General features: G+C 36.7%; 1 protein-coding gene across 5 annotated transcripts; it reads right to left on the reverse strand.

Moving 5' to 3' along the window:
* Positions 1–544: 544 nt before the first annotated feature.
* ADAMTS20 (ADAM metallopeptidase with thrombospondin type 1 motif 20) lies at positions 545–233,292 on the reverse strand. 5 transcript variants are annotated; one of them, XM_082349310.1, is made up of 40 exons: positions 225,496–233,292; positions 199,687–201,079; positions 198,743–199,104; positions 181,218–181,380; positions 142,103–142,362; positions 127,341–127,424; positions 126,693–126,817; positions 125,323–125,363; positions 111,702–111,807; positions 109,704–109,850; positions 107,705–107,846; positions 106,009–106,113; positions 101,277–101,422; positions 99,963–100,081; positions 99,665–99,801; positions 97,456–97,573; positions 95,031–95,126; positions 92,134–92,300; positions 91,851–91,980; positions 87,004–87,130; positions 84,931–85,141; positions 84,631–84,795; positions 83,970–84,134; positions 82,862–82,981; positions 82,016–82,123; positions 80,797–80,961; positions 80,411–80,701; positions 79,401–79,562; positions 77,777–77,953; positions 52,248–52,415; positions 42,510–42,683; positions 42,264–42,434; positions 34,947–35,147; positions 34,119–34,248; positions 33,812–33,906; positions 33,630–33,724; positions 32,954–33,087; positions 27,021–27,112; positions 5,232–5,336; positions 545–2,824 (listed from the first exon to the last, which is right to left on the reverse strand). In XM_082349310.1, exons 2-40 carry the CDS (start codon positions 199,775–199,777, stop codon positions 2,735–2,737), a joined length of 5,685 nt encoding a protein of 1,894 aa, XP_082205436.1. In that variant the 5' UTR covers positions 199,778–201,079; positions 225,496–233,292; the 3' UTR covers positions 545–2,734. The 5 variants fall into 5 exon arrangements, with proteins under 5 accessions (XP_082205436.1, XP_082205437.1, XP_082205439.1 ...); XM_082349311.1 differs by lacking the exons at positions 181,218–181,380; positions 198,743–199,104; positions 199,687–201,079; positions 225,496–233,292 and having other exon boundaries at positions 99,900–100,081; positions 142,103–143,555; XM_082349313.1 differs by lacking the exons at positions 125,323–125,363; positions 126,693–126,817; positions 127,341–127,424; ... (3 more) ...; positions 199,687–201,079; positions 225,496–233,292 and adding an exon at positions 111,400–111,532 and having other exon boundaries at positions 99,900–100,081; positions 111,702–113,000.
* Positions 233,293–288,358: the final 55,066 nt, after the last annotated feature.

Below are 288,358 nucleotides of genomic sequence, written 5' to 3' on the forward strand. Positions count from 1 at the left end.
TCAACACTCTGTTAAGTAGCTGTGAGGGATTCAGAAGAGAATAAACATAGTTTCTGTTCTTAAGCAAAGAATACAGTAGAATAAAAAGAAAGGTTTTGTGTCGAGAGTGAATAGGGGTGGCAGAGGAGGACATATTTTTGTTTTATAAGAGAGGTGAACACGGTTTTTGGCTGAAAAAAAGGAGTCAGTAGAGAGAGAAAGGAAAAAGAGAGAGAATAATCTGCTGAGAAAGGTCCTGGGTAATTCAGAGTGGGAGGAAATCAAGAGCAGAGATGGGCAGATTGGCCTTTGATATGATCAGGGAAATCTTTTCCCCTTAAGGAGTAGGAAAAATAGACAAAATAGATGTAGAGAGTGCTTCACTTTAAATGATAAACAGGTATAGAAAATCACTATACACTGCATAGTAATATTTGTAACTAAGGTACAGTGCAAAAAGCATGCTTTGTGATAAGAGATTCTCAAATGTTTTAAATCACATTCACATAAAACTGCTTGACTCCCTTATATGTTTGTTTCTTTCCTTTTTTATTTTTTTTTATTGGGGGGTGGAGTTTAGAGGGTGGGGAAAGGCAGGAAAGGTGGAGGACGGAGAGGTAAAACAAAAAATAAATAAGCAATTCTCAGAAAAAGGAACCTAATAGCAAAAAATATATGAAAGGATCTTCATCCAACCTAGTAATTAAATAAATATAAATTCAAACAATGAAATACTATGCTCTGCCCCATAAGATCAGAAAAAAATTTCACATGTCACTGAGGATGTGGATACTCTAAAATTTTTACACCCTGCCAGTGGTAATTTAAATTGATTTAACCCCTTTAGAAAGTAGTAATTTGGCAATTTCTAGGGAAGTTTAAGATGGATGGATGTAACATATTATTGTTCAAAAGGATCTACTCCCTCCCTTGGGAGAGGATTGTGAGTCCTCACTCATTTCCATATGTCTGGCCATCCTGCATTGTAGAGGTAGTATATTTCCCTGCCCCATTGACTAGGATTTGGTCATGTGATTTAATTTGACCAATTGAATATGAGTATACATGGGTACCCCTTCTATGAACAGAAGCTTTTGAAGTCATTGCAAATTTTTGTCAGCCTCCTGCCCATATTTCCATGAGAAGGGTATACACTGGACAGGAGCTGTTTCCATCCCAGCTGCAACAATTTGAATAAAATCTTTTTAGAATTTCTGAAGTGATTTTAGAGTTATAGACCTTTTGGTGAAGAATCCTTTTTTTTTTTTTTTAACCTGTAAGGAAAATGAAAACAAAGTCCTAATGTATCACACAAATATGTTTATTACTTAAATGTTTATAAATTATAAGATTTTACTTATGAATAAAAACATTTCTAGAAAATGTTACACAGTTTGTAATAATGTTTGTAACTGGTTTCAGGCACATAGTGCAAAATACTTCTTTTCTGATACAGAGATCCCTAAATGTTTATCTAACCACATTGGCACAAAATTGCTTTAGTACCTTATATGGTACAATATACCCCTAATAAATCTTTGAAAAAGAAAAACTCTGTGGGTAAAACTAGTACACTACTATTTACTGGCAAAAATCTATTAGTAGATTCAGTTTTCTTGGTTTATAAAGTAGGTTGCCATAGAAAAATATTATTTGTCTATGATTCTTTTAAAATCACATTATTATATAATACACAAATTATTCACCTGAAAAAAATCTCTTAATACCTGAGAATTTGTCCATGAATAGTTAATTTTTATACTATCTTTTATGTTCTGGCTTTGAGACACCTCAGATATGAAATAACTTGAACATCTCTAATAAAAATTTTGCAAATGTAAACATAATTTTATGTTTACCAAAATAGTATCTTCAACATGTCAATAATTCTTACTTTTCTACTTGATTAGTAAAATACAGTACTTAACTGTGAGAAAATTAATTTTTTAAGAGTAGACATATACATATATAAGATCTATAAAGACATGATAGAATATAAACATTATAAAAACAATGTATTGCTCTTATAAGTACAATCAAATTAGAGGTAGGTGTTTTAAGTCAAATTCTACTATATCATATCTTCTTCTGTATTATTCCCACAAAATTTCATATTTAGTATTTAACCAAAGCATATATTTTAAATACAAAATTATACCATAATTTAGGATGATTTTTTTCAAGCACCATAATGCACAATTAAAAATTAAAGGAAACATAAAACAAGGTATCTAAGCTGTATCAGTAGAAAGTATAATGGCTATGTACTTTTTTGATGTGACTATTGATTTGCTATTCACCTGACAGATTCAATATGTTTATGGCAGTTTTAAATAAGTTCATTTTCCTAATTTTTACTTGCTCCATTTTAACAAGTAGAATAAACATTCATTGTACAGTAGGATACCAGAGCAGAGATTTACATGTGTGTTTATAGGCATAACGTAATTGTGGTCCAGTCCAAGCTGTTAACAGCAATATTATCTTGGTATAATTCAAGCATCCCTGTATACCCTACCATAAATTACTATATCCTTTTAAGGATCCAGATTAGAATCACATATCGTTCAGTTTATTTTGAAGGCCTTGAAAAATTAAGCAGTGATGTGACTCCCTGATGAGCGCCCTGAAAAAAAGGCACAGACATTTTAGACATGGAAATCTCAGGAAGGGAAGAGTAAAGAAACAAGCACCAGCTATTTGCAGGTTCCAGAAAATGTCTCCTCTTTGGGACACACTTCCCACTTCTGAATGTTCATATTACTTGAATTGGGAGACCAGTAGTCATGTGAGGAATACACTTTCCACAGAACCCTCCACATCTACCGTAGACTTTGGTTCCATCCTGAAAATAGGAAGAGGCAGAGATACAGGAGAATCTGTTACAAGCTAGTATCTGCGTGCACAAAGCAGAAAAAGCAAATGCTTTGAATCATGAGGTTGAAATAATTAGCCAAGGTTTCATACAACAATTACACTTGAGGTCAAAGATCATGCCATTTCAGGATTAGTTGAAATTTGTGGTCATGGGAATTAGATAATGTGAGATTCATATTATCTACTTAATGATTATAAACCACACTCTAATTTAGACAATTCATCTCAACCCACTTATTTTTCAACAAGATATCTATTTGCTTCAGTGAGTTTATTAAAACCTCTCCCAATCTGTTGTCTAGCATTGCCATGATTTTATATAAGATTCTCACAGACTAAATAAAAGAAAGATATTATGCAAACTTGACCTTAACTGAATCCAAGCCATATTAACCTCAAATATCTCCTGGAAGCATTAGAAACACAGCCTGAAGAAAATATTTAGAAGGTGATAAAATGGGGGGGCGGGTAATAAAACTGGACTGAAAGCAGGAATTATAATTAGACAAGGACTAAAAAGGGAGATTCTTCTTTTTTTAGGAAATCAGAGCTGCTCATTGAGGAATGGGTGGGCAGAGGCTGGTGAAGGAGGTGGTCAGGACATGCTAGATTTTCTTTCCAAACTGTCTTCCATCTTTAGGTCCAAAAGTCAAAAGGCATTTTAATAAGATAAAGCAAAAATAGCTTGAACTCCTGTAGTTTCTAGAAAAGGTAAGTTTTGCTTTGTTTTTGTTTTTTTAATCTAAGGAGGGAGAGTAGAGAAGGAAACTTTGGGTTCCTGGAACTTTTGAGGATGAAGAATGTTTTGAAATCAGGGGCTTTTGAAGTTGCCTCTCCTTTCAGAAGCTTTCTAAACTCTAGAGAGTCTGAGTAAACAGAGAAAGGAATGGCAGTAAAAATTCCAATTTATATACATTCCTGTTCGCAAACGGATTGTATAAGTAAACCCTTAATCTTGCTTAAATTTACTGGGAAATGAAAATATGCGTGCATTTCCATAAGTACATTCGGGTTTCACAAGTCTCAGTTTCACACCAGGCAACAGATCTCAGGAAATACCTTCATGTGCAAAATTTTTGATTGAGGGAGAAATTCTCAATTAAATAAACAAATAATCTTTAGAATAGAACTTAAATAGAAGCAAAAGGAATGACTGTACTAAATATTCATTTTTACTGCTGCCCTCAGCCAGATCTCATTTAACCAAAAGATACCTAAAAGCTGGATAAAATCAGAATATCTCATTGCACTCTCTAAATTTTCTACTTGCTCAGAATATACTTTAACTAGGTAATTAATTTATTTCCATTCTTCTACCAAGAGGGATTAGACCAAAATTTGCCAAATAAATATTTAGAAATAGCCATTTTTAAAAAGCCTACTGCTTGCCCATATGATAGCAATAATAAAAATTTAAATTCTTTAATTATAAATTGAAACACAATTGCATAATATTCAGAAATATAATGTTTTAGTCTCTGATTATTAGAAAATTGAATTTCATTTACAAGTAGTATTCATATAAATAGGAGTGTAACAGAAGTCACTTTTATCAAAAGAAAGAAAAATTATAAAACCTTAGAGTGGGCAGGGGGTTGTTGATGGTGCTGATTTATGTGCAATATAGGTGAGGACACTTATAATGTAGATCCTGATTTACTATAGATAGAATAATGCTATCTAAGATGTGGTAACTCCAAGTACTAGGAGACATCTCATAAAGAGTATGTGCTAGTACACCATACCAGCATCAAAATTAAATGGATTCTACTTTAGATAATACATATTCTATAGGTAAAAACCAAATACCAATGTTCTCTAGATAAAGGTAGACAGAGGAAAATATGCATACAGCCATAAAAAATGTTCCTAATTCTTGAAGAACCTATGAAGGATATTTGTTAAATGACAAATGGCTCCAACCTCAGCTCTATCACTAAATCAAAGTAGTGAGGTAAATAAACCAAAAAGTTACCTCTCACTTTGAAATATTAAAACCTACAAACCTTTAATAATTAGAGTATAGCTAAAAGCACTACCTCTTTTTGAAGTACCTGCATTTCAAGCCATCAACCCCAAACTTGAGCTACTTCAATCTATATGCTCTGGCATTTGATTTCATGTTCAGATATCTATAGGCTAAACATGAATGTGTATGTATATAAAACCTGCATAAGCACATGAATAAAAATGAACCCAATTCCATAATTTCATAAATTAATGTTATATTTCATTATATGTAATATAGCCCATCATATGCAATAACGCATTAGTCATTAACTTCATATAACTCTAAATTTAAAGTAGAGGACCTTTAATGCTAGTTCACAGCACAGAAGTATTTCAGACAGGTTTTTTGGTCCAGCAGGACTTACTTGTGATCTGTGAATGATGACAGAGGCATAACTGCCCTGAGCAAGCCACTTTGCTGTACTGGATATCTTCATCCCAGTTCCAGCCAAATTAATGCTGAATTGTCCCTGGATTGAAAACAAAACAAAATAAAAATAGATAGAATTCATAAAATATTTAAGCATGCACTTGGCTGGAAACACCTGAATTGGAATTATATAAGAAAGGACTCGAATTGATTTTCAAGATTCTTTCTTTAGAAAATGAAAGAATATTGATACAATCTTACACTAAAGAAAATGAATAGGCTAAAGACTTTTTAAATTGATTACAAATAAGTCTTCTCAATTACAAGAGACAACTGAAATAATACCAGATAATGTTATTTGTGCAAAAGTAATTCTGTCCAACACTAGGACTCTAGGGTTGACAGTTAGAGCTTATGCTCCTGTAGCAACAGCAAGTCCAGTCAGAAGGGGTGTTCACAGGGATTGATACCAACCAGACTTAACATTTCTCCAGTTTCAATTTTTGACCCCTCGTTGCTAATTTCCCTAAGTTACACCTGTTTAATGTATTTCCTAGAATCTTCTGTTACTGTGCCCTTACCTTTTGTGTTAAGAATGTTACTTTTTAACCTACCACACAAAACTACTGAATGTGATATTATTGCCCCAGTTATCATGTGCTTTTAAGTACCCAGAAGTACTTATGTGGCCGTCTGATGCCACATGATTTACACACATGGTATGTGAGCCCCCTAGTGGCTTTATGATCTAATTATTTTCAAGACACAAGAACCAGTTTCATGTCAAAATAGTCCAGACTATCTCTGCTAAAAATTAAACTTTAGGGCTTCCCTGGTGGCGCAGTGGTTGAGAATCCGCCTGCCAATGCAGGGGACACGGGTTCAATCCCTGGTCCGGGAAGATCCCACATGCCACGGAGCAACTAAGCCCGTGTGCCACAACTACTGAGCCCGCACGCCTAGAGCCCGTGCACTGCAGCAAGAGAAGCCACTACAATGAGAAGCCCGTATGCAGCAACGAAGACCCAACACAGCCAAAAATAAATAAATTAAGTAAATAAATTTATTTAAAAAAAAATAAACTTTAAATATCTGTTAATTAAGAAAGTGCCTGACTAAAATTGGTAAAATTTGTGGCACATGTATATGATCTTGCAGTACAGAATTATACACTGAAAAGCTGAAGTACTTAATGAAAGCTAATTAAACCTACTGCCAATATTTAATATACATACAGATTTAGAGTGATATTAGGACAATCTTATATCACATCACAATATCCTATGGCCTAAGACTCAGGAATCTTGAGCAAGACTGTGATAAAACATTAAAGATTATGTTATGTCAATGAAAATATTATCTTGTCATGAAAGCAAAGGCTAAATAGATTTCGAATATATTTATAATATGAATTATTACAACTGCTAAAAAATTATGTATCAGTTTAGTTTATTAAGTTAGATTTCTTAGCAATCTTATATACTTCTTATTTAAAATCAAAATAGAGATTCAAATACATTTATAATACAATGATAATATATGGAGAATTTTCCCCAAAACAGAAATAATTTGTTTTAGATAAATTTCAAAGAAAATTAATTGCTATAGACATCATTTGGTTATGAAATTTAGAATATGACCTGTATGTTTGCTTCATTGTTGTATTCCTAGAGTCCAAAAGAAGGCCTAGGCACTCAGTAAATGTTTTTAAATGGGTGAATTAAGTGCAACATTATAAATATTAAATTTTAACATTGTAAAAGTTAATACACAAATACAGCTAAACCCTTCATGCTCGTGATAATGAATGACACTAATGCTAGACACATCAGAATTTTTTTTTTTTTTTAAAGCTTGATGGTATTCACATTGCTTAATTTGTGTCATGCTTTATTTATTTATTTATTTTATTTATTTATGACTGTGTTGGGTCTTCGTTTCTGTGCGAGGGCTTTCTCTAGTTGTGGCAAGCGGGGGCCACTCTTCATCGCGGCGCCCGGGCCTCTCACTATCTTGGCCTCTCTTGTTGTGGAGCACAGGCACCAGATGCGCAGGCTCAGTAATTGTGGCTCACGGGCCCAGCTGCTCCGCGGCATGTGGGATCCTCCCAGACCAGGGCTCGAAGCCGTGTCCCCTGCATTGGCAGGCAGATTCTCAACCATTGCGCCACCAGGGAAGCCCAGAATTTTATATTAGTAAATATTTGAATGAGAAGGAGTAATTCTAAGGATATATTCTACTGGTTAATACTTAGTCATCTGATACAGGTTTTGCACTGAATACCTTCATCCCACATTAACTCATAAATAGGCTTCTCACCAAATAAAAGAAATGGAACTATATTCTGTGGTGTAGGTTTCCTGTGACTAGCCACTTATTGAGTGCCCCAGTTGGGGGAATGCAATGTTTTCACAAGCTAATAGTCTACACTTCCATTTATTCTTTACCTCCCTGCTCAAGGTTGCTTGCAAGCATTCAGCTGGAAAGGAAAGACAAAAATCCAACTGACTACAGTACTGAGAGACTTAGGTGGTCATTAACAATGAGTTGGGTCTAGAAATATCTGCTGCTTCATTTCTCCAGACTAATTTTCATGAGCTTTGCTTACATCTTTAGTCCTTGTTCAAAAGCTACATAATACAATCTCAAAGAAATGGCAAAACAATTCAACTGAGATCTGGGATGATATTGACAGAGGTAAAAATACACTTCACTCATTTGTTCGAAATTAACTGAGTGGCAGACTTGGTATGAAGCACTACTGCAATACAGAGAGAGGTCTTGCTCCAGGTTTGAGAAGTGAAGCACAGATTGGTGGTTGCCAGAGGTAGGAGTTGGAGGGGGAAATGGGTGAGGGTGTTACAAGATAAATAAATCTGGGGATTAATGTGCAATATGGTAACTATAGTTAAGTATACTGTATTGTATATTTGAAAGTTGCTAAGAGAGTAGATCTTAAAAGTTCTCATCACAAGAAAGAAAAAATTGTAACTATGTGAGGTGATGGATGTTAACTAAAACCATTGTGGTGATAACTTTTCAATATATACATAGTCAAATAATTATGTTGTACACCTTTAATACAATGTTTAATGACAATTCTATTTTAATAAAATGGAGGAAACTAAATCTGATATACACATAAATAAATGTGATGCAATGTAGAGAATTATAGGTGCCATAAGAAAGGTACTGGTACATTCCTATGGAACTTTAGAAGTAATAAATGACTGAATAATTGTATTAATTACTTATTTCAAATCCATTACTTTATTTAAGATTAAAATTTAAACCTCTTTAAACCTAATGTTTAACTTGAAAAATTAGTTCAACATAGTAGAAACTAAAAAATATGGTTTTTTGAAGTAGTATGAAGTGTATCTCCTCTTGTACTCTCGACATTTTTTTAGAAGAGGCCATCATAAGAAGTAAAATTCTAACAGCCAAATCACAAGTGGAAGGTAAAGTGATTCAAAAGACCTAAGAATTCAACAAATTCGAATGTTTGCCCTTGAGTAATTAGCTTCATCAAAGGAAAAAGTAGTTATGGATACAAGACAGAGGGAAAGCACAGAAATAGATGCAAGTTTTAATGTTCCACTTCTTTGATTGACTGGTTGGTTCATATGTGCCCATTATATCATTAGGTTTTACAATTTTAAAATTTGTTCCACATATTTTATTATGAATGGGATCTATAGATCTAATGCAATTCCAATAAGAGAACTGATTCTAAAATTTATATCAAAAGACAAAGAAATTAAAATAATTAAAACAAGTTTGAAAAAAAATAAATTTGAAGGACCCACACTACCTTGTTTTAGCACTTATTATAATAAAGCTATCATAACCAAGACAGTGCTGTGTTGGTGAAGAGAGAGACATGTAGATCAACAGAACAGAAGACAGAGTCAGAAATAGACCCACATAAATATGTGCTATATATATATATATTTTTTTTTGGCCTCACCACGTGGCATATGGGATCTTAGTTCCCCGACCAGGAATTGAAACCATGCCCCTGCATTGGAAGTGTAGATTCTTAACCACTGGACCACCAGAAAAGTCCCCTCCAATTGATTTTTGACAAAGGCGGAAAGGCAATTTACTGGAGAAATCACTGTCGTTTCAACAAATGGTGTTAGGACAACTGGATGTCTATAGGCAAAACCCTTCCGACTTCATAAAAAATTAGTTCAAAATCAGTCATAGGTCTAGATGTAAAGCGTAGAACTATAAAAAAAAATTTAAGAACACATAGAAGAAAATCTTTGTAACCTGGAGTAAGTCAAAGGTTCTTAAATATGACACTAAATGTACAACCCACAAAGGAAAAAAAATGATAAATTTGACTTCATTAAAATTTAAAACTTCCACTCTGTGTAAGACAATTAAGAGAAAGAAAAGATAAGGTCCAGACCAGGAGAAAAAGACTTGGAAATGTTATATACAGCAAAAGACTTGTATCCAGACTATATAAAGAACTCTCAAAACTAAACAGTAAGGAACAATAAGGAAACAAACAACTTAATTTTAAAAATGAGCAAAAGACTTGGGCATACACTTCACCAAACAGTATATACAGATGGCAAATAAGCACATGAAAGATGCTTAACATTATTATCCATTAGTGAAATGTAAATTAAAACTACATTGAGCTACCACAGAAGATGGGAAAACAAACAAAAAACTTGACAATGCTAAGTGCTGACAAGGAAGCTAATCAACTAGAAATTTAATCTTTGCTGGTGGGAATAAAAAACGGTACAGCCACTGTATCAAACAGTTTAGCAGTTTCCTATAAAGTTAAACATACACATATCATGTGACCCTACAATCTCACTCATAGGCATTTATCCCAGAGAAATGAAAATGTACGTTCACACAAAAACCTGTACGCAAATGTGCATCTCAGCTCATTCATAATCTCCAAAAACTATAAACAACTCATTTTCTTCCAACAAATGAACAAACTGTAGGACAACTGTATGACATCCATTTGATGGAATAATGCTCAGCAATAAGGAAGAACAAATTATTGACACATGCAAAAACACAGATGGACCTCAAAGGCATTATGTTGAGTGAAGGAAGTCAATCTCAAAAGGTTACATATTGTGTGATTCCACTTATACCACATTTCTATGTCATCCCAGAAAATGCAAAACTAAAGCAACAGAAAAAAGATCAGTGTGTCCCAGGAGTTAGGTGGGAGGGAGGAATTGACTCCATGGAGGAAGTGTGAGGGAGCTGTTCTATATTCAGATCATGGTAATAGTAACATGAATCTGTATGTATGTTAAAACTGTATACTAATAAAGGCAATTTTATTGTTTTTTTTAACTTAAGATGTGAATGAATATAACACCTAGTTAAAGAAAAAAATTTCCAATTGACTTGCAAACAAAACCCAAGTACATGCTATATGTAAGAGACACACTTAAAGTGACTCATAAAGGCCAAAATTAAAAGCATGTGCAAGAGTATACCAGGAAAATGGACATAAAAAGAGAAAAGGGGTAGCAAATCCTGATAAGGTAGAGTAGAATTCAAGTACGAAATCAGGAAAACATGACAAAGAAGTGCTAAAAACCATAATCCACAATGAAGACATAACATGTGAGTATTATGCATCAAATAACACAGCAACTTTTATGAAACAAAACTACAGGAGATGAAAGGGGACATAGGTAGAAACACCCTAATAATAGGAAATTTTAATATACCACTTTTAATAACAAAATAGATCAAGCAGGCAAAAATAAGGAGAGAGATGATCTAAACAATATAAATAAAAGGGTAGATCTTATGCATATATATCAAACTCTACACTCTGATAATAAAGAATACACTTTCAAAATATTTTAAAACTGGCTCTGAATACTCAAAATGGATGCTGGCCATGATCCTCTGGCATTGGTTATTTCTCTTGCTCTCATGTAATCAATATTAATTATGAAACAGCTAAAGAGATACACATTGTGATTTTTTTTTTATGGCTCTGTGAAAAGTACCAAAAATTTTACTTCACTTTTGATATATATATATATATATACATATATATACATATATATATACATATGTGTATATATATATTCTAAAGTCACATCACACTCCTTAACTTCATCTTATATTACAATGTGGCAAAGTTTATTTTCCCTAGAGAGTGCCATATGTGTCCATTCTCTTTTTAGCATTCATGTCCCGGGGTGTCCTGTCATATGCAAACACAGAGGATATGGTTTTGAGGAATCCCAAACAACAGAATAAGTTCTTTCTGTGACATTAAACATCTGGAGAGTATTCATGCAAATCTTGTATAACTTAACACAGAATCTGGTTTATATATTTGACAGAATAGCTTCAAGAATACTGGGAAGTTTGTATTTTTGGTAACAGTAACCTCAGGCACTTGAATACAGACTGAAAAAAATGGGCATACCTTTTTTTGACAGCACATACCTATGCCCAATAACATCTAATTTTGGAAATAGAGCTTTGCATTCCAGAAATGCCACCTAAGTGGGGGAGCCATTTCACCTTGACTAGCAGAGAGGAGCATTTTATTACTACACTGGGGCTACCTCTGACTTCCTCAAGGATCTTGTACAGGTTGTTGACACAGAGTGTCTGTTTCTCCAACTGTAAACTGGGGTTACCCAGTTTATAACTATGTAACTTTCTCAAGATATTGTAGGGAAAAATGGCGTTACATAAAAATTGGAGTAATGGAGTTAGAAATTAATGAAAATATTTGTTTTATCATTTAAAAACTTGATTGTTCTAAGATCTCTTATTCTGATTTCATGCTCATTGAGAAATATACTGTTTATAATAATTTGCTGTTAAGGTATTTTCTACAAGGAAAGTTTACTAATGAGATAAAAGGAGTTTTGATTCCACTTGACATATTACTTATTTGTATATCAGTCTCCTGTGAACTTTGTTGATGTCTCATTGACCAGATTTATTCAATTCAACATGTAATGAAAAGGACCAGATTCCCAGCATTTCATGACCTTTCCAAGGTAATGGTACCTTGTAGCACACTCTTCACATCTCTAGGTGGCATCCTCAATTTACTTCTTTCTAATCATATCAAGTATATGACCAGAAGGCATTTATTAGAAGGAATATGGATTGTTGGACAAAGTTGACCAGTCTTGACGTGGGTTGGTCATTGGAGACTGAATAGTCTCCATTTAAAAGGGTCAAAATGGAAAAGTTATTTTAAATATCCATATGTGAAAGAAAAGATTGTTTAAAGTGCTAAAAGTTTTAGATTACATATCCTTGACCTTAGAACAAGTGTTCAAAGAGACACAGTGTAAGACTTCAGAAGGGGGAGTTCATCAGGAAAAGCACAGTCCTGGGAAGAGAACTAAATAAAAGATGTAGGTCAGAGAGTCACCATTTTGGAGGGAAACCAATCATCTGGTAGGCCAACATGAGTGAAGCAGGGAAGGAGAAGAATGGACATGAATAGAGCTAACCAGGCTCAAAGATTGAATGAGAACCTGAGATTCCTCTGCAAAGCTATGTACCTTAAAAAATATAGCCAATAGAGGGAGCACATTTGGAATGGCTTTTGAGGAGACCTGTGGACTCTTTCTTCAGTGAAACAATAGAGAAAAATAGGAATAGAGAGGAACTTCCTCAACTTGATAAAGAACACTTACCAAAAATCTATAGCTAACATTAGAGTTAATGGTGAAAGACTGAATGCTTTCCCCCTAAGATCAGAAGCAATTAAAGCATGTCCACTATCACCACTCTTCAAAATAATGCTAGAAGTTCTAGACATACGTACTAGTATGATTCCACCTATGTAACATCTTTAAAAAGACAAAAATTATGGAAATGAAGCCTAGATTAGTGGTTGCTAGGGGATAAGGTGAGGCTGGTGGTAGGAGGGAAGTAGTTGTCATTATAAAAGTTCTTGTGGGGCTTCCCTGATGGCACAGTGGTTAAGAATCCACCTGCCAGTGCAGGGGACACGGGTTCGATCCCTGGTCCGGGAAGATCGCACATGCCGTGGAGCAACTAAGCCCATGCGCCACAACTACTGAGCCTGTGCTCTAGAGCCTGCGAGCCACAACTACGGAGCTGCATGCCACAATTACTGAAGCCTGTGTGCCTAGAGCCTGTGCTCCGCAACAAGAGAAGCCACCACAATGAGAAGCCTGTGCAACGCAATGAAGAATAGCCCCCACTTGCCGCAACTAGAGAAAGCCTGCACACAGCAACGAAGACCCAACACAGCCAAAAATTAAATTAAATTAAATTTTAAAAAATAAAGTTCTTGTGGTGATAAAAATGTTCTGTATATTGATGTAGAGATGTCAATATCCTAGTTGCGATATTATACTATAATCATGCAAGATGTTACCATTTGGGGAAACTGGGTACATGGGATCTCTGTATTATTTCTTAGAACTACATGTCAGTCAACAGTTACCTCAAAATAAAATGTTTAATTTCAAATATAAAAAAATATAAAATACAAAACCATTTCAAGTCTCTTGAAATTGTCCTAAGGCTATACAAAAAAATGGAGAAACATTTATTCAGGAAAATCTATGAAATCTAGGTAAGAACAGTAAGCATCTGTGACATCTGAACCATGACCTGTCCTCTCTTCCCCCACCTCAGCAAGATGATAGTTCTACTCTTCGTGGGTGCAGCTACGAACACAGGACTATATTTCCCCCAGCTCTCTGCTAGGGCTAAGCTTCCTCCTAGGGTGTGTGGGGGGCAGCGGGGGGCAGGGGACACCAGCACTCCTCATCTCACCCAGCTCTGTGTTGCTGAAGCTGTCTTAGAGGCAAGAATGGCAGAGAGTCTGAAGCTCCCTTCCACCACTCAGTCCCTACTCATAGATCAGAAGATCTGCCCCAGGCATGGCAGGCCAAGAACACAAGGCCTAAATCAGTCTCACTCAAAATCACTGGTAGGACAGAAGTTCCATGCTGAGCAAGGCAAGACAAGAAGACCAGGGGATGTTGCCATTACCCAGCATTCTGCTTATAGACTGGGGATGTTACTCTGCAAAGTGGGTTCTACCCACTCAATCCACAGAATTGGTGCAAAGGTTCTTCCTTGGGGGAAAATCAAGCTATAAGAACAGAAAGTTCCATAGCTTTTCCTAAGGAGACTGAGCTTATTTGGGACCAAACATGGGGAAATTTAAGCCTAAAGGGTGCATTGAAAATAAGATTTTAGTGCTGTGCAGTTAAGAGGAGGATGGGGGGGTAACTGGATGAGAGCAACAAGCCAAATCGTAGGTCAAAGCTCAGTTTAACAGAGAAAAGCAGGGAAAGAGACAGCCAAGAAGGGCTCCTCTTGAAGTCTGACCTGACCTCAAAGACTGACCTATAAGACTACCCTGGCCAAGGGGCCTGAGTTTAATTGGATCAGACCATGTAGTAATTTATGCCTCCAGGATGTTATTGAAAGAAAAGAGTGATCATATATTAATTAGTGGAGGCTAAGAGCTGAGTGTGATATCAGTAGAGGCAGACCATCTAGACACTTCATCAAAGACAGGCCAACTAAAAACACAGTCATTCCGGGAAGATTGGGGTGACAGTGTACATGTCCAAGGCTGAGCTCTCTGAGGAGTGACATTAAAGGCTGCACACCACAGGGGAAATAGATGTCCCTGAAATAGCCCAGCCAAAGAGCTAAACAAATAAATAAGCAAGCAAACAACAAGTCCTAGAGGGAAGGGGAAACTTAGTATCCACAGTTGCTAAAATATCTTATCTAAAATGCCCGGTTTTCAACAAAAAATTGTGAAACATGCAAAGAAACTGGAAAGGATGACTCATATACAGGGGAAAAGGCAACAGAAACTGCCTTTGAGAGGTTTCAGATGTCAGGCTAAGCAGATAAAGACTTCAAAGTACCTATTATAAATATGCCCAAAGAACTACAGAAAACTGTGTTTAAAAAATAAAGGAAGGTATGATAATAATGTCTCATCAAATAGAGACTGTCAATAAAGAAATAAAAATTATATTCATAAAAAGAGCCAAAGGACAATTTCAGGAGTTGAAAAGTACAATAACCAAAATAATAAATTCACTAGAGCAGATCAACCAGTAGATTTGACCTGGCAGAAGAATCAGCAAACTTGAAAAGATATCAATAGTGATGAAACAATCTGAAAGATAGAAAAAAGAATGAAGAACAAATGAATAAAGCCTAAGAGAAATAAAGGGACGCCATTAAGTGCACCAACATATGCATGATGGAAGTACCAAATAGAGCAGAGAATATATTTGAAGAAATAATGGCTGAAAACTGTCTAAATTTCATGAAATGCATTAATCTACACAATTAAGAAGCTCAATAGACTCCAAGTTGAGTAGACACAAAGAGATCTACATCCAGATATGTCACAGTAAAGACGTTGAAAGTCAAAAAAAAACAAAATCTGAAAGCATCAAGAGAAAAATGACCACATACGTGGGAATCCCAGTAAGATAAATAGCTGAGTTCTAGAAGCCAGAGGACAGTGGGATGGCATGTTTAAAGTGCTGAAAAATAAAAACTGTAAAACAATAATTTCCTAGGAAATCAATCTTTCAAGAATGAATGCAAAATAAGAACATTCCCAGATAAACAAAACTGAGAGGATTTGTTATTAGCAGACATGCTAGTTATTATTAGACATACTAAAGGAAGTTTTTCAGGCTGAAGTCAAGTGACATCAGACAATACAAAACAACCAAAGTGTACTAGTAGAGTTGATTGTAGTAATTATAAAAGACACTATAATTGCATATTTCTTTTTCTTTATTCTCTTGTTTAAAAAGCAATTGTATAAACCAATATGTATGTAATTATACTACTGACCAGTATAATATAGAAATGTAGTATATTTGATAAAAATGCCACAAATAAAGCAGATGGAAGCAAAGCTGTTTTGCAGTAATTAAATAACAGCAGCTAATAACTCAGAACCACAGGAAGAAATGAAGAGAACCAGAAATGCTAAATAAAAAGGCTCATGTAAAAAACTCAATGAAATATAAGTTCTCTTATTTCTTATCTGTAAAAGATATAAAATTCTATAAAGTAACACTATAAAAATGTATTGTGGTTTGTTACACAGGTAGGTATATGGATAACAAATATAACAACAAAAAAAGGGAAGAAGAAAAAGAGTATATATAGGAGTAATGTTTCTATATGTCACTTCAATTAGGTAGTATAATTCTGGAGAAGATTCTGGAGTAGAGTTAATATATACATTGTAAGCCCTAGAGCGACCATTAAGAAAGCAATTAAAAATATAGTGAGAAAATTATTAAGGAAATTAAAATGTTACACTAGAAAACGTTCACTGAATAAAAAAACCAGTAAAGAAGAGACAAAAACAATATAAGACATATAAAACAAAAAGTAAAATGGAAAAGATAAATCCAGACATGTCAATTATAACATTAAGCAATCCACTCAAAAGGCAGAGATTCAACAAAGTGCTCCCTGTAGGAGACACTTTTAAGATCCAAAAATACATATCGGTTAAAAGCAAATGGGATGAAAACATATATACCATGTACTATAAGCAGCCTGAGTAGCCATTCTAATATCAGATAAATTAGACCTTAAAACAAAACAAAAAAAAAATGGTACTACAGATAAAGAAGAACATTTTATAATGATATAAGGGTCACTATATCAGGATATTATGACAATTACAAGCATACAGTCATGTACAACAAAATCACAAGGTAAATAAATCTAATACAAAGTAAATGAAACAAAAGGATTGAAGTGAGAAGAAGACAATTCAACAATAATAGCTGCAAAGTTTCAGTAGATAGAATAACTAGGCAGAAGATCAACAAGGAAATGGAAGAGTTGAACAATACTTTCAATCAACAAGGCCACAGACATCTACAGAACACTTCACCCAACAACAGAACACACATTCTTTCCAAGCACATATTGAACATTTTCCAGGATAGCCATATGCTATGTATAAAACAAGCCTCAATAAATTTTAAAAGATTGAATAATACAAAGTGTGTTTTCCAACCACAATGGAATGAAAGTAGAAATCAATAACAGAAGGAAATGTGGGAAATTCACAAATACATGGGACTTAAACACCACACTCCTAAATAACCAGTGAGTCAAATGAGACACCACAAGTGATAATAGAAAATACTTTAAGATGAATGAAAATGAATGCACAACATACCAAAACTTCAGGGATGCTGCAAAAGAAGTGCTTAAAGGAAAATTTACAGCTGCAAATGCCTATATTAAAAGAGATAAAAGATCTCATACCAATGACCTAACCTTCCACCTTAAGCACTGAAAAAAAGGAGAGCAAATTAAATCTAAAGCAAGCAGAAGGAAAGAAATGATAATGAATAGAGTGGAAATTGATGAAACAAAGAAGAGAAAAATAACAGAAAATCAACAAAATCAAAAGTTGGATTTTTGAAAAGAACAAAATTGACAAACCAAGAAAAGAGAGAGGAGACTCAAAGCTCTGAAATCAGGAATGAAAGAGGGGACATGATTGTGAATCTCACAGGAATATAAAGGATTATATGGAATATTACAAACAATTACATGCCAACCAATTAGATAACTTTGGTGAAATGGACAAATTCCTAAAAGCAAAAACAAAAAACATAAGCTTACCAAAACAGACTCAAGAAGAACTAGAAAATCTGAAAAGATCTACAGTAAGTAAAGAGATTGAATTAGTAAATAAAACAACTTTCACAAAGAAAAGCCTGAGTTCAGATGGCTTTGCTGATGAATCCTACCAAATATTAATTTTTCACAAACTCTTCCAAAAAAGGAGAAGAGGAGGGAACACTTCCCAATTTATTCTATGGAGCCAGTACTTCCCTGATACCAAAACCAGACAAGGACATCACAAAAAAAGAAAATAATAGGCCAATATCTCTTCTGAATACAGATGAAAATCTAGCAACATATAAAAAGGATTAGACCTCATGACCAAGTGCGATTTCCCCAGGAATGCAAGATTGTTTCAACATACAAAAATCAATGAGTGTGATATACCATATCACTATGGTAATGGACAAGAACCACAGGATCATCTCAACAGATGTAGAAGGAGCATTTGACAAAATCCAACAGTCATGATAAAACCACTTCAATTAGGAATAGAAGGGCACTTCCTCAATCTGATCAAAGGCATCTACAAAACTCATAGCTAACACATTCAGTGATGAAGGACTGAATGCTTTCCCTCTGAAATCAAGAATAGGACAAGGATGTCCACTCTTGTCACTTCTACTCAACACTATCCTGGAAGTTTTATCTAGTGTAATGAGGTAAGGTAAAGAAATAAAGGGCATCCAGAATGCAAAGGAAGAAGTAAAATTATTTGTGTGTGACATTATTATGTATATAGAATATCCCGGGGAATCCGTTAAAAAACTATTACAACTAATAAATTAATTCAGCAAGGTTGCAGAATACAAGATCAATTTACAAAAATATTGGCAAAAATTAGTGATTTATTGAGGCTTTGGATTTTTTTTGGGGGGGTGGTCTCTTTATTGGGCAACTCTCCTTGTCAAAAGTCTTCTTTATCTTGAGCTGGAATCTTCTGCCCCATTAATGTCTCCTTGAGTAACACATACTGATGTCACTCCTCTTTCATGGAGCTCCTTACATATTTAATAGTAGTTATCATAACCTCCCACTATTTTCCTGGCTACCTTCTTCATTTTCCTAACATAACGAAATTTAAACCTTCCTTTTTTTCCTGATTGTCACCTTCTACTCCTAGATAGATTAAAAATTTATCATTCCCAGACAGAAATTTTTAAATAAGTATAATATTCCAGTGTCAAGTACAAATAAAACTTTTGGTCTCGATATTGTGTTTTGGTACCTTATGATTATACTGGGCCATTTAGAAATTACTGCTTGGGGATTTGGGAACCAAGATGGTGGAGTAGAAGGATGTGCTCTCACTCCCTCTTGCGAGAGCACCAGGATCACAAATAGCTGCTGGACAATCATCGACAGGAAGACACTGGAACTCACCAAAAAAGATACCCCACATCCAAGGACAAAGGAGAAGCCACAGTGAGATGGTAGGAGGGGTGCAATCACAGTAAAATCAAGTCCCATAACTGCTGGATGGGTGACTCACAGACTGGAGAACACTTATACCACAGAAGTTCGCCCACTGGAGTGAAGGTTCTGAGACCCATGTCAGGCTTCCCAACCGGGGGATCCGGCAACGGGAGGAGGAATTCATAGAGAATCAGACTTTGAAGGCTACTGGGATTTGATTGCAGGACTCTGACAGGACTGGGGGAAACAGAGACTCCACTCGTGGAGGGCAGACACAAAGTGGTGTGTGCATCGGGACCCAGGGGAAAGAGCAGTGACCCCAGGGGAGACTGAACCAGACCTACCTGCTAGTGTTGGAGGGTCTCCTGCGGAGGTGAGGGGTGGTTGTGGCTCACTGTGGGGACAAGGACACCGGCAGTGGAAGTTCTGGGAAGTACTCCTTGGCATGAGCCCTCCCAGAGTCCGCCATTAGCCCCACCAAATAGCCCAGGTAGGCTCCATTGTTGGGTTGCCTCAGGCCAAACAAGCAACAGGGAGGGAACACAGCCTCACCCATCAGCAGTCAAGTGGATTAAAGTTTTACTGAGCTCCACCCACAGGGGAAGAGTCAGGTCTACCCACCAACAGTCCCTCCCATCAGGAAACTTGCAAAAGTCTCTTAGATAGACTCATCCACTAGAGGGCAAAGAACAGGAACAAGAAGAACTACAATCCTGCAGCCTGTGGAACAAAAACCACATTCACAGAAAGATAGACAAGATGAAAAGGCAGAGGGCTATGTACCAGATGAAGGAACAAGATAAAACCCCAGAAAAACAACTAAGTGAAGTGGACATAGGCAACCTTCCAGAAAATGAATTCAGAATAATGATAGTGAAGATGATCCAGGACCTCGGAAAAAGAATGGAGGCAAACATCGAGACAATGCAAGAAATGTTTAACAAAGACCTAGAAGAATTAAAGAACAAACAAACAGAGATGACCAATACAATAACTGAAATGAAAACTACACTAGAAGGAATCAATAGCAGAATAACTGAGGCAGAAGAACGGATAAGTGGTCTGGAAGACAGAATGGTGGAATTCACTGCTGTGGAACAGACTAAAGAAAAAAGAATGAAAAGAAATGAAGACAGCATAAGAGACCTCTGAGATAACATTAAACACAACAACATTCACATTATAGGGGTCCCAGAAGGAGAAGAGAGAGAGAAAGGACCCGAGAAAATATTTGAAGACTTTATAGTCAATAACTTCCCTAACATGGGAAAGGAAATAGCCACGCAAGTCCAAGAACCGCAGAGAGTTCCATACAGGATAAACCCAAGGAGAAACACGCTGAGACACATAGTAATTAAATTGGCAAAAATTAAAGACAAAGAAAAATTATTAAAAGTAGCAAGGGAAAAATGAAAAATAACATACAAGGGAACTTCCATAAGGTTAACAGCTGATTTCTCAGCACAAGCTCTACAAGCCAGAAGGTAGTGGCATGATATACTTAAAGTGATGAAAGGGAAAAATCTACAACCAAGATTACTCTACCCGGTAAGGATCTCATTCAGATTCGATGGAGAAATCAAAAGCTTTACAGGCGAGCAAAAGCTAAGAGAATTCAGCACGACCAATCCAGCTCTACAACAAATGCTAAAGGAACTTCTCTCAGTGGGAAACACAAGAGAAGAAAAGGACCTATGAAAACAAACCCATAACAATTAAGAAAATGGTAATAGGAACATACATATCGATAATTACCCTAAATGTGAACGGATTAAATGCTCCAACCAAAAGACACAAGTTTGCTGAAGGGATACAAAAACAAGATCCATCTATATGCTGTCTACAAGAGGCCCACTTCAGACCTAGGGACACATTCAGACTGAAAGTGAGGGGATGGAAAAAGATATTCCATGCAAATGGAAATCAAAAGAAAGCTGGAGTAGCAATACTCATATCAGATAAAATAGACTTTAAAATACAGAATGTTACAAGAGACAAGGAAGGACATTACAAAATGATCAGAGGATAAATCCAAGAAGAAGATGCAACAATTATAAATATATATGCACCCAACAAAGGAGCACCTCAATACACAAGGCAACTGCTAACAGCTATAAAAGGGGAAATCGACAGTAACACAATAATAGTGGGGGACTTTAAACCTCACTTACACCAATTGACAGATCATCCAAAATGAAAATAAATAAGGAAACAGAAGCTTTAAATGACACAATAGACCAGATAGATTTAATTGATATTTATAGGACATTCCATCCAAAAACAGCAGATTACACTTTCAAGTGTGCACAGAACATTCTCCAGGATAGATCACATATTGGGTCACAAATCAAGCCTCAGTAAATTTAAGAAAATTGAAATCATATCAAGCATCTTTTCTGACCACAATGCTATGAGATTAGAAATGAATTACAGGGAAAAAAACGTAAAAAACACAAACACATGGAGGGCTAAACAATACATTACTAAATAACCAAGAGATCACTGAAGAAATCAAAGAGGAAATCAAAAAATACCTAGAGACAAATGACAATGAAAACACGACGATCCAAAATCTATGGGATGCAGCAAAAGCAGTTCTAAGAGGGAAGTTTATAGCTATACAAGCCTAACTCAAGAAACAAGAAAAATCTCAAATAAACAATCTAACCTTACACCTAAAGGAACTACAGAAAGAAGAACAAACAAAACCCAAAGTTAGTAGAAGCAAGGAAGTCATAAAGATCAGAGCAGAAATAAATGAAATAGAAACAAACTATAGCAAAGATCAATAAAACTAAAAGTTGATTCTTTGAGAAGATAAACAAAATTGATAAACCATTAGCCAGACTCATCAAGAAAAAGACGGAGAGGACTCAAATCAATAAAATTAGAAATGAAAAAGGAGAAGTTACAACAGACACTGCAGAAATACAAAGCATCCTAAGAGACTACTACAAGCAACTCTATGCCAATAAAATGGACAACCTGGAAGAAATGGACAAATTCTGAGAAAGGTATAACCTTCCAAGACTGAACCAGGAAAAAAAAGAAAATATGAACAGACCAATCACAAGCAATGAAACTGAAACTGTGATTTAAAATCTTCCAACAAACAAAAGTGCAGGACCAGATGGCTTCACAGGTGAATTCTATCAAACATTTAGAGAAGAGCTAACACCCATCCTTCTCAAACTCTTGAAAAAAATTGCAGAGGAAGGGACACTCCCAAACTCATTCTATGAGGCCACTGTCACCCTGATACCAAAACCAGACAAAGATACTACAAAAAAAGAAAATTACAGACCAATATCACTGATGAATATAGATGCAAAAATCCTCAACAAAATACTAGCCAACGGAATCCAACAACACATTAAAAGGATCATACACCATGATCAAGTGGGATTTATCCCAGGGATGAAAGGATTCTTCAATATAAGCAAACCAATCAATGTGATACACCATATTAACAAATTGAAGAAGAAAAACCATATGATCTCTCAATAGATGCAGAAAAAGCTTATGAAAAAATTCAACACCCATTTATGATAAAACTCTCCAGAAAGTGGGTATAGAGGGAACCTACCTCAACATAATAAAGGCCATATATGACAAACCCACAGCCAACATCATTCTCAATGGTGAAAAACTGAAAGCATTTCCTCTAAGATCAGGAACAAGGCAAGGATATCCACTCTCGCCACTATTATTCAACATAGTTTTGGAAGTCCTAGCCACAGCAATCAGAGAAGAAAAAGAAATAAAAGGAATACAAAGTAAAAAAGAAGAAGTAAAACAGTCACTGTTTGCAGATGACATGATACTATACATAGAGAATCCTAAAGATGCCACCAGAAAACTACTAAAGCTAACGAATGAATTCGGTAAAGTTGCAGGATACAAAATTAATGCACAGAAATCTCTTGCATTCCTATACACTAATGTTGAAAAATCTGAAAGAGAAATTAAGGAAACACTCTCATTTACCACTGTGACAAAAAGAATAAAATACCTAGGAATAAACCTACCTAGGGAGAAAAAAGACCTGTATGCAGAAAACAATAAGACACTGATGAAAGAAATTAAAGATGATACCAACAGATGCAGAGATACACCATGTTCTTGGATTGGAAGAATCAATATTGTGAAAATGACTATATTACCCAAAGCAATCTACAGATTCAATGCAATCCCTATCAAATTACCAATGGCATTTTTTACGGAAATAGAACTAAAAATCTTAAAATTTGTATGGAGACAAAAAAGACCCCGAATAGCCAAAGCAGTCTTGAGGGAAAAAAACGGAGCTGGAGGAATCAGACTCCCTGACTTCAGACTATACTACAAAGCTACACTAATCAAGACAATATGGTACTGGCAACAAACAGAAACATAGATCAATGGAACAAGATAGAAAGCCCAGAGGTAAACCCACGCACCTATGGTCAACTAATCTATGACAAAGGAGGCAAGGATATACAGTGAAGAAAAGACAGTCTCTTCTATAAGTGGAGCTGGGAAAACTGGACAGCTACATGTAAAAGAATGAAATTAGAACACTCCCTAACACCATACACAAAAATAAACTCAAAATGGATTAGAGACCTAAATGTAAGACTGGACACTCTAAAACTCTTAGAGGAAAACATAGGAAGGACACTCTTTGACATAAATCACAGCAAGATCTTTTTTGATCCACCTCCTAGAGTAATGGAAATAAAAACAAAAATAAACAAATGGGACCTAATGAAACTTCAAAGCTTTTGCACAGCAAAGGAAACCATAAACAAGACAAAAAGACAACCCTCAGAATGGGAGAAAATACTTGCAAACGAATCAATGGACAAAGGATTAATCTCCAAAATATATAAACAGCTCATTCAGCTCAATATTAAAAAAACAAACAACCCAATCCAAAAATGGGCAGAAGACCTAAATAGACATTTCTCCAAAGAAGACATACAGATGGCCAAGAAGCACATGAAAAGCTGCTCAACACCACTAATTATTAGAGAAAGGCAAATCAAAACTACAATGAGGTATCACCTCACACCAGTCAGAATGGGCATCATCAGAAAATCTACAAGCAACAAATGCTGGAGAGGGTGTGGAGAAAAGGGAACCCTCTTGCACTGTTGGTGGGAATGTAAATTGATATAGCCACTATGGAGAACAGTATGGAGGTTCCTTAAAAAACTAAAAATAGAATTACCATATGACCCAGCAATCCCACTACTGGGCATATACCCTGAGAAAATCATGATTCAAAAAGACACATGCATCCCAATGTTCATTGCAGCACTATTTACAATAGCCAGGTCATGGAAGCAACCTAAATGCCCATCGACAGACGAATGGATAAAGAAGTTGTGGTACATATATACAATGGAATATTACTCAGCCATAAAAAGGAACGAAATTGGGTCATTTGTTGAGACGTGGATGGATCTAGAGACTGTCATACAGAGTGAAGTAAGTCAGAAAGAGAAAAATATCGTATATTAACGCATATATGTGGGACCTAGAAAAATGGTACAGATGAACCGGTTTGCAGGGCAGAAATTGAGACACAGATGTAGAGGACAAATGTATGGACACCAAGGGGGGAAAGCGGCGGGGGGTGGGGGTGGTGGTGTGATGAACTGGGCGATTGGGATTGACATGTATACACTGATGTGTATAAAATTGATGACTAATAAGAACCTGCTGTTTAAAAATATATATATTTATATTATTCAAGTCATCCAATGATGGAATGACCCAGTTGATTGTATGACTGATTTGACCAATAACAGAGTGATCTGAGTAACAAAACAGACAAACAAACAAAAAAAAAAACAATTGATTTGCTTGGTTTGTTTATGGCTTACGAATAAGAAGTGCTACCTAAGTAACTAGATAGGTAGATGGAGAAATAGATGGTCGGTAGATAGATCATTTCCCCCCAAAACATTAATGAGTGTACTATTTAGGATCTCTATCTTCAAAATTCCAATAAATCTCTTATGGCCCCCCCACACACACCCAACCCAACATATTCTTTTTTTTAATTTACATGTCTTATCTTCTCTCCTAGAGTAAAAGCTCATTGAGAGTTCAAACACTGAATAAATATTTACTATTTAGTCAGTAAATACATCAGGCATTGAAGATATACCTAGGAACCAGTTTCACCAGATGCTTACAGACTAGTGGAGGGAAATGACAAGTAAGCAGATGATTATAATAAGCTTATTATAGATATGATAGATATTGGATGGATAAATAGATGAGAAAGAATGAATGGACACATTTCCCCAATTTGGTAGTTTTAATTTCTAAATCAAGTCCAACCATGGGCTGAACAATCCCGAGGCATCTCCAATTCAGTGGCAGCTGGCAGAGAAGAAAGCAAAATATCAGGCAGGAACTAAAAGCCCTTAATAGGATTTGTCCTGAAAACCTGGCATTTCATAAAGTAACAAAGTAAAAGCATTCTACCCTCTGCTCAAGTGGAGCACAGACAATATCTTTCCAATGCATCATATGAACTATAATGTCTTTGTTGTTCTTTAGCCTTAATTTAATTGTAAAGAAATGTGGTATCACATTTTGTTCCATTAAGAGGAAAATAATCCATGTATTATGCCAGCCAATAAAAACAACTCAATATGAAAAAAAAAAAGAAAAAGAAAAAGAAATTACTACTTGGTCTACACGAATTATATTGAACTCATGGTGGTTGAATAAAACACCTAGGTCTTTTTATATGACATTGCCAGGTTCTAGTTGCATTTCTGGACTTAAGATTTATATATTTATTCCAGTTAACTTTTTTCATATTCATTTCAGCCTGTAGTTCTAGTGTCTTTTGAACTCCTTTAAGTGCCCTTCTCTAATACAGAAAATACCCTCTCTTTTTAGCATAAGCATACTTTCTATGTCATAGGATGAAAACTGTGAATGAGAAATTCTTAGAAGAGAGGGCTTTGACAAACCCTTTAGCTAGTTCTCTTTAAAATGAAATCGTTATTATAATTACTATCTCCTGGGCAGGATTTTCATTAATCTATAAATCTACCTAATAATGGTACATTCACCTAACTTATGTCTCTGTATCTTATCATAAAAAATGTTATTCACACAGACTTTATAAAATCCTATGTTAAAAAAATGAGATAGCAAACTTCTTCTAGGAAGCACACTTTGTACTGGAAAGCTCAAAGATGACAAAAAAGGGTGTGCAAAGAGAACTCTGCAAAAGAAAGGATAAAAACAAGAATAAAGACATGGAAATGTATTATTTCACAAGTAATAGAAAGTTATTCTGAGAATGTTACAGTCCCAGACAGCTAATATAACTGATGTTAGCAGCAGGGTATGAAAGTCACATGTTTGTGATCCATTCCTTTACCTTGTAACTTATGTCCATTCATTTCTATGGACTAAGTTGAAAGATTGAAAGTGATAAAGCATCATGGAAGGAGAAACAGGATCTAAACAATTTAAAATTCTTATTATTACACCCTTCAAACAAACCCAGTACTGGCAAAAATGCTTTTCCTCCAAAGTTTATCTATAACCTTTGAAATAAATTTCATGTCAGAAGTTTGCATTTTCTATTTACTTATGTTTCTTGCAGTATTTTGGTCAAGAAAGTGAATGAAGAGAAACAGTATTAACTTTACTCAGTGAGAAAAAATAATCAACTATGAAATACCTGTGGGCATCTGGCAGCACTATAGCAATCTCCAGCTGTGGCAAATGGAACTGCGTTTCCAAATATTGTCTGGGCAAAAAGAAGGTCTGTAGCTAGAAAATAATAAATGAAACTCTTTAGCACTGAGACATTGTATGTTTTCACATCTTCATTGCAAAACACGCAGTCTTCATATTACATTCTTAAATACATTCATATAACTAATCCAAAATTTTAAGCAAAAATGTTACACAATTGTAGTACATAATATAGATCAGGGTCTCAAATTTTTATTTAATATAAAAATGTTCACCTCATAAATTGCCCTAAAATATGACAGGGACATCTGTAACTAATCCAGATGTTTTAAAAACTAAATAAATGCTCTATCATATTTTACATCATAGTGAATATCTAAAATAGATAAAGTGGCATCAAGGAGCAAAATTACAGAGGAAAAAACATTATTTAAAGATAAATTATGATAAAGCAACATATACATGCTTATAGAGAGTATGCATATCAATTCATTCAGAGAATTCAAAAACACGAAGGTAAAAAGTGTGCCATTTTCCTTGATTTCTTATATTACTATTTCATTCTTTCTAATCTTACTTTTGCTAACGTTGTTAGCAAAATTTCTTGACTGGCAACAATGCTGGGGATTCCATATGAAGTATAAGAAAGAAAGAGTCATTGGCTCAAAAATAGGTTGGGAGGAACCCTAAAGGTTAGCTGGTCCAATCACTTATTCATGCTTGAATCATTTAAATAACATCCCAACTAATGCTCATGCAGTCGGTGGCTCTCACCTCTGCTAATGTTGTTTCAAATATCTTTCAGGAGGACTGCAAGATCACTGCATGCCCCCATGATGACGCCAGTCCCCTAGAGGGAATCCCCAAAGGTAGCATTTCTGGAAATATTTATCATATCTCTAAGGGCAGTTTCCAAAGCCAGCAGGCCTTCCGTGGTGTGCCAGAGTCAGCTTGTACCAAATCATGAGAGCCAATTGTGTGTGTCTCTTCCCAACTCCATGCATAATGAGCTCATGTTGGTAGCTTAAAATTGGCCATGGTGGGAATATATACCCCATGGAAACTGGCAAAACCTACAAATCAAGCTTTTTTTCCCTGATTGTTAAGAGCTGGTTGTTAAACATTTATCCACACACCATTGCTTATGCATGGTACTTAGGGTTAGGCTGGGAAAACTGACACAATTTTCAAATTAGCCTTTGCTACTATCTCCTCCATCATTCCCTGGATAACCCACAGAGAGCTCTCGCTTAACATGTCCAAAGCTAAATGCATTATCTTTTTCTCCAAGCATATTCCCCCTGCTATATTTCTCATCTCATTGAACTATATCAGCATCTACCCAGTTATTTTGGAACTCTTTCTAAATATTCCATGCCACAAATCCCCATATTCCATCTGTTGGAAAATCATAGAGTGTACCTCTTTAATATTTCTCTCAGGCTCTCTATTCTGAACTAAGTCCCTAATTTAGGTCCTTATCACCTTCTATCTGAACTATTATATTAGCTTCCTAAATATCTTCATGGATACAATTTGTTCTCTCTCCAACTGAGCCTGTTCCCTCCCCTGCTTATACTTTTACCCCAAAGGTCCCCATAACTTAAAAGATAAATTCAGTTGTATAGTTTAGTACACGTTGTTCTTCATGATCTGCTTTCTGGGAACTTCTCTAATAAGCTGCTATCCCCCAACCTCCATTCAATTTATGCTTAGACAAAACTGGACTACTCCTTATTCTCTAGCAGAACCAAAATGCTTCACCATTTCATGCTGTGTTCACGATGTCTCCTCCTGAAACTCCTTCTCCTCACTTTGGTTAATTCAAATTTGTCTTCAAGATTCCCTTAAGATAGCTTCTTGAAGGAAGTTGACTTTTATTCAGCAAATATTTCTTTAGAACCTATTGCGTATTGGGCATTATTATAAGTACTGTAAGAGCATAGTAGTGGATGACATAGGGGCCGATGGGACCTGAGTGCTACCAGAGAGAAACAAGTAATAGAGTAGATGCTATCATATATTATAGGTGATCATTGCTATAGAAAAAAATAAAAAATAAAGCAGGAAAAGAATGAGAAGAAAGGGAGTTTAGGAGTGGAGAGGGTCCAGGATGAACTTATTGGGAAGGTGTATTTAAGCAGAGACCAGAAAGAAACTGAGAGGTACACCCGACAGACAATCGTTCTAGGCAGATAGAACAGAAAGTGCAAAGGCCTTAAGAAGGGGTGGAGGGCACGCTTGATGTATTCAAGAAACAGCAAAGGGACAAATGTGTCTGAACCAGATGGTGCAAGGGAGGAGTGTGGAGGGAAGGAGTAGAAAGGTAATGGAGGTGGGAAGGTCTTATTGAGTTTTACTGACCATCGGCAGGATTTTTAATTCTGTTACGAGTTAGATGGGAGATGTTTGGAGAGTTTTGAGCAGAGGTTGGGGTTATTAAAAAGAAATGAGATAATGTATAAGACAAGACATGGCTTATGTTTTAAGGGATCACTCTGGATTCTCTATTGATAAGAGAATCTAGGTCAGGAGTTGGGGGGAAAGGTGAAAAGAAACCTGAGTGCTACCAGAGTAAACAGGAATACCAGTCAGTAAGCATAAGAATCCAGGTGAAAAAATGATATGGACTTGGCCCACGGTGATAGCAAATGAGATAATGTCAAAGTGGGATTTGGCATGTGTCTTAGCTCAAGCTGCCCTAACAAACTATCACAGATTGGGGGGCTTAAACAAAAGAAGTGCAGGTGCAAACACGGTCAAGTTCTGGTGAGAGCCCCCCTTCCTGGTTTGGAGATCGTCTTCTTGCTGTGTCCTCACATGGCAGAGAAAGAGAGTTCTGGTGTCTTTTCCTCTTTTTTTTATAAGGGCATTCATCTTACAATTATGGCCCCACCCTCATGAACTAATCTAGACCTAATTATCTCCCCAGGACCAAACACTATCACATTGGGGATTAGGGCTTCATCATATGAATTATGCAGGACACAATACAGTGCATAGCAACATGTATGTTAAAGATTCACCTGACAGAATTTGATGATGGATGGCATGTAGGTGTGAGATAAAGGGAGGAGTTAAAGACATTGCTATGTTTTAGCAAGAGTAACTAGAAGTTGATAGTTGTCATTTACTGAAATGGTAAAAATTCGGGTAGAAGGACTGGTTCCTTTGTAGAGATGTGAATGGACCTAGAATCTGTCATACAGAGTGAAGTAAGTCAGAAAGAGAAAAACAAATATCATATATTAACACATATATGTAGAATCTAGAAAAAGGGTACAGATGAACCTATTTCCAGGGCAGGAATAGAGACGCAGATGTAGAGAATGAACATGTGGATGCAGTGGGGGAAGGGGAGGGTGGGACAAATTGTGGGATTAGGAATGACATATATACACTACCATGTGTAAAATAGATAGCTAGTGGGAACCTGCTGTATAGCACAGGAAGCTCAGCTCAGTGCTCTGTGGTGACCTAGATGGGTGGAATGGGGGGGTGGGAGGGAGGTCCAAGAGGGAGGGGATATATGTATACATATCGCTGACTCACTTCATTATACGGCAGAAACTAACACAACATTGCAAAACAATTATACTCCAATAAAAAAAAAAGGAAAGTTTAGTCTTGGATACATTGTCAGACGCATATTAGACATTCATGTGGATATGCGGAGTAGGGAGTTGAATCTTGGAATTCAGGGCAGCAGTCTGAATTAGAGAATACATTTGGGACTGTCATTTAATAGATGGTATTTGAAATCTATAAGTTGAAAGAGATCCTTAAGGGAATGACTGAGTCCTGAAGTTCTTCAATACTCAGTGTTGTATAAGATGAAGAGTAACTAGCCAAGTTGAGAAACAGTGAGAAAGACGGGAGAAAGAGTGACCAAGAGAGGAGCCAAATGATGAGAGTGAGAAGTCCTGGAAACCAAAGACTGCTGATGGATCAAGTGAAATGAAAATCAAGAATTTGTCATTGGCGTTAAAGAAATGGAAGAAGAATTGGTGATGTAAGAGAAAAAAGGAAAGTTTGCTGAAATAATGTTCCTGAGTTGGTACAAAGCAAGGAGCTCAGAGCACAAGTAGAAGGGGTTGCCTCAGATGGCAGCAGAAATAGTTCATCCACAGTGACCAGGAGAGAAGGCAAAGTCTATAGGTCAAGGTTTAGGTAGGTTAGATGGGGCGGTGGTAGTTTGTGGAAATTCCCTTCTGGTTGTTTTTATTTTCTCGGTGAGCTAGGAAGCAAGATCATCAGCAATGAGTGACTGGAGTGGAGGTATTAGAAAATTTAGAAGTTTGAAGCCAGAGGAGAAGCTGTGAGTCAGACATTGAGAAGAGTTGGGGAGGCATGGACCAGGGTCCGTGCAAGCTCAGGAGTCATGCATTTAAAGTAAGATCAGTCAGGAGGGCTGTGTATTACTTGCCACATGCAAGATTCATGGTGCAAGTGCAGAGTAGGTGAAAGGCTTAATTTAATCAAGACTGGGGTTTTGGCACACAAGTATGAGGAAGGAAAAGAGAGAGCAAGTGGAAAATGTATACATTTAACATTGTATCTTCAGTGCCCACTCCAATGCCTGGCAAAATGGCAGGTTTGATAAATTAATGAAAGATAAAAGCTTACTAAACAGCAAATAAGTTCCCAAATGCCCATTATGCACTCAGCAATGCTGACACAACATATATTATTAAATAATAACCATTGTTTATAGAACACCTACTACTTGCAAGGCATTTACTAGATATGTTACAAGTATTATCTCTTAATCCTAACCAAAAAAAAAAAAAAAAGAAAAGAAAGCAGAAAAAAAGAAAGAAAAAAACCTGAGAGGCATCTTATTCTAGAGATGAGGGAATTTAGGCTTGAAGAGAGAGATGCCCAAGGTCACATGACTGGTAATTGGATGCAGAGAATTTACACCCAGCAATCTAACTCCAGAGTCTATGATCATAACCAAAGCAGTATAATACTTCCCCACTGCAGTAATTGTGGGTGTTCAGTAAATGGTAGCCACTATTACTGACAATAATAGTTTACCATCATATGACTGATTTAGAGATTATGTATTCATGCATTCACTTTCTCAACAAACATTGTTTTGTTTCTTTTTGTGGTTTAGGTACTGTGCTAGGCACTGGTGATTCAATTGTGATTTAGAGTTTCTGCTTCTGAAATGAGCTTCTTTGCCTTTTCATGTCACTATGTAATTTTCAGGAGGGCAGACTGCCTGATGCTCAGTGTATGTTAGGTTTCATAAAGTATATTTACTTTAACTTGACTGTACTATAAATTACTTCCTAGAAAGGCAGCAGGTCCATAATCTGGGATCTGTGAGTGGGACTTTATCTCCCTACAATGCCAGTTACTAACTGTATGAATTGGGCCAATCACTTAATTCTATAAGTGCATCTTAATTTCATCACTTGCAACAATGTGATGAAATTTTGCCTTATCTAGTATAGGGTTGTTAAAAAGATCAAATGAGATACAGTGTAAGAAAATACTAGACAAACTGTCACCTGAAACTAATGTTAATTATTACTTTAAGCCCTTGCAAAAAAGCTTATACAACTACATTGAGGATATTAACTTCCTTATTTTTAATGTAATTGAGGATTTTAAGGTAGAGGGTTATATCTTGGAAGGGCAGTATCTTTACTATGACAGTATCCTTACTGTCTTTACTAATGACAGTGTCATTACCACTACATTTTTATTAAGGGTTCCCATGGTCCGTGTCATTGCACTGGAACTATGTAGCTAATAACATTTTTTAAAAAATTCTAAGTAATTATTGTACAATGCTAGGCCCTTCTCTATACCCTAGCTACCACATATACCATATAGTATATTGTTAGACTTGCATTAGCAAACAGATACTTTTCATTTTGCAAATAGAGATTCAGCACTTACTTTTAATTTGCATGGAATTAAGATCAATTCTTATTTTGCTGAAAACAGTGTGTCCAGCGGCCAAGTAGTCATTTTTACACTCACAGTCTTGCCTCCTGCTTCCATTAAAAGGACATTCATATGGATTTTGCAGTCTGTAACAACATTAAAATATTTTAGTATTAGATACCGTTATTAGACCATAATGCAGATAAATGGTAAACTTTGCAAGTGGGAAGGTAAAAGACACACTCTTCAATATTTTAACAAGTTAAATGTGAAAGAAGTAAAAATCACTCAACAACTTAAATGTCAAAGAAATAAAAAATGATCAATGGGAAATTCAAGACCAGTTTGTGGAAAAATAATTCAGCTGTAGTTCTCCTAGCTTTTGTTACTGGAATTAATTTGATTTCTATGAAAATACACACAGGTCTTAAATTCTTCCCTCCCCTGTTGTCTCACTGCTCACCCATAGTATCCTTCTTAGTCAGTCTCTCTGTGAGTACATGTTAATGCCCAAATCTTTTTTATTGAACAGGCATGGACAACATCTGGCTTAGGTCCTAATATGTCCACGTGTTCCTAAATTACTTGTCCCACTGGGAGCTATTCAAGTACCACTCTGAACCCTGGAACTTCTAATTCTCTTGAAGGACCATAAAAATGCACAGATAAGGCAAAACACAGCATATACCTAAAGCCATACACTTCAGAAAAGTTGTCTTCTTCACCTTTGACCAATGTTATATATTCCTTGGGGTTCTGCAAGTGCATGCCAGCACAATAGATCTAAAGAGGAAATGCAAAGATCTAGAAAAGCTTTTTTCAAAGTCAACAGTCAATGTTAAAATCAAATAGGAACTGTCTTCATAATACCTTTATTATTCTTCCTTTAATGTTAAGGTAATAGTCACCATCCTTGGTAACGTTGTTTTTCACTTGGATTTCTTTACAGCTGGTAAATATTTTACCTTCAAGGACAAGTGAGTACAACTTATCAACAATGAACAAATTACAGACACAACATGAATTTAACTCACTGACACCACTATTGTTATAGTCTGAAAAAAAACAGACCTTTCATTTTGTGGAGTGTATGACTACTCTAAATATTTATTTTCAGATTTTAATTAAAACTTCTTAGGAATGCTTAGGTTCTAGATTTTTGAAGTCTAGTACTTACAGTCATGGACATAACATTTCTTTTGAGCATCTGGTTTTAAACTCTTTAAACATAAGTCACTGGACCAACCATTGTCAGTTAGGCATTCCACTCTTCTCTCCATTATCCCAACTCCACAAGTCACAGAGCACTGTGAACAGAGTAAAATTTGAAGGTAAAGTATATAATGGATAATAAGGCCAGTAAATACATATCTCCTCTTTTCAAACTAGGTCCTTTTGGAACAAACTGATGATCAATAATGGCTAGAATTACTGCAGACACAAAAATATCCTGGAGGCTAGAGAGTCACAGGTGGGGCTAATCCTTAAGAAACTGAATCTATTCTTTCTCAGTTACTGGCTTCTTTCCATTTATTTTGTAAAGTTAGCTCAGCAGTATATTGTAAATACTTGATAAATATTAATTAATGACAGTTATTCAGACTACTGAGTTTTTACTCATTACTGTATGCTAAGTTTGCAAAGCAATATTTACTTGCTTTCTATCAATTAAATTGGAAATGGAATATGGTGCAAATAACCTGTATTACTCATACATTAGATTTATTTACTTTTTCACTTAACTAATAAGTATTGCTTAAGCATCTATTCAAAATGCAAGCCACTGTGCCAGGCTCTCTGAGGAACAGAAACGAGTATTAGTTATGGTCTCTGCTTAAGGCAGGTTATAGCAAACATAGAAAAAGAGATGATAACTGATAAATAAAGTGACAGACAATAGGGGTATGAGACAACTCTGATATCTAGTTAGACGTGCAGAATACTAGGCATCCCACAACTAGAAAGTCTCATTCAGAAGATTTTAAATACATAATTATATACTGACCTTGCTCCATTTTCCAACTTTCCAAGTGGCCATATGCAAACAGGTTCTAAAATTGCATTTGTAAACCTGAGGGGAAGGCAGCACAGGGCATTCTTGATAGTCTATAGGCCACAGCTCATGAAGCTTGTATTTCTCAGTAGATCGGATCCCAATGCAATATGTAATCCTTTGTTGGTAACTAAATCCACAGTTACCTGCACACTGAAAAATACAATGTTATGAAGGGAGAAGAAGATGCCCTTAAACTTAACCTGGGTTAAGCACCACTACTTTCCAGGTGCTTAATATATACTATGTTATGGTATCCCCACAACAATCCTATTTATTAGCCTCATTTACAGATGGGTAAACAAAGTTCAGAGGTATGAGGCAACTTTCGCAGAGTTGTACCAGTATGGAAAGGATCCAGATTCAGGATAGATTGTCTATTTGTAGTGCCTATGTTTTTTCTGTTTGTTCATTGGTTTGTTTTCTTGGTCACACTACAAAGAATAGCTTAACTGAATGAAAATTTATCTCCTGATAAGCACAGCTTTAGAGAAATGAAACATATCAAGGGTTCTTACCTGAAATAAAGGACATTTATTAGTCTTAATGTACTTGTAACTCTATATAAGTTTAGCATATATTTATCTCTATACATACAATGTGATGTGTACTACCATTTGACTAGAATAGGTAAGTGATTTAGATATAAATTAACGATCCAGAGAAAAAAAATGGGCAAATAGATTTCTGACTTCAGCAAAAAGGAGTGACAAGGAATAGAGTTACCATCTGACCTAAAACAACAAAAACACCTGAACAAAATATGTATTGATAAAACAATGGTTCTTAAGACACTGGACATTAGGCAATAAAGGACAGTGATCCCTGGGAGATGGAAACAAACAAAGTGACCCTATAATTGCTCCAGCTTAATGTTTTGAGAGAGTTTCCAGGTTTTGAAACAAGGAAAGGGATCTCAAGGGGACAGCAGAGTTCTGACCAGTGCCAACATGTGAGAACACCAACTGAGGCCAACGGATGAACCGATTAAAAGACATATGGGGACGTCCCTGGTGGTCCAGTAGGTAAGACTCCGTGCTCCCATGCAGGGGGCCTGGGTTCGATCCCTGGTCGGGGAACTAGATCTCACATGCATGCTACAACTGAAAGTCCACATGCCGCAACTAAGAAGTCCGCATGCCACTACTGAAAGATCCCATATGCCACAACTAAAGATCCCGCATGCCACAACAAAGATATCATGTGCCTCAACTAAGACCTGGTGCAACATAAATAAATAAATAAATAAATAAATAAATATTTTTAAATAAATAAATGACATATGAATCACTGTATCTGGCACACACACAGGACAAAATATAGTGTCTGTTCCCTTCATTCAGACTGGAAAACCTTGTATACATGCAGCAATAGATAGAGTACTCAAAAGGTACTCTTGCCACAGTAGAGAGGAATAGCTAACCCTAGACTAAACAATGAACTGGTCTCCCATAAAAAAATCTTAAGAGCAAGACAAGATCACACTTCTTACCGACAAAATAACTGCATTCTGGACAAAGCTCAAAATATACATCTAGGAATAAAAACTATCCAGTAGCCAACAAAGTAAAATTCATAATGCCTGGCATGCAATAAAAAATTAACTGGCATGCAAAGAGGCAGGAAAATATAACCTATGATGAGGAGAAATATCTATCTATCAAAGCAGACCCCAAGGGGTGAGTGACATCGGTGAAAACAGTAGAGCAAGGACATCTGAAAATGTTCTCTTCTATAAAGGCAATGAGAAAACTGACAAAACTTGTGAAAATCAACTTTTTCAGAGCTCTGTAAATTAACGAAAGGCTTGCAGCAATCCAGGAAGCATTTATTAAAGAAATAAGGCTAAATCTCAGTAAGAAGAGTGAGCTTTGTGTGTTTTAGTTTGCCCTATTCCCATTCTCCCTCTTCAGCTCTATGGGGGGCTTGAAAATCAATAGCCCTGTAAACATAGTGAAAAACAAAAGTGTGGAAGCCACCAGAAGGATTGGACATCTGTCTAAGCCTCATTTCCAGAGAACTGTCATTATTTGAACTGTTTTGTGGTTTTCTGAAAGACCTCACTTGCAATTCTCTATTTGACTTTACCCAGCGCTTGCCCAGTGCTAAAAGCCTTCTCCTTGGAGGCATTTTTGAACACAATTAAAGGCTACTGTTTAACTTTGCAGCTTCCAGAGGAAGTGGATAACAGTCAGGCAAGCAATGGGCTACCAAAAAAAGCTTAAAAGGAAAAGCTGGGAAAGGAGATGTCCACAGGGGCTTTAAAAGCTCCAACAGAGTCATAGATAACTAGAAGGCCATGGACATACATAAGGTTGTGCACATGTCTAGGGCTGTGTGCAAGCTTAGGAAATATCTGAGAAGTACCAACACTCTCATTTCTGGCTGATGTCAAGGCTCTACTCAAGCAGGAAGTTAAGGTTAAGGAAGAGTTGTCAACTGCCTCATCTAGTGTTGAAGAGCCCACACATGCCAACAGAGCCCCTTGGCAAAGACTGGAGATTACTGGTTCCAAGTATCTCAGGAAATCACTATCCAGTCATTAGTTGAAAACTAATCAAATAGAGACTTTAGTGACCACATGAGACAAAGAATACAGACTTTACAGTTAGTTCAGAAAAGTCACTGACCAAACAAACAAACAACAACAAACAGCAGTAACAACAAACTCTGGGAAGACGGGAGAACCTGTGTAGAAATCTGTGTGTAGAAATCTGTGTAGACCTATAACAAGTAAAGAGATTGAATTAATTAACAAAAACTTCACACAAATAAAAACCCAGGACCAGAGCCTTCATTGGTGAATTCCCCCAAAAGTTTAAAGAAGAATTATCACCCTCCCCCTCCAAAACACTTCCAAAAGATAGAATAGAAAAGAACACTTCCTAATTTGTCATATGAGGCCAGTATTTCCCTCATACCAAAACTAGGCAGACATAACAAGGAACGAAAACTACAGACCAATATCTCTTATGAATATAGATGCAAAAATCCTCAACAAAACACTAGCAAAACAATCCCAGAAGCATCTAAAAAGGATCATACACCATGACAAAGTAAGATGTATCCCAGGAATGTAACATTGTTTCAACATGTGAAATCAATCAATGGAATACATCATACAAATAGACTCATAAAGACCACATGAGCATCTCAATAGATGCAAAAGAAGCATTTGACAAATTCTAACACATTTTCATGATACAAACACCAAGCAAACTAAGAATAGGAGGGTATGATAAAGAGAATCTACAAAAAAATCCATAGCTAACCTATTCAATTATGAAAATTGAAAGTTTTCCTCTAAAGAGAAGGATATCTGTTTTTACCACTTCTACTCAACATTGTTTTGGTGTTTCTAGCCAGGGAAACTAGGCAAGAAAAAGAAATAAAAGGCACCCAGATTTAAAGGAAGAAATAAAACTACCTGGATTTGCAAATGATATACTTCTGTATATAGAAAACGCTAAGTAATCCACATAAAAAAAGAACTGGGCTCAGTAAATGTGTTTAACATACAAAAATCAATTCTATCTCTACACATTATGAATGGACAAGCAGAAAATGAAATTAAGAGTATAATTCCATTTTCAGGAGCATAAAAAATTAATAAAATTTTTAGGAACAAAATTAACCAAAAAAGTGTAAGATTTGTACAATGAAAACTATAAACTATAAAGCATCCTTGAAAGAAATTAATAAGACCTAAATAAATGGAAAGACATGTCAATTCATGGATTGCAAGACACTATTAAGATGGCAACATTCCCCAAACTGATCAAGATTCAATGTAATCTCTAACAAAACCCTAGCTGGAGTTAACACAGAATATGACAAGTTGATCCTAAAATTTATATAGGAATGTAAGGGACACAGCATAAGCAAATAATCTTGAAAAGGAAAAACAAAATCGGTTCTCTCACACTTCCTGATTTCAAAACTTACTATAAAACTACCTTACTATAAGACCAAGACTATGTGGTACCGATATAAGGATAGGCACATAGATCAGGGAACTGAATTCAGAGTTCAAAAATAACTCTTCAGTAATAGATAATTCAATGAGGAAAGAACAGTTTTTTCCAAAAATTGTGTTGGAACATCTGGATAGCCACATGCAAAAGGATAAAGTTGGACCCTTCACATCATATACAAAAACTAATACAAAGTGGATTACAGACCTAAACGTATCAGCTAAAATTATAAAGTTCTTAGAACAAAATATAAGTGTGAAACTTTGTAACCTTGGATGGGCAATAATTTCTTAGAAATGATACCTAAAGTACAAGTGAACAAAAAAAATAAATTTGACCTCATCAAAATTAAATACATCTGTGCACAAAAGACACTATCAAGAAAGTGAAAATGCAAAAGAAAAAGTTACAACTGACACTACAGAAATACAAGGATCATAAAAGATTACTGCAAACAATTAGATAACTACGCCAACTAATTAGATAACCTAGAAGACATGGATAAATTTCTAGATATGTTCAATCTCCCAAGACTGAACCAGGAAGAAATAGAAGATATGAACAGCCCAATCACATGCACTGAAATTGAAACTGTGATTTAAAAACTCCCAACAAACAAAAGTCCAGGACCTGATGGCTTCACAGGCGAGTTCTGTCAAAAATTTAGAGAAAAGTTAACACCTATCGTTCTCAAAATATTCCAAAAAATTGCCAATGAAGGAACACTTCCAAATTCATTCTACAAGGCCAGCATTACCCTGATACCAAAACTAGACAAAGATATCACACACACACACACACAAACACACACACACACAAATACAGGTCAATATCACTGATGAACATAGATGCAAAAATCCTCAACAAAATATTAGCAAACCAAATTTAAGTGGGATTTAGTCCAGGGATGCAAGGATGGTTCAATATCCACAAATCAATCAACATGATATACCACATTAAGAAAATGAAGGATAAAAATCATATGATTATTTCAATTGTACAGGGAACATACCTCAATATAATAAAGGTTATATATGACAAACCCACAGCTAACATCACACTCAGTGGTGACAAGTTGAAAGCTTTTCCTCTAAGCCTTCCTCTAAGATCAAGAACAAGTCAAAGATCCCACTCTCACCACTTTTATTCACCATAGTTTTGGAAGTTCTAGCTACAGCAGTCAGACAAGAAAAAGAGATAAAAGACATTCAAATTGGAAAGGAAGAAGCAAAACTGTAACCATTTGCAGATTACAGGATATTATATATAGAAAACCCTAAAGACTCCACCAAAAAACTATTGAAACTAACGAATGAATTCACTAAAGTTGTAGGATACAAAATCAATACACAGAAATCTGTTGCATTTCTATACACTAACAACAAACTATCAGAAAGAAAAATGTTAAAAAACATTCCATTTACAATTGCATCAAAAGGAATAAAATACCTAGGAATAAATTTAACCAAGGAGGTGAAAGACCTGTACTCTGCAAACTATAAGACATTGATGAAAGAATTGAAGATGACACAAGTAAATGGAAAGATACATCATGCTCATGGATTGGAAGAATTAATATTGTTAAAATGTCTACACTACCCAAAGCAATCTATAGATTTAATGCAACCTATCAAAACACCAATGGCATTTTTCACAGAACTAGAACAAAGAATCCAAAAATTTGAATGGAACCACAAAAGGCCTGGAATAGCCAAAGCAATCTTAAGAAAACAAACAAACAAAAAAAGCCCCCAAAAAACCCAAAGCTGGAGTTACCATGCTCTTGGATTTCAAACTGTATTATAAATCTATAGTAATCAAAACTGTATGATACTGGCACAAAAACAGACACATAGCTGAATGGTACAGAACAGAGATCCCAGAAATAAACCCACGCTTATATGGTCAATTAATCTACAACACAAAGCTAGGAATATACAATGGGGAAAAGAGAGTCTCATTGCTAAATGGCATTCGGAAAACTCGACAGCTACGTGCTAAAGAATAAAACTGGATGATTTCCTTACACCATACACAAAAATAAACTCAAAATGGCTAAAGATTTAAATGTAAGATCTGAAACCCTAAAACTCCTGGAAGAAAACATAAGTAATATGCTCTTTCACACCAATCTTAGCAGTATTTTCTAGTATACATCTCCTCAGGCAAGGGCAACAAAAGCGAAAACAAACAAATGGGACCACATCACAATAAAAACCTTTGGCACAGCAAAGGAAACTATCAAAAAAGTGAAAAGACAGCCTACTGAATGGGACAATATATTTGCAATGATATATCGGATAAGGGGTTAATATCCAAAATATATAAAGAACTCACACATCTGAATATCAAAAAAAAGCAAACAATTCAGTTTAAAAATGGGCAGAGGATCTGAATAGATATTTTTCCGAGGAAGACATACAGATGGCCAACAGACACATGTAAAAATGCTCAACATTACTAATCATCAAGGAATTTCAAATAAAAACTGTGATATCACCTCATACCTGTCAGAATGGCTATAATCAAAAAGACAATAAACAAACAAGTGCTGGCAAGGATATGGAGAAAAGGGAACCCTCCTGCACTGCTGGTGGGTGTATAAATTGGTACAGCCACTATGGAAAATATTATAGCATTTCCTCAAAAAATTGTGAATGGGAATTACCATATGATCCAGCAAAATTCCACTTCTGGATATTTTCCTGAAGAAAACAAAAACACTAACTCAAAAAGATATATGCACGCCAATATTTATTGCAGCATTGATTACAACATTCAAGATATGGAAGCAACCTAAGTTTCCATAAATAGATGAATAAAGAAGCGATAGATAGATGATTGATTGATAGATGATAGATTAGATAGATAGATAGATAGATAGATAGATGATAGATATAGATAGACAGATAGATAGATAGATGGATGATAGACAGAGATAGATATATGCTGTACCCCTTAAACTTATACAGGGCTGTGCGTCAATTATATCTCAATAAAACCAGAAGAGAAAATTTTTTTAAAGCAGCCAACTATGCAGGGACAGATGCCAAACCTTTCCTGGTAGTAGGTTTCAAAGTTGTCACCGCTTCAGAACTGCACCAGAGTTTAACATACATGTCGCTATTACTGTATTTGCACCATCCAACTGCCAGCAATTTTATCCCTTAGATTGATATGCACACCATCATCTGCTCCCATGTTCAAATTTAGACCCAGTTTCAACTGGGTCAAATTTGAAACTCAGTTGTGTTTTCCAGGAGGGAAAATTCTCAGCTTCCTTCCTTTGCCTTACCTGTGATGAGTCTCCCGTTACCACAATATACTTGCAGGGAGGGTTTCTGCACTTTCTGATTGCAAGAGGTCTGGTTGAAGGATCGCAGAAACTTTCATTCACTTGCATGTTTTGTGCACCCATGCACTTCACTTGCCGATGTGTCTCTCTTTTCTTACATGACGTTGAACACTAGAAATACAATGACGAAATGAAGAGCACATTCTTTCACTGAACGGCTGTCAAAGTTTACTTGACAATACTCACATCCAGCCACTCTCCCGCCACCCAATGGTACTGTATGCAGTCCTGACGCCAACATTGTCTCTGAAAAGAAGGCCGCGTGGACTGATCACACTTTTCTTCCACCACCCGACCAACGCCTCGCAGTCTGCAGTACACATCCCTTTGCTGAACTCCAGAGCCACAGGTCACAGAGCACTACGAAGAAGCCCAAACGATTGGAATAATTAACTAACAAATATCAGATTATGTAAAAATCGCAAAGTAGAGCAAAATTATACCATGCATTAGATAGAAAATACACGCAAGAAGTATTGCAATACCTATTCAAGTCTTGTAGAAACTATGACCAGATACTCCATCCGAATTGATAGCTCTCTCTTCTGATTTAAACATACTTAATATCTATAAAATTTACCACACAAACTGTTCTACTACTACATTGGTTTTGAACATTATTTAAATATTGAAATTACGCTGTATGCATAATCTCCCTCAAAGCAACAATAATTTCCAAGTTTGGGTTCTATCCATCTTTATACCTGCCGTCCCTACTACAGCTTGGGGATCCAAACATTTGCTGATTTGTTGACTCGTGATTATATTTCAGTGGAGAGGTGTTTTGGGAAACTGACCGTGTAAGCTTACAGTTTACTTAGACAACCTTGTTTTAGCCTCTCCTCTCACTTGTCTTATCTGTACAAGGAAGATTTTGTGTTATTTGTAAAGTTTCACAGAACATGTCCCACACATTTATTCCTCGCAACAGCTCTACAAAGGAGGCACCAGGGCTAAGGGCCCAGGACTTAGCTAAGAGATGCTAAGTCATTTGCCTGAGCTGCTACGCGAAGTCAGTGGCGAAGCAGGTTTAAGTCCGCTTCTTTCTGACTGCAGCCTTTGAGCTCTCCCCGTGCTGCCTCCACGGGATGGAGAAGGACTTGGCAACTTCTCAGGGCTTTCTCAACACCGCAAGGCCAAACCATAAAACAGCAGGGCCTGACCACAACCAAGAGCTGGGATGCCAACATTAATAAAGTGGGGAGAACATCTAAGGGTATTTATTTAATTTGTGAGCTTGGTTTTTATACTCTTTGTTATTCCAGAAGGGATTGGAGGTCACATTGAGTGTTACATGGGGCCTCATGGCTGTTCGCAACTGTGACAGTGTACGGGTAAAAATTCAGGTTTTTCATTAAGGTCTCTATTTCTGCAGGATTCACAGAGTCAGTGGTTGCTTTTTTCTCTAACAGTAAATATGTCTCTGCAGAATATGGTTTCATCATGAATTTTAAAACACTTAAAGCCCACAAAAGCTAAGAACATAATTCACCTGTTAGAGTCAAGTTCCTCTTATAAACTCTTGCAACAATTTTACTCTAGTGGCACCTTTAAATTTAGTTTTCTGTCTTGTGTGTATAAGCGGCAACCACTGACTTAAAAGAGGATTTTTATATTTTTTTAACTTACAAAGAACATTATGCATATCTACATCACTTACTTATATTGACCCTCATTTTATGCTTTAGCAGTTGAATTTTGACAGCTCATTGAACGTTTTCACAAAAAAGACATGGCTCTTTTGTATGGAGATAATAATAACTTAATGTGTATTTTGCGCAGGGCACAATATTAAGCAGACTAAGATGTCAGGATGTAGCTTAACTTATCTGAACCTCTGCTGAAAATGTTTAGTCTATAAAATAAGGCTCCTGCAAACATTTTCCAGTGATAATTTCACAAATATAAACCATATTCGGAAAACTTCCTACTTCTAAACCTGAAAAAAAATTCCTGAAAACAAATTTCACGAAGCACAATTTAGCAAGAAGTTCTTTCAGATAAATATCGTTTTCTACAGTTAAATAATCCACAGTGGCTGACTGATCCTTTGACCACAGCATGCATTCAGAAGAATTCACTGACACCATAGCGAGCTACTATAATGGACCTCACCCTCAAAGGAAAAAAAAAACTGGACTACTGCTTGGAAGGACACAAGTAACTTTTGTTTTTCAGCATTTTTTAGAGATAAGAGTACAAAAAACTAAACTGATGTGATTTTAGATTTGAATAGAGGAGAGAATTCATTGCTCAAATGAAGTATTTCTTAGCCTCATGTCATCGATACTAACTGCCAAGTCCAAGAGATACTTTTCAAGTCTTTTCTTAGTTAATCTCACTGACACCTTCAGCACCAGTGACCACATTCTGTTGAGCCTTTCTGGCCTCTGTGATTGAAATCCCCTCTGGTTCCAGGTACTCTCCTCTTGGAGTCCTTAACTGACTCTATTTTCTCTGTTTAGCCTTTGAATGTTAGCATCTCCCAGGGTTCTCTTTATAACTTGCTTCTCTTTATACCCTCTGAGCTCTCTCTGAGCAATTTCTTGTATGTCCCAATAATTTCTAAATCTGTTCTCTCCAGCCTTGATCATAATTCTGAGCTCTCCATTTATATTTTCATGTATTTACAAGGAATTTTTCATGTATTGACAAGAATTTTCATGTATTTTCTACATAGATATGTCAAAGGCACCTCAAATCCAACGTTTCCAAAGCCTAATTTATCACCTTTGCCCATCAGCTTCTCTTCCGGGCTGCGGATGCTGTGAAGATATGATAACTCGCTCTTACGTCCAGCGACTTATTAGAATGACCTCCCAAGGTACAGCTGTAACTCCAGAGTAGTCATCCTTATTCAACAGCTTTATTGAACCACATTTTTATAAGCATGTTAAATTTTATCTTTCTTTAAAAATCCAAGTAACTCATATGAAGGCAATGCGAGTCTATCATTATGAGTATGACACAAATAATTGATTGGAAGGCACTAACTGACCGCCACTGCATAATTTAACTCAGAGAGGAAAAATCAGCCAAATTTCCTATTCATGCGTACATGTACTACAACACTGCATAGCCTGGTGCTTTAAAGACTTGACAGTGGAAGTGGAGAAGGTAAGTTTTAGCCAGTCCACAGGTACTGTAGTTGTTTTAGCTACTGTAGAGCAGAGATGAAGAAATGTTAGAACATGCATTGCCAAAATGGGTTCATTAAGGCTAACTCACTCTGTTATTTAATAAACAATTATTTAAAATGTAATAGTAAAGTCCTTTCTTGATGCATTATTTATAATTTCTTGTTAATGGATTAAGGTTTTGATTTTATTATAGTCAGTTATTTGTAACTGTAGTTTATTTCAAATGAATCAATACTGTAGCAGTAGTATTAGCAGTAGTACAGGATTTTGAGTTAGAAAAGACTCTAGGAATATCTAATTCCAATTCCTCTTCCATCCTGAAATCTATTTTACAGCAGTAGTGAATGAATGAATATCAAACCTACCCATACTTCCATAGCCTCAGTATGAGTAAGTCCACTATATCCTGAAAGCAATCATTTCATTTTTGGGTGACTCTGCAGTTTTAGCAAATACTCTCCTATATTGAGCTGAAATATTCTTCCATAAACTTTACCCACTGTCTAGAACCTGTCCTCCTTATCAGCATAGAACAAATACATACTTACTTTCATGTGAGAAAGTATAAAGGTGTGAGGCCTGGAAAGGGAGCAGCTATTTTATGACCATTAGGAGTTGATCAACAGAATCACAGAAATGCCAATCCAGCACCCTGCCATTGTGGAGCTACTGAATCAAACTTAAATCTAGTGACCTTCTGGTCTTGTTAAGTAAAGAATAAATGACTTTGAGTTCAAGCCACTAATAATTAGTGCTTTTCCTACTTGCAACAGAACACAGTGGAACTGATACAGAATAGTTATAACAATTCGACTGTGCTTCTCTGGGGATTTGATAATTTGTCAAGACTTTTCTTACAGTGTGGGTCTCAGAATAGGTACTGCTCCAAAAATCTGACCAGAATTTATTAGTGCAAAGTTTTGAACACTCTTCATGTATTAATGTAGCCTAATATGTTGCTAGTGATTTAAGCAACTACACCATAGTCAATACATAATCAATTAAACCCTCAGTTATTTTCCTAAGATATGTAAAATCCATATATATCTTAAGTTTATGCAACAGACTTTTTACATATAAATAAGCCTGTAATGAACTCAACACAACATAGAAATTACGTTTCTGTTGAATGCATTGTTAATGTGTCATCCAGTGACATTCTGCAATTGTTGACTTCAGGTGCCTTGTAAGAGGGGAGATACATTGCTAAGGAAGTAAAAGACATTGCTAAGGAAGTATAAAGATGAGCTCAGGTAAAATGATAATTATAAAATAATTATGACAGCAACTACAGTAGGTAAGACTCAGACAAGTGTTCAAAGGCTCACCGCCCCCCCACCCCCATCACTTCCTGGCCTGTGACCTGCACAAGCTATTCAGTACTTAACTCCTATAAGCCATTGTTTCCTCGTCTGCATAATGAATAATACCTACAGTTGGGAAGAATACAGAAGTCTCTCAGCAGTGTCAGGAAGTGACTGTCCCTTGCTGCTTCCTTCCTATTCCCATTTTATTCACTTTTCTTACAGAGATACAAATATTTTTGCCTTGAAAAGTTTCTCAACACATGCCTCAAACCAAAGAGTATTAGTCGTCTCAGCCCACTCAAAGATAGACCATCTTAAGTATCAAGAAAGATGATAAAGGAAGAGAGTTAACAGGCAGCATAGAAATTCGAAAACAGAATTGATGGCACTAGCTAGAAAAGATTGAGAAGCATAGTTCACCCAGCCCCAGAACAAAAAGACATCCTCTCTGGCCTTGGCCTCAGCCTGTCTTCCTGGAAGAAAACTCACTTAACCTGGGTGTAAAGATGAAGAGGCTCTGCATTCTTGGTCAGGGGCTGTGGGGACTTAAGATTTACCATCTTTTTAGATTATAAAAGATATATATGTATACATTACAATTTTTTCAAATATGACTATATTTGAAATCAAATATGATTTATATATGTATTTTGGAAATATAGAAAATATGGAATTACAGAAATACAAAATCACTTAACCATGTCAGCATTTAGCAAATAGTTTCCAAAAAAATATTTTTTCAGATTAGATGTTTTGGGAAAGGGGGGCACTAACCGGTAGACTTGTGAGATTTTGGAACTCATATTACATTTGGTTCCAGCTCTGATCTTAAAATACTACAAAGAAAATAACGGGTCCCTGAAAAGAGGGACCAAGTAAGTGGCTGCCATCACGAGGCTCTAGATTCAATAGGGTTGCCTGAGATTCTTCAAGTATCTTTCTAAGCTGTCCGGCAGGTTTGCCATGATCAAGGGGAGGTGAGAATTCTGGATGATTTTTTTTTTTTTTTCTGAGTATAAAAACTACGTTTGGGGGCTTCCCTGGTGGCGCAATGGTTGGGAATCCGCCTGCTGATGCAGGGGACACGGGTTCGAGCCCTGGTCTGGGAGGATCCCGCGTGCCGCGGAGCAACTGGGCCCGTGAGCCACAACTACTGAGCCTGCACGTCTGGAGCCTGTGCTCCGCAACGGGAGAGGCCGCGGTGGTGGGAGGCCCGCGCGCCGCGATGAAGGGTGGCCCCCTCTTGCCGGGACTGGGGAGGGCCCTAGCGCGGAAGCGAAGACCCAGCATAGCAATCAATCAGTCAATGGATAAATAAATGAATCAAAAAAAAAAAAAAAAAAGTAAGCAGAAACCCACAGGTTTAAAAAAAAAAAAAAAAAAAAAGCAGCCCAAATCCCAGTCTACTAGAGGGCACCCTTCCATTTATATATATATAAAAAAAAAAACTACGTTTGGATGGCACTGAACTAAGCATGAGACCATGAGGATACTAACACCCCATGCTAGCCTTAAAAACTTGAATTTACAAGTGAAGCTGGTATTCCCAAATGGGTAAAATTAGGTGAAAACAAAAACAAAAAGCCTGGTTCCAGAAATAAGAGGATGAGGCTTTTTTCTTTTTAAATGATTCCAGTATTTATTTTGCCTCTAAACGTATACCTCTGGACCCTAGGGACAAAGGAATCTATATAGCAATGTTTGTTCCTGTTTGGCTGCAGTCATTAAAATGCATTACTAAATCCTTTCATTAAAAAAAATGATATCAAATACCAAATGAAGAGTGTTAACTTCAAAACTCATTTGAGCACCTCTGTGGTCACAGTTTGCCAAATAAGTCTTTCCATTAGAGGTACAATGTAAAATAGTAATAAAATGAAATTATAGTGAGGGATTCTAGTAAAGCAATGTTACAATTTATGCAGTTGGAACAAAGTAGCAACCAGTGATTATCTTGTAACTACCTCTGAAATTACACTTGTGTTGAATATATTATTATATGCAGCTCACTGACAGTCTGCAATTGTTAACTTCATGTGGGTACTTTTTATAGAATAAATCAAAGCCAGCGACTTCACTAGTGGTCATTTGCTTCTGGCAGAGTTTTGGGGACTGTGTGGGTGTATGAAGCTAATTTCTATGACAAGGAAAACCAATTCAAAGAAGAAAAGCTGACTCTGTACAAAAGCATCTGTGCTTTTTATCGTCTTTACATATTCATATCTGTATCTTAGAAACCCCTGAAATACATTCCTTTAGTGAATCTTATATAATTTCAGAGTTGGTGGCAAGCCAAGGACAAGTTGTTAGCACCGATGATTGATTCACTGTTGTGGAGCTGGAGGTCAAGGGTCAGGAAGTGTCCCTCATGAATAGCAACCGCAGCAGCTGCAGCAGCTGCAAGGCAGCAAAAGAATCCTGGGGATCAACAGGGATGCTGGTGGCCGAAAAGCAGAGTCTCTCCCACTTCCACCAGCGGCTCCTGCCTGTTGTCAGGTTTAGAAGGTATCTGCCATGTGCTGGATGCAGTGCCTTTAGAGTGTTTCCCGCTCCCAGGGAAAGCTACTTTGCTGTTATTCTGTCATATCTTGGTCCGGATAAACTAAGGCAAACTCCCACTTTAAGCAAAACCGCAATATGACAAATATATAAATTAAGAGACAGCAGGGTTTTTTTTCAACTAAATTACAGTATTCAAAATAAGAAGTATTTAGCCAGATACCAAGCTGGGTGCTTAGTGAACAAGATATCCATTGTATCTAAGATTCTGTGGCCTGAGATAATGCTGAAGAAATAGACATGGTTAGGCTTTAGACTTACCTCCTAAACACAACGGTAAGTCGTAGAAGAATTAAGAGACACGATAATATGAGTTCTTCTAGAGCTCACACTAAATGTAAGCAAATAATGGCAAATATATATGTTGGGAGGTCATCATACACCTGGAAACAGATGATGATGAACTAGACTGGGATGATTGCCATGGAGATTCAAGAGTTACTTTTTTTTTTTTTTAACATCTTTATTGGAGTATAATTGCTTTACAATGGTGTGTTACTTTCTGCTTTATAACAAAGTAAATCAGTTATATATATATATATGTTCCCATATCTCTTCTCTCTTGCATCTCACTCCCTCCCACCCTCCCTATCCCACCCCTCTAGGTGGTCACAAAGCACCAAGCTGATCTCCCTGTGCTATGCGGCTGCTTCCCACTAGCTATCTATTTTACATTTGGTAGTGTATATATGTCCATGCCACTCTCTCACCCTGTCACATCTTACCCCTCCCCCTCCCCATATCCTCAAGTCCATTCTCTAGTAGGTCTGTGTCTTTATTCCCGTCTTGCCACTAGGTTCTTCATGACCTTTTTTTTTTTCCCCCTTAGATTCCATATATATGTGTTAGCATACTGTATTTGTTTTTCTCTTTCTGACTTACTTCACTCTGTATGACAGACTCTAACTCCATCCACCTCACTACAAATACCTCCATTTCGTTTCTTTTTATGGCTGAGTAATATTCCATTGTATATATGTGCCACATCTTCTTTATCCATTCATCCGATGATGGACACTTAGGTTGCTTCCATGTCCTGGCTATTGTAAATAGAGCTGCAATGAACATTTTGGTGCATGACTCTTTTTGAATTATGGTTTTCTCAGGGTATACGCCCAGTAGTGGGATTGCTGGGTCATATGGTAGTTCTATTTTTAGTTTTTTAAGGAACCTCCATACTGTTCTCCATAGTGGCTGTATCAATTTACATTCCCACCAACAGTGCAAGAGGGTTCCCTTTTCTCCACACCCTCTCCAGCACTTACTGTTTCTAGATTTTTTGATGATGGCCATTCTGACTGGTGTGAGATGATATCTCATTGTAGTTTTGATTTGCATTTCTCTAATGATTAATGATGTTGAGCATTCTTTCATGTGTTTATTGGCAATCTGTATATCTTCTTTGGAGAAATGTCTATTTAGGTCTTCTGCCCACTTTTGGATTGGGTTGTTTGTTTTTTTGTTATTGAGCTGCATGAGCTGCTCAAGAGTTACTTTGATGGGAGAATTGAGAGAAGCTAGGGAATAACTAACTGAGGGGTCAAGGGAGACGGGATGGACCCAGTGTTTCTTTTATGAACGACTTAGTAGGTAGTAGTGGCATTCACTAAATAAAACAGGTTAATGGGATATCTTTTAAATAATGGCCTCTGCTAAACCACAAAATTAATTTTATTTACTGTACCAAAATTCAGGGTAGAAGTAAGTGCCCAGATATATATTTTTTTTGTTTTGAGAAGAAAAACAGAGACATGTTTGCCCCTAGTTTTCAGTCAAAGATGAACCACAATTCTCAGCACCCTAACACTTGACAGAGGCCAACTCTTCCACACAGAAACCTGAGAAGCTCACTCAATTTGGGAGCTTTTTATTCAAAAATAATGATGCGTTGACACCGTCACTTTAAAAGCTGGTGCTCTGCCACCAAGGATCTGATCTCACAGAGTGAAGGATGAAAACTTAGAGGCCCAGGGAAACCCCACTTCTAGCTCCTGTCTGAACCCCTATCTTCCTAACATAGCTCCAACATCAGACAGAGACAAGGAAGTTCCATCAGCAGATGAGGTTATTTTTCCCATCGTAGGACTAGCTCCTCTAAGACATGGATAAGTATCCTGAGATACTGCTGAGAGCAGCCAGATAGCTTTGCTGAAAGCCTAGCCCCACTGAAATCAGGCCTCAGGAAATTATTCTAGTTAACATTTCTGGCTTCATTTATGGCTTTTTCCTCTTTAACATTTCCCAGGCTGGTCTTTGCTGGACAACCACATTCAAATATATGGCTTTCCCAGTTTAGATCTGGAGCTTACTTCCCTGAGTGTGCCAGAGCAAGTATCCATCACCCTTCTTTTATAAACTGAGTTTTCAGCCTTGGTCACATCTCCGCATCAGCTTCATTTTTGCTGAGTCTTTCCAAGTGTGTCCGCTCTGGCCTTAGACCAGCTGGGCTCCCTAGTTCTGTCATGTCCTTGACTCTTAAACCATCTCCAATTATGATCCATCTGGAACTTACCAGTCCCTTTTCCAAGTTGCAAACTCATCTCAAATCCAAGACTTTAGTGTGGAAACAAGGCAGTTACTAAACATCTCATCATGTATATTTTACTGTTAGGCCACCTGGAATAATATTATAATCATCAGTAGCCTCCCTACTATTCAGTAACAGAATTTCTTGTAAAGTTTACGACCACAAAAAAAAAAAAAATCAAAAGACTAATTTGTTATTAAGCTATGAACTTAGCAAACGTGTTAACACTGTGCAATATTAATTCAGAGCATAGTGCAAAAAAAATTGTGTAATAGAATAAAACACATTTAGTGGAGTAAAACTTTCAAGGTTATTGAAAGCATACAGAATGAATTAAGATTTCCTTTGTAAATGCAAAAATACATAGATAATCATAAAACATCTTACATACCTCCTTCCATCTTTTGGCTTTCCATGAAGGGCATCTGGCAGATCTACAAGCTTTATGAGTTCGAGGTTTCTGTAGATGACTGCAATATTTTTCTTCTAATTTCCCGTGGAATTGGTCAACGCAAATCACCTCACGGTACTTTAAACCTTTACCACAAGGAGCTGAGCACTGGAAAATAAATATGAAAGCACTTGATTCATTTTATCTTTACTAATTTAAGTTTATCTGCAAGAAGTGTAAAATGAAGCAATCAAAACATTTGATATTTCATCAAGATATACTTTGATATTTCTAATGAGAGAATTTAAAATTTGCCAGTCTGCCCTCGACCATCACTGATATTGATATTATAAGGTATCCATTTATTCTTCAAAAGAGTATTGATTGTCTACCATATACTAAGCACTCTTCTGGCACATAAATGCTTTAGATCTTTTGAGGTTAAAGACTATCTGCACCTAACTCCTGTTATCACACATTTTTCAATAAAACTTGCTTTCAATTTTGTATGGTCATCACCTATTCAATTTTTAACCCCATATGTCTTGCCACAGTGCAAACTATGCTTTGGATGTCAAAAACAAAACAAAAATCTCTCAATGTAGGAAACTATGAGAAAGCAGAAAATTTATTTTTTTAAGCGCAATTCAGTTCAGGTTTGTTTTTCGCATCCATCTGGCAACTGTATGTCCCCATCATCAACCCTCCAAAATATTTAGTGAAAAACAAATTACCTAAAATCTCTGTAAGGATATATGTAAAACAATGATCGGACTTCGTTTTTCAGCCAGTTGCCATTTTATGAGCAAGGCCAGTGCAGAGGAGAGGAAGGGCTTGGGCTCTGGCATTGAATACCAGCTCTGCCACTTACTATTTGGGTGACTTTAAGCATATTTCATGCCCTGGCCAAGCCTCGGTTTCTTCATTATAAAATAATGATAATGACCCCAATATTAGTGGTTTATTATGAAGATTAACATGAGATAAAGAATATGAGATATCTAATCCAGTCCTTTTACACAGGGTACATCTTCGGTGAATATTAGCTTCCTCTTCTACCATTTTCCTTCATATACTCTGAGGATGTTGACAATTTTCAGCATGATATATGTACCAGCGAAAAGTTAAGCAAAGAAGACACGGATTCCAGATAACTCCTCTCATTCCTCTGAGACAGCTGGTTACATATGGTTTCATTTAGAAACATATACTGAGTTCTGAGAACATTAGATAATATATTATGCATTTTATGTATATTATGAGTTCAAAGACTGACTAATATAGACTAATAGATGCTTAAAATATTTTAAATTAAAAAAATGAATAGTTTGGGGATAATTTACCTTTATATGTTATCTGCAATACTATATCCCATTTGTGTAGGCAATTAATTTAACTTGGTGTCTTGATTATTAACACATTACCATATCTCAGATGTTCTCTTCCCGTTAACACCTACAGCTTTACATACCACTTAGAACACACTTTAATTCGGTGTGAATCACTAACGGGTCTTGATAAACTGTATTAGATGTACATTCTTTCCTGCTATTTTTTTTTTATTCTTTATTTTTGTATTGAAGTGTAGTTGATTTACAACACTGTGTTAGTTTCAGGTGTATAGCACAGCAATTCAGATATAGATATAGATATAGATACAGATATAGATATAGATATAGATAGATATAGATATAGATATAGATGATATACACACACATATATGTATGTATATATATTTTCTTTTTCAGATTCTTTTCCCTTATAGGATATTACGAAATATTGAGTATAATTCCCTGTGCTATACAGTCCTGTTGGTTATCTATGTTATATATAGTAGCATGTATACATTAATCGCAACCTCCTAATTTATCCCTCCCCCCACTTCCCCCTTTGGTAACCATAAATTTGTTTTCTATGTCTGTGAGTCTATTTCTTTTTGGAAATAAGTTCATTTGTATCTTTTTTTTTTTCAGATTCCACATATAAGCAATATCATATGATATTTGTCTTTGTCTGGCTTACTTCACTTAATATGATAATCTCTAGGTCCATCCATGTTGCTGCAAATGGCATTGTTTCATTCTGAATGTGCCTGATCTCATCTTTCCTATTACTGACCTTCTCTTTCAGATCTACCTTTATGCTCTACTCCTCTTGGCCGCTTATCTTGGGCACTTCCCTGCCTGTTTCTTGACTACATTGTTTATTTTTCAAAGAGTATAACATAGTTTATACTAAAAACATCACATACTATGGAGTACCAGGTGTATATTATCTGGGAGTATACATACATGTTCACACATACAAGAATGTTTTTCTCCTTGGTTGTGTATTATTTTTTCTAACTTTTAAACTGTGACTTTTTGAACAAAGGAGGATTTTTTACTTTCCCTGATAGTCCCTTGTAAAAAGTAATCATTATTGTGAATACTCATGATATGAGCCCAGTAGTACTTATGGAAGATGGAAAAATATTTACTATTTTATTCACTCTATGAATATTATTGAGTTTCTGCCGTATACCAAGAGTAGCATATAAATATAGATTCATTAACCATCTTTTACCTTGACTTATCCTCAAAGTGCTTATAATCTAAATGACACCATCTATTAAATGAATAATGCCAGAGTACATCTTAAATAATATTAAATTCAATAAAGATCAGAATAAAAATACTACAAGACAGTAAAAACCATTAAGATAATACAATAAAAATATTATTGTATTAAGAAAATAGTGAAAAATAGTCATTTCTTTATGGGATATTTGGTGAGCACTCAGGGAGAGGTGATATTTAAACTCAGTCTTGAAGATGTAGGTTTGTTGATGGACAAAGACAGATGGTCTTGTATATTTGTCTGATGTGCCTTACCTAGTGCCCATGTGTCTCTGTTTTGCAAAATTCTCATAGTTCTTTTATCAGTGCCAAGAATCCAAGAATCACGCAGTAAACATGCAGTAAATTGTTGATATTTCTGATAAGAATGACCAATTCATTTACGAAACTAAGTAACACAAGAAGTGACATTAAAGATTCTACTTTAGAATTGAACAATGCATTTCCTCTATAAGCAGCATTTGTGAGTGGAATGTAAACTGGGACATTACAGTTCACTACCAAAGTGAGGACTGTTTCTCACAAAACTGAATAGCCTCTCCTCATCTAACTGGAAGTCACCTTTTATTCTTTCTCTTCTTTGTTATTCTAATCTGTAACCAAGACTAGTGTTAAACATAATTTTAAACATATTGCTTCTTTATTTTTTTCAAGAACTGATTATGAATCTCTGTTGTCTTTAATACAGTACAAAACCAAACCCCTTCCCTGCTTTCTTGATCCACCAAATTTCAGTCAACATCCCTTTCCAGCATGATATTCTGTTTCTTTTCAACACGCAACCTTTGCTCTACTTACGTATAACATAATTACTTTCTCTTTAAGGTGACATCTTCACTCACCACAGTGCCTGATTCCTATTATTTCCTTTTACTTCGACTAATCACTTGCCCTGGTGCTTTCTAAATAGTACTTATCCTTAAAGCTCTAAGTCCACCCCATGTCTAAGGTGAACACATATCAATCTTTCACTTCTCTGAACTCTTCTGTCTCTGTTTTTGGCACTTCATCATTTTCTATTTTTGCCACATACTTTATCCAAACTTCTAGAGGTAAAGGACCTTTTAGATCACCCACATCGCCCACAAAGTGGAAGGTACGATAAATATCAGCTGATTAATTGATGTTGACCCTTGGTGAAAGCAGTTATTCGTTTTTATTAAACTCTAAAATAATTTATTAAAACAGTTTACTTTTCCATGAAATATATTTATTGGATATTAAACTCAAAGTCCTCTAGGAAAGATAGACAAAATGTATAAAATCAAAGAATTGCAAAGTAAATTATGCTTTCATTACACTTTTAAAGTAGCGCTCTCTTTCCCCAAGATCTGAAAAGGAATAAGTACATTATTTTATCATGTCTGATGAATTCCATGTGGGGATTTAAGTAAAAAAGAACACATTATGCAAAGAATTATGTTTTGGTTGGAACGAAGCAGTCATAGAGTAAATAACTAGTGAAATGTTACCTTCCTTCTCTCAAACTACAATACATTCTGAGTTGTAAAGTTTCCACAAAATAGCTTATTTGGTAGAAAAACCCAAACATGGTCATTCTTTGCTCTGGGACCCCAGTAATTCTTTTCATTTTTGTTTTTCTCTATTTTATATCCCTGATACCATCCTATTCCCTTGAGGTTTTATTAACTGTATAATTTTTTTTGAACTTTATTTTATTTTTTACACAGCAGGTCCTTATTAATCTGTTTTATACATAGTAGTGTATATATGTCAATCTCAATCTCCCAATTCATCCCACCACCACCACCACCCCACCCCTCTTTCCCCCCTTGGTGTCCATACATTTGTTCGCTATATCTGTGTCTCTATTTCTGCCTTGCAAACCGGTTCATCTGTACCATTTTTTGATTAACTGTATAATTTATTTCCAGCATTCTCATCAAAAATTTTTTTTCTTTAAAATCATCTCTGTCATCCGTAGTTGACAGTCTTACTAACTAACTCTTTCTGAGATTTTTCCATGAATACTAAGGAGCAATAGCTATAGGAAGTGGTGACATTAAATGTAAGTAATCTGAATTGACTATTCTTATAAATTAGGTGAAGACACGTGCCTATTTAAGGAAAACAGGGCATTCAAAGCAAATGTAGAATTTGCAAGCCCTAAAAATAAAACAGAATATCCAGACTTGTGCAGGTTGACTGGCACATTCAGTCTCAAGATGGACAGTTGGAATTAATGAGTCCATTTTCACATGATTAACTTTGGAACAAGTCTATTCTTGTTTTTCAAATGAAGTTGTACATAATTACAGAATGATTACTTCTGATATTGGAAGTGTGGATTATTGCTTTGTTTTCATATTAGGATACTATAGAAGAATGAATGAATTGACAATTTGTGAGAAACTTGTTGTTAATTTAATTCTAGAAACTTAAATTGCAAGACAAAATAAAACAAGGAAATGAAGTTTACCTAGCTCCAGTTCTAGGAAATGGAAAACTGCGGGGTGTGTGTGTGTGTGTGTGTATTAGACTTTCATAAACTGTAATGGTGATTGGGTCTCTATCCTCTCTGAAAGTAGTGGGAAACATACTGATATTGGGAGAATTAGTATGTACCCTAATTAACAATAAAATAGACCTGAAAAGTAACTGTTACACTATACCCTTGTCATGTATAAACTGCCTTTTACTGACAACAAACTGGGTAACTGTATGTAATTTCTTTAATCTCACTCAACCTCTACTTTTCATATGTAATATTAGTAAAATAATAACTATTTCATATAAATGTCTGAGTAAAGGTAAGGAGAAAGGAATTTTTTAAACGAGAGAAGGGGCCAAACTTAAAAAACTCTAAAGAATTTATAATGCTATAGCAAAATGTAAAAAAAATTACGATTAATAAAGAATAAAAAGAATCCTGCAAAACTTAATGTTAATTATATGAAGGACAATCTTGAAAATGTCTCCCATAATGTAAAAGCGAATGGGAAGATGACATAGAGAGAGAATATTGTTTCCTGGAAAACACTCTGCTTATTCCCAGCTCGCGACATTTGCACATGCCACGTCCTCCAGTCCCAGCACCCTTCTCCCATTTCAATCCCTACATATTTTTCAGTGCTGAGTTTTAAATCTCATTCCCTCTGCAAAGCCTCCTTTGGCTGCTGGAGGATATCAGTCCAGGCTAGATTAGATGTGGCTCTTACAGAGATTTTATACCTCAATACCTGGTTACCTCTTCCCCTCTTATCTCTGCTAGACTATAAATTCTACTGGGAACTGACTTATTGCAGGAAATCATGAAAAGTAGAAAGAACCCCAGAATCGCTTGTTCCTAATTTAATGTGTTATGAACCATTCTTCTTCTCAAAAGAAGAAATAATTCCATTGTACCATGAACCATAGTTCTCCTAAAATAATAACTATTCCACTGGTGTTACCTTAGCTGACTTTAGATGGTATGTTTTAAATTTAATGTTTAAATCACATAGTAATGGTCAGCCTCAATTTTAGCTATAAAGATCCCTTAGCTAGCTCTTTGAAAACCAGAGAAAAAAAGAAAAAAGAAAAAGAAAATAACCTAAAGTTTGGTCTACTGAAAAACAAGTGAAGTCAAAGTTAAGAGTAAAAATTAATTATTCATGGGATCTATTTTAATTAAGTTTGACTAGAAAAGTAGCTAGGCAAAAAAAAAGTAGCTGAACTAGAAATTTGGCTAGAAATGTCTATTTCACTTGCCACTGCATAGTGTCATCTATGGATGAAGGAGTATATTTTTGTTTCTATGTTCCTCAAGTAAACTTTAGCTAAATAACTCTAAGAATAAGTACTAAAACTAATATTTGACATTTTATATTAGAAAATTATTATTAGAAACACTTAATATTAGAAAAGAGCTATAACATCAACTATAAGTTCTACATTAAATATTTTTAATGATTATCAAGATAAGCAACCAATCAGTGAAAGCACAGGTTTTACAGAAAAACTTAGCAATTCACATAGGTTCTCGGTTTGTCATTTAAAATTTCCTAATTAATTCAATATATAGCCTAAATAATTTCTAGTTCTCTAAATGGATTTCAATCAGTAAATTTGGCAATGACCCCATTGTTTAAAGTGAGCAGGGTCAGTTAGTAGTTCAAAGTCAATTAGTCAGAACTAGAAGTATCTTGTAACAATAAAACTACAGCTTCCTTAACATTCCTCTTCATTTGCTGATAAGGAAAATATTTAACATTAAACAAGTATTATCAAAATTTGATAATACTATTGTAAACATTTTATTCTATATTACGGTTTATCACAAACCATTTCAGGGATAGTTAAAAATAATGACATTTAGTTTTTCAGCTATAAGAAATAGCATAATTTGACTTAATTTTAGTTTTCCAATGTTGTTATTATGCAAAAAATGACTAACAAGAAAATACAAAACTGAATAAAAATGAGTTACTATTAATCAATTTCACTTTGCTTTTCAGAATCTTTGGAATTTTCTGGTTGTTTTTCAAAACATAATCGTTAAGTCATCAAACAATCTAATGAAGAAACGAATTTTTACTTTATTTCTAGATGTCACATTATCTCTGTTTCCTGACAGCAAGGTCCACAGTCATCTGTTGAAAATGTAAAAGCTCACAACTGGATGGCTGGGAGTCATGTCTATCCTATTGCTTACTGTATGACAGGTATTAGCTAAGACAACCAAGGAAAACTTGCTACCAAGTGACAAAGGGGTTCACACAGTCTTTTTGTTTTAGGAGAGCTAAACTCATAGAAATGCAATCATTACACATTATAAATCTAAGTCCAAATATACCTTCTCACTACAAACCAGAAATGCTTTCCATCAAGACAGGTGCAACTGAATAAGAAGCATAAATTTACAATGAATAAAATGGAGAGGTTTTGATTTAAACACAAATGTATCATAGTAGCTAAAACATAATCAGGTATTTGAAGTGTCTCTGTGGAAATAATTTGAGAGGATTAGTTGTGGTTTTCTTTGTCTTTATGGCAATTCCAAAGGTATCAATGAATTTCTCACTATAGGAACATGTATTACTTATCTTTGTTTTGAACTTTTCAAAACTAAACAATTGTATGCTTCTATAGTAAAGTGAAATTTTAAATTTTTCAAGGAAAATTTTTGATCATAGCTATTTTGCCAGAGAATTTTTTTAAACGACGTTTCGGTGATTATGTTAAATGTCTTTACAACACTCTTATGAAACAAAAAAAATGTCTATTAAATGACATATTACAAAGGGAAATGATAGAGTTTCAGGCCAAAACAGTCCAGAAATTAGATAGTCTATGGAATAAAACACTATTGTGTGTATGCATCCATGGATATATATGTTTCATTTTTTCTTTCTGATTTTTAAGAAGCCTATTATAACATTCTTTAAATAAAATAATGAGGCTAATCAAACAAACAGGCCACATCTAAACCCCAGGAACAGCATGGATTTTTAAATTTCAGGAAGACAACAATAACTTTCTATCTAAGAGAAAAGCCCCACTATAGAAAAATCTTAGCTATGAGTTTTATACAACTATTAATACTTTGTAATTAAGGGCATTCCTTACAATGGTGGAATACTATTTTAAATTGAGCTCCAAAATTATTAGAGAGGTAAAACATTAAAGTAGTTAGAGCAAAACAGCCAGAGTATAGTAGAGTAGGGTATCTCTCTGTTTAAAGAGAAGCAAAAAAATGACAAAAATATGCATATTAAGAGTAGAGTGTCAATTCTGTAAATATAGTACTGCTACTGTTCCTTTAATTCAATGCATATGTGCAGTAAGGAGTAAGATACTAAATCTTATCAACAGGGACCCCATTCATAGTATTTCCTGAAAGATTATACTTAGAGTTTTAAAGTTCAATGGAGTTTGAATATTTCCTTTTTAACCTGTTACAGATACCCTTTGACTATGCAGCTTTAATAATCCAAGACAGCATTTGGTTTTTAAAATATGTACTACTGAAATATTTCATTCAGTTGCATTGTATCTGATTATATTTAAAATCTGCAAATTTAGACATTTAAAATTTTTCATGTCAGATTCATTTGCAAAGATGTTTGAGTCTCAACTTAAAGGACAAAGAAATATATGCTTAATAACAAACATATCCAGTAAACTTTCACTACATTTATATTATTGTAAAAATTATAATATTTTAATTTCTATTTCATGTTCTAAAATTTTTTTGGGGGGTATATATGTATATATTTACATACACACACAAAATGGATTTACAGTTCTAAGCTAATCAATGCAACACAATTATCTCATGTATAATTTATCTGGCTAATTCAATTGCAAGTAACATTTAAAGATAATTTACTATAATATAATTATGGCTATGGAAAAATTTTGTGATTATTTTCACTTTCAAATATAAAACCTGAAGCAAAATTGCAATAACTCATGCAAGTACTTTATACAGAAAATTTCACTTACCATATACTGTTTTCCACACATCAATATTAGGAAATTGGGATAAAAATTACCCCAGTATATGATAACTAAAATACTCAATTATTGGATTCATTTTCTTCAATAATAAGATTTGATAAACGATCCTTATAAACCTGCAAACATGAGTTACTAAACTCAGGTTTATTTTGCTAGAAGCAACAGTAAATGTAATTCTAATTCAAAATGTAAGCATTATTTGTAGTAAATAAAATTACTCAGGAAAAACTGGCATTAGTTTAAAGCTTGTAGATTATTCTTTTAACTTTCTGTCTAATAGTATAGTGTGTGTGCATTACAAAGGAGTAATGAACATTTCAGACTCCTCTGTAAAATCTCATCTAAAGAGTTCCTGTTCAGAGATTTTATTGACTCACTAACACAAATCTTGACAATTACATGGTATCAGGAAAAAAATTGTTACTATCAATATAAGAATAATATAACTCTTGTCTAATTTTAACAATTCTTTAGGGGCCATTATTGTGCATTTACTTTTTCTTGATGCCTTTATACAAATCACAACAACTGGGACGTTACTTTTGTTAGACGGTATGGCACGTTCCGTGATAAAAACCCACATTTTAACCCCTGGGAGCTGCATTCAGAACCATGAGCATCTGCTTTCCTGGATGGAACAAAGCAGAAAACTATTCAGTGTGGGTAGACCATAAAAAGGTAAAGAGATCAGAAAAATAACTAAAGCATACCTTTAAAAAAATAGATTGACTTTCAAGGCATTACTTACTATGGTAACATTTACAAAATTCTTAAAATCAAGTGCCAACAGAATAGCAGGATTTACCATTTCAAGTTTCTACAAATGTTTTCATGCTAGCTGTGGGAGTTAACAGAAGTAAAGCCAAGAAGTTTGCTTTCAAGTAGGGTTATAAATATCTGAAAAGGAATATGCACAGAGAACTCTCAGATGAGAAATAAAAAATGAGCTCTATGAAGGCTTTGATAAGGGAAAAGTCAGAGTTGAAATTAAAGGAGCGATACCCACTGCACCTATTTATGTCTATTTATCATATGCAATAAAAGTTGTGAGGCAAAAATGTTTTCGGGATTAATCTTTCAGTGAACTTAAGCTAATTTTAAAATTATATTAATCAGATAAAGATTATTTATGTTAAAATTTAAGGCAGGGTTTTATAGTTTTTACTACTGGGGAGTGGAAGATAGAATAATAAAAGGGGCTTGGGATTTGGAATCAGAGACCTACACTTGAACCTCAATTGTCAGCAGTTGAACAGCCTTGGGCTAGATGCTTAACCTTCCTGGTCTTCAGTTTTCTCATCATAAAGTGGCAATGATAACACCTACACCTCAGGGTAGTTGTGAGATTAAAGGTGATAATGGATGAATGAACCTAAACCAGTGCTTGACACAATACTCTAAAGTCATATTAAACCTCCGTTCCCCTGTCTTTTTCTTCCTTTCCCAAATCCTCAGGAAATAAAAAAGAAAGGTAGTGAAAATACAATCCATGGTGTGGGTTTCTCTATTAAACACTTGAATGGAACAGGAGCATGGTTCAACACTCATACATTTGTAGCTCATTTGTGGTGAGAGAAGGAGGGTAACCACCTCAAGGGAATTCAGGTAAGACCCTATGTTGTTCCCCCTGTAAAAAACTTCTGTTTACCAAGATGCTGAAAAACACATCAGACAGACCTCAAGTTATTTCAGAGTGGAGAGAAGGAAGAGAGTAGAATAGGAGGTGAATAGACAGATGGTCAAAACAACAACAACAACAACAAAAACCTAACCAGTTTCAGTTAAAAATGATGGAGTGACCATATGTGTTCATTTCCCCCTCCCTCCTTGATTTTTTTTTCAACCCACAAAGTCAAAGCAAATAAAACAGACTGGAAGATGCAAAGAAGAGAAAAGACCAATGTGAAGCAAGACAACCTTGTACCTACAAGACCTCTGAGACACTTAGCACCTGGATGCAACAAGAAGGGCTATGGCTCCTCAACTCCTCTTTAGGCAGATGAGGGGTTTATCCTTTGGAGAAATTAAATTGCGGGAGTTCCAGAGTTGGGGATGCTGTAGGAAGAATAAGGGAATTCTACACATTGAACTCTTGACCCTTAGTCTCTCTGCCCAGAGTACTCTTGCTCACTGGCAGGGCATTCAAGGGTCCTTCTCTGAGAAACAGGGTCTCCAAGAGAAAAGACCTTAAACTATTGACTTACAGGGAATATCATCAGCCACTAGAAGCTATCCAAATGCAGTTTCATATCAATTCTCTAGTGCCTTACTCTTAAATATGAATGAGCTGCAGAAAATTATCAACTTTTGAAAAAAAAGACTTCCATAGGAAAACCAGAAAACCATTCCCACCCTTACCCAAAGAAAGGGTCCAAAGGATAAGGAGACCATCAAGAGAGAATCTCCCCTCAAAAAACAGTAATGAATATGAGAGAGAGAGAGAGACTAGATGTTGTATGGACAAAAGAAGAATAGACTACTATGACCCCAAGGCAATTAGAATGCAAGAAAAGGCTTTGGATAATTAAATATGTAATAACATAAATAATTCAAAAGATGGTTTATACACTGACAAAGTTTCCCATCAAGTAAAACCAAATGACAGAGACAGAACATAAGAGAATAAAAACAAGAGAATTAGAGGATCAATTCAAGAATTCTAATATTCAACTAGAAAGAGTTCAAGAGAGAACAATGAAAATAGTTGCATAGATATTATCCAAGAAATAATAAAATTGATTTTCTCAGCACAAGTCTCCTTAATGAAAGGGCCTATAGAATGCCTAACTGAATTTTAAACACACACAAACACTAAGTCACTTTATCATGCAATATCAGAACAACAGGGACAAGGATACCAAAAGCTTCAGTGGCATAGACATGGAGACAAAGACACCTACAACAAATCAGGATTCAGAATCACCAGACATCTCAGAATGCTAGAGGATAAGGTAATCCCTTAAAAATTCTGAGGGAAATTATTTTCAAGCCAGAATTCTAAAACCAGCCAAATTATCAATGAAATATGAGGACTGACCAAAGACATTTTCAGATTTGCACAAAAGGAAAAATGTATCTCCCATTTTTCATCTTTCCAGAATATACAGGGAAAAGTGTTTTCATATGCAAGAGTAAATTTAAAAAAAAAAACATGTGATGCAAGAAAAAGTCATCAAAATCGAAATTGAGTGAAAAGACTTCACAGGATTAGAGAATGGTCAGCAAGGTTGTTTGTCCTGGCCAGATCAGAGGAGGACGAATGGGGGTCAAGGGGCTCTGGGAGGAGTCTAGGAAAGAGAAATATCTGAGCATTTAGAAAAAAACATTCATAGAGATTTTATATACCTGTTCAAGCACTTGAGAGAAAAAATAATAATTGGAACATTCAAAGAAAAACTAAGCAAATTTTTAAAGGAAGCAATTATTAACTCTAGGAAAATCAAAGAGTTGTGCAAGAAAGGAGTAGTGCTTAGGGACTTCCCTGGTGGCACAGTGGTTAAGAATCCGCCTGCCAATGCAGGGGACACAGGTTCGAGCCCTGGTCCAGAAAGATCCCACATGCTGCAAAGCAACTAAGCCCCGTGCGCAACAACTACTGAGCCCGCGCGCCTAAAGCCTGTGCTCTGCAGCAAGAGAAGCCACCGCAAGGAGAAGCCCACGCACCACAATGAAGAGTAGCCCCCGTTCACTGCAACTAGAGAAAGCCCGCGCGCAGCAACGAAGACCCAACGCAGGCAAAAAATAAATTAATTAATTAATTTTTAAAAAAGGAGCAGTGCTTCAAAGTACACTACTTGGCTTCACACTGACGTAAGGAACACTAACTGTTGACTGAATCAAGATTTATTTTGAAGATAGGATTGTAGAATTAGCAGTCCATTTAGGAATTAAATAGTCAACCTCTATAAAAGGAAGTCAATAGGTAATTTTTTTTTTTTGATGCATCAAGAAATAGCAGAGTAAGCCTGTTTGGAAATAAGGAAGTACATATCAGAAGACATAGATAAAAGGATTTAAAGATTAATTCTGGGTTAGGAAAGACTGCAACAGGAGACCGCTTTTTTTCTTTATCAGCATTTTAGCACCACTTATTTTTTTAACTATGTACATGTATTACATTAATAAGACTATATTCAAAACTGTAATCGATGATATTTAGTTCATTGATGGAGATCAGTGCCAAACTGGGTGAGCTCTCTCTAGAGGTATGTGCTTGAGCTCTGGATCCACCTGGGTATGGAGGAGACTATTAATTACTTTATGAAGACATGAAATGCATGCTTCCCAATTTACTTGTGACATAAAGTTGGAAGGATTTATTTAAAAGTCAAATATGAGAATTTAAATAAAAACTATATGAATGCAAACTATTAGAGAAAAAAATAGAAGTTCTATACTTTTACTTAAAAATATCTACTGCTAAGGAAAATTAAAATGATTAATAACAGTATCATATACTATACATATTAGGCTTATACTGATGTAAGATCAGTATAAAAAAACTAGGTGACCACTAGGAACTGAAATTTGATGCAATATTGATTATATTGGGCTCAGTGTTCGTATCAAGGGTGGCAATATTCTTTTTACAGTTAGACCATTTTTGCTAATGAATGAAATTCTAGATGTTAGATTTTGAGAGAGAAGTAAAAAAAGGCGATTGCGATGATTAAAGAGTTGAACAAATATATTTAACCAGGAAAACAGAAAAATAGCTGCCTTCAAGTATTTGCCCTGTAGAGGAGGAATTTGATGTATTCCTACTTCAGGGTGCAGAATGAGAGTTACAGAGGAATATTCCATATATATCAATTTTACCTCAAAATACAGAAGAGCAATCATATAATTTTCCTAAAAAGAAGTGGATTATGTTGTGTTATGTATGGTCTCCAACTTTAGAAAGGTTCATCAACATAGAAACTGTGCATAATTCAGATGAGAAACTTAGTAAATAATGTTTGCTTTGTGTAGAAGGATAGGAAAGAGGAAATTGAAAGTCTCTCCCAATTTTAAAGGTATAATACCAAAAACTGTAAGAAAACAGTATTTTTAAAACATTTCAAGAATCACAATAATTTAACTTTTTAGATATATATTTATGGGTTTATTTTTAAAGTTGTATTATTTACTCAAATGAGAAAATGCAAATTTCTGCACACCTGAGTTATGGGACATCCATTGGTAGGAGAATATGCCATCCTTTGCTTCTTAAGAAATTTCAAATAAATCTTATAGTTTTATATTGCCTCATTTACTATGACATAGCTATCTGAATGAAATCATGAAGTTATTCCCAGACTTTTAAATTTTAGTTTCTGATAAAATAGTTTTCAAAAAAAGAATCTGCTTTTTATTATCATAGCCACAAGCTAAAATCTTTCCAACTAATTTCTCTTTTAAAAACTTCTCTAGAGTTTTCCTAAGCATTAAAATATATATACATGGAAACATTTTCCCAGTCGATAAGGAAGTGAGTTTTATTTACAAGTTTTCTCCATATTTTGACTTAAAAATAACTGTAAAAAATCCTCATAGTTTGAGAGTGACACAGGCATAAAAACTTGAAGACAATGTTTAATTTCATAAAATACAAAAAATGTCTCCAAAGCTCTCCTCAATATAAACCATAATCTTAAATGGCCTATTTAATTATATCTAAATAAATACCATATCCTTGTTAACATAATATAAATTTGGATATTAGGATGATTTTCATGTATAAATTTTTCATCAACAAAAATAACTAGACTTTCTACCAAAATATGCCCACACATTAAAGATGCTGAAATAAAAAATAAATGGGAATTCTAAACTTAATAAGGCCAGAAACCACATCTATAAATGTTTACTGAATAAATGAATGAAAAAATGCTATATAGAAAAAAAATGAGCAAATACATACAAACAAACATCACTTAAATACGCAGTTTATGTTATCTGAATGAGGTAGAGTTGAATGGCCTTTAATTCTACAAAAATTACACAGAAAAGAAAGCTTCACGTAATTTAGATCTCTTTCTCCAAGACTTTTGTTGTTGTTTTACTGATTCTATGGGGTGCCTTGTGGATCAGCAGAGATGAGAAGTGTCTCCTGGTTTCATCTAAAATTAAGATCTTGCCAATTTTAGCAACGAAATGCTGACTTGGAGACTGGAGCCCATATGAGCTCCTACTGTTCTTTTGAGCCTGGATGCTGAAGAAATGTCCACTGATGTGAGAGGAGCCAGGCCTGATTATCTTCCCTATTCCTAGATCTGAAAATGTTCCTAAGGCCCATGAATAAACAGTAAAAAAGCTTCCCTCAAATGGAAGGATGCAAACTCTGGTGGTAGAACATGGAGTCATTTTTTATTAGTGTGGCAGTAAAAAGTTCCCTTTATTCTTTCATATAGAATAATATTCTTTTATTTTCTTTTATTTTTTCTTTTATTTCTTTTATTTCTTTTTATATAAAGAATATTTTCTCACAGAGCACACATCACCATTTACACGGTACAATTTGCACATTTTAATTCTCACACTGTATTTAATGATATCCCAGAGTGATTAATCTTTAATCACACAAAATGCTTTCTGGTTCTACCTATTGAATATTATTATATTTGCATTTGTTTATGATGGGTACAGTCTACTATAAGAAAAAAAAAAAACTTTTGTGAATATGTTTATACCCTGAAAAAATTACAGGCTAGAAATAAAAATGGCTCTACTTTGGGCAAGCCTTTTTCTGACAATTTTAATAATTTCACCAAAGTTCTTCCCCAGAAGTCTGACTGCTTGCCACAGTATTTCAATTCTGTTTTTATTTATATTTTGGAACTAGGTTAGAGTCATATTTCCTGCTATTAATAAATATCACATTAAAAGAAATGTTTGTCTCAAAAATTATGATAGTCATCTCTTTAAACGTATTAACTTGTTGTTGCTTTAGTCTTTTTTTATCCAGCTGTAATATGTAACATCTTCTATCTCCTGATACCTTCGTGTTTTTATCCTCCACACCTAGTACTATGCAACCATCATTAACACACACTAACTGCTACGTAAATATCTACTGAATGAATAACTTAAGAGAAATCCATGAAGCCCATCCATAAATTGGAATTAAGAGAAATCCAATTTATAAGATTATAAATTTTAAAGTCTGATAATATCAAGTGTTGAGAAGGATGTGGAGCAACTGTAATTCCCATACAACCCTTCAGAAAACTGTCTGTCAGTATTTACTAAACCAGAACCTAAGTATTAACCAAGATTCAACTCCTGTCTACCTACCCAACAGATGTGCATATACATGTTTACCAAAAACATGTGTGAGAGATGTTCATAACAGCATTATTTGTAAATCCCAAATTAAAAACAACTCCAATTGCTTGTCAACTGGAGAATATTCATATAAATTCATTAATTTATTCACACAACAAATTTATTCATACAATACTAGAATGTAATAAGAAACTACAATTACGTGCAACATGAATGAATCACACAAATGTAATATTGTGACTCTCACAAACAAATTCTCTAAGTTCCATTTATATAAAGTCCAAAGACAGGCAGACTTATCAGTGATATTTGATGTCAGAATAGGGGTAGCTTTGGGGGGTATAGTGATTGCAAGGGGTATGTGGGGAAATTTCTGGGGTGCTGTTCTTGGTCTGGGTGCTGGCTACTCAGGTGTGTTCACTAAAATTCACTGAATTGTACCTTTATGATTGAAAGTATTGCTGAATGTCACATTTCCTAAAAGTTTGAAGAAGAAGCCAAACTCTAGTCTGAATTGATTTCTTTCTTACATTATTTTTGCTTCAGTAGATCTTGTTTCAGATTGTTCAATGTGTTATACTTATCTACTGCATTTGGATTTTTAGCTTTTTGAGGAAAGAGAATTAGTACTTATTATTGGATAAGTGATAATAAAAAGCAAAATACATTGAGTCTTTAAGTAAAAGGCCCTATGCTAATCACTTTACCCATTGTCCATTTAATACTAAAAAGTGTCCTCTTTTGGCAGGCACTATTATTATAGTCTACGAAACAAAATCTTCGAAATGTTCAGTAACTTTCCAAAAGTCACTCAGTTAAATAATAGCAGTTTTAACTCAAACATAGGCATTCTAACACCACAACTCTTAATCACAAGATCTAGAATAGACTTACTATTAAAAGTTTCAGTAGGCTTAGGAATAATGGTATTGCTTCAAACTCTTTTGGTAAATGAAAATTTACATTTCTCTTGGTGAAGTCAAGATTATCTTCTTTTACGTGAAACTAATACAAAGCCAAGTTATACACCATCAAACGGGCCGCTCAATGTGCAGTTTGCAATCATAGTAAATTCTTGACTCATTGCCCAAACTTTTTACTCTCTTCAAGCCCAAACTTATCTCAAAATTATCCAACATGACTTTTCTCAACTTTATTATCTTGACAATACAGCACTTCACAAGATGTTCTCTTACACATCTTTTCCTCCCATTTGCAAAAAATAGTCCCATGAATCTCTCCTCTACCAGCTTCTTCTACTCCACTACAATTTGAGTGTTGTGAGTAATCCATAAATACGTGATGAGTAACTGAACGGTCCCTAAATCATCACTCTAAACTTTTAGAAGAGTCCCCTCTTGGACTTCTCATCTCCAGTCTCTCATATTTTCAATGTGTTTATACTTTATGATGAGAATTGCCTATTAATCTTCCTAAAACACTGCTGTGTTCCCACTCCAAAAAATTCAATGTTTTTTAATAAACTTAAAGAATTTTTCCATTTTTAAATTCTCTTAAGCATGATACTTATTGGTCCTCCTTGCTATGGCCCAATTCATATTTCATCTTTCTAACTTTATTCTTGCCCCTTGTCTCTCACAAACCAACCTACACTAGTCAAATAACTACTTTTTCTGGCCTCTGGTTTTGCTCAGGGTGGTCTCCAACCTGGTTCCTCCTTCCCCACTCAAATCTTAGCTACCCATCAAGGCTTATGCCTTCTTCATAAAACCTTACGTTCCTCCAACTGGATGCACATTTTCTGACTTTCCATGACATCCATTTCTGCCTTGTTATTTGTGTATATATTTATTTTTCCCTGGATTGTGAGTCCTTTGAGTACAGTATGTCATTCTTATTCATCTTTAGCTTTCTTAGCCCAGTGCCTGTTACAGATGGGCTCTTAATAATCTTGAATGGATTGATGGGGATTAATTTTTGGCAGCTCAGTGGCCACCATTCCCTTCATAGTTACCTCCAAAGTCTCTGAGTTTCCCTGGGTCACAACTGCAAAATGTCAAAAGTTCAGGGAGATTGAAAATAGCTCAGAGCTGTCTTAGAGGATCACCTTAGAGCTCAGTTACAACTGACAGAGAAGAATTTGTTATGTGATCTGCCAAAAGCTTTGTAATATATCATTTAACTTTCACAAATATATGAATGTCATATGATGTATATTATATGATACCAGGGTTTTAGTACAAAGGTCATATCACAATAGACATGATAGAGTACCTTCCTAGATATAGCCTACTAGATTTAGGTACATTGGTGAGTTTAAGTTTACCCAATCATGTGGGTAGGGGAGTACAACCAGGAAGCAGATGATGGTGTCTATGAAAACAAATTACATAATTCCAATCTTTACTGTGTAACATACAAGGTTTTAGAGATGTTACTGAACCTTTAAGTCTCAAGTATATCTCAGAGGCAAGGTGATTCAATGGAGTACCAAAAACATTTTTTAATAGTCTCTGTTCACATTTGTTTTAATCTAAAGTAAGAAAATAAGCTTTACTATATGGGGTTATATGTCAGCCTGATATGTAATGCATATAATACATTAGGTATCCTGGCAGGGAGATCATCACTTGCCATTCACTTTCAGTGTGCCCACCACACTTCACACACACCCACTTAGGAAGATGAACAGATTATAGTACATGTATAAACTCATACTCTAATCAGACGAGTGCCATGACACACTGCTCCTGTTGGTTTTTCAGTTTTAAGCCACAGAGTTTTGCAGATCGTGTTCAAATTACCAAATGGGATTGTGAAGATGAATTACTAATTTTTCTATTATGAAAAGAGGCTTGTTCCAAATTTGCTGATTTTTTCTATGATAAGGATTAAAGTGTTATACCTGTCACTTAAACAAATAGACTTATAATCTCTCCTTTAAGATAAAGGAGACATTTAAGATTGAATGAGAAAGCAACTGCTTTTGGAAAATCCTTCTAAGGAGAGAACATTTTGAAATGTTTGGAGGTGTTTCTAGTGTTACGGGACTTTGTTACCATAAGTATGCCAACGATAAAAATTCTCCAGTGTATTTTTAAAACTTTGGAGCAAGATTTTCTAGTATGTTTAACTTGCTTCCAAATCTTTCAAAGTTTCACTGTTTTAACAGTATTTGTTAAAATATAAAGATATAACCCCTTCCAGTACTTTTCAAGAGGCAAATGACAGAATGGAAAATGGAAATTTGTCAATTTTCAATAAAATTTTTTAAAATAACTGGTATGATCCAATGATTTAAAATCAATGACTAGTTTATAACAGGAACATCCAGTGATAAACTTTGCTATATGGAGGTATGCATTTAGCAAAGTAATTTTTTCAGCTATGGAAGCTACTTAAATCACATATTGGAATAAACCAGACTTCTGAATTCCTCTAACAGTACTGAAACAAGATTTTCAAACTAATGAAACATTCTCCCACTTTTTAAAAATGAGATGAGTACAATAATAGTTCACTGAGAGAAAAATTTTATTATCCATAAAATTAAAAATATATTTAATATTAAATATTCATCTTATCCTTTTAAATGTATATGTTCTATAAATCACATTTATATATTAGTTTATGTTTGCAATGTATAGATATATAATAATATATAAGGGTATGTGATCAAAATATTTTACTGAGAAATGCACGTATGATTAAAAATTAGAAATTAATTGTCTAGAAAATGTCAAATAGACTCTGTAAAGTGTTAATGTTTGATTCTGTTGTAATTATATAGGAACTAAATTCTGATTCTCAGTCTACCGCAAGTTGACACAAAATTATAACAAAAAATTAGGGATCTAATAAATGCACTAATATTAACAATGCCTATATATCTCATACAGCACATAGATATTGTAGAATACTGAGACTGTTCTTCTAAAACATCTAAAAATCTATTTCCAGAAATTCTTAAACATTCTGAAGCATTATGCCTGGGAAAATAGAATTACAATGGAAACATGACCATCCATTTTCTTCATATAAAGAAAAATATAGCATTATCACCATTTCACGTTGACATGTTTTTTAGAGTTATTTTAAACTCTACATTCTAACTTCACTCAACCAAACACACTTACAAGTATCTTTTTTTACATTCTCATCATTAGATTATCTCCTTAAATTTTTCCTAAGAAGTCACACATTTCAAACCTGCAAGGTCCATTTGTATCTCCAAAATTATTTTCAAAGCATCATATCTAGGGCAAACTATAAATCAGTCTATATTCTCCCTTTCAGTGATTCATGAAATCTATGCCCACACACAGACAAAAGAAAAAGATGCTGCGATTAGGCAAAAACTAAGCTATTCTTCTAGCACAGAGACTTGGACGCCACTCATCTCTAGCCAGGTTATAATGGAATACCTCCTGCTAGTTAAGGCTTTCTAGAAGGATCTACTGGAATAATTACTATGTTGTCAAATACAATCCTTATTACCAATTCTTGGATAATTATAATCTATTGAGCCCCCAATATTATGAGCCTTCAATATTATAAATCACAAAGTTGTTACTGAAATAAGATAGGAATCCCATTCTACTTCTGATCATCTGTTTATCTGGTACATTCACCACTAAACTGCAAACTCCTTGTACACAGGGGTTGTGCCTGATTTACCTCTAGTGACTAACACAATGCCGAACATGTAGGGGACGCTCATAATTTGGGGGAGAGTTGATGAATGTACCATAGAATGATATGGCAATATAATAAATGGAAACGTTATTTCAACAGATTTCTATGATAAATTGGAAATAAAATAGATTTCCAGTCTGTTGCTATACTTGCGTGTGTCTTTTCCAAATTTACGAAAATAACCGATTACTATAAATTGTTTTACTGAGCACTCCACTTCACAAAGAATTGACAGTTTCTTGAAACCATTTCCCCACACATTACCTTGTTCCCCTGGCTGATTCTGGTCTTAGGAGCACTGGAGCCAGTAACAAGTTCCTTCCCGAGTACATTCCACCTTGAGTGGGAGCTACAGTTTAAGAGGCTGCCCGACCCCTCTGCTCAGTCCCTCAGTGTTCTTTTGTTACACAAAACTGTTAAATTGACAAACTGCAGATTTACTAGGTGTGTATGGCTACCCCATGCTCATTTCTGAAAGTGCCTCTATTTGTCACATTCCATTGTATCATATTAGAAATTTAGTGCTCTCTCTCCATATATATACACATATATACATTTTTTAACACAATGCTACAGGAGGGTATTATTTTAAAAAGAGACACTTGGGGAAAAGGACTAGCATCAAGAGGGTTCAAGTATCAAGCTTTCCTTTTTTAAAAATAATTTTCTCATTTTTAGAGGAAAAAACAATCTTGAATGGGAAAAATACTCTCTTTACCTCTGTGTGATCATTATTAACCCCGGAACACAATGGAATACACATTATTTTCTTACCAAACATGAATTCATTTTATGTAGGGAATAAAAAAATATTCATTTTATGTAGGAATACTCTAGGAAAATAAGTCACTTAAATGAGGTTTAGGGGGAAATAAAGATAAGTTAATACAAATTTATTTAAAGAGCATTTGCTAGAATAGTTTATGTTACATGTAGTGTCCCTTACAATATAAAGGAAAAATAAAACTTTTATTCATCTTTTAAAGACTGCCCTGGGCATGAGCACATCTATTGTTAACTTACTAAATAAATTTGCTTACATCACAAATTTTTATTCATTATTTATAATATATGAAAAGAATATTAAAATTTCTAGTATTTAAAAATTGATAGCCAACAATAAATCTTATTTTTAAATACCAATGTTAGTTTCTAATAGGATTATCTGAAAAATAGCAGTAGCTTATACATATACTCAGTAAAGTTATGAAAACATATACTATTCAACAATTAAACGTTTAATAAGAAAAATTAACAATTTGTTATTTAAGAAAAATACATCAAAAGAAAATAGGCATTCATTACAATACAGGATCTGTTCAGTGACTTAAAACATTTTAGGTATTGATCCAAGGAATAAAAATATAACATACATGTGAATTATGCAAAGCACAAAGCCACAACACATCATTAATAAGCAAGGGTTAAAATACAATCATTTCACATTGACTCAGCACAAAAATGCAGTCATTAAATTAACAGACATACGTTAAGATTTATTTATTCCTTTCTTTAATCATGCTTATAAATTATTACAACACAAGGTTTCCAACATGGAGAAAATTTAAATGTATATTTACAACTTTTTTCCTAGTTACATTTTAATGATTTAGCACTTGGTATTTTAATTTTGCTTTAAAATGAAAAGTGTTTAAGATTTCATGTCATTCATATATGTGTGTGTATATATATATATATATATATATATATATACACACATGTATATATATACATACACATACATTTCTTAATTTTCTAACCTAGTAAATAGGATCTGAAATTAAAGTTATACATGAAAGGATATCAACCTGATATGTTAATTAGAGGTATTCTGAAATTTGGCTAATATGTAACAACACTGAAAGAGGTAAAGGGTTATATCTGGTTTTAACAACAAAACTTCAGATCCCTTAAACCCTTTTAATATAAAAGGCTAATTTAAAGAATAAAATTCTTCATATAATAAGAAATCCAGGCACTCTAATGATATATATTTACTTTATACCTATAAAAAGTTAATAAATAAAGTTTATAAAAATTCTGATATATACATCTACTGTGATTTTTAAATTTTTATCTTCAATTTATCAAAAAAATTATATTTCTTTCCTAGTGCAAAGACTGAATTAGTCAATGAACTCCTTTGTGGAACAGACACGTATTAAACAATTGAAGACTTTTATATTTCTGTCTTACTATTTTATAATTTGTGGTTATTGTTTTCTTGGTCATTTGTTTTTTGTGAGGTTGAAAAAAGTTACCTCTACACAGGGTCTTTAATGAACATTCAGGTTTTTCACTCATGACATAATTTACATACAAAAAAATAACATGACACAAACATATTGGAATGTAGTATTAGATATATTCCAATACAAGAAACATTGTGTGATGTTGTACACGTTAAACTTATACAATATGATCATATACATCTCAATAAACTGGGGAAAAATTATGTGAATACTACAGTGAATATGTAGAGAAGATTGATAAACATTAAGATATTTAAAAATGTTAAACAAAGGATCAAAAACATCTAAAACCAAATGAATATTTGGTTTTAGACATCTATTGACCCCAAATGAATATTTGCAATTCTAATATGCTATAACTTTAAGTACATTTTACATTAAATTTAAAAAGTTTTATAATGTTATTAAATAGAACAGGAGTCAACAAGCTTTCCCCAGAAAGGACCAAATAGTAAATATTTCAGGCTTTGAGGGCCAGTCTCTATTGCAACTAATCAACTCTGCTTTGTAGTGCAAAAGCAGCCCTAGATAATACATAAAAAATTGTGCATGACTGTGTTCCAATAAAACTTATTTACAAAAATAGGCAATGGGCCAGATTTCATAGTTTGCTGACCTCTGAAATAGAAAATCTGATTCAAAAGCACTTAATTTTAGGAACTTCAATATCTAGCACAAAGCAGGAGACATAAGTAAATGTCTAATGCTTCGTGAATTAATGAATTCATGAACGAGTGGGGAAAATAAAACCTTTGCGTCTGCTTTCCTAATTGAGGCAAAATTCCAAGAAGGCAATCTATGGATTAAGTCTTATTAAGAACTAGGCTTGCAAATTAAACTAATAAAATGAAAGAAAATGTAACAGAGATATAGTAAGGAGAAAGTAAATTTCCAATCTAAAATGACTAACAAAAAATACCTTTATAGTGAGTTCCTACAGTATTTCACATCTCTCCAACTAAACTGTAAACTCCATAGGGGTAAGAAATATGTCTTTATTATTACTGTAGCACAGTACCTAGGATATAGCAGATGGTCAGTGAACATTTTATTAAGTAAATATGTGAATGCTTTCCATAGCAAAATATGTTTTTTGTTAGTTCCTGAAAAGTAATGGCTCTCTACTTCTAATGTAGCAATTTAACTTTAAGATCCTCCTATAAAGTTAAAATGTTCTTTTTTTTTATCAGTCACACTGACTCTAAAGATGAATTTCAGCCTGAACTGGAACTTGACCTGTTCTTCAAATAGCATGAATTGAAACAGGTTTACATTTCATCATAAAGCTTTGAATTGGGTGAAGTAAAACAAGTGTACACATCAGGGTTGGATATAAAACCAGAGTTATAATTATTTTCCAAATAAAGAACTGTTTAACTTTATAAATTTAATTATAAATAGATTATAGACTCCAATCAGTTTTTCACCTGAGAGAAGTATACTTAGTTGTTCATGGTTTAAAATATCAAAAGTGACCAAAATGCTAATTTCAATATATTTATATATTAATTATTCTTCAAAGCCTGGGTATTTGAAAAATACTAGAGGAAATTAATCATTCATAAATATTTATGAACTTTGTCTATGGCTCCAAAAAAAAAAAAAAATTAAAACAGCTCAAAACACAGTAACTCCACACAGTGGAAGAAATGAATATTCTCATAAACTACTATATAAATCATACTTTTCCATGATGTATGTGACAAACTGTAAACAATTAATTTACTTTGTGTAAGTAAATTTCTCTATATTTTTTAATACAATATTTTCACATTTCCAAACAAAATACTAAGTTTAACAATGATAAAAACAAGAATGTTATTTGCTTTTAGATCAGTTATTGGACATTGACAGACAAAAGCCACAAACAGTTATATACTCAAACAAGACACAGCCTTAACTCGCCATTGTTATAAGCACAATGTTAACATTATGTACAAATGTAAATAATAAAACATTTCCAATTAATTTGTGGGCAAGCCAAAGATGTACTGGAGAAAGATACTTCCATTAGAATAGTGCTACGGTTCAAAATTCACTTATAAAAAAATAAATACATATAAAACTATTTTATATATATATGTATATATTACAGTACTTGAAATTGAATGATTCTTCTTTCAAACTATCAAGCCAAGAGGGCCAATGGTCTGCTTTAAAAAAAATCAGAAGATAAAATGTGTGCATCACAATTTATGAAGAGAGGAAATTAAAGTAAAAGGAACATAGAAAAACAAAACAAAACAGAAGGATAAAAATAAGAATACTATCGTACCGATTTCCATGGTCCCCGATGCCATGATACATCATCAGGGCAAGCATGCACATGACATTGTACCACACTAGGTGGCTTGTTTAAGATTTCACAGTTTTGCTCTCGTGACATTTGGCCATTGGGAAATTGACATATTACGAATCGTGATTTTATTCCTCCTCCACATGTTTGTGTACACTAAAAATAAGAAGAAAAATCAAAACTATGTGGCTTCAAAAAGAATATTATATTGCTTTATTCAATGTTGAGTACATAATCAGTATTGCTAGAGTTTAAAGTTATCCTTTCTTATAATCTTATAAGAAATATATAAGAATCCTTATAATTCTCAACATTTCTTCCTGGGTAAAAAATAAATCAAAGTTTTAGTTCTATAATTTTTTTTAAAAAGACAAAGTTTTGAGAATTGGTACTGTAATAGGTATTAACTACATAATGTATGGTATCCTATCAAAAGATGTAGCCATGAAAGCTAATAAGGGAGATCTAAATTTATAAACATAGAAAGATGTTCAGTATATATATATTACATGAAAACAGCAGATGGCAAAGTGGCATGTATAGTATGAACCTATTTCTGGAACCCACAAAGAAAAAAAAGTCTGGCAGGAAATGTATCAAATGTTAAAAGTTCTTATCTTTTCACAATCTTTCATTTTATTTGAATTTTCACGATGAGATTTAACTCAGAAATGAAAAAGTTACTTTCATTTTGGAAAATAGTAAAAGTACATTTTAAAGAGGTACTTGCTATTTATTAGCACCTGGTCAGAGTGTATCTTTAAACAATGATGTCCAAACTCCTTATGGAGAGAAAATATGTACTAAAATCATTCAGCAAAAATATTTGACTAATGAAAAACTCTAATGAAAAACTGATGAACTCATAAAAGTGCTAACAAAAGATCAAGATGAAAAGAAAAATTAATTACATGGGACTGAGTGAACTGATGAGGATGATTATAATTTTTGTGACCTTCTGTTTGAATTAAAAAAAAAAAAATACCCCCCCCCAAAAAAAATTTGACTAATTAAATTAGGTGGTTTGTTTTATTCATCCAAAGCCAATGTAAGTCTTTCTTCTTTCTCATGCATAATATAGGTGGAATTAGTATTCATTATAACCATTTTTAAAACTATCTTCATAATCCCAGTGCCTAAAAGAATGCCAGGACATGAAGAAAGCACTCAATAATTGACAGCGCTCCATTTAAAAGATTCACCAAATGAATGGTTCAGCCTTCATTTGATATGGATATAAGGATAGAAACATGCCTATATATCACTCTAATTTTCTATCTTTATATCAGTCTAATTTTCTAAGAAATTAAAACAATAATATACTAGTTTTTGAGAGGTTTTAGTAGGTCACAGACCTACTGGCTAGCACAAAGGATTCTGTTAAAAATCTGGAGTATATATTTCCTATCATGAATGAGTGATTTATGCCATGACACAATGTCTATTAAAAGAACATATTTTTACTGACTCAATTTAAAAAAAAAAATCTTTTCTCTGTAGTACAGTGAAGTAAGATTATCCAATGGTAACAATATGAAGTGCTTAACTTTCAGTCTTGGGAGATGTCATAATCTCCACAAGTTTAGGAGATCGTATGACTTACTTCTCCCCAGCTTCCGTAGCTCCACCGTGGACAAGGCCCCGAATCACAGTGCTTTGACTCTGGGGGTTTGGAGGCTGCATCGCAGTAACCGGCACTTTGTCCATTTTCATCCTGGCAAACCACAACTCTACGCTGAATACCTCCAGCACAACTGCTAGAGCACTGAAAAGGATGGAACACAGGAACACACAAACTGCAGATCCCATGGCACGAAATTACATCAAAATAAACCCCACAAAAATCAAACAGTACTTTGACTCAAATTCAAGCTCTCCACGTTAAAACCCCCCTCATTGGAATCATAATTTGAATCGAGAATATCTGTCAAAAAACACATGGGTGTCTTTCTTTTTTTAATACATAATGTGTTTTATTTAACCCAACATAACCAACACTTGGGTTTTAACTAGGGGTTTCATTAGAATTTGTTGATGGAAAGGTGAAGTTTTAAAGCTTGCAAAAGGAAATTCACCCTTGTCCTAAGTGTGAAGTAAAAAGGAATTAAAGTTTTCAGGTCTCACTAGGAAGGAAAAAAACCAAAAGATAATGTTAAGTTACTAAACTGTCACATTGTTTTTCTTTATTTGGTATCTTTACCCTCATATAAAGTATGAACCACAGTTGTACCTTTTCTAGTAATCATGATTTTATTCCAGCTTACTGCACTGCTATCAGAGTAATTTCAGGGTTTTTTGGTTTTCTTTCTTCATAAACACTGGTAGTCTTAACACTTAAAAGATTTTCTTTTATTTTTACTATAATAAACTCTGAGATTGTTTTCAAGTGCATTCCTCTGTCATCATAATATCACATTACTGTATAATTCAATAAGAACTCTGGGGATTTGTAATCTGCATCAAAAATTGCTTAATCCTTTTAAGATTTAAACTACTGATCTTCAGAAAAATTTAGCATTAAAAGCATTTGATGTCATTACATACCTATCTGTTAAAAGGCCCTATAACATAACAAAATTACAGAATTAGTATAACTCAATAAAGAGGGCTTACTGATCCCCATGGTCCTGTTCTCCACTGGTTTCCTCTGATGGATGGATGGACCCCCTGATTTTGATTATCTTCTGGTTTGTGAGTTAATGGAAAATTCCTGCCTGGAAAATGGCTTGGCTGCTCAGAGGAACTCGGAAAGTGGCTGTATGTGGGAGGGCAGGCTGCCAGGTTACATTCTTGTTCTGTCACAGGGCGGACTTCAGGGTCACAGTAATTCTCATTAACTGGCTGATGATAGTTGATGCATAAAACTTGTCGAGTTGTTTTTCCATGGCCACAGGAAGCTGAGCACTGATCACAAATTCAGCCCATAAACTACATTATCTTAAATAGCAAGTATTATATTTAAATTTTTCATTTCATTTTCTTCACATACAAATACTTACAGGTGCCCAATTCCCTGTTTGCCACTCTCCACAAGGGCTAAAACAGACAGCTATTTCAGCTGGTCGGGGTAAGTGGGCACAATATGATTCATCTGCTATTCCATCGTGAGCATCACGACAGCTCACATAGCGGGCTTGATTCCCTCTTCCACAAGACACAGAGCACTAAAAAAATTGAATAATACCAAGGAGTTATACAGGACATTTCCACATCCCTTACACTTGGCTGTTGCTCAAATTTCTAAACCTCAAGTTTACTGAAAAAAGTTAAATTATAAATACTATCACCTGGCATCAGTTCTGAGTCAAAGACAGGGCAGTGAATATCCCAATGAGTTTAGAAAATAAATTTCACAAATCAGATATTTGTGATAATGAAACAAAACACTCAACTTTTTGGAATATTGATTAGTTGATTGCCAAAATTTAAAAAAGAAAAGAAAATATTTTATATAAGAGAATCTTAAGATATCATTTAAGATAACTTTTAAAGACCTAGGTAATAGAGTAGATAGGCTCTCATAATTAAAATATTCAGAGAATATATGAAATTTAAAAATATATCTTTCATATATTTTCATATATCTTTCATATATTTATTATATATTTTCATAATACTAAAGCAAGTATATACTCCAAATAGATTAAAGCCTTCAGTTTAGAAAAACAACATGAATATGTGGTAGTTTAAATAAAGGCTGATAAAAAGCCTATCACATCTGCTTCTCATAACTACCTGGGACATAAATATTATCATCCCCTGAACTGGTTTGCAAGGCAGAAATAGAGACACAGATGTAGAGAACAAACGTATGGACACCAAGGGGGGAAAGTGAGGGGGTGGTGGTGGGATGAACTGGGAGATTGGGATTGACATGTATACGCTCATATGTATAAAATAGATAACTAATAAGAACCTGCTGTAAAAAAATAAATAAATAAAATAAAAGTTAAAAAAATAATCAATAAATATTATCATCCCCATTTGGTAGATCAGAAAAATAGAGCTAGAAAACTTAAATTTCTTCCCAGAGACACAGAGCTCTTGAAAGGCAGAATAGGATTTAGTCATTAAATTATCTAATTCTAAACCTTATATTCATCAAAATACCTGAGAATGAATGCATACATTAATTTGGCAAATCTGTAGCAACTATTTTGTGGATGTCTGAAAAGCTGCATAGTAGAAACACTGTACCTCTTAAAGGAATTCACTTACTGGGGTCCAAGAACCGTATCGCCATTGTGCTATCTTTCCCATGGGAAGAGCTGGTAATGAAGTGGCCCCAATTTTAGGGATAATTGGGCAAGGTGTAACAATACAGTCCTGTCCAGAAGAAAAATGGGTCTCACAAAACATCAATGAATTAATTAACATTTTGCTTTACACTAAATCCTATACTTCATTTCATCCTCCACATATATAAGTAAAGAACATTTGCATACTAAACTACTAAGAAGTGATGTAAAGGTTTATATTTTTCAAAAGTACAAAATACTATCAAGGGCTAGAAGTGGATAGTATGACTCTGAAGGCTAAAGTTTGGATCATGCCTGATAGTTGAAAAGAAAAGAGTAATAGTCCTTCAAAAATACCACTAAGCTGAAACCTCCTGAATGAACACAGGATGCTACCTTAAGCAGTACGACACGCTTTGGAGGTTCAGCCTTCTGCAGTTCAAAGGACGGAAATGTAAGTTAAATGAGTGATCCAATGGCAGATAAAGAGTAAAAAAAATGCATCAATAAAGCTGGCAAAACCAAGAACAATATACTTTCTGATGCCCACATACCTTTTTAAAAAAATATTTATTTATTTATTTGGCTGCACCAGGTCTTAGTTGCAGCATGAGGGATCTAGTTCCCTAACCAGGGATGGAACCCAGGCCCCCTGCATTGGGAACGTGGAGCCTTTGCCACTGGACCACCAGGGAAGTCCCCCACATACATTTTTAAGGCATAGAAGTTTAAGTGGAAAAAATACATATGGAAATAATTTTAACATATCAATAATCCTCCTGTATCAAACATTTTTGTTTATAACCCATGAAGAGGTGTCCTTTACCTGCCTGTCACTTGGGCGACTAGCTCCATGGCACAGTCTATCATCTAGCACCGCACTAAGTAGTTCATTGACACATTTCACAGCACGCATCTGGTACCCCTGTCCACACGTGGCTGTGCACTGAAAGAATATAAGCAGATACCAAACACCATTGTTCAAAAATTCCATAAACTTTATTTTCTTAGTGCATAGACAGTTAAGAATATACTTTCAGTAGATATTCTTATTAGTCCTTTATACCAGATTCTAGACTTAAAATGAGCAAATTGAATCAACATACATCTTTATTCAAATTTATGGAGATACTAATAAAATAGTGAAGTTAAAATGGACAGTTATTATATCTTTAAAAAGTTATCATGTAAAAATATCAATAGAAGCCTGGTATTTTGGAGGCAGAGTCAATACAGTTTAGAGAAACTAAATACTTTTCAAAATCGACCTGGTGTATGCATGTCATTTAATATGCTAAGTAAATTTCAAAGAGATAAAGAAGGAAGGGCATAGGACAGAGTTAAAGGGCAGATGAGAGAAGGTTTCCCAGCAACTGTGGCAACCTGCGTAGGATAATAAGCTGCCCACTCTCATCCAGCAGATTCCTAGCCGCCTGTTTGGCAAAACTTCCCAACAATGCCTACTCTAAATACAGTAAAGATAATAATTTAGACACCGAACATGAAAATGTCTATAGTTTAAATAAAGCTGATGAAAGCATAAAAAAATTTTTATTGAAGTAGAGTTGATTTACAACGTTATGTTAGTTTCTGGTGTATAGCAAAGTGATTCAGTTATTTATATATATATATTCTTTTTCATATTATTTTCCATTACGATTTATTACAGGATATTGAATATGGTTCCTCGTGAAAGCATAAAATTTGTAGCATTTTGCTTAACAAAACTGAATTAAAAAGCAAAGCTAGAATATTTACCACAGCAACATTAGCAGTACTGACAAAATTGTGCAGGTAGGGATTTACATTTCAGGAATCTTTTTCCAAAAAAACACCCAAATTTAGATGCAGCCACTAAAGAGTGAATACACCACAACTTCTGTGTTATTCTGTAATGATGGATTAGAGCAGAAAAACCCTTATCATATACTCACAGAACCCCATGGTCCTACTTGCCAGGAAGCACATGCATGAAGCTCACATGGTCTCAGAGACTCAGGTTTGGTGCTTGGATCACAAAAGCCATCACTCAAGTGATCTTCATTCAGTTGACACCACACCTGCCGCTGCCTTGTTCCTTTTCCACATGTAACAAGACACTGTAAGAATACAACTGACCATTATTTTCAGTATTAGCAACTATACCTACAAAATATATAATGAATGATCAACTTGCATATTCAAATACAGTTGAAAGACCATTCCTAAGGACATTTTCCCTTCACTCCTCAAAAAAATCAGACATATTCACGGGGTAAAATCAGCCATCCCAAACTTCTGCTGCCCAAATCCCAGTGCAATGTCCATTTGTTCCAGAAACAAAGGTACAAAACTAACCTTAGAACAAGTGTATATCTCAGCCTACTGTGGACACTATGAAAGTGGTTATAGATTAAACACCAGTATGTCATTGTTGGCCAGATATTGTAAACAGTTAAAGAACAAACCATTTTTTAATGTTTTACTACCTTGATAAAGTTATTTACCACATGATAAAATAAATTGAAATTATTTTTTTGAATTATATAGCCTTCGATTGCAAAGCTCTCCTACACAATGTTATAACAGTTCTAAGCCTCATGGGTTTAATGTTACCTCACTCCACTCACTAGTGGCCCAACTGGGACAGGAAAATTCATTGCAATTCTCAGTTGTCACTCGGGGAAGTTCCTGGCATTCTCTGTCAGCAAGACGGTGGCCAAAGTTATTTACACAATAAGATTCTCGAGACCTCTCCCCTCCTCCACAACTCCTGGAACACTGATTAAAAAAAGAAAAGTGGTGACAAATAGACACAAAATAAAAATTTTAACAAAACTCTAGAGTGACAAATATTTAATTAGAGGTAAAAAAAAAAAAGGAGCAACTTTTCTTAAGCAATCTTTTTCTTTGTACCTGGGACCATTCTGAATAATGCCACCTTGTTAAGACACAGTCACCATGGCAGGGTTCTCGGGTCGGAGGTTTAAGCTGGTCACCACAGTAGTGGTCATCTACTGGAACAGTATGTCCTTTATGAATGGAATACTTCATACAGTGGATGTCCAATGACTTATATCCTTGACCACAAAGGGATGAACATTCACTTTTGCCAATGATGTGCCACCTTCAAAAAATGAGGTTATTACACTTAGGAGGTGTGCCAATGAACACAATTTAAAAAACGGATTCAGAGAAACTCATGCGTATCATTCATCTTTAAAATTTTGTTGCAATTAATGGACAAGCCACCTAAAAATATTTGATGTATCATTGATTTAGGGATGAAAACTTCTTAGACATCACAGGGCCCAAACTTTCATTTTATAGATGAGAAAATGAAGACCAGAGGTGCTGTACATTCAAATGGTATGAACGCCTGACTTGTCAGAAATCTTACTTTTTTCCAAATAAAATCTAACTTGGACTCCAAATACATAAACATGGAGTGTCTGGTTAAAGATGGAGGTAGGGAACCAGCTATACAGGCACTTGGAGGCAACTTTGGAGGTCCTAGGAACCCCAAGCCTCCCACTAGACCTTTGAAAACAACTAGTTGAGATCAAGATTGCTCAATTATGTAGTGGAAGATTTAAGACTAGAACTGAATATTATTTGACTCATCATCAGGGAGTGCCTCCCTATGCAACCTTTATTTGACTGAGGATCAGGGAATATCTGGGAATATGACTACATCAATAAAGATAAAGCCTTTACAAGTTGGTAAACTTGGTTTTTGTAAGGCATATCACATTTTCTCATTAATTCAAGTAATCTATTTTTAGACATGTTTCCAGGGAAAACATTTTTTTTCCCACAAGTAAAATCTGCCAGTTTGAGCCACATTATCCCAATTACAGTCTAGCAATCTCTCAGACAATATGAGTGCCCTAGTACAGCAGAGCAGAGGATTCATGGAGTTCCTTTTCATCCCACCTGCATCTCAAGGGTTTCACTGTGCTTCACTCTACTGCAATGTAGAGGATGCACCTTGTACAGGCTGTTCTGTCATTAGCCTTTCACTATAGGCCTTCAAACAACACCGTAAATATATAAAAATTCTCATGCTTGCTGAGTGAAAGAGGCTCTGGCCATCTCTGAAAGTTGACTGTCACCTGCTACATGGGGGTTATTGCTCTTAGCGTCACTCTAAGACCCATCACAGATAATCAAATAACAAGAATTTTAGAAGAACAAACTTTCCTGCCATGATCTAGGATCATGTTCCTAATGTTTAATGGACAAAATACTGATAAGATATAGAAATCAATTTATTGATTCTCTAATCCTCAAACTTTAAAAGTTTATTGGTTCATGAGTTCAATGGGAATTATAGGATAGTGCTACAAAATGTATTGTTTCAGATCTTTAAACCATAGGTTTTCAGATTAGAGTTTTCCTGTATTTATTTTACAGACAAATTTTATTCAATTTCTTACGCAAAATATTGAGGCCTCTATTCTGGAATTCAGCAAATACTATGAATAAAAAACTCAAACCGGGGCTTCCCTTGTGGCGCAGTGGTTGAGAATCTGCCTGCCAACGCAGGGGACACGGGTTCGAGCCCTGGTCTGGGAAGATCCCACATACCGCGGAGCAACTAGACCCGTGAGCCACAACTACTGAGCCTGCGCGTCTGGAGCCTGTGCTCCGCAACAAGAGAGGCCGCAATAATGAGAGGCCCGCGCACCGCGATGAAGAGTGGCCCCCGCTTGCCGCAACTAGAGAAAGCCCTCGCACAGAAACGAAGACCCAACACAGACATAAATAAATTAAAAAAAAATTAAACTTTAAAAAAAAAAAAAAACTCAAACCAATTGCCGAGTTTCATAATAAGTTAATGAGTCTAAAGTTTTTTAACTGAAGGGTCAAAGGATAGACATTAATTACATGCCCACTCTGTGATAGGCACTGCACTAGATGTTTACATCTTACCTCACTTACTGATTTTAATCTGGTTACATTATACATTATTTCTCTTTTACTTACCTTAGTTCACAGTCTGTATTGCACCTTTCAGTCACCAACAATGGAAGTGGTAAGTGGTCACATCTTTGATCAGACACTACCATATGATCACTTTTACGTACACAGGTAATTTTTCTTCTATGAAGACCTTGGCCAAAGCCAAATGAAAATTTAAAATTAAAGGAAAATTCACATAAGGAGATGTTGCATAATCATTTACTTCTGCTAATAGCCTGAAGGATTAAGCTAAGAAAGAAAAAAAAAACAAAATTCCAACATAGCATACAAATAGGCTAGCATATTGATCTAGTCAGGAATGACTTTCTGCAATAAGCAAGCTGAACCCTGAAACACTGAGGAGTTTGCTTAGTAGAGAGACATAAGGGAAGGTGGGACAGGTGTGGAGTAGAAAGAAATTTATTACAGTTGTATAGAAGGGTTGCTAGCAGAGAACTGAGTGGCCAGGGTCAGTGCTGACGACACATTATACAGGATACACAATACACGATACACTACACCCCCCGTTCCCCATTATTTGCTTCCCTTTTCCCTGTAACAAAATTATACATCTCCACTTGCTACAGTGTTACTATAACTTCCTATAGGAGGAGCAGACTTATGCCAACCACCTGTAAGGAGATGTGACCTATTCCAGTTCCAAGCAGAAGCTCTAAAAGCCACTGTATGCTTCTGCCAACTCTCCTTCCCTTTTCCCTCTGTCTCTAAAACAGCTTTTCCCAGATGGGGCTGATCTTTCAGCCTGGAATCATGAATGATAAAGGCAGCACGGACAGACTTTAGTTAATAATAATGGATCAATTGTAATAAATGTGCCACACAAATGCAAGATGACAAGAATAGGGGAATGGGGGAGGGAGGGTATGGAAGAAGGGGCAATATGAAAATTTTCTGTACTTTCTGTTAACTTTTCTATAAACCTAAAACTGCTTTAAAAAAATAAAGTCTATTAATTTTTTTGAAAAATGACATGGATGCAGATACCAAGCTGGAGAAGAGTCAGAGCCAATTAGCAGCCAACACATAGTATGAGTGAGAAATAAACCTTTGTTGTTCTAAGTCATTGAGATTTGGTGGGGGTTTGTATGGGGAATAACCACAGCAAAAGCAAACTAAGAGAAGCCACAGGGGCCAGAGTAGACTGAACTTTGCACTTTCTGCAATGAGGAGACAGGAAAAAGTTTAAGCCATCAGTGCCATGATCAAATTTCTGTTTTATCCAAGTTCAACTGTATACTTTCAGTTAGTTAAACATGAACATGCATGTTTATCTCTGCTCCTTCCTAAATACCATCTGAGGTAACTATAAAGAATTTTGACAAGGCAAAAACCTGAAGGAACAAAAAGAATAAAGAAGGAAACACAGTAGGCAAGAAAAGGAAATTCTGAATATGAAAAGAAGATGGAAATAACTATTTTAATAGAGCCAAGGAAGCTGAAATCTAAGGCCGTGGAGGAAGAAAGTAAGAAACAAACCATTCATGCCACAGAATCCAAGCAAAGTCCAGGAATCAAAAACACCAGGTGTCTCTAAAGAGGTAAATGTGTGAGGGGTAGGCCTGAAAAAATGGAGAAGTGACTGAATACTATTTATGAAGATCAGTCAGACTCCTACCTTCTCGTTGAGAGCAACACTGTCCAATAAAAACATAACGTGAACCACATGTAATTTTACATTGTCTCGTAGTGACATTAAGAAGTAAAAAGATAGAAGAATCCAAAATATCCAAATATCCAAATAGGATCATTTCCACCTGATAGCAATATAAACATTATTGATGATGTATTTTACATTCTTTTTTTCATACTAAGTCTATAGAATTCATTGTGCATTTCACACTTCTACCACATTTCAATGGGCTAGCCACATGTGGCTAGTGGCTACCATATTGGACAGCAAAGCTCTAGAGAGGGTGAACTTGAGGGCACAGACACAGCAGCTGAGGGAAGTTAGGGAGTTGTACTAAAAAGGGAAGTTGTACTAAAAATAGGGGTATTCAGTAAAAGTCCCATACTGAATGATGAGACCCAAGCCCACTGGGCTCTCCCTCCATTTCCCTCTGGCTCCAAGCCAATTTTTATGGTTTCTCCCGTCCCCTAACTGACCATCAGAAGATGGGAGAATTCCTCTCTTGGAAAACTCTTCAGCCCAAGAAAAAAGGTCAAATGACAATGACTTCTGGGGCTTCTCCCCCAGTGACACAAGAAAGGGCTACTTAGAGATCCAATTATTCTATAATGAGGGTTGACTTATCTAACCCACACAGGACTTTCAGTTAGCATTTTAGTCTTTAAATATGAACAAACAGCAAAGGATGAGCAGACACTTTAGGAAAGTCACTCACACAAAAGAGACCAAAAGAAGCAGAAGCAAAATAGAACTAAGATGAAATAGATATGTCAGGGAGCAGAAGAAACTTACAAGACTAAGATTAATACTCTCAAGGACATGGGGGTTGCATCCATGAAACAAAAGCAAGCTGTTGAGAAGAAACATTAAGAAAACAATGTACATTTGGAGAGGAAATTAGGAGATAAGAGATCAAGTCCAGGAGGTTGGATATCCAGACAATACAAATTTTACAAAGATAGAAGAGAAAATTTAGCGTGAAGAAATTATCAAAGAAATCATGAACAAAACTTCTCAAGTCAAAGAATCTATGTCCCAATTGGAATGCATCCTAATTACCTAGGAAAATAGACGAATAAAAAAGCCGCACCAATGCACATGGTCCTGATATTCCACACCACCAGAATTAAGGTGGGGAGAAACAAAACTTCCACACCAGGAAGTGTCATATCCAAGCACGGGAAATCGGAAAATGAGCCAGAAAACAAGATTTTCAACATTCTAAAGGAAAGTAATCTAGTTTAGAATTTTATATGAGCCAAGCTATCAATCCAATGCACGAATAGAATAATGCTATTTTCAGAGAGACAACAATTTCAAAAACCTGCCTCTCTTTCTCAGGAAAGTACTGACAGATATGTTCCCCGCAATGGAGGAAATAAAAAGAGGAATTCATAGGATTTAGAACGCAGGGAATCAAATACATAAAAAAGGGTAAGTGCATGATGACAGCCATGTAACAGGCCTGAAAAGCAACACAGCCAAGTTACAGCAGGAGAGAAGAGGGCCACAGGAGCAACAGATGAGGAAAAATAAAGGAAAATTGAAACTGATACATTGAATAATGTGCTTCAAAATATTAAGACAAAATTTATAGCACTCACAAAAAGTTGGGGGACTGATCATTTTCAGTACACAGGGAAACAAGTAAACAAAACTGAAGAAACTTCACTTTAAAGAAACCCCAAAGTTACACACACACATCAAAGGAACTATAATCATAGTATACGTTGTGGCAATTGAATTAATAGTGCCTTTCCTCCTGCACACAAGAGAGCTCTCCTGGTTCAGACTTCCAAACTATCTCAAAATGCCTCGTCCCACCTTTCATTTGGATCTTGTTATTTTTTATTTGCTGTGTTCCCCACATTGTAGAATGTTCTTTCACTCAACTGTTACTTAGATTTCTTCTAGCTCCCCATATCCACTGCCACAGACCAGCTTACCCAGTTATGCTGGAATGCTTGTCCCAGCTCCCCAAACCGAAATTCTCTTCTATAAAGCATAACCTGGGTCTTTCGTCAAAATGAATTCCTCCATCTTCTGTGTTACCAAAGCTTTGTTCCTACTTCTAGCGCTGTCCCAGTCAGCCTGGCATCATTTACTTCAGTCTCCCTCCCCGGAGACACTGCTCAAACAGGAATGCCTGTTTCCACGCTATCATCTGGGCACCCCTGTCCCGACACCACAGGACCAAGTCTGTGCCTTTTTCTGAACGGGATACCACAATTTCTTTGGCACCTTGAGGTCAGTTTGTTAAAATGTCCCACGTGTTCCCATCATCTGTGATCACTGCCTCTGGCCACCTACCTTCTCTCAGCTCTTTTCCATACTGCTCTGATCTGCCTCTCTTCTGACTCACTGCTCCCCTAATTGCCAAAACTTGTCTCTAGTCCCCATCGGAACTACCTTTCCATTCTACACAAACTTCCCTATATCTTCCCGTTTCACCTCCTCAAACTGCCCCCTCCATCTTTCCTGGGGTCTTCTCTGTGCATACCTGTAGCATTGCATTTACCATTTAAAACTAAGATGACCTACGCATGCCTCTGTTTCATCCATATGACTTTAAAGCTTTAATGCAAAATCAGGGTCCTAATAATCCAAAACAAAGTAGCCCCTCAATAAACATTTACTGATTTGCACAAATGTAGCATCACACAACTAGGTATTCGTAATTACAGATTGCCCAAAGACACAACCAGTCTCTTCATTTGCTTTCTCTACTACAAATTTCGTTGTTTTTCCATCTCCCTCTGTATTCCTTTCAGTTATCCATCCATCAGTACAAACACATTTCCTTGTGGTCAGGGAAGGGAAATAAGAGAATGAGAGAATGTTGACACCCCAACACTAAAAGAGGGAGATGGGTGGCTGGGAAAGTGTGTTGAGGGGAAAGGACAAGAGGGCGGGTATTTCACTGGGAAACAGAGTCCCAGTTAGAGAACCCTTCTGTGATGGCGAGAAAGAGAACGAGGATGAGATAGGGAAGAAGCAGTGATGGAGAACGTTGAAAAGGGTAGAGATAAGGGAGGCTGTTAAGTATAAGAACCAAAGAATAAGTGGGGAGAAAAGCAGGGAGAGAAAAAAGACAGAAAACCTCTGTATGTCTGTGTGGTGTACATGCGTGGATTCCACAGGCAGCCAGACTCAAGAGTACCCCAAATCATACCAGCATGCAGAACTGAACTTTTGTCTCTTTCATTTAATACCAGTGTACCTTGACACATTTTTGTACAGTCTTGCCATGGTCCATATGGGTCCCATGTGAACAGATCGCTCTTCTCTTCCATGGGGATATTGAAGGAATAACGTACATCAGGGTTGTACAAATTACCCACACATAAAACCTCAATAAAAATACAAAGGAGCACACCATTAATTCATAAAAGATATATTCTTAAAAGATCATTTTTGTGTTTAATAATAAATGCAAAGCACTTAAGCATCATACTTTACTAACATGATTAAAACTGTCTTATTAACAACTACTGAGAATTTACCTGCAAAACAAGTTCTTCTTCCAGCCGATCAGTACTATTAATTCTTTCAATCGAGTTGTTTGAACCACTGTATTCAAAAATAGCTCCTTGTACGTTGATTTCCTTTTTGGACATACTTACAACAAAATTCCCATTCAAAAGAAAATTCCCTTGAGTGTCCGATAATGCTGTAAAAGGATAGTGCTCATGAAATAGCAAAACCAGTCAATGGTACAGAAACATTTTTAACTTTTACAATTCACATGCTTTTTTTGAAATTAGAGAATATAAACGTAAATTAAGATGGAGGAAACAAACTTTATTTTACTGTAAAGTGGTATCTAAGCCATAAGCAGGGAAACTTCAGCACATCAGCCAAAGGCATGAAAATAAATTCACCCTATAATTTTTCTTTCTGAGAAGATCATCTTCCACAAGGCGTGCAGCTCTGGGAGAGACACACAAGAAGCGGGAAAAACAGAAAGAAGTCATGCACGGGCCTGCAGACAGATCAGCTAAATCAATCCTGGTCATCCATGGTGAGGAAAGAAAGGGCAGCCAGACTGCATTCCGTTAATGCTTATCTTGGAAAAAATGTACAAAGCTTCAACACTCTAGGGTCAATGTTCTAAAAGGCCATGCCTCTCCACTCTTCTCTCTGTAAACATCTGGATCTTCTTCATGGCAAAGCACTCATCACTGCTCACGCATACGTGAGTGACTGCTTTTCAGAATCCTCCTATCTCCCTCTCTGTTCTTACCCCTTCTTATTCTCTCTTTTTCCCCAGTGACAGGTATTAATATCAGCCTATCAAATATGTATCTGTATGTCTATCTATATACTAATATTTACATATGTATATAATAGAGTATGTAACAGAATGTATTCACGATTTGTTACTTTTTAAATGCAAAAAATACATGGTGTCCACAGTGGTGTGGTAGTAAAAAGACCACAGAATTTGGTATTACAACAACTGGTTTAAATTCAAGTTGTTCCAATTAATTACTATGTGATCTTGGATAAACTACTTGCTTCCTAATTGAATAACAGGAATAATAAAACTTCTTACCTCACAGGCTTTTAATCGGAATCAAATTTGGAAAGTGTTTGTAAAAGTGTATAAACTATAAAAAAGCACTGTGCTTTTTTTTTAACTTTCAAGAGGATATATGATATTTTAAATTTTGCACTAATAAAAACTCCATATTAATAAAATATATTTTTTGTTGCTTTACTTCTCAGTGGAATAACTGTTTTGGAAAACATTTGTTTGGTCTTCCAGGGAACCCCACCCAAAGCATACAAATTACCTATGATTAAACTTACTAAATACTACACACCTCAAAGCAACCATGAAGGGATTACTGCCAAAGACATTTGGTGTTTCTGTGTCTGTATGGACTATTGTGATTGTCTTTATACATTACACTGAATTCAATGAAGAACCAATAAAGTTCCATATTTATCCTATAAAATGAAAATCTGGACATTATCAGAAGTGGATAGGCCTATTTAAGGGACTACCAGTTACATTAAAATTAAGGGAAATAAATAAAACTTTACTGAGAAAAATTGTATACATTTCATTATTTTTAGTTACCAAAGCAAATTTCATAAATATAAATATTTTACAAGTCCTTTCTAATGACTTCACATGTTTACTTTGCTCACTCCAATTTAGATTTTGATATTTCCATTAGTAGTTCTTTTACAAAGTATAGTGATACTTTATTGGTGAACATTTCCAATTTTTAAACTTGGGCAGAACCAAATATCTATATTTGGATCCTAAGAGTGACGTATTAAGTTATCTACAATACGGTAGCATATACCTATGTATATGCAAAAGAAAAAGAATTGCAACTAAATGTAAAAAGTTAAAACATTTACATTTGATTTTCTTTGGGAAATTTTTTGCATTTTTTATAGAGGTGAAATTGACATAACATAGAATTAACCATTTTAAACTGCAGAATTTGATAGTACTTAGTACATTCACAATGTTGTATAACCACCACCTCTACTTAGTACTAAAACTTTTTCATCATCCCAAAAGGAAAACCTGCATCCATTCAGCAGTCGTTCTCTTTACAATTGACTCTATAATGCCAAATATAATTCTTGAGATAAATTGTTCATCATATATTCAGATTCCAAGTTAGAAGCGTTGATTACTTGAGCCAATATTTCACATTTCATTAATGTGAAGCAGGTACTTTCTCATTATCAGCTTTGCATCACCAGTTTGGTGAATTATGAATTAGTCAATATTAAGGTATTTATCAGACACAAAGAAAAGGTTTGTAAAGCATTCTTTTCATCTCTGGGCCTAAGTGAAATTCTTTGACCCTAAAAGCTAATTTCCAAAAATAAACAACAACTGAAATTTATACTCTAGAATTAGCTAAAGGACAATACACTATGACTATGCTCATTAACATCTAAAAATATGAAACCATAGTTCTCTTTCTGCCTTTCTGTAACATAAGAGCTTTGTAAAAGTTGTATTTAAAGACTTTTGCTACATGGTAAAGACATTTAAGAAAATTCTTTAAAACATTTAACCCCGAAGAGGTCTATAATTAATTTTAGATAAAGATAGAAGAGGATTTTATTCTAAATACACACACAACTTTAACTGAATATAACCTCTGGTTTTCTAAAACACCCTCATGGGAAAAAAAGTTTAATTTACTTTCCAGAATTTAGCTCAGGATTTTTAAAATAGGATATGGTGTGTAGCTCAAAAAGAAATCACGCATAGGGAGTCAGATGACTTAAGCTCAGTGTGAACTGAAATTGCATGTTTCTTCAAGGGGCTCTTCTTGCCTTCCAAGAATTTACAACACCCACAGACCTCCGTGAAATTGCACACGAACCACATACTGGCTGCTGTTTAACTAAAAATGTTTACCCAGGTAATTGTCATCTTCTGGTTTTCCAGAATAGCTGTGCTGAAGAATATCAATGTTTGTTGCTCCTGGGGGAATCTTTACAACGACATTATAACCTGCAATAGAAGTTTACACATGTTAACTTTCACAAAAAGCAGAACGGCCAGGAGGCTAGTACTGCTGAAAGAAAAATCTGAATAGCATAGCAGACTTAATTTCATTTTATCTTTGAAAGATGATATCATGCTTATTCTTTTTGAATCAATGCCTTATATAAATTACTAAGGATTAAGAAAAAGTGGTTGTTGTCTAGAAATACACAGCCTGGGATTCTTAAAGTGCATTTCTTAATTTCTCTTACTTCTAAAATTCTGAATATAGAATAAGAATGAAACTAGTATTTTAGCTCCTGAACTATTTAGTACACATATTCATTTTAAAATTTGACCAATACTTTTATATCTTATACTTCCTAATGGGGAAAAAAATTCTAAATGCTATTCACAAGTCCAGGAGATATAAAAATAGTTGGTCATTGCTATATGTGTACACAGACTCAGTGAACAGCAAAATAATGAAAGTTGAAGAGAAACATTTTTCTTAAGCTTTTAGGTTCTAGTGTAAGCAAGAATCCCTATAGCTAACCCCCAAATTTTACATTATTTTGTAAAGTCTACTAACAAATTATCAAGAGAAAAGTAAAAAGCTTACTCAAGAGAAATGAAAATATTTCTGTTTTATGAGACCAAATTCAACAACACTGGCACTTCTCAAAAGATGAGGAAACACTACATCAAATATACATTAAACAAGAAGCAACGTTTCCTGCACTAAAACCACTCATGTCAGTTTTCCAAATACTCTCAGGTTTTAAGTCAACAATTAATTTTGCTCTAGTGATATTATTCTAAGTTTTTCCTTTCCCTTTTTAGGATTTTCCTCTTTTATTTAATACATAAACAAAAGGAGATAGAATTTTTCGTATGTACTGACTTGATAAATATAGAATGAACTTAAGAAAAGGAAGTTTTAAAAGAGCTTACGTTTGAAACCATGATATGAGATTACCTTGCATGTTTTTAGAGCAGCCTTATTTATTTATATCTCTTTAAGATATCACATTTAAAGTAACGAATGGTCTGATGATTCTGTATACACCATATGCATATTGGGTGTAGGTTATAAGCCTACAAAAATAATTTTGACTCATGATTTTTTCACTATAAAATACCCCTACCAGCTCCACTATTTATGTCTTTGCTATTTTTTCAAGAAAGCATTCCTAGGCATTGCAAATGTGACAAAATGAAGGCTACCACCAGGGGGCAGTAATGTGACAAACGCTATTCAGACCCTACACCTGAGTTTAAGATCTTTTTCCGTTTGCAAACTGATTAATTCATAGTACAATTTTGTCAAGGTTAAATATATGATCCTAATTTGGCGCATGTGGTTTTACAAAGAAAAAAAAAGTTTTTCAGTGAATACAGACCAGACTTTGATAAATGTGTGCCATTGGTTATAAAAGGGGATCAAATATTTACGGCTCCCGTGAAATAATGAATCATAATAACTAGAAAAATAATGTCAAATTATCTAGTAACTCAGATTCATAAGCACGACCAGAGTATGAAATGTACTATGCTTCTCATATAGATAAAAATATAAATTGTGTTTTAAACTATACTGCTTTAATTGAAGCAATTCTTACTTAAACTACTTTCAAAAATAGGTGAATGCAATTTAAAGCTGAACAATAAAGCTGTAATAAAAAATACATTTTTACTTTGCAAGAAAAGTTTAAAAAGGCTGCTTTTTATTACCATAAAAAGAAAAAATGTTTTCTCAGAAAGTTTAACGGAAAATGTCTGACATATTGTATTCTCATAATAATTCTGAAGAAAAATGAAACCATGGCCAAACATCAATTATATCTGTAATCCAGATACTTCCCGAAAAATCAAATGTAACACTAATTCCAAATTAGCATTGAAGTTAATGGTTTCATCCTTCACCTTCAATCCGTTTCAATATATCATCAATATGAAACACAATAGATAGGCCAGGTCATGCACGAAAAAATGTGGTTCAAATGATTAAAAATAATTGAAATCGAATTTCCTGGAAAAAATATAAATAAATACAATACAAATTACAGGAAGAGCAGTAAAAACATTGCTTTAACTGGGGGACTATTCACACACCATTGTCAAACTGCACCACATTTACTCTAATAAATGCACCTAACAAATTTTTAAGGATCAGATTTGTCTTAAAGCAGGTAAATTCATTAATTCAATGATACATCTGGTATAAGATTTAATTAATCATTATGAACTAAGGTACAGAATAGACAAAACAATAACAAGCCATTACTATTATTCCTTCATTATATACTCCACTATTATACCCAAAGAGAAAATTAGAAAGAACTACACAGCTCACCATAATGGGCACTGTTGAAGGCGCCTGCCATTGTCCTGCATGAGGAGTTATCCCCACCACACACTCCACATCTGTCTCTCCTGGCCTTGGAGTTTAATACGTGATCACAGCCAGCTTGCTTCAAAATACAATAATTACAATGAACATCATAAAAAGGACTAATGAAAAGCATGGTGCTTTAAAAACAAAGTTCTTTTCAAAAATATTCTTTCAGTTAATAGGAGATTCAATACAACAGGGTTTTTTCAGAATACTGATCTTGTTTGTACACCAGTATTTTCACACATCTGTTCACATGGTTGAAAAAGCAGTGTTTTTTAAAGGGTCATCCACATACTTCCTGCATCAAAATCACATGGCGTGGGATTTAAAAAGACAGATTTCCAGATTTTCTGAATTAAAATCCTTGGAGGTAAAAACCTAGGGATCCACATTGTAACAAACACCGACAGTGATTCAGACATCCGTCATTTGAAAATCACTCTTTAAATACACGTAATTCAAAAGGGACAAAAAGTAACCCATTACAATAACTCCAAAAAGATGTCTTTCATGATTCACTTTTTTCAGTCATGACCTTAGAACTCCGGGAATTAAATGAGCACGTTTGAAAGAAACAATTTACTTCTTTAAAATTAATACCTAGCATAATAAACAGTGATTATGAAAAAGAATGAATAAATAAATAAAGGTGAAAGTATACATGGTTTGTTCTAGGGCTTTGAAAGAACAAGTGAAGCCCTTCTCCACACAGATGGTGTCTTCTGCACACATTGCAGTAACGTTTAGTTCTTTGGAATATTCCTTTAAATTTAGTGATTAGGAAAGTAAGAAAAATTCATAAGCCTCATGACTTTTTATTCACAAGGCAAATATTTCCAAAATGAGAATTTCATCCAGATATTTTCTGAAAGTAACATGCATCTTTATGTTCAGATACTTGTCATATTTTTTCATGGTATCTGACTTCCTGCTGTTAATTTAGATAAAACAAGTTTTTCAGGCCACCAAGTACCCTTTTTCTAGTATTTAGTCTATTCCCAAAGTGTAATTTAAGTTTCTCTGAACATCTCATTAGCCGTTTAGGTGCAAGGCCTTTCTCACCTAGGTAACTGGTAATAGATGTTTGGTTATAGGGAGAAGAAATTGGTCCTATTAAGTTCCACTTAATGAAAGGAATGAGTTCACAAGATGACATTTGTATTCTTTAAACAGCATTCACTATCCTAGTTCTCAAACTCACCATCCATTTTTAAGATCACCATCTGCAATTTGCATGCTTTAATTCAGGGGCTCATCTGCTCTCACCTAGAATCCTGCTAAATGGCCTACCTAACTCCAATTTCCTAACAACCCAGTATATTCTGATGATTCTGACATGCAAATAGAATCACATCTCTTGCTTAACTCTAAATCCTTGGATTTCCAAGGACTTCAGGAAAAAATTTCATATAACAACCATCAGCTGGTAGCTACCTCCAACCCTGGCCCCTTACTTCTTCACCTTTCTAAACCTACTTACCCTGATAATTAGCTCCAGACTCACACCCTCCAAGAGCATTCCCCAAATCCTTTACCCACTTCCCCACAGAACAAGACACTCCTCCTACATCGTCCCCATGCCACCTTGCAGATGAGCCCATAGCACTGCATTCTAATTGTGTGTGTGCCTATCTCCCCCACAAATCTGTGTCCACGTTGGCGGTAGGTGCTCTGTTCCATTCTTTCATCTTGGTGACTAGAACGGTATGTGACATCTAGCAGGTATTCGGTAAAAGTTTGCTGAATGTGCGTAAGAAGTAAGAGAATGGAGAGAGGGAGGGAGGATATCACTGCTTCTAACACTGAGGGGAAAAATGTCACCACAGAAGGGTTACGCTCGAAGTAGCAAAAGGACTTTACAACCCTTGGGTCCTAATACGTTCTATCTTTTTAGGAAGCTGACCTCATCTTTCATCTTGATTTTAAGTGCCATAGGCAAAACAAAATCAGCAAACTCATCTTACTGCTTCGTGAGTCACTCCTAATGACGGAGAATGGCCTAGTAACAGCCTCCTAACCATGTTCCTATAGACAGCCCGGTAGCACCCAAGGATGCTGCACTGAATTCGCAAGAATGTATCTGAAGTCATAGAAGTAATATTTGGTTAAACTTACAGAAGGAAAATAGTACTCTGAAAGTCATTTTAAATGTAGTAAGTTTACTTACCCGACACAGACCTTGAACACAAATGTCATTTGTTTCAGTTCCACAAGGAGTACCGTCGGCAACCCTGTCCTTCAACTGGTAGAAGTTAGTGGTTCCAGCCACCCGACAATACAGTTTACAACGATCTTTCATGGCAACTGTAAGAAAAAGTCAAATTCTGGGTGTACGATAACACAGCTATGTGTTCCTATGTCTCAAAATTTTTTACATTAAAAAAAATATTCTAATTACTTACTCCCACTATACTTTGGAAGCCACCTCACATTAGGGGACAGACCATGGATGTTGAAATGTTTACCATCAAAATCAGAGCACTGCTTCTCACGAAAGTCCTGCTTGCCTTTTGGACATGAATCAGTGTTACATGATCGAAATTTCATCCTGCGGCCCACACAGTACTTTCCTCCGTTTCTTGGCCTAGTCAAATTCATTACATTGTAAAGCACATCAGTACAAGATTATTTCTGCCATTTACTTCTAAAACTCTTCCATTCCTTTCCAGGATCTGGAAAACCACTGATGTCCCACTAACACTTTTCATTTTTAACAGAAGTATGTAACATGGTTGTGAAGCAATTCTGTGGCTAATGAACTGTAGAAAATACATTTTAACATGGACACTGTGGCCTGGAGGGCAGAAATGATGTCTTATTCACGACTAGATTAACTAACAAGGACCTAACTAATGATGGGGATTTGTTTTAAAACCTCAAAAAAGGGTTTCTTCATTTTGGAGGTGGGGGGACACATAGAGTGAGCCAAAGACGATCAGAAAGGAAGATGATAACATGTTAAATTTTAAAAGAAGTATATATGCCTCTTTGTTGTGTATATCCTACTTATCACTCAGTTCAAAGAGTTTCATGGTATCAATCTATAGCCATCTATCTCTATGTCAACTTATGCTGGAACGTAAAAACTCTTTTGTCAGTGTTTTTCTTTTAATATGAAGACTTTCAGCATAATTTAGCTTTTCAAAAATTCAAATAAACTAAGTCAGATTTTATTCAAAGTATGTCACATTTCTGCATTAAAAAGTCTTTATATATATAACATACAACAACAAAACATTATTTTAAAATTTTTATGGAATCCCTAAATTCTTTTAAATAGTTTGGTGAGCAGCACCTATGCTTCAGTACTTATTCAAACTAAAGACACTGAAGCATCTATAACATGAAAAGAAGAGAAAGAAAATATGACATGACATTATACCAAACAGTAAAAATATGGTAACAAAACTACATATTTTATCCAGGAAAGCCAAAACATAGTTGAAAGGGGCCAGGATCTTTCAATAGAAGCACAGTAAAAGTAAAAATGCCATTATATTACCATCATTATTGACAACTATTTCTCAAATTTACACCAAATCAGAAAAGAAAGAAAATGGCTTGGTCTTGATTCAAATTCTCAAGACTTTTAATTTACTTTTTTGTTTAAGGTCTGAATCTACCAAGATATAAAGTAACATGGCTTAAAGTACTCCAGAAGTTTTCTGAATCTCAGAAACTTACAGACTGACCTCCAGTTTTAGAAGTGAATGAAATTGATGTTTACTTTCTGGTGCCTTGAGATAATCTTAATTTACAGTGACATAAAAAAGACATACTCGGGCCGATTACAGAGCCTGGTTGTGCTTTTGATTCCACCTCCACATGTTCTTGAACAAGAACTGTAAGGTCCCCACGGTCCCCAATCGCCATCTACAGGACGTGTGTCCATTTCTTTGTTTACACATAGCCCATGGTGGCAATGCTATAAAAATAAAACAAAAAAATGATTCATGCATTATCTAATTAGGACATCGCAATAATAATAACAATATCACAAAGATCAGTAGAAAAAAAGGTACACAATTTTAAGCAAAATGTTATCAATTCAGAAATGAGATTACATGTGACACCACTTTGTGAATATTTCCTGAGTAACTACTGAGCAACTGTAAAATGATCGACAGAAGGCAAAAAAAGAATAGGAAATTTACCTTGCCTATGAGATCTAGAGTCTCATTGGAGAGGGAAGACCTACACATATGGGGAAAACTTAAATAGTATAATGAAAAATATTTTTGAAAAAGAAGCAAACAAATATTTGTTAATATGGTATTTGTCCACGCTTCTATTTTTTATGCAAAGATATCTATCGCTCTCCCATGCCTTAAGCTAACTTTCTGCTCTATCTCATTCAAAGTCTCAAAGATCACTCCATCCCTTGCTTTCATCAAGAAAGTGGAAATGTACAAAAGAACCTGCCCAAAATCTCCCACCATCCCTTCTACCCACCCTTTGTGCCCTCCATTGGAACAAATCATTCAATATGAGAAAGCCATTATAAAAGTGAACAAAAACAAACTCTCAGAATAGAATATACTACGTGCATGTAAATTTTGTGGGCATCTTCCAGAAACATTTAAAGATTCCTTGTATGTTCCTTATTTATTTATGTATTTCTAAGACATCAAAGCATGAAAAAGAATGTTATACTATTCACCATGTAGTAAAATTAACTCATCATCAGATGGGTTCAGCATGTCTTCATGCAAATAGATTTACTACCAAAAGCATTTAACAGACATCTCACATGTAAGATAGTCCCAAGATAAAGGAACTAGAGGAGAGTGTTAAGGCCAAATTATAGGATATTTGTTTAAATTTTCCTTTAATAACAGGTCCATTTAATACTGAAAATGGCTAATGCATAGGGGCTCACTATTTTTAATTGATTTTTTTAAAAAGGGAATTTATACCTATCATGAACCACGTTTTATCCCAAATGCCACCTCTACCTTTAATCTACATGGGCTTTATAGTAGGTTTCAGTATCTCATCATATTTACCTGAATTCCAGCAAACCCATGCCCTCCATACCATATCACCGGGGGAATATTTAAGTGGCTAATAAGCAAATGAAAAGATGCTCAAAATTGATAATAATCAGGATAAGGCAAGTTAAAATCACAATGAAATTCTATTTTGCACCCATCTAGAATGCCTAAAATTTTGTTAAGGCTAACACTATCAAAAATGGGCAAGGAATGCAAAGCGACTCAAACTTTCATATTTACATTGCTTGGTAAGTCTAAAATGGTTCACATATTTTGGAAAATTGTTTGGTACTTTCTTATGAAGTTAAACACACTCCTACCCTATGACCCAGAAATTCTACTCTAGGTATTTACTCAAGAGAAATGCAAACATATGTTCACAAGAAGACTTATACAAGGATGCTTACAGCAGCTTTATTCATAAAAGCTAAAAACTGGTAATGACCCAAATATCCATCAACAGGAAAATGGCAAACAAATTATGGTGCAGCTGAATTACACTGCAACATAAAGGAATGAAGTACTGATGCACACAACAATTTGAATGAAACTCCAAAACATTATGTTGAAAAAAAGCAGCTTGACCCACTCGCTCCTTGCCAAGACAGAGTATACTGTATAGTTTCATTTACTTAAAATCAAGAACACACAGGAGATGGGGCAAAGATGGTAGACCCTGGGCTCACCTCCTTCCATGGGCACACAAAAATTGCAACTATTTACAGAGCAACTATCAATGAGAATGACCTGAAGACTAGCAGAAAAGATCTATAACTACAGATATAAAGAAGGAACCACAACGAGATGGGTAGGAGAGAACATAGTACAGTTAAGACCCACACCCCTGGGTAGGCAACCCACAATCAAGAGGATAATTACAATTGCAGAGGTTCTCCCCAAGGACCCAGAAGTCCAAAACCCACATCAGGCTCCCCAGACTGGGAGTCCTGCACTGGGCAGACGAGCCCCACAATGTCTGGCTTTGAAGGCCAGTAAGGCTTACTTGCAGGAGAGCCAGAGGGCTGTAGGAAACAGAGACGCCACTCTTAAAAGGCACACAAAAAATCTCATATGCTCCAAGACCCAGGGAAGAAGCAGGAATTTGAAAGAAGCCTGGGTCAGACCCACTTGCTGACCTTGGAGAGCCTCCCAGAGAGGGAGAAAGCAACTGGGACTCACCCTGGAAACACAGACTCTGGCAGGAGACATTTTAGGGAGCTCATCCTACCACAAGGACACTGGTACTGGCAAGCACCATTTTTAATCCTCCTGCTAGATTATTAGCATCAGGACCTGGCCCCACTCACCAGGCTGCTGGCACCAGTCCTGGAACGCCCAGTCCCTAGATACCCAGAGACTTGCAGCCAGCCACCAGACAGAGCTCCACCCACCAGGGGGTGGGAATCAGCCCTGGAACCCCCTGGGCCCTGGCCCCACCACCGGCTGGCCTACATGGACTCTGGGACGAACAGGGCCCTGCAGCCATGGACCTGGACCAGATTCAGCACACCAGTGGACCAGCACTAACCCTGAGACGTCCTGGGCCTTAGCCCACCTACCAGCAAACTGACCAGCTCTAGGACCCCCAGGCCCCACAGTTAGAGACCCCAGAACCCAGCTCCACCCACCATGGGCCACCACTAGCCCTGGGACCAGATTCACCCACTAAGGGGCAGGTACCAGTGCCTGGACTCCCTGGACCCCATGGACACCATCCCTGGGAAGCACCATGGCCCCACAGCTGTCCTGGGATCCAGGCCCACCCACCAGTGAGCTAGCACCAGGAACAAGTCTCTCCTAACCATGCAGCCAGCCGCACCAGGACCCAGCCATACCCACAAGTGGCCAGCAGCCTCCACACAAGGCAGAACCTGGTAACCAACAAGACCAAGAAGACTGAAATCATATCAAGCATCTTTTCTGACCACAATCCTATGAGACCTGAAATCAACTACAAGAAAAATATTGTAAAATACACAAACATGTGGAGGCTAAACAACATGCTACTAAACAACCAATGGGTCACTGAAGAAATAAAAAGTACCTAGAGACAAATGAAAATAAAAACACAACAATCCAAAATCTATGGAATGTAGCAAATGCAGTTCTAAGGGGAATGTTTGTAGCGACACAAGCCTACCTCAGGAAACAAGGAAAATCTCAAGTAAACAACTTAACCTTATACCTAAAGGAACTAGGGTAAAAAGAACAAACAAAACTCAATGTTAATAGAAGGAAAGAAATCATAAAGGCCAGAGAAGAAATTAATAAAATAGTTACAAAAAAATAATAGAAAAGATGAATGAAACTAAGAGCTGGTTCTTTGAAAAGATAAACAAAATTGATTTATTCAGACCCATCAAGAAAAAAAAGAGAAAGGGCTAAAATCAATAAAATCAGAAATGAAAAAGGAGAAGTTACAACTGACACCACAGAAACACAAGGGATCCTAAGAAATTACTATAAATGATTATATGCCAATAAAATGGACAACCTAGAAGAAATGGACAAATTCCTAGAAATATACAATCTCTCAAGACTAAATCCCAGGATGAAAAATAAAATATAAAAACACCAGTTCATGAAGTTCACTAGTAATGAAATTGAATCAGTAATTTAAAAAACTCCCAACTAATGAAAGTCCAGGGCCAGAGGGCTTCACAAATGAATTCTACCAAACATTTAGAGAAGAGTTAACACTTATTCTTCTCACACTATTCCAAAAATTTACAGAGGAAGGAATGCTTCCGAATTCATTCTACAAGGCCAGCATCACACTGATACCAAAACCAGACAAAGATATCACAAAAAAAGAATTACAGACCAGTATCACTGATGAACATAGATGCAAAAATCTTCAACAAAATATTAGCAAACTGAATTCAACAATACATTAAAAGGATCATACACCATGATCAAGTGGGATTTATCCCAAGGATTCAATCGTTCAATATCTGCAAATCAATCAATGTAATATACCACATTTCATTATCTTGGTGAACCCTATCACTTGACATCATGTTGGCAGATTTAGATAAGTTCATGACTGATGCTAGAATGGCAAAGATGTAGTATGGTAGGCAGTTTATCTCGCAGTACAATGTATTTTAAACATTAACACCAATAAAGATCTGAAGAAGCCACTTAAAACTTTCAATTATACTTATCTGAATTTTTAGGATAAAACGTATACAATGGTAACATCCTTGAATTTGGGGGATTTGCTGTAATATCTATGGCTAGACTCATTTTTAATAACAAGACTATAATATACTTAGATAACTAAATATCCATGTTATTATGTAACTATAATATCCATCTGCTAGATCTTGAAAAAAAGGGTAAAATTAACATTTTAATTCACTTGACAACATACTACATCAAACAAATATGGCAAAAACATTAATTCAACTTGCAGAACAAAAGTTGACAGCGAAAAGGAAGAATGCTGAAACGCAGAGCAATCGCATCCTTGGATAATCTCTTGATACAAGACTCACCCTTCGAGAAAACCTACCATCCCAGGACCACAGTTTGTTCCATCTGCCAGTGGCATGTGTTGAGTGCGACAGCCCTTGTGAACTCCTTCTGCACTCGTGCACCAGAGACGCCTGCATTGTTTCTGCAGAGTAAGAAAAGGCAGGCAAGCAAGAGTGAAAATAACATTGTAACCACGGAATCAATTCAGTATCATGCATTGGTTTATAAGCTGATCTTAGGTACTTCCTGGTTTCATGGTCAGAGCGGGAAATAATCAGTAAACAAATCTTTGCTAAGTCAGTCCTAGTCATCGATTTTCCTCTAAACACATAAAATGGCAACATTTCATGTTTTAAAACTTTTGGATTATCATCAAACACTGAACAATGGAAGAGATGTCTTGAAGTAGAAGTATTCAAAATTATGTGAGACATTTTTCTCTCTTTGCAAGACATTTTTCTAAAGGACTTTTTGTTGTTAAATGTTATTCACAAGGAGTTTCCAAAAGTCCCTTTTGATCCAACAGTGGAATGTATGAATAATGTGCACAGAAATATTGTATAATGTATACTGGTTTCCTATTTTGTGAATATAATGCATACTTTCAACTTTTGAACAAAGAGTTCTGAAGTTTTCACAAGATAGGAAAATTCACAGAGGCTCACAGGAGCTATACCCAAGATAATCTCTTTCTGTTTCTGAATTTAAATTCAAAGTTCATTCAGTACCTAAGTCAGGCAGGAAAGAAATGTATCTTTTATAACAAAAAATTAAGGTAAATCTTCCCCCCTCCAAAGTAGATGTTTAAAAGCTTATAAAATTTGTGATTATAAATTTAAGATTTTAGGAATAATATTCACTGTACGGAACATGCTTTGTATGTCCCTGTGCTCACTGTTAAGTAACTTTCATTCATTCATTTATTCATACATTCCTTCATTCATTCACACATTCATTTATTCATTCATTCAACATGCAGTAAGCATTTATTTTCTGGTGCCTATTATGTGGCAGACCCTGAACTGCACCCTGGGGATATTTAAATGAATAAATAAGGCTGGATTCCTGGTCCAATGATCCTCACTATCGAGTAGTATAGTAAGCAATTTAGCAAAGTTTTATACAGTAATGAAGAAAATGGAATGAGTATTCTGCTTGGAAAAGTAAGGCATGGATTCACCAAAGTAGTGACATTTATTCAAACTAAATCTTAAATTTAATTTACCCTCAAAATAAGGTAAAATCTTGGTTATAGATTCAGTAAAAATGTTAACTCAGCTATTTCGGTGGAAATTTAAAGCATCTAACCTGTGAAAAATCCTCAAAATAAATTATAGAGTAATGGTTTAATGAAAACTAAACAAGACTCAAATTTCATTCCTTTGGATTCAAATCTGTATAAATTAAAATGTAGTCTCTGAGATTCCTGGGGCCTTTAATACAATTCATTATCAAAACACTTATATTTTCTTCTCCCACCCGCAAAACAACATCATTTGAAAATAACTATTTGAATGCTTTTAATTTTCAGTAACCTCTCTGTGACTCTGTTTTCTGACTGGGGATACTTTTTTAAACCTCTTCCTGACAAATACTAAATTTTTCTAATACTTAAAAATTTTTAAGATATATTCAGCACACTGCCTGTCCAAGAGAATAAATGTACATTTCGAAATGTAGTCAAACTACAACTTTATGGTAGTTTTCAAACAAAAGGACATAATTTTTCTTACCAAATAGGGACACACTTGTGATCCAGGACCAAACATAAGTTCACATTGCTTGTTTACATCATACACTGATCCAGGAAGTTGTGAAGACAGATCGTATATTCTTCCATTTGGTTTGTCAAGGAGGCATTCCCCATGACCAGTACTGTAACAATGACAGAAAACAAAGTATTGTGAATACATATGGATGCATTTCAGTATAAGATGCTTTATCACATTTTCTATAGCTCTGCACTTTCAAAGAGACTATCAGTATTTTTTCATAATTTAAAAACCAACTCACATGAAAGTCAGTGTGAAAACCTCAGTTTATAAAGGACATTTTATGTGTTTGTTCTCATTTGATCCCCACAACTGCCTTAAAGGTAAACATTTTTTAAAAAGAATAACAAATAAACAAAAATTCATCACAATATCATGTTTGAAACATACATTCCTATTTTGATCAGACTACACTTTTGGTCTGCTTTGCTATCCAATAGCAATGCCCTATATCTAATGTCCAAATTGTCAAAATGTAAAAAGTAAAGTTTTCAGATCATCTGAGAAAGAACATTGATAGCTCTAAGTGACAACAAAACAAAGGAATATCCAAAAGTGTTATGTGGTCTCCATCTCAAAGAGGTTTTTTTAGGAAAAGAATGTAAAGCAGAGTCAATAATGTCAGCTTTGGGAGTTTGCATTTGGGTCTCATCATTTCCCATAATGCATGGTGTGAACAAGTTATTTAGTCTCCCTGAGCCTAAGTCTCCTCATCTGTAAATTGAGAGTGGTAGTGTCTACCTTGCAAATTGCTATTAAAGTATATGATATAACATCTTTAAGGAGTTAGAAAAGTGGTAGATAGTGGTGAAAATGTGTATTTGCTATTCCTAGTTTGTCACACGATAGATAGTCTGCAGAAAACTTTGTGAAAATGTTCAGCCATTCTAATTGGGTTAAAAGCAGCAATTTATTCAATTGAAATAATTAGAAGAAATATCTTGGGGGGGATTTTTTACGGCTAGAGGGCATATTAAATTTTGTCCCAAAAATGAACATGTAATTTTTAAAATACCCATTGGCTAGAATCATATTACCCCCTTCCAAAAATAAGCACACCCACTGGTATTTTTAATCAATACCTCAGTCAGCAATTGAACAAAGCTATATGCTATCATGTATAGATCAGCAACTGTGTATTGTGTTTTCAAATCAAGTTCCCATACAAGGATAAATAATCACTGCTGATTATAATTAAGGGGTATATTTATACACATATATTCCAAAACATGGTTTCATTTATTCCTGTAGTTCTCGTAAAGATAGGTAACTAAAACCGCACGAATTGGTGATTAGAATATGTAGTAGAAAAAAATCAAACAGTATTGTGTTTATAAGAGCTTGGCCTTGCCTTTTGAACAAGTTTCAGTAAGTAGGACAGAAACACCATTTGGATAAGAAGTTGGGAAGCAGAGAAACCTGGTAGGAGTTGAAGAGGCAAGGCAAGAACAATCTGGATCTGCCTCCTGTCTTCAGAGCTGGGAAGAGCCTCCAAAGAACAGGTAAACCTAGAGATTCCATATCCCTTCAGAGAACTATATGTAATATTCATAGTTTGAATTTAGCTATTCTCTGCCCTTCAAGGGCACCTTAAACTTGAGCTAAACTCCTCTTAAACTATTACCTAGTAGCGTCTGAAAAAAGTCAAACACACACAAGGAAGCTTTGATTCCCATTGACTCCCCCTAAAAGAAGTTTTTCCCATAACAGAGAGCCCAAATAATAAAAAAAAAATGATAGCTAGATCTGAACTGCCCCCCCACACACCAAAAATATTAGTTAAGAATGAAATAATAAAATTCTTTTCTTGTTTTTAAACATCCATTTGTACAGTGAAAGTAAGCTTAAACAATCAAAAACTCAACAGAGATTGAACCACTCTAAAAGAACATACAAGTTTCAAATTTCATAATCTAATAAATGTTCAATTATTTAACTAAAGTAACACAAAATCACTTACTCTAGGAATTCAGTGATATATTTCTGACTACATTTTGACCAGGTCCAAGGACTTGTGTGGTAATTTAAAGTTGGAGCCATTACATGATATTGATGTTTAATTCCAGTTTCCTTACATTTAAAACTATCATCGTGTGGAACATTAAATCTAAAAATAAAAATAAACACTTAAAAAAGAACACTAAAATATGTATACAACATTAGAAACAGATCTCTTATATTTAAAGTATAATCTAAAATGCAGATAAATCTGATTACATCAGGATTTGTACTCTTGACCTCTCCATAAAGTATTGTAATGCTAGGGTTACCTTCATGTTTAGAAGCACATGATGTCTGAGAAACAGTAGATTATAACTTTGATCAGTAGCACAGTCTGTTGATTTGGTATTTGAATTTAAACAATCAAAATATTTGGATTCTGGCTCACTTCATCACAATATGTACTTAGCATTAACATAAAAACAACTGTAGTTTCCAACACACATACCCTAGGAGATGTGTGTGGAAAGATTAGGTGAAGGCTCTACCACACTAAATTCCAGACCATTGACTATCGCTACAGTATCAAAAAAAAAAAAAAAAAAAAAAAAAAAAACCACAAAAAACACTTCTTTAATTTTGTATCACTCTATATTTTCCATCTATTTCATATGAAACAGCCTAAGTGCTCGTTCTGGTTTATAATCAATAAGTGATGATTTGATTGAACTGGAATAATAAAAATATTCCTAAAGGGCAACCAAATCTTCACAACAAGAGCAATGATATTAAATGATTAGCTGGTCAGCAACAAATCCTACACATTCTTTTGAGGACCCCAGTAAAAACTCACATTTAGAAGAAACCACTTGATTCAGATCCTTGCCTGTCGAAATTTGTACTTAAATCAGTATTTTAATTAAACTACTTACCTATATTCTAAAGACACGTAAAGAGTTTCTCAGGAAGAAAATAAATGTCTAAGATGGTACCCTCTGCAAGAACACTCTTCTCCTAGTTAGCACCAGTAGTAACCAGAAATCAGTGCTTTCCAGATGTTGCAATGCATGAGGTACCTCAGGCAGGTTCCTGATCTGCCCCCACTTCAACAAACAATATAAAAATCTGAGTGTGCATCTTGTGGATGGTCATGAGATATAACCATGCTAAAGGGAACTGAAGAGGCACTAGTTTAATAAAAATGATCTCCACTTGAAATTATTCCAGCTGAATACTCTAATGACGTTAAGCCATGACCAGGAAAAGAAAATGTAGTCAAGAGAGGCAACTCTAGCCTCAATTCCTTATTAGCAGATAACCAAGAAATCAAAGGAGTACTGGGGGTACATTTGGGGTCATTTTTCCGGGGATGAGTTTCAGAGGGGTTTCTGATTTTCTCTGGGAGCTCCAAGGGTATCATGGGAAATCACGGCCTCCACATTCTTAGAGCATAAAACCCCAGTAGAATTTTTAATAATGCAGGAACAGATAGGAGAATCTCAAATTTAAAAAAACAAAAAAACAAAAGATTATGGAACTGGGAGGAAATTTTTTTTTTAATCTTTTAGTAATTAAGAAATTCCCACAGGCCACATCTTCTGCTGGGGCTCTGAGCTATAAAAGCAAGAAATGAATTGGTACTACAAATATTTTGGGGAGTTCCCCAGAACCAGGGGCCCCTGCAGGCCCTCCCATAAGATGGTAGAGCACAGTACCTGGTCATGTATAGGATAACAAGGGATAGAGGCCAGAAGTGCTTGTCATGTAATCCAATACAGTAAATGAAATAAAAGAATTCCCAAGCTCTAGTTCTTTGCTTAGTCTGTTGATCTGTGCAGCCTGTCTGACCTAACATAGATCACAAAAGAGCCAGAGTTAGAATTTCAGGGGTGAAAATTAAACTACTAATACTTTATAAAGATATAAAGGTGCTAATTACTCAATTGAAGATGGAATTTTAGACATTTGTGCAATGGTATATAGAAGGCACGTTACTGAGGTGACAGAAGGTACTTACACATGCCCAAGCTCGTGGGCTATGGTAAAGGCAGCACTGAGTCCATTTTCTTCACTAATAGAGCAGCTCCGTAAAGGATCACACAGGGTACCTAATTCTGCTAAACCTGAAAAATTTCACGTTTGTATTTCAACAAAATGGGAAATACCAGAATCATAAAGAAAGCACTAAAGCATTTATCATTGGTATTACTACTTAGAAATGAATGCAGTTGACTGTTAATATTGCATGAACGTTTTGTAGGGTGAAGAAAAAAGAACAGAATGATTTGTCTGTAGTTGAAATCTTTTTAGCAAATTCTTGGATTCTTTTACTAAAGAAAATAATCCAAAATATGGGATAGGCAAACAATTTTTTAAAAAACAGAAAAATGAAAAGAACATTTATTACAGGAAGAATGAAGTTTTAGGCCACATTAGTGTACGTAATAGGAAAGGTAATAAATGTTTAAATTGGTAATAGCAATAATAAAGAAAATAGCACAGAAAAATATAAATTATAAATTTTCTTTTATTTTTTAAAGTTTTGAAGCAGCATACAATTATTCAATTACCATATGATAATTAAATGAGTAAAAATATGTTAAAAGCTTAGAATAGTGCCTGAATTTAATATGTGTTAAATAAAACATGATAATGATATAATCACTGGAAGCACTTGATTTTGTAACCACTTCAGCAATGGGAAATGTATCACATGTCAAGATCTAGTCACTCATTTAAATAACAACGTGCAACTCTGCAACTCGAATTGCTGCTGAAAGAAGAAGACAGCATGAACTGGTTGGACACCAAAGACAGCAATAGTTACAGTTGATATAGTCTTTTAGTCTAGAAAAAGAAATTCAAAATAAATGTTCATTATAATAATCCTACTCCACCATCAACCAAGTTAGCATTTCATTTTACTTTTTAACATAATACAATGGTTTTTGCTATTGCTAGCCTTCAATATTTGCCTGCAAATTTATCTGCTCTCCTACAATGATTCCTTTCATTAAAAAAAGGTTATCATATATAAATAATCAGTTTCTTTTTTTTTTTTTAATTTAATTTTATTTATTTATTTATTTATTTATGGCTGTGTTGGGTCTTCGTTTCTGTGCGAGGGCTTTCTCCAGTTGTGGCAAGTGGGGGCCACTCTTCATCGCGGTGTGTGGGCCTCTCACTATCGCGGCCTCTCCTGTTGCGGAGCACAGGCTCCAGACGTGCAGGCTCAGTAATTGTGGCTCACGGGCCTAGTTGCTCCGCGGCATGTGGGATCTTCCCAAACCAGGGCTCGAACCCGTGTGCCCTGCATCGGCAGGCAGACTCTCAACCACTGTGCCACCAGGGAAGCCCAATCAGTTTCTTACTGTAAAGTTTTGCATTTAGAAATTTCTTAATATAAAATAAATATTTATATTACCTACTGTGTTTTAGCTCCCTCTTCCTATGTATTCTTTTAGTCATAAATGTTTAGTCATAAATGTCCGAATAAACTGAACACATTTCTTTCATGAATATGCTGGTGTTCCCTTGCCTTCATTAGTATTTTCAATTTGCCTAGTGGCTCAATTCCAGTGTATTCATTTTCAGGGCTGTGTATTTGGAACACAATATTGACTCCATTACCACGTAAACTTTATGTTACATGCTTAAAGATAGATATATTCTAAAGTGAACATTTTAGTCACATGACATATCTGTAAAAATATGCATTGCATATGATTAGAGACCATGATCAAATATCTCCATAGGCAAGACCAACAAAAATCAAAGTGAATGTATAGCCTTATGGTACCAAGCAGCCGGCTGAGGGTTTGTGCCTAGATTCACTCATGTTGATTAAGGGTTCTCTAAAACTGGGCAGAGATAGAATAAAGTAGCAGAGGCCCAAATATGACACAGATTCCCCATGTTTGGAAGTGCAAGAAGCTACACAGAGTCACCAATCCGTCATGTTAAAGAATAAAAACCATTTTTTAACATACTTTATAAAACATGCTCAGAGACTAAGGCAACAGTACTTGCAAAAGGATATACAAGCAAGAAACCTAGTAATTATTACCAACATCTTGTATTTGGCATTAAGAGCTATCCTTAGGGTGTGTTCAATGGAGGAGTTAAGAATAAAGGAGCAGCAGCTACTCAGGGGAGGAATTTTGGGGCAATGGGAGAAGTATAAGGAAGCAAATCCAACTCCAAGAAAACACTAAATCCTCTCCTATGTCGTGTTCTGCAAGTTCCCAAATAGAGGCACTTTTTGGACTCAGAACCCATTGTCTAAAATCCTGGCCGAATCCCTAGGTGGAGAAAGACCCTGTAAAACATCCATGTGGCTGACAGGGACTTGGTGCTCCAGCCTGGGGTCAGGGCTGAGCCTCTGATGTGCAAGAGCCGAGTTCAGGACACTGGACCACCAGAGACCACCTGGCCCCATGTAATATCAATCAGTGAGAGCTCTCCCAGATATCTCCATCTCAACGCTAAGACCCAGCTCCACCCAACAGCCAGCAAGCTCCAGTGATGGAGGCCCCATGCCAATCAATTAGCAAGACAGGAACACAACCCCACCCATTAGCAAAGAGGCTGCCTAAAATCATACTAAGTTCACAGACACCCCCAAACACACCACCAGACGTGGACCTGCCCACCAGAAAGAAAACATCCAGCCCCACCCACCAGAACACAGGCACCAGTCCTCTCCACCAAGCCTACACAAGCCACTGAACCAACCCCACCCACTGGGGGCAGATACCAAAAACAACAGGAACTACGAACCTGTAGCCTGCGAAAAGGAGACCCCAAACACAGTAAGTTAAACAAAATGAGAAGACAGAGAAATATGCAGCAGATGAAGGAGCAAGGTAAAAACCCACTAGACCAAACAAATGAAGAGGAAATAAGCAGTCTACCTGAAAAAGAATTCAGGATAATGATAGTAAGGATGATCCAAAATCTTGGAAATAGAATGGAGAAAATACAAGAAACATTTAAAAAGGACCTAGAAGAACTAAAGAGCAAACAAACAATGATGAACAACACAATAAATGAAATTAAAAATTCTCTAGAAGGAATCACTAGCAGAATAACTGAGGCAGAAGAACGGATAAGTGACCTGGAAGATAAAACAGTGGAAATAACTACCACAGAGAAGAATAAAGAAAAAAGAATGAAAAGAATTGAGGACAGTCTCAGAGACCTCTGGGACAATATTAAATGCACCAACATTCGAATTATAGGGGTCCCGGAAGAAGAAGAGAAAAAGAAAGGGTCTGAGGAAATATTTGAAGAGATTATAGTTGAAAACTTCCCTAACATGGGAAAGAAAATAGTCAATCAAGTCCTGGAAGCACAGAGAGTCCCATAAAGGATAAATCCAAGGAGAAACATGCCAAGACACATATTAATCAAACTATCAAAAATTAAATAGAAAGAAAAAATATTAAAAGCAGCAAGGGAAAAGCAACTAATAACATACAAGGGAATCCCCATAAGGTTAAGAGCTGATCTTTCAGCAGAAACTCTGCAAACCAGAAGGGAGTGGCAGGACATATCTAAAGTGATGAAAGGGAAAAAACTAAAACCAAGATTACTCTACCCAGCAAGGTTCTTATTCAGATTCGATGGAGAAATTAAAACCTTTAGAGACAAGCAAAAGTTAAGAGAATTCAGCACCCCCAAACCAGCTTTATACCAAATGCTATAGGAACTTCTCTAGGCAGGAAACGCAAGAGAAGGAAAACACCTACAAAAACAAACCCAAAACAATTAAGAAAATGGTAATAGGAACGTATATATTAATAATTACCTTAAATGTAAATGGATTAAATGCTCCAACCAAAGACATAGACTGGCTGAATAGATACAAAAACAAGACCCATATATATGCTGCCTACAACAGACCCACTTCAGACCTAGGGACTCATATAGACTGAAAGTGAGGGGATGGAAAAATATATTCCATGCAAATTGAAATCAAAAGAAAGCGTGAGTAGCAATTCTCATATCAGACAAAGTCAACTTTAAAGTAAAGACTATAATAAGAGACAAAGAAGGACACTACATAATGATCAAGGGATCAATCCAAGAGAAGATATAACAATTGTAAATATTTATGCACTCAACATAGGAGCACCTCAATACATAAGGCAAATGCTAACAGCCATAAAAGAGGAAATCGACAGTAACACAATAATAGTAGGGGACTTTAACACCCCATTTTCACCAAGGACAGATCATCCAAAAGGAAAATAAATAAGGAAACACAAGCTTTAAATGACACATTAAACAAGATGGGCTTAATTGATATTAATAGGACATTCCATCCAAAAACAACAGAATACACTTTCTACTCAAGTGCTTATGGAACATTCTCCAGGATAGATCATATCCTGGGTCACAAATCAAGCCTTGATAAATTTTAAAGAACTGAAATCGTACCAACTACCTTTTCCAACCACAACACTATGAGACTAGATATTAATCACAGGAAAAAAACTGTAAAAAACACAAACACATGGAGGCTAAATATGCTACTAAATAACCAAGAGATCACTGAAGAAATCAAAGAGGAAATCAAAAAATACCTAGAAACAAATGACAATGAAAACACGAGGACCCAAAACCTATAGGATGCAGCAAAAGCAGTTCTAAGAGGGAAGTTTATAGAAATACAATCGTACTTCAAGAAACAAGAAAAATCTCAAATAAACAACCTAACCTTACACCTAAAGCAATTAGAGAAAGAAGAACAAAAAACCCCCCAAAGTTAGCACAAGGAAAGAAATCATAAAGATCAGATCAGAAATAAATGAAAAAGAAATGAAGGAAACAATAGCAAAGATCAATAAAACTAAAAGCTGGTTCTTTGAGAAGATAAACAAACTTGATAAACCATTAGCCAGACTCATCAAGAAAAAAAGGGAGAAGACTCAAATGAACAGAATTAGAAATGAAAAAGAAGTAGCAGCTGACACTGCACAAATACAAAGGATCATGAGAAATTACCACCAGCAACTATATGCCAATAAAATGGACAACCTGGAAGAAACAGACAAATCCTTAGAAAAGCACAACCTTCTGAGACTGAACCAGGAAGAAATAGAAACTATAACGAGACCAATCACAAGCACTGAAATTGAAACTGTGATTAAAAATCTTCCAACAAACAAAAGCCCAGGACCAGATGGCTTCACAGGTGAATTCTATCAAACATTTAGAGAAGAGCTAACACCTATCATTCTCAATCTCTTCCAAAATATAGCAGAGTAAGGAACACTCCCAAACTCATTCTACAAGGCCAACATCATCCTGATATCAAAACCAGACAAAGATGTCACAAAAAAAGAAAACTACAGGCCAATATCACTGACGAACATAGATGCAAAAATTCTCAACAAAATACTAGCAAACAGAATCTAACAGCACATTAAAAGGATCATACATAATGATCAAGTGGGGTTTATCCCAGGAATGCAAGGATTCTTCAATATACGCAAATCAATCAATGTGATACACCATATTGACAAATTGAAGGATAAAAACCATAAAAGAAAATAACACACAATTGTAAAGCAATTACACTCCAATAAAGATGCTAAAAAATATATGATAATCTCAATAGATGCAGAAAAAGCTTTTGACAAAATTCAACAACCATTTATGATAAAAACTCTCCAGAAAGTAGGCATAGAGGGAACCCACCTCAACATAATAAAGGCCATATATGACAAACCCACAGCCAACATTGTTCACAATGGTGAAAAACTGAAACCATTTCCTCTAAGATCAGCAACAAAACTAGGTTGCCCACTCTCAGCAATATTATTCAACATAGTTTTGGAAGTTTTAGCAGCAGCAATCAGAGAAGAAAAATAAAAGGAATCCAAATTGGAAAAGAAGAAGTAAAACTGTCACTGTTTGCAAATGACATGATACTATACATAGAGAATCCTAAAGATGCTACCAGAAAACTACTAGAGCTAATCAATGAATTTGGTAAAGTAGCAGGATACAAAATTAATGTACAGAAATCTCTTGCATTCCTATACACTAATGATGAAAAATCTGAAAGAGAAATTAAGGGAACACTCCCATTTACCACTGCAACAAAAGAATAAAATACCTAGAAATAAACCTACCTAAGGAGACAAAAGACCTGTATGCAGAAAACTATAAGACACTGAAGAAAGAAATTAAACACGATACAAACAGATGGAGAGATATACCATGTTCTTGGATTGGAAGAATCAACATTGTGAAAATGACTACAGTACCCATAGCAATCTACAGATTCAACTCAATCCCTATCAAACTACCAATGGCATTTTTCACAGAACTAGAACAATAAATTTCACAATTTGTATGAAAACACAAAAGACTGCGAATAGCCAAAGCAATCTTGAGAAAGAAAAACGGAGCAGGAGGATTCAGGCTCCCTGACTTCAGACTATACTACAAAGAGACAGTAATCAAGACAGTATGGTACCAGCACAAAAATAGAAATATAGATCAATGGAACAGGATAGAAAGCCCAGAGATAACCCCATGCACATATGGTCACCTTATCTTTGATAAAGGAGGCAAGAATATACAGTGGAGAAAAGATAGCCTCTTCAATACATGGTGCTGGGAAAACTGGACAGCTACATGTAAAAGAATGAAATTAGAACACTCCCTAACACCATATACAAAAATAAACTCAAAATGGATTAAAGACCTAAATGTAAGGCCAGACACTATCAAACTCTTAGAGGAAACACAGGCAGAACACTCTATGACATAAATCACAGCAAGATTCTTTTTGACCCACCTCCTAGAGAAATGGAAATAAAAACAAAAATAAACAAATGGGACCTAATGAAACTTAAAAGTTTTGCACAGGGCTTCCCTGGTGGCTCAGTGGTTGAGAATCTGCCTGCCAATGCAGGGGACGCGGGTTTGAGCCCTGGTCTGGGAGGATCCCACATGTCGCGGAGCAACTCGGCCCGTGAGCCACAATTACTGAGCCTGCGCGTCTGGAGCCTGTGCTCTGCAACGAGAGGCCGCGATAGTGAGAGGCCCGCGCACTGCGATGAAGAGTGGCCCCCGCTTGCCGCAACTGGAGAGAGCCCTCGCACAGAAACAAAGACCCAACACAGCCATACATACATACATACATACATACATAAATTAAAAAAAAGAATGTAAGCAGACAAGAATCTCATTAAAATATTAAAAAAAAAAAAAGTTTTCCACAGCAAAGGAAACCATAAAAAAGACCAAAAGACAAATCTCAGAATGGGAGAAAATATTTGGAAATGAAGCAACTGACAAAGGATTAATCTCCAAAATATACAAGCAGCTCATGCAGCTCAATATCAAAAAAACAAACACAATCCAAAATGGGCAGAAGACCTAAATATACATTTCCCCAAAGAAGATATACAGATTGCCAACAAACACATGAAAAGATGCTCAACATCACTAATCATTAGAGAAATGCAAATCAAAACTACAATGAGGTATCACCTCACACTGGTCAGAATGGCCATTATCAAAAAATCTACAAACAATAAATACTGCAGAGGGTGTGGAGAAAAGGCAACCCTCTTGTACTGTTGGTAGGAATGTAAATTGATACAGCCACTATGGAGAACAGTATGGAGGTTCCTTAAAAAACTAAAAATAGAATTACCATATGACCCAGCAATCCCACTACTGGGCACATACCCTGAGAAAACCATAATTCAAAAAGAGACATGTACCCCAATGTTCATTGAAGCACTATCTACAATAGCCAATACATGGAAGCAACCTGAGTGTCCATCGACAGATGAATGGATAAAGAAGATGCAGCACATATTCACAATGGAATATTACTCAGCCATAAAAGAAACGAAATTGAGTTATTTGTAGTGAGGTGGATGGACCTAGAGTCTGTCATACAGAGTGAAGTAAGTCAGAAAGAGAAAAACAAATACCATATGCTAACACATATATATGGAATCTAAAAAAAAAAAAAAATGGTTCTGATGTACCTACAGGCAGGACAGGCATAAAGATGCAGACGTAGAGAATGGACTTGAGGACACAGCGAGTGGGTAGGGTAAGCTGGGATGAAGTGAGAGAGTAGCAATGACATATATACACTACCCAATGTAAAATAGATAGCTAGTGGGAAGCAGCTGCATTGCACAGGGAGATCAGCTCGATGTTTTGTGACCACCTGGTGGGGTGGGATAGGGAGGGTGGGAGAGAGATGCAAGAAGGAGGGGAAATGGGGATATATGTATACATATAGCTGATTCACTTTGTTATACAGCAGAAACTAACACAACATTGTAAAGAAATTATATTACAATAAAGATGTTAAAAAAAAACTATTCTTAGTTTGTTATTTTTTTCCACATATTTTAGATAGGAAAATAAAATACTAAATCTTGTATTAATACACGCTATGTAGCCTTGGGCAAATTATTTATCCTCATTTATAAAATTGAAATTATAGGTCTTACTTCATAGGTTTGTTGTGAAGATTAAGTAAGTCCAATAATGTTAACCTTAATATAGTATATGATACATAGTAGGCACTCAAATATATCAGCTATCATTATCATCACCATTACTCTTGACTTAAAGGATAATAGGAATACTTTTATTTTCACAGTCTATGTTTCTAGATATCACTATGATTTATGTGCACAGGAGTGGCTGAAAACTGCAAAAAAAGAATGGGGACCAGGAGACCACCCACTTCTACATGAATAGCCCCGAATATCTAGCATTAAATCATTACAAAATAGTAAGATATGGCTGACATATTCATACTTAACTTTTAGTATAAAGATGTGACAACAAGGCATAGATAATGTAAGAAATATAACATATTCAGTGGATTCTCCTTAGATGATTGACTCATAAAATATGTCTACAAAGTCAGAGAATAGTTTGCAAGGAGAAGAGAATGGAGTCTGTTGTAAAAATTAGAGTAGCAGGTGTCTGTTTCCACATTTGTGGAAGATTAGAGTTTCTAGACAGTCCTCCTACCACAAAGAAACTAGACCAGTATTAAAAAGTACTTTTTTAATGAATACTGACCTCACAGTGTACAAGAACTATCAAATCCCCACACCTCCAAAACCTAACATATATTCTCTTCCTGCCCATCTCATACCTATGCATGCATGCACGCATACATATAAACATTTATACCATGGGCTAAATTCTAATTGGTAAGCAATGAATAGTAGGGATAGGAATTACTCTGAGGGAAAATACTGATAAAAGCAATATGATCCAGAGCTTCCTATACGAAGTTTCAAGGTAGAGGATCTGATTCTGAATTCTCTGCCTTAAGTCAGGGACCTTGGTTAGTAACACCCTTTGGATTACAGCAAAAACAACTGAAAATTCTCTCTAGAGGAAAGAACACACTTTTTAAGTGGTCCACCACTAATCTTATGGATTAATATTAAGTAAACATGAGCTTATGATCAGAGATCACCAAACACACAAACCAACAAGTCAGCATATGAGAAAGTTAGCAGAAACCACATATTTGGCTATCAAATATTTAGGATATGGGAAGTGTCAAAGATGATATATAAAATTACTCCAAATGAAATGTGTCAGTAAACATGAAAGGCAATTACAAATATAAGCAAATATAAAAAGAATGTAAACAAAATGAACACACAGATTTTGAATAAGAACTAACTAGGATATTTTAAATTGAAAAACATATGTTGAACTGGAAAATTCAGAGGACAGGTGAAATATCAGATTAGATGCAGCCAAAGAGAAAAATAATAAAATGCATGTTAGAGCTGCTTGAATAAAGCATGAAGATAAAAAGAAATAAAAGCATGGAAAACAATTATAATAAATGTACATGGACTAACTTTGGTAGTTAAACAGAGATTACTATGGATGTTACTTTTAAAATCCAATTATATGTTCTTTCCAATAAAAACACCTGAAGTAACAGGACATTGGAAAATTGAAGGAAAAGATATCCAGCAAATACTAAACAAGAAAAAGCTGGGCTAGCTATAGTATTGCCAGACACAGTACTTTAAACATAAAGCTATACTGACTTTATTTTCTTTAAAAAGCATTATTAGAGATAAAAAAAAGTCACTACACAATTGTAAAAGGTTCAATTCAAACTTATATATGCCTAATAAGTTAGACTGAAAATAGATGAAACAAAAAATTTGAATACTGTAATTGTAAAAATTATAATGTAAAATTGAAAATGGAGAGAGTGACAGAGATATATTCATGTTTCAAGTAAGTGACCTAGTAAGCAAAAAATTAGTAAATATATAGTTGATTTGAGCAACATAATTGGCAAGTTTGATTTAACAGGCATATAGAAACCTGTATACCATAGTTAATGAATATACATTCTGTTTAAACATACATGAAACATTTTTTTTAACATAATAGACCATACAGGTAATACCAAAAGATTTCAAAGAATGGGTATCATATAGATCATGTTCTCCAACTACAGTGAAATTAAATTAGAATTTAATAAACAAAAAACATTAAGTCTCAATATATTCATAAAATTTTAAATGCATTTCTAAATTAATAAGTCAAAAAAGAAATCATGATGAATTTATACATACTTAGAATTTAGAATTTTAAATGACATGAAAAATAACTATCAAAATTTGTGGGACACAATAAAATGATACCTTGAAGTAAATCAATAGTCTTAAACAATAAAATTAGAAAAGAAAAAATCCTGGATGTTATTGAGCTAGCAGTCAGTTTACATTATAAATAGAACAGCATGAGTAAATTGGAAAGAAAAGGAGAGAGAGAGCAGAAATTAATGAAATAAAAATGAGATTGAAAGCAAAGAGTTGATCCTTTAAAAAGACAAATGCAATAGACAATATTCCAGTGAAACTGGGCAATTATAAAGAAGTGCAAATAGATAATATCAGAAATAAAACAAGGCAGAAGTATAGCTATTGACAGAACTTAAAAGAAAATGCTATGAGAATAATTTAAGCTAATTAATTTTACTACTACTAAAAGAAATGGTCAGATATCTAGAGAAACACACTTTTTAAAATACCTTCAAAAAGATTTTTTTAAAAGTCTGATTACCGTTGGAAAAATTAAATAGTTAAATATCTTTCCACAAAGGAAAGATGAAACCCAGATGTTTTTCTAGGTGGCATCTCCCATGCTTTCAAGATATAGATCATTCCAACATTATATAAAATCTTCCAGAGAATGGGAAAAGAAATAATACACTTCCAACAGGTGAATAAAACCTTGGTATCAAAATTAGACAAATATAATCAAAGGAAGATCATTTCACTCTTGAAAATATATGCATGGAATGGAATCTAGCAGTGTGTTTAAAAAAAAAAAGGAAAAACCTTGATCAAGTTTGGTTTAGTGTTACAAAACTCATAAAAGGAATTCACAGGATTAAATTAATCGTATGATCATTTCAATATCCGCAAAATTTTTTAAATAAAAAAGCATACATTTTTTAAGTCTCAGAAAACTATGATGATAAGTTTATCTGCCAAGAATCTATGTCAAATATTATTCCTAATGGTGAAACTGCACAAGTATTCCTTTTAAAATCCAGGAAAAAAGGCTACCATCATCATTTCTATTCAACATTCAACAAGGTTTTTGTCTTGCTTTAAGACAAAAGAAAGAAAAAGAGAAAAATGAAAGAAAGTTATAAGGATTGAAGAAGAGGAAGAATAATAGCCATAATTCACAAGTGATATAAACATCCACAGGTAGATTATAAGGATTAATTAGAGTAATGAATCAGGTGGCTAGATTTAAAATCAATAATCCAAATAATCTAATGCACTTCTATCAATCAACATCACAGACCATACACTAATAAAAGAGGTAAATGAAAGTTGTGCATGACCAGCTTTGAAAGAAAATATTATATACTACTGAAAGAAATTTTAAAAAGACCTTCATAAATAGACAGATAATTGTTTTATAATGACTTGACATGCTGGTCTAAAATTTTTATGGAAGAGCAAAGGTCCAAGAATAGCCAAAATACTCTTGAAGAAAATTGGATGGAGTTATATATCCTATGAATTATGATGATTTATTATATAGCTATAAAATTTGAACTAATATGAAATTGGTACATGGACTAAATAAAAAGTATTGATTAATGAAGCAGCGGGATGATTTGCACGTGTCAGTGCAAACAGAAACTTTATATATGGCATTGCAGATTCTAATGAAAGGAGGTGAACTAGTCAATGTGTGATCTGAGGAAACTGGACATCCAGAGAAAAGGAACTTACAAAACTAGACCCCTATTTGATACCACATCAAAAAAATTGTGCCAAATGGTTTAGAGATTTAAATGTGAAAAGACAAATTTTTAAATATTTACAAGAAAACAGGATAATACACTCAGACTTTTGAGCTACAGAAGGCTCAGAAGGCTATAATTTCTTTAATAAGATACAAAATTGCTAAACCTAAAATTATAAACTCAGCTACAGCATACATTTTCACACACACAAAACAATTAACACTAAGGAACAAATTATTAACAGATATTTACAATACATATAAACCAAAAAGGGTTTGGTTTCAAGAAGTTATAAGAACACTAAAAGGCAGTAAGAAAATGAAAAATACCACAGCAGAAAAATAGGCAATGTTTTTTTCATTTATTTCATTCCTCTCCAAAAAGGAAATATAAATGGCCAGTAAATATATAAAAAGATGTCCAAACTCATTAGTGACCAGGGAACTGAAAATTATTGCTATAATGAAATATATTAAATTTAATTTGGCAAAAATGAGAAATTTGAAGATCCTGGTATTAATAGTGATATAATCAAAATGAATGCTTATACACTATTGATGAAAGGTATAAATTGGTACCACTTTAGAAAATAATTTGGTATATCTTATAAAGTTAAACATGGGCACATGTAATGGCATGCAATTCTAACCGTAGGAATATACCTTAGCTCTTATAATAAAGTTCATAATAGAAAACAGCTGGAATCAGCCCAAATATTCACTGACAGGATATAGATATGTGAACTGTGGATGAAATATTGTACAGCAGTGAAAATGCATGAACTAAAGCTCAAAAATAAGCATAATCAAGCAATTTCTTTTAGGAATATATACATATACAATAAAACTATTTTTCAAAAGATGGAAGGAACTGCCACATACAAAATTTATGCTATTGGTTACCTCTTGGGGAAGTGCAAGGGAGAGAATAAGGACTTAGCACAGGCCATAGAACAGTACCGATAAATTTCTAATTCTTAAATCTGGTGATGGATTCGTGACTACTCTTTTTTTTTTTTTTTTTGCTTTAAATTTGCATGTAAGTTTTTATGTACTATTTTGTATGGATCAAATATTACACAATAAAACACTTTAAATATGTCAAGCTCTGCATAGCACTTGATATTTAGAAATTAATTGGTACATAAATATTAGTTCTTATTATTCTTTAAAACTTACAGCAGAATCAAATAATACTGACACTACCCATTAATTAATAATCAAAATGATTAATGTGTAAATTAAAAGGAAGATAATCAAAACATCATTTTAAATAATTCAATAAACAATTATATAAGCTATATTTTATTTACCAAATAACTTACCTAATGTGTCACATTTCTCTCTAGCTCCACAAATGTCTTCCCTTAAAACAAAAGATTTTGAAGCATTTTCAGAAAATATTTTTGCAACATGCAAAACAGAGATAAAGAAGCTTTAACTATGACATGACTATTACCCTAAACCTAGAGTAATGCACCATTTTTGCATATCAATAAGCAATAGGTGCTATATAAAAGTGATTGCTGTGAACAGCTGAAGCTTAACCAAGTTCAATGAAAAGCTTTCTAAGTGTATTTTTCTCCTCTCTGCCTTTATTTATGCAGTAGTATATGTAATATACTCTTGATGTTTCAATGCCTTTATGAACTTCAGCTATTATTCTCAGCTGCAAAATAATGATGTTCTCAGATGTTACCAAGTTGCTTAAATTTTTTCCTTCTTAAATTACTTAGTCCCTAAACATTCATTATGACAGTTCTCTAGTCTCCTTCCTCATGGTCTCCTCTTACAGCCCTTTTCCTCCCTCCCATCATTTATCTGTTATCTTCAGTCTTTGCTGCTTGGCCTCTAACCCAGGGCAGAACCGTGGATTGGTAATAGAATACTCTGTATAAATTTGAGTCAATTCTGTTTTAGTTTAGAAAAGAAATAAAGCACATGGACAAAACGTCAGCTGTTTTACATGGACTAAAGGTTTTCATTTCAGGGTTCTAGAAAGCCAAAATTTCTCTGAGTCTGACCCTCAAGCAAAAGATTTTTCCCCCTTGGCCAAGCAACCAACCAAAACAAACAACGAACTCAGGATCTAAATATTCTGGTAGCATGACTGTTGCTGAAACAAAGATGTGAATTAACAATGTATAGTGGTACATGTAAAATGGATACTCATTTTATAATAGCAGCAGCTGCATATAAATAAATAGGTTTGAGAAAAACCCTAGCAAAAGCAGCCCAGTAATCAAGTCATGCATTTAGCATCAAAACAAGGAGCAGATAGATATTTTTAAGTATAGCGAGTCCAAAATAAATTCAAAGGCTTTCTTTTCCAAGCGATTGAAAGGTCAAGTTAGGGAAGAAACAAAACGTGTTCTCAGTTCCATAACTATATTAATTTCCAAGTAATTTTCCTAATTCTTACTCTGTCACTAATATAATAAGGAAATTATCTTGTTTATGTCAAACCATTACTTAGCAACCTAACGTTGCTAATTTCCTAAGGAATCAGGCCAGTGTTCTGGTCTGAAGAAAACAGAAGAATGCTTTCATTCAATGGTATCTTTTGTAATACAAGTTCTCATAGAACGTCTCTATGTATTATTGATAAAGAATTAATGTAAGAAGAAGTACTGGTGATCACGCAGGAGATAAAGGGTAAACAATTGCATTGCAAGGGTTATTTCTAGAACTGTACCTAGTGACAAGAACAGCAGTATCATGGTGGGATGGGTGGGCATCGTCAAGAACATTCTGAGTTTGCTGCCATAAACAGAAGTTGCGTAACGTGGTAGCTGCATTAAAACTGATGACTGGTCCTTCCTACACACAAAAAATCAGCAATTCAACATTACGTCAAAACATTCATGGCCGTTTTCCTTCCAAGCCTGTCAGTGTTTATGCAATTCATTAAATAGCATTTTCACAGGCAAATGAAGAAGTGGTATCATCTCTCCCTCATATCTAAAACATATTTCAGCAATACTTAAAACACTGTGATCAAAACAGAATCAAATTAGACCTTCCAATATTTGGGATTGAAAAACTAACTTCTGAAAATTACTATAGTTTAAATCTTTCAACAGCAGGATTATAAAAGTGAATACCTGAATGTTTTCAACCTTAAATTTTTTAATTGTTTATTAATTTTTGTTACTTCCTCTGTTGTCATTCCATTTTGTTTCTGTCATAACAGAAAAAGTTAACCTCACTCTTTTTCAAATCAAGTTTTGTAATATACATTTTTAAAATATCTCATTTCTAATAAGAGTTTCATGATCTCTCTCTATATTCCCGCTAAGAACCTACTACAGCTAGGATTACTACTTTTAGAACTGTTTCTTACCTGTTCATCATGAATTATAACTAATTTTACAATTACTATGTTTATAAGATTTCCAATACTTGAGTCCTTGTAGATTGCTGCAACCTGCAAGGAAAAAAAATATAAGATTAGATGCCTAAAATGAATACCTTTTCTCAAAAGTAAATTGAAACCAGTCTGAGCCAGAGCATCAATTCTCCAATTTAGCTGCACACTAGAATCTCTTAGGGAGCTTTTCACAAATCCCTAAGCTCAGGCCACATCACTTATCAATTAAATCAGAATCTTAAGGGTTGAGACCCAGGCATCAGCATCTTTTAAAATTCCCTGGCTTTATAATGATTCCAATGTGAAGCCAAGTTTGAGAAACAGTATCCTAAATCTTGCTACTGAGATTCACTCATTCATCAGCAGCATCCGTATCACCTAGAGCTGATTAGAAATAAGGAATCTCAGGCCCCATCCTGGACAGGTGAGTCAGAATCTATATTTTAACAAGATCCTCAAGTGATCTGAACATGCATTAGAGCTTGGAAAATACTGTTCTAGATGATTCAGCAAAAAATTCACTACATTCTGTGTCACAATCCACAATTTATGTGTCCACAATACACCATAAAAATAAATATATAAGGTTTACCTGTTCTTTTCTGGCAGTTTTACCTAATCTTTCTGCCATGATTGCATATTTTCAACTCTGAATATGCTTATGGTTTTTAATTGTTTAGCACACTAGAATCCATGGAGACAAATTCATCCAGAATCACACAAAGAGCCGTAGGAGAGGTCATGCTTCACAATCTGGTCTTTCATTCTCCAAAACTGGAGAATGCAATTCTAGGAGGTACTCTGCAGGGGCTTATAATGAAGGTGCCATCCAATTCACTAATTCATATCCTCATCTTGTAGCCACCATAGAGGCTTCCAGACAACAGGAGTGTATTCCATGGCCAACACCTCTGTCTTGCACTCCTTATTATATCCTTTAGATATAACCTTCTGGACCTGGGCCACCTGTGCCATGAAAATTGCTTCTGAAATGTGGATCACCATCTCCTGAACCACTGCCCAAACCAAGAGAGCAGAATTGGAGGTGCTACTTCTCTTGTTTATTTAAAGAATGTTCAGCAACTATTCCTTCCTTCGCTGGCTATAGACCCAGAGATAGGGAAGAGGACATGGTCCCTGACCTTGTGGAGCTTAACAGTTTCCTAGAAGTACCAGTAGTGGAGCCCTCACCCTATCAGCCAAGGTTGCTTCAACACAATGAATAATATGACTGCTACTGTTGCTTCTAATGCCACATGGAGAAGCACCAGAACCAGAGCCAAAAGCATCTCTGACCCTATAGGGTCAGCGTGAACTTAAATACACATTCCAGCACCTTTCCTATTGTTTTAGCTGTGCAGCCACAAATACAGGTTTGCTGTCTTTATCTGCAGTGATGCCTTTGGTTCTAGCATTTTTTGGCAAGAGTGATGGTCACCACAGTGGAGTTGAGAGTAAGTACAGTTAAGACAGGGACAGGCAGATGACTGGCCATTTCAAGCTGGTCTGCCAGCACTGCAGTATTGCTCACTTTAAAATCGGAGCTGTGGAAATCTATGGCTGAATTGATTAATATGTATTTTAAAAGTTGCATGGAAAATGAATATATATTGTAGAAAACAAAGTATACCCATATTTGTGACTTCAGAGTTATCCTCTGATCATGTGAAGTTAACAGTAGATGCTTTAACCAAGTCAAATTACAAGGTAAACAAAGTACCTCAAAGGTATGCACAAAGGCTCTTTTCCTCTATGAATGAAAACCAGTTGTGAAGACTTGTCACAGGCCATCATGCATTGTCAGTAGCTCAGAGAAAAGAGCTTGGGTGCTGTAAAGTATCTAAATGGCTAACTTCTCTACTCATTGCCTGAAATATGTTGACTACAAATGACAATCTGTATATTGTAATATTAGCTATAAAATATATAACCACAAAAATGTTTTCAGTTTCAGAAGGAAACAGACGTGGCACCTTTATTGAAAAGTGACCAACCTACCAGCTGGAATTTGGAAACATATCCTCCCAGTGTTCTGACAGTATGTTTTTAAATATATTACTACAACAAAATTTCTTTAAAATGTAACATTAGGGAAAAGATAATTCAAATTATTATGTAAGATGGGCAATGTTATGAAGCAGAGTCCTTCAAATTAAACAGGCCCAGGTTCAAATTCTAACTGCCACTTGTTGATAACACCTACTTACCAAGCTGCTATAAAGATTAAATGAGATGGTGTACAAAAAGCATTTAGATCAGGGCCTGGGTCATAGTGATCTATGATAGCTATTATTACTACTTTCAGAAGAAAAGGCATATGTTATATATAATGCTAATTCTAGTTCATTTGTTTGAAATTTCAGTAGTTATCATAGAATGGCAAACTGAAAGCAAAGGATCCAAGAACACAGTTTCATTCTTTCTTTCAATATTTATTGAATTATCTGTTGCCTGTCAAATACTGTGTTGCTTGCCTAATACCCAAATGAACAAAGCATCATCTCTACCCTTAAAAAATTCAGTCTTTCAGGGGTAAAAGGTATAAAAACAGATGGTTCAGTTTAAATAATTATTCATATACACCCAAAAAAACCCCTCAGGTTGGTATTTTGCTTTTACACTAAAATGGCATGTGTCTTCAAGAAGGTCACCTTGCTCATTTAATTGTATGCACCTCCTATTGTTTTATGTATTGACCTTTATAATCTATGTGCTCACACTCTATACATACATACCTTTTACAATATTTGGATATTTAGAGGTGCTTTTATTGAATAACTATTCAATTAAGCTGAATTGTGAATCAGGCAGATGAATGACCAGAAGGCCTACCTGTTACTTCAGAGGCTTTCCCAATTAGCATGCCCAACATGCTTCTCTTATCCCTAAAACTACCACCCCATATTAGGTCACCATAATGGTAGGGTATCCATGTTTGCTACTTCCTCATAAATACATAACTAGAAATAATATTTATTGAATGTTTACTATGTGTGTGATGTGATCTAAGTTTAAATGTATTAATTCATTTAGTAATTCTCACAACAAATCCTATGAGCTAGAAACTATTGTATCCATTTTACGGATGAGAAAACTAAGGTACAGAGAAGTTAAGTAATGCGCTCAAGGTTAGGTGGCTGGTAAGCAACGGAACAATTTCCATCCAAGGCAGTCTAGCTTCAGCTCTGACTACTTTATCTGATCTTGTAGAACTTCAGCATTCTACCCTAAGTATTTCCTAATTAGCTCTTGGCACAAAAGTTATTTCAGAACCCTGATGTGGTTCATGCCCTAGCCCCTGACACTGTCCTGCTATAGTCACTTGAGCATGGCCTCAGAAGTCCTACACAGTCAGGAGACCTGGGTTTTAGTTCTAGCTCTTACTAGTTACAAGCCAGTTGTCTAACTCTACAAATGGATATATCTACTTTTTGTCTCAATACCACAACTACACTGAGGCATTGAGCACCCTTGGTCACAGTGCCCTGGTGTGCTGGATTAGTATTTACCAGATGCTGTTGGGGAAGGGGTGTGAGAACATTGGTTTTAAAGAACAAAATCATTCCACAGTTTGAGAAAAGTTGAGTAAAAAAAATTAAACAGATGCCTTCATGGAGTCTTGAATAGGCTAACATATACGCACAAATATTAAATCTACAAGAGAGGTATTACATGCAGCATCTCACACAACTACTTGGCCAAGTCCTCTTTTCCCCTTCATGGAACATGCCAAGGGACGAGTATCCCAACCCAGACTACACTGTAGGAACTGCTAGATTAGATTTCTAAGGTACCTTTTCTGCTTTATAAAACCATGTAATGTTAAATATTACTGTAATCACTCCACTTTAGAGTGCTATATATTAGAACTTTTATTGATCCAGTTAAAATGTATTCAATCTTTTATTCTTTTTTTATCTTTTTTAAAAACTTTATTTATTTTTTATACAGCAGGTTCTTATTAGTTATCCATTTTATACATATTAGTGTATATATGTCAATCCCAATCTCCCAATTCATCCCACCACCACCCCCACCACCACTTTCCCCCCTTGGTGTCCATACGTTTGTTCTCTACATCTGTGTCTCTATTTCTGTCCTGCAAACCAGTTCATCTGTACCATTTTTCTAGGTTCCACATATATGCATTAATATACGATATTTGTTTTTCTCTTTCTGACTTACTTCACTCTGTATGATAGTCTCTATATCCATCCACGTCTCTACAAATGACCCAGTTTCATTCTGTTTTTTTTGGCTGAGTAATATTCCATTGTATATATGTACCACATCTTCTTTATCCATTCATCTGTCGATGGACACTTAGGTTGCTTCCATGACCTGGCTATTGTCAATAGTGCTGCAATGAACATTGAGGTACATGACTCTTTTTGAATTATGGTTTTTTCTGGGTATATGCCCAGTAGTGGGATTGCTGGGTCATATGGTAATTCTATTTTTAGTTTTTTAAGGAACTTCCATACTGTTCTCCATAGTGGCTGTATCAATTTACATTCTCACCAACAGTGCAAGAGGGTTCCCTTTTCCCCACACCCTCTCCAGCATTTGTTGTTTGTAGATTTTCTGATGATGCCCATTCTAACTGGTGTGAGGTGATACCTCATTGTAGTTTTGATTTGCATTTCTCTAATAATTAGTGATGTTGAGCAGGTTTTCATGTGCTTCTTGGCAATCTGTATGTCTTCTTTGGAGAAATGTCTATTTATGTCTTCTGCCCATTTTTTGATTGGGTTGTTTGAACTGCATGAGCTGTTTATATATTTTGTCTGTTGATTCGTCTGCAAATATTTTCTCCCATTCTGAGCATTGTCTTTTCGTCTTGTTTATGGTTTCCTTTGCTGTGTAAAAGCTTTTAAGTATCATTAGATCCCATTTGTTTATTTTTGCTTTTATTTCCATTACTCTAGCTGGTGGATCAAAAAAAGATCTTGCTGTGATTTATGTCAAAGAGTGTTCTTCCTACGTTTTCCTCTAAGAGTTTTATACTGTCCATTCTTACATTTAGGTCTCTAATCCATTTTGAGTTTATTTTTGTGTATGGTGTTAGGGAGTGTCCTAATTTCATTCTTTTACATGTAGCTGTCCAAATTTCCCAGCACCACATATTGAAGAGACTGTCATTTCTCCATCCTTCCCTGCTTTGTCATAGATTAGTTGACCACAGGTGTGTGGGTTTATCTCTGGCCTTTCTATCCTGTTCCATTGATCTATATTTCTATTTTTGTGCCAGTACCATATTGTCTTGATTACTGTAGCTTTGTAGTATAGTCTGAATTCAGGGAGTCTGATTCCTCCAGCTCCGTTTTTTTCCCTCAAGACTGCTTTGGCTATTTGGGGTCTTTTGTGTCTCCATACAAATTTTAAGATTTTTTGTTCTAGTTCTGTGAAAATTGCCATTGGTAGTTTGATAGGGATTGCACTGAATCTGTAGATTGCTTTGGGTAGTATAGTCATTTTCATAATATTGATTCTACCAATCCAAGAACACGGTATTTCTCTCCATCTATTTGTATCATCTTTAATTTCTTTCAGCAGTGTCTTATAGTTTTCTGCATACAGGTCTTTTGTCTCTGTAGGTAGGTTTATTCCTAGGTATTTTATTCTTTTTGTTGCAATGGTAAATGGGAGTGTTTCCTTAATTTCTCTTTCAGATTTTTCACCATTTGTGTATAGGAATGCAAGAGATTTCTGTGCATTAATTTTGTATCCTGCAACTTTACCAAATTCATTGATTAGCTCTAGGAGTTTTCTGCTGGCATCTTTAGGATTCTCTATGTATAGTATCATGTCATTTGCAAACAGTGACAGTTTTACTTCTTCTTTTCCAATTTGTATTCCTTTTATTTATTTTTCTTCTCTGATTGCCATGGCTAAAACTTCCAAAACTATATTGAATAATACTGGTGAGAGTGGGCACCTTTGTCTTGTTACTGATCTTTGAGGAAATGCTTTCAGTTTTTCACCATTGAGAATGATGTTGGCTGTGGGTTTGTCGTACATGGCCTTTAATATGTTGAGGTAACTTCCCTCTATGTCTACTTTCTGGAGGGTTTTTATCATAAATGGGTGTTGAATTTTGTCCAAAGCTTTTTCTGCATCTATTGAGATGATCATGTTTTTTATTCTTCTGTTTGTTAATATGGTGTATCACAATGATTGATTTGCATATATTGAAGAATCCTTGCATTCCTGGGGTAAACCCCACTTGATCATGGTATGTGATCCGTTTTTTTTTTTTTAATTAATTAATTTATTTATTTTTATTTTTGGTTGTGTTGGGTCCTCATTTCTGTGCGAGGGCTTTCTCTAGTTGCAGCGAGCGGGGGGCCACTCTTCATCGCGGTGCGCGGGCCTCTCACTGTCGCGGCCTCTCTTGTTGCGGAGCACAGGCTCCAGACGCACAGGCTTAGTAGTTGTGGCTCACGGGCCCAGTTGCTCCACGGCATGTGGGATCTTCCCAGACCAGGGCTCAAACCTATGTCCCCTGCACTGACAGGCAGATTCTTAACCACTGCGCCACCAGGGAAGCCCAGTATGTGATCCTTTTAATGTGCTGTTGTATTCTGTTTGCTAGTATTTTGTTGAGGATTTTTGCATCTATGTTCATCAGTGATGTTGGCCTGTAGTTTTCTTTCTTTGTGACATCTTTGTCTGGTTTTGGTATCAGGGTGGCCTCGTAGAATGAGTTTGGGAGTGTTCCTCCCTCTGTTATATTTTGGAAGAGTTTGAGAAAGATAGGTGTTAGCTCTTCTCTAAATGTTTAATAGAAGTCACCTGTGAAGTCAACTGGTCCTGGACTTTTGTTTGTTGGAAGATTTTTAATCACAGTTTCAATTTCATTACTGGTGATTGGTCTGTTCATATTTTCTATTTCTTCCTGGTTCAGTCTTGGAAGGTTATACCCCTCTAAGAATTTGTCCATTTCTTCCAGGTTGTCCATTTTATTGGCATAAAGTTGCTTGTAGTAGTCTCAGGATGGTTTGCATTTCTGCGGTGTCTGTAGTAACTTCTCTTTTTTCATTTCTAATTTTATTGATTTGAGTCCTCTCCCTCTTTTTCTTGATGAGTCTGGCTAAGGGTTTATCAATTTTGCTTATCTTCTCCAGGAACAAGCTTTTAGTTTTATTGATCTATTGTTTTCTTTGTTTCTATTCCATTTATTTCTGCTCTGATCTTTATGATTTCTTTCCTTCAGCTAACTTTGGGTTTTGTTTGTTCTTCTTTCTCTAGTTCCCTTAGGTGTAAGGTTAGATTGTTTGAGATTTTTCTTGTTTCTTGAGGTAGGCTTCTATTGCTATAAACTTCCCTCTTAGAACTGTTTTTGCTGCATCCCATAGGTTTTGGATCATCGTGTTTTCATTGTAATTTGTCTCCAGGTATTTTTTGATTTCCTCTTTGATTTCTTCAGTGAGCTTGGGTATTTAGTAACGTATTGTTTAGCCTCCATGTCTTTATGCTTTTTTACATTTTTTTCCCTGTAATTCATTTCTAATCTCATAGTGTTGTGGTCAGAAAAGATGCTTGATATGATTTCAATTTTCTTAATTTACTGAGGTTTGATTTGTGATCCGAGATGTGATCTATCCTGGAGAATGTTCCATGTGTACTTGAAAAGAAAATGTAATCTGCTGTTTTTGGATGGAATGTCCTATAAATATCAATTACATCTAGCTGATCTACTGTGTCATTTAAAGCTTGTGTTTCCTTATTAATTTTCTGTTTGGATGATCTGTCCACTGGTGTAAGTGAGGTGTTAAAGTCCCCCACTATTATTGTGTTACTGTTGATTTCCTCTTTTATAGCTGTTAGCAGTTGCCTTATGTATTGAGGTGCTCCTATGTTGGGTGCATATATATTTATAATTGTTATATCTTCTTCTTGGATTGATCCCTTGGTCATTATGTAGTGTCCTTCCTTGTCTCTTGTAACATTCTTTATTTTAAAGTCGATTTTATCTGATATGAGTATTGCTACTCCAGGTTTCTTTTGATTTCCATTGCATGGAATATGTTTTTCCATCCCCTCACTTTCAGTCTGTATGCGTCCCTAGGTCTGAAGTGGGTCTCCTGTAGACAGCATATATATGGGTCTTGTTTTTGTATCCATTCAGCAAGCCTGTGTCTTTTGGTTGGAGCATTTAATCCATTCATGTTTAAGGTAATTATCAATATGTATGTTCCTATTACAATTTTCTTAATTGTTATGGGTTTGCTTTTGTAGGTCCTTTTCTTCTCTTGTGTTTCCCACTTAGAGAAGTTCCTTTAGCATTTGTTGTAGAGCTGGTTTGGTGGTGCTGAATTCTCTTAGCTTTTGCTTGTCTGTAAAGCTTTTGATTTCTCTGTCGAATCTGAATGAGGTCCTTGCCAGGTAGAGTAACCTCGGTTGTACGTTCTTCCCTTTCATCATTTTAAATATATCATGCCACTCCCTTCTGGCTTGTAGAGTTTCTGCTGAGAAATCAGCTGTTAATTTTATAGGAGTTGCCTTGTATGTTATTTGTCATTTTTCCCTTGTTGCTTTGAATAATTTTTCTTTGTCTTTAATTTCTGTCAATTTGATTACTATGTGTCCCCATGTGTTTCTCCTTGGCTTTATCCTGCCTGGGACTCTCTGCACTTCCTGGACTTGGGTGGCTATTTCCTTTGTCATGTTAGGGAAGTTTTCAACTATAATCTCTTCAAATATTTTCTCGGGTCCTTTCTCTCTCTCTCTTCTCCTTCTGGGACCCCTATAATGCGAATGTTGTTGCGTTTAATGTTGTCCCAAAGGTCTCTTAGGCTGTCTTCATTTCTTTTCATTCTTTTTTCCTTATTCTGTTCTGCGGCAGTGAATTCCACCATTTTGCCTTCCAGGTCACTTCTCCGTTCTTCTGCCTCAGTTACTCTGCTATTGATTCCTTCTAGTGTAGTTTTCATTTCAGTTATTGTATTGTTCATCTCTGTTTGTTTCTTCTTTAATTCTTCTAGGTGTTTGTTCTTTAATTCTTCTAGGTCTTTGTTAAACATTTCTTGCATCTTCTCGATCTTTGCCTCCATTCTTTTTCCGAGGTCCTGGATCATCTTCACTATCATTATTCTGAATTCTTTTTCTGGAAGGTTGCCTATCTCCACTTCATTTAGTTGTTTTTCTGGGGTTTCATCTTGTTCCTTTGTCTGGTACATAGCTCTCTGCCTTTTCATCTTGTCTATCTTTTTATGAATGTGGTTTTTGTTCCACAGGCTGCAGGATTGTAGTTCTTCTTGCTTCTGCTGTCTGCCCTCTGGTGGATGAGGCTATCTAAGAGGCTTGTCCAAGTTTCCTGATGGGAGGGACTGGTGGTGTGTAGAGCTGGCTGTTGCTCTGGTGGGCAGAGCTCAGTAAAAGTTTAATCTGCTTGTCTGCTGATGGGTGGGGCTGGGTTCCCTCCCTGTTGGTTGTTTGGCCTGAGGCGACCCAACACTGGAGCCTACCCAGCTCTTTGGTGGGACTAATGGCAGGCTCTGGGAGGGCTCACGCCAAGGAGTACTTCCCAGAATATCTGCTGCCAGTGTCCTTGTTCTCACGGTGAGCCACCCCCTGCCTCTGCAGGAGACCCTCCAACACTAGCAGGTAGGTCTTGTTCAGTCTCCTATGGGGTCACTGCTCCTTCCCCTGGGTCCCAAAGCTCACACTACTTTGTGTGTGCCCTCCAAGAGTGGAGTCTCTGTTTCCCCCAGTCCTGTTGAAGTCCTGCAATCAAATCCTGCTAGCCTTCAAAGTCTGATTCTCTAGGAATTCTTCTCCCATTTCCAGACCCCCAGGTTGGGAAGCCTGACGTGGGGCTCAGAGCCTTCACTCCAGTTGGTGGACTTCTGTGGTATAAGTCTTCTCCAGTTTGTGAGTCACCCACTCAGCAGTTTTATTTTGATTGAGCCCCTTTTACCGTCTGATTGTGGCTGCTCCTTTGTCTTTGGATGTGGCGTATCTCTTTTGGTGAGTTCCAGTGTCTTCCTGTCGATGACTGTTCAGCAGTTAGTTGTGATTCTAGTGCTCCCGCAAGAGGGAGTGAGCACATGTCCTTCTACTCCGCCATCTTGAACCAATCCCCCAATCTTTTATTCTTTAAGTATTTGTTTCCCTGGCATATAGATTTCATATTGCTTTACCGTAGGTCTCATAAAATAGTAAACATTACTTCATAGATAATTAGCAAAAGGAAAAGAAATGGTATGAATTGTTTAAATAGTTTAACAAAATCCTAGGCAAAATAAAGTTCATGCAAAGCATGAAACAAATTATGTCGCTAGTAACTGACCAACTATTTTGAAATAATTTCCAAATAGTGCTTCAGCAAATGTTCACACATGGCATGTTTAGAGACCACCTTCTTTATTATTTTAGCCATTAAAAAAAATTAAGATAATTGACATATATCATTGTATTAGTTTTAGGTGTACAATGATTTGACATATGTACATATTGCAAAATAACCACTACAATAAGTTCGGTTAACATCTATCACCATACATAGTTGCAATTTTTTTGTTATGATAACAACTTTTCAGATCTACTCTCTTAGCAACTTTCACAAATACAATAGAGTATTGTTAACTGTAGTCACCATGCTGTACATTACATCCCCAGGAGTAATTTATCTTATAACTGTATATTTGTACCCTCTGACCACCTTCACCTTCAAAGTCATCTGTAAAGAACTGATTTTAACAAAGTGAACACATTTTGCTTACAGGGACCATTACTCTTATCAGAAAGATGTTTTCGTTTTTAAGTTAGAAAATGACATTCTGCATATGCACAAAGTAAGTATGTGCAAAGAATTAAGAACAGGTAGAGCACTGAGTTGAAGGGAAAAGTAACATAAATGGTTGAACATAAAGTACAAAAGTAAATCATTAGTTTTTATTTTAATGTGGTCGAAAATTTTACCCCATCCTAAATAACATCAGTAAAAGCAACTCAAAGAATTGAAAGCAATGATATTAAGTCAGTGTAATGTAGGTTAGCCTTTCTAGTTGATAAGTGTCTCTAATAGCAACTGTTTTAATAAATAGGGCTAATTCCTGAGAATCAAATGATGCTCTTGAAATTTACATTATTAAATCTGTAGCAAGGTGAATAGCATCAAGTCAAACCTTTGTAAACCCAAAGGAATGTGGAGTTTTCTGACACAGTAAGTATTTCCAAGATTAATTAAACAGTAAGTCATTGCATATCAAAATAAATCTGTTGAAAAAATAATAATGCATGTAAAATTACATTTTAACCTGATCATGTCACCCAAATTCTCTAAGGATAAAAGTTTTGGAATAGCAAATAATTGAACATCTCTGCTCATTTAACACACACTTTTTTCATTAGATATACTATATACCACATATGTGCTCTTCCCAGCTAAATTTAATGTTATTTCCAGAAACTCTTTGAATTGAGATCACTAAGCTATTTTTACAACATGAGTAAAGCACTCTAAAAGGTGAATTAAATCACACACATTATTTCCATATCACTGCACTCAGATATTGTTAAACTGTTGAAAGCAAAGGAAAAGTTTGAGAGCATAATTGTTTACTTTGTACAGGATGAGTAAGTGTAGGTAATCCTCTTTCTAAATTATGTATATAATCCATCTGCTCAATGCTGAAAGCATTCAGCAGTTTCCCCCACTATATCTGGAGCTCAACACAGAAACTCTTTCATCACTTTGAACTTCTCTTTAAATGGCTCTCAATCATATTCCAAGTCCAAATCACATATTCATGTCTTTTTCCTAAATTACTATGACCAAAAAACATTACCAATATCTCGAGTGTGTGCTTGAAATGCAGTTAATGCCTTTTAAAAATTAGGACAGGGGCCTCCCTGGTGGCGTAGTGGTTGAGAATCTGCCTGCCAATGCAGGGGACACGGGTTTGAGCCCTGGTCTGGGAAGATCCCACATGCCGTGGAGCAAATAGGCCCATGAGCCACAACTACTGAGCCTGCACGTCTGGAGCCTATGTTCCGCAACAAGAGAGGCCGCAATAGTGAGAGGCCCACAAACCGCGATGAAGAGTGGCCCCCGCTTGCCGCAACTAGAGAAAGCCCTCGCATAGATACTAAGACCCAACACAGCCAAAAAATAAATAAAATAAATAAATAATTTAAAAAACTAAAAAAAAAAAAAAATTAGGACAAAATATGCAAAACTTGAATGCCTTCTTCTTCAACTGGAAACATCTGGGGACATTTATGTGGAGATAGTATTCCTCTTACTTCTTTAGAGCAATTTTGGAAATGGACTTCACAAGTGGAGATAAAACAAGTTGGATTAGATTTGACAATCTCTATGTAGTGTGACAAACTGTCCCAGTTTGCTCAGGACTAAGGGATTTCCAGAGACATGAGACTTTTAATACTAAAACTAAGAAAGTCCCAGGCAAAACAAGAGTCTGTCGACTCTTTCCCCAAGTTTCCATTCACCTTTAACATGGTTTACATCTACAAATATAGTTATGACCACTTTTTTTCACTAATAAAATAACAATAACTGTCCAGAACCATAAAGTCTGCTGACTTTCCTGCATCCTTATCTAAACATTCAACAAAAGAGAAAAAGAATAAAGAGAGCAAAAACCTCAGGTAATTTGAAGTCACTTGAAATTTGGCCTCTGAGGAGGAAAGAAAGTATGTATAAAACCAAGACTACCTCCAAAGAGAGATTTACCCTCCTGAATTTTTCCTCCTGCCCCATCTGTATCTGGAATGTTCTTCTATTCCTCAACCTGTGGCAGTATCTCCCTGTGAATGAAAGCTTAACACAAACCAACTGACTACATCTACAAACATCTCGTCTTAACTGAAATTGGCTCTCCTACTGGGACTAAAAATCTAGGAATTGGTATGTGCATGCACTGGTCTTCTGTTTCAAGCAATCTCAGAAGCAGATTTACTTTCCATGAAGTCAGAAGGTCGGCTTTGTCCTTGATGAACTCTGGCTTTAAAACTCCCATGGACACAAGGTACATCACAATAACTTCTAAATAGTGATTACATTGATTTTTATGTAAAATACAGATGACAAAACTTTTCAGAGGATGGCATCATCACCAAAACTGTATTATTGAGAGCTGTTTGAAAATTACTCTTGTGTTCCTTGACTTCTTCTAGTCATTACTTCCAAAGCACTGATATGGGAGTTGTCACTTAACATGCTACAAAACCTGTTGCATTTATAAAATCTAATATTTTCCTTCAGTATCTCTATCCCCTCCCCAGTTTTCTTAATGAGTATCTCCTTTAACCATTTAAAATTGCCAAGCTTATCCCACACTGTTCCATATAATTGATATAATTTCCTACATATCAATCGACATCCTCCATGTCAACGTTCTCATTAGAATCCCTTCATAATGAGCATGCCACACCCATATCTAGATAATTATACATCTAGATAATTACTTCAGATTCGGAAGTTAAAAAGTCATCAGAATAAATCTGTATGTATAGCTCTGTTGCCATTTTAAAAATTCAATTCAAGTAAACAAAAGACATCTATACTGTACAAATTTAGGAAAATCATTTTGGATCATCTCTGGTTTTTGTCTGTTACAATGTCATTTATTCCGAAAAATGTATTACTTTTATCACTTATTTACTCATTCTTTAACTAACTAATGAGTGCCCATTTCATACCAGATACTGTGTTTAGGCAGCAGAGATCATGTATTCTTAGCACTTATAAGAATTTAAGATAAAATGTTATATGTAAGGAAAATAACAAAGTCTTAGGATCTTTAAGTCACAATGAACTTAACTGGCGAGTTCTTGTTAAAGGAAGTTTATAATAGCCTATATATGTGTCCTGGTCAAGTTTTTTCCACCAAGTAGGCCTGAATTCCCTACCTGTGAATAGAGATACTTCTAGCCATGAGATATGTTCCAATATCCTGGATGTGTATAAATAGGGGACCATATAATTCATCAACTAAACCAAGATACTCCTGAGAATGAAAGAGGTACTTTTAGTAATTACTTCAAAACAGCAGGACTTAACCCAGCAATGTCCCAGACAGTAGGTATATGTGTGTATATATGTATATGGGTGCCTATATACGTGCATGTATAGGACATAGAGTGCTACCACTAACACAGAACCGGTGTTCTTTACTGGCACTAGAATTCTGTTCTAATGATACTGGCACCACCATTGCTCAAAGAGATACTAACATCAGCTCAAAAGCTCTTATAGCTACTGTGATCTTACACCCTAAATTTGCTAAAGCAGCTCTATTAGTAATAGGTTATCCTTTTATTGCCACAAATACTTTTATAACTTAAAATATCATGTGTCCCAATTTGATTTGGCGAATGCAGTAGTAGTAAAATTAGTATCCCCTCCTTCTGTGCAGAAATAAGATAAGGTTTAAAAATTCAGATTCAAAGGGTAAAAGATCAGTTCTACTAAGATCTTCCCTGTCACTAGGGGGCAGAAGCCATTCATGTGATGAAGTTAAGATTCAAGCAATTTCTGTAAGTGGTTTGTTTCAAAGATTTTAGATTTTTTAGAAAACTGTCCAAGTAACAGAATGGGATACTTGCTATACACATCTATTTAAACTAAATTTCAATGAAATATTTTTGGCTTAAATATAGACAATTTGCTTACATCTAAAGTTTGGGGAAACATTTTAATTAAATGTGAAAAATATTATGTTAAACATTTTAGGAAATACAAAGGACCTGTTAAGTTTACTTACAATTGACATTAGAGTTAGTACGTAGTGCTGCAAATTTTGTCCATGATGATGAACCATTTTAGCATCAGCTGTAACCATAACTTCCACGTATCTTGGATACGATAAAAAACGTTTTTTCCTGGAATGTAATTGACTTCTTTCATCTTCCAATGATATATTTTTTGAAGAGTCTCCTAAAACTATTTCCTCCTTTATATTAAGATCTTCATTCATGTCGCTGTAGTTATGAAAGGGTAAAGTGGTTTTCTTTATTTGACTTTCTGGTGGGGGAAGAATACAATAACGTGGAGTCATTAAGTTGGAGGTGACTCAAAATACTGCACAGAATAGAATAACCAAAAATATTGAATACTTACACACCTGCTTCCAATATGAAATAAAAGGACAAAAAGAAATTATTTTAAAGTGTTATACCATATTATCATAAGCATTACTACTCACAGTAATATAATGTTCACATTTTCATAGATTACACTAACAAAACTGTATATAAGTCTTATTTTAACAGCTATGACTGTTCAAAACATATATTAACCACTGGGCAGAAAATAAAAACAAATCAAGGAGAACTTATGTTTTTTTCAGTAGGTACATTGGGTCCTCAAGCCACTGATTGCATCTAATCTCATTACAGAGAAATATTTTGTAGGATGAAACTCCATAAAATACAGAAAAGAAACATATTTTTTGTTATACGACATGTGAAGAGCACCAACAGAAAATGAACCCATATAACAATAGACGGCTTTTCAAACCCAGAAAGTCAAATGTTGATATAAATTGTATAATACTTGATTATGTAAGATACCTGATTACTTTTATTACATTTGTTTATATATAAATACAGTATTAAAACAGCTGAAACATTAGGGATTATAATGGCAACTACTTGAAGTCCTATGCATTTATAGAAGTCACTTCTAAATTCTTATTTGTGCTAATGGAAAAAAATTCATAGGCAGCATGAGTGTTTGTCCTATTTCCTTCTCTTTAAATTTATTCCTCTATTCTCTTTCTTATTTTTCTCTGGTAATTGTTTAGTGAAACTATTTAGAACAGAAAAGTGGACCAAAGAAATCAGGTAAGAAGAAATAAAAGGTCCTGAATAGCTCATAAGGAAAACCATCAATACCACAACAATCAAGATGTAGTGGTACTATAAAGATTAGACAAAATATAAAACTATATTACAGGGGCTTCCCTGGTGGCGCAGTGGTTGAGAATCTGCCTGCCAACGCAGGGGACACGGGTTCGAGTGCTGGTCTGGGAGGATCCCACATGCCGCGGAGCAACTAGGCCCATGAGCCACAACTACTGAGCCTGCGCGTCTGGAGCTTGTGCTCCGCAACAAGAGAGGCCGCCATAGTGAGAGGCCCATGCACCGCAATGAAGAGTGACCCCCGCTTGCCGCAACTAGAGAAACGCCTCGCATAGAAACGAAGACCCAACACAGCCATAAATAAATAAATTAATTAATTAAAAAAAAAAAAAGAAACAAAAGTCCTTGAACAATGTTTCCACAGATGAACTACTTTTTCTAATTCTTAAAACCATCCTGCCTTTTAATGTTCTTGCTCTTAAGTTTTAAAATTTATCTCAATGGGAGATTGTGGGAACCTGGCAAACTGAAGATACATTCCTAAAACTTTATCCTACCATATTTTTCCTAGGGTGATTCAACCACCAAAATATCCATGACTAATTATTAGACCCTGGAGAAGATCCCAGATATATCTGATGAATACAAATCTCAGATTTATCAGAAAGAAGCTAAATATTCATGTTTTGATTTATTTTTTCATCCACTTCATTCATTCAAAATAAACTTTCATTGAGTACCTACTCTATGTCAGCAAACATTTAGAAACTGAGGAGCAAACAGCATCTAATAAGGCTTATACTCTCGTGGGAAGAGAAAAAAATTAATGAACACATATTGAAGCACTTAAAGTTACCTCAAATTTGTTTTTAACTAACAATTCAACCAAAAGACAAAAAAAGTGACTCAACCTTACCAAAATGGCTAAAGCTTAAAAGACTGATACTACCAAGTGTTGGTACAGCCACTTTGGAAAATGATCTGGCAATTTCTAAGTTAAGTTACACGTGTACCCCACGGCCCTGCAATTACAATCCTAGATCCATACCTAAGAGAAGGAAAATATATGCCCACAAAACACTTGTATAAGAATGTCCATAGCATGACCAGCATAGAGACCAATGGAACAGAATAAAGAACCAAGAAATAAACCCTCACATATATGGTCAAATGATCTTTGACAAGGATGCCAAGGACACTCCATGGGGAAAGAACAGGCTCCTCAAAAAATGGTGTTGGGAAAACTAGATATCTCCATGCAGAAGAATGAAATTTGACTTTATCTTACAACATATATAAGAATTAACTCAAAATGGATTAAGATCTAAAAGAAAGACCTAAAACTTTGAAATTCCTAAAAGAAAACAGAGGAAAAGCTTCATGACAGCGGGTTTGGCAATGATGATTTGGATGTGACACCAAATCACAGGCAATAAATGCAAAAAATAGACAAATGTGACTACAAACTTAAAAATGTATGTGCATTAAAGAACACAATCCACAGAGTGAAAATGTAACCTATTGAATGGGAGAAGATATTTGCAAATCATATCTGATAAGGAGTTAAGTAGGTAATATACAGAAGAAAAAAAAATATATAAACTCTTACAACTCAATAAAAATAACCTGATTTCTTAAATGGTAAAAGGACTTGAATAGACATTTTACTGAAGAGAATATAAAAATGGACAACAAGCATATAAAAAAAGATGCTCAACATCATTAATCATTAGAGAAATGCAAATCAAAACTACAATGAGATATCATCTCACACCGGTCAGAATGGCCATCATCAAAAAATCTAGAAACAATAAATGCTGGAGAGGGTGTGGAGGAAAGGGAACTCTCTTGCACTGTTGGTGGGAATGTAAATTGATACAGCCACTATGGAGAACAGTATGGAGGTTCCTTAAAAAACTACAAATAGAACTACCATACGACCCAGCAATCCCACTACTGGGCATATACCCTGAGAAAACCATAGGTCAAAAAGTGTCATGTACCACAATGTTCATTGCAGCTCTATTTACAATAGCCAGGACCTGGAAGCAACCTAAATGTCCATCGACAGATGAATGGATAAAGAAGATGTGGCACATATATACAATGGAATATTACTCAGCCATAAAAAGAAATGAAATGGAGGTATTTGTAATGAGGTGGATGGAGTTAGAGTCTGTCATACAGAGTGAAGTAAGTCAGAAAGAGAAAAACAAATACAGTATGCTAACACATATATACGGAATCTAAGGAAAAAAAAAAAAAAAGACCATGAAGAACCTAGTGGCAAGACGGGAATAAAGACACAGACCTACTAGAGAATGGACTTGAGGATATGGGGAGGGGGTGGGGTGAGATGTGACAGGGTAAGAGAGTGTCATGGACATATATACACTACCAAATGTAAAATAGATAGCTAGTGGGAAGCAGCCGCATAGCACAGGGAGATCAGCTCGGTGCTTTGTGACCACCTAGAGGGGTGGGATGGGGAGGGTGGGAGGGAGGGAGATGCAAGAGGGAAGAGATATGGGAACATATTGTATATGTATAACTGATTCACTTTGTTATAAAGCAGAAGCTAACACACTATTGTAAGGCAATTATACTTCAATAAAGATGTTTAAAATAAAAAAAATAAAAAAAAGAATTAACTCAAAATGGATTAAGATCTAAAAGAAAGACCTAAAACTTTGAAATTCCTAAAAGAAAACAGAGGAAAAGCTTCATGACAGCGGGTTTGGCAATGATGATTTGGATGTGACACCAAATCACAGGCAATAAATGCAAAAAATAGACAAATGTGACTACAAACTTAAAAATGTATGTGCATTAAAGAACACAATCCACAGAGTGAAAATGTAACCTATTGAATGGGAGAAGATATTTGCAAATCATATCTGATAAGGAGTTAAGTAGGTAATATACAGAAAAAAAATATATATATATATATAAACTCTTACAACTCAATAAAAATAACCTGATTTCTTAAATGGTAAAAGGACTTGAATAGACATTTTACTGAAGAGAATATAAAAATGGACAACAAGCATATAAAAAAAGATGCTCAACATCACTTATCATTAGAGAAATGCAAATCAAAACTACAAACAGATATCATTTCACACCCATTAGGATGGCAACTATTAAAAAAAAAAAACAGAAAATAAGTGTCAGTGAGGATATGGAGAAATTGGAACCTTTGTGAACTGTTGATAAGATTATAAAATGGTGCAACCACTATGGGTAACAGTATAAAAATACCTAAAAAATTTACATATAGAACTACCATATGATCCAGCAATTCTACATCTCAGTATATATCCAAACAAATTAAAAGCAGGGTCTTGAAGTAATAGTTGCACATCCATGTTCATTGCAGCATTATTCACAACAGCCAAAGGGTGGAAGCAACCCAAATATCTATTGATAGATAAATGCATAAATGAAATGTGGTATATGTATAAAATGGATTATTCAGCCTTAAAAAAGGAAATTATTTCATGCTCTGACATGGATGAACCTTGAGGATAGTATGCTAACTAAAAATGAGCCAACCACAAAAATATAAATCCTGTATGATTCCACTTACAAGGTATCTAAAATAGTCAAAATCATAGAAACAAAGTTGAATGGTTATTTACCAGGGCCTGTCAGCATCTCACTACCTGAGATAGCTCCCAAAGTCTGTCCAGCCTGGGTGCTAAGAAATCAAACATCTCACTGGCTAATAGTAAGTTAAACAACACATTTGATGAAGCACTATGTCTTGAAGGAGTCAGACTGATAGTAAGTTAGAATAGATGGTTCTGTGCAGGCTGAAATAATGAAAGAAACAAATAGAATTCCAAACTGGAAAGAAAACACTGGATATAGTAATATAGCACAGAAAAAAAAAGTCTCTAGAACAAAAGAATATATAAATTTTAAATTTAAATTCAATTCTGGAGTAATTAATCAATTAAAAAAGGAAAAAATAGCCAATATCAGGATCCTATAAACATTAAGAAGATATTATGAACAACTTGATGCAAAAAAATTCAGAAATGTTTTCTAGAACATTTCTGAAAAAAATACAACTTATCAAAACTGACCCATAAAGAATTAGAAAGCCTAATAGCCACATAACTTAAAAAAATTTGAACTCTAATCAAAATCCAGGCTCAAAGGGTTTCACCAGTAAATATGATTAAACATTTAAAGAAGAAATAGCTCTACTTTCTCAAATACTTTTCTAAGAATTAAAAAAAAAGAGGGAGAAAGATCCCAAACATGTTTTATGAGGATTTTAAATGACGATATATCAGAATATCTTCAAGATCTTGGTTTTTATTTTTAAAAAAGGACTCTTCAGGACACAAAAAATATTAACCATAAAGACTATTCATCTGATTAAGTTAAGACTTTGAATTTGTGTTTATCACTATGGGAGAAGGAGAAGGTATCTGCAATAAATATAAATAAAGGGCTTGAGGAGTCAAGATGGCAGTGTGGAAAGACACAGAGTTCGTATCTCCCCACAATTAGGGTGCCTGCCGGATGCTGGTAGGGGACCCCGATGCCCAAAGAGACAGGAAGAACCCCCAAGCAAACTGGTAGGACGTGGGGGCACTGAGCAGGGAGGAGAAGTGGAGGCCGGACAGAACCAGTGCCTCTGAGGGGTGACTGAGAGGGGGGAGGGGTTCCCACGCCTGGAGGGACCCTCAGGGGCTTGGATTGGGGGGAACAGACCCAGCGTCTCCCCTGCCCAATCGGCCAGGTAAGTCTGCCTGGCTCTCGGGCCTGGTCCTATGCCCTCAGAGGTCCCCTCCTGCCTGGGTTGGTCCTGGGGGCATAGAAGGGAGGACAGGAGAGAACAGGAGAGGCAGGAGAGAGGGGCTCTCCAGGACCAGAGGAGCAGGAAAGGAGTGGAGGGCATTTGCCCCACCCAATCAGGCATGGGGAGCCTGTTGAGTTCCCAGGCCAGTCCCCCACCCTCCAAAGCCCCCTCCAGGCCACGTGGGTCCTGGGAGCATAGGAGGGTGGCCAGGGAGATCAGGAGAGGCAGGTGGGAGGGGTCCTCCAGGACAGGTGGAGCAGGAGAGGAGCTGAGGGCATTTTCCCCACCCACTCGAGCCCAGGAAGCCTACTGGGCTCCCTGGTGGGGTCCCCCACCCTCTGAGACCAGAGGTGGGGGGGCACACCTGGGCCTCTTCTGTTCTGTTGAGCCTAAGCCCCACACCCCACACCCCAACCCACCCCTGCCATTTCCAGCCCTGTGAGTACTAAGCATATGCCCCGCCCACTGCCCAAACCTCACCCCTGCTTAGGCCCTGCCCTCCACAGCCAAGGCCTGTTCGACTTTTTCATTTTCCTCCTCTTCTTTTTTACTATTGCGGTTTTGTTTTACCTTCTGGTTGTTGTTTCATCTATATTTTTATTTTTATATTTTTTCTAACGTAGCTGGGTATTTTTTTGCACCCCCGCGTGGCTTGCAGGATCTTCATTCACGAGCTGGGGGTCGGGCAGAAGCTCCTGTGGTGGGAGCTCCAAGTCCAAACCACTGGACTACCAGAGAACCTCAGACCCCAGGGAATATTCATCAGAGTGAGGTCTCCTGGAGGTCCTCATCTCAGCACCAAGATCCAGCTCTACCCAACAGCCTACACACTCCAGGGTTTGAAGCCTCAGGCCAAACAACCATTAAGACAGGAACACAATCCCACTCATTAAAAAAAAGGAAAAAAATAAAATTAGCAAAAAAATATGTCACAGATGAAGGAGCAAGGTAAAAATCTGCAAGACAAAATAAATGAATAATAGGCAATCTGCCTGAAAAAGAATTCAGAGTAATGATAGTAAAGATGATCCAGAATCTCGGAAAAAGAATGGAGGCATGGATGGAGAAAATACAAGAAATGTTTAACAAAGATCTAGAAGAAATAAAGAACAGGCAAACAGAGATGAACAACACAATAACTCAAATGAAAAATACACTAGAAGGAATCAATAACAGAATAACTGAGGCAGAAGAAAGAATAGGTGAGCGGGAAGACAAAATGGTGGAAATATCTGGTGAGGAGCAGAACAAAGAAAAAAAAGAGAAAGAATTGAAGACAATCTCAGAGACCTCTGGGACAACACTAAACGCACCAACATTCGAATTATGGGGTCCCAGAAGAAGAAGAGAAAAAGAAAGGGTCTGAGAAAATATTTGAAGAGATTATAGTAGAAAACTTCCCTAACATGGGAAAGGAAATAGTCACCCAAGTGCAGGAAACACAGAGAGTCCCATACAGGATAAACCCTAGGAGAAACACACCAAAGCACATATTAATCAAACTAACAAAAATTAAATTGAAAGAAAAAATATTAAAAGCAGCAAGGGAAAAACAAAAGATAACATACAAGAGAATCCCCATAAGGTATCAGCTGATTTTTCAGCAGAAACTCTGCAGGCCAGAAGGGAGTGGCAGGATATACTTAAAGTGATGAAAGGGAAAAAACCTACAACCAAGATTACTCTACCTGTCAAGGATCTCACTCAGATTGGACGGAGAAATCAAAAGATTTTCAGACAAGCAAAAGTTAAGAGAATTCAGCACCACCAAACCAGCTTTACAACAAATGCTAAAGAAACTTCTCTAGGCGGGAAACACAAGAGAAGAAAAAGACTCACAAAAACAAACCCAAAACAACCAAGAAAATGGAAATAGGAACAAACATATTGATAATAATCTTGAATGTAAATGGATTAAATGCCCCAACCAAAAGACACAGACTGGCTGAATGGATACAAAAAGAAGACCCACATATATGCTGTCTACAAGAGACCCACTTCAAAGTGAAAGGATGGAAAAAGATATTCCATGCAAATGGAAATCAAAAGAAAGCTACAGTAGCAATACTCATATCAGATAAAATAGACTTTACAATAAAGACTGTTACAAGAGATAAGAAAGGACACTACATAATGATCAAGGGATCAATCCAAGAAGATATAACAGTTATAAGTGTTTATGCACCCAACATAGGAGCACCTCAACATAAGGCAAATGCTAACAACCATGAAAGGGGAAATTGACAGTAACACAATAATAGTAGGGGACTTTAACACCCCACCTTCACCAATGGGCAGATCATCCAAACAGAAAATAAATAAGGAAACACAAGCTTTAAGTGACACATTAGGCCAGATGGACTTAATTGATATTTATAGGACATTCCATCCAAAAACAACAGAATACACTTTTTTCTCAAGTGCTCATGGAACATTCTCCAGGATAGATCATATCTTAGGCCACAAATCAAGCCCTGGAAAATTTAAGAAAATTGAAATCGTATCAAGCATCTTTTCTGACCACAACGCTATGAGATTTGAAATTAATTAGAGGAAAAACACTGTAAAAACCACAAATACATGGAAGTTAAACAGTGCACCACTAAATAACCAAGAGATCACTGAAGAAATCAAAGAAGAAATTAAAAAATACCTAGAAACAAATGAAACAAAAACACAATGACCCAAAACCTATGGGACACAGCAAAAGCAGTTCTAAGAAGGAAGTTTATAACAATTCAATCTCACAACAAGAAACAAGAAAAATCTCAAATAAATAATCTAACCTTACACTTAAAGCAACTAGAGAAAGAAGAGCAAACAAAACACAAAGTCAGTAGAAGGAAAGAAATCATAAAGATCAGAGCAGAAATAAATGAAATAGAAATGAAGAAAACAATAGCAAAGATCAATAAAACTAAAAGCTGGTCCTTTGAGAAGATTAAAAAAATTGATAAACCCTTAGCCAGACTCATCAAGAAAAAAAGGGAGAGCAAATCAATAAAATTAGAAATGAAAAGGAGAAATCACAACTGACACCGCAGAAATACAAAGGATTATAAGAGACTACTGCAAACAACTATATGCCAATAAAATGGACAACCACGAAGAAATGGACAAATTCTTGGAAAGGTACAATTTTCCAAGACTGAACCAGGAAGAATTAGAAAATATAAACAGACCTATCAAAAGTAATGAAATTGAAACTGTAATTTAAAATATTCCAACAAACAAAAGCCCAGGACCAGATGGCTTCACAGGTGGATTCTATCAAACAATTAAAGAAGAGCTAACACTGATACCTCTCAAACTCTTCCAAAAATTGCAGAGGGAGGAACACTCCCAAATTCATTCTAAGAAGCCACCATCACCCTGATACCAAAACCAGAAAAAGATATCACAAAAAAAGAAAGTTGTAGACCAATATCACTTATGAACATAGATGCAAAAATCCTGAACAAAATATTAGCAAACAGAATCCAACAACATATTAAAAGGATCATACACCATGATCAAGTGGGATTTATCCCAGGAATGCAAGGATTCTTCAGTATACACAAATCAATCAATGTGATACACCATATCAACAAATTAAGGGAAAAAAATATGATCACCTCAATAGATGCAGAAAAAGCTTTTGACAAAATTCAACACCCATTTATGATAAAAACCCTCCAGAAAATGGGCACAGAGGGAACCAACATCAACATAATAAAGGCAATACATGACAAACCCACAGCAAACACCATACTCAATGGTGAAAAACAGAAAGCATTTCCACTAAGATCAGGAACAAGACAAGGAGGTCCACTCTCCCCACTCTTATTCAACATAGTTTTGGAAGTCCTAGCCATGGCAATCAGAGAAGAAAAAGAAATAAAAGGAATACAAATTGGAAAAGAAGAAGTAAAACTGTCACTGTTCACAGATGACATGATACTATACATGGATAATCTTAAAGATGCCACCAGAAAACTACTAGAACTAAACAATGAATTTGATAAGGTTTCAGGATACAAAATTAAATGCACAGAAATCTCTGGCATTCCTATATAATAATGATGAAAAATCAGAAAAAGAAATTAAGGAAACAATCTCATTTAACATTGCAACAAAAAGAATAAAATACCTAGGAATAAACCTACCTAAGGAGGTGAAAGACTTGTATTCAGAAAACTCTAAAACACTGATGAAAGAAATCACCAGATGACATAAACAGATGGAAAAATATACCATGTTCTTGGATTGGAAGAATCAATATTGTGAAAATTCCTATATGACCCAAAGCAATCTACAGATTCAATACAATCCCTATCAAACTACCAACGGCATTTTTCACAGGACTAGAACAAAAAATTTTACAATTCGTATGGAAACAAAAAAGACCCCGAATAGCCAAAGCAATTTTGATAAAGAAAAATGGAGCTGGAGGAATCAAGCTCCCCAACCTCAAACTATACTACAAAGCTACAGTAATCAAGACAATATGGTACTGGCACAAAAACAGAAATATAGATCAATTGTACAGGATAGAAAGCCCAGAGATAAACCTACGCATGTATGGTCACCTAATATATGACAAGGAGGCAAGAACATACAATGGAGAAAAGACAGACTCTTCAATAATTGGTGCTGGGAAAACTGGACAGCTACATGTAAAAGAATGAAATTAGAACACTACCTAACACCATACACAAAAATAAACTCCAAATGGATTACAGACCTAAATGTAAGACCAGACACTATAAACCTCAGAGAAAAACATAGGAAAAACACTCTTTGACATAAACCACAGCAAGATTTTTTTTGACCCACCTTCTAGAGTAATGGAAATAAAAACAAAAATAAACAAATTGGACCTAATTAAACTTCAAAGCTTTTGCACAGCAAAGGAAACCATAAACAAGACGAAAAGACAACCCTCAGAATGGGAGAAAATATTTGCAAATGAGTCAACGGACAGAGGATTAATCTCCAAAATATATAAACAGCTCATGCAGCTCAATATTAAAGAAACAAACAACCCAATCCAAAAATGGGCAGAAGACCTAAATAGACATTTCACCAAGGAAGACATACAGATGGCCAAGAGGCACATGAAAACATGCTCAACATCACTAATTATCAGAGAAATGCAAATCAAAACTACAACGAGGTATCACCTCACACCGGTCAGAATGGCCATTATCAAAAAATCTAGAAAAAATAAATGCTGGAAAAGGTGTGGTGAAAAAAGGAACCCTCCTGGACTGCTGGTGGGAATGTAAATTGATACAACCACTATGGAGAACAGTATGGAGGTGCCTTAAAAAACTAAAAATAGAACTACCATAGGACCCAGAGATCCCACTACTGGGTATATACCCTGAGAAAACCATAATTCAAAAAGAGACATGTACCACAATGTTCACTGCAGCACTATTTACAATAGCCAGGACATGGAAGCAACCTAAATGTCCATCTACAGATGAATGGATAAAGAAGATGTGGCACATACATACAATGGAATATTACTCAGCCATAAAAAGAAACAAAATTGAGTTATTTGTAGTGAGGTGGATGTACTTAGATTCTGTCATACAGAGTGAAGTAAGTCAGAAAGAGAAAAACAAATACCATATGCTAACACATATATATGGAATCTGAAAAAAACAATGGTTTTGAAGAACCTAGGGGCAGGACAGGAACAAAGACATAGACATAGAGAATGGACTGAGGATACAGGGGAGGAGGGGGAAGCTGGGGCAAAATGAGAGTAGCGTCGACATATATACACTACTGAAGGTAAAATAGTTAGCTAGTGGGAAGCAGCAGCATAGCACAGGGAAATCAGCTTGGTGCTTTGCGATGACCTAGAGGGGTGGGACAGGGAAGGTGAGAAGGACGCTCAAGAAGGAGAGGATATGGGGATATATGTATACATATAGCTGATTCACTTTGTTGTACAACAGAAGCTAACACAGTATTGCGAAGCAATTATACTCTAATAAAGATCTATTAAAAAAATAAATAAATAAAGGGCTTATATGCAGATTATATAATTAACCACTGCAAATAAGAAATAAGACAAAAATAAGGGAGACTTGAATACCTCACAAGAGACAAAAGTCAAAGGCAATAAATATATGAAAACAGTGCCAAAAAATTATCGATAATCAGGGAAATGCACATTAAAACACAATGAAACTTGACTATTTACCGTCCCAAATGGCTAAAATGAAAAATATTGAAAATAACAAGGCATGGTAATATAATGTTATTACCATGAGCCTCTCGTATACTGCTGGAGACAGTGAAAAGTGGCATATTCACTTTGGAAAATTTCAGTGGGGCAAGAAGGAACTGGGATAGGTCACATAGCTTCATGCAAAAAAGGATATAATTATTATTTACTTTTAATATCAGCAAGTATCAGGTGTGTGTATATACAACTGTCAAAATAACCACATTACCAAAGGAAAAAGATACTCAGTAGAACTTCTAATTTCAAAAGGGTGGGGGATGACTTAAGAAAAGAAAACTCAGCAAAAGTAAGGAAATGGAGAAAAAAGATATCAGAATATCATTAATATGAAATACAAATAACACAATATACTGGTTATTATAAGCCGAGTACAGATGACCCTTGAACATCATGGGTATGAGCTGTGTGGGTCCACTTATACGTGGATGTTTTTCAATAAATAGGTACTATAGTACTATGACCTGCAGTTGGTTGAATCCACGGGTGCAGAACCGCAGATATGGAGAGCCAACTATAAAGACACATGCGGATTTTCCACTGAGCGGGGGTCAGCACCTCAAACCCCCGCCTTGTTCAAGGATCAGCTGTACATTTCTGACAAATTTATTTGTATTAACTAATTTAATAGTGGCATACAAAATAAGTACTATTGTTAATCCCATTTTATAAATGAGGAATCTACAATATAAACAGATTACAGAACTCACATAAACAGTTAATCATTGATAAAGCTGAAAATGAAAACAGATAAAACTAACTAAATAGTTTATATCATAATAAAGGTAGTTTAAATTTGCCTATCAAAAAGCAAAAGCTTGTAGAAATGGGTTAGTAAAATCCAGCCCTATGTAACTAATAAGTAGCACATCTAAGATTTAAATTCTGGGGATCTGGCTCCAGAGTCAGCGGTTTTAACCACTAAAACATACTGCTTGACAATGAAGGTTAAGGGAAAAAAGAAAGAAAACCATAATTTAACAACAAATACAGTGTTATCAGTACAGATCTCAAGAGTTTAATCTCTATAGCAAATGAAATAATGATAAGAATATTCTAGGGCTTCCCTGGTGGCGCAGTGGTTGAGAATCTGCCTGCCGATGCAGGGGACACGGGTTCGAGCCCTGGTCTGGGAGGATCCCACATGCCGCGGAGCAACTGGACCCGTGTGTCACAACTACTGAGCCTGCGCGTCTGGAGCCTGTGCTCCGCAACAAGAGAGGCCACGACAGTGAGAGGCCCGCGCACCGCGATGAAGAGTGGCCCCCGCTTGCCGCAACTAGAGGAAGCCCTCGCACAGAAACGAAGACCCAACACAGCCATAAATAAATAAATAAATAAAATTTTTTTAAAAATGTAAATTGTGTCCAAAAAAAAAAAAGAATATTCTAGAGGACTCTGTCAAAATTATTGAATAATTTAGAAGAAATCTAATTTCATAGTTCAACACACAACAGTATGAATCTATTTTGTCACTATAAGTGAGAAAAGTGGAAAAAATTAAATACAACGTGTTTTTATATAGCTTAAAAGCTAAAAGATATATACTTTAAGAAATATCTATGGATGTAATAACACTACATTAAAAGCAAAGCAATGACAAACATGACATTCAGAACGATGCCTCAAGTGAGGGGAGGTAGGTGGATGAATGAGAGGGTGGGTGACAGCGGAACTGTGTGGCCATGTATGAGTTGTTATCCAAGTCCTATATTTCGTATTGGTTCATATCTTCATGACTTGCATTATAGTATTAACAAGTTCTTAACTAACAGTAATTTACAAAACTAACTGCCATTAATAGGACAGCTCTCATCACTATCATACAGTATTGTTTTGGTAATGCTAAAGCAGTAAGACAATAAAATGAAATATACAGAATGAATATTAGGGAGAAAGTTTTCTTCACTATTGTTTTGATTTGATTTTGCAAATATAATTTTGCAAAGACAAATGGCTTTGGTAACTAAAAAAACCAAGAGACGCAACTTAAAACTTTTAAAAACAAGAATCCTCAGCACAGGAATAATTCAACAACAGAATCTTATGCAGCTGTGAAAAAAAAAGAATGAGGTCTATGTGGTTTTATAAGGAAGGATGTTCATGATGCATTTTTAAGTAAAAAGTGTAAGTGGCAGAACAATATGAATAGTATGTTCTCATTTTTGTGAAAACAAACTTTCACAAAATATTGATATGTACTCATAAAATTTTATAAAATGAGCCACAAAGATATGGAAGTATGTACCTCAAACTTTTAGCACTGGTCATATGGATAGGTGTGACTGAACAACTATTAAATTCTTTCATTAAATCTCAGTGCCCTTTAAATCATTACAATGAATTTGTTTACTGTTTATTTCAATTACAATATTATTTTTTAAAACAGTATCTATAACTATTTTATAGGCTAAATGTTTTATCTCATTACCTTTTTTCTGATATTTATACTTAAGGAGTATAACAAATAATGATAACGTAACCTTTCCAAATACCCTAAATAAATGGGCATTATTCAACGTTCATTTGCCAATTCAATTACATCATTTCTATGCAATGCTCGTCTATGTTCCATTGACTCAAATGTTTAAACTACGTCTTGTCCTTTATTAATAACAAGTGTATTGTGACCCAAAACTAATTTAGACCAAACCACCACATCTCAAACATCATCCAACAATGATAATCTACTTACTAGAACATAAAATACTTAAAATTACATCCGTGAATATAACCCTTAAAACAGCATAGTGTATTCTAGAATGCAAGGAGATTAAGTTATAATCTATAAGAATATAAACTACTAAAAAATTTGTCAAACAATAATGAAATTAGAAGCCCATAATTTGACTTGAATGTCTTACTGGCACCTCATACTCAAAATATATAAAAATGAGATAATTTTCTTTTCCCATTCCCGGTTTCCCCATTTGTATTAATGTGAGCAATAACTTCCAAATACTATACTGACACTAAACTGTACACCACCATTGTGCTCTTCCTATCCTTCCTTTACCCTTTGCATCTGGTCACCAAGTTTTGCCACTTCTCCTTCAAAACGCTCCCTGTATTGCTCCTGTTGGCAACAATATTGTTGCCTCTAACTTCATTCAGGTCTTCCTCACTTTAGAGTAACACTGCTGGAATCATAAATGCAAAATAAGAATCAAAGAGTCTCCAAATGGTCCCACCATCTTCAATCTCTTCTCCCTCCCATTCATCCTTCAGTGGTATCCGAAAAGATTAATTTTTAGAAACATCTCTTTTATCTCACGCTTATTCAAGGAATTACAATGGCTCCTCATAGCCCATAAGATGAAGTCCAAGCCCCTCGCCATCAGCCTACCACTAAACACCGTCATCCCCACTACCATCAAGCTATACCCTCCCTAAAGCCTGGGAACACTGCTGGGTAATGTGTTGTGCCCTTTGTATGTGCTCAACAAATGTTCATGGAAAGAAGGGAAAAGGATTAGGAGAAAGAAAATGAGGATGATAGAAAGTTGGGGGTGAGATGGAAAAAAGGAAGACAGAAGGAGAGAGACAGAAGAAAGGAATACACTGAGGAACAAGATAAAAGATTTATCAGACCAGAATATCAGAGAAGGGGTAATACTAATCATGATGTGCAGCAGCAATTCAAAGACAAGAGAGATTGCCTTTGACTTTCTTAATATCAAGTACAACATGCACTCCAGTCTCTGTGCTGAGGCTGGCATTGATACTCACACTCTGTATTCGACCAGATGAGTAAACAAATTTTATACTTCTCCAATAGCACCTAACCTTCCATTTAAAAAATGATGGCATGAAATCAAATGAGGTTTATTCTAGACCATCAACATTTCAAACTACCTCTTAAATACCCAGTAGCACTCCCAGCTCAAAGAACTGGGTGTGCCTTGAAATAAAGGATGATCATAGCAGGTATACTGTGAAATTTAAATTATATTTTCTCATGGTTTAAACTGTTTTCTGGATCTATTAAATGTCCTATGTTGCAACCCTACTGAGTTTTCTTATTAATACTACTAGCAGCAATAATGGCAAACATAATACTCAATGACTGGCTACAATGTACCAGGTACTTGTACATTTTACATAAATTATCTCTTATTATTAACAATAACTTTATAAGGTAGGTATTGTGATTATCTTCACTTTATATATGAAGAAAGTGAGGAACAGGAGGGTCAAGTAAACTGCCCATGCTAACATAGCTTATAAATATAATTCCAGAACATATTTTTTAATAGTAGCATTCCATAACATAAAAACTTATAAAAATCTATAGCTCTCTGATTTGTCAATATTAGAAATCTCAACCACTATTATAGAATTATGGCACTTAGATTATGAAATATTTTATAGTGCTTTATTTAAAAGCAGTTCACAAGTTAATAATTAGAACTCCTCCTACTAGTAATAAATATGCAGATTATGGACTTGCCTGTGGCCAGCTGAAACCTGAAATATAAAAGAATCATTACGTCATTAGTCCTCATTGCATCCCTGAATCAGCTACTATTACAGTACACTTTTTAAAACAGAGATGTGACACAGGTTACATAAAATTTCAACAGCCACCAACTAAATAAGTGGCATAACAAAGAGATGAATTCATATTTCCTCAATATCAATTATTACATCTGAATTCCACATCACATGACTCTTCTAAAAGTCATATGTGGGTAATACATGCAGAATGTTAAGAATTTAGTAACCAAGGTCATAATGGAAAATCCTGCCTCCTACAAAATTAAAAGAGGAACTAGCTAGTCATATTAATGAAAATATGGGGTCTAGTCTTCTTTGCATTACAGAATCATAGAGTTGAGCCAAGATTTGGATATAAAGGGATTTAGCTCGACCTTGCATAGACTTGAGACAGACCTGGTACTGTCATTTTACTCTACTGGCCCTCAGAGAGAAGAAAAGAGGGCACTGGAAACCCCCATATTACTCCCATTAATCCTATATCCAGCAAGAAATTCTAGTTCCTTCTGCTATGTGTGCTGACAGGGCAAAGGGCACACTGGTCAAATATTACAGAGTAAATACCCTTTCTTCTTCCATATTCTCAAGAAGTCAACCCTAGGGGCTTACTCTAAAGGTATAGAAGACTATTTCCCTAACAAGCTGATCAAGGATTCTTGCATAGATCAAGAGCTGAGGGACTTCCCTGGTGGTCCAGTGGCTAAGACTCGGCACTCCCAATGCAGGGGGCCCAGGTTCAATCCCTGGTCAGGGAGTTATATCCCACATGCTGCAACTAAGAGTTCTCATGCCACAGCTAAAGATCCCGCACATGCTGCAACTAAAGATCCCATATGCTGCAACTAAAGATCCCACATGCTGCAACTAAGACCTGGTGCAGTCAAATAAATAAATAATTTTTTTTTTAAAGAGTTGAATACAGGCACATATTCGTTCATAAATTCAAAACCTTTAAGTTTTTTTTAATGGAAAGGAATACACACCAGTTGTCTCTTTTCAGCTTTTGGCATCCCAACCTCTACACTTGATGGTTATAAAAAAGGAACACTTGTATTGCCCTTTGCATTTTGTGCCTTTTCGCATCTTCAAATCCTATCCCTTATCAGAAATTCTAAGCAAAGTGAGACTAAGACAAACTAACCAACCAACACAAATATCAGAAGAATTTAGATGGACAATTACATATATAACAATGTGATATTCCAAACTCCTACTCCATTACTGCTTGAAAAGGTGTTTGAAAATCATATCAATGAGTTAAATTTATACCCTAGGAACTGAACATGTAAATGAAATGTATCACTTGATTCTTTAAAGAAAAATTAGTTACTCAGAATTCATGCTGAACACTACATATCACATTGATATGTAGTGAGTTTATTTTGCAAGGGTGCAGGGCTGCTAAAATTAGAATATAGCATAACGCTATTAAAATGGACACCAGTACGGAATTCTACCTTATCAATCTTATTTTCTTGTTTTCAGATGAGCGTTCATGGCAAGCCACTCCTAAACCACATCCACTTACTATTATTTAACAGTAGATAACATAACTCCCTCTGTTTTTCAAACTTTGCATGAGTTGCTCCTAGAGCTCGGTCTTCCCACATTATCTGACAATCTGGTTCATGTGGAATCATTCCAGAATTGCCTTGGGGTAATTTTAAGTACTAAGCATTCTAAAACACCTCCCAAAGTGCAAAGTTAGTTCAAAGTAGGCACTTATATAAGCATTACGCCCTATTTGCTCTATCAATTCAAGTATTGATATAACACTATTTTCTACACTATTACTAAATAACTCATTAAAATCTTAGATGAGCACTTCCTTTTGTGTTATTAACTATAATTTATGTCTTGGATATTTTTGGAAAATAAAGTTATAACTCATAAAAATCTAAAATGTAATCTAAGGTTATACTTTAACTCATTCTTTATTCCAATGCTACTCTGGTCATTACAGTTTATTTCTTAAAATATATATCTACTTCTCCTGACTAAAATTCCTGAAACAGCTTTGACTGAAAATAGAATTCTTATATGAAATATTCTTTGAACCTTTAATATTTGCTTGAAAGATTTTTTAAAATAAGGACTATTAAAGGTGTTTTCCAAAGTAAATATAACACTGAAAAACTTAGAGATACAATTAAAAGATAGTCATTAAATGAATATAAAATGTTAAAAATTAAAATTTTATGTGATATCTTAATAGATATTATGGAATCAGTTTTTATTCACATTGCTTTTGTAAAAGCTTCTATTAAGTCCAGTATTTGTAGTTTTTGACAAAAGTGGGGAAAAATCCAACTTTGAAATTAGATAGATTGAACTCATATTTTCAAGCAGGTATTTTATTTTATGCTACACCTCAGAATTTAACACATCACCACTTTCTGAAAGAATGTTTCCATCAATCTTACACCAGGAAGTGACTGTAACATCCAGGTACATTTGTATTTATGCAAAAGAAGTTGCAAACTGCAGCCTGATAGATCAGAGTGGGAAGGGAGTTTTTTGCTTCAGTTTTCTGGCTCTCTTCCAAGGAAGAAAAGCCCAAGGAAGAAGCCTTCTTGGGGTAGATCCAGAGATCTGGATGTTCTCCACATGTAACAGTGTATCTGTCACTGACCTGGCCATTGGCCCAACTTTCACTCCGGCAGTAATGATCTTAACAAATAGTGGAACACAGGCTGAGACCAGCCAAGAACATGGCCCATCCTTGTGCAGTTTTCCCCTACATTTGTACTCATTGTGAGAGCAGCCCAGTCTCATGTCTCAATGTCTTTAAGCAGGGCTGCTTTTGAATGCTGCAATTCTGAATTGGATTTTAATTGCAAATAATTAGAATCTTGCACCCTCTTCATGAGGAAAGCATAATGTGACTCAACAGTAGCAAGCCAAAGATAAAAATTTACTTCACTAAGCATTAGCAGTTAAGTCATGTGTTTGGTAGACCAAAAGAAAACTGTAAAATGAGCTACCTGGCTGATTAGTAATCTAATACTTTAGATAGAAAAGTTTACATTTACTGCGCTCCACAAACCTATTGACTTATTGACTTCTCTCCATTACCTGCTGAGTAAATCTAAAAGAATATCAAGTGTATACAACAAAAATGATTATACAGCTCATATTCCATGGTCCATCATTTTTATCATTCTTTTCAATAGGCCCTCATATTCCTTGCTCTTTTCTATGCAAAAATGGAAAAAATTACAAACCATATTCATTCATGAACATAGATATAGAAAGTCTAAAGAAAATATTAGCAAACCTAGTCTGATAAGAACCCAAGCCAGACTTGCCATTTGAGAATCAAATAACTGAACAAAGGGGGGAAATATGATCACCTTGGTACATGCAGCATAAAATGTTTTGATAAAATTCAATATCCATTCATAATAAAAGTTCTTAATAAAGCAGGTGTTCAGGGTAACTTTCTTAATCAGATAAAAATAGATTTTTCTTCCTAAGAAAAACATACAACATTTTGTTGTAGACACTGTACACATCAGAACAGGTCAAAAGCTTTCATTCCAAAATTGGTGATGAGGCAAGGATTTTCATCATTGCCATTTCCATTCAACATTGTTCTAGAAATCCTAGCCAGTGCATTGAAGCAAGAAAAGAAATAAAATGTTGAAATAATCTTTCAAAGGAAGAAATAAACCTGTCTTAAATGACTGTTCACGTACAAAATCCAAAAGTAGGAACAGATAAACTATTAGAATATATGAGCACAGTTGCTAAATATAAGATCGATATAGGGACTTCCCCCGTGGCACAGTGGTTAAGAATCCACCTGCCAATGCAGGGGACATGGGTCCAGGTCCTGGTCCGGGAAGACCCCACATGATGTGGAGCAACTAAGCCTGTGCACCACAACTACTGAGCCTGTGCTCCAGAGCCTACGAGCCACAACTACTGAGCCCACGTGCCACAGCTACTGAAGCCCACGTGCCTAGAGCCCATGCTCCGCAACAAGAGAAGCCGCCACAATGAGAAGCCCACGCACCGCAATGAAGAGCAGCCCCCACTTGCCGCAACTAGAGAAACCCCACACGCAGCAACAAAGACCCAACACAGCCAAAAATAAAATAAATTTTAAAAATAAAAAAATAAAGATCAATATAAACTTTGCCTGCGTTTTTATGTACAATAATTAAAAGATGAAAATTTTTAAATTATACCATTTACAATAGTGTCAAAACTGACCAAATACCCAGGAAGAAAACAAAGATACAAGACCTCTACAAAGAAATCTATAAAATATTAAATGGGAAATTAAGCAAGAATATATGGATATGCCATACTGATGGATTAGAAGACGATATTAGAAAGATGTCACTGCTCCAAATTGATCTATTGATGCAATTCAATCCAATCAAAATCCCTTTTTTTCCTTTTGTGGAAACCAACAAGTTGATTCTAAAATACATATATGTAAATGTAAAGGGTCATTTACATATATCAAGGACTTGCCCTACCACATTTCAAGACTTATAATAGAGCTATAATATTTTTAGGACTATTTTTAGCAACATTGTTTTTGGTGTTGGCACAACGACAGATATATAGATCAATGGAAGAAAAAATACTATGCGAAACAGATCGACATATAAGGACACTTTTCAGAATAAATGTTATGCTAAATGTTTTCAATTTCTATGAAATACCTCAATTAACTTTTACACAAAATAAACTTATTTACACTGCTTTTCGTAGTTTTAGTAAGTCCACTATTTCTGGATTTTGACAAAAGGAATAAATCAAAATTTGAAATTGATAGATTGAGCTCTTAATTTCAAAGATTTATTTTATTTTATTTTATTTTTTATTTTATTTTATGCTACATTCCAAAGTTTAATATATCATCTTTTCTATGAAGGTCTTCACCATTGACAGGATTAGTCCTCAACAAGGAAAGCCTAAAGATAGTTCATCTAAGTCTCCTTTATAATACCTTAATTTTATGAGTTTTATTCCTGAAAATATTCTGGAACCCATTCCAGTCAGCACAACAGTTAGGGTCACCAATCATCTCTACTTTGCAAAATCCAATAATCAATTCTAAATCTTCATGTTCTTTGAATTCTCAGCATCATTTAGCTAATTAATCAGTCCTACCTTTTTGAAAATTTTTTTCACTTGGCTTTGGGGTACACATTCCTCAGGGTTCTCTTTAATTATCACCCTGGCCTCTACTTTTCAGTCTTCCTAGTTTTCTCATCTCCCCAACTGTTAAAAATCAACATGCCGCATAGTACAGTCCTCGGACGTTTTCTCTTCTCTATCTAATCCATTCCCTATGCAATTTCATACAAACTTATCTTTAAATATCACTTACGGTCTGACTCCCAAATTATTATCCCAAGCTCAGACTCCCTTACTGAGCTCCCAACTCATATTTTCTATTGCCTACCTGACTATTCTCCCTTTGGATACCTAATTGGCACCTTAAATTCAAAATGTCTAAAACCTAATTCCTGTTATTCCCTCCTAACCTGTGGTTCCTTCAGACTTCCCCATCTTAGCAAGTGACAATTCCATCCTTCCATTTGTTCTGGCAAAACAAACAAACAAACATAAAACTTAGAATTAGGGGCTTCCCTGGTGGCACAGTGGTTGAGAATCTGCCTGCCAATGCAGGGGACACGGGTTCGAGCCCTGGTCTGGGAAGATCCCACATGCCGCGGAGCAACTGGGCCCACAACTACTGAGCCTGTGCGTCTGGAGCTTGTGCTCTGCAACAAGAGAGGCCACGACAGTGAGAGGCCCACGCACTGCGATGAAGAGTGGCCCCCACTCGCCGCAACTAGAGAAAGCCCTCGCACAGAAAACGGAGACCCAACACAGCCAAAAAGAAAGAAAGAAAGAAGAAAGAAACAAAGAAACAAAGAAACAAAGAAAGAAAGAAAGAAAGAAAGAAGCTTTCATTTAAAACAAAACAAAACTTCGAATTATCTGTGACAATTTTTACTGTCAACCCTCACCCTCAACCCACCTATCAGCTTGACAATTAAAATGTACAGAGTGAGACCTTCAAGATGGTGGACGAGTAAGACGTGGAGATCACCTTCCTCCCCACAAATACATCAGAAATACATCTGCATGTGGAACAACTCCTACAGAACACCTACTGAACGCTGGCAGAAGAACTCAGACATCCCAAAAGGCAAGAAACTCCCCACGTACCTGGGTAGGGCAAAAGAAAAAGAAAAAACAGAGACAAAAGAATAGGGACGGGCCCTGCACCAGTGGGAGGGAGCTGTGAAGGAGGAAAGGTTTCCACACACTAGGAAGCCCCTTCGCGGGTGGAGACAGGGGGTTGGGGGGGAAGCTTCAGAGCCATGGAGAAGAGTGCAGCAACAGGGGTGCAGAGGGCAAAGCGGAGAGATTCCTGCACAGAGAATCGCTGCTAACCAGCACTCACCAGCCTGAGAGGCTTGTCTGCTCACCCACTGGGGCAGGCAGGGGCTGGGAGCTGAGGCTTGGGCTTCAGTCGGATCGCAGCGAGAGGACTGGGGTTGGCTGCATGAACACAGCCTGAAGGGGCTAGTGCGCCACGGCTAGCCTGGAGGGAGTCCGGGAAAAAGTCTGGAACTGCAGAAGAGGCAAGAGACTTTTTCTTCCCTCTTTGTTTTCTGGTGTGCGAGGAGAGGGGATTAAGAGCGCCGCTTAAAGGAGCTCCAGAGATGGGTGAGAGCCGCGGCTATCAGCGCGGACCCCAGAGACAGGCATGAGACACAGGCTGCTGCTGCAGCCACCAAGAAGCCTGTGTGCAAGCACAGGTCACTCTCCACACCTCCCCTCCCGGGAGCCTGTGCAGCCTGCCACTGCCAGGGTCCCGGGATCCAGGGACAACTTCCCCAGGAGAACACACAGCACGCCTCAGGCTGGTGCAACGTCACACCAGCCTATGCTGCCGCAGGCTCGCCCCGCATCCGTACCCCTCCCTCCCCCCGGCCTGAGTGAGCCAGAGCCCCCGAAGCAGCTGCTCCTTTAACCACGTCCTGTCTGAGTGAAGAACAGACGCCCTCAGGCGACCTACACGCAGAGGAGAGACCAAATCATAGTGGAACCCCAGGAGCTCTGTGAACGAAGAAGGGAAAGGGAAATCTCTCCCAGCAGCCTCAGGAGCAGTGGATAAAGTCTCCACAGTCAATTTGATGCACCCTGCCATCTGTGGAATAGCTGAATAGACAATGAATAATCCCAAATTAAGGTGGTGGAATTTGGGAGCAACGATATATACATTTTTTTTTTTCCTTTTCCTCTTTTTGTGACTGTGTATGTGTATGCTTCTTTGTGTGATTTTGTCTGTATAGCTTTGCTTTTACCATGTGTCCTAGGGTTCTGTCTGTACGTTTTATTTATTTATTTTTTGTATAGTTTTTAGCGCTTGTTATCATTGCTGGATTTGTTTTTTGGTTTGGTTGGTCTCTTCTTTCTTTCTTTTTTTTTTTTTTACTTTTTAATTTTTTAATTTTTAATAATTATTTTTTATTTTTTATTTTAATAACTTTATTTTATTTATTTCTTTTATTCTCCCTTTTATTCTGAGCTGTGTGGATGACAGGGTCTTGGTGCTACGGCCAAATGTCAGGCCTGTGCCTCTGAGGTAGGAAAGCCGAGTTCAGGACATTGGTCCACCAGAGACCTCCCGGCTCCACGTAATATCAAACGGCGAAAATCTCCCAGAGATCTCCATCTCAACACCAAGACCCAGCTCCAATCAATGACCAGCAAGCTACAATGCTGGACACTAGCAAGCACTGACACACAACTAGCAAGAAAGGAACACAACACAACCCATTAGCACAAAGGCTGCCTAAAATCATAATAAGGTCACAGACACCACACAACACACCACCGGACGCAGACCTGCCCACCACAAAGACAAGATCCAGCCCCATCCACCGGAACCCATGCACTAGTCCCCTCCACCAAGAAGCCTAAACAACCCAATGAACCAACCTTAGCCACTGGGGGCAGACAGCAAAAACAACGGGAACTACAAACCTGCAGCCTGCTCAAAGGAGACCCCAAACACAGTATGTTAAGCAAAATAAGAAGACAGAGAAACACACAGCAGATGAAGGAGCAAGGTAAAAACCCACCAGACCAAACAAATGAAGAGGAAATAGGCAGTCTACCTGAAAAAGAATTCAGAGTAATGATAGTAAAGATGATCCAAAATCTTGGAAACAGAATGGAGAAAATACAAGAAACGTTTAACAAGGACCTAGAAGAACTAAAGAGCAAACAAACAATGATGAACAACACAATAAATGAAATTAAAAGTTCTCTAGAAGGAATCAATAGCAGAATAACTGAGGCAGAAAAATGGGTAAGTGACCAGGAAGAAAAAATAGTGGCAATAACTACTGCAGAGCAAAATAAAGAAAAAAGAATGAAAAGAATTGAGGACAGTCTCAGAGAATTCTGGGACAATATTAAACACACCAACATTCGAATCATAGGGGTCCCAGAAGAGAAAAAGGAAGAGAATGAGAAAATATTTGAAGAAATTAGAGTTGAAAACTTCCCTAATATGGGAAAGGAAATAGTTAATCAAGTCCAGGAAGTGCAGAGAGTCCCATACAGGATAAATCCAAGGAGAAACACGCCAAGACACATATTAATCAAACTATCAAAAATTAAATAGAAAGAAAAAATATTAAAAGCAGCAAGGGAAAAACAACAAATAACATACAAGGGAATTCCCATAAGGTTAACAGCTGATCTTTCAGCAGAAACTCTGCAAGCCAGAAGGGAGTGGCAGGACATATTTAAAGGGATGAAAGGGAAAAAAACTACAACCAAGATTACTCTACCCAGCAAGGAACTCATTCAGATTTGATGGAGAAATTAAAACCTTTACAGACCAGCAAAAGCTAAGAGAATTCAGCACCACCAAACCAGCTCTACAACAAATGCTAAAGGAACTACTCTAGGCAGGAAACACAAGAGAAGGAAAACACCTACATTAACAAACCCAAAACAATTAAGAAAATGGTAATAAGAACATACATATCAATAATTACCTTAAATGTAAATGGATTAAATGTTCCAACCAAAAGACATAGATGGGCTGAATGGATACAAAAACAATACCCATATATATGCTGTCTACAAGAGACCCACTTCAGATATAGGGACACATACAGACTGAAAGTGAGGGGATGAAAAAAGATATTCCATGCAAATGGAAATCAAAAGAAACCTGGAGTAGCAATTCTCATATCTGACAAAATAGACTTCAAAACAAAGACTATTACAAGAGAAAAAGAAGGAAACTACATAATGATCAAGGGATCAATCCAAGAAGAAGATATAACAATTGTAAAAATTTATGCTCCCAACATAGGAGCACCTCAATACATAAGGCAAATACTAACAGCCATAAAAGGGGAAATCGACAGTAACACAATCATAGTAGGGGACTTTAAACACCCCACTTTCACCAATGGACAGATCATCCAAAATGAAAATAAATAAGGAAACACAAGCTTTAAATGATACATTAAACAAGATGGACTTAATTGATATTTACAGGACACTCCATCCAACAACAACAGAATACACTTTCTTCTCAAGTGCTCATGGAACATTCTCCAGGATAGATCATATCTTGGGTCACAAATCAAGCCTTGGTAAATTTAAGAAAATTGAAATTGTATCAAGTAACTCTTCCGACCACAACGCTATGAGACTAAATATCAATTACAGGAAAAAAATCTGTAAAAAATACAAACACATGGAGGCTAAACAATACACTACTTCATAACCAAGAGATCACTGAAGAAATCAAAGAGGAAATCAAAAAATACCTATAAACAAATGACAATGAAAACACAATGACCCAAAACCTATGAGATGCAGCAAAAGCAGTTCTATGAGGGAAGTTTATAGCAACACAATCCTACCTTAAGAAACAAGAAACATCTCAAATAAACAACCTAACCTTACACCTAAAGCAATTAGAGAAAGAAGAACAAAAAACCCCCCAAAGTTAGCACAAGGAAAGAAATTATAAAGATCAGAGCAGAAATAAATGAAAAAGAAATGAAGGAAACAATAGCAAAGATCAATAAAACTAAAAGCTGGTTCTTTGAGAAGATTAACAAAGTTGATAAACCATTAACCAGACTCATCAAGAAAAAAAGGAGAAGACTCAAATCAATAGAATTAGAAATGAAAAAGGAGAAGTAACAACTGACATGTCAGAAACACAAAGGATCATGAGAGATTACTACAAGCAACTCTATGCCAATAAAATGGACAACCTGGAAGAAATGGACAAATTCTTAGAAAAGCACAACCTTCTGAGACTGAGCCAGGAAGAAATGAAAATATAAACAGACCAATCACAAGCACTGAAATTGAAACTGTGATTAAAAACCTTCCAACAAACAAAAGCCCAGGACCAGATGGTTTCACAGGCAAGTTCTATCAAACATTTAGAGAAGAGCTAACACCTAACACCTATCTTTCTCAAACTCTTCCAAAATATAGCAGAGGGAGGAACACTCCCAAAGTCATTCTACGAGGCCACCCTGATACCAAAACCAGATAAAGATGTCACAAAGAAAGAAAACTACAGGCCAACATCACTGATGAACATAGATGCAAAAATCCTCAACAAAATACTAGGAAACAGAATCCAACAGCACATTAAAAGTATCACATAACATAATCAAGTGGGGTTTATCCCAGGAATGCAAGGATTCTTCAATATACGTAAATCAATCATTGTGATACACCATATTAACAAACTGAAGAATAAAAACCATATGATCATCTCAATAGATGCAGAAAAAGTTTTGGACAAAATTCAACACCCATTTATGATAAAAGTCCTCCAGAAAGCAGACATAGAGGGAAGTTACCTCAACATAATAAAGGCCATATATGACAAACCCACAGCCAACATTGTCCTCAATGGTGAAAAACTGAAACCATTTCCACTAAGATCAGGAACAGGACAAGGCTGCCCACTCTCACCACTATTATTCAACATAGTTTCGAAGTTTTAGCCACAGCAGTCAGAGAAGAAAAAGAAATAAAAGGAATCCAAATCGAAAAAGAATAAGTAAAGCTGTCACTGTTTGCAGATGACATGATATTATACATAGAGAATCCTAAAGATGCTACCAGAAATCTACTAGAGTTAATCAATGAATTTGGTAAAGTAGCAGGATACAAAATTAATGCACAGAAATCTCTTGCATTCCTATACACTAATGATGAAAAATCTGAAAGTGAAATTAAGGAAACACTCCCATTTACCATTGCAACAAAAAGAATAAAATACCTAGGAATAAACCTACCAAAGGAGACAAAAGACCTGTATGCAGAAAACTATAAGACACTGATGAAAGAAATTAAAGATGATACAAATGCAGAGATATATCATGTTCTTGGATTGGAAGAATCAACATTGTGAAAATGGCTATACTACCCAAAGCAATCTACAGATTCATTGCAATCCCTATGAAACTACCACTGGCATTTTTCTCAGAACTAGAACAAAAAACTTCACAATTTGTATGGAAACACAAAAGACCCCAAATAGCCAAAGCAATCTTGAGAAAGAAAATCAGGCTCCCTGACTTCAGAGTATACTACAAAACTACAGTAATCCAGACAGTATGGTATTGGCACAAAAACAGAAATATAGATCAATGGAACAGGATAGAAAGCCCAGAGATATACCCACGCAAATATGGTCACCTTATCTTTGATAAAGGAGGCAAGAGTATACAATGGAGAAAAGACAGCCTCTTTAATAAGTGGTGCTGTGAAAACTGGACAGTTTCATGTAAAAGAATGAAATTAGAACACTCCCTAGCACCATACACAAAAATAAACTCAAAATGTATTAAAGACCTAAATGTAAGGCCAGACACTATCAAACTCTTAGAGGAAAACAGGCAGAACACTCTATGACATAAATCACAGCAAGATCCTTTTTGACCCACCTCCTACAGAAATGGAAATAAAACCAAAAATAAACAAATGGGACCTAATGAAACTTAAAAGCTTTTGCACGGCAAAGGAAACCATAAACAAGATGAAAAGACAACCCTCAGAATGGGAGAAAATATTTGCAAATGAAGCAACTGACAAAGGATTAATCTCCAAAATTTACAAGCAGCTCATTCAGCTCAATATCAAAAAAACAAACAACCCAATCCAAAAATGGGCAGAAGTTGTAAATAGACATTTCTCCAAAGAAGATATACAGATTGCCAACAAACACATGAAAGAATGTTCAACAGCATTAATCATTAGAGAAAAGCAAATCAAAACTCAATGAGGTATCATCTCACACCAGTCAGAATGGCTATCATCAAAGAATCTACAGACAATAAATGCTGGAGAGGGTGTGGAGAAAAGGGAATCCTCTTGCACTGTTGGTGGGAATGTAAATTGATACAGCCACTATGGAGAACAGTATGGAGGTTCCTTAAAAAATTAAAAATAGAACTACCATACAACCCAGCAATCCCAGTACTGGGCATATACCCTGAGAAAACCATAATTCAAAAAGAGTCATGTACCACAGTGTTCACTGCAGCTCTATTTACAATAGCCAGGACATGGAAGCAACCTAAGTGTCCATCAACAGATGAATGGATAAAGAAGATGTGGCACATGTATACAATGGAATACTACTCAGCCATAAAAAGAAACAAAATTGAGTTATCTGTAGTGAGGTGGATGGACCTAGAGTCTGTCATACAGAGTGAAGTTAAGTCAGAAAGAGAAAAACAAATACCGTATGCTAACACATATATATGGAATCTAAAAAAAAAAAAAAAAAAAAATGGTCATGAAGAACCTAGGGGCAGGATGGGAATAAAGACGCAGACCTACTAGAGAATGGACTTGAGGACACGGGGAGGGGGGAGGGTAAGCTGGGAGAAAGTGAGAGTGGCATGGACATATTTTCACTACCAAATGTAAAATCGATAGCTAATGGGAAGCAGCCGCATAACACAGGGAGATCAGCTCGGTGCTTTGTGACCACCTAGAGGGGTGGGATAGGGAGGGTGGGAGGGAGGGAGATGCAAGAGGGAGGGGATATGGAGATATATGTATATGTATAGCTGATTCACTTTGTTATAAAGCAGAAACTAACACACCATTGTAAAGCAATTATACTCCAATAAAGACGTTTAATAAATAAATTAATTAATAAATTAAATAAAATGTACAGAGTATGTGGCCACTTCTCACTAACTTCATGGCTATCACCCTAATTCAAGACATCATTTATCAACATGATTACTGCAATAGCCTCTAACCCTCTTTGCTTCTGCCCTTCTGCTAGCCTCACAGCATTCCTTACAACAATCTGAGTGATCCCTTTAAAATGTAGGCTGATCAGGTCACTCCTATGTTCAAATTCCTACAGTGGTTTCCAGTGTTAAAGTTATAGCCAAAGCCATTACTGTGACTTACAATGTTCTATGGGTTGAGGTGGGTTCACCATGAACCTAAAACAGGTTAACTTCTGATCTCTCACTTACAAAGTCCCTTTCAAAGACCTTGAAGGAACCCTAGAAATTTTGTATTCATAATTTCTCTATTATTTTTCTTAAAGAAGCCCCCTTGCCCTTTGTTTAATCTTCAGGCCCCACAACCTGGATCCACCTACAACTATAGGATCTAGCCTCCCACTACCACGCTGACTTCATCTCCTACTACCGTCTCCCCCTCCCTCACAGCAACTGTACTTGTACAGGCTGGTCATGGTACGTGTTATGCAGCCCCAGAACCTTTGTCGCTTCAGTGAAGGAGGTACTCAATAAATATTTTATAAATGAATGAACAAATGAATAAACAAACCCATGTGTAGGGTAAAATTGAGACCTCATCCTCCAGAGTGATTGCTGTAGAACAAGGACCAGAGTCTCCTCTTAGCAGTCGCCTTCTTCTCCACTTATTAAATTCAACCCCACCCCAGAACGTGGAGCAGGGAAAACCTGCCCACACACACTTCACCACTACACTCTTCTTGCTTTTTCATTGTCCTTTCTCCTCCTGGCACACCACGAGATGGGAAACAGAAAGGGCAGGCTTTTTATTTATTGACCCTACACCATACATTTTCTCTTTCCAGCTGAACTATAAACCGAGTTCTCTAGGGCTAGCAGTGGATATACTACTACAGTAAAAGATAAAGAATTCAGAAATTTCTTCTATTTTCTTGTTGCACAAATTTTGAAAGCCACAACCTGGATATTAGCTTAGTCTTTCTATTTGCATTCTCTCCAACCCCAAAATAAAAAACAGAGGTGTGGTCAGATAATCCAAGTTTGCTAGAATATATGTGAAATTACTGAATTTTCTGACAGTGGAAAAAATGAGTTAACTGAAAATTCTGGACAGTGTTACACTAAGAATAATATTACCAGTTCTCTTTCTTATACCATAGCCTGTATTTTAGCTATTAATAACTCAGTCCTCTACCCATTCCATGTCTTTCAACATGAAGTTCAGCTACTAACCTATTAATGTCAGAAATAACCCCTTCATTCTGTACTTATCAATTGCTGGCATCTCCTTTTGCAGTGCTCAAAAGCACTTCAAACACAATTTTTCTAACCCCAGTATCACAACTGTCCATCCTATGTTTCTGCATGTTATGGTTTTCTCTACCCAGCATTTATTCACCTAACTTCTTACAATAGTCCCCAGTTTCTCTTTGGGTATCTATCCCTGTCTATCCACTTAGTCTATAGTTCCAGCTACAGTGATCTGACCCCACAAGCAGGGTGGGTGTGGCTGATTACATCTCTGTCTCCAATAACAGCAATTAACTCAGGCCAAGTCAGGCCAAACAAAATAATCAGACCCTATACCCGGAACTTTGTTTGAACTACTGGGGGAGACGACTCCCAATATCTATTGGATGGGTGTTGAGTTAAAGCCCAAACACCTAATCCAGGTTTACACTGACCTTCACAAGCTTTCCCCTGCTGACCTCCCCAGCATCAGGTCATCTCACCATCTCCTGGCATCCCACAGTTTTTACTAATTACTTTTAGTTCCCACATGGTTCTAGTACTGCCTCATCTCCAGGTGTTTATACATGCTTCCATATGAAATACTTCTCACTCTCTCCCTGACTAATCCCTACTCTTCTTTTGAGTCTCAGATAATGAGTTATTTTCTCCAGTAAGCTTCTATGACTTCCATATCTGAGTTAGGTTCTCTTTCTATGAGGCCCCAAATCATCTTCTGAATGAACCTCATCTTACACGCCTACCTGTAAGCGGTTATTTTAGTACTAACAATTCCTCAACTATTTACACAGCATTTATTATATGCATAACATATTTCAATAGTATTAGTTGCTGTGAGGAATGTAAATAAGGAAATAAAATGTAACCTTTTACTTTAAGGAGCATAAACAAAGAATCTTAAAACTGAGAGGTAGGATAACAGAGCACATAAGAAATTTTAAAACAATGCAAGACAGTGTTAATTATGTACAGAATAAATAGAGTAGCCCCTAAATTGTGAGACATTCTATGGGACATCCAAAAGCCTATGTTCTTAGTCTTACAAAATCATGAGTAGGTACATTAACCACAGGAGAATGAATAAGATGCTAATTATAAGTAAAATGAATAGCAATTTTTAGTAAAGCAAGAACCTGTAATAAGATACAATTAGTAAAAGAGCTAAAAACTAATGACTCCATTCACATTTTTATCTCTGTAAGTGAAGAGCATCTAAATAAACTTCTACTTAGAGCAAAGGGATTTTTTTTTTTAAAAATTGAGGAGACACATCTCATTGTAGAGGAAACATTAAGGAGAAAACTTCTTAAAGAACATGTGATTAAGTATGAAAGAAGCCAAAGAAAATACAAGGTGGTAGACAGATCACTGAAGAACAAGCACTGCTGTAAGAAAGGGAAAATGGAGATGTATCCAATTCTAGCAGTGAGGCTTATATTACTGTCAAGTTAAAACACATAGAAACTTTACCAAGTTGCAAAGTGACTAAAATCCCTACAAGGAATTTCAAAACAAGAAGTAGACCAATCTAAAGCAAAGACAGAAAAGTGCTTAATGGAGGTGGAAGAGAAACACACACGCACAGTACATTTCAAAGAAGGATTAATAATCTCATTCCCACCTCAACAGTAGATTTCATGAACACATGAACCAGAACAAGTTGACATCAGGATTCCTAGCAACAAACAAGAAGCTCAAATTTTACAGTGAGATGTAATCAAATCTTAACAGAAATATGAGAAGTGGTTTGGTACTATTATATTTAAGACTCTGATGCAGCTTACTCTCCAATCAGGGGTTATAACTATAATAGTTTCTCTTCTACCTCAAGATTCACAATTCTCCCTATTCATTCCCAAGCTAGTACAGAAACAACATCAAGAAAAAAAAACTATGCTTCAAAACTAGAAGAAAGAATCATTATTTCTACCAGCAAGACATTCTCCAGTTTAAGGATATAGTATGAAATATGTAATCCCAATACAGAGAAAGGAAGATTTTTAAAAACTGTTTAATTCTAAAGAGTATGTAGTTTTCGGGTAGTCCTTCCTGGAAAGAACTATTGTTACCACAATTAAAATATAGAGGATTTCAGTTACCTATCGTGATATATACATTTCAAAATACACCTGACAGACTGGATAAACATACCTTCTGGTTCCTAACATTATTGGTTCCCTTCCTCATTTGCCCATTTCACAAAATTCACCCAATGTGGGAATCATTAACTTCACTATAAGTAAAACTAGACAATACAAGACTTCACAAATAAAATAGGACTTCAAAGCTCTGGGGATTGCCACAGGCCTAATAATGCAACACAAAATAAGCATCAAGTATAGCAGACTGATTCTTCTCTTTGGAATGCATTCTTAAACACACGCACATTTCACAATTATGGCAAAGCAGAGCACACAACTGGCAAAACAGGTCAGCTAATAAAATAACCCTGTACGTGTGGAACAAACAATTGTCACTGCACCACAAGGTCTTCCCCTCACAGAAAACATGCATAAGTTGAGGATGATTATAGCTCAGAATTACTCTAAGGATCAGTGACATATGACTATGAAGAGTGCTTTGAAAAGCACAGAACCAGATATATGTATCTTCCATTCCATAGCATTCACAGTCTCAAAATCTTAACAGGTCAAATTTCACAGTTTAGGGTTTTTCTTCGGTTTGGGATGAAATTTAACTTAAGAACATTACTAGTACAGTAAGACTGAAGAATAGCCACTTAGGAAAATAATAAACTACTTTCACGCACTTTAGAATACTGATGAACAAATAAAGCAAAACAGGAAAACCTGAGTGGGTGAGGCAAATAATTTGTTATTCAAATATAAATCAGTCTTTTCTAGTTAATTGAATAAGGCTTTAAAAAGGAATACTTGTTAAGTTTCCACTATAGCATGTGCTTGATTTAGACATAAATTTGGACACCAAAAGAATAAAGGCTTCTTTTGGGGGTGCAGGCGAAGAGCGAAATAGAAGAGAGAATGGCTTCGGATTTAGATGTATTGAGTCTAAAGATGTCGCTGGGACATCCAAGAAAACATCGGCATCAGGCAGTTGTAAACCTGAGATTTCATCTCAAGACAAGCTGAATATAAACATTTTTAAGTTCTCTAAAATTTAAGTCAGTAGTTAAAATTAGAGAAGTATACAAAAAAATCACAGACTATATAAGAAATGGTGTAAACTGGTGGCCAAGAAGAGCACTTTTAAAAAATGTTTAACTTAGAAGATGGTAAAGTAACAACAACCAGGAACTGAAATGGGAAGAAAGGTAAGAAAGAAAAGCAGCAAAGATGGATGCAAAGTGTGTCAGAGAAGCCAAAGTTGATCAAGAGTGAGAAATAATCCCCCCAAATGACGTAACAGTAAGCCTGAGAGAGATGACTGCTTTTGGCCAGTAGAAGCTCATAAGAGATCTTTGAGAGAGTAGTTTTAATAAAGGGTGGGCAAATGAGTGACATCTCTATAGTCATTTCTATAAATATTTAGAAGCTTGAGCTGACTCTTAAAAATACCATTAACAAGTTATTAGTTCAAAATATTGGCCATGGTCATGGCCATATTTACAATCCTCTCTTCCTAGATTAATGGTACCTCCTTTTCTACCCACAAATTTATAAAATGTAATAAATGTCAGGAACCTTAGAAATCATTAAAAGATTGCAAACTGGCAGCCAACGGGCCATATTCAGCTCTCATGTTTCTTTTTCCCCCACTTAAAAAAAATCTTAGATTTTCAGCTTCTCTGTAAGATACAAAGGATCTGGTAATAATGGTCCCACACTTCCAATGCACCTTTTGCAAGAAGTGTGTCTATTCCACTGCCCTAAGGACACCTCAACGTCCTAATGACACCTCACTTCACTCATTTCTGGTAACTGCGTTCCTGTATCTGTGAGGTACCTAAGATAGAAACTCCTAAACATGACTTAAGTAGGAACCATTAAATTCATTAGCCATTCACTACCTACTCTAGGTTAAGACCCAGAGAGGTTAAGGTCTCAAAGTCAGTTAGAGAGCCAGAAGTAGAACTCTGTTCCCTGACTCCCAGCTTACTAAGTGAACCGTGGCTTCTGCTGACACTAAAGACCTCTGGGTTTCCCCAAACACATGCTGATTAATTATCTTTAAAGGAAAGGGAAATAATTTGTATCTAAATATAATTTTATTAAGAAGACAATTCTCACACATTCACAGAAATATCCAAATTGATCACTCACAAAAAAAAAAAAAAAAAAAACCTTTACTATATCATCAAAATTGAGGGAAATGCTTTAAGGAAATCATCTTTAATTTATTCTTTATGTGCACTTTACTTGTTTGACACGTCCTTTGTTGACAAGATAGCTGCTTTCTTGGATTCGGACTTTCTGCCTTCAGTCTCTTCTTATTCAAATCCAAAGTTATCTTTAAAAATAATCTGCCAGCTGAGTAATACGTTATACGAGAGGATGTGTCTGTGTTGGAAGTTCTTCATTTCCCCAGGGCTCATGGAATAGCCTACAAGACCCTTGGAGTCCTTTCCGGTCGGCCTGTGTGCCTTCACGGCCTCATCTTCCCTTACCTCCTACACCCTTCTTCACACACATCAGGACGCTGAAGACACAAATATTATTCCCCCTTATCTAGAGGTCTGTCCTAACCAACTGCTGTAGTTTTTGTAACTGATGAGATGGCATTAATCACAGGACCAAACTAACAGCCAAAGTTGTTTATATGTCCCCCACAGTCCAGCTTTCAACAAGCACACTGAAACCGTATTACGAACCTTCCGACCGCAAACCACAAATTGTGATCAGTGTTTCACTTCCTGCCCAACAGGAGACACCCTGTGTAACAACTTCCCATCACTGCAGAAACAAAGCCTTTGCCCATGCTTTTCCCTCCCTCCTTCACCTCCTGACCAAGCTGGGTGCTTCTCCATGAGACCCAGAGGGACATGTCCCCATCTCTTGGGGACTGTAAGTAATAAACTCTTCTTTCAAAGGCAGTTATCTCTATGTCTATCTTCTTAGCATACTTAACTAAAACAAATCCCGCAGATGTTTTAATATAAGCCCATCCTCCTTTTTTTTTTCTTAGACAATACCAATAAATCCTTCACAGTGAAGATTAAATGGTTTAAATGTCACCTCCTTGGTGACACCCAGGGCAGTTTTTGTTGCTCAGCCGCTTGATCTGCTCCTAACACAGGTAGGGCAGCCTTCGCTCAGTTTTGCAATTTTTCTCTTTTTGTGTTCATTTGTACCCATTGGGCTTGGAGAACCTAAATGAAGAGAAGCACTCAAGTCTTACCCAGTTCCCTCCTTTACATATATTAAGGACTCAGTGAATAAATTTGCAATGGGAGAAAGGGAGCAAGGCTCACCGGGTCCCCTGAAGAACACAGACCCGCTCTGATCCGCCTTGGGGGATAAACAACAGCAGAACCACACTTAACAGAATCCAGAGGTTTATTTTCATCCCGTCAGGCTTTTCAGGGCATCCCTCTCCCTTGGGTTTTAATTTTGTTACTATGTGGTTGTGTGTTCATTTCATGGGTTTTATGGGCTTGTTTTGCTATTTCCACAGGATTTTACTTAGACTAAGCCTGATGCCTACCTCGGAACCTGGCATCCACAATGGCTTAGGTTTGGCTACCAAATATAATTCATATGGCCTCAAGGCATGTGGTGAAATCTGATGTTAAAAACAACTTAATCTAATTCATCAAGGCTGAAGTCACTATGAATTACAACATTTTAGGGTTGTAATGAATTAAAATCAATAGAAATATGGGGGGAAATGACCTTTCCTTTTCCAATTAATCCTTTTGGTTCACGTGCTAAATCTTTAGGCCTACCTATTTGAAGAATTCTCCTGAATGAAGGTTTACCTTTAGAATATGTAAGATTCTGCAAGTATTTCTGAACAACAATGTGTGAACTGGGGAAGAGGAAAAAAGCCTTTGATAACATTTTACTAATTACATTTATAACTCTCCATTTTTACTAACAAGATGATGATTAACAGCTAAGTATTTAGGCCACTAATTGATTGCCTTTTTTAGTGATTAAAAATATTCATGTTAATTATACCTAAAAATGTAGGTAATTTAAGAACTGAAAAGAATGATACTACTTTTAACATTTTAGTAGATAAATGTGGGAAATAATATCACGATTAAAAGTAAATCCCATAGCTTTCTACTTGCTTGTTATTTGTAGCTTTATAATAAATCTAACTTAGTATAAGTTTTTTGTTTTTTTAAACAAAAGGGCCTGGCTTTTCTTGAACCATTCTCTTTCTGATAATGAACACTGATTGTGAATGCAAAACCTTGCATATCATTATGTGAAACATTTATGCATTCAGAGTGTCTACTTGGTGGCTTTCTTCTTAAGAAGCTAAACAATTCATTAAACAAGCTGCTCCTGAATGGTAGATCAGAACAAGCATAAGCTGCCTTCTGTAGAGTTCTATTGTGGAGCTGTACCCATTTGTGTTTTCTTTGAAGCCACAAAAATGAAACCCTTATGCTCATATTAAAAGCATAAGAAAGGCATCTATTGTGTCAATAGATTTAAAACACGGCCTTAGACACAGTGAGAACCACTCCAAAATGGCACTCTTATAATAGCAAAGGTTAAGAAGTGCATTCCCAGGGAAAACCTTCAAAGGCCTACATATCATTATATCCCAAAACAGATGGCATCGCAGTGTTTGGAACTATAGTTTATGGACACCTACAATCTCAAATAAATCCTTTCTAATCCCACTCTTTTGTCTAGATTTTGTACTTTGATGATAACTGCAGGTTCTTTTCTCCATTCTTCATAGAGTGACAGAGTGACAAAATGATATAGTGAAGATTCATGTACATATATGGACACAACTCTTAACACAACTTCTACGCAATGTACAAGTATTCTACTAGCAACAGACTTACACTTTATAGAAACTGGCAATTTCTAGATTCTAATCTATGATAAATCATTAGTCTGAATTTTATAGGAAATAATGAAAAAAAATACATCTCTCTCATACATTGCTGAAAATATAAACTGATAAAAACCACTTTGCAAAACAATGTGTAGTTCTCTAGTATCTATGTGTATACTTTGGAAAAACTCAAACACAGGAGATGAGGACAAAAAATTTCACAGCAGCATTGTTTATAATAGCAAAAAACTGCAAATAACCCAAAAGCTCATCAACAGGAAAATGGATATGTGAACTGTGATATACTCAGCAATGAAAATGAACAGCTGCTACATGTACCCACGTGGATGAACCTCAGAAACAATGCTAAGCAAAAAAGTCCCAGAAGACGATCTGCAATGCTTCCTTCATGCAAATTTAAAAGCATGCAAAATCGAGCAACATGTTATTGTTACTTAGGTTCAGTTTTTTTTAATCATGTAAAATTCTGCTGAGAAAAATCATACTACTGTGACTAACGGACTGAAATAAAAGTTTTCTGATTCTTTGCTACAAATCTCATATACAGTGGACCCTTGAACAACACGGGTTAGAACTGCACGGGTCCACTTATGTGAGTTTTTTTCACTAAATTTGTACTACAGTACTACACAATCATGGTTGTTTGAATCCATGGATGGAGAACTGAATATAAGGAGGGCTGACTGTAAAGTTATACATGTATTTTCAACTGTGCGGGCATCAGTGCCCCTATCCACCATGCTGTGCAAGGGTCAACTCTACTGAATACATTTTTGGATTCAAATTTAGTCTACAACAAAATTGCCTACAGATAATTTCTACTGGATCCTTACAGGTCAAGAAAATTTATTTAAAATATCATATATATCAATATTTAAGGAAAATATGTAAATTCTAACCTGAAAAAGATTTAAATGGTGTCATATTTTTACCGTAAAGAGTTTTACTTCGTAGTTTACCTGAAACTTCACAAGGCTTGTGAGACTTCAGAAAATAGTTCCCCTTTAATTCCTGTCTGTATATAAGATGTGGCTTGTTATGATCATCTTCATGTTCACTCCCATCTGCCTTCATTACAGGTTCTAAGAAATATTCACCATCATGTGCTTTAAACGTTCCCATCTGGAAGTAAAGAAAATAAAAATTAATTTTCTTCTGTCACTAAGCAGAGAAAGCACGCTGTGTGCCACAGGTTAAAATGAGAGCACAGAAACAAGACAGCCAGGGGTTCATTCACTAAATGCCATCAACTAAACATAATGTTTCTTTCCTGGCTCACTTCTCCCTCTTATGTATAAAGTCATGGAGACTGGATAATATTCCAATAAACCAAGGTGAAATGACAGGTATTCCAGGTATAAAGAATAGCATAGGCAAAGGCATTAAAATGGCCAAAAGCTTAGCACATTCTAGAAGTAAGAAAACCTCTTTGGCTTGGTCTATGTAAGGTAATAGAGTGAGACAAGACTTAAAAGGAAGGCTGGGGTCAGATGAAAGATCTTGAATGTGACGCTAGCAATTTAGAATTTGTAAGCAATGGAGAGCCATTGAAGAGTTTTCTCAAAGACCTGTCTCCTGAATTCCAGAATCCAACATCCAACTTGCTTTTTGACACTTCCTAGTAGCATTCTCAACCTCAACATGTCCAAAGCCAAACACTTTCTTTTCAGTCCAAACCTGCTATTTCTTCAGTGCTCCCTCTTTCAGTAAATGGCAACAGTATTATTCAGATAGCTTAGGACAAAAATCCTGAGAGAGAAACCAAGAATGGGTCTCTCTCAAATCCCACATTCAATTCATCTGCAAATGTAAATGGCTCAACCTTCAAGGTATAACTGAAATCTAACCACTTCTCCCAAATTTTATCACTACATCCATGATCTAACCTAACTTTCTCTCCTTTCTGAACTAAATCAATAGCCCTCTATTGTCTCTACAGAGGAGTCACAGTAATTTTTAAGTCTAGATCACGTTGCTCTCAAATCAAAATAACAAACAAAAACAAAAAAGTAACATGACTTTTCACATCATTCAGTAAGATTCAAATTCCTTACCATGGTCCACAATGTCCTGCGTGATCTGCCCACCCCTTTGCACCACCCGGTCCCTCCAAGCACACAGATGACCAACAGTTCTTTTTTTTTTTTTTTTTTTTTTTAAATGAAGGTCTTCTTTTTGTTTTTTTTTTAAACACTATTTTATTTATTTTATTTATTTATGGCTGTGTTGGGTCTTCGTTTCTGCGCGGGGCCTCTCATTATCGCGGCCTCTCTTGTTGCGGAGCACAGGCTCCAGACGCACAGGCTCAGTAATTGTGGCTCACAGGCCTAGTTGCTCCGCGGCATGTGGGATCTTCCCAGACCAGGGTTCGAACCCGTGTCCCCTGCATTGGCAGGCAGATTCTCAACCACTGCGCCACCAGGGAAGCCCCGACCAACAGTTCTGACTTTACCTTCTCCCGTGCTACCTTGGCTCATTCTACAGCTCCATTCCTGATGTCTTTGCTATTCCTCAAACATGACAAATATTCTCTCACCTCAGGACCTTTGCACTTTCTAAACCTGCCTCAAGCACTTTTCCCTGCTCGCTCCCACTATCACTTGTTTCAGGTCCCTACTCAACATTCATGACCCTATTTAAAAAAAAGGTCATGAAGAACCTAGTGGCAAGTTGGGAATAAAGACACAGGCCTACTAGAGAATGGACTTGAGGATACAGGGAGGGGGAAGGGTAAGATGTGACAAAGTGAGAGAGTGGCATGGACATATATACACTACCAAACGTAAAATAGATAGCCAGTGGGAAGCAACCGCATAGCACAGGGAGATCAGCTCTGTGCTTTGTGACCACCTAGAGGGGTGGGATAGGGAGGGTGGGAGGGAGGGAGATGCAAGAGGGAAGAGATATGGGAACATATGCATATGTATAACTGATTCACTTTGTTATAAAGCAGAAACTAACACACCATTGTAAAGCAATTATACTCCAATAAAGATGTTAAAAAAAAAAATGTTACCCAGCCTCCCACGTCTATCCCCACTATCCAGTTTCATTTTTCTCCATAACGCTTATCACTACCTGATAGATTATTATTTATATTTGTTTCTTGTCTGATACCATCCACTAAAATACAAGTCCATGAGAGGAGAGCTTTGCCTGTATTCTTCTCTGCATGCCTGTCATGCCTACCACATAGCGGATATTGGATAACATATATTAAAGGAATGAATAAGACTGTAAGACATGGAATTTAATCTAGTGACACTGTATGGTAGAATACTAGCAGTTATAAGATAGAGGCTATAGCCCAGAAGAGAGGTAACAAAACCTGAATTATGGTGACAGTGATGGTATAGCAGTTGGAAGAGAAAGATTACAAGATGCGAATGCCTGAGGAAAGCAGAAAAACAGACAGTGAGAGGGAGAACTTATGATAGAGATAATTTTCTGGGAAAATATTATTTACCAAAATGACTCCAGAAATGTTAAATATCCAAACAGACCCCTTTTCTACCAAACAATAGAAAAAGATGTCAGAGTTACATCACAAAAACTCCTGGCCTTGATGATTTCAGAGGAATTCCACCAAACCTTGAAAGAGCAGATAATTCCATTGTTATTTGAACTGTTCCCAAAAATGAAAAAAAATCCAAGTTATTTTTATAAAGCTAGTGCACACATATAGCAAAGCCTGGTAAAGACAGCACAAAACAAAACAACCCAGAAAAACAAAACAAATACAGGACAAGCTCACATATGAATATCAAGCTAAAAGTCCGAAACTGTATTAACAAACAAAAGTCAGTAATGTGTGAAAAATACATGATGAGATGGAGTTTATCATAAGAATGTAACTATGGCTCAATATTGGAAATCTTAATTCATCATAACCATTTACACAAATGGAAAAAAAATCACATGCCTTTTGAAAAAAATCACCAAACATTCTTGATCTTAAAAACATCAATAAAATATAAATAGGTAGATGCTCCCTTAACAAGATAAACTCTATCACAGCCCAAAGACAGTATCATGTATAACAAAGATACATGCAAGGCATTCCCACTTAGATCAGGAATATAAGGATGCCCAGTATCACCTGTCCTAGACAACAGAATTAGATAAAAGATTAGAAACATAAAATTGGAAAGGAAGAGTTAAAACTTTCATCTTCACAGGTAACATCAGTGTATACCTTAACAAATAAGAACTAACTGAAAAACTACTATAAAAACTAAGTGAATTCAGTGAGAAAATACACAGGCTTCAATTATATTCATGTGTATGAAAAACAGTGAGAAGATACTATGGAAGAAGCAATCCAATTTACAACAAAAAGGTTAAATGCCCAGGAATAAAACAAATTTGTCAGATTCCTGTAAAATGTCAAAGGCCTACTGGAGAACAAAGGAAGAGAACTTAGAAACCACTTGCCATGTTCCTCAATATAACAAGATCTCAAAAAAATACCAACAGATTTTTTAACATGTAAACTGCTTCCAAAGTACATACAGAAAAAAGAAATAACCAAGATAATTATAAGAAAACAGTGAGGTGGGACTAAGACTACAAGATATTAAAATATTAAAAAGCCACATTAGTTAAATACTCCAATGCTGGCATATGAGAAGACCAACGGACCAATGAACTGAAAAGAAAGGCAAGCAATAAATCCTAAACCATAGGACTTAGTATTATTAGTACATAGACTGCATCTCAAATCAATGAAGAAAGAGTATATTTAATAAATAGATTGCTACATGTGGGCAGACATCTGGACAAAATAATTTGGATACATCCCACACAGAATAAATTCCAAAGGGTCAGTGATGTAAACTTTTGAAATAAAACTGTAACAGCACTGGAAGGTAACATGAGAGAATACCCCTTTAACTTTGGAATAGGGTAGGTCATTCTAACCATGACTCAAAACCCATTAAAAAAAATGTTAAACTTCACTCAGGAAGAACAGAAATTAATACTAAACTGAGAAACCATTTTCACCTATGAGACTGGCAAAATTCTAAAAGTTTTATAACATACTTCAAATGTGTCTGTGGGGGCTTCCCTGGTGGCGCAATGGTTAAGAATCCGCCTGCCAGTGCAGGGGACATGGGTTCAAGCCCTGGTCCAGGAAGATCCCACATGCCACAGGGCAACTAAGCCTGTGCACCCCAACTACTGAGCCTGTGCTCTAGAGCCCGTGAGCCACAACTATTGAGCCTGTGCGCCTAGAGCCCGTGCTCCACAACAAGAGAAGCCACTGCAATGAGAAGCCCACGTACCGCAACAAAGAGTAGCCCCCGCTCTCCGCAACTAGAGAAAGCCGGGTACAGCAACAAAGAACCAAAGTAGCCAAAAATAAATAAACAAATTTATTTAAAAAAAAAAATGTGTCTGTGGAAAAACGGGCACTCTGATACACAGCTGTTGAAAATGTAAATTAGTGCAATCACAATGCAAAGCATTTAGCAATATCTATTGCAATTACAAATGTGTTTGTTCTTTAACACAGCAATTCCCCTTTGGAAAATTTATCCTACAGGTACTGTACATTTCCACACATGTTGAGCTAACATAATTAAGGTTACTAACTACAGCACTGTTTTTAACAGCGAAATATTGGAACCAATTCAAAAGTCCATTGTTAAAGTATATTTACATAAACTATGCTATAACCATATAATGGAATATCTTGTGGTTATAGACAAAAAAGAATAAACATTTTATGTAGTGATATGGAAAGACCTCCAATACAATTATTATACCAAAGTATAAAACTGTAAAACAGAATGTATAGTATACTACCATTTGTATAATAAAGGAAGGGAAAAAAACTAAATATTTCTATTTCACTGGTTGCTACTAAAGAAATGCTAGAAGGATTCATTAGAAACAGTACAGGTAGAGGTGGGAGAAAGCAGATGGATTCAGGATGGACGAGGTATAGCGTCCTTTTCACTTCAGGTACTTCATATACGCTGTTCCCAATTCCCACCCTTCACCTCATATTCCTGCCACAGTCCTGTGCCTGGTGGACTCCATCTCATCGTTCAAGTCTCAGCTTCAAATAGCAACTACCCAGAAAGTTTTTCCTTTACCAGCTAACTAGGTAACCGCATCCCTACCCCAATCCTGAAAATATATTACTTTTTTAGAGTTTACTACTGTTTGATTTCTTCAGAGCACTTAGGATGTTGTATTTATATATTCGTTTGCTATGTATAACTGTTCTCCCTCATCAGACAGGCTTCATACAGGAACAGACCTAGCCCTGAATTTACATTGCCTTATACAGTATCTGACTCACAGCCAGCGTGGTACACAGTAAATATCTGTTACACCAAGGAAGAGATTATTTCCTACTTTTTGTAAACTCAGCTTATGTTGAGCAGAAGTAGGACAAATCTGGACACGCAAGCTGGAGCTAGAATATGAACTCTTGAATGTAGGGATGTTATAATAAAAAGAGTCCATAAGCAGGTGAGAAAAAAATTGCATTTTTATTACCGTGAACCTGTAACTGAAAGTTAGAATTTTCTTCAACTGTGAATGTAGGCAAACAAATCCCAGTGATGTTGCCAGTGGAGAGCAGATATTTTCATCACATGAAGACGTTTGAGGTCTCAAAATATTGTTTATGCTCAACAACTGTGTTATTAGATCTGCCATTAGATCTTATTTAATGTGGTAATAGGTAAAATTTTACATAACTTTTTAATATCCTGATAACTGTGTTTCAGTAAAATTGGTTTATTTTGTCATTTATCTTAGGCACTTGAAAACATTCTGAGAAGGGCTCCATTGGTGAATTATCAACAGGTTTGACGAGAAATGGGAGGAGGAAGGAGAGTAAAAGCAATAACTTCAGAAGATTCAATAATATCTTTGTGCAGCTGCCAAGACAGCAAGGGATGAAACAGAAAGAACTTGCACCCACTGGTAGTCAAGAGAGTGGAAAGAATCCCTCGAATGGTCAGCTCTGATCGATAAATCTCTTTCTCTAGTTTGGTGAGGCTAAATCATCGAGGGTAGGCATTTATCATAATTTCAATAGCTAACTCGGATCTATACAGCAGACATCATTCATATACACTTATAATTTATTTCCATCTAATAATAACTGAGGTAAGTTATTATTATCCCCACTTTACAGGTGAGATGAATGAGGAACAGTGAGGTTAAGTACCTTGTCCAAGTCTTACACCTAGTAAGTGACAGGACCAAGATGTGAACCCAGTTAGGCGGGCTCCACAGTTCGTGCCTTAACCCAATGCACTGTGCTAGTGATCATACACCAATTCTGACAAACCCTACAAGACAGCTGACAAATATTTAATGAGCAGGCAGAGTTCTAGGGGCTAGAGATACAGAGGTGAGCATGACGAAATCCCTGCCTTCAAAGAATTCATACTTATATGGGAAAAGACAGATAATAAAAATATAATATGCCTGGTGGTAACAAGTACCATAAAGAAAATAAAATAAGGCAAGGAGACAGAGAATCCCAGAGGGTGGGGGGAGGCACTCTAGGCTGAGGCTAGAATAACGAGGGGGTAGCCATGGAAAACTCTGGGAGAACACTGCAAACAGAAGAGCGGTGACTGAAAAGCCCAGTGACGGGGAAAAGCTTGGCAGGTTCAAGTGACAGAGAACAGTGAGGCTGAAACTTTGCCAACAAGGGGATACGCAGCAGAAGCTCAGCAGGTAGGGGCAGGCTGCTCTCATTATGCATGACACTGAAAAGCACTCATCACGCCTCCGAATACACAAATGTACATTTACCTACATGTAAAACTTGGCAAGTTTCCACTTAGAAAAGCATATTTCTGTGAAAAAGCAATTCAGAAATGAATAACTAAATTATGGATGCTATGATAAGCACAGTTTTAGTGAATGAGGCTTCATTTTCATTTCTTAATTATCTTTAAATTATTTAGGGATAATAACTTTGAAATTGTTGCTTTAAATTCCATTGTAAAGAGCATATGTAAATCACTATTTTAACTGAACAGTCACTGCAAGCTGTTTAAATGATTAGGGCAATTATAGTCATAAATTCTTCTTTACATTCATAATTATTACCACATCAACCTCTCCTTAAAGGTACCAAAGCCTTTACTATTTTTACAGTTCCTAAACCTAAAACATTGCCTGAGACATAGCAGGCACTCAACACATATCTGTAGAAATAAACATTTTTTTAAATAAATTTATCTATTTATTTTATTTTTGGCTGCGTTGGGTCTTCGTTGCTGCACGCGGGCTTTCTCTAGTTGCGGCGAGCGGGAGCTACTCTTCGTTGCGGTGCTCTGGTTTCTCATTGCCGTGGTTTCTCTTGTTGCGGAGCCCGGGCTCTAGGCACACGGGCTTCAGTAGTTGTGGCTCACGGGCTTAGTTGCTCCGCGGCATGTGGGATCTTCCCGGACCAGGGCTCAAGCCCATGTCCCCTGCATTGGCAGGCAGATTCTTAACCACTGCGCCACCAGGGAAGCCCGAAATAAACATTTTTGTAACATGGTAAAGTACCTGATTTTCCCCCCATATACCCTTTAGTAATCCTTTTTTTTTTTTTTTTCCTCTAATATTCTTAAGTTACAATAGTTTAGGGACTTGTCTGAGATATAGTTACATGATTTTGCTTTCTTTTAATGCTGAAAAGTAAAATGTGTAGGTGCTCTTGGTTACATGATGTACTAGTATATTAGGATTACACATTTTTAAAAGGCCTAAAAATTAAGGAAATTCCATCAGATATACTGAAATTCTAGTCTGTAAAATAGAAGAATTTATAAAGAATTCATCTATTTCTTAGATACTTTTCTAGTATACTATACTCTAGCATATTTCATTCATTCTACCAGTGCTTATTTTCCAAATATAACTACAAATCACTTATTTTCAATACATACCAAAATTCCAGCTTTCTTTGCGTTCCCAGAAAAAATAATTAACTATACTTAGAGGTAACAAAGACTACTTTTGAAACCTGAATAAATGGACCCATGGGAAAAAATCACTTTCTACCTATTTTAAAAAGCATGCTGAGCAGAAGAAATGTGATAGCATCCTGGTAAAAGATACAAATAGGAATGAGGCAGCTTGTTACTCATCCCAAAAGTATTTTGAAAAATGTCACACACTTCAAGGTACGGATATTTACAGTATTGTTTGGGAAACTTTTTTCATATACCTTTTGGATGAAAATCTGACTATGGGGTACTTCTATGATAATGTTCCAATAAACCCACACATGGGTCCAACCGGCACTCTCATGTGAAAGATGAATATAGTTGTATCGAGTCCATCAGCACTTACTTTAGTCATGCTAGAACACTCTAGCCTGCTAATAATACTGCCTTTATAACTCAGAGGCCTTTTCTTCAACAAAACCTTATGCTTAAAAGAGTAACTTCAAGAAAAAATAATTTGTCCTCAAAGGGGTTTGCCCGTATTTATCAATGAAGGACTTAAAAACGTTTTGCTTCCAGCAATTTTTCTATAAGCCACCCCACTGCAGAGGACTTTCTCTTCAAAAAATAAAAATATTAGAGCTTTGCCTAAAGGCTCCTAAGGAAGCACTTAATTTTTTTTTTCAACTTGGAAAGGAACCTCATAAGGCATCGGAGGACTTAATAAAACAGGTGGTTCGTAGAATTATATTTAGATCATGCCATATTTTTAGCAACCTGCCTATCTGCGGAGGGGCACTGCAATTTGATTCATGAGAAATGCCAATCAAATTCCAAAGCCTTTCTTTTGATGACTATTAAAAGTAGCATAGCTAGTTTTCACTTGGGCAAGGGGTTCCCAATTACTTGAAGCAATGATCTTCTATTTGCCAAGGCAGCCAGTGATTATGCAACTGGTTCCAATTTACTCTCATAGGTCAAAATTTTTATGTTTAGAGAATTTCTATACAATAGTTTTTCCAAAATGTTCTTATTTCAGTATGTTGACATTCATTCATATATTTGTTCCCTAAATACATGGCAAACACATGTATTACAGCCACAAATAATAATGTACTCTCAGATTTTATTAAAGGGTAAAAACAACAAGCACAAAATGTAAACCATTTGGACTCTTCTCCCAAATCATTTACAGTTATCACATTAGCACTGGCAGCTATAGAACTAGTTCAAAATAAAGGTACTATTAAACAAGGCAATTAATTAGAGCCAATACTGAGAATTTATTTTAGTAACAGATTGCTCTCAACTATTAATAAAGTTGGATTTTCGTTTAAGGCCTGAATCACTGGTAATTACTAGCATGAAGACTAAAATGTTTAGTTTCTCAATCTTCAATCATAAGTCATATTAGAATCAGTTTGATGCTATTTGTAATAAGAAAGCCTGACTATGAGTCCTGGGTCTGCACTCATGGAATCTTGGGCAAGCCACTTCATATCTCAAACCTCAGTTCCATGACTTATAAAACAAAACAAATAATTCTATCTACCTAACTTCCTTAGAAAGACAATGTGTGTTAAAATGATGTCAGTAACTGTTTTGAAAGTGAGTATATTTTGATATAGGATGGAAAAGTCTCCACTAAAAACACAAATGTTACAGCTATCCTTTTTTACCCTAAGCAGAGTGTAAGTGTTATGTAATAAAAGATCATGAAGATTAACTCTGAGATTCATCTTTATTTTGGGGTACTCTGTTCAATGCAAAAGATTTTTTCCCCTGACAGCTCCTCATTATAACACCACTGATCATACCTAGGAAATAGTGTATTACACATAAGCACACATTGAACGAATGAATCGATGATATGAAGAATATGTAATTGGCCGCAGAAGCCTAAAGCAGAAGATTCATTGCAAAGTTTTTGAAAAGAGAGTCTTCTCTCCTCTAGTAGCATTCTTTATTCCCCATTCCACAGGGCAATTCCAGATCTCCAGTATAAATGTTTCCAGAGGCAACATTGCTGATACTCGCCTAAAAAGACACTGCTCTCTCACCACGTCCCTACCCATGAGGATCAAGAAAATAAGACAGACTCTGGACTCATCTACCCGAGATTCATGCAGCCAAATGACTCAGCTACATAAATAGTAGTGTCCCAGCAACATCACTAACAAGGAGTAAATTCTGTAACATTTCTCTTTTTTGTAGGCACTGAGGTATGTTTGAAGTCACATGAACTCACTAAAAGTGGAGAGAACGGTCAAAGAAATGGCCACGTTCTTGTGGGGTCCAGGTCGTGGTTCTCAGGACAGCCTCTGCCATCCTCTTACTAAAATGTCTACGAAGACATAAAGCCCAAAGTCATTATAACAATTAGAAATTTAAAACAGTAAGAAATGATAAAGAACTACTCTGTAGGTATATAATGGAAAGATGTTCATGATATATTGTCAAAATGTTATAAAGCAATATTATTTAACAAAGATATATGTATACGACCTGGTCAGCTCTTTCTAGAGAAGATGGGGCAAAGAAAGGAAGGCTCAGGATGGATCTGGAAAGATGCGTAGGAGTTTAAGGCAAAGGACATTCTAGACAAAAAGAAGAGTAAATATAAATTCAAACCATCATGAAGATTAAAGTAAACCTATGATAGAATCAAACAAATGTTTCTAGAATAAGTATCTCTTTCTTGCCACCTCTCCTGTTATTAACTTTCCTGGTTAATGGCTACAGGATCACTCAGTCATTTAAGTCAGAGTCATTGGAACCATTTTGGTTGTCTGCTCTTCTGGTCCAAAATTCTAATGGGTCTCCTACAAGGTGGCTTAACTTCAGCGCTACTGACATTTTGATAATTCTTCATTGTAGGAGGCTATTCTGGGCACTGTTGGATGTTTAGCAACATCCTTGTCCTCTACCCACCAGATGCCAGTAGGTTCCCTTGCCCCCTGCACAGCTGTGACAACCGAGTGTCCCCAGACTCTGCCAAATGTTCCCCGGGGGACAAAACTGCCCCAGTTGAGAACCACTGGTCTCATAGTGCACCTTCCACAGGTACCCAACTCTTCTCGCCACTGCAACCACATTACTTCCTGCGGCTCCCATTCCCTACCATTACAGAGGTCTTCCTTACTGCAGTGGTGGTCTTCTCAGTGCCTCACTGCCTCCCCTGCTCCTGGCACAGTGGTGCATAAGGGCAGACCCCTCCCAACACATCAAACTAACCCACCATCTACAGTCTAAGCCTTCATGCCTCCACAGTACATTCCAGGCCTTAATCTGACTTCAACCTTACCTTTCACCCTCACCTCCTAATCCACCCTACTCTTCAGCTGAAGAGACCCACAAGAAGCCCTTGAATTTTCACATCCCCAAATGTTTATTCATCCCTCAAAGTCCAGCTGAGAAGTCTCCTCCAGCCCAGGTCTCATAACACTCTTACTCCCTCCTTCCTCAAAGTTCACCCAGCACTCCTTGTACTCCTCTGTTAACTGTATTTAACAGACTATTTTCATTTAGTGTGTGTACGTGTGCCCGGTGTCACTATGTGGTGGCCCTGAGAATGCTGAGCATAATTGACCAAGGACCCCCACTCCAGGCTTTGAGATCCATCTGTGCTTGTGCCCCAGCCATATCTCCCATGCACCACTCCAGCCAGTAACTGAGTGTGGCAAGGATATGAAGAGGAAATTCATTCTTAGGAGGCAAGGGACCGTTCTCCCAGGCAAATCTGGTTTGAGGGGGGCTTTGCTGAACCTTGCTTAGACTACCCGGCAGCCTGGGATGCTTCTACCCAACATTTTCATCCTCTCTTCACCTGTTTCAGACTCCACTGCTCGCTCCTTTTTTCTAACACAGTCACTTCCCCTATTAAACTCTGCACATTTAATCCCACCTTGCCATCTGCTTTGTGGAGGACCTAGGCTAACACTCGAAATGTTAAAGGTAGAGGCATAAGAAATTCTCCCTAGGGTTGTCTGAGTATTTGACTAAGTATAGGAATAACTAAAAGGGGTCCTTATGAATTTTCCAACAAAAAAATATGAATACAGAATGGCATGTGTAATGACCTGAGGCTGTGTGACTTCTGAGCAAATAGGAAGTTTAAAAAATAAAGTTTTCCAATAAGACAAAAACCAGTAAAGACACTATTGATAGTTTCCATACATTTATTTCCTTTCTGAACATGGAGGTACTACAGCACGTCAATAATCAGTCATCAGAGGGCATTAGTGCCTGACATGCCACAGAATGGTTCACATGAGAAACTTCAAAAAAGTACACACGGCCACTGCAAGCTACTCCGTGAGAATACTGTACAAGCCAGATGCAATGTCTGGTTTTATGACATCTGGAAACTGTTTCTTTCAACCAAAAAGACTGCATTGATTCAAATCCCACCAAGAAACAGTGAAGCTAATTGTCTAGGCGGTCGGGTTAGTCCCTGAGGGCCTTTGGAAGAAGGGAACGCACCAGGTAATGTAAGAGAGCTGACAGAGGGACAGGGGTTGTTGAGAATAGCCTCTATACAATTTACACATGCCATTCTGACAAGGATATGCCCCAAATATTACAACTTATGGAATACTGACCTCTACTTTGGCAAGAGTGTATCAACATCATGAGAAAATAGATAATATGACCATGAAAACAAAGTTTAGAGTTGAATCTAGAGATATTAACGCCTGATAACTATATATTCTGTGACTTTATCAATGAACTAAAAACAGAGTTTGATTAGCCATTATATTACATATAGGTAATTTTATGATTTGGCTCTATTTTCATATCTAATATAGATTTTAGAAATGTCAAAATAAATCGTCAGAAATGTTTGAATTATGTGATAAATACTTACACTTAGAAGAAAGAAAAATTAGAGGAGGAAAGATTAGAAAAGCAAAAGTTATACCCACATGAAACAAAGAAAATTTCTGGCAGACTCATAGCCCCTCTGATTCTTGGGCCCAAAACACTTAAGAAAACTAAACAATATAAGTCATGGTTCAGTGGTTGAGTGAAAGAGAAAAACACATAAATACTAAGACGTCTAGAAGTGGGGAAAAAAAATAGCTGTGTAGGGCTTCCCTGGTGGCGCAGTGGTTGAGAATCTGCCTGCCAATGCAGGGGACACGGTTCGAGCCCTGGTCTGGGAAGATCCCACATGCCGCGGAGCAACTAGGCCCGTGAGCCACAACTACTGAGCCTGCGCGTCTGGAGCCTGTGTTCCGCAACAAGAGAGGCCGTGATAGTGAGAGGCCCGCGCACCGCGATGAAGACTGGCCCCCGCTTGCCGCAACTAGAGAAAGCCCTCACACAGAAACGAAGACCCAACACAGCCAAAAATAAATTAATTAATTAATTAATTTTAAAAAAAAAGTAGCTGTGTAGAAATTAAAAGAAAATGTTAGTTAATATGTTTGAGGTTAATGCAGCACTAGCAACTGAATGAAATCATAAGTATGTTGTGATGTCAATTTTTTTAAATGGCTGTATGTACAGAGATATTTGGAAAGTAGTAACTTGGTTTGTATTCCCTACCTTTAAAAGTCACATTCCTCAGTAGCCACCAGAGAAAGGAAAGGTAGATGCTACCTCAAATGGGAAGATGGAAGGGGAACAGCTCAAATGAATGAGATGTGAAAGGGGAACTTAGTGGATTCCAGGAAGAAAAGAACGATGGAGGCAAAGGATACGGCTGGGAAGATGTATGTGCGCTGACTTCTCCACTGGGGGTTTAAGGCCCTGGAGGCAGAAGGCATGTTACATAGTTTAGGAGGACTTGCCAAGAGAAGTGCTTTAGCATGCTATGTGGGACTCAAGGGAGGGACCTCTACAAGCCCCGCCCCCCACACACACACATGCACTCACTGAAATAAGAGGTGTGGCAGAGTTTGGCGAAGGGAGAAATCAAGTCCCCCTAGACTTTCATATGCCATGGAGGGTCTCAGAGCCTTAGAGGGGCCTGGAAGATTACCAATGGCATCACCAAACCACCTTATGTGGAGAGAGCACAGCAGCAGGAGCTAAGTGACCCTGTGTTGAAGGCTGCACATGCATCAGCCAGACAAGAAGCCAAATAGGTGCTGCATCCAGAACTCAGAGGGATACGCAGCAACAGAGAGATCCCAGGTAGGAAAGAGTCAGTGAGCCCCAACTGAGCAAAGAAAAGCCACAAGTTCTCAGGCCCAGAATTCAGCGGCTGGTGCCAAAAAAATGCAAGGAGACTGAGGCACAAAGGACATCGGAGGCTAGAGAAACTGAAGGACAGTATGATTTCCCCACCTTCCTCCCAAACAATACAGAGGCCTCAGAACACTTTACTGCCCTGTATGAGGTCAGTTTTCATCAATGGTCAACATTTGCTTGAATCCAGCCATGACAATGAACATCAGCAGAAAAAAAATGAGGAAGTCACACACTCATTCAATATATTCAGGAAAAGCATTTGATTAAGTACAACATCCATTCATGATTCAAAGCAAAACTAAAAGCAAAGAGCAACTAGCAAAAGAGAACTTCAATAGGACTGGCTCCAAAAATCCTTCAGTAAATCTCAACTTTAGTGTTTAATGGACTGACAAAAATCAAAGCTGAATCACCACAGCTGCACACATGCAAAGTCACGAAGATGAGTTGGGAAGTAGCAGGAGCAGGGCTGGAGGTGAGCATTACTGACATCTTGGGCATTGTATCAAGGAGGATCTGCAAAAACTCAACTGGTCCAGGTTGTGGGTAACACAACTTTATCTGGATCTAAAGATTAATCTGAGACTAAAAAACAGGAATCTGATATAATAATAAATGGACTCTAAAACCTACCAGAAGTTCCACCATTTGATGAAACTATTATTCTAAAGAGTGCTAAGGATAGAGTCGAGGTAGAAATAAAACAATCATAAATATACAGCTAATATCCGTTATAGTGCTAATATCACAAGGGAGAAAAATCAAAGAAATGTCACTAATCTCATCAGTGATTTAGACTTATAATTGGTCCTGATCATACTTCTACAAGATTTTTAGATCCTGGTACCTCTAGCTATGTGCTGTATTACGGGAAACTTTCTATCTCTGCCGTGACTGATGTCCTCAACGCAGCCCTACACATACAGAGAAATGGAGATAAAGCTGAGTTACATAGGTATGAAAATATGTTTTTTGATGTTAAATCAAACTCTGATAATATCAGTAAGTCTATCAAAAGCAAAGTACATACTTAAATCAAATGGACTTATGCATGATAATGCATAATAACTAGACAATTATATCCAAATTGACACAGTGACAGGAAAGGATGAATTCCTGTTATGACTTAAAAACATTTCCAGGGGCTTCCCTGGTGGCGCAGTGGTTGAGAATCTGCCTGCCAATGCAGGGGACATGGGTTCGAGCCCTAATCTGGGAAGATCCCACATGCCGCGGAGCAACTGGGCCCGTGAGCCACAACTACTGAGCCTGCGCGTCTGGAGCCTGTGCTCCGCAACAAGAGAGGCCGCGACAGTGAGAGGCCCGCGCACCGCGATGAAGAGTGGCCCCCGCTTGCCACAACTAGAGGAAGCCCTTGCATAGAAATGAAGACCCAACACAGCCATGAATAAATAAAATAAAACAAATACTTAGAAAAAAACAAACAAACATTTCCAACTGTTTTCTGATTTCAAAAAGGAGATATTGAATAATAATTTGAACTGCACAAAACTTATGAATCAACATGATCGGAAACATCACTCCTAATAATGCTTCCCATCTGGAATTTTTTCCATGCCTTAAATACTAAATGACGAAAACATACTAACCATGACAAATTTGTGGTAGTAAATCTAGAATTTTCTAGACAAACTAAACATTTTGAAAGGTTCTAGAAAAGAGAATATTTTTCTTTCCTTTGATGTGTAGATGGCTGTGTAAATATTAGTGTGTTTCTGCCATTCTGATGTTGTATTTTACATTTAACTACAGCCAAAAAGAAAACTGTCCAAGGCATATATATATATATATGTATACGTACATATATATATCAAGATAATAGCAGAAAAAAGAACAAAGAGATGTTCCAAATCTACTTAGTAATGACCAATACTCACACCCAGGAAGACATCTTACATCAATTACCCTGAAAGGAAGTATTACATTTGGCCTAGAGAGAACTGTTATCAATTTTCTACTTCATCAAAGAGTAAACAATGTTGATGTTCTGAAGCTCATCTAAAATTTGCCCAACAAAAGCTAGAATACTTGGAAAGAACCCTGTAGCCAAATTCTTAGTTGTTTCTTCTTGAACACGTATTTATCAGAGGAGTTAATGATGAAGTGAGTTCATATATGTTTTAACGTAAGTGTTCTCAACCAGAGGTTCCATGAACTTGGATGAGAAAGACATCTTTATTTTCCCTAACCTCTGATACGTAACATTTCCTTCAATTATGATTGTAGGTAAAACCACAGACATTGTGACTTTGTTAGCAATAAAATAATAGCTACTTCAACTCTAATGTAATGTAACACAAAACTATCTGGATTGTTTATTCTCATTGCCACTACAGAAGTATAGAAGTAAGTAGTCCCCTCCCCAATAGATATTATTTAACACATTAATAAAGGATGTATTATGACACCACAAATTCTAATACTTGTAACATTTTGATTACTGTTAGTATTTAAAAGGAAGCCAATTAAATAACATGTATGCTATTTTACACATTCAAATCATGCTGAGAAGAGGTCCTGGGTTTCCCCTAGAATGCTGAAAAGTTGATGGCCAAAAAAAAAAAAAAAAAAAAAAAAAAGTTTAGAACCTCTGTTTTAGAGGGAGAGAAACAAATAAAACACATAGAACCCAATATTTTATTTCATTTCCTCTCTCCGCAATGAGGTTTTTACAAAATCCACATCTTTTACTCTTGTCACTCTAATGATCATTTCTCATTTGCTGGCACCAGATCTTTGTAGATGCTCTACATTTTTAAGTGCAGTGCATTTTAAACTGGCATATTCAACCTTTTCCCTATCTTGTACTTCACAGATTAATGGCCATCCCCATAGTAGCAAAAAAAAACAAAAAAAAACAAAAAAAACACAAAAACTCTTTCTTTTCAAACCTTTTCATTTTATGTAATATTCATTCTCTTTTCATTCTATCATTCTTCATTCAAGGAATGAATTTAAGTAAATTCAGGGGAGTCTGCCTTAATAGATGGTCCAGAATGGGTGTGTCTGAATGAAGGAGCCTGTCGTCCTGCTGGAAATCACACTTCCTGTGTAGCAGAAAGCCACTGCCCACCTCCCTGACTAGCTCAGCATCTGACACTCTTTCTCGCAGCTTTGCACAGAAGGGTCAATTTGGCCCAGCAGGGAGAGACACGCTGATCCTCCAAACCCTTCTCCCCACTGCAAGGAAAGAGTGGCCTCTGGCTTGGGTTCATCTAGGTGTTAATCCCTCTGGTGGCCCACTCTGATCTCTTGGGTCAACCAACCGCCCATTCGGCAAAAGCCAATGCCCGGCTCCCTGAACGAGCAAGGATGGATCCCAAGAAAATGCCAAGGGACCCGAGGGCGCTTACCAAGCCTCCACAAAGGCTGAAGACGGCTGTGTGATCCTCCCGAGCATTGACCTGGCCGCGGTAGAAACAGTGGCGCAGGTCTGGGGGCGCCGTGCGGCGCTCCTCAGCCCGGAGCGCAGGGGCTCCCAAGTGCACCTCTGTGTAGCCGGCAGCCAGGAAGGCCGCGTCGGCGCTCAGGTTCAGCTGGAAGACCTGCCCGTAGGCGCGGATTCGGTAGTGGGTCCTGAACGGCGTGGGCTCCAGCGCCTCGGCGCTGCGCTTCCTCCGGCTGAAGTGGTGGCTCTTTGGGAACACTTCGCCGAACTCATTGACCCGCGCGGGGGTCACCACTTCGTAGGAGGCCAGTGTCCTCACCAAGGCTTCTGCAACCACAGCGATACGGCCGTTGAGCCCCTACCCCGTTTCCAACTCCCCAGCGCCGAACTTCTTCAACCAAACGTCCCAGCCAGAGGGCCGAGGCCCCAGGTCCCCATACCCCCGGCGGGGCGCGACGAAAGAACACACGCTGGCGAGCGCGCGCGCACACACACACACGTGCGCTCTGTGAGTGTGCCTGCCTGCTTTCCCACACCCCCGATTCGCTCCACCCTCCCCAAGCAGGGACCCTGACACTCAGGGCCCTCAGCAGCACCTCCTTCTCGCGCCCCTCTTCGCCTCCCTGCCGCCGCCAACTCGTGCCCCGCGGGCGCCCGCGCCACCCTGCCCCACGCGTCCCCGCCGCGTGGTCCCCGGAGGGAGACGTGTGCCCCGCGCGCGATTCCTCGAAACACCGCGCAGCCGCAACCTCCGGGGATGCTTGGGGCTGACTGATTCCGGAGTCCCGAGAGCCCCGGCAGGGCCAGGGTCCCCCAGCGGGCAGAGCGGCTCCCCCCCGCCTCCGTCCGCCCGTCCCACTCGGGCCCGCGTCCCACCTCGCTGCTGAAAGCGCCCCGCGGTGACCTTACCCTGCCTGGGGTGGAAGTGAACTTCCCAAGACCTGGTGATGAAGAGCGAGAGCTGGTAGAGCAGCCCCGTCAGCCACTTGGCCACCCGCATGGTTCCACCGGGGGGATTCCGACCGGGGAGGCCAACCAGAGACGCCCGCCGCCCCGCCGGCTTCCCCGCGCTCCGCTGCCTCTCCTCCCTCTCGCCCGCCGCTCTCCGCGCCGGCAGCCGCGGCGCCTCAGCAGCCTCCGGAGCAGCAGCCCCGGCCCCGGGCCGGCCCGTCGCGCCACACCGCCAGCCTCCGCTCGCTGAGCCACTGCTTCATCGCACTGCAGCCCCGCAGCCTCCGGCTCGCAGTCGGCAGCCTCGCTCCGCTTCCTGCGCCCGCACAGCCCTCAGAAGACCTCTCCTTGCGTCCAGCCTAGCGCGAGGAAGCGACCCGACCTAGCAGGAACGGTGCCAATATAGCCACCCCGGGCCTGGCGAGCTGGGGGGGAGAGCCCGCCCCCAGGGGCCGGGCCCGGCCAATCAGCTGGAGGCGCGGCCCGGGCTCGCCCTCCGGCGCGCTGCCCGCCCCCAGCCCCTAGCCGCAAGCGGAGTGCGGTCGCTGCAGGCTCTCGCTGTGGGCGTGCAGCGTGGTGAGTAGCCCGAGGCCCAGTTGGACACCCTCCCGGTACCCGTAAAACCTGGGACTGATACAAGCTGCGCGGCCGAGGTCCAGATAGGGGATAGGTAGGTGTGTGAGGTTTTAGTTCTTACAATGAAACGGCAAGCATCAGAAGGAAAGTTTCTGTTATTTATGTTTCACGGTAATTTTAGACTTCTCAAACGAGATAAAGTAAGCTACAGCGGGAAATTCTTGTAGGCAAGAGGATGGCCAGGCCTCATTTGCAAGGACCCCTGTGCACCCGAGGGGTTGTTGTGAGTTTCAGTGTTGGAGGGGAAAGCAAAGGTGAGTTTGCAGTCAGCAAACACTTCTGGGTGAGAATTTCTGGCAGTTGCCAGAGAAAAAAGGATCTCAGTCTCCAAAGTTCCAGTAACTTATTGTGACTTTTTTCATTTTAATATTCTTTTTTGTACTTAATTTTGTATAAAGAGCCCCCCAAAATTATATAAATGTCAAGCCCCACAAAACTTGGATCTGCCCCTGCCTGTGGGTCATTGTTTTTATGAGATTTTCTGCTGGTAGTTTCACAGTATTCATATGTCCTTTGTTTATAATATCCAAATGACCCCATGTATCCACAGTTATCTTCCTCAGCAATTATTGTAGCTCTGAATCCAGTTGAGTCATCTTGTGTCTGTTAAATTGGATAAACCTCAATAGCAGCAGAAAGCAGTCATCATTTCAGAACTCCTTTCTCATTTCCCAAATCCACCTGTTTGATTTGCAGGTTCCATAATTGTTTCTCCCTATAACCAGTATGAAAAAAAAATGAAGTGGAAGTGGTCAGATATTGTTGAAATCCAACCAAGAGAGAGGAAGAATATGAGTATAAAAAGTAAAGGAAATATATGAGTAACTCTTCACAAACACAAAGGAATACACTCTCAATTTAGTCCCTGGCTGCCCTTTCTCCTCTGAGCTCACAACAATGAAAATTCTGTTTGCTTTGAGTTGACCTCTCATGACAGACCGCCTTACTTTTGTATCAAATGTGGAACAGTCTTGTCCAAGGAAGGAGAGTTTCTTACTTTTGCCAAGGAAATTACCCAGCTCTGTAATGGTAATTCTTCCACAATCTATCCCCTTCTTTTGTACCCCTTGCTCACAAGTGTCATTTTATTCATCACAGAATTACAGACTTCTCATGTTGTTTTTCTAAATTAATCCTACTGTTACTCTAAGCAAAACAAAAATGGACTTGACCCACACTTGTCTGTTTAGTGGTTACCTTCAGTACACGGTAATTTAGAGTCATTCCAATTACACTGCAGCTCTGAATGCATCTTTACCTTAGGAGCTATGCCTACCTTCATACAAATAACAGAAAATAGATCTGCACCTGTTTAACTGGCTATCTGACTGCCGACTGCAGGCAAAGTAGATACTTCATTTCCATCACAGAATGTTTGTCACTCAAAGTAGTATTTGCAATGTGATATTTGATTTTCAACCTGCTCTTTTTGGAAACAATGGTCTAAGAATAGGGCTGTTTTTTCCTGTTTTAAAGAAGCAGGAAAATGTACGGGATATGTATTTTATGTCATTATAATCTTTACAGTGTTCAGTAAAGAACATTATTTCCTTCATTTTATAGAAGGTAAATGTTACACAGTATCTAAGTAACTAACTGGATATCTACAAACCCTTTCTGACACCAAAGTTTTTTCATTATACTAGACTAGGCCCATTATGATATTCACATTATTTGTCTCTCTTCCTTTCTGCTTCCCTACCAAGTGAAAGTGTCATGAATAAGCTAATCTATGCCATTTAAATCAAGCATTTCTCCACATGGGTAATTATAGCTACCACTTATGGGATTCCTTTGACATACCAGGCACTGTACAAGGGACTTTAGAAAGGTTACCTCGTTTAATTTATGCATTCCCCCCAAGAGAAATTAAGTAAATCACCCCAGATCACACATCAAGTTAGACTCAAATCTCTTTGGTCTCAAATTCCGTACTTTTTAAGAGTAGATTGTATTCTTCATACTAGCTCAAATCTCATTACAGTCGTAATCATCAATCAACAGTAAAATAGATCAATAGATTGTGATATATGCACACAGTGGAATGCTAGACAGACTGAGAACATATAATCTATAGCCGCATGCAACAACATAAATGAATCTCACAAAAAATATTATTTAGAGAAAGACTTAGAGCCCCCCCAAAATATAGTGCATATAAAATGACTCAATCTATATGCAATATACAAAAGCAGGCAAAACTGCTCAATTTTATTAGAAGTGGCTAATTCTTAGGGTGGAGAGAATAGAGATTGGAATAAATATGAGTGAGCTTCTAAGATGCTGATACCATTTTGTTTCTCGATCTATGTTCTAGTTGAAGAGGTGGTATGTGAAATTTCTTACATCTGCAGTCTTGTGTATTTTCATATCATGATATGTATCATTTTTCTGTGTATATGTGCATGTAATAATATAAAACTTTTTAAGTAAAATATTTGCTATAAAAAAACACCACTATTTCTTTACTATATGGAAAAAGTTTAAGAGAACTTCAGGTATTAAATATTAAAATAATCTTTTGAGGTAAATATTTATTTCCAGACACAATTTAATCCAATAACCAGAACCTATAACTAGAATCTCACGAGCCAAAAATGTCAAGAAAATTCTAACAAAATATCTTCCATGGCTATTGTCAGTCACTTAACTACTTATTTGATTTTTCTTTTAAAAATAAGAAAGGAAAGAAAGGTTCAACACAACAACAAAAAAGGAAAGGAAGAGGGGTATACATCCCTCCGAAGAACATATTTTTATTTTATTAAAATACATTGCTAACTGCATGGTATTTAACTCATGACTTAGAAAAGGAAGAAAGGAGGGAAAGAAAGAAGGGAGAGAAAGAAAGAAAGAAAGAAAGAAAGAAAGAAAGAAAGAAAGAAAGAAAGAAAGAAAGAAAGAAAGAAAGAAAGAAAGAAAGGAGGGAGGGAGGGAGGGAGGAAGAAAGAAAGAAAGAAAGAAAGAAAGAAAGAAAGAAAGAAAGAAAGAAAGAAAGAAAGAGAAAGAAAGAAAGAAGAGAAGGAAGGAAGGGAGAAAGAAAGAAAGGGAGAAGTGAGTGGGGGCGAGGGAAGGGAAAAAAAGGAAATCTAATAACTTTCCTCTGATTTTGAGGAATTCGTAAATAATTCACAGGTTTTCTTTTAAACCATGATGTACTAAGTTTACCCAAGAGAATGTAGAATTCTGATGGATCTAATCATTATTTTACATCTAAAATGTTACTTTTTTACCTTTTATACTATACTGCATATTAAGGTTCATAACCTGTTGGTTGTACAAATATTATAGGATTATTTGATAGAAGTATTTTTGACACAATGGATTCACAATGAATACATCATTTGAATTTCTATAGAGAGTAATGATAATAGTCCATGAAAAATGAAATATAATTGGAAGTATCAACTGCTTTAAAAGGATGTAAGTTTTTCCAAACATTTACACAATTGTTTCTGTTTAAATGGCCTTTATATTTGGAATTCTGCAAAATATAATGAACTGATGTGTCTTGCTCCTGAAAATTGGTTTTCTGATCAACTATTCTTGAAAAGAAGTTCTTGATCGTTTATGGTCTAAGATCCATATAGACAAAATGCTTCCTTCTAGACAAAGTATTAAATAAGTAATATATTGTTCATTTCATTTTGCTAATGAGACAAAATTCTAGCAATGTATTAGGGATAGAAAAGGTCAGGAAAAATTATTATCACTAAGATTTATTTAAAATTCTACACTAAGGCAAAGATATAATACATTTAGAAAAACAAGAATAACTTTCCTCTAAGTTGGTGTTAAATTGGAACTGGACACTGTGGCATATAACCAGTAGAGTTTTACGCCAGGAAAACAAAAAAATGGCAGAAGATCAGAAAACACAGGAGCCAGTCTTGAAGTTTACCCCAGTGACATGATTGAATGCGAAATAAGGTGGAATGCCACCAGGATGGGGTGAAAATAAGGCAAGGAGCCTCAGCAAACAAATGAAGGAAAGGATGGCATCATCCCAAGACAGAAGAAGAAAGGAGTACTCTTTCCCAGTCCAGCTTGAATTACAAAACTCTGGAAGCAATGGGAGGAGCTAATAATACAACTCTGTTCTAGCTGGGGAGGTCCCTGGCTAACATGATGATGACTGAGCGGTTTAAATATAAGACTCTACTGGTGTGTTTGCAAAGAGCCAAGTAAGTGCCTTCACTCAGGAGAATATGACACCAAACAAAAATTCACCTGTGCTGTTTGGTTTCAACATACATTACATTTTTCAAATATTATAACCATTTATTTTATAAAAATATGGACTAGTTAGACTGATACTCAAGGACATTGTCACACCAAAAAACAAATACGTCAAATCTCTTACTTAGCCTTTTGAGGTCTCAATGTGTTTTCTTACTGATAAATTATGAAGACTGGACTGGATAATTTCTGTGACCATTTACAAGCCTAACATTTTATGTCTCTGTAATTTTATGATTTGAAATAAAGTATAAAAAAACACACAATCACCGGGGAGTGGAAGAGTTTGTGGACTGAAAAAGGTCAATATGGATATTGGATCTTCATTTTAAAGGGAGGGTAGCAAAAATGGACAATGCACTTTGGGATGTAATACAGGAATTTGAAGAAATTCTTTATTCCTTTATGAGACAAAATAGGGTGGGAACCAAAAGCTGAAATCAATATTTTGGCATCCAGTGGAGATCTATGTAGCTCGAATGAATTGCATGTAGTCAACCAAGTTTCACAAACAGGTTAGAGAGAAAAGTAGGCATTGCACGGCCATTTTTGAGATATTCTATAGAGGTAAGATTTATGGACACTGATTTTTTTAGTTCCATCCTTTTACATTGCACACAAATATAGGAAGAATTCCTTAACTATTAGGGTGATAAAAACTGAAATGAACTCAACAGAAATGCAGGGTCTCCATTACTTCATATACTCACTGTGTAAACTGAGACCAAAAATATATTTCATGTAAAGGCATGTAGTTTTTACAGAAAATTAAAGTAAGAAAGACACTTTGAAGCAAGCATAATTTTATATTGTTTTTCGATTGTTTGCTTTTTCCTAATTTTATTTGCAGGTGCAGGAAAAATGGTTGGAAAAGTGTGTTTCAGAGCCCAATTATAAGCCATATGAGAAAATCATTTTACCTATTTTATTGCTGCATACTTTTTGTTAACCCATTGCCCAAGCTGCATATTTATTTACCAGACTTACTCTCAGTTGCGTAGTGAACGTATTCAAAACTCAAATACATTTCAAGGCCTCCACTGAGGACCTTAAATTTTTTTTTTTTTTAGTGACTCTAAGAAAAATTCTTAAAAAGAATTTCAATCTGTTTTAAGAAAAAGTAATGGTCCCTGTCACACAGTACAGTAAAACAAATATACTGTTTTGTTTAATTAATATTATAAATGAAAATATTCTTATTTTTGGAACTGTGAGCATAACCTCTCTATCTAACCATCTATCTACCACATGATTTGCTTGACCAAAATTATTCAATGTATATAATTAAAAGATAAAACCATCTTCAGTCTGGCATAGCTAAATTAAGTGAACTCTTAGAAATCACTTTGAACGTATACTACATCTGCCTAAGGAATGCCTTACATAGCCTTTTTTCACTTATGTGGTCTTAGATAAATACAATAGGTGCTATTCTAACTTTCCTCTACCTTTGAGGTGATGCTGAGAACACACAAAATTTGTAGTATCCAACATAGAAAAGTTGCTGAAATGCGGACCAGATATCATCTCTTACTGTCATGTTTTCTCCATTCTTCCAGAAGGAAACAAAAATTCTAACATGCCCACTGAACATGAGCCATATGAAGTTGGAAATCTGAAAAATACCTAGATCCCCATTTCCTTGAGTGAATACAAAATAAGGAATGGTAAGCTAAGTTATCTATTTTTGACAGTATCTTTCCAGGATCTGGATCAGACCTTAAAGCATTGAAATATTTATTAATTATTCTTGTTAGTGGTTTGTCTCACCTAATGTAAGCTACAGTGAAGGTAGGAGGAGCAGGGTGGGGAGCTAAGCCTATGTGTGAAATCACAATGGAAACCACATCTATGACTAATCAGTGAGAACTGGCAAGCACCGTTCTGCACTTATTATGACAAAGCCCCACATGTGAACTTATTCAAATCCCCTCTCACTTTGTCTCTATTTTGCGTTAAAACAATACTCAGGGTTTTATTTTTTCCAGAGTAGTCCCTGAGTGCTATGTAACCACAGATACCCCCCAGCCTCTCCTCTCAAAACTTGGCCCAGCATTTCTCAAAGCATATTGGAAACATCTATCATCTCTCTCTCATTCCCTCTCTCTCTCTCTCTCTCCCCTCTCTCTCTTTCAGTCTCTCTCTTTCAATCTCTCTCCTCTGCACCATGTCTCTTTTTAATATAGAAACAAGGATAGAGATATGCCCACCTCTGTGGGATTGGTTAGTCACAGCTGGAATTGGAAAAAGAGCTATTAGGATGGTTCATTTCAAAATGCTGTCTTAAAGAATCAAGAAAGAATGTTGAAATATGAATCAAAATTAGATTACTTAAGAACCAAAGTATTTCCAGAAAGACAGGTGTAGTCAAGTAAGAAGGGGAGAAAGTCAAATAAAATGAGTGTTAAGTATCTATTGGATTTCACAAAAACGAAATCATCGACAACCTTCATGGAGCTATTGGCATGAAACGGGAGTAGGATGAATGTGAACCAGCAGGGAGGGGGCGCAGACAGTGAGCTCAGAATGAAGTTCAGACAGCTTCGTTATGAAGAAAGAGTGGCATCTGAGAGATGCATGTTTGAAAAGGGCTTGTGTTTTCTAAACTTTTTAAAGACAAGTGTCTTGAGCACATTTAAAACCTGATAGGATGGAGCCGGGAGACAGTGAACAGTTGAAGATTGAGAGAAGAAAGAGGAGGCAAGGATGGGATCCTGTGAAGCAGTGGATGGTCTGGCCTTGGGCAGAAAGAGATACCCGGCTGCTAAAGGGTGGGTTACAACCCAGGTTAATATGTCAGTGTAGTGGCAGGAAGTTGAGGAATTACACTTTCAGATTTCGACTTTCTCTGTGAGGTAAGTAAGTCACTTTCTGAAAAGGAAGGACAGGGCAGCGGATGAGAGGTGTCAGGTAAGTTGAGAAGGTCTGAAAGGAAGGTTTTGGTCCTGATGAAGCCACAAAGGGAGATGCTGGGGGAAATACTGAAGGATGGCCAAGAAGCATTGAGAAGCCACCTAAGATTGGAGAGTTTGTAGTGGCACCAGACCCATGTTTAGGCCATTTTCTTCAGCAGGACCTAGTCACCTAGTAGAAGAAATATTGAGGGAAAATAAAATAGCCTTCTAAAGTATTCCTAAGACTACACCACCTAGTAGAAATTACTTTTGCCAGCCTTAAAGACCAATTTAAATACATGCATACTCAAGCTTCCACAGGGCACCCAAGATCTGTCATATTTCTAGGTATTAATCACTGTAAACCTTTTTGAGGACAGAGATCATGCCTTTCTGACATTGTGTCCCAAGGACCTAACAGGGCCAAGCACATAGCAGACAATAAATGTTGATAAATATTTACTGAAATCAATGCTAAATGGATGGATTTCTTCAGTCTACTGTGAAAATAAAACACTGGCCACTTGTCCTCCAGACCAAAAGAAATCAGTATAAAGTAAAAGAAAGGTAGATTGCTTACTGGCAAATTGCATGTGGAAAGACATAAATGTACTTTTAGTTTATTACTAAAGACTATGTATTTAAAAGAGACCCAAGTACACTTACTAAAAGGAGATCATTGTATTTAATTCATGTGTCAGGAGAACAGTAGAAGGAGACAGTAGCCAAATGACAGAAGGCTGACCTCAGGAAACATAGTCAGTACAGATACAAATTTCATAGCCTCAGTTGATGATCCATGGACTTAATCATGAAACCAGAAATAATAGTAGGTAGTCATTATTAAAATAATATTCTGGGATGCTTATTCTGTGCCATGTTCTGGGCTTAGCACTTAGATGAATTCTCTAATCTTCACGACAACCCTGGGAGATGGGCACTATTAACATCCTCTTTTTGCACATAGAGGAACAACACTTAGAGAGGTGAAATAATTTGCTCATGAGTACAGATCTGGTAAGCGGCAGAGCTCATATGGGTTTAGTTCTCTCTGTCACCAGAGTCCACTCTCTTCACCATGCTATCTTCCCATCCAGTGCAACCCTTCATTTGTCAAATGTGAAAACCAAGGCCCAGGGAATTAAGTGAGTTGTCTGTATTCACACACTGTTAATTGTTGATCCATGAGTAGAACTCAGGTCTCTTCATCTCCAGCCCAATAATCTGTTACCCATTCTTCAAAGCCATAAGCCCTGATACATTAATTCCTAGTATTTGAAAATTTACCTGACTCCAGTTCATTGACTCAATGAACAAAATTTGCCCTTAGCTGAGTGACTGGATCCATTTTTGATCTTAACACTTTTGACCAAACTAAAGTGGATCTATCGTAATTCATCACTTAAATAGAGAACATATTTTTAACTCAGATATTTGAGAGAAATCCTGTCATAAGAATCTTCACTATTACCCCACTATTGTGATGTGAGAGCAACAAGAAGCAAAGACCGTATAAGACTATGGTCAAGCAATAACCTAAGCTCTTTAGATTTATTATTCATTTAATTTTCACAGTATTGTATCACAGAAGATAGGTACAACTAGCACCCCATTTTTCCAGTTCAGGGAAGTGAAGTACTGAGTGTTCCTGTCATATATCTAGGAAATGGCAGACTCCAAATTTGGATCTTGGCAATTCCTACTGAGAACCTTTCATTCGTATTCACATTTATGAATATAAAAGAATGTTAAATAGGACCTCTATAAAGGACCTATCATAACAGGACTTACCAACTGTTCCAGAAGCCATTACTTCTAATAGTCTATGGAAGATAAGGATAGAGATTCATTAGAGAGAAGTTCCCTCTAAAGGGGTTATTAGGATGAATTCCTAGTGATAGGGGCAAAGAGGAATCTTTGGATAGATTGGTGGGGGTGGCATACTCATAGGGAAAGTCAACAGGCATCTCATTCTCCAACTGGATGCTTCTTTCTGAGTGGGTAAACTGGGTAAACCCCTTGGCTCATCCAGGGATAATACAGGAGTGAAGTAGAAGAGTCCTTGAGAGAACCTAATGAACCCCTGGTGTCTGGAGGGCAGAGAGTCTAGGTATGAGATGCACCTGGAACAGTTTGGAGGTGGCGTCTGGCTGCAGTTGCCTTTGGCGGCTAGGTGAGTAGAGAGAAGAGGGAGGGGTAGTGGGAAAAGCAGCTTGCATTTCCAGAGTTTGGCAGAACCTGGAGGCAGAACCCAGTTCTGGTGGGCCAAGCAAATGTCACTGAAGTAAGCCAGATCCTAGCCTAAGAGAGTTGTCTGGTGGGGGAAGAGGATCCAGCAGAAAAGACTGTGGCGGGGGGGGGGGGGGGGTGTCTACCTCCAGAACAGAAGCTTGAAAAGCTGAAGGTTGCCCTGAAGGGTAAGCTGGAGAAAGTATCACCCATGACAGGGGACGGTACAATATGGAGGTCCTGAGACCTTTGTCGGGTGGGTCTCAGAGGAGCCACAGAAGAGCCTCCAATAGGAAGAGAAGCATTCAGGCATCTGCCCTATAGGAAGCACCAGCTGCCAAGGTAACAACAGCGGCATCAGTCAAGGAAGAGCAGCCCTTTCCCTCTCCCTGACCTCCAAAGTTATTTCCTGATTTATTCCCTCTGAATTCAGGCTACTTAATAAACTGGTCACTCTCAATCCACAGTAGTTTCTTAACTGGTCACCTTATCTTCAGTCTAGCAGTTCTTTATCCAACATTTACATTGCTTTCAAAAATATTGCTTTCAAAAATATTTTTCAAAAAAATATTACTTCCTTGCTCTGGCCCTTTCATAATACTCACTCCCTCCCAGTTAAGACTGAACTCTTCAGTATTCATGGAAGGGATTCAATCATCTTTTTTCTGTATTCATTTTCCAACATATGAGTGGTTTGACTTATATTTGGACCCACTATGGAGGGAAAAAATTTAATTGATTTCTGAGAATACATTTTAGTCCCCCAAAGTTCTGCGGATGTGTACTTTCATTTCCCTAAACTCAGTATGGATGTCACAACTCTGTCTCTCAAACTGAAATGCTTCCATATCCCCAATCAAAATCCAACCCACCCTTCAAAGCTCAGCTCAAATATCACGTCTTCTTAAATTGTTACCTGATTCCCCCAGTTGGAATCAGTTAGTCCTTGGTCTGTATTCTCCTGACCTTTTCTGTATTCTTTTGGTTTTGATCTTATTTCATTCTGTTTCATATTATAGTTAGCCATGTAGCAAGGGTGCATGACAAAAGGCCAAAATGTACATCCACTCTCAATTTCAATATATCAAGAAATAAAACAAGAAGGACTTGGAAGATGCTAGTTGCATGCAAGTTCAAGGAGTCTGCCTGAAAGAGAAGTGACTGAGACCCTTGAACAAGTCCAGGGTCAAGCAAACGTCCTGACCTATGAGGAGTATGGTCTTTAGTTGAACCTGAGTGAGCAGGGTAGAGGTGGTAGGACTCAGTCCTGAGGCACCAGCAGAAGCGCGCCAGGGACAGAACTTGAGGGATTCATAGTAAGCAGCACCAGTTCCCAACAACTGAGTTAAGAAGCCTCAGGTGAAGAATTTTAAGACATTGAGCCTAAGAAAGGGTTTTTATCTCTAGGGTAGTACAAAGGATGCTATTTCGGAGACAGTTAAGAGTTATTTCATTGGAGGGAAGAAGGCTATTTCTTACCTCAGCTGAAGATGAAAGTGATGGGGAAAAAAAGAAAGTATTGACAAGCATGAGGATATGGGCATGGTATCAGAGGGAAGATGACAAACCCCGAGTCATGATTCGGTCTGTCCATATGGGTGCGGTGAGAGGCCAAGTAACAAAGTGTGTGGGCTCAGTGTGTGCACAGGCACAGAGGAAAGGAGATCAGCAGGGCAGCCCCGACTGTGATATTGTGTAGTGTCAGTAGCAGTGGCCTCTGACGAATTAGAGAATTAATTTGGAATTAGAGAAACAACCTCTTGTGGCTGCAGGGGGACACTCTAAAGTCACAAGAAGTATGTGTAAACCACTCCACCAGGGAAAGGGGTTTGGATTTGAGTATCACCTACTTCTCACTCCTAGGTCCCAGGATGGGAGAAACTGCATGTCAAGGGTTACAGTTGGAGACACTTAATAAATGTCTATTGCATCAATAAGGACATTGCCGTCTTCTGTGGAAGATCTCCTCATCAGTTCTTGCAAAACAGTGTGTCTGGCAATTCTCACTGCATCCTTAATTTTCCATAGAGTAGACACCTGTATCTCTGTCGGTTGAACATGCCGCTTTCCCCTTCCTCTAGTAAATGCAACCTCTTCTTTGGCAGACCTGGTCCTCCCCTGCTCTAACTTTTGACATGAGTGAGGTTGCCAGTCATGGTCACATGAACCAGGCTTGCCATTCAAATGGTCCCATTGTTTTAGCAACAGGGACTGGTGCGAAGGATTGGCACAAGACTCAAACTCTGGTTAATCAGCATTTTTCCACAGACATGTTATATAGAGAAGCAGGGACCCTGTCTTTCCTCACGGTGACGAAACTACCATGTTTACAACATTGGAGCTGCTGCTCCCAGCCATGTTCACGGTCGTGTGGAGAAAGCCAGTGGGGAGGAGGAGAGAAGGAAGGCCAGCAAAGACAAGCTCGGGGATGTGTGTGTGTGTGTGTGTGTGTGAGAGAGAGAGAGAGAGAGGCAGACAGAGAGTAGAGAAAGAAAATACAAGCTTTATTAGGAAGCTAGTAATTATACTTTTCAGTGTACATTTTCTTTATTAACATTTTCCTGCTGTTTAAACAAAAATTATTTTTTAAATCAGAAGAAAACACAAACACATATTGGGAGGACACATGTGAATGTTTATCATCTTTTAGCTGATCCAGCCCCGCCAGACTTGCCTGTTTTAGACTGTTTATTTCCACTCTATCACCATGTGTGACACTAATGAAGATTCTGGCTTCCTAGTCCATATGCTGGAAGCTGCATTGTTTTCTGTAACACTCTGGGGTCCCACTATAAATATTTAAAGCATGTCAAGCTTGTTATCTACAAAGGAGATTCCGGGTAAGAAGTGAGCTCTAAAGCTCTCCTAGAACATTAGAGTGGAGTAAGAGAGTCATTATAAAATCATAAAGTTTTGTAAAATTCAGGCTGACTTCTTATTTTAGAAGTTGTTTTTGATTTTTCTCATCTATCTTTCTTTGTATATCCTGTTTCTGACTAGATAGCCTTGCTTAATATTTTTAAAGGAGATCATCATACTGATTCTTAAAATCAAAGAACTTAAGGCAGAGGAATTTAAGAAAAAAAAGAAAAAAGAAAAACTGGGGATGAAAACTAAGCAAAGAATAAAATGTTAAGGAAAAGTAAATCAAAATTGTCATGAACACCAAGAGATTTGAAAGTTGAATTATTCAAGGCGGCACATTTTCTGGATTCCAGCTCTATGCTGCAAGAATTGGAAACAGATAACAGAGGCATTGTTACATATTTTTCACTGCCAGCCTTCTGCTGCCACCAGAAAGCACTGCCGTCCCTGTCCTCACTGCCAGGATAAGAACCTTGCATGGAAAATAAAATGCAGAGTCCCTAGTTTTATTTTTAAGAGATAAAGACTCACTTTTAGACGTCTACAGAGAAGCTACTCCATCCAAAGTTTTACCTAATCAATTTGTCTAATCATCTATCAGGGAAGACTTGCTTTATTTTTTTTTTTTTTAAGTTGGGCGCAATTGCAAATGTAAAGACTGGATATAATAAGGCAAATAGTTTTAAAAACTGGATACAATTCCTACATTTCTCTCCAATTTGTAATCTTTAAATTGACATTGCCCACATTTATCCTAAGATCATGTAAATAATAGACTGTCTCCAAATTTAACTTTATTACAAAATTTGGTGCCTCCTAACTCCATATATTTTATAATTGAGACTTCAACGAAACACTGCAGTCACTCCTTTTCTTCTTTCCCTTCTTTTCAAATAAACTCCTTTTTGTTTTCTTTTTGAAATTTTTTTACCCCTCACTTCCACAGGACTATCCATGGGATGTATTTCTTACATGAAAGCAGAACTAGTCTCTGTGTGATTTGAAGAACCTTGCCCACAATACTCTTTTTTTTCTCTCTCCTCAGACTACTTTCTGTTAAGTCCTGCATCTCCAGAAAGCCACAGATAAGCTGCTGGAAAATGCCTGAAGGGAGAGAGAGGAAGAGAGAAAGCCAGAGTGGGCCAGTCACTGTGTAGGAAGGGTAGACCCAAAAACGGAGTATCATGGCAATGCCCAGCAAAGGAATACCTGAAAAGTTGTAGTGGAGAGGTGAGTTTTTCTGCAGACTTAAGTGATGTAGAATAGGAGAAAGCACTACTACAGAGCCTGGCAGAAGGAGCTTTTGTACAGTGTTTCCTTCCTTTCTGCCCTCATTCCTGGTTGTCCATATAACAGAGAACAAGCCTGATGGGGGACACCGCTAAGACACCCCCTAAAGATGCATAAATGTCCACATTTCCAACAAATCGGACTTAAGCTAACTTAGTATTACGCTTGCAGCAGACTTGTCCTAGACAATGCATGTCTAATGAAATAAGTTTGGAAGGACTAAAAGTTCCCACTCTCTCAGCTAAAATTACATACAGATGCTGCTCCGTGCCTGTATTAACTTGTAACTGTGAACAAATTATAAGGTTTTAAGATCACAGAAAAGTTTTTGAAGTTGAAAATAACCACCATTACAGACAAAATAACCTGTCACTTCTTTTAGAGTTCAGGGAAATAAAATGTTGGTAAGAAAATAAAACATTCTGGCTCCATACCAGAACATAACATTATACTCTCATACACTTCTAAAGTGCTTAAGTGTCAGCAAGTGGCTGTTTGTTGAAATCCATCTCCCTTAAAAATATTTAAGATCTTTTTGATTGACAGTACTGAGTGTCCGTTATACATTAGATTATATGTTAACGTTGCTCTAAAGAAATAGCATCCAAACATTTATTTCTTCGGAATCAAACTTATACTTATTGCAAAACCCATCCACAAATCAAGAAAAATATTTGATATATTTAATGAAAGAAGTGATAACTATCTGTTTTTTAATTCTGCAATGTCATTATCAGTTTCCTGGTTTTTGTTATTTGAAAGAAATAACACAGAGTTTAGAATCTGGGTATGATAACTTTACATTTCTGTCTGCAGATACTATATTTTATAATAATATAAGACATGCGTAAGTTCAGAAAAATGAGGCCTAATTATAATTTTATGCTGTGGTTTTGATAGTAATGGTTTAATCATAAAGCATAAATAACTGATATGAAATTTAAAGGGAAGTGGTTTTCACCAACACTCTGGTTAATCAGAAAATATGCATTGTTAGGTCTCAAAAGGGAGAAAACCAGTTTTCTTGAGATTTCTCTTCTGCAGCTGCATTCTACAGAGGCCTAAAAATCATTGAAATGAACTATCCCAAGGTTCAACCCAAGCCTTTTCTTTAAAGGACACACTAAGGGTAAATTTTTGAGCCTAATTATTATGCCACTTCAAATACACTCCTCCAGCGGAATCAGTGGGACACAGCTATCCGCACACACGTTGAGCATCTCAAACGTCTACCCTTCTGACCCTTTTTAGCTCCTCTTCCTGCAAGCTGAGCCATTCTGGCTTTTACTTTTTTTATTCCCTCTTTCCTACTCTCAAAGGGAAAAAATGAATGTGAAAGAAACTGAACCACAGTTCCAAGTGCTTGGGCATATATAGATAAGCAGATAGACACTCTCATACCTAGATTTTTAAACTCCGTGTGTAGTTTGTTTCAAATAATGAAAATCAGGAAAATAATTTTTAACTTTCAAAAGCAATATAGGGCCCAATATGATATGTCATATATGCCAGGAAATTCAGAGTCTGGGAGCACCTTCTGAAGATTAGAATTGATACATCAGGCCATTTAGCATACACATTATAACTGAATTTTGCCTTTGTGTTAATAAGTCTAATGCTTTTGGCTATTTTGGACTCATATTAATTGGTCTAAAGGTCAGGAGTTATAGGTTCTACCCCGACCTTAGAACCCTTTGTAACCTTAAGCAATTCATGTAAATGACCTGTTCTAAATCATTTGTCCCCTCATCTGTGAAGTAAGGAAGTTGGATCAAATCAGTTTCTAACCTGTGGGTCAAAAACCTATTCAGGGTAATGGAGTTACTAAGAAGATTCAGATAAATCATATGTAGAACTGAATAAATACTACTAACACATGTGATACTAATGCTTCAAATGTGTGCAGATACTATTGCTCTTAGTAAAATATAAATTCATTTAAAAGGCTTACTGAATTCAGAAAAGCATTTGTAATATTAATCATCCAATAATAAAATTACAACTGAAATTATGTGAGAGGTCCTACTAAAATGGTGAAATATGAAATTATGCCAGCTCTAAAACACTAAACATCTGTGGAAAACAAATTCCATGCAGAATTCTTAGGCTGCTCTTTGGAAGGGCTGTAGTAATGTAAAAACAGAGCTTATGGGCACCTCTTTGTCCTGTGGCCTGTTTTCTGCCTCACTAGTCAAAGGTGACCCTTACTGTGTATAGGACCGCAGATTCTAACCACAATGCTTTCAGACTCCAGCTTAAGCTAGGAACACCAAAGACAGGAAACACGTCTAGTTCTCCTTTTCAGAATTACCCAGGAAAATAATCTAGCCTGTAACAACTGCAACATTCTTCTTTGAACACAAAGCTTAGGCTATGAAATTTCATATTAGAAAATAGTTTTGAGACTTCACATGAGAAATATGAAAAAATTCCTTTAGAATAAAAGAAAGAGTATTGGAGAGATAATATACGTCTATGAAGTTAGTCTCATAGACACAGGAAAAACTATTTTCTGTATCCATTGTAATGCTTTGGGCATATTTTTTTTCTCGCTTTTTTTTCTTTCATTAGTCTTATATGTGTCCAAAACTGAAAGTGAGCTAAAGTTCTTATTGGGTATACCAACTGATCAATTATCAAGATAATCAGAGTTAATCTGTCTTTCTTTGGTTGATTCTTCCATTGTCTTTATCTCTATTGTCTATATATCCTCACAGTCCTTTCAATGGAATTTTCTCAGCTTTCCATACCTTGCAAATCTCAGCGCTCTGGATTCCTCTCAGCATCACTCAGAATGCTGATGCTTACCTTCTACCTACACTCTGATTTCTTCCAGGTAGAGTTCATTTTGTCCCAATGAAACCACCCATTTCCCACCCCTGATTGATTCCAGATCACTCCCTACTCAAATCCATTCTACTCCGCCATCAGAATTGTTTTCTAAAATAGATTTGCTTACATTAAAAACTTCAGGGACTTTCCGGGTGGTGCAGTGGTTAAGAATCCACTTGCCAATGCAGGGGACACAGGTTCAAGCCCTGGTCCGGGAAGATCCTACATGCCGCGGAGCAACTAAGCCCGTGCGCCACAACTACTGAGCCTGCGCTCTAGGGCCCGTGAGCCACAACTACTGAAGCCCATGTGCCTAGAGCCCGTGCTCCGCAACGAAAGAAGCCACCGCAATGAGAAGCCCGCGCACTGCAAGGAAGAGCAGCCCCCACTCGCCACAACTAGAGAAAAGCCCGCGCAGCAACGAAGATCCAATACAGCCAATAATAAATTAATTAATTAATTTAAAAAAATTTTTTTAATAAAATAAAAACTGCACCCAAGTTTTAAAACATCTTAAATTACTCCCCGTTATCTTAGAGAAACATTCCACCCTACTTAATCTAGCCTACAAAGTTTCACAACCTGGATGTGAACCTCCTTTTTAGCCACATCTACAACCAGCTCAATCTTACTACTACACCATGATTTTTTGTAACTCATTGTCTTTGCTACTGCTACTTAGTGTGTATAGATTATTCTCTGTCTAAAGCCTCCCCAACCCTGTGTCCCTTCCTGTCAAGCTTTTATTTATTCTTCAAGATCCAGATTAAAATATTCACTCTGTTTTCAGCTTGTTCTTACTCCTTTCTCCTTAGTAGAATTGACTGAACTCTTCATGCAACAGTAACTGAACATTTGTGTGTGACATCATACTAGATACTGAGGGTACAAATGTTTATAACAAGACAAATTCTTGTTTTCAGTGAACTTTCAGACTAGTAAAGGATACAGTTCTGAAAAGAAATAAATGCCACTTAGTGTGTCAGTTCTAGGACAAATCAATAGGTATACAACAGGGGATAAATAATGATCAAGAGGGGAGGGAGAGACCATCTAGTCAGTCATTCAGTTATTCATTCAGCCAACATTTATTGAGTGACCATGATATGTCAGGCACTGCACTAAGGGCTGAGAGCATAAAGACAAATTAAAATACATTCTTCATCTTGTAAAAGGCAAACAAGTAAATAAGCAATTATATGACAGTGAATATGGTAGACCGCCTCTAAAATAGCCCCTTGTAACAAGGAGTCTGACTCCAATTTCATTTTGCTGGTTGACCCCTGACAGCACTCATGCCTTATACTCCCCCTTTCCTTTTTCCCCATATCAGACCAAGACAGTGAGAAAGCCTTGGGGCTCCATCCATTGGTGCTGGTGGAAAAGTTTAGACCATCCAAACCCCATTCCCGTGGGAACCCACACCAAGGCCCCACCTCCTCACCACAATAAAAGCTAAAGCCACTGGCTTCTCTCTTCTCTCAAGACATTCCAGACTGGCTTTTATGCCTGCCCTACTTTCTTCAGAAAGACCCATTATGTGAGTAATAAATACTGTTGTACCATCTTGGTGCATGTGTGGCGTCATCAGTCTGGACATACAGACCAGTTATGGGTGGAGTTATTGCCTCCACCGGCCAACCACAGAGCATTCTCAGTGACCCCAGCCTGGGCGTTCCAGGCCTTGGATAATCCCCTCCATCTGAATGTGGGCTGAGCCTAGTGACTTGCTTCTCACAAACAGAATACAGCAAAAGCGATATATCCTATCACTTTAAAGGATTTAAATAGATTAATCCTCTGTGATTAGATTACAAAAGATTCTGTTTTCCCTCTGCTCATCCTCTCTTGCTGTCTTACTCGCTCCAGTGGAAACCAGTTACCATGTTGTGAGGTACCTATGAGGTCCACATAACAAAGAACTGAAAGAGGCCAGTGGTCAATAGCCAGTGAAGAACTGAGGCCCTCAGCCCATCAGACTATGTAGACCTGAACTGGCCAACACCAAAGTCAGGGAGCTTCAAAGCGGACATTTCCCCAGTTGAACCTTCATATGAGACCACTGCTCTGACCAACACCTTGATTGTAACGTTGTAAAAAATCCCTGGGATAAAGAACCCAGCTGAGCCATGCCCAGATTCCTGACCCACAGAAACTGTGATATAATAAGTGTTCATTGTTTTAAGCCACTAGGTTTGGGGATAATTTGTTAAACATCAATAGATAACTAATACAAAGGAGTATTACAGTGGTGAAAATACATAATGATAGTATGCTACTTCTGGACATGATGAGTAAAGCATGCAGACATGAGAAGCCTGGCAAATTTATGAAATGTATTGCTTAAGATAATTCAATGTTGCTGGGCTAGAGGGTTGGGGTAGGGTTTGTCTCCAGCTGAGCCTGGAGAGATGTACTGAACCAGGATAGGAGAGTGCCATATAAGGCCACGGGAAGTGGCAGAAAGGAGGCACTGAAGAATTCTAAACAGCACAATAACATGATCATATTTATGTAACTTGAGCCTGTGCTGTTTTCTTCTTCAGATTCAGACATGCCTGGACAGGTTTGGAGGGCTAAGTGGCCCAGGCCCTCAGCAGTCTGTTTGCATGAGTGATCAAGAAACATCCTGGAAGATAAGTCAATCAGTAAGAAGAGTTCCTAGGTCTCTTAAAGTCAGTGATGCAAGACCCGTGGCTCTAAGCTTAGCAACACAGTGTCGGCAGCTCTGATTATCCTTAATTCCAGTCCCTATAGATTGATGCCTGAGCCCCAAGAAGAAAGAACTGTAGTAACAAGCAAGGAATCTAAAAGGACTGTTTCACAAGATTCCCATGAGAATCTCAGATCCCAAGACAATATCATCAAATCAACAGCAGTGGAGTCAGCAGATTTGGCAGGAAGAAATGTACTGGCTGCTTTGCAAGGACGTTGGCGCCTTAAACATTGGACACCAGCATTGGCATCAGTGCCCTGGCGAAGACTCCAGATCTTTCAACAGAAAACATTATTCTCTTTTTTCTTTAGGAGCCAGAACAAGAGAGAAGAAAAATAGCAGATGACAAAAAGATTTCTTGAGAGCACACACGGATCAGCACCAGCCTCCCAGGCTCCCATGTTTGGGGAAGAATCTGAGGGGTCTAGAAGGTCTCAGTGGGAGGGGGTCAGTGAAATAAAAAGACAAACACTATTTTTTTTTCACTGCTCCTTTAAACTTTACTATATTTTAAAATCTAGCAAAATAGATGCTTAAAATATATAAACTTTGCTCATTTATAACTATATATCTATATATACTTAAATATCTAACATATACTTAAACATACAAATATAAATGAGTAATGTTTATAGCAAAAAAAAAGGCTGTAAAACTGAAAATCCTATACTACGGAGGGAACAAAAAGTATATTTAAAGATATATTCTGACCCAGAGGAACTAATATGTCCTATGTTATGTAAACTCTTCTAAAGTATTCATTGTAGATAGAAAACTGCTCAATCATTATAAGATACTAGATACCAAAACCACCAACATGTGCATGCACACATGCACAAACACTCTAAACAAAGTCCCATTTTTATACTTACATTCAAAATCTCCTAAATAATGTATTTTTAAAAATCTGACAAGTAGTGAACTAAATGTGTAGTATATTTTGTAAAAAAAAAAATTTCCCAAGAGTGCATCTTCTTCCCCTCATTTGTTGTGTCTGTATTTTGTTAGAATTTGTTAAATATAGATTAGAATTTGCCTGACATATGTTATATTTCAACTTTTTTAAAAGTTATAAGTGTCTCTTCAGAATAGTGTTTAACTGATTATTTTTGTTAGTTTTTTATTAACTCGTTAGCTTGACTTTACCCAATTCAAAAGTGTCTGTCTTTGGAAGGGGATAATTAATCCTTTTATATTTATTGTAATCCTTATCTGTTGATCCTATTTCTCTCATCTGTTTTTTCTGTAACAAACACTATTTTTTTTTTTAAACTTTGGGTTTATTTATTTATTCATTCATTCATTTATTTATTTATTTATGGCTGTGTTGGGTCTTCGTTTCTGTGCGAGGGCTTTTTCTAGTTGCAGCAAGTGGGGGCCACTCTTCATCATGGTGCGCGGGCCTCTCATTATCGCGGCCTCTCTTATTGCGGAGCACAGGCTCCAGACACGCAGGCTCAGTAATTGTGGCTCATGGGCCTAGTTGCTCCGTGGCATGTGGGATCTTCCCAGACCAGGGCTTGAACCCGTGTCCCCTGCATTGGCAGGCAGATTCTCAACCACTGCGCCACCAGGGAAGCCCCAAACACTATTTTTTATTAATAAACTTTATTCTTCAGAACAGGTTAGATTTACAGAAAAATTGAGCAGGTAGTGCAGAGTTCCCACCACAGTTTCCCCTATTATTAACATCTTACGTCAATATGGTACATTTATTAAAATTAATTAACCAGTATTGATATATGATTATTAACAAAAGTCCATAGTTTGTTCAGATTTCCTTAGTATTTACCCAACGTCCTTTTTCTATTCTACAATACCATCCAGGATACCATCCAGAATTACATTTAGTTGTCTGTCTCTTTAGGCTCCTCTTAGCTGTGACATTTTCTCAGACTTTCCTTATTTTCAATGACCTTAACAGTTTTGAGGAGGACTAGCCAGGTATATTGCAGGACTCCCCTCTATTGGAATTTTTCTGATGTTTTTCTCATGATTAGACCAGCTTATGAGTTTTGGGGAGGAGAAATACTATTTTGATATTGATATTGTGCACATTTTTTGTCTCCACACTGCTTTGGCCTGGGAAATGTAAAATGTTATTACATTTGTATTTTAGAAAAATCACTACTGTAGAAGAAATATTGAGTAGGGTCAAGAAATTAAGCCACATGACCAACTTGAAGACTATTGCAATGATACAGATTAGATATAATAAAGATCTGGGCCAAGGCAACTATAGTGTGAAAAGAGTAGAAGGGAATGATACAAGATGTGTCCAGAATGTAGAAATGGCAGAATTCTCTAACCAATTGTCTGTGAATGGGAGGAGTCTGCAAAAGTGGCTGAGAAGAAATGGTTCAAAATGTGGAAGAAGACCAGAAAGAGCACAGTGCCAAAGCCAAAGAAAGAAAAAGTTTCAGGAAGGGTGTAGTAAGTCAAATTAAAGAGGACCAACATGATCTTTGGGTTTGGAAATTAATAGGGTTTTTTTAAGTCAAGGGCAGTAGCATGATTGAAGGGGCTGGAAAGTGAATTGAATGTAAGGAAATTTTAAAAAATAGTGTCAATATTCCAAGCATTCTGATTCTAAAGGAAAGGAGAATGATCAGAGAATGATCTAAAAGCTAGAGAGATATATAGAATTGAGGACATTTACTGATATATGAGACAGGAGCATGTATTTTTAACTATATGGCGTAGAAGGAACAGACAAAAGAAGATTGAAAATATGGCAAAATGAAAAACTGGTCTTATAGCAGATGAAAATATTGGATCATTCATGATAATAACAGTTACACACACTGAGTATTTACCTAACCATTCCAGACACTAGGGTAGGGCTTCAATGCATTATTTGCATTAACCTCAACAATACTCTTAGGTGGTAAGTGTTACGATTGTCCTTATTTTATGGATGAAGAAACTAAGGCAGACAACAGCGTGAGTCAAGACTTGAACCCAGGCAGATTAACTATACTTGCTTAATCAATGTTATATTTTGCATCTCCAAAGCCTGGGTGGTAGCCTGAAACAGCAGAAGAGGCATCTGTACGATGGAGGAAAGCAATGTATGTGGGTGGCATATGGTGGTTGCATAATAAATATTTGTAGGATGAATGGAAGAATAACAGAGTGCAAATATAGATACGTAGCTATAGGAGCAGGAAGTTGATGGGGGTCACACTTTACGATGCTGATTACATCAGCATCGATGAATTTGTAACACTTCATACATAAATAGTATAGCACTTGTTTCCTTATATTACAAATCTGTATTTCACCTCTGTGTCCTCACTTACCTGAAATCCCACTCCCTCAGCATGGAGAGAGGTTGGGGCTGACCTATCCTTTGGATTCCCTAGGGCAGAACCGGAAAAGTCTTCAGAAGATGTCAGAGACAAGGAAGAAGCAAAGCACGATGAGAAATTGAAATCCAATGAGCTGAAAATCAACGGTCCCCAAACAGATGGGAGAAGCAGAAGCAGGTTTGGAATCCAAGAGTGTGGAGCCAGGGATTTGAAATCCTGGGAGTCAAGAGCCAGAGCAGAGGCCTGGAAAAATGATCTCAACAGATGTGGCTTTCTGAGTCTTACTTTTCACTGCCAGTCATGGTGATGAATGGTCAAACTGGCTAGTTTAAAGGGTTGCGAGAGGTCAATATCTCCAGGTAGTGAACATCTTGGAGGCAGGGGCTATGTCTTTTTTACCCATAATTACGTCCCTAGCATCTGATACAGTGCCTGGCATAGAGAATGTGTTTTTAAGCTGATAGGATGTGTGGAGGGACTGATCAAGACCTAGGAGAACTAGAACTTAATTGATAAATATTACGATGCGTGCCAGTATTTCTAGATCTCTTCCTACTCCTGGACATACAGAATGATTATCTGTTGAACTTAATCAAAGCTGTCTAATTTGCTTCAGTCAATAAAATAAGAGTGGTGGCACTTTAAGAAAAAACACTGAATGGGACAGAACACTAATCATCTGTAAGTTTGGACTAAAATCTTTAGCTGGAGTAATTAGTGACTATTTAAATTATAGCATATTTGAATTTGAACTTGATAATTATGCTGAAATGTCAAGTGGATCTGCAGTATGTCCCTGGCTTATCATTGGACGTTATTGACACATATATAGTCCTATTTAAGACGATAAATGATTACCCTTCAAAGGGAACAATAATAGAATCATGATTCATAAGTGTATTAATCATTCTTTCTAACTGCAGACATTCACAGTATTCCCAAACATTTTTACTGAGTACATATGCAACCCAGTTGCCTCTCTCTAGTCTTCAGGTTTCCCCAAGTGTACCAGTTAGCATTTGATCAGGGAAGTACAAATGCTATAACTGATATAAAATAAAGGATTTTTTAAAGTATTTATTTATTTAGACTGCACCAGATCTTAGTTGAGGCATGCAGGATCTTCATTGTGGCATGCGGGATCTTTTTTTTTTTTTTCTGGTCGCAGTATGCAGACTTCTTAGCTGCGGTATGCGGACTCTTAGCTGTGGCATGCATGTGGGATCTGTTTCCCTGATCAGGGATGGAACCCGGCCCCCGGCATTGGGAGCACAGTATTACCCACTGGACCACCAGGGAAGTCCCTAGAATAAGGGATTTTTGTATAGGTATTAGTCCTTATGAAATTGTGGGAGCTGATGAAGAAGTTAATGGAAGACCTTTGTGCCTCTGGTAATAGGCCTGGAGTCACTACAGGTCAACAGTGCCACCAGTCTGGGTGTGAAATGGGACTGCGTGAGGGCAAAATGGTACCCAAAAGGACACACTGGAAGCCACAGGTACACACTAGACCTCACATCTGTCTCCCACTGTCTCCAAACTTAAGATGCAGGTGACCCGAAGAAGGGGCTCATCCCCTTCTCCACAGAGCTGCACACCTGCCTGGCCCAGGACTCTATGAAGCTGAAGGAAGACATGCGGGGAGCCGGAGGGGCTGCAGACCAGCTGTGACCCCCACACCAACACACTGGGCCAGCAGATCAGCAACAATGCACACCTGGCACCCTCCACTGACCCTTCAGAGCAGTCACTGCCGCTTCACGTGTGCCTTTCAAATCACACACGAATTTCTCCTTGGTCAATTCTAACCTCAAAACATGCAGAAAAGGGAATTCTAGGAAATGTTATTTTAGATCAGCTGAGTTGACACAATGTAAAGTCACCGCACTAAGCAATGCTAACATGTCCTGCGAATTTGTGTTTGCCCCTCACACAGGACCTCCCATGCTCCAGAGTTTTGCAGGTCACCTCCTTTTGCCTCCCAAGTACTCTGCCAGGTTGTACTCATATCATCCTGTTCCCACTCCATGGTAGGCACAGCTAAGTCTCTGCTGAAATTATTGATACCCTGGAGTAATGGAAGTATGGATCCAGCACTAGAGGTGGCCAAGGCCAACACACCTCCTTTTACTTCCACCCACCAATTGGAAACTCTAGATGTCAATGTCACCTTCAGTACCTAGATTAACCACCCACAGTACTAGACAAAGGAGGAAGAGTTCAAATTCCTATCTCCACATAGCTCCACACCCAGCTTCTGTTTCTGCCCCTGCTTCTGCCTTCCCCTCCTCAAAGCCCCGATGGGAACATGACAGTGGAAACACACAGTTCTTCAGGCAGAAAACCCCCTCCTGCACTCGCCAAGTGTGCTTGGGCCCCATGGCCCAGAGGAGGAAATAACAGTGGGCAATCCAGCAGGGTTCCCAAAGGCAGCTAAATTAGTCTTAAATAACACCCTGCGTAGGATACCAAAGTGAAGTCACGTTAGTGTCATGCGATGTGTAGCCTGGTTATTTTGGTAGCTTTTCCTACAGTAAGATGAAGAAATCAGGTCTGCACTTTTCTGCTACAGTCTAGTCTCATGACCTTGTAACGGCAGTGTCTAAGCAAAAAGAGAATTCTCTCTCTCTCTCTCTCTCTCAATCTCTTTTTCTCTCTCTGACACACACACGCACACACACACACACACACACACACACACACCCCTCTCAAGAATAATCAATAGTTTTAGACATTTGGCATCTTAAAAGCAGACTTGGTGGGATGGAGGAGAGATTCTGTCTTCAGTGTGGAATGGTCCTGCTAAAAATTACCAAGTATTTAGTACTAAATAGAAGCTCTAACATCTCAGCGGAAGCATTTGCTTTCAAGTTCATGGTTGCTTCACTGTTTCCTCCAGGGACATTAGGTGGTATTTGTCTTACACTTGTGCAACTTAAGCTTTGTTTCTGGTGATTCCCATAACCTCCACCACCAAATCGAAGTCTCTTCCACTGGTGACTTGCAGCTCCACCTCTAGATGGAGAAAATTGTAAGCAACTTTTAAAGGATTCTTCCCTAGTTAAAAAAAATTGAAAAGTTCAGACATTCCATTGCCTATTCAATGCACCTCCTGACGGAGGTTATCTCTGAGCCTCGGTTTGTGAAATGGGGCTAATACCTTTCTTGAAGGGGAGTTACAAGAAAGCAATGATGCGAATTCCCTGGCCGCCCAGTGGTTAGGAGTTTGTGCTTCCACTGCCACGGCCCGGGTTCCATCCCTGGTCGGGGAACTAAGATCCCACAAGCTGCTTGGCGTGGCCAAAAAAAAAAAAAAGAAAGAAAGAAATGAGATTTAGTATAATATTCTCTTGACACAAACTTTGTATATATTAAGTACTCAATAAAGAAAGCTATTCAATTCACAGGCATGTATGTGTACAAACATATATGTATGTATATGAATATATATCCTTATATATCATGTTACATATATCAGGAAAAAAATAATTACTGTTTCCATATTGAGCACATATGCGAAAAGGAAAGAAATTCATCTATACAGGGAGTGGGAAATGGAGTAGAAAAGACAGAGAGGTATTGAGTGAGGAAAAGTTCAATGAAATAAGACAAACAGACACTCTATAAATTAACTGTAGCAAAATCCCATTTGTATTCCAATTTTGGATCTACCAACAGATATCCTTGAATAGTCTATATTATTTCAAATAAACTGAAATCAACTGCCCTTGAACTTTATTCCTACTGTAAAAAAATACACTAAAATTTTGAGGCTAGTGAGTTCTAACAATTTTCCAAGGTTTCTCATAAGAACATATGGTTGTGTGCTGTCTAATTTTTCACCTTATTTTAAGCTGCTAAATCATAGCATGTGTTTATTATGCTTAAATGTGCAAAGTTGAAACAATGTTAATTTTTTTCCTGGCCTTTCATATGCCTCAAATATTTTTATTGTTTTCCTAAATACAACTACTTAAGTCATATGGGGGCAATCTCTGTATTCACCACGTTTTTCACATTTAGCAAATTAATACAAATTATAAACCATTTGTTTCATGTCACTAATGAATTCCTTCATGTGCCATGACTCACTGAACAATTATTGAGATCCTACTGGGTGCCAGGTATTGTTCTAGACCCTGGAGAAACAGAAACAAGTCTCAGTTTCTGATTCAAACAGATTTATTGAATCTGTTACTGGTGTAGACAAACATTGTTTCAATCACTGCACAATGTGATCAGAGGTAAATACAAAATACTATGTGGTAAGGAAGGAAGTTACAAATATTCTATGGGGAACAGAGAGAAGTTAGAAAATAATGGTATGATAGAGGTGATACTTTAACTGGTTTTTTTTTTTTTTAATATAGCTACTCCAGCTTTCTTTTTATTAGTTTAGCATGGTATACCTTCCTCCAACCCTTTACTTTTTTAAAAAAAATTTATTTATTCATGTATTTATTTTTGGCTGCATTGGGTCTTCATTGCTGCGCGCAGGCTTTCTCTAGTTGCGGTGAACAGGGACTACTCTTCATTGCGGTGCGCGGGCTTCTCACTGCGGTGGCTTCTCTTGTTGCGGAGCACGGGCTCTAGGCGCACAGGCTTCAGTAGTTGTGGCTCGTGGGCTCTAGAGCATAGGCTCAGTAGTTGTGACTCTTGAGTTTAGTTGCTCCGCGGCATGTGGGATCTTCCCGGACCAAGGATCGAACCCGTGTCCGCTGAATTGGCTGGCAGATTCTTAACTACTGCGCCACCAGGGAAGTCCCTTAACTGGGTATTCAAAAGAGGGGCACACATGGAAATAGTAGAAGAAGGTTTTAAGCAGAGAAAACGCATGAGCAGTGTCAGGGTGAGTGGAAAGATCGTGAGTCCTGCTGGGTTAAGGCAAACGAGGTCCCAGGGGAGAGAACGAGGAGCAGAGGGAAACCAACCCAGCAGGTACATTTGGAAAGGCATTTGGAAGAATTTGCACTTTGCCCTGTCAGTACAGGACCCTTCAAGGATTTACTTTCAAAATACTGACTTAGTTCAAACATTCAAAAAGTGAAAATCAAAGAAAATGATATAGAGCTGATATTTTCCTTGGTATTTCTTATTGAATTTTAACCTGTACACTACAATATTATACTAGGTTTCCAACCAATTTGAAACATATTACAAAGGTCTGCTAATGAACTGTATGACAAAGGTTCAAAGTCAAGAAATTTTAACTGATAGGAGTCTGGGAGTAAGCTCAGAATAGGATACTACTTCCATGTGAAAGTTCTCTCCATTGTTACACTGTGGAAAGACTTAGTCGTTACACTGTGGAAAGTTTTCGAAGTGAAATATTCTTCTACCTCATGTAATATTCAGGAGTCTTTTCCTTCCAGCTTACCTATCATCAGTGACTGTAAGCTATCTGTAAAGCTATATTTATAATGATCCATTCCTGTAAAAAATGTAAATTAATATATCAAAAAGTATAAGAGCAATATATTTCTTTTGGGGTGGTGAGGTGTCTGCATAGGAAAGATAGAAGAAATAACAGACTCAGGATTTCAAAGAGGCCAGGGACTGATTTATCAAAAGACATTGGAAGCAGAGTTGTATGTGGACATTTATATTGTGATACAAAGTCTTTGAATAAAAGACAAATAATTCCAAGCAACGTTCAAAACAACGCCAGAAGCTAACACTCTCTAAAAAGAAGCAAGAAGCAGAATTTCTAAGAGTTAAAATAAGAATGATCCTTCATTAATTTTAATTTTATAGAAAAAGTCATATCTATTTCAACTTATAACCACTCACATCCACTAGCTCTTATTAATTGACATAGATACGTTGTACATAGTTGTTATTAGACTATACATGCAAAGTTGTATTTTTATTTACCTATTCTTCATATACTTCTATTCATACACGGTCATTTCTAATTACTATAATGTATTCTAATTAGGATCTCTACTTGAATCAATTGGAGAAGGAATTTCTACCATTTCCATATAAAAAATCACCACCATTAATAATCAAGTTGAATTGCATTTCAAAGTATACTAGACCAGGAATTAAGAGACCATATTTTAGTCCCAGGTGTACTATTAATAATCCCAAGTAGCTTGCTGCAAACTACTTTTTCTCCTTCAAACTCCATTTTTCCAATTATAAAATAAAATGTTTAGAAGGAAGATCTAGGTATCTTCCAGGCCCCAGATGCAGATCCTGATACATAGTATTCATTCATTCATTTATTCACTTATTTATCCGTTCAACTGATATTTACTGGGTATCTTGTCTGTGTCAAGTGTTGGAGATACAGCACCTGGGATTCAACAATGGAAAGACCATCAGAAGCCCCTACTCTCCTGGAATTTACATAGTCATGATGGGAGACAAATAATAAATCAACAAGTAAATGCAGTAATTTCAGATAGCTATAAACGCCGGTAATATGATTAAGAATGTCTGATGAGGAGCAAGGATTTGGTTTGGATACATGTGTACAGATTGATGTACAATGCATAATATACTTTGACCCACAGTGCTTCATATTTGAGTAACGTTTAATTGCAACTTTTCTTGCAATTAGATTTTTGTACCCACTGGTATAAATAGCAAAAATAGCTTATAGACATCTTATATATTGCTCTTTATAGATTAGCTGCCCAATTTAGGCAAAATCCCTTTTAAAGTATAATTATAATCTGGAGCATATAGACAGAATATTAACAGAGAAGTAAAAAGATATTAAAGTGAAAAGGATATGAGAAGAGGGTCATTCAGTTGTTCATTGATGGGGCACCATGATATATCAGAAGGTGGTTAATACTTGCCATGTCCAGAAAGGAAGCACAAAGGTAGAATCAAGAAGACCAGCCTTACTGATATGATTTTGCATGGATTATGCACACTTATGTTTCAATTTTTTCTTTTATTAAATGATGAAAATATTTGTCCCTCTCTATTTTCCATTGAAGACATAAAGATAAATTTATAATTTCCCTAAATTTGAGATGCTATTTGCTACCATGTGCATACTGAGTTTGCAAAAGGCATATTCATCACTAAAGCAATCTGCATGTGCAGTAACAGTCAAGTAGAGCTTTGTTAGGATGGGTTTTGAAAGTATGCATTAAGTCACTATAAAGTGATTGCCATTTTTAAAATAAAAATCAAGTCTATGTTTTAGATCATACAGAAATCCCTAAAGTGGTTTTCCTCTTAGCTGATTTGGTGAACAAGTTCTGTATCTAACAAACATCTCACCTATAAACGACTTCAAATAGTACTGTGCAAAATGGAACAGAAATGCAAGATAAGGGACAAATAGCTCAAACTGTGGTGATGAAGGATGTCTATTTCATTGACATACTTGTTCACATAGGAGATTTGGAAAATAATGTTAAATATGCCTCATTCTCCCAGAATTCCACAGAGGAGTGGATGAGGATCTTCCCTTTACATGGACAACACATCAAATGTAAAAAACTTTTTTTTAACAGGCCAAATTGTACCTCCCCTAAAACAAAGATGGGTTGGATCCAGAACACTAATCACACCAGCTTCTAAGCAGAACAGCTGCTGCCACCTCAAGATGCTCTGGGCAGTGTAATAAGATGAGTGGAATAAGTAGGCCTTTGCCAAAGAACCTGTAACAATGTAACTGCAAGAAAAAAAATAATAATAATCCATCCAATTTCCAAAAGTGACAAAATACTCTGAGAAAGTACCTTAAAGTCAGAGTTAAAGATGCTACCACTACTTATTTAGAGCTAAAATTTCTCTTCCACAATATGGAAATAAAGTATACACAATTAAACCATTTTAGATAAGATTTATTTACTTATACAGAAAGTTTTCATCTCAAGATAATATACATTTTTCAATCTGTTTAAAAAACAGTAAATAATGACCCACTGTACACTGAGGAAACTACTAAACAATCTTTAAAACAATTATTTGGTAATTATAAATGCTCTGGAAATAAAAGAAAATTTCTTTTAAGATAAAAGCTTCTAGTGATACTAGGTATCCTGAGAAATAACAGGAAAACTTATTCCAACTTAAAAAAATATATATGATGCCCAGAAGTGCCACACTGGCTATGTCATTAGAAACACAGGGCATTGTTCTGGGTGCCATTGTCCACATGGCCCCATGACAGGCGCAGTACAATTGTGTCCTGACCCCCAAGCTTTAAAACAGGACATTCGTGAGCAAGTGTTTCTCTTTCTTATCTTTCAGTCCTTTGCTCTTTGCTCGAGGTACACAGGCACAGCTGTCACAGCATAAACAAAGTTGTGGACGGGGGAAATGGTCTGGATAACATCAAACTGGCTGTGCTACGACCAAAGACTGGGAAGAGCTGTCCAGTCACAGACATTTTGTGACGTGACTATGATCTTTTCCCGCTTGGATCCAGAATCAATTTGCATCTTGTTTTTTAGATTAAATATGGAACATGAATTTACTCAGTGGAACTCTTTGCTTCTGCTTCCAATTTGAGAGAATGCACTTTGCTCTAGTGGCCCTGGGATCCTCCAAATTGATGTGAATGGCTGCAATTCTGTGCATGGCAGTGATCCTCAGTATGTGGCAGTAAGGGGCTAGAAGTGTATTCTTCCCCAATTGTGGATGTAAAATAAATAAAGAAAATGTCTTTTTAATCTTAAGATAATATCCTGTTTCACTGGCACACCTCCATGGCAATAGCAGAGACCAGCCTTCTAACACTGCATTAAATCTACGGAGCAAACATAACACATAAAAATTTTTTAAATATGAGAAAAATAAAATGTGTTTTAACTCTCAAGGTATAACCAAATAATACTTGATGGTTGACACAGTGCACCTTTACTTACTCCTATTTCTTTTAATTTACTTTCACTGTCTTTTCCCCCTTCTCCATTGTCTTCTTTTAAAGTATTCAAACTGCCCACATGGATTTAATAGTAGCTCAGTTTATATCAGTCATTAATGCTTCCTTAAAAACAGCATAGCTCATAGGAATCCTCATTACTTTTAACTTTATTGCTGTTGGTCAATCAACATCTTATAAATGCTACATGTCCTTGAAATATTTTTGTTAAGTTTTTGAAGATACAGAAGCACCAATGAAGAATGAAAGAAAGAAGAATAAACCCATGTGCTTGGGCGAAGAATGTCAGGTATGTCGAGGTCCATAATCAGCTTACCTGATTGCTGTTTTGACACCTACTGCAGAGACATTGTGAAAGCTGACAAGATAACAGCCCACACATGTATGTCACCAGTCTGGGGTGGGAAGCAAATCAGATGCACCCTGTCTAGCCCTTAGAGCTTTGATTTTGTTGTTTGTGACGACATTGCTGCATATACTTACAGGAATGGAGTCATTTGGTACTTATTGAAATATATATTAGTTTTAAAAGGATCTAAGTATGGGGGAGCAAGCAGTGTGAATGTACAATATAGTTACTATTTTGTGATTCAACAGGTAAAAATTTGTCACCATAGAAATCAAATGTGCGTTCTTCTCCGAGGATCCCATTAATGTAGGTATTCTCAAGATTTCAGCCTTCAATCCTCATTAATTCTCGACCTCACACTCTCCAGAGGGAGTAGCTTCTGTTCTCATGGCTTCAGTTGCGTCACTAAACTGAATCTTCTCTTCAACCCAGTCCTCTCACTTGGGCTCCAGACCCATATATGCAACTACTTGCCAAATCTCCCACATCTGTCCTACTTCTCATCTCCAAATCTGAATGAGTCCTTCCCTGTGTGCTTCTTTATTCAGTGTACTCTGTCCAGTGAATGTCATCACCGTTCATCCAGTTATCAAGAGCAAAACTGAAGATCCTGACCCCCTCGTCCTCCTTTACCACACCCCCGATACCATCAATCCCGGTATTTTTCCTATTTCTTTAATATTGTATGGATGTTCACTAAACCTATTGTGGTAATCCTTTCATAACGTATGTAAGTCAAATCACTATGTTATACACCTTAAACTTATACAGTGCTGTATGTCAATTATATCTCAATAAAATAGACATGTATATAAAAAATATAGAAAAAACAAAATCAGCATACCCTATTATTCTATTCTTATACAGTGATTCCAGAATCTATCACTCTATTCACCATGGGTGACAACATTGTACCTATACACACATAAGGGTGAAGTTTCAAAGACACTAAATTGGAAAAATTTGATTTGTTACAATTACAAGTAAATAAATAAATAAAAGGAATCTATGCCTGCCATTCCACCTATGCTAAAGTGGTGGGGGAATGAGGAACCCTAAGCCCATTTACGACCAGAAGACACTGATGGACCAGATAAGGGCAACTTCTAGCAGTGGTTAAAACTCATGAGTTCTCTATTCACTCTATATGGCTATTATTATCTTAGAAAAACCCTTATTCCAATCCCTTTATTCTTATGGACTCAAGAGAGTCTCCTTTAATAATCTAATGAAAATGTGTTTCACTTCTGAGCTCCTTTATTAGTTTGGACAAATCTTATCTGGCTCTATCTGCCCATAGAACTTGTCATCTTGGCCATACCCAGGTTAGGGTATGTAACAATTAATGGTAACAATTAATGGCATTTAGACTTTTTTCCCATCAGTTTTTTCATTCTTCTTATCTTTCTTTCCTTCCTTCCTTCCTTCCTCCTAATTACTTCTGAACCATTAATACAGTATCTCTTTGTTTAGAACAATTGTGAAATCTACACACTTAGGAAGTATAACATCAGAAATTCCCTTGTACATTCTTCGGGATTGGTGACCAGTGTCCTAAGAAAGGGTGACTGTAATTTTCCTTGTATCTGATGAGATGAGTTGGGATTAATGAATGTCAAAGGGTAAGGATCAAGGGATAGAATATCCATTTTGCCAAAATCACTGTAGGAGTTTTCAATAGGGCAAATCTTTGTGTTGGAACCAACGTCCATTCATAAGAAACAGTAGACATTCTTTTTTTGATGATCTAATGGTGGAAATTCCCTGCATACTGGCCAGCAGTGAAGAAATGTTGCTTCAAGCAGAATTACTGATGCCTTTCCATTATACCACGTTAAGACTGCCAATGTAAAAACTTAGCTCAAATACCCCACCCCCCAAAAGGGAGAGATCATGTGTCTTGAGAGCAAGTAAGGAAAGACAGAAAGAGCATTAACTACAAGCTGGGGAATCAAAGAGATAGCCCTGGGCTCTGCAACCCTCTAGCAATACTAGATGAGTAGCTTCCCATCTTGAACCCTCATTTCTTCAACTGTGAAATGAGAACATTGGATTAGATGATCTTTAAAGCCCCTTCCACCTCTCACATCCTTTGTTCCATAGTTCATCATGAAAATGATTTCAAAGAAAAAAACAGTGGGGTTTAAATAAAATAAATACATAGAAAAATGAGGAATATGAAGGAGGGTAGAGTGAAGAGTAGGATGAAATAGTTCCAAACTGCTTGATGGAATAAATACAGCTTTTTAAAAAAATGAATAAATGAGATCAATTTAACTGACAAATTCCTGCCATGCTTGTGGTCTATGAGTGTTCTAAGACACACAGTATTTTCCCACTGGCAGATCAGAACCTCCTCTGGTAATTCAGCTGAATTTCAGCACCGAACTTGGGACTCCACAGAACATAAGGGTGTATTCTGGGGAGATAATGCAGATTCTTAGGAGTACTCACTGGAGAGGCAAATATTCTCTGTTCTGTTTCACGGAAGTGCTTGGCGGCAAATCCACAAGCACTGACTGTATTACTTGCTTTTTCTCATACTTTCTACCTAACTGAGGGGAGCCAAAAAAATAAAAAGTATCAGTGAGAGAGTTCTGTTACTAACTCCAAACTAGATGCTTACAGTTTGATACAAAAATTTAGTTTTTAATTTTATAATCTCATTCTTGAGTCTCGGAAGAATGAGAATTGAATGGAAAGGGTGTTCCTCCTCCCTTTTTTTCTTTCGGTGTAATCATTTTAGGAAAATTATTTTGCAATGCCGACTTTAAAACTTTCCCACTTAACTGCTCTTTCATTTCTGAGGCGCCTAAGCAACTCCCAAAGTTCAAAGATCACAGTTCTTTACAAGGCAGCTCAGTACAACGATTGTGTTCACACAGAGCAATGATCAGCAGTATTTCACGCTATTTCAGAGTGGTGACTGTTGGCAAGGCAAAACTATTGGTAATCCTTTCCACAGGTGCAAAATCGCCTCTGTGTATCACATCACTAGATCTAACAGCAATCAAAATGCACGTTACCTTGACAAATCTATGTTTAAATGAATTGAGACTCAAAACGTCAAGATGACTGAAGTTTCACATGCTAACATCAAATGATCTTATTTATAGAAGGTGGGTATTAAGCTTGTTTGCAACCTTGCATGAAATATGCATTAATATTAACTAATTTCATCTGACGGTGGTATATTTGGCTAGGATACACAGTACTATGTATGTGCCAGGAAGATTGTTGTTTAATAAGCAGAAGAAAAATGGAGCTCATAAATGTTTGTGGAGGACTGGAATGTTCTACATTAAGACTTAAATTTCAGTGATGTATTATTTAACAATTATAACAACACTTTGGAATTTGAAGTGTCTGATGTACTGTATAACATAAAACTGTATACAAATACCCTCTGTTTTGAGACAAATTCAGTAGCTTCAGCCTCTCCACTGCCACCCAGAGGAGTTAAAAATCAACAAACAACAAGGAACATTTCTCCCGAGTCAGCATTAGGAGGAAATTATTCTGCCATAAGGTTTCTTCAGGAGTTTGTATTTGGAGACCATCAGCCAAAGGATAACAAAAAAAAATTTTAGGGGAAAATTTCAAGTGACTGAGAGATCGTCAACTGGAATTCAAACTTAACGAATGTGCTGGGGGTAGGGTTTAAAGTCGCAGCCTAACACAGCTTTTCTTGGTGTAGGGTAGGAAATAGAGCTTCTCTAAGCACGACCCATTACTTAAATGCATGAAAGCACTGACTGGAACAGCTGAGGTTTTTCAAAGCTTTTACCCTTCAGTTAGTCTGGATAAAGTAACTTGTTTTAAAGTTAATTGTAGGTTGCTTTTAAATACAGTGTGAGGGGTCTCCAATTTATGATTCTCCTTTTCGTTTATTGCAAAGATAAAAGTGGTGTGTGTGTGTGTGTGTGTGTGTGTGTGTGTGTGTGTGTGGTGTTTCAGTTGAAAGACTTTTATACATTTACGTCCTGAGAGTACACTGATGGTCTTCTTAGCAGGGATATATTTTTGTTGATATGCTTCTGGATAATTTATTGATATATTATATATAGCATATATTGATATACTTCTGGATAATTCTCCATTCTTTCTTCATCTTAATGTGTGCTTTATGCATTTTTGGTCTTTTCAACACTCTTCAGTAGAGCTTAAACAGAAAAGGTGGGATAATCTGCCCCAACTTTTTTTAGTCTAATAAAAGATGTTTTCACAAAAAGGCATTAAAAGCCCATAACTGTCACTGCACAAGGCCAGTGGAAGACAGAGATACAAATGTTATGTTTCTTATCTCCCATGAAGCTTACTATTTAATGTACATAATAAACATTAAATATGTATATTTATATTAGGGAGGAATACACACACACATGTATTTTTTTAGGGGAGTAAAGTCAAATTAATGTTTTAGAGTCAAGTTCTATTTTGTTTTTTTAAGGGAGAAACAAGGTTTGCTTTTGCTTGGTATAGAACTATAGGGAATGTCCATCCGTATTGTTTTATTTTTTAACTATATTAAGGTATAAGTGAGGTAAATCTTCATATATTTAAAGTTTATAATTTAATCAGTTTTGACATAAGTATACACCTGTGAACCCTCACTACAATCAAGAAAAACATTTCCATCACCTCCAAAAGTTTTCATGTGCCCCTTGGTAATCCATCCCTCCCTTCATACGGTCCCTAGGCAATCACTGATCTTTCTATCCCTATAAATTAGTTTGCATTTTCTAGGATATTATACAAATGGAATCATAGACCATGTACTTTATTTTACCCAGGTGTTTTCACACAGAATAATGATTTTGTGACTCACCAATGTGGTTATGTGTATTGATAATATCTTCCTTTTTATTGCTGAGTAGTATCCATTGTCTGACTATACAGAAAATTGTGGATCCATTCTTTTGATAGGCATTTGGGTTAGTTCCAGTTTGGGTCAGTTTTTAAAATCTTAGACACTTTTATGTGTGTGTTCTCAATGTGGTTTTAATTTGCATTTCCCTGATGACTAATAACTTTGAGCATATCATATTCCATTAGGATGTTTGTCCTATTATTTACTTGAAACAGTTCTTTATATATTCTGGATACAAGTTCATTGTCTGATACATGTTGCAAAAAATAATTTCTACCAGTTTGCGGTTTGCCTTTTGATTGTCTTAATTGTGTGTGTGTTTTTTTAAACAAATTTTATTTATTTATTTATTTAGGCCACGCTGCTCAGCTTGTGGGATCTCAGTTCCCCTGACCAGGGATTCAATCCGTGCCCTCTGCAGTGGAAGCACAGAGCCCTAACCACTGGACCAGCAAGGAATTCCCTTAATTGTGTGTTTTGAAGAGCAAAGTTTTAAATTTTGATGAAATCCAATTTATCAATTTTTTCTTTTATGACTCAAGTTTTTATGTTCTAATTAAGAAATCTCTGATGTTTTCTCCTATATTTCCTTATAGAAATTTTATCATTTTAGATTTCATATTTAGATTGCTTTTAAACTAATGTTTATGTATGATGTATAGTAAGGTTGATTATTTTTTCCCATTCAGACTCTGTTTTGTTCTACTTATGTGTGTGTCTATTTTATCACCAATAGCAAACTATAACTTTATAGTAAGGCTTGAAATTTACTGGGGTAAATCCTCCAACTTTCTTCTTTTTTATTGCTTTGTTTATTCTAGATCTTTGCATTTCCATGGAAGTTTTACGAAAATGTTGTTAATTTCTACCAAAAGAAACCCCTGGAATTTTGATTGGGATTTCATTGATTTTAGAAGTCAGTTTGGGGACCTTAAGAATATTGGCCATCTGAAGAATAATGAGTCTTTATTATAGCTCTCCATTTATGTAGCATTTCTTTAATTTTTCTCAGAAATATCTGTCATTTTCAGTGTAAATGTCAAACATTTTCTATTAGATTTATTCCTAGATATCTTAAGTTTTGATTTGGGGTTTTTCTGGGTACTACTCAGAATGGATTCTTAAAATTTTGTTTTTCAATTGTTTGCTTCAATATGTAAGAATACAATTGATGTTTGCATATGAACTTTGTATCCTATGACATTGCTAAATTCATTTGTAAATTCTGGGAAATATTTTGTTGATCTCCTTGAATTTTCTGCATAAATAATGGTAGCATTTGCAAATAGGAACAGATTTACTTTTTTGTTTTCAGCTTTTTAAGTCTTTTATTTCTTTATTCTGTCTTTTTTCAATGGCTAGGACCCTACTCTAAAGATGAATAGAAGTGGTAAAAGCAGGCAATGTCGGTTTGCTGCCAATCCCAGAGGGAAACAGTTCAGTTTTTCACCATTAAATATGATGTTAAGCTGTAGGCTTTTTTGTTGATACTCTTTATTCATTTGATAAAGCTCCTTACCATTCCTAGTTTTGAGACTATCATGAATGTATGTTGAATATTGTCAAAGGCTCCTTCTGCACGAATTAAAAGGGTCGTATGGATTTTCTCCTTTATTCTGTTAATATGGTGAATTTTGTTTGATTTTTTTTAATATTAACTAGCCTTTCATTCATGGGACAAGTTCTATTTGATCATAATGTCTTATCCTTTTTATGAATTGTTAGACTTAATTTACTAATATTTGTTAAGAATTTGTGTGTGTGTCTTCATGAAAGACTTACTGTCTCCATAATTTTACCTTTTCTAGAGTGTCATATAGTTGGAATCGTGTAGTATGTAACGTTTTTAGATTGGCTTCTTTCACTTAGTAATATGAATTTGTTTCCTCCATGTTTTTTCATGGCTTGAAAGGTTATTTCTTTTTAGTATTAAATAATAGTCCATAGTCTGGATGTACCACAGTTCATCCATTCACCTACTGAAGGACATCTCAATAGCTTGCAAGTTTTAGCAATTATGAATAAAGCTCCTATAAACATCCGTGTGCAGAATCGTGTACATGGAAGTTTCAAATCCTAGGGTAAATACCAAAGAGCACAGTTGCTGGATTATACGGTAAAATTATATTTACTTTTTTATGAAACTGCCAAACTGTCTTCTAAAGTGGCTGCACCATTTTGCATTCCCACCAGCAATGGATGAGAATTTCTGCTGCTCCACATCCTTGTCAGCATTTGGTGGTGTCAGTGTTTTGGATTTTGGCCATTCTAATAGGCATGTAATGGTATCTCATTCTTGTTTTAATTTGCAATTCCCAAATGACATACGGTGTTGAAGATCCTTTCATATGCTTATTTGCCATCTGTATATCTTCATTGGTAATTGTCTATTCAGGTCTTTTGCCCATTTTTAATAGGGTTGTTTGCTTTCTTACTGTTGAGTTTTAAGAACTCTTTGTATATTTTCTTTTTTATTGATGTATAGTTGATTTACAATATTATATTAATTTCAGATGTACAGCAGAGTGATTCAGTATTTTTCCAGATTATACTCCATTAAAAGTTATTACAAGATAATGGCTATAATTCCCTGTGCTATACAATATATCCCTTTTGCTTATCTATTTTATACATAGTGGTTTATATTTTCTAATCCCATACCCCTAATGTGCCCCACCCATCTTCCCTTTCCCCACTGGTAACCACTAGTTTGTTTTCTATATCTGTGAGTCTGTTTCTGTTTTGCATATACATTCATTTGTGTTATTTTTCAGATTCCACAAATAAATGATATCATAAGTATTTGTCTTTCTCTGTCTAACTTATTTCACTAAACATAATATTCTCTAGTTCCATCTACACTGCTGCAAGTGATGGAATTTCATTCTTTTTTTAGCTGAATAATATTCCATTATGTATATATATACCACATCTTCTTTATCCATTCATTTTTTGGTGGGCACTTGGGTTGCTTCCACATCTTGGCTATTGTAAACAGTGCTATGAACATTGGGGTGCATGATCTTTCTGAATTAGTGTTTTCATTTTTTTCAGATATATACCCAGAAATAGAATTGCTGAATCATATAGTAGTTCAATTTTTAGTTTTAAGAGGAACCTCCATACTGTTTACCATAGCAGCTGCACCAATTACATTCTCTCCAACAGTGTACAATGGATCCCTTTTCTCCACACCCTCTCCAACAGTTGTTATTTGTAGACTTTTTGATGTTAGCCATTCTGACAGGTGTGAGGTGATATCTCATTTTTTTTTTTGGTTTTTTTTTTGTTTTTTTTTTTTAACATCTTTATTGAAGTATAATTGCCTTACAATGGTGTGTTAGCTTCTGCTTTATAACAAAGTTAATCAGTTATACATATACAATATGTTCCCATATCTCTTCCCTCTTGCATCTCCCTCCCTCCCACCCTCCCCATCCCACCCCTCTAGGTGGTCACAAAGCACCGAGCTGATCTCCCTGTGCTATGCGGCTGCTTCCCACTAGCTATCTATTTTACATTTGGTAGTGTATACATGTCCATGACACTCTCTCACCCTGTCACATCTCACCCCACCCCCTCCCCATATCCTCAAGTCCATTCTCTAGTAGGTCTGTGTCTTTATTCCCGTCTTGCCACTAGGTTCTTCATGGCTTTTTTTCCCCCTTAGATTCCGTATATATGTGTTAGCATACTGTATTTGTTTTTCTCTTTCTGACTTACTTCACTCTGTATGACAGACTCTAACTCCATCCACCTCATTACAAATACCTCCATTTCATTTCTTTTTATGGCTGAGTAATATTCCATTGTATATATGTGCCACATCTTCTTTATCCATTCATCTGTCGATGGACATTTAGGTTGCTTCCATGTCCTGGCTATTGTAAATAGAGCTGCAATGAACATTTTGGTACATGACTCTTTTTGAACTATGGTTTTCTCAGGGTATATGCCCAGTAGTGGGATTGCTGGATCGTATGGTAGTTCTATTTGTAGTTTTTTAAGGAACCTCCATACTGTTCTCCATAGTGGCTGTATCAATTTACATTCCCACCAACAGTGCAAGAGAGTTCCCTTTCCTCCACACCCTCTCCAGCATTTATTGTTTCTAGATTTTTTGATGATGGCCATTCTGACCGGTGTGAGATGATATCTCATTGTAGTTTTGATTTGCATTTCTCTAATGATTAATGATGTTGAGCATTCTTTCATGTGTCTGTAGGCCATCTGTATATCTTCTTTGGAGAAATGTCTGTTTAGGTCTTCTGCCCATTTTTGGATTGGGTTGTTCGTTTTTTTGTTATTGAGCTGCATGAGCTGCTTGTAAATCTTGGAGATTAATCCTTTGTCAGTTGCTTCATCTGCAAATATTTTCTCCCATTCTGAGGGTTGTCTTTTGGTCTTGTTTATGGTTTCCTTTGCTGTGCAAAAGCTTTTAAGTTTCATTAGGTCCCATTTGTTTATTTGTGTTCTTATTTCCATTTCTCTGGGAGCTGGGTCAAAAAGAATCTTGCTGTGATGTATGTCATAGACTGTTCTGCCTATGTTTTCCTCTAAGAGTTTGAGTCTTACACTTAGGTCTTTAATCCATTTTGAGTTTATTTTTGTGCATGGTGTCAGGGAGTGTTCTAATTTCATACTTTTACACGTATCTGTCCAATTTTCCCAGCACCACTTATTGAAGAGGCTGTCTTTTCTCCACTGTATATGCTTGCCTCCTTTATCAAAGATAAGGTGACCATATGTGCGTGGGTTTATCTCTGGGCTTTCTATCCTGTTCCATTGATCAATATTTCTGTTTTTGTGCCAGTACGAAACTGTCTTGATTATTGTAGCTTTGTAATATAGTCTGAAGTCAGGGAGCCTGATTCCCCCAGCTCCATTTTTCGTTCTCAAGATTGCTTTGGCTATTCGGGGTCTTTTGTGTTTCCATACAAATTGTGAAATTTTTTGTTCTAGTTCTGTGAAAAATGCCAGTGGTAGTTTGATAGGGATTGCACTGAATCTGTAGATTGCTTTGGGTAGTAGAGTCATTTTCACAATGTTGATTCTTCCAATCCAGGAACATGGTATATCTCTCCATCTATTTGTATCATCTTTAATTTCTTTCATCAGTGTCTTATAATTTTCTGCATACAGGTCTTTTGTCTCCTTAGGTAGGTTTATTCCTAGATATTTTATTCTTTTTGTTGCAATGGTAAATGGGAGTGTTTTCTTAATTTCACTTTCAGATTTTTCGTCATTAGTGTATAGAAATGCAAGAGATTTCTGTGCATTAATTTTGTATCCTGCTACTTTACCAAATTCATTGATTAGCTCTAGGAGTTTTCTGGTAGCATCTTTAGGATTCTCTATGTATAGTATCATGTCATCTGCAAATAGTGACAGCTTTACTTCTTCTTTTCCGATTTGGATTCCTTTTATTTCTTTGTCTTCTCTGATTGCTGTGGCTAACACTTCCAAAACTATGTTGAATAATAGTGGTGAGAGTGGGCAACCTTGTCTTGTTCCTGATCTTAGTGGAAATGGTTTCAGTTTTTCACCATTGAGGACAATGTTGGCTGTGGGTTTGTCATATATGGCCTTTATTATGTTGAGGAAAGTTCCCTCTATGCCTACTTTCTGCAGGGCTTTTATCATAAATGGGTGTTGAATTTTGTCGAAAGCTTTCTCTGCATCTATTGAGATGATCATATGGTTTTTCTCCTTCAGTTTGTTAATATGGTGTATCACATTGATTGATTTACGTATATTGAAGAATCCTTGCATTCCTGGGATAAACCCCACTTGATCATGGTGTATGATCCTTTTAATGTGCTGTTGGATTCTGTTTGCTAGTATTTTGTTGAGGATTTTTGCATCTATGTTCATCAGTGATATTGGCCTGTAGTTTTCTTTCTTTGTGACATCTTTGTCTGGTTTTGGTATCAGGGTGATGGTGGCCTCGTAGAATGAGTTTGGGAGTGTTCCTCCCTCTGCAATATTTTGGAAGAGTTTGAGAAGGATAGGTGTTAGCTCTTCTCTAAATGTTTGATAGAATTCACCTGTGAAGCCATCTGGTCCTGGGCTTTTGTTTGTTGGAAGGTTTTTAATCACAGTTTCAATTTCAGTGCTTGTGATTGGTCTGTTCATATTTTCTATTTCTTCCTGGTTCAGTCTCGGCAGGTTGTGCATTTCTAAGAATCTGTCCATTTCTTCCAGGTTGTCCATTTTATTGGCGTAGAGTTGCTTGTAGTAATCTCTCATGATCTTTTGTATTTCTGCAGTGTCAGTGGTTACTTCTCCTTTTTCATTTCTAATTCTATTGATTTGAGTTTTCTCCCTTTTTCTCTTGATGACTCTGGCTAATGGTTTATCAATTTTGTTTATCTTCTCAAAGAACCAGCTTTTAGTTTTATTGATTTTTGCTATTGTTTCCTTCATTTCTTTTTCATTTATTTCTGACCTGATCTTTATGATTTCTTTCCTTCTGCTAGCTTTGGGGTTTTTTTGTTCTTCTTTCTCTAATTGCTTTAGGTGCAAGGTTAGGTTGTTTATTCGAGATGTTTCCTGTTTCTTGAGGTAGGCTTGTATTGCTATAAACTTCCCTCTTAGCACTGCTTTTGCTGCGTCCCATACGTTTTGGGTCGTCGTATCTCCATTGTCATTTGTTTCTAGGTATTTTTTGATTTCCCCTTTGATTTCTTCAGTGATCACTTCGTTATTAAGTAGTGTATTGTGTAGCCTCCATGTGTTTGTATTTTTTACAGATCTTTTCCTGTAATTGATATCTAGTCTCATAGCGTTGTGGTCGGAAAAGATACTTGATACGATTTCAATTTTCTTAAATTTACCAAGGCTTGATTTGTGACCCAAGATATGATCTATCCTGGAGAATGTTCCATGAGCACTTGAGAAAAATGTGTATTCTGTTGTTTTGGGGTGGAATGTCCTATAAATATCAATTAAGTCCATCTTGTTTAATGTATCATTTAAAGCTTGTGTTTCCTTATTTATTTTCATTTTGGATGATCTGTCCATTGGTGAAAGTGGGGTGTTAAAGTCCCCTACTATGATTGTGTTGCTGTCAATTTCCCCTTTTATGGCTGTTAGTATTTGCCTTATGTATTGAGGTGCTCCTATGTTGGGTGCATAAATATTTACAATTGTTATACCTTCCTCTTGGATCGATCCCTTGATCATTATATAGTGTCCTTCTTTGTCTCTTGTAATAGTCTTTATTTTAAAGTCTATTTTGTCTGCTATGAGAATTGCTACTCCAGCTTTCTTTTGATTTCCATTTGCATGGAATATCTTTTTCCATCCCCTCACTTTCAGTCTGTATGTGTCTCTAGGTCTGAAGTGGGTCTCTTGTAGACAGCATATATATGGGTCTTGTTTTTGTATCCATTCAGCCAGCCTGTGTCTTTTGGTGGGAGCATTTAATCCATTTACATTCAAGGTAATTATCGATATGTATGTTCCTAGTCCCATTTTCTTAAATGTTTTGGGTTTGTTATTGTAGGTGTTTTCCTTCTCTTGTGTTTCTTGCCTAGAGAAGTTCCTTTAGCATTTGTTGTAAAGCTGGTTTGGTAGTGCTGAACTCTCTCAGCTTTTGCTTGTCTGTAAAGGTTTTAATTTCTCCATCACATCTGAATGAGATCCTTGCTGGGTAGAGTAATCTTGGTTGTAGGTTTTTCTCCTTCATCACTTTAAGTATATCCTGCCACTCCCTTCTGGCTTGCAGAGTTTCTGCTGAAAGATCAGATGTTAACCTTATGGGGATTCCCTTGTGTGTTATTTGTTATTTTTCCCTTGCTGCTTTTAATATGTTTTCTTTATATTTAATTTTTGACAGTTTGATTAATATGTGTCTTGGTGTGTTTCTCCTTGGGTTTATCCTGTATGGGACTCTCTGTGCTTCCTGGACTTGATTAACTATTTCCTTTCCCATATTAGGGAAGTTTTCAACTATAATCTCTTCAAATATTTTCTCAGTCCCTTTCTTTTTCTCTTCTTCTTCTGGGACCCCTATAATTCGAATGTTGGTGCGTTTAATGTTGTCCCAGAGGTCTCTGAGACTGTCCTCAGTTCTTTTCATTCTTTTTTCTTTATCCTGTTCTGAAGTAGTTATTTCCACCATTTTATCTTCCAGGTCACTTATCCTTTCTTCTGCCTCAGTTATTCTGCTATTGATCCCATCTAGAGTATTTTTAATTTCATTTATTGTGTTTTTCATCGTTGCTTGGTTCCTCTTTAGTTCTTCTACGTCCTTGTTAAATGTTTCTTGCATTTTGTCTATTCTATTTCCAAGATTTTGGATCATCCTTACTATCATTATTCTGAATTCTTTTTCAGGTAGACTACCTATTTCCTCTTCATTTGTTAGGTCTGGTGTGTTTTGACCCTGCTCTTTCATCTGCTGTGTGTTTTTCTGTCGTCTCATTTTGCTTATCTTACTGTGTTTGGGGTCTCCTTTTCACAGGCTGCAGGTTCGTAGTTCCTGTTGTTTTTGGTATCTGTTCCCAGTGGGTAAGGTTGGTTCAGTGGGTTGTGTAGGCTTCCTGGTGGAGGGGACTATTGCCTGTGTTCTGGTGGATGAGGTTGAATCTTGTCTTTCTGGTGGGCACGTCCACGTCTGGTGGTGTGTTCTGGGGTGTCTGTGGCCTTATGATTTTAGGCAGCCTCCCTGCTAATGGATGGGGCTGTGTTCCTGTCTTGCTAGTTGTTTGGCATAGGGTGTCCAGCCCTGTAGCTTGCTGGTCGTTGAGTGAAGCTGGGTCTTGATGTTGAGATGGAGATCTCTGAGAGATTTTTGCCGTTTGGTATTACGTGGAGCTGGTAGGTCTCTTGTGGACCAGTGTCCTGAAGTTGGCTCTCCCACCTCAGAGGCACAGCCCTGATGCCTGGCTGGAGCACCAAGAGCCTTTCATCCACACATCTCAGAATATAAGGGAGAAAAAAATAAAAAGAAAAAAAGAGGATAAAATAAAATAAAATAAAGCTATTATAATAATAAAAAATAAGAAAAAAAATTATTAAGAGTAAATGTATTCAGAAAAAATTTTTTTTTAATTTTTAAAAATAGATTTATTAATTTTTTATAGTAAAAAATAAGAAAAAAATTTTTAAGAAAAAAATTCATTAAGAAAAAAAAATTTTAATTTTTTAAAATAAAAAATATGAAAAAACTTATTAAAAATTTTTTTAATTTCTAAAAATAGAAAATACAGAAAAAATTATTAAGAAAACATATATTAGGAAAAAAAAATTTTTTTAAGTTAAAAAAAAAAAAAAAAATGGACGGACCTAACCCTAGGACTGATGGTGAAAGCAAAGCTATACAGACAAAATCTCACCCAGAAGCATACACATATACACTCACAAAAAAAGGAAAAGGGGAAATTAATATATCCTGCTCCTAAAGTCCACCTTTTGAATTTGGGATGATTCGTTGTCTATTCAGGTATTCAACAGATGCAGGCACATCAAGTTGTTTGTGGAGCTTTAATCCGCTGCTTCTGAGGCTGCTGGGAGAGATTTCCCTTTCTCTTCTTTGTTCGTACAGCTCCCAGCGTTCAGCTTTGGATTTGGACCCGCCTCTGCATGTACGTCGCCTGAGGGCGTCCATTCCCCGCCCAGACAGGACGGGGTTAAAGGAGCAGCTGCTTCGGGGGCTCTGGCTCACTCAGGCCGGGAGAGGGAGCGGTACGAAGGAGGCGGGGCGAGCCTGCGGCGTCAGAGGTGTAGTGACGTTGCAGCAGCCTGAGGCGTGCCGTGCGTTCTCCCGGGGAAGTTGTCCCCGGATCACGGGAGCCTGGCAGTGGCGAGCTGCACCGGCTCCCGGGAGGGGCGGTGTGGAGAGTGACCTGTGCTTGCACACAGGCTTCTTGGTGGCGGCAGCAGCAGCCTTAGCGTTTCCTACCAGTCTCTGGGGTCCGCGCTGATGGCCGCGGCTCGTGCCCGTCTCTGGGTTCCGCGCTGTTAGCCGTGGCTCGCGCCCGCCTCTGGAGTTCGTCTAGGCGGCGCTCTGAATCCCCTCTCCTTGCGCGCCGCGAAACAAAGAGGCAAGAAAAAGTCTCTTGCCTCTTCGGCGGCTGCAGACCTCCTCTCCGGCTCCCTCCCGGCTCGCCGCGGCACGCCAACCCCTTCAGGCTGTGTTCACGCCGCCAACCCCAGTCCTCTCCCTGCGATCCGACCGAAGCCCGCGCCTCAGCTCCCAGCCCCGCCTGCCCCAGCGGGTGAGCAGACAAGCCTCTCGGGCTGGTGAGCGCTGCTCGGCGCTGAGCCTCTGTGCGGGAATCTCTCCATTTTTCCCTCTGCGCCCCTGTTGCTGTGGGATCCGCGCTGATAGCCGCAGCTCGCACCTGTCTCTGGATTTCGTTTAGGCAGCACTCTGAATCCCCTCTCCTTGCGTGCCGCGAAACAAAGAGGCAAGAAAAAGTCTCTTGCCTCTTCGGCAGCTGCAGACTGTTTCCCGGACTCCGTCCCGGCTAGCACCAAAGCCCGCGAGCCTCAGCTCCCAGGCCCCGCCCGCCCCGGCGGGTGAGCAGACAAGCCTCTCGGGCTGGTGAGTGCTGGTTGGCGCCGAGCCTCTGTGCGGGAGTCTCTCTGCTTTGCCCTCCGCACCCCTGTGGCTGCGCTCTCCTCCGCGGCTCCGAAGCTTCCCCCCTCTGCCACCCGCAGTCTCTGCCCGCAAAGGGGCTTCCTAGTGCCTGGAAACCTTTCCTCCTTCACGGCTCCCTCCCACTGGTGCAGGTCCCGTCCCTATTCTTTTGTCTCTGTTATTTCTTTTTTCTTTTACCCTACCCAAGTACGTGGGGATTTTCTTGCCTTTTGGGAGGTCTGACGTCTTCTGCCAGCGTTCAGTGGGTGTTCTGTAGGAGCAGTTCCACGTGTAGATGTATTTCTGTTGTATCTGTGGGAAGGAAGGTGATCTCCGCGTCTTACTCTTCCGCCATCTTGCCCCTACTCCTATCTCATTGTTTTGATTTGCATTTTGCTAACAATTAGTGATGTTTAGCACCTTTTCTTGTGCCTGTTAGCCATCTGTATGTCTTTTTAGAAAAATGTCCATTTAAGTCTTCTGCTCATTTTTTGATTGGGTTGTTTGTTTTTGTTGTTGTTGAGTTGTGTGAGCTTTTTATATATTTTGGACATTAACCTCTTGTCTGTAATATCATTTGCAAATATTTTCTCCCATCCCATAGGTTGTCTTTTCATTTTGTTAATGGTTTCCTTTGCTGTGCAAAAGCTTTTAAGTTTAATTAGGTCCCATTCATTTATTTTTGCTTTTATTTCTTTTGCCTTTGGAGACATATCAAAAAATACAATTTATGTCAAAGAGTGTTCTTCCTATGTTCTCTTCTAGGTTTTTTATGGTTTCAGGTCTTACACTTAGGACTTTAATTCATTTTGAGTTTATTTTTGTGTATGGTGTGAGGAAATGTTCTAATCTTATTGTTTTACATGTAGCTGTCCAGTTTTCCCAGCACCACTTGTTGAAGAGACTGTCTTTTCTCTATTGTATATTCTTGCCTCCTTTGTCATATATTAATTGACCACAGATGCATGGGTTTATTTCTGAGCTCTCTGTTCTGTTTCATTGATCTATGTATCTGTTTTTGTGCCAGTACCAGGCTGTTTTGATTACTGTAGCTTTGTAGTATGGCCTGAAGTCAGGGAGCATGATACATCCAGCTTTGGGTTTTTTTCTCAAGATTGCTTTGGCAATTCTAGGTCTTTTGTAGTTCAATATGAATTTTCAGATTATTTGTTATAGTTCTGTGAAAAATGTCATGAGTATTTTGATAGAGATTGCATTAAATCTGTAGATTGCCTTGGGCAGTATGGCCATTTTAACAATAGTAATTCTTCGAATCCAAGAGCAAAGGATACCTTTCCATTTCTTTGTATCATCTTCAATTTCTTTCATCACTGTTTGATAGTTTTCAGAGCCTAGGTCTTTCACCTCATTGATTAAGTTTATTCCTAGGTATTTTATTATTTTTGATTCAATTTTAAATGGAATTTTTTTTTTTTTACTTTCTCTTTCTGGTAGTTTATTATTAGTGTATGGAAAAGCAACATATTTCTGTATACTAATGCTCTATCCTGCAACTTTTCTGAATTCATTTATTAGTTCTAATAGTTTTTGGGTGGAGACTTCAGGGTTTTCTATATAAAGTATCATGTCACCTCAAATGGTGACAGTTTTACTCCTTCAGTTACAATTTGGATGCATTTTATTTCTTTGTCTTATCTGATTGCTGTAGCTAAGACTTCCAATAACATGTTAAATAGAATTGACAAGAGTGGGCACCCTCGTCTTGCTCCTGAATTTAGAGGAAAGGCTTTCAGCTTTTCACTGTTAAGTATGATGCTAGTAGTGGGTTTGTCATAAATGGCCTTTATTATGTTGAGATATGTTCCCTCTATATCCACTTTGATGAGAGTTTTTAAACATGAATCAATGTATTTTGCAAATGCTTTTTCTGCATCTATTGAGATGATCATGTAATTTTTATCTTTCCTTTTGTTAATGTGGTATATTACATTGATTCATTTGTGAATGTTGAACCATCCTTGTGTCCCTGGAATAAATCCAACTTGATCATGGGGTGTGATCCTTTTCATACATTGTCAGATTCAGTTTGCTAATATTTTGTTGAGGTTTTTTGCATCTACATTCATCAATTATGTTGGCCTATAATTTTGGTTTTTTGTAGTGTCTTTGTCTGGTTTTGGTGTCAGGGTAATAGTGGCCTTAGTAGAATAGTAGAATGAATTTGGGAGTGTTCCGTCCTCTTCAATTTTTGGAATAGTTTGAGAAGGATAGGTATTAGTTCTTCTTTATATGTTTGGTAGATTTTCCCTGTGGAGCTGCTGTTAACATTCTCTGCCTCTATGACTGTAGATGAAACAGTTACCTATCACAGTCTTGAAGGGGTGTTCTTATATGCGAGTGTCCCTATACAGACGTTTGGTGGGAAGGCTGGATTTGACATGGACACCAGTTATGTTTCCCTCAGTTTGTGCTGGCAGCTATCATCTTGGTAAGGGGTGTGGCTGGGGTTGGAAGGGCTAGTGCTGATGGTGGGTGTGAGGCAGGACTTCCTCTCTGCTTAGTGGCCATCACCCACCGTCAGGGGTGGAGTCCGATCCCAAGTTGCTGGAGCAGAAGCCTTGAGTGTCAGGCTCAAGCTACTTTTGTTCCCTTTCATTGTGTATTTCCCCTATCCCCATACCAGGACGTTTGTCCCAGAGGAGGGGAGTATTGAAGCAAGTGGGGTCCCTGCACAGACAGATGTCCAATGCACTACTTGTGTAGGCATCTGTAGCTCCATTCAGACACAGCTTTGGGTGCAAGCCCCCTTTGTATCTCACAGCCAGTCACTGCCCCCTGCCTCCACCACCCCCGCCCTGTTGTGGAACTGCTTCACAGGGGTGGCAGGGACCCTCATGGACTCTCAGCATGTGTCAGGAGGTTAGCTGTGGTACAGTGGTCACTGTCAGAGATCTTGGCAGCTTCTGCGGTGCTGCTTAAGTGCCAAAAATGGCTGCTGCCCCACCCCCAGCTCCACCCCAGGACCAGGTCACCTCTGCATCCCACAGTCGAGTCTTTTTCCTGGTTCTAGCTGACCCACATCTAGTACCACACTGTGGCATGGAGAGAGCAGGACTGGAGCATTTGCTCAGCTTGGGCTAAGGTGTGCAGTGTGGCAGTCACAGGAAACCCAGCAGCTGCTATGGCAGACCTCTCTCCTTATAAGCAGAGTCCAGGTTTTTCCAGCCTTTCTATCTGACCTAGCACTCCTTCAAACAGCCAAGGAGACTTGTCCCTCTACATTGGACCCTAGGATTGGGATGCGCAATCTGTGGCTCAACCTGCTCACTGCCCAGAATGGGTGTCTGCTCATGTAATCTCCCTGTTCCTGCCAGGGGCACAGGTCCCTACCTGATCACTTTTCTTCCCTTCCTGCCCAATTACGTGTATATCTTTCTTACAGCCTTGGTTGTATAAGGGTTCTTCTGCCAGTTTCTGATTGGTTTTCAGTAAGGATTATTCCACACGTTGATGCATTTGTGATACGTTCGTTTGAGGAGGTGAGCTCCACATCTTTTTACATCTTGATCTCCACCTTTACATATTTTGAATAATAGTACTTTCTTTACCAGATGTGTCTTTTGCAAATATTTTCTCCCAGTGTCTGGCTTGTCTTCTAATTATCTTGATATTGTCTTTTGCAGAGCAGAAGATTTTATTTTCAATGAGTCCAATTTATCAATTATTTCTTTCATGAATCATGTCTCGTGTTATATCTTAAAAGGCATCATCATACCCAAGATCATCTAGATTTTCTCCTATGTTACCTTCTAGAAGTTTTATAGTTTTGCATTTTACATTTAAGTCTATGATCCCTTTTGAGTTAATTTTTATGAAGGGTGTAAGGTTTGTATCTAGATTGACTTTTTGCATGTGGATGCTCAGTTGTTCCAGCATAATTTGTTGAAAGACTATTTTTGTTCAATTTTTTTTGCCTTTGCTCCTTTGTCAGGTATCAGTTGCCTATGTTTAAGGGAGTCTATTTCTACGCTCTCTCTTCTGTTCCACTGATCTATTTGTTTGTCCTTTTGCCAATACAACACTGTCTCAATTATTGCAGCTTTATTGTTAAGTTTTGAAGTTTCCTAGTGGCAGACCTCCAACTTTGTTCTTCTCCTTCAATATTGAGTTGGCTATTCTGGGTCTTTTGCTTCTCCATACAAACTTTAGAATCAGTCTGTTTATATCCACAAAATAACTTACTTGGATTTTGATTGGGATTCTGTTGAATCTCTAGATCAAGTTGGCAAGAACTGACATCTTGACAATATTGTGTCTTACTATCCATGACCATGAAATATCTCTCCATTTATTTAGTTCTTCTTTGATATATTTCATGAGAGTTTTGTAGTTTTCCTCATACAGACCTTGTACATATTTTGTTAGATTTATACCTAAATATATCATTTTGGGGAAAGGTAATATAAATGGTAATGTGTTTTTAATCCCAAATTCCACTTGTTCATTGCCAGTATGTAGAAAACTGAATGACTCTTGTACATTAACCTTTTATCCTACAACTTCTGCTATAACCATTTATTAGTTCCATCAATTGTTTTGCTTTGTTGTTTTTATCAATTCTTTTGGATTTTCTACATAAGCAATCATGTCATCTACAAAGACTGTTTTATTTCTTCCTTCCCATTATGTATGGTTTTTATTTCAGTATGATATAGAAATGCAGTGATGATAGGGAACATCCTTGCTTTCTTCCTGAATTTAGCAGCTTCACATTTCTCCCTATTAAGTATGATGTTAGCTGCAAGTTTTTTTGTAGATATTCTTTTTAAGGTAGAAGTTTCCCTCTCTTCCTATTTTGCCAAAAGTTTTTATCATGAATCGTTGTCGGATTTTACCAAATGCTTTTTCTGCATCTATTCCATATAATCATGTGATTTTTCTTTTTCAGTCTGTTACATGATGGATTACATTAATTTATTTTCAAATGTTAAACTAGACTTGCATACCTGAGATAAATCCTCCTTGGCTGTCGTGTGTAATCTTTTTTATATGTTGTTAGATTCAATTTGCTAATGTTCTTGAGGGTTTTGAACTACTATTGTGTTACTGTCAATTTCTCCCTTTATGTCTGTTAATATTTGCTTTATGTATTTAGGTGCCCTTATGTTGGGTGCATATATATTTACAATTGTTAATCTTTTTATTAGATTGATTCCTTGATCAGTATGTAATGTTCTTCTTTGTCTCTTATTACAGTCTTTGTTTTCAAGTCTATTTTATCTGATATAAATACCCTTGCTTTCTTTTTATTTTCATTTGCATGGAATACCATTTTCTATCCCCTCACTTTCATTCTGTATCCATTCAGCTATCTTTTGATTGGAGCACTTAGTCCATTAACAATTAACATAACTATTGATAGGTACTTACGCATTTCCATTTTGTTAATTGTTAATTTGTGGGTTGTTTTTATAGTTCTTTTCTGTTGCTTTCTTCTTCTTTTGCTCTCTTTCCTTGTGATTTGATGACCCTCTTTAGTGTTATGTTTGGATTCTTTTCTCTTTATTCTGTGTATACCTGTTATAGATATTTGGTTTGTGGTTACCATGATGTATATATGTGTGTGTGTGTGTGTGTGTGTGTGTGTGTGTGTGTGTATGCCTTAAGTTTGAATGCATTTTAACAACCCTGCATTTTCCTCCCCCTCCATTTACTGTTTTTGACATCATATTTTACACATTTTTATTTTGTGTATCCCTTAACTACTTATTATGGACAGAGTTGATTTTACTCCTTTTGTCTTTTAACCTTCCTAGTAACTTTATTATTGGTTTATCTACTACTTTTACTGTATGTTTGCCTTTATCAATGAGATTTTTGTTTTGTAATTTTCATATTCCTGTAGCTGTGATCTTTTCTTTTCTGCTTAGACAAGTCCTTTTAACACTTTTGTAAAGCAGATTTTGTGGTATTGAACTCTGTTAGCATTTGCTTGTCTGTAAAACTTTTGATCTCTTCTTCAAATCCGAATAATAGCCATACTGGGTAGAATATTCTTGGTTGTAGGTTTTTCCCTTTCATTACTTTAAATATATCATGTCACTCCCTTCTGGCCTGCAGAGTTTCTGTGAAATGTCAGCTGATAGCCTTATGGGGTGGGGGTTCCCTTGTATGTAATTTGTTGTTTTTCCCTCTCTTTATCTTTAGTTTTGCCATTTTAATTACAATGTGTCTTGATGTGGTCCTCTTTGGGTTGATCCTGTTTGGGACTGTCTGTGCTTCCTGGACCTGGATGTCTGTTTTCTTTCCCAGGTTAGGGAAGTTTTCAGCTATTATGTCTTAAAATATGTTCTCTGCCTCCTTTTCTCTTCTCCTTCTGGGACCCCTATAATGTAAATGTTAATAATGTTGATGTTGTCCCAGAAGTCTGTGGAACTATCTTCATTTTTTAAAATCTTTTTCTTTCTTCTATTCAGATTCAGTGATTTTCACTACTCTGTCTTCCAGTTTGCTGATCTGTTCCTCTGTATCATCTAAATCTACTGTTGATTCCATCTAGTGTATTTTTATTTCAGTTATTATATTCTTCAGCTCTGTTTGGTTCTTCTTTATATTTTCTTTTTGTTAAACTTCTTAGTGTGTTCATCCTTTCTTCTCCTGAGGTTTTTGAGTATATTTCTGATCATTATCTTGAACTCTTTTTTGGGTAAATTGCTTAGCATCACTCCACTTACTCCTGCTTCTTCGTTTGGAACATATTTCTCTGTTGCCTCATTTTGCCTAATTCACTGTTCTTATTTTTATGTATTTGGTAGGTTGACTGTGTTTCCTGATCTTGGAGATGTGGCCTTTTGTAGGAGACATCCTATTTGTCCCAGCAGCACTCTCCTCTTTGGTCACCAGAGCTACATGCTCTAGGGGTGCCTCCTATGTGGGCTTCATGGACACTTCTATTGTGGTGGGCTGACTGTGGTGATCTGACAGATGTTGCTGGCCCCTGTCTGGTTACTTGCCAGGCCTTGCCTTGTGTGGAGCTGCTGGTGGGTGGAGCTGGGTCATGAGGTCACTGGCTGCAGAGATTCAGGGGGCCCTGTGACTAGTGCTGGCTCCTGGTGGTGTGACTGGCTTCCAGGCTGTGTGTCCCAAATCTGGTGTCAGCCCGCTGGTAGACAGGACCAGTTCCTGACACAGCTAGCTGTGTGGCCCAAGGTGTCCAAGGTGTTGGCCTGCTGGTGGGTATACTAGATCCTGACATGGCAGGCTGTGGGGCTGCAGTGGTTCTAAAGCTGGTGTCCATCTGCTGTTGTGTGTGTCTGCTGCCCAGGGGACTCTGGGGCTAGTGCCAGCCCACTGGTTGGTGAGATAGGTCCTGGGGTTAGTGCTGGCCCACTGGTGGGTGGAACTGGATCCTGGGGTATCTGGCTACAGGGCCCCGAGTGTCCTGGATTTGATGTCTGCCCATTGCTGGGTGGGGTCAGGGTTCAGGTGGTCCTGAGGCTAGTGCTGGCTTATTGGTGGGTGTAGCCAGATCCCAGGATCTCTGGCTGCAAGGCCCTGGGGGTCCTGGAGTTGGTGTCAACCCACTGGTGGGTGGGACTGGGTACCAGCATTGCTGGAGATTCAGGGGGTCCAAAGGCAGCTGGCCTGCTGATCAGTGGGGGCTATGCCCCCCTCGGCTAGCTTCTGAGCCTGAGGCATCCCAGTTCTAGGTCAACAGGCTGGTGGGTGGGGCCAGGTCTCAGTGATAATAAGCTAGAGGAGGATTCCAAAATAGCACTTGTCAGTACCAGTGTCTTAGTAGTAGAACGAGCTCCCCAAGAGGGCTGCTGCCAGGGTCTCTGGCATTCTCCAAGATCATCAGGTGGGTGTGACCCAGGCTCCTTTCAAATTACTGCTTCTGCCCTGTACACCTGTTAAGAGTGGAGTCTCTATTTCCTACAGCCCTCTGGCTATCCCAAAAGTAAGACCTACTGGCTTCAAAGTCACACATTCTGAGAGCTCATTTTCCCAGTGCAGGACCCCCAGGCTGAGGGGCCCAAAGTGGGGCTCAGACCCCTCACTCCTTGGGGAGAACCTCTGCAATTGAAATTATTCTCCCATTTCTGGGTCACCCACCCAGTAGTATGAGTCTTGACTATACTGTGTCTCTGCCCTTCCTGCCCATCTCACTATGGTTTCTTCTTTAGTTGTAGAAGATCTTTTTCCCTAGTCTTCTGGTTTTTTTCATTAATAGTTTCTCTGTTGTAATTTTGGTTTGACCTTGAGAGGAGGTGAGATCAGGGTCTTCCTACTCTACCATCTTGGCCACTCCTCACCCCTGACCTCATGTTTTTTATGAGAAAGCTTCCATCACTCAATCATTGTTCCTTATATGAACTGTGTCATTTTTGTTTACCTACTTATAAGATTTAAATTTTTTTTTTACTTTCGTGCAGTTGAGTATGATGTGTTTAAGTTTTATTTTCTTTGAGTTTATCTTGTTTAGGGGTTTACTGAGCTTATTAAATATGTACATTTTTATCTTTTCCAAAATTTGTAAAATTTCCAGCCATTATTTCTTCAAAAATGTTTACGTACTGCTCCATTCTCATTTTTCTCTCCTTCTGGAACTCCAATCACATGTATGTTTGACCTTTTGATATTGTCACAGACGTTTTGCTTTATTTTTTTCCTCTCTGTTCTTCAAACTGCATAATATTTACTTGCCTATTTTCAAACTCCTCTGTCTTCTACATTCTACCGTGGAGCTCACAAAGGGAATTTTTTTTTAATTTAGAGATTCTAATTTTTAATTTCTAAACTTTCCATTTAGTTCTTTTTTATAGTTTCTATTTCTCTGCTGGCAAATTCTATGTTTTATTCATTTCAATTATGTTTTCCTTTTTTCATAAAATATAGCTATAATAGCTGCTTTAAAATCTTTGTCTAATAATTTTAATACTTAGCATCTATTGATCTTTTCCCTTGATAATTGTCCACGTTTTCCTGGTTGTATGCTGAATAATTTTGGATTCTATAATGGATATTGTGAATGTCCATTATACAATGGACTCTAGTTCCTGTTATAATCCTCTGGAGCACAATGATTTTTATTTAGCAGGCAATCAGGATGGTTAGGTTCAGACCACAAATTCTGCCTCACTTTTTGCGTGTGGTGGTTCAAATCTTGGTTCAGTTCCAAAAATCACTTTTGCTGTTCGCTTGAGCCAGTCCACAAAAAAAAAAAAAAAAAAATGAGCCCAAGATATCTGCAGATTTATATACAGAAGTAAGGGATCCTCTTCTCTGGCTCTCTCTGCTCTGAGAATCTCTCTTCACTCTCTAGCCCCCAGAGCCTCCTTTGCTGGTTTTTCTGATTATAAAGATGGGCTTTCTATTTAAGTTTTAGCCCTCATGCATCCACTCCATGACTTGCTGTTCTGTGACCGGGGTCCACCCTTGGGGCAAAGCATAAAAGGGAAAAAAAGTGGGAAGCATACCTGTGCCTTCTCTTTGACTCCATTCCTCTTACTTTTGTTTATTTTTAAGAGTCCTCTATTAGCCTTTTTTCCTGGTATTTTAGTTGTAATTAGCAGAAAATATGGGCTACAGCTGGCTTGCATAACCATGCTGGACCCAGAAATCCTATCCTTATTGTTTAAATCAATGTTTCTCAAACAGTGGATCATGACCACTTGTGGGTCATATACTCGATTTAGTGGATTGTTGATTCACATTTTAAAAATTAAGTGTGTTAGTGATTAGTCTAGATTATATCCGATTGCATCACATGTAATAAAAGTAACTTATTTTATAAAAATTTTACTTGCTTTTTATTCAACAAATATTTATTGAACACCTACAATGTTTCAAAAACTGTTTTCGATCATGGGGAGCATAGTAGTGAACATAATGTACAAATATGCATACTTATTTTTAAGTGGGTTGGAGGAAAAAATATTTCTTAGAAGTTAGTACAGTCTATAGTAGGTACATAAATAAAACAAAAAAAAGTCTGCCATACCTGTTTAGTCTTGTGTAAAGGGATTCTGGGGGGAATATTGGGAAAGTGTGACAATTGCACCATATGGCAAGAAACAGAAATCTAAGTTTTCCAAGGAGGTGATCTGCAGCAGTGTGAATGGTGGGCCAAATTAGGACTAAGAGCAATTATAAAAATAGCTACAGTGTCAGGTTTTTTACAGAGCTTACATAGACAAGACTCTCCCCACCCCCAAAATGTACTGGTGGTTTTACACTGATTGTTTGTGAAGATAAAGATAAAGAAAGTTTACATCACATCATAGAATGGAAAGCTAGAATCACTGTTGCTAAAAATTCTCCTACCACCCCACAATCAGGAAGTCTCTACTGACCACATTTAAGAGTTGCAGGCCCTTGACATGGTGCCTGGTCTCTCTCTTTTCTCTCTCCCATATTCTCTTTTCTGCTACCCTCCAACATCACATTCCTGCTTATTTCTTATAGATGACAATGTAAGTTTCCTTTCTTCAACTTCTTGTCTTCAACTTCTTTCCTCAGATCTGATAGTACATGAACTTCAGGACCCATTCTACAGCTTCTTATCACTCTACCCTCCCTTATCTAAAAAGGCTATTTTTCCTTTGCATTTGGGGTCTTGTTGTGTTATTAGGAGTCCCATTTTTGCTCTGTACTTGGGAAAGGAACAACACAAGGCCCTATTGTCCTTATGTCCAAATAGTCCCCAGGAGTGGAAATCGGAGAAATGACAGTATGCTTTTCCCACGTCAAACGTCTCTGGTAACTTATTGGATAGCCTATATCTAAGAAGATCAGAGAATCATATGTAGTCATACATGAGAGTATATACATACAGTCATACATGCTTTTTTTCCTATTCCAAATTTTGTTTGTTACAGACATGCTTGTTTTTAGTAGAAATGCTCCTCACCTATTTCTGATATGGCATTAATATTGGGATGGGAAGCACAGCACCCATTCCATACATATAGCAGAGATCATTAAGGAACAGTTCCCTATAACCCACTTCCTCCATTCTCAAATTTTTTTCTCAACACAGCCCTAAGTCAGCCACTGCCAATCAATCAGTATTGAAACAGGAGATAAATTATATTTTCCTTTTCTTCTTTTGGTCATAACAAAAAACTTTCCCAGAAAGTTATGTTTTTGCCAGTTTTCACAAATGAATTTGCATTCCTATAAAGTAATTGAAGAAAGCAATATCCATTCTAATTCTTTCAAGTTTCTCTAGGCACCATTTTCAACTATAAAGAAAACTAACTGAATATATGTAGCTAAAGTAAATGTACATTTAGACAAACACAAATATTCTTTTTGAAGAACAAATATTTCTTTCTAGTCTGCTTCTTTTAAAAAAAAAGTGCAGATCTGGAAGCAATTTGGTAAATTTACTGCATGTAAATTATAATTAACTTTAGACAGAAATCATTTGTTTTCTTGAAAAGAGGTAGATAAACTCAAGGACGAGGGGATCAGGTTCAAATCTTAATTCTAGAGTTAAGTGAGGCAGAAAGAGATCCAATGTACCCTGCCAACTATAAATATATGCTAGGCTGTTTGAATTGCCATGTTACTGTCTACAGTGCTACATTACTATTTTGCAGTAACAAAACCTTACACATTTATGGCTTTGACTATACAGAGATTTTCTGAATTTGATCATTTTAATTCAAGCTGCTCGGCATATAAAATTGAGGTGAATTAGAAAGTATATACCATAAGCACCAAGCCTGAAAATGCGCTATCAAATTCAACCAAAGTTTGTTAATACAAGCATTAGTAAATTAAAAAAGAACACTGTTCAGGGAGTAAAATGGATGAATTGAAGCAGAAATTTAAATTCTGCTTTTAAAAAATGGTGCTGTGGAATGCCTGTTCTATTCAGACTTCCCCCCTAGGAGGATCTTCTGTTGCTCACAGTTTTTGCTGAGTGAACAATGGACCCTATACTTCTACCTCTCCACCCCATAGAAAGCTAGATAGGTGTCAACAATTAATGCTAAGGTAACACAACATTAAGTCCACCAGATGTCTATATCATAACTTGGTGTAAAGATTACAGAGAAAAAGTACAGCTAAGTCAATCAGATTTACCTTGGAAAGCTGAAAATAATAGATAGGGAAGAAAATGCCAGGTGGTGGTGAGCTGTGAAGCTGGAAGTTCAAGTGGACGCAAGGGTTAGAATATCCAGTTGGACCAGGAGTAAGAAAAATAACCAAAGATAATTTTGAGAGAAGCAGAGAGAGAGAGAGAACAGAAGCATAGAGAAAAGCAGATAATTAAGCAGCATCTAAAATAGAAAAAGTAGTTGCATCTCTCTGCCCATCAAGGAGTCTGAGATCATCGACTTTTTCCTGGGGACATCCCTCAAGGATGAGGTTTTGAAAATTGTGTCTGTGCAAAAGCAGACCTGAGCTGAGCGGTGGATAAGGTTCAAAGCACTTGTCACCACTGGGGACCCCAGTGGCCATATCAGTCTGGGTGCTAAGTGTTCCAAGGAGGTAACCACAGCCATCCATGGGACCATCATACTGTCCAAGATTTCCATTGCACCTTTTCTAATATATTTTCATGTATCCATCTCATAAATATAGCACCTTGCCTGGAGGAGGTCAAAAGTATCTCCTTCCTCCTATTCTGGGCCCCACTCCCTCATGTTCCCTTAGATATTGCCTTATCATATATGCATCTCCTCACTCTTTTCACTCAGCCTAAATATATCACCAAATCTCTTCCATCTTAACTCTGCATCAGCACTGCATCTTCATGAAGCTAAGACTTGTTTTTTCCCTTCCTTTCTCAGTTAAGCATTTTGAAAGCCTATGGATGCATCTACACTTCACACTTCTAATTAACCCCCCAGCCTACGGTGAGCTGGCTTCTACCTTCATTCCACGAAGCTCCTCTCCCAATACCCTTGATCACCAGCTTGCCAAATATAATGACCTCTTTTAAAACCTGAGCAGGATATTCTCCATTTACCTCACCAGTTTTACTCTCCATTCTTTTCCATTTTGCTTGTTGCTCAGGGAAGCTGACTTAGATAAACTACCTCAACTGCTCTTTTTTCTTCTGGCAACCAGTTGAGTTTTGTCAATGGGAGGCACTGTAGGAGGCCAGAATATATGTATATGTATGGGAGGTATACGTCAGGAGGCCCTCTTCTACAGCTGAATCTCTCAATCTCTCTCTCATTCTCTTTCTCTCTCTCTCAGACACACAGACACACAGACACACACACACACACACACTTCTTAATTACCCCATTTGAAGGAGTCAGCTGTTTCCTGGAGAAACTCTGATCCATTCAAGTCCTGAAAGTCCTTATCAAAATTGTCTTACGATGGAATTTGATACTGTTAAACAATCTCTTCCTTCTTGATATCTTCCAATTTTTGAATTCTTAACTTTTTTACTGCTCATTCCAAACCCACTTTATCCATTCCTCTTTCTCTGTTACTCTTTTTATGTTGGTGTTTCCCAGAGTCTGTTATATTTATTTCATGTTTTCACTAGGATATCTCAATCCAATATCCTAGCTTTAATACTCACCAAAACACAGTGTTTGCTATCTAGTAGGTAATCAATACATGTTTGCTGTACGAGTGAATGAACATGTATACTGATGACTGCCAGATTTTATCTCTACTCCTGATCTCTCCCCGATCTACTTAATGAGTATAATTACTCTCTACTACACAGCTCCATTTGGATGCCACAGAAACATCTCAAACTCAATATGTTCAAAACTGGATTAATTATCTTTATCTCCAAATCTTGGTTCTTGTGTCTCCTATCTTATTTAATACCAACCTATCCACCTAATTGCTCAATTCAGAGATATAGGCGTCATCTAAACAACCACCTGATTCCACACCTTGTTCCTTAAGTCTTATCAACTCCACCATATTAGGTCCTCTCTTTTCCATACCTTATTCTCCATATGCTACAGTCTTCATCAATGACCTCATGTTCTCTCACCTGACTAGTGCAATGTTTTCTTACCCGTGTCTCCTTGACTCCTGCTTTATTCCTTTCCAGGCTATCCTTGAAACAGCCTTCACGGTGATCCTTATATGTCACTTCTCTACTTAAAATGATTCAGTGGTTCTCATTTGCATGAACTTCTTGGTAGGCTCCTTACCTAACTTTCAAGATTTTCATATTTTACTTCCAACATGAACTTCACACTAAACAAGTTGACATTACTCAAAGTAACCCTTATTGTTTCCTTGGCTAGAGTTTTCTTCCCAATTTTATCTTCCAAGTTTCCTCGTATCATCTAAAACTCTACCTTAAAGTGATCTCCTCACTGATGCCTTTCTTCATTCTTCTTGTCTTAGCTAATACTTTGTAAATTATTATTATGACTCTGAATACATTGTGCTGTCATTAATTACTTATTTATCTGTCTCACTCAAGAGACCGTAAGACCCTTGAAGATATATCTTTACTTAGTTTGATGTCTGGTATATAAATGGAATTCAATAAGTAAGTGTTAAATGAATTCATCTTCCAATTCCTGCTATTCTTATCCAAGGTTATCATTGAAATTGTGTTATGGGCTGAATTGTGTCCTCTCAAAATTCATATACTGAAGTCCTAATCCCCAGAACTTCAGAATGTGACCTTATTTGGAGACTGGGCCTTCACAAAAGTAAACAAGTTAAAATGAGATCATTAGGGTGGGCCCTAGTCTAATAAGACAGGTGTTGTCATAAAAAGGGAAAATCTTGGGACTTCCCTGGTTGTGCAGTGGTTAAGAATCTGCCTGCCAGTGCAGGGGACACGGGTTCGATCCCGGGTCTGGGATGATCCACATGCCACAGAGCAACTAAGCCCGTGTGCCACAACTGCTGAGCCCGTGCTGTGGAGCCCGCGGGCCACAGCTGCTGAGCCCGCGTGTCACAACTACTGAAGCCCACGTGCCTAGAGCCCCTGCTCTGCAACAAGAGAAGCCACCACAATAAGAACCCTGTGCACCGCAGTGAAGAGTAGCCCCCATTCACCACAACTAGAGAAAGCCCGTGTGCAGCAATGAGGACCCAGCATAGCCAAAAAAAAAAAAAAGGGAAAATCTTGATACAGAGACACAGATAGCAGAAAGATGATGTGAAGAAATGTAGGGAGAAGATGGCCAACTACAAGCCAAGGAGAGAGGCCTGGACAGATCCTTCCCTCACAGCCCTCAGAAGGAACCAACCCTGCCAACACCTAGATTTTGGACTTCTAATCTCCAGAACTGTGACATAATAAGTCTCCAGAACTGTGACACAGTAAATTTCTGTGGTCTAAGCCACCTAGTCTGTGGTACTTTGTTATGACAGCACTAGAAAACTAATACATATTGCAGTTCAGCATTATTTTTACACAAGTTTGTCTGTTTTTAATTTCCCATTTCTAGTAAATCTTTAATCCCTTACCTGGACCCTGAGCAATTTTCACTGGGCCTGGAGTTGGCTGTGTTTTCATCATTAAAGCATTTCTCTGAATATCTTTTCAATTTAGTAAGTCAAAATACAACTACCAATGTAGTTGTTATACTTCTCCTATAAAATTTCTGGTGGATTTTGAAAATATTTCATTGAATTCAAATTCATAACTATGTTGCCTGAAGCTTATTTTGCATTGCTCTGGCTCTACTAATCTTTTTCACCATATATTACTTTGCTCTTAGATATGTCCTCTCAAGTTAACCCGTCAATGTACCCTATATAACCTCTTCTCTCTGAAACCTTATCATTGACTCATTTCTCAGACATTGATTGAGAACCTATAGGGTTCAACAAATTGTCCCAAGTACTGAGGGTGGTAAAAGAATAGGGCCATCACAAGAGGGAGAGGGGGTGGGAGAGGGATGGATTGGGAGTTTGGAATTAGCAGATGCAAACTATTATATATAGAATGGATAAACAACAAGGTCCTACTCTTTAGCACAGGGAACTAAATTCGATACCCTGTGATAAACCACAATGGAAAAAAGTATGAAAAAGAATGTGTGTGTGTGTATATATATATATATATATATATATATATATATATATATATACATAACTGAATCATTTTGCTGTGTAGCAGAAATTGACAGAACATTGTAAATCAACTATACTTCAATAAAATAAATTTTTAAAAAATAAATAAAATTTAGATAGTAAAGCAAAACAAAGAATAGAGCCGTCAAATGCAGCCTTGACTACAAAAAGCATGCAAGCTAGCATAAGGGGCAAAACAAATATGTTAGATCTTGAAATTAAGACACATATGCCGAAAGATGTTTACAATACCCAAATACCAGAATATAATTTCATCAGTGACCTCCTAGCTAAAATGGATATAATAATACAAGCGTTGCGGTGTTGTTTCAACAATTAAATAGAATAAGGTATCATAGGGAGCAGCACTGTTGAGGTGTGTAGATTCTGCATGTCTGTCTAGACTTTCTTACCTGCCCAATGACTCATGCTCACACAACAGCCTTGAAGCACTCACAATTCAAAATGATACCTCAGCAAATATTATATACCACGAACTTTTAAGTCTCCTTCAAAATGCTCAGATGCCAAGAGTTTGCCCTACTCAAATGGATACCATTAAGGCAACAAGGAGGGATTCAGAGGAAGGATAAATCATATCTGCTTGTATTAGAAGACCCTGGGTTAAACAAAATTAAATAGTTTATTCATACAGGAATTTCAGAACTTTTACTATGTGAATGTGAATTATGAATACTTCAGAAGGGTTACAGTATTATAGAATTTTCCCAGTGTATATAATCACAAAGACCTTTTTTCACAGAAGAAAACATGGGAAACTATTGCTCATAGAACTCAGCCTGGGAATTCTGCCTTGTAAAATAAATTTTAAACTCCTGTGTACAAATACCTTCTCAATGTTGCTCACTTCTGTCTTCTTATTATTCTCTCTTATTATCTTCTTTTGATCATCTTCACCCTAGGTTTGTAACCTGCTCTGCATTTCCACACTTTATATTCTTTTTTTTTTTTGACTGCGCCATGCCACTTGTGGGATCTTAGTTCCCCAACCAGGGATTGAACCCCGGGCCCACGGCAGTGAAAGCACCAAGTCCTAACCGTTGGACCACAGGGCATTCCCTCCACACTTTACATTCTTGTCACAAGGTTCAACCTGCTTGGCATGGCCATTCCTCCTCTACCCACCACTTCAACCTTTCTGAGCACACAAGAAAATATACCTCATCACTCAAGACACTGAAAAAAATTATACTTTTTTTTCTCTGAAGACTTCCTGTAAACTCAGGCAGAATTATTTCTTGTTCTTTCCTCTATACTTTAATTGAATATTGAACCTATCTACAGTCTAGCATACTTCATGGGTAGAAATTATTTCTTTGTGGCTATTTTCCTTGCTGGGTTGTTACCTCCTTAGAGGCAAGAATTGAATTGAATTCTTCTTTCCATAGCTAGGACTCAGCACAGTTGCTGGCTCATGTAGTATCTTCTCAATCCATACTAATTAAATGAAAGGATTAGATAATTGAAGTTAAACAACACAAATAGATGGAATTTGTCAGTCAGGTTTTGACTATCAGTGATTGCCATCTGGCAAGTGCAAACTGAAAAAAGGAAAAGTTAGGATCTGACCGGGAATTTTAGAGAAGTTGTAAATGTCTGACTGACATAGCTGGCCATAGGAAGCAGGCTGTAAAAAGAAAGAAGGAATTAAAGAGATGATAAAATGAGAGAATTAAGGGAAGTCGAAGGATTCAAGAATCAATGAGTACTCAGTGCAGGTTCAGCAGGCCCCAAGATTAGAAAGATAATGCACATGGGGTCAGAAATGTTACTTTTAGAGTTTAAGATTTAAAAATGAAGGTAGAAATGCAACAGACCTGTGTAAAGATTTGGAGAAGCTGCACAATTTAGGACTAATCAGTGAGAATTAGAGGAGAGGCAAATTCCAGCTTAATACAAACAAGAATTACTCAAGCTCTATGCAGCTGGATGGGAAAAATGGGATGGACATGTAAATCATTGGAGATGGCGAGATTCCAATGTACTATATATAAAGTGGAGATGATAAGTACATCGTGATCTAACTACTTAAATCACTGTGGAAGGAAAGAGATGGTCCTAGAAGTTAATAGATGGTATTGCTGACAATGGGAAGAAAATAATAAAAGGAAATGGTATAAACCTCAAAAAAAGAGAAGTTGTGTATTGACAGTGGCAAAGGGAATGCTGTTTTCTTCTTCAGGCCTGATGAATTAACATGGAAGAGGAAAATAATTCAATTCAAGGACTTTCTCAGTCAAGGGGAAAAGAAGCTTATTAGTGAAGCTTCTCTGAGGAGGTGAGAATTGTCAGTGAAAAGAACACATGCAAATATAAGCAGCAAAATATTAGCAGGTTTGTCTGAGACGACATTGGCAGATTTACTTAGGTGAAGTTGAAAATACTTCATTATTCTGTATCAGAATGAAGAATCTGGAGGTGAATTTTTTGCCTATAAAAGTATGGTGTGGAATATCAAAAAGTAGTCTAATACTTAATAATTAACTTTAATAATTTTTGTTTATAAGTTACTTTTTGGTATTTTGTTTTAAAGCCAAAGTACTTGGGTTCCTTGAAATATCTGAGCTTATCCAAACAATCAGTTATAAAAGCATTTATCATAAATTTAGGAGGGACATTGACAAATTGGGAAGTGTTCCTGGTAAATGTGACTAGGGTTGAAAGGATCTAGGAATCAATGTTACATGAAAAATGGTTTTGAAGTATGTATACATAATATTATTATATGATTCTCACATTGGAAGATGGTTAGATTAGATGACAGCTAAAGCCCTTTTACACTCAAGTTCCAGGTTCAATAGTACTATATGTTTAGAAATCTGTTTTACATTTTAAACAAAATTAAATTAAGTCAAGAACTTTAAGGAGCCAAGTACATATTTTATAAGCTCCCTTTTACTTTAGTGAAATGTTTAAGCAGGTTGAAATATAAATAAGTTTTTTTTAAACATACTTGGTTTTTAAAAGAATGTTTTTTTCAACCAAGCCTGGTTCTTAAAAGAATGAAAAATATTACTGACTGATGTTTGTTAAATGGATTTGGAGGAAATCAACTCATGATTCATTTAAATGAATTTGAAGAGGTTGACTAATGTTTTTATACTTTCTGTCTAGACTAGAAGTTTCAAAAGCACACCTGTGACTCCCCAAGCCTCTGCTAAATTATGTCTGGTAAGACAGTTTTGTAAGAAGAAGAAAAAAGTCATCATCCACAATACCCACAAGTATGAATCTGGAGACTGGGGAGACCGAGAGTCATCATTGTGTGTGACTCCAGCAGAGCTTCCAAAGAGCTTTTGGCTTTTGTGCCAGTACAGAATGTATATTCCAGAAGGAGCTCAGGGAGGGGTGATTGTGGGAAGGAAAAAAAAAGTATGTACCATCTGTTAGTTTCCACTCCATAAAATCTCACCACCCTTCTTCATAAATCAATTCCAGGGGCTCTGAGTCTTTCTCTTCCCCTGCCACTCCCAACATTTGAGGGTCTGTCTTTCTCCCAGTTTAACATTTGAGAAAGACTGGTTTTCAAGCAGTAATACTAAGTGTATTCGTTGTGTTTTAAGCTAAAATGCAATAGAGTTCTTTTAACTTATCTGATTGGATAACTACTGATTTCTTCATTTACTGGAAACCTGTTCATTCCAAGGTTGCCATATTACAGAAATTAGTAGAATAATCCTTTCAGTAATTAAAAATGCTGGTAGTGATCTTTAAACGTTGGTCTTCAGCAGTTGAACAGTTATATCAAAGAAACTGTATTGGTTCTTTACAATATATGACATAAAACCTAAAGGGTCTTAAGTCCACCTACACCACCTGCCAGAACCCTGCCTTTAAATCACCCACTAGTTCCCGAGGCAGCTCTGTAACTTAATAGATGAGACAGACATGCAAATAGCTAAAACAATACAAGGCAATACAATAAAATCTATTAGGAGCATTTGAACAGATATCACAAAGAATTGGCATTTGCATTGTACATTGAAAAATAAACAGGGTTTTGATGGAAAATATGAAAGGAAAAGGGGGGAAGAAGGTAAGTGAAGGAAAAGTTGAAAGAAAATTCACAGAAGCTTAGAAGTAGAAGTGTGTTTTAAGAACAAGTCCCAAAATGTAGACTCTTGGTTCTTGGTTTCCTACAAGATCTTTGTTTCTCCCTCACTCTGGAATCATCATTTGGCTGGGCTGGATGCAGCACTGCACAGAATAGGTCCACAGGTTCTAGGAAAGGCTTTTCCTCTGCTGTAAATAAGCTTGTCATCCAAAGGAGACCATGAGACAAGAGCATTAAATACAGGCAATGTTAATATAGATATATGAGCACTTACCGCTGAATTGCAATGGTCATTCAGAGGTAACAAGCCTCCCCAATTTGTTTTGCTCATTCTTCTTAAACCATTTCTACTCTCCTAGTCCCTGAAATGTTCTCAAATTGATAAATTCAGAGAGAACGAAAGATATAACCAGACCATAAATCACTGGAGTTTCTTTTTTGCCTCTAACATAAAATAAAGGGGTTGGATTAGAGGGTCATGAATATCCTTTCAGGTTGTGACATTGTTGGATTCTACATGTACAAATGTAGTCGGCACATAATCCCTCTCTCTCATCTTTCCTCTCTGCTTTCCTCCTTCCCTCTTGTTCTCTCTCTTTCTCTCTGTCATACATATTTATTTTGTACAATAAAAATGACACATCCGTTTTTGACAACAACAACAATTTTAAAAAACTACTTATTCTTTAGGTTAGTCTGACATTTTTATCCAGAGGCATTTTTTTCCCTAAGTGAATATTCTTGTAGTATATTTACGTATTTAGTCTACTAATTAATATAAAAATATATGCCATGTATATATATGTGTGTGTATCATGGTACACATATAATGTGGTTGTGAAGAGAGTATAATATACAAAGGCTAATGTCAAATGTGGGTCAACATCCCTATTCACCCCAGAAGGAACATCAGAGTCTGCCCAGAGGAAGGAAAGTCTAATAGCTTAGTCATTTCAGTAGCCTTCCTGAGGCTCATCACAACTCTCCTTGTCTCCAGGATTGAGATTCAGAGCAGTGGTTAGGTCAATCTAGGGATTTTATTCTAATGGACACTGACCACCCATAACACTTCCTTTGTCCTCATAGAAAAATGAGATAAATTTTCAGCTCCCTTGTAAAAGTGGCAATCCTGAATTAAGAGTCCTCAAGTGCCCCATGAAAGTTTCAGGACTGGTTTCAGGGGGTTTGGGAACATTTAAGAGTAGTATTAACCCAGGCCCAGCCACTCCACTTCCACTTAGAATTACACCAGTTCAAGCACTCGCTCTCCTGGGAGGTTGGACCCCACGTGCTCACAAAAATTTGTGCTGCTTCTTAATGCTGAATGTTTGGAAGGAAGGTGAGAATTGAAGTATGCAGAAGCATGTGAACATGCTAATGTAGCCCGTTAATTAGAAAAGTCCTGGAAGGTTGGCAAAGCACAGGGAATAATCAGTTAAATGATTCATACAAAATGAATCTCAAATAATTTTGTATTTCATACACGTAAGGACAGTTATCTTCTCTCAAACATGTTAAATGTTATTAACTCATTAAAACTATTTGGATAATATTATAATGGGAATATAACTAAATACCTTGGACTAAATTAATAGCAGTTGACTTGACTGCAATAAAATGGACCCTTACAAAAAGGCACAGGATAATCTGTTTATAGGAAATTTTATCAACTTCAAGAAAGCCTTATTTAGTAATGACTACACCACTGTAGAAAAGAAGAGATCATATAGAAAGCTTCATTCAGCAAATCTCAGTAGCCCAAATACTTGTAGATATCTTAAATTTTCTGACTCTGGGGGTTTTAACAAACTTTGCCTTATATTCTAACGTCTTGTACGTTGGTAATAATATAGATTCCTGAGAGAGATATTTAAATTTCGCTAGAGCAAAACAAAGAAAGCTTTTCTAATCAAACAAACCACACTATAAGCATATTTTTGAAATTAAACTAAGCAAATTTTATAGAATCGCTGGATTAGACTAGCCTTTAATTATAGCAGAACTATTACTTCTGTAATGATTAAATTACGGGTTGTCAGCATTTCTTTACAGTTAGTAATTAATAATTTGATCAGGAAATTTTACTTTCAGCTAAGGCTTGAGAAGAAATAGCCACAACTTAATTATGAAAGCAGTAACAACAACCTCAGGGAAGATGCAGCCAAAATTCCTAGAATTTTCTAGGAATTCGGTTTTTATAACCTTTTTCATTGGTGTCCATTTCAGGTTCATATTGGTTAATTTTAGGTTGTTAGTACTTAATACAAGCTGTGCTAATATGTCATTCCTATTATAATCAAGTTCAAAATAACTTCAAAAATAAGATTTTTATGTTCCTTTTAATATTTTGTACATAGAAATGGTTAGCAGTGACAGAGTGAAACTATATTACACATACAGTGATTATAGAAAAAAATAATTACCAATTTGTTATTTCAAAGTCACAACCAGTGTACTGTTTCCATTTGTTGCACTGTTTATTTGATGAAACAATTGGTTTTGAAGCTTTTGTTTTAAAAAAAGCACAATCATATGAAGAAGTCAACATATTTGGAACATATTACTATAATATTTAAAGCAGAACTAATTTTAAACTTTAAACTACAAAATTCTTTCAAACTATTTTGGCTTTCTAGGAAATATATTTTTTTAATTGCTTGTGAATATGTGAATAAATTACATATTCTCTCAGGGAGCAATTAAAGTATTAACTACATGTTTTAAACTGATTTTAATAAGGGTTAGATTAAATACTGAATGACAGAAGAATGGTACTATGTCCAAAGGCAAGGGAAATTATTTTTCAACTTCTCTCCTTTAATGCCACCATGAGAGAGAATGTCTTAAATACTATTAAGTACGGTCTTACAGAAATATCAACTGTGTTATAGTCATCCTTATACTGTCCTACAGTAACATGAAGATAGTGACTTAAATATCTAAATATTGTAAAGTTTGTGGTTAAATTTTAAATATGGCTGCCCTAAGTTCTGAAACTATACAGTTAATTCAGACAATTGAGTGAACTGTCCCAAATTAGTCACTGAATGTCCCCTGTATATGGAAATGAGATACAGAGTTTGTGCTCTCTTCCCAAAGTTTGCCAATATTTCCTGATCACATAGTTCACTTACTTAGCAATTTGGAGGAGTAAGATGGTAAACAGAAAGTCCCAGGAAGACATTGTAAAATATCCCATGCTAAAAAGATTATGTGCTTTAGGCTTGACAAATGTGAAGTGACATCTGCTGGCCCTTTTGTAGAAACAGATAAAGGAACTGGTTCATCAGGAAAAAAGAATTCTTACCAGGACCACTGAGAGGAACAACACATCATCAAAAAGAAGCAGGGTTAAGCAAGTGAGTCACACATATTGCTTCAGGAGATGAAAGGCAATGGTTTTTAATTCATTTTATGTAGACCACAGATAAGGAATCTTCTAGATCAAAGCCTAGAAACATAATGGAAACTAGTTGAATACAACTGGATCTAAAAACGTCTGTCAAGGGTGTAATGTGCAAAAATGAAATACTTTGATTCTACTAGATGATCTTTAAAGACTCTTTCAGCTCTATTATCATGTAATACTGTATTATGAAACAAGAACCAAAAGGACATGTATCCCTTCATGCTGGTACTTTCTAATGTCAGAAAAAAGAAAGTGTATCTTTCCTAGCCATGAAAAACTGGGCTCTGGCAAATGGCTGGAGTATAAGGACTTTAAATTACATTAGATTTTCGAATGCTATATCATTTTCAGGCAAGTTTGCATAAGTTTTAACGTTCAAATGTGCCAATCATCAGAGAAAATGTTCACTAGTTTAATATTAATTGAGTCAATTAAAATTTGTTAAATAAACTTCAACTACCAGGCTCATATCTTTGTAATATTTTTTTCATTGTGTTGCAATTGTTTTACACGTGTAGCAAAGAATCCTATTGGTGGTGTTACCCACCACAGAATAAATAGGTAACTTTGTTTTGTGAGGACTTGTTAAGTGGTCTCCATAGTGATGAAAGTATAGGGGCCATGGGCCCCATTATTCTAGCCAAAGGATAAATTACTTGAAAGAGATAGATCTTCCTTATTCTGTGGAGAATCACTTACATCATCTCCCTTAGGTATGTAAATGTTTGCCTAGCAGTGCCATGGTCCTGTCAGAAACATACCATAAAAGTGTTTTTGGTTTTGAGGGATTTTCTGAGAAGTTGCCACACTCAGGTGTGGAACAAGTTAGTTACCTGGGAAGATCTGGCCTGCAAGGAGGCCCCAGGATACTTTGAAAACTAGAAGACCCCACAACTATGCTAAGGAGGAACTGGAGACTTGCAGAGGGGAAGATTGGGCCTTTGCACTTGCTGCTTAAAAGTGCTAAAATGCTGCAGCCTGCGGACAGGCTGGAGAATAGTATTTATAGCCCGCCAGGAGCAGAGTAGGTGTTACAAACTCAGAACCCTAAACACATATATTACCTGAGTGATGAGCACCGGAGGGCCTGCCTCATCTAAAAGGAGCAGCTGCTTGTTTTTGCCAGAGGAAGTGTTTTCACCTAGAAATGCCAGCCTTTCTGATTGTTTTCAGAAAACCCAGAAATGTTCATGTGAAAATTCTGGTTTTAAATGAAGCCAATGAATTTATGATTTTATTAAAACACTATGAGGTGCCATACAAAGCAAGTCTACGGCGGGGGGGGGGAGGTGGATTCAGCTGAGAGTGGCTTATATGCAGCATCTAGTGTAAAGGGCACTTGGGTTACACATGGATTGTCTCACAACTGGCCTGTGAACTCCTGGAGGAGGGACCTTGTCTTCAGTATCCAAAAATGTCCAGGACCACAGCCTGTGCTTAACACAGCTTCAGTTCACACAAAAGTATTTTCATATATAATATGTTGACAGCACTAAACAGTTCATTTGTAGGGGAATTGTAGAGGAGCGTTTGGCAGAAGGAACCCCCTGGTTTCCTGATTTTCAGAGCCCACCCACAGGAATCTATATTTTGCTTGCTTATTTGGGGTCTTGGACCCATGTTCAAGTCCCTTCCCCCAGCCAGAGTTTCCTTCTCACCCCATCTCTGGCCTTACCTTATCATCTTCATTCCCACTCTTCCTGCCGTGGCGGAAGGTGATGGGTTGTTGGGGATGACAGATGACACATTAGGGAGGTCAGTGGGGTGAGGGGAAAAGATGGGAGGGAGTCACATGCATTGGGTGAGCCCTTCCTTCATTTCCATTGGATTAGAAACTGAAATCAAAAATCTTTCCCAAAAGCTATTCCAGCCATCCACATAGTCATGTTTAGAAGTCTCAAAGTCAACTGTTTGTGATTACCTGGCCTAGGGTCAGGCAGAGAAAGTTAGGAGGGAAAATGCCTGGAGGACTCTTGCCTGGGGCCTGTGAACACTCTCACTCATAAATGATTCCACCTGGGTCCAAAGGAGGCAAAGCCTGCACAAGCCATTGTTAGAAAGCTTTTGTTTTCTGGCTCCCTGGAAATGGACTCCACTTTTTAATAAGTAAATCTGTTGATCAGATTTTCAAACACATTTTCATACTAAATAAGTAAGAATGTCTGTAAAGATGGCTACTCATGAAAAAATTTGGCTACACTGAGAGTTGTCTGTTAGAATAAGATATATTAAAAGAAGAAATCCATTAACTTGAGGGGTGATGATATTTCTTATCATCTCAGAAGTCTGTCCTTGGCTTTTTTCTTTTTTTCACCTATCACACCATGCACTCTCCCTAAGTAATATTCTTCACCTCTGTGGCTTCAATAACTATCTACAGGCTCATGACAGCCAGATATTTGAGTCTCTGTCCCACAGACCAAACCACATACTAAATCACTTTTGACCCATGATATTCACACACCTCACTTTTGTTCATTCCTCACATTGCTAGCACTTTCTCTGATGGATTGTCTCTGACCTTCTAAGCCTGGTTCTGGTCTCTTTCCTATGTACTTCTGTTTTACGCTTCATTTACTCCTATCACAGAACTTATCCCATTCATATGTTCATTCAATCAGTCAATAATTATTGAACTTTAGGTGCTTGGAATATAAAGGTAAGTAAATACAGACAAGTTCTGTGCTGAGAAGCAGTCAAGTATAAAAGAAAGAAAATTGAATAAGTACCACAAAAGGAAAAATTACAACAATAATGACCATTACAAAAAAGAGACACATGGTGTTGCGAGAGAATAAAATATGGGTATTTGAACTAATTAAGAAGATCAGGGAAGGGAATTTGATAAGTATAAGTTAACAGGACAAAAGGGGAAGAAATAGACTTTTTGCAGATAGAACAGTATGTTATGTTCTTTTATAAGTGCTGATTGACTTAGTCTCTCCCATTACACTGGGAACTACTTGGAAGTAGGGACATTATCTTATTTATGACTGTATTTTGAATGCTTGTAAAAGTGCCTGGCATATAGTAGATGCTCAATAAATACTTGTTAATTCTAGGCCAATATCAATATCTAAGTGGGTGCTGGATGATGAGTGATCCCACCAACAGAATTCTACAATACTACTCTAGGCCAGTATTTATGGAACTGTGATCTACAGATGACCTTCTGAGCTCCACTCCAGATCTACTGAATCAGAATTTCTATGAATGAAGTTATGAAGATGTGTATTTTTAGAAGTACCCCCCAAATGGTGTTTAAGTACCCTGATTTTTGAGGCTCATTAGTCTAAGCCAAGAAAATGGCAATACCAGGAATTTAATTTGAATCAGAAACTTCACCAATGGCTGGGAATGCAGACAAAAGCTTCAATTACCTTTAGAAGGTAGGATATCAACAGAGTTCCAGCCACTTGAGCTACAGATTCATGGCAGAGTTCAATATCAAACAATGAAATGACAAGACATAACCCTACTCATTAACAGTAAACATTTATTGAGGACATACAACATCCCAGGCCCTATGCTGAATGATTTGCATGAACTGTGTGCTCTTCAACCTCACAACAACAGTATAATATAGCATTTTTATTATTCCCAAATAACAGATAAGGAAACTGGGGCACAGAAATATTCACTAAATTGCCCAAGATCACACAAATAGTAAGGCAGAATATTATATAAAGTCAGGCAATCAACTGCAATTCTCCAATTGCAGTCATGAAGAACCTTCTATTTATAGACTCAGCACTGCTTGGCAAAGTAAGAACCAACAAAATAGAAGATCACCCTGGATCAGTAGAATTTCCTGCTAATACTTGCTTTCCCAGAGGGAGACCCACACTAGCTCAACTTTCAGAATTGAGGAAGGCAGTGCAACATCTAAAGTGCCTGGTTTACTGAACCCTTACGTGACAGCCCGTAGCAGTCCTTTCTTTGGAGACGTCACTCTTAACTGCTAAACACTGACTGTCAGTGACCTCAGTGTGGCAGGTATCCAAATCCTGGCTCTTCCAGGGTCCTTACTATTGAATAGTTCCCTGAAGCAGGAGGTCAGCTCCATTTTGTCTTCTTATTCACTCCTCAACCTCCACGAAAGGAAGCCTGTCTGCAGTCTCCCACTGCTGAGCTCTTGATCCAGGGGAAATAGCAGCAACCCAGGCCAAGACCAGCCCTCTTCTGTGAGAAATTCGTCTATGCTTGCCAGACCAACAAGTAAGAGTGAGGGTCTCATGCCCCCAAAAGCCCTAGATCTCTCTCTAATTTTCCCTTTCCCTGCTCAGGTAGTCCAGAAGCAAATCAGCAAAATTATTTACAACCTATTAACAACCAGGAGAAAAAAGATTTCAGTTCCTCCTCCTTGCAACATCATTAATCTTTTATAGGTGATTCTCTCAGAACACTTCCCCTTGATACTGAGGATTGGGAACAGCCCCTTCCTCTCAGCCTCTCTTCATGGACACCACTCTCACCAAAAGACTGATGACTCTTGCTCTCTCTTTGGCCTATTTTTAATTTAACTGCTGGGAGAGGAGGTGAAGGTGGTTATAGGTAATCTAGTTAATTAAGTAGGACCTGCAGGAAGGTGGCTAATCTTGACTTCCAGAAGCTCCTTGAATGTAGGATACAGGGATTTAGGAACTCTTCATCTTAGCTTTTGGCCTTAGCAGAAATTCAAGGAAAATGGGAAAAATCTCACTTGACATCCTGTTATGAGTTTATCTTGTAAAAAAAAAAAAAAAAGCTTCTCCATCTTATACTCCATTCTTTCTCAATGTATGGGAGTCTAGAATTTTATGGTGATAGAATAAACTGCATATACTGATATTTTACATTCCCATCTTGATTTTTCCTTTATTTCTTAAGTGTCAACCCAACCATGATTATAGACATGTGTTATTGGAGGAAAGTTACACCAGACCTGTTAATGCCATCAAAGAACTCCAATTCAAAATTGCCATGAGTTTAAGTAATAGACCACTTGCTTGGATTATCTTCACTCTCACTGAACATCAGTGGGGGCAGGGTGGGGGGAAATTGGTCTCTAACGAAATCAAGTCAAAATAAATAAGAACAGAGCCACCGAGAGTGTGGCCTGAAAACAGCCCTCTTTAGGTGGCATGCCTTGGCTTAAAAAATTGCCTCCCCCCAAGGTCATTTCTCATTCCAAGGTCAGTCCACATCCAGTGACTAATCTATACGGAGTGTAAAGTCTAGCCTCCTTGCCCCAACTCAGGATAATCTGAAGGACCACCTCAGTTCCAGAGCCTCCCCCTTGCAAGTGTTGGCTGAGACTCTCATTAGGACCATATCACAGCTCAACTTGTTTCTCTGCCCACTTCTGCTTCTGTCACATTCCTTCTTCCTAGAAGAATACCCCCTAATAAATATCCCACATACTAATCTCTTTTGAGTTCCTGGGAACCCAAACTGAGATATGGGTAGAGGTCAGAATGATAAAATTTTATGGGTTTCATAGGTTCTTTTGTTTAAATTCCTGAGAAAATACTATTTAGGGAAATTTTTTATTTTATTTTATTTATTTATGGCTGTGTTGGGTCTTCGTTTCTGTGCGAGGGCTTTCTCTAGTTGCGGCAAGCGGGGGCCACTCTTCATCGCGGTGCGCGGGCCTCTCACTATCGCGGCCTCTCTTGTTGTGGAGCACAGGCTCCAGACGCGCAGGCTCAGCAATTGTGGCTCACGGGCCTAGTTGCTCCGCGGCATGTGGGATCTTCCCAGCCCAGGGCTCGAACCCGTGTCCCCTGCATTGGCAGGCAGACTCTCAACCACTGCGCCACCAGGGAAGCCCCGGGAAATATTTTAGAATACAAGTTAAGATGACAATTTCAGAAATTGGGTTTAGGGTCTGAAGAATATTTGGTTTAGATTTAAATAATCTCAAAAGGAATTATGGGAGATTAAAACAATTAGATAATTTTTAATGATCGCATTCTGTATGATTTCTATAATCTGTTGTTTAATGACATTATTTGTGTGATTTTTAAAAGGAAGATATTATATCAATGGATTCTGTCAAATAAATTAGAGGATTGTTTACTGATGGAAAATCTAGAAGAACATATATGAAAGAAAACCCAGCAGAGTATCTTCTGGCCCAGAAGAGAGAGCTGACTTGGTAAGGAGAGTTGCAGCTTTATGTAGACACCAAGATCCATAACACAAAACCATTGGAAGATCACCATCTGTTTCTCTAATTTGATCAAACACACAGGAAATCATGTAAATATATTGGAATGATTTCTTTTTCTAGCAATATTTTGCAAGGAGATATCTAGGAAGTAAAACATGCTATATTAACACTTCTATATATCCATCAGAAGTTTTTATTATCTCTGGCCAAATAGATCTAATAAAGCTATTTCAAGGACACAATTAAAACATATTTCTAAGTAAAGGCATTGGTATAACAGTATATAGGTTGAATTTTCAAAGGACACATTACAAATTTGGTATTACATCATAGAGCAATTTTGTCCAATGTCCCAAGGAAAGGAAGAAATTTGCCTAGCTTATTTGTTTATTTCCAATAATTTATAATTTTACAGAGACTTAATTGTATAACCTTATAATTGGACACACTTCTTGGATTTATGTTTAATTGGAGTTATAGGAAAAACTGATAATTGAGCAACTTAAATATAATTTCCTGAAATAGTTTAGGTTTGTCCTTGCATCCCAGCAGTTTGAATGGCCTTTGGTCAGATGGTATTTTCCTCAGGAACTTCCCAGAAATACTTTCTTTGAAAGAAATTGAATCTATCTACTAATTGTGTCATTTAAATTTATTTCTTGATTTGTGGAAACAGTTTTCCAAATTTTCTTAAATGATGGTCACTTTCATAGCTCCTAGAAATACATAAATATTTTTTATAAAATGTAAAATTCTGTCTGCAATATACATTTAAAAATGCAAAATAATCATAATCCTAAAATCATGACTGCATTATCAAATGAATGTTAATTTAAATTATAAAGCCTAATTGTTCATTCATCCTTCTAATTAAAATAATATGATTAAAATATGTTCTGAAAAATATAATCTTTTACTTTGATCTAGAGCAGTAAAGGTATGACTATTAAAATATGGTGATTGAACTCTATTTGTACTTTTTACGTATTTGTAATAATTGTGAATGATTAACTCAAATGAGATTTAATAACAAAATGAAATCCACAGTGGAGTTAACTTTGGCAAATACTTTTACTTTTATTATAACATCGGATATACCATCCCTTAAAAAAGAGTAAGAGAACTAGTGTGTCACGGAGAGCACACGGATTTCACTACTTAACAGCTTTCTGAATGTGGGCAATTTACTTCAGTTCTAAACCTCAACTTCTTTATATAGAGATTGTAGCTCACAATGTGATGGTGAGATTAATGGGGGTAATATAAGTAGAGCACTTAGCACATATAAAATCCCTGGCCTGTAGTCAGGATTTTAAAAAATTATAACTGTCATTAAATACATTTGCAGTCAAAACACCTGGAGGATTCCTGTTTCTGTCATTAACTATGAATCCTAAGTCCTCTAACTTGTATTTTCCTCATAAGGAATATAGGGCATTAATAATACCTGAATAGTCTTCTGTATAGGATTGTCTTGAGGATTAAATGAGATAGTATATATGAAAGTGAAATGTTAATCATAATGATCCTACTTTTTCAGATGAGGAAACTAAAGGCTAATAGTTGGAAGCAAACTGTCCAAGGCCACATTGCTAGCAAGTAGTAAAGCCAGGATTTGAAACCAAACCTTCAGTTCCTGAACCCAGGACTTGGTCGAGTTCATTTTATCACACAGCTGCTTCTCATAAAGTTTTTAAGAACTTCCTTTGCATAGGCCAAGATTAGTCCCAGAGCCAGGGATAGGATTAAGCCAAAAAAAGAAGTGAAAGAGCCTCAGCTGCTGAGGTGAAAGGGCACGGGAGTGGAGAGCTGGGACAGCTAATATGCCAATCATTCTGTTTCTAATAATAGTTCTCCCAGTCTCCTGAATTCAATGCTCTGAAGTCAATCTTTGACTTTCCCTTTATCACCCACAGTTGTTTCCAAATCCAGCCATTTCTTCCTTTAGAAATGATTCCATTATCCACCTTTTTCTCCCCATTTCCACTGCTGCCACTTCTGCATATTGCTTTGTGCCTGGATACAGCAAACAGCCAGTTGGCTGGGCTGCTGTGCCCTTCCTCTGACAAGTTACCCTCAGCAATATTGCTAGATGACTCTTGCAAAGACATCACTTTTAAGAGTCATGAGAGCTGGGATTATCCAGGGGTGGGCTGGAGCTGGTTCGCACCAGCTGGCAAGACCAGACTGTGCCCATCTCTTCTCAACTCTGAATTCTGTGTGAATAGCTTGAAACTGGCCATGGCAAGGGCACTGATACCACAGTAGTCAGTGAATACTATGAATCGGGGATCATTTTCCCCCAGGGAGCCAGTTGTTAAACATTTAGCAGCACTGACTACATCTGACATATCGTCTCCTTAAAGGGACTCTGCACGGTGTCTGACACACTGTAGTACTCAATAAATATATATGCTAAAGAAATTATGTAAAATCACTCTGCTTCTCCAATATCTATACATGTCATTCATCACAATTCACAGTCTAACTCTGAGGCCTAACTTTCTAGACCCATTTAATTTTGTCCTTTCTTATGAAATCAACATTTTTTCACTCTTCTGTAAGACCCATTCCACTTCGGCTGGTAAAGCCCCCACTGGCACTGGCGTGATCTATGATGAGCCCACTCCTTTGGGCCTCTACTCACACTCTTCCTCCCACCTAGAAAGACTTCTCTTTCTCCTTTTACTTTTTCAAATCCTACTAGTTCTTTATGGCCCAGATCAAATTTCCCATCTTCCCTGAGGCTTTCTATCATTCTCAAACCTTCTGATCTCTCTACAGTTAGTTCATTCATTTGGCATGTAATTCCTTTGTATTCTTTCGGTCCTGTTTTATTTCCGTAGCTATATCACAAATGCTTTGCAAGCAGTGTCTGTGTAGTTGGGTTTTTTGTTTTGTTTGTATTTCCAAAATCAGGTAATTTACAGTCAAATTCAAGAAGCTCATCTAGCCCAGTGGTTTCCGAACACATTTCCATGGTCTGGTATTACCGTTCTGGTTCAAAACATTCTTCTCAGATAAATTCTGGGCTGTTCCTTTTGAAGCAGTTGGTGGCCGCACCACGTTCACAGTCTTCAGTGAGCGAGGACTCACTGAAAGAGAATCAGTGAGCCCTCTTCCTGCAGACCTCACTGGCCAGTCACCCCAACTGTAGCCAGAGGCATGGCTTGGACTTTCTGTTTTCCCAGAATATGCCCAATAAAATAAAATCGATTTTTTTTTCTATTTATGGTCAGTATTCCCATGTGAAACAGTACTTTCTAAGTTTGTGAAAAAACCACATAGTATAGGAAAAAAGTTGGATGAATAAGTTCTTTATGATACGTAATAAAACATAGATTCCCAAATTGACAGCTGTTCAAAAGATAATTACATATAGGAATGCCCTAAAATAAGCTATTATGTTATATATTTATACATTTTTAGTAATATTTGTACTCTGTGTGCCACGTATACAATGTGAGTGACACCTCCTGGAGATGTTCAATGCAGTGACCTTACATTGAATCTAACTGCTGGGCAATTAGGCAATCTGAGAAGTTAAAGGCCTAATTCGGGGCAATATGAGGTTTATAATGAGGGACTGTTCATTCACCTGCAAATAAGACTCCATTTAGAGTACAGATGGTTGACCATTTATGGTGTGGTTTGCTAAAAAAAACTCAGAGAATACAAAGATAAATCAGATAATGTTTCTTTCCTCACATTTCTTACCACCTAATGAGGGAGACAGGCTAGGAGGCTACACACTAATTGTAAAGCACTCACTATAATTACAGATTCACCAGGTCATCATTTATTACTTAAAATAATCAATAAATTCATCATCATTTACTGAGATGCAGCACAATTAGGCAGTTAGAAACACACATGGGAGAGTTGGAATCCCAGCTCCATTGCTAGAGGTTTTGTGACCTTTGCCATGTTTCTCAACCTCTCAATACCCACATTTCCTCATGTGGAAACTGTGAGGAATAATAACAGTATCTACCTCTTAGGGGTGTTAGGATACTCAAAATGAGTTAACATTTGAAAATGTTTAGCTCAAGGTCTGGCATATGGTAAGTGCTAGGTAAGTGTCTATTAGGTACCTATAGTGGTGCTTAGAGATTTTTTTTATCCTGCTTGGTTTATCATTCTTAACATATTTCATCTATTTAGAAGAGTTTAGTCAGTTTATGTTGTTTGGATTCATTTGGGGATGGGATAAAGGAACACAGAGGAGGGAAAATCATCTATATTTATATCATTGCTTTTCTTCACAATCAGTAGAATGAAAATTTCCCCAGGATGCAGAGCTTCTGGTTCTGGGGAAACTGTAAAACACACTGGAGGCACTTCACTTCCCAGAAATAGCCACATGCAAACATTTTATGAACTCTTAACCAACAGGCGGGGAAATTAAAGCCAAATTTAAAGTTAGGTGGTAAAACGCTTGAATTACAATCCAAATTCAATTTGCTTCAACTGCATTAGATGATTTATGACAAAAACTGGAAATTTCAGAGGCTCACAAACAACATAAAATCAAGGTTTCAGTTTATCTCATAATTATCTTCTGCAGTCCAAGCACATTGACAGAATGAATCAAAATTTTAATATGCAGTGATATTTAGTTACCCTGCTAAAATAGGTACAAATATTTTTAGAAATTTGCCCAGAGTCTCATAGGAAAAAGTACTGAAACAACAACAACAAAAAAAAGCCTTCTGTATTTGTTGCATTGTCCTTATACTATTTAATAGAGAAAACAAGAACTAAGATACCCAATAATTATGTATCCACCTCTGAAGTATTTAATGGAGCAATTGACCCTTTACATGTTGAGGTAGTTATATGTACATTATTCCATAATTATTTACTTCAGAAATAACACAGTAGTTATTTTAACTTCTTCTTTTTTTTTTTTTACTTTTTTTATCCTATTGATTTGAGGCAGACTTTTCCTGTAAGAGGAATGCTGATCTTAATGATTCATTGACAACAATCAAACAATCATAATCTCCTCTCACTTTCAAGATAAATCAAAGGTAAAATCTGCATACTTTACTTCTGCCACAACTCCCTACCTGTTTGACATGACCCTTTTGAAATGTGATCCAAAAAATAACCTTCCCTGATTTCACATGAAGGTGCTAGAAAATGCTGTAATAAACTGTCCAAAATAACTTCTCAGAAACTCTGAGCAAAATAGACAGCTATATTTTTACAAAATCTATTTTAAAATATAGGAACAAGAAAAAGTGATTCCACGAAAGTACACGAAGTATAAGTGAGTATAATTTCTCATCCTTTTGCTCCCTACAGCCTGAGATTTTAAAAAATGGAACAATAACAACTACCTGATTAACCCTAAAGAAAGAAGGAAAGGAGAGAAAATGGAAAATAAAACACAAGAAAATAATAAAAAATAGATTTAAGCTAAATATACCAATAATTATCTTAATGTAAAAGAACTCAATACTGCAATTATAAATCAAAGATCACTAGAATGAATTAAATAACAACTATATGCTTACAAAATACACATCAAGACATAAAGATACAAAAATGTTTTTTTTTTAAGTACATAAAGATATACCACACAAACTGTAAGAAGCAATATACTTATATAGATATACTTATATAGCTATATCACACAATAAACTTTAAGGCAGAACTGTTACTAGAAATAGAGGCATTTCATTATGGTGGAAGTGTCAATCCACCAAAAAAAATGTAAAACTCAAATTTGTATGCACGTAGTAACACAGCCTCAAGGTATATAAAGCAAAATTTGATAAAAACTAAAAGGAGAAACAGACAAGTATGTAAGCATAAAGGTAGATTTTAATACACTTACCTCAGCAATTGACAGAACAAGGACACACTCACACACACACACAGACACACACAGTGAAGACATAGACAATTTGAATAACACAATTATCAAAATTAACCTAATTAGTATACGTATATCACCTCACCCCAAACTTCAGAATATACACTACTTTTAAGTGTACATAAAACATTTACCAGAATTAGCATATGCTAAGTAACAGAGCAAATCTCAACAAATTTAAAATGACTGAATTAACAGGGAGAAGTTCTATTACTACAGTAGGACTAAGCTCGAAATCAATACCAAAAATACCATTTTTAAAACCTCAAATGTTTTGAAACTTAGGAATACACTTCTAAATAGCCCATGAGTTGAATAAGAAAGATCTGAATTAAAAAATATTTTGAGCTGAATCATAATGAATGTATGATATTTCAAACTTGTGCTATGCAAGTAGAGCTGTGCTTAAAGGAAAGTTTGTCTTTAAATGCTTATATTAGAAAAGAATAAAGGTTGAGATAGATTATCTAAGTATCCATCTTAGGAAGTTAGGAAAAGAAGAACAAATTAAACCCAAAGAAAGTAGAAGAAAGGAAATAATAAAGATAAGAGCAGAAATCAGTGAAATATAGTCAACAAAACCAAAAGTTTAATTCTTTGAAGAGACTAATAAAATTTGTAAATCTCTGAGAAGACTGACCAAGGAAAAAGAGAAAAAAGTACAAATTGCCTATATCAGGAATGATTTATATTTCCTACCAATATTTGAAGGCAATAAAAATTATCAAAAATGCCAATTAATTTTAAATTTTAAATGAGATAGACAAATTTCTAGAAAAACACAACTTATCAACACTGACAAAGAAGAAATAGAAACTTTGAAGAGTCCTATGTTTGTAAATATACATATATTTCTGTATCATTACATGAATTGAATAATAATAAAAATCCTCCCACAAAGAAAAATCTAGTCACAGGTGGCTATTGGTGAATTTTACTAAGCATTTAAGAAATATTAATCTTACCCAAAATCTTCTCCAAAATAGGAAATAAGAAACACTTTCCAACTGGATGAAATTTGATAAGGACAAAGAATGATGGAAATAGATTTTTAAAAATACCTTGGGAAAGTATGCATCATCAATAAACTTTAGACACTTTTATAATTTTTAGAAATTATTTTTACCTTGTCCTGATTTTGAACTTTAAACAGAGCAAAAAGAAGCTGCTTCTTGGTGTAACTCCATTTGTACTAATAGAATAAAGGAATTCAGGGCTTCAACAAGAATTTATTGATCTCTTCTCCTTTCTTTTTACCTTCTCTCCTGACCGTGGGCTTTTCTCTCCTGTGTACAGAACATTTGATTGCCTTTCTCCCTCAAAACTCCCCCTCAACCCTGTCATTTCCTAGTGCCTTCCTTTAACCACCCAGACTTGAAAAATGAACCTAATCTTCCACTATTAATTTCTCATGCCCCACTTTATCTTGCAGCCTCAGCAACCCGATCTCCAACTGTACCATTCCACTCAAACTGCTTTCAGAAAGGTCACCAATAAACCCCAAATAGCCAGATGCAATGTAACCTTCTCGGTCTTCACTTTACTGGAACTTTCTGCTGCATTAACACGGTCCACTCTCACTGTTTCTCCAAACTTTACTCCCTTGACCACCTTGACAATGATCTCTCCTGGCTTTCTAATCACTGTGTTTCTTTCGAGTCTTCCTCCTCTGATAATATATTTCTAAGTAGATGCTCTGTTCAACTTTTTAACATATGCAATATTTTTATTTATCAAAATAATTTCCATATCCACAATTTCTGTGCTAAAGCTTTAAAGAAACATTGTATTTTTTAGGTTGGTTGAATATCACCTACTATTTTACTGCAAATGCACTTATTACCAAAAATTTAAATAGTCCAAAAAGTTAATGTATGTTATCAGAAATTCTAATCCAGTGAATTTGCCTGAAAATGAATTAATTAGAATCGCTTCCAACTCCACCTACCACTGAATTGAAACATTCTAAATGATTTTAAACGCATCTTAATGAGTTGTATTACTATTCTTAAAATAAATAGCAATATTCAAAATCAGAAATAGCTACAAATTTAACCCCTGTCTTGCTCATCTTTTGAAAATCTAGGATCACCTTTTTGCTTTCAAGATAGATGAAAATTTTCAGAGTTTAGAAAATAATTGGCAAGGCTAGTAAGCTATCTGTTACTCTCTCTCAAACCCTTGAAGGGAAACCAGCTAACCACTACGGCTCCAACCTCATACACAGCACAGAGGCTGGGATAGATTCTTTCCAAAAAAAACTCACAATTGGCCCTTTCTACACCTGAAGTAAGAACACAATTGTAATCTCCACCTAATAGCCCAAAGCCTTTCCTTTGTAGTCACTTTGGCCTGAATTAAACAACACATGAATAAACAAGTCAATAATTAAAGGGAAAGTACAGAATATGGACCATGAGAGACCTGACAAAGGTGGTAGAAAATTAGGACTTTTCTAAGTATCAGGAAAGTATTTAAATTAACTTGCCTTTTGGGGGAAAAAGTTGAGGAGCAGTTTTTGCATTTGTCAAACACTTGTCTTGGATTACAGTGAGCTACTCACCTCACTATAAACTGTTAGTACATTTTAAAGTCCAAATGTGTCCTCAGATTAAGAAGCAAGTTATATGCAAAAAATCATCTGTTACCAAACCAAACCTGGGTCTGCTCGCCCGAACTGCGGCAAAGCCAATCTACTGATACTAGGTTGTGGTGAAGGAAAACACAGCATTTATTGCAAGTCCAAGCAAGGATAACAGGCAGCTAATGCTCAAAAGACTTGAACTCTCAGATGGCTTTCAGGGAAAGGTTTATAAAGACAAAGTGAGGGAGGGGATCGCATGGTACCTGATCAGCCTGTGGGCATTCTTCTGACTGGCTGGTAGTGAGGTAACAGGGTGGTATTTTGGGAGTCAACATTATCAATCCTCAGACTCCAGCCAGCCTGGTGGCTATGTGCATATGGTCATCATGCAGTTAGCTTCTACCTGGTGGGATTTTTTAGTATCTGCAAAACAACTCAGGGATGTGGCTCAGGATATTATCTATAGTTCTTGAGGAGGAACTAAAGGTCCTTGACTTTGTTTTATGGCTAAACTATTATTATTTTGTCTTCCTTGACTGCTTTCCTTTGTTTCTGCATTTCCTTGCTTCTCTGATTAAATTTTCTCTTTGGAACTCAGGGAACGTCTAGGAGGCTAAAGTTTTCTACAAACAAGAGGCAGGGGAAACAGGGGTCTGTCCCCACAGAGGTCCCGCAGGGTCCTGCTTGGTTTCACATCTGTAAACTTAAGATAAAGGATTCTGGTAAATTCCCTGAAATCATTATTTAAATCAAACTGTAGAAATTTACAAAATAGTGAAATATATGTTGCATTCATCCAAATAAATCATTTCAGTTACTATTTTTCTACAGATTATAATCCCATATGCGCAGTCATTGACTCATCTCATAATTTACAGCCTACTGATTAATGATCTAGTCCACCACAAAACTGGAGAACACTAAACACCAAAATTTAGAATATTTATTTTAACTTACTTCATCTTTCTAAAATTATTTTAAAGACGTCTAACAAAAAATTACATTCTTTATTCTTTAGCTGACTTTATCTGTAGTTCTTATATAATCCTATCATTGAGGGAATATGTCATTAAGGAATGAAAACTTTCTAAGTAGGAAAGAACTCATGAATCAAAAGGAATTTGTGTAGAAAGGTTATTCTACTTGGAAAGGAATAGCTAGGCTTTTAAATAAATCTTCGTGTTTTAAAGGACATGTTATTAAATTGAAATAGAATCTGTAACTCCTTCATTGTATTTCATTTTAGGTAAAATTTCTTCACCAAATATGAGGACATTCTTATAAAAAATTCTCTCTTTATATATAAAATACCCAGCTGCCCTTTAAGCCCTTTAAGTCACTGTAAAAGAACAGGTCTATGAAGGGCAAATGTGTGCATTGGCACGTAACTGGATCCTAAGAAGGAGCTCAGTAATTTCAATTCAGATAAGTCTTAGTAGAATGAAGCATGTTGTAAAAATGCTGGTGCCTTTTTTAAAAAGGTCCACGTACGCATAAGATAAAGACAGAATAAAGGATGCCATAATAGTGCTTACAGCGTCTGATTGGGGTAGATTTGAGCATTTACAAGAGGTGTTTGGACTGTCTGTTTCCCATTAATGATAGAACAAAGCACAAGAGGCAGCTACTACCTCTGCCTCCCCACCCACTTCAGTTCACCCCTGTCAATCTTAACCGCAACAGATTGCTCTCTTAACTGACATGAACAGAAGGGCTCCACCATGAAACCCTATCTTTTGACAATGGCTTTCTGAAAACAGGATAAGATGAATGAGGCAGGAAAGAAAATTGAATCAGAGTATCATTTTGCTAACCTTAGCCTTGCCTGACTTCCATCCCAGCTTTCTTGTCTGGCCCTTAGCACAGAAGAGAATGGGCTAAATTTATCTAGGGTTCCTTTTCATATCCTTTCAACTCCCACACTCTTCTCTCTCCCATTCTTTCCAGTCACCACACCACAACCCCCTCCAAGGCAAATCCCTGTTTCCTATTAAAATTGACTCTCTCAGTTCTCAACTGCCAACAAACTCTTAAGTTCTTCCGAAATGGCTAAATTGAAGTAACAACTGTAATAAATTAATCTATTCTAACGGAGATGGATAGAAAAGCCTGAAACCACCCTCCATCCTCCTCAAATAAATACATTTTAGCAATAATTTGGAATAGTAAAAGATATTTTCTGGACAAATAGAAAAGGAAAAAACTGGGGAATTACATGAAACGTGAATATCTTCTCCTCCTCTTTTCTCCTGTTATAATGTAACTTATATCTTCTCTTTTAACTCCCAAGGTAGGCATGCTGTTGTAGAGAAGTTAAGTACTAGAGTTTGAGACCCTCTCTGTAACTCACCAGGTGTATTTCCTAGAACAACTCATTTATCTTAAAACTTAGGCTCATCAACTGTAAATGGAGTTTATAAAAATATCTAATCATAGAATTGTGTGTATCAGATTGGTTTTTATATAAACTTAACAAATAATTTAATAGTCCTATCAGAAACCCCACCAGTTCCATTATCTTATTCTGACTTATGGGTCATGACGATATTTTTTTTTCTAGTTTTAGTCAGTAAGCAATCAGATTCTTCACTGCCACATTTTAAAATTTATTATAGCTTTCACTCTTTACAACTGATAATATTTTCCTAATGACTACATGTGATACATGCTTTATAATAAATAACCAGGCAAGAATAACTAAAAGCAAGACCTCGGCATGTGGCCAAGCTGTCATTGATGAAACTGGGTTTGGCTTGTGTGAAGAAAAGATGGTTGAATTTCCAGACAGTCCAGGCAGCAAAGAAATTAAAGCTTAATAATATCTGCAACCTTTGGCATAGCTGGGGGAAACA

The sequence above is a fragment of the Balaenoptera borealis genome (assembly GCF_965194805.1).
Source record: "Balaenoptera borealis genome assembly, chromosome: 13".
NCBI classification, from domain to species: domain Eukaryota; kingdom Metazoa; phylum Chordata; class Mammalia; order Artiodactyla; family Balaenopteridae; genus Balaenoptera; species Balaenoptera borealis.

Excerpts from the sequence above, each read along its gene's own strand:
- ADAMTS20 (XM_082349310.1), bottom strand. The coding sequence starts at position 199,777 with ATGCGGGTGGCCAAGTGGCTGACGGGGCTGCTCTACCAGCTCTCGCTC. Across the intron at positions 91,981-92,133 it reads AAGAAGAACTTGTTTTGCAG|GTTTTATGTGTGGGTAATTT; the intron begins GTAAATTCTCAG and ends ATTTTTATTGAG. Across the intron at positions 33,725-33,811 it reads TTAAAGGAAGAATAATAAAG|ATCTATTGTGCTGGCATGCA; the intron begins GTATTATGAAGA and ends TTTCCTCTTTAG.